The sequence below is a fragment of the Rutilus rutilus genome (genome assembly GCF_951802725.1).
Source record: "Rutilus rutilus genome assembly, chromosome: 9".
Classification (NCBI taxonomy): Eukaryota; Metazoa; Chordata; class Actinopteri; order Cypriniformes; family Leuciscidae; genus Rutilus; species Rutilus rutilus.
The window spans coordinates 31,051,556-31,336,776 of record NC_140223.1 but is presented as its reverse complement, the minus strand read 5'-3'; the positions used below and the strand labels follow the sequence as shown (position 1 = coordinate 31,336,776).

General features: G+C 39.0%; 11 protein-coding genes and 1 long non-coding RNA gene across 12 annotated transcripts in view; 11 read left to right on the top strand and 1 right to left on the bottom strand.

Moving 5' to 3' along the window:
- LOC311296875 (uncharacterized protein) overlaps nucleotides 1-5,134 on the top strand; it is a gene marked incomplete at its 5' end in the record, with an annotated part of 6,340 nt that extends 1,206 nt beyond the window's left edge. Inside the window, 9 exons of the mRNA XM_084418859.1 lie at nucleotides 10-121; nucleotides 251-508; nucleotides 602-844; nucleotides 1,097-1,342; nucleotides 2,082-2,339; nucleotides 3,306-3,611; nucleotides 3,729-3,998; nucleotides 4,088-4,171; nucleotides 4,646-5,134. Coding sequence (XP_084274985.1) covers nucleotides 10-121; nucleotides 251-508; nucleotides 602-844; nucleotides 1,097-1,342; nucleotides 2,082-2,339; nucleotides 3,306-3,611; nucleotides 3,729-3,998; nucleotides 4,088-4,171; nucleotides 4,646-4,712 — 1,844 coding nt within the window. The 3' untranslated portion in view covers nucleotides 4,713-5,134. The remainder of the gene's footprint in view (nucleotides 1-9; nucleotides 122-250; nucleotides 509-601; nucleotides 845-1,096; nucleotides 1,343-2,081; nucleotides 2,340-3,305; nucleotides 3,612-3,728; nucleotides 3,999-4,087; nucleotides 4,172-4,645) is intronic.
- A 17,886-nt stretch (nucleotides 5,135-23,020) lies between these two features.
- On the top strand, nucleotides 23,021-23,481 carry LOC311297671. The gene is made up of 3 exons (XR_014628863.1): nucleotides 23,021-23,089; nucleotides 23,161-23,223; nucleotides 23,321-23,481. It is a non-coding gene; the product is annotated as an uncharacterized lncRNA (long non-coding RNA).
- Nucleotides 23,482-44,677: 21,196 nt separating this feature from the next.
- Nucleotides 44,678-46,406, top strand: LOC311296874 (integrin beta-1-like; the record flags this gene model as incomplete). Its single annotated transcript, XM_084418858.1, has 5 exons — nucleotides 44,678-44,701; nucleotides 45,085-45,240; nucleotides 45,338-45,433; nucleotides 45,556-45,656; nucleotides 46,160-46,406. The coding sequence occupies exons 1-5, from the start codon at nucleotides 44,681-44,683 to the stop codon at nucleotides 46,404-46,406; spliced, it is 621 nt and encodes a 206-aa protein (XP_084274984.1). The 5' UTR covers nucleotides 44,678-44,680.
- Nucleotides 46,407-48,326: 1,920 nt separating this feature from the next.
- Nucleotides 48,327-127,687, top strand: LOC311297099 (uncharacterized protein). Its single transcript, XM_084419212.1, has 33 exons — nucleotides 48,327-48,620; nucleotides 49,244-49,355; nucleotides 50,477-50,593; nucleotides 50,800-50,919; nucleotides 51,097-51,213; nucleotides 73,554-73,664; nucleotides 73,769-73,885; nucleotides 74,456-74,572; nucleotides 74,854-75,283; nucleotides 76,672-76,743; nucleotides 76,883-76,952; nucleotides 77,591-77,683; nucleotides 78,000-80,006; nucleotides 80,115-80,271; nucleotides 90,097-90,507; nucleotides 92,002-92,412; nucleotides 96,048-96,458; nucleotides 99,698-100,108; nucleotides 101,085-101,525; nucleotides 102,969-103,409; nucleotides 111,953-112,366; nucleotides 114,243-114,674; nucleotides 117,934-118,365; nucleotides 120,822-121,280; nucleotides 123,262-123,711; nucleotides 123,879-124,136; nucleotides 124,231-124,473; nucleotides 124,610-124,855; nucleotides 125,369-125,626; nucleotides 125,753-126,058; nucleotides 126,179-126,448; nucleotides 126,538-126,621; nucleotides 126,990-127,687. Exons 2-33 carry the CDS (start codon nucleotides 49,255-49,257, stop codon nucleotides 127,054-127,056), a joined length of 10,074 nt encoding a protein of 3,357 aa, XP_084275338.1. The 5' UTR covers nucleotides 48,327-48,620; nucleotides 49,244-49,254; the 3' UTR covers nucleotides 127,057-127,687.
- Nucleotides 127,688-128,017: 330 nt separating this feature from the next.
- On the bottom strand, nucleotides 128,018-129,421 carry efhd1 (EF-hand domain family, member D1). Its single transcript, XM_084418032.1, has 2 exons — nucleotides 129,067-129,421; nucleotides 128,018-128,306 (listed from the first exon to the last, which is right to left on the bottom strand). Exons 1-2 carry the CDS (start codon nucleotides 129,345-129,347, stop codon nucleotides 128,033-128,035), a joined length of 555 nt encoding a protein of 184 aa, XP_084274158.1. The 5' UTR covers nucleotides 129,348-129,421; the 3' UTR covers nucleotides 128,018-128,032.
- Nucleotides 129,422-130,616: 1,195 nt separating this feature from the next.
- On the top strand, nucleotides 130,617-135,558 carry LOC311296873 (uncharacterized protein; the record flags this gene model as incomplete). Its single annotated transcript, XM_084418857.1, has 5 exons — nucleotides 130,617-131,107; nucleotides 133,073-133,245; nucleotides 133,356-134,526; nucleotides 134,666-134,862; nucleotides 135,137-135,558. The coding sequence occupies 5 exons, from the start codon at nucleotides 130,617-130,619 to the stop codon at nucleotides 135,556-135,558; spliced, it is 2,454 nt and encodes an 817-aa protein (XP_084274983.1).
- On the top strand, nucleotides 135,148-137,784 carry LOC311297527 (uncharacterized protein). Its single transcript, XM_084419861.1, has 3 exons — nucleotides 135,148-136,009; nucleotides 136,099-136,171; nucleotides 136,289-137,784. Exons 2-3 carry the CDS (start codon nucleotides 136,138-136,140, stop codon nucleotides 137,041-137,043), a joined length of 789 nt encoding a protein of 262 aa, XP_084275987.1. The 5' UTR covers nucleotides 135,148-136,009; nucleotides 136,099-136,137; the 3' UTR covers nucleotides 137,044-137,784.
- A 789-nt stretch (nucleotides 137,785-138,573) lies between these two features.
- On the top strand, nucleotides 138,574-168,282 carry LOC311297103 (uncharacterized protein). Its single transcript, XM_084419217.1, has 13 exons — nucleotides 138,574-138,849; nucleotides 139,604-139,713; nucleotides 140,425-140,541; nucleotides 140,753-140,851; nucleotides 141,008-141,124; nucleotides 163,058-163,168; nucleotides 163,305-163,421; nucleotides 163,793-163,909; nucleotides 164,141-164,570; nucleotides 164,893-164,970; nucleotides 165,070-165,133; nucleotides 165,707-165,799; nucleotides 166,029-168,282. Exons 2-13 carry the CDS (start codon nucleotides 139,664-139,666, stop codon nucleotides 166,901-166,903), a joined length of 2,268 nt encoding a protein of 755 aa, XP_084275343.1. The 5' UTR covers nucleotides 138,574-138,849; nucleotides 139,604-139,663; the 3' UTR covers nucleotides 166,904-168,282.
- Nucleotides 168,283-190,657: 22,375 nt separating this feature from the next.
- On the top strand, nucleotides 190,658-194,679 carry LOC311297511 (uncharacterized protein). Its single transcript, XM_084419830.1, has 7 exons — nucleotides 190,658-191,164; nucleotides 191,305-191,550; nucleotides 192,063-192,320; nucleotides 192,443-192,748; nucleotides 192,869-193,138; nucleotides 193,228-193,311; nucleotides 194,351-194,679. The coding sequence occupies exons 1-7, from the start codon at nucleotides 190,887-190,889 to the stop codon at nucleotides 194,415-194,417; spliced, it is 1,509 nt and encodes a 502-aa protein (XP_084275956.1). The 5' UTR covers nucleotides 190,658-190,886; the 3' UTR covers nucleotides 194,418-194,679.
- A 3,316-nt stretch (nucleotides 194,680-197,995) lies between these two features.
- LOC311297101 (uncharacterized protein) lies at nucleotides 197,996-242,054 on the top strand. The gene is made up of 19 exons (XM_084419215.1): nucleotides 197,996-198,068; nucleotides 198,380-198,421; nucleotides 198,871-198,958; nucleotides 203,848-203,967; nucleotides 205,449-205,559; nucleotides 211,826-211,936; nucleotides 213,193-213,312; nucleotides 213,503-213,622; nucleotides 213,817-213,936; nucleotides 232,414-232,491; nucleotides 232,580-233,009; nucleotides 233,243-233,326; nucleotides 233,427-233,490; nucleotides 233,820-233,912; nucleotides 234,178-236,127; nucleotides 236,226-236,382; nucleotides 237,042-237,455; nucleotides 238,114-238,527; nucleotides 240,415-242,054. Exons 3-19 carry the CDS (start codon nucleotides 198,909-198,911, stop codon nucleotides 240,830-240,832), a joined length of 4,854 nt encoding a protein of 1,617 aa, XP_084275341.1. The 5' UTR covers nucleotides 197,996-198,068; nucleotides 198,380-198,421; nucleotides 198,871-198,908; the 3' UTR covers nucleotides 240,833-242,054.
- Nucleotides 242,055-255,725: 13,671 nt separating this feature from the next.
- On the top strand, nucleotides 255,726-262,105 carry LOC311297108 (uncharacterized protein). The gene is made up of 2 exons (XM_084419229.1): nucleotides 255,726-256,199; nucleotides 261,502-262,105. Exons 1-2 carry the CDS (start codon nucleotides 255,967-255,969, stop codon nucleotides 261,911-261,913), a joined length of 645 nt encoding a protein of 214 aa, XP_084275355.1. The 5' UTR covers nucleotides 255,726-255,966; the 3' UTR covers nucleotides 261,914-262,105.
- An 84-nt stretch (nucleotides 262,106-262,189) lies between these two features.
- LOC311296872 (uncharacterized protein) overlaps nucleotides 262,190-285,221 on the top strand; it is a 37,322-nt gene continuing 14,290 nt past the window's right edge. Inside the window, exons 1-5 of the mRNA XM_084418856.1 lie at nucleotides 262,190-262,593; nucleotides 264,795-265,247; nucleotides 271,987-272,436; nucleotides 275,187-275,597; nucleotides 279,760-280,212. Of these exons, the coding sequence (XP_084274982.1) occupies nucleotides 262,247-262,593; nucleotides 264,795-265,247; nucleotides 271,987-272,436; nucleotides 275,187-275,597; nucleotides 279,760-280,212 (2,114 nt within the window). The 5' untranslated portion in view covers nucleotides 262,190-262,246. The remainder of the gene's footprint in view (nucleotides 262,594-264,794; nucleotides 265,248-271,986; nucleotides 272,437-275,186; nucleotides 275,598-279,759; nucleotides 280,213-285,221) is intronic.

Below are 285,221 nucleotides of genomic sequence, written 5' to 3'. Positions count from 1 at the left end.
TCCTCCTAGAAGTGCTGAAACTCCAAACAGAGAAGAAACCAGTAGAGCTGATAGACTGGACAGATGAAGAGAGTGAAGTGAGGGGATTCCTCCAGTGTCTGCCCTACATCTCACAGCTCAGGTCTGTGTTAAATACTTCTGACTAGTAAAAAGTTGAGCTTTCATGTAAGCATGATATTTTCTGCCTGAAAGTATGACAAAGCACTATATGTTTAAATAAATAATTATTCATAATTTCCTCGTCCTGTAGGAATGCTGAGCGGTTCATCCCTTCACTATGTAAAGTGTTTGGGCCGAGAGTGAAGGCAGATCAGGTGACTCCTCTGCTCCAGGCTTTAGACTTCACTGTTACTCTGAGTGGAGAATTACCCAGCAGCTCCTGCAGATCTGTGGCGAGAGTTCTGGGCCGTTCGCCCTCAAAACTAAACCTGACTCTGAAGACGCACGCCATCTCTCTCAGAGGACTCAAACTGCTCTTCAAACACATCACACACCTGCACAAACTGAGGTCTCAGATTCATCATCTGCATTCACACTTTTAAATCATCCTGAAATCCACTGTTTGAATGTTCCTCATGATCTCTGATTTTGTCTTTGACAGTGTGGAAGACAAACTGTTAGTGAAGATGTTCAGAGCGCTGAGATCATTGAATGGTCGTTTTCCACTGATAGAGGAGTTTTCACTGCTCACAAAAGACTCAAAGCGAAATCTCTCTCATATCCTGAGCAGCTTGACGTCTCTCCTGAGACTGGTGTCTGTTCAGTGTTTGGATCTTACTGAGTGTAAATCAGAGGCTCTGTCTCTCACGGCTCTGTTGGGTCTCCAGGAACCTGTGACTATCAGGTCTGTGTTCAGTTCAGTTGGTCCATTTTCTGTGAGTAAATCAACCTGTTTAAAACTGATGAGTCCTGTTCTGTGTGTGTGTGTGTGTGTGTGTGTGTGTGTGTGTGTGTGTGTGTGTGTGTGTGTGTGTGTGTGTGTGTGTGTGTGTGTGTGTGTGTGTGTGTGTGTGTGTGTGTGTGTGTGTGTGTGTGTGTGTGTGTGTGTGTGTGTGTGTGTGTGTGTGTGTGTGTGTGTGTGTGTGTGTGTGTTCAGGTTCTCCAAAGAGACTCTTCAACAGCTGGTTTCTCTGGTGTATGAAGCACAGGATGATGAACTGACTCGCTCTTTCCTGAAGAAAGTGTCGAAGGATCTGATCTCCTGCTCACTGACCTGGGAAGAGATTCATTTCCTGCTGCAACATCAAGATCTACATCTGAAGTTGGACTTTAGAAAGAACAAAATCACTTGTGAAAACATCAGAGAACTTCTGCCCTTGTTAGAGAGAATCAAGTTGAAAAGGTAAAAATAATCCATCAAGAATAGAGCCATTGTTTCCCTCCCTAATTTAATATATATGTATATATATATATATATATATATATATATATATATATATATATATTATTTATTTATTTATTTATTAAAAAGTAATGTTTTTCCACAGACTTTATATTTAACTCATGAATTGAAAACCACTATTCTTAATTCACTTTTCTAAAGACAACTTTTTTGCACTTTGATTAGTATTTGAGGAGTTCTCCACTGAGATAGGTGTGACCAATAAATGGGTGTCTCGTTTTATTAAAAATAAACTAAAATAAAAAAAAGATCCATGAACAGCCATGCAAAAGCAGAGCAAATTGTAACTGTCCTCATAGTTGTCTAAGACAGTTTGATAATTTGTTTGTCAGTTAGCCAATATTTTCATTTAATATCAATATCATTTATAATAAACACTGCGACATGCCATAATAGGAATTGTGAATTCTGATATCATGGGGACTTTAACTATAAGAGACAAACAAACATGTTCTACGATAAAATTGTCCTGTTTTATAAATTCTAAATTCCTATTAGAAAGTTTGCAGGCTGACCCGTGGCACATTAGATTTCTGGGTCTCTTTACATATTCACATCATGGCTAAATAGTTCAATTGCATCCATTGCTTCTCTATTAAAGAACATGTAGTTTACTTCTCTGTGTTCACTGAGTGACTTTGATTCAAGTAGATTTTACTGATGATCTTATTCTCCACAGGTTGAGCCCCAGCTTTACTCTGTCCATCATTATGGAGATTTATGAGACTCGCTCTCCTCAGTATGTGTCCAGTCTGATGAGTTCAGCAGGAAATGACATCAATCTGAGCGGCAGAGTGTTTGACTCTGTTCACTGCGCTGCCCTGCGCTTCACTCTCGAGAACTGCAACACTGTTAAACTCAATCTGCTCTGGACCTCCGTACCAGAGGAGGAGCTGGAGAGCTTTCTGCCTTTGCTCAGCAGAGTCACACAACTCAGGTTAGCAGATTTACAGCACTGATATTATAATGGCTGTTGTTTTGCTCCAGAATCTCTTTGTTAAAGGGATACTCCACTTTTTTTTCGGAAATAATAAAAAATAACTCCCCCAGAGTTAAACAGTTGAGTTTTACCGTTTTAGAATCCATTCAGCCGAACTCCGGGTCTGACGGTACCACTTTTAGCATAGCTTAGCATAGATCATTGATTCTGACGAGTCCAGTAGCATTTCTTTCAAAATGACCAAAGAGTTTCAATATTTTTCCTATTTAAAACTTGACTCTTCTGTAGTTAAACCGTGTACTAAGATCGACGGAAAATGAAAAGTTGCGATTTTCTAAGCCTATATGGCTAGGAACTACTCTCATTCCGGCGTAATAATCAAGGAACTGTGCGGCCGTAACATGGGTGCAGCAGGCGTAATGATATGACGCAGCGCCTGAAAATAGTCCCCAGCTCGGTAACTTCTTCCAACGTGACCGGGACTAAGTTTGTCTAACCTATTAGACCTATTTTCAGGCGCTGCGTCATATCATTACGCCTGCTGCACTCATGGTACGGCCGCACAGTTCCTTGATTATTACGCCGGAATGAGAGTAGTTCCTAGCCATATAGGCTTAGAAAATCGCAACTTTTCATTTTCCGTCGTTCTTAGTACACGGTTTAACTACAGAAGAGTCAAGTTTTAAATAGGAAAAATATTAAAACTCTTTGGTCATTTTGAAAGAAATGCTACTGGACTCGTCAGAATCAATGATCTATGCTAAGCTATGCTAAAAGTGGTACCGTCAGACCCGGAGTTCGGCTGAATGGATTCGAAAACTGTAAAACTCAACTGTTTAACTCTGGGGGAGATGTCAAATGAGCATATTTCCGAAAAAAGTGGAGTATCCCTTTAACTGTGTGTGTGTGTGTGTGTGTATGTGTGTGTGTGTGTGTGTGTGTGTGTGTGTGTGTGTGTGTTAGAGTTGACAGGCTGCTGCTGCTGAAGCTGCTTCATTGCTGCAGTTCCTCTGATCTCCAGCAGGAGACAGCATCTGTTCTGCTCTCTGCTCTTCACAACACACTGGACTTCTCCTGCTGCTCGGCTCTGGATTTAACAGACACACTGGAAAATATACAACATTTGAAACTAACAAATAAAGACTGTAAAATAATCTCATCTGTGCTTCAGAAAAACCAAAGTGTTGTGAAGTTGATTTTACAGGACTGTGAGATCTCTGATACGGCCCTGAAACAACTTTGGCCAATCCTGCCTCGAGTCCAGCTGAGGTGAGAAACCTGACAGATCCCATTACTGATATCACAATAGTCCACTTATTTATCTCCATATAAACTCCCTGTATATTATTCTCATGTTTGTCGTTGTGTTCTCCTGTCTCTCATCAGCTGTGGTAAAGCTTTGCTGCTGCAGTTTCTGGCTTGTATTAAAGCTGGATCTCAGAGAGGCTCTTCGAGGAGGACTGAGGCTCTTTCACAGGCCTTGGGAGGAGAGATGGACCTCAGTCACACTCAGATGGACCCGAGCGCTTGTGAACAGCTGGCGCTGTTTCTGGAATATTCTGAAGGGCTGAAAGAACTGGATCTCAGTCACTGCAAACTCACTGATCACTGCATGAAGCCGCTGATGCCACATCTGCACAAAACTCAGACTCTGGAGTGAGTTACAGAGACACGGCAGCAATAGACAAACACTAAACGTGTTTATTTCTGTTATTTTATTGTTTCTGTCTCATTTCTTCTTATAGTGTGAGTCACAATAATATCACAGATGAATCAGCAGAGAGAATCCACAGCGTCGTCTCCAGTCACAGCAATATCCAGACTGTGCGGTGAGTGTGTGTGATCGGTGTTTAATTATTAACCCTATATGGGCCTACATCATTTATTAATAAATCAGAGAAGTTTTGATGATTTAACTAAACAAAACATAAATCATTAAATTTTTATATTATAAAGTCATATCTGTTTTCTGTAATTTGATTAATTAATTAACTAGTTGTTATATTACAAGAAGTTAAAAAGCGCAAGCAATGCTAGTTTTAGATCCTAATTGTTGAAGGGCCACATAAGCATTTTTTGAAGCATTTAAATATGATTAAGTCTGTATTTTGATATATATAAATGCATAAAAAGTGCACATTTAAAATGACTTGTCATACATAAATGTCAGCGGTTCATTTTAGAATACAAATGTTGCACTTAGACAAATATACTTTAATGATATACTTTTATGATGAATACTTTGACTTGTTGACTGAAGGCTCTGACTTTATATCATATTGTGGTGAATTTTGTGTGTTCAGGCTGTTCGGAAACAAAGTCAGAGACAGAAAGCAGTTCATCGGAGACAAGAGATTTGAAATATGGTGAAGATCCTGGACCGAAACCTGATGATTCATTAAGATGTTCTGTAAATGACTCAATTCATGATAAAACAAACTGACAATCACTTTGCAAAGCATGAAAAATCTGTGTCATAGTTTATTTGTATGATTATTTTTAAATGTCTTTATACCAGAATGATTTATTTGAAATGGTTAAAATATTGCAATGTTGTGGTAATAACGTATATTGCCTTAATATACATAATAGAGCAAGAGTTATTTCTTATGAATGTAGTTGTAGATATTGATCTGTCTTAACTGGCTTCCAGTCGCTGCTCATCAAGCTCAAGAGACTGATGTTGTGTCTCTGCTTGAGCCTGTACTTTATAATTTGTATTCCACATTTATAAGTCACTTTGGATAAAAGACTCTGCTATATGAATAAATGTAAATGTGATGTAAATGATCTCCAATACTCAGTCTGTTTTAATGATGGGTAATTTTATTTAGCTTTTTTCAAAAACTCAAGACACAAAGAAGGCAAAACAAAAACAAAAAGGGAAAAGGGAGGTACAATGTCAAACAGATTTTATAAAATAATTCCCCCCTGCCTCTCATTGAATATGTGATCTTCTCTAAGGGTACACAGCTGCAAATCTCCGACAACCACAATCCAACTGGCACATCAGTGTCTGCCTTCCATTTCAAACAATAAATTTTTCAGCTATTATTAACAACATTTCAGTAAGCTTAAAGCTATAGTAGGTAATCCTGTTCAGAAACACTTTTTTTATACTGGGTGAAATGGTCCTTCCATCCTGAGAGTAGTCAATACATTATGTGTTCAAAAAAAGGAAATGAAAACAATCAGACCTCTGTAGCAGCTGCCGGACAGTAAAAACTCTGACCAATCACTGCCATTCGGTGCGAATGTAAAGAACCAATCAGATGCCTTCAGAGCCAGGAGGAGTGTCTTAGCAGTGTCAATAAAGTTCGCGTACGCGCTGATCGCCCCTCTCTTGCACAGCGCGTACCGTTATTCAAAATCAAGATTGCCGGTGTGCCGAGCAGCTGTGCTAATAGCGGACAAACAACCAAAACTGCCAATTTCTCGAGTGGAACCTGCTCATACAACAAAGACAGGTAAACGGAAAAAGACCGATGACGATAAACAAGCCCGTCGGAGCCCATTGACTCAGTGTTAAAACTCTAGCCGCATAACATACAGATAAAATGTCACGCACTGTGCAAAGCAACAATTGAAACCTGCTAACCTTATATCTAGCGACCTTATCCGTCGTCATCGGTGACCCTGCATGTTTACTAGCCTGCGCGTTCACGGCAGGCTCCGCTGTGGGGGGAGCTTTACATAACAAAATACATGTTTAACAGCTAGTAGGCCTAACGTTATATGTTATGAATCTTACACGAAATTCATCTTCATCACAGTGCAACCATAGACTGTAAAAAAAATATGGACGTAGTGTCCGTGACGTCACCCGTAGGTTTCTGAAGAGCATTTTTGAAGCCTAAAGTGGGCGGAGCCGGCCGTCGCCATCTTGGCCTTGCGTCACTCCCGGATAACAGAAAATAGACAAACAGGCGGGGCGTGAGTGGAGCTGAGGAGCCTGGCCTGGCTATCTGAAATCACCTAGCTCGACGTGATCGAGTTAGCTGATGATGTAAAGCCATTCATTAAACGTTCCTATTTTTGCCCTTCGAAATATTATAATAGTTAAAAGACATGGCTACAAGTGAGACTGTGTATTACTTCGAGAGTGTTTGTGTGTGACAGTGATTTATGTGCATACATGTCCGTCACTCTTTCATGGTCCGTCAGCGCGGCATTGCTCAAGTTCGTAGAGAGCTTATTCAGTCCATTTTAAATTCTGATTTTGGCCGTCTCTCAAATGGGTTAAACCATACATATTGCCTTTGAGTGAAAGTAAATGCGCTAGAAAATCCGCGCTCATTCATGTGCATTTATTGCACGGACGGAGAAAGCGCCGACGCCTGCAGGATTTCATCTGACGGTACATAAGCATATTATAATCCATCTGTTCCGTGAGAGCAGAACGAACGAGTATTTATGGACGTTTTAAATTTGAAAACCCCAAAAAGCAACGAAATTGTCAGACATCCATTAGTGCAGGTTCACGGAGGAAAACAACTGAAATACAGCGCTGGTTGTTCTCTCGAACGATAACAACGGAATCCAAAGACGTGGCTTTGTACCCAAGTATTAAATTGTATGAAATAATCCCGAAAAAAAGCACAAACACTGCAGAGATGGCAAGTTCAGCAGCAACATTTGCTGAGGTGAAGTGACGGCTAGTAACAGCAGACAAACGACTAGCACTGACAGCGGCAATCCATCTGTCACTCAAGTGGCCACTGGCCACACCCTTAAATTTAAATATTAATCAACTAAACGGACGAGTTATAAAATAATTCACCCCCCTCACAGTTGTTATGAAGGGCAAAATTAGCTGTATAGACCAAAGCCACATAGAGATCCAGGCTGTAAACATATTTTTTTCTGCTGTAAAGTTGGTAATTTTAACATGAGGGAGATACAGATTTGACTCACTTCTGCAGCCAGGCCAAGCGGCCAGTCAATGAATTGCAGTTTAACTCACTTCCGTGTTGGTTTCAAGACAGAGACGGGGAGGTTGCCGCTTGAGTGCAACTAATGGAAATGGAAAAACGTGTATCAATGCAACTTGTTTTTAGCTTTGCCTAGCTCGTTAGCGAATAAAAAATATATATATTTTAAACTTTACCAATATCGATATGATAGCTTGATAGTGAGTAGGCTACTAAAATACATCTTATTTGTTTATATTCATAATGATAAAGTTAGAATTTTTTTATTACATGTGATTCTGACATGATGCTACATGCACTGCGCTCCTTCCTCTACTCCGCTCGTCTCAGGTAAATAATGCGTCTTCCAGCTCAGCTGTCGGAGTCGCGCGTTCATGTGTTTTGGGGGCGTGGCTTTGGAAGGAGCCCAGAAGGGAGAGGGTGGACTGAATGGAAATAATGAGCTGTCTTTAAAACAGTCGTTAGAGGTCTACATACACTCGATTTTTTTATACTTTCTTTTTCAGAATACTTACATTTTAATTATGTATTGATATGTACATAAAGTTTAAACAAATTTGAAAAATAAGTTTTTTAGACCATTCTTACCTACCCCAGCTTTAATAGCTTGACTGTTTTGGAGGATAGAGTTGGTAAAATTACCTAATAAACACACCTCTGGATCCATCGGAAAATCAATTCCATGAATCTTGATACCATCACATACATGCTCCCAAAACTCCTTAAAGGGATACTCCACTTTTTTCGGAAATAAGCTCATTTTACAACTCCCCCAGAGTTAAACAGATGAGTTTTACCGTTTTAGAATCCATTCAGCCGATCTCCGGGTCTGACGGTACCACTTTTAGCATAGCTTAGCACAGATCATTGATTCTGATGAGTCCAGTAGCATTTCTTTCAAAATGACCAAAGAGTTTCAATATTTTTCCTATTTAAAACTTGACTCTTCTGTAGTTACATCGTGTACTAAGATCGACGGAAAATGAAAAGTTGCGATTTTCTAAGCCTATATGGCTAGGAACTACTCTCATTTCAGCGTAATAATCAAGGAACTGTGCGGCTGTACCATGAGTGCAGCAGGCGTAATGATATGACGCATCGCCTGAAAATAGTCCCCAGCTCGGTAACTTCTTCCAACGTGACCGGGACTAAGTTTGTCTAACCTATTAGACCTATTTTCAGGCGCTGCGTCATATCATTACGCCTGCTGCACTCATGGTACAGCCACACAGTTCCTTGATTATTACGCCGGAATGAGAGTAGTTCCTAGTCATATAGGCTTAGAAAATTGCAACTTTTCATTTTCCGTCGATCTTAGAACACGGTTTAACTAGAGAAGAGTCAAGTTTTAAATAGGAAAAATATGAAGAGTTCAGATGCAAAAGCCTCTAAGTGCCATCTGAAATTTTCCTCTAGAATGATCATTTTTATCATGCTCATATATGTAAGTTAAGTAATTTCACTTAAATGACAATTAATAGATAATTTGCATTGCCATTTAAGTGAAATTACTGAACTTAAATATATGAGCTTGATAAAAATGATCATTCTAGAAGAAAATTTCAGATGGCACTTAGAGGCTTTTGCATCTGAACTCTTCATATTGAAACTCTTTGGTCATTTTGAAAGAAATGCTACTGGACTCATCAGAATCAATGATCTGTGCTAAGCTATGCTAAAATTGGTACCGTCAGACCCGGAGTTCGGCTGAATGGATTCTAAAACGGTAAAACTCAACTGTTTAACTCTGGGGGAGATGTAAAATGAGCATATTTCCGAAAAAAGTGGAGTATCCCTTTAACTTTAGGACACAACCAGGTGGAATGCAAAAATGTTCCTTCTTCTGTCCCACATTTGAAGCAGAGTGGTGAAATACTGTTGTTAAATTTATGTAAGATGGAGTTTGGTAAAGCTGGTGTAGACAAATTTAACTGAATTAATCTAAACCTAGAATTCAAGGTTGAGGTGACCTCATCTTTACATAACTGACCCCACAGTTCCCCATCTATTCAAACCCCCGAATCCTGCTCCCATCTCCTTCTGGATTTATCTGGGTCATCTAAAGGCTGATTTGAGATCAGAGCTTCATATATTCTAGAGATTGTTTTATATAGTGGTTTATCAGAATAACAGAGTTGCTCTATACATGTCAAATCTGGTATCTTAGGATAAGTTTTTGTTTTGACTCTTAAGCAATCTCGTAATTGCAGATAACTAAAGAATTCTTTATTACTCAAATCATATCTATTTTTAACTGTTCAAACGACATAAACATCATCATCAAAACAATGCTCCAAATGTCTAATTCCCTTATCTGCCCATATCTTAAAATGTTGGTTTTGATGACATATTGGTAGCAATCTGTTCCCTCATAAAGGTGTTTTAAGGGAAAGAAAATGACCCTGTCCCAACAGAGACCGCAGTTTATACCACGTCTGAACTGAATGAATAATGATGGGATTCTTGTTTTGATCAATTTGTCATCTCATGTATATAAGATATTGGCAGGACTATGAAGGTAAAATGATGCCATAAAGTATTGCATGCGCAGGGTAAGATTTGTGAAAGTGTACATAAGATTGCAAGCGTAAATTAAATTTGCATGCGCAAGAGAAGATTTGTAAAGGTGTTAATCGCCTTTCAAGTGTAAGAAAAAAATATTTGCAGCATTTAACTGTTATTCGTAAGTGTAATTCATATATTGTGAAGCTGCAGCTTCATGCTAACGCAAAATAAATAGGATCTGTATTCCTCTGACTTCCATTTTTCCGCGCGAACACTTTTGGCACGGTTTTTGCGCTCAAATACGGCCAAAAGTATTGCAGGCCCGTGAACAGCAATTTGCGACCGAAAACAACAGAGTTAGGAACTGCAAAACAGATTCACTGCATAAAATCAAACTTTGTGTAAAAAATAAACTGTTGCAAATGTCTAAATGTGTGCATAGGGCAACAAAGTTCCCGAAATAACCCGATTTGTACAGTTCCGTCTTTCTTTTACCTGCGCTTCCAGTTTTGGCACGATTCTCTCACTCATTGAGTTTTGCAAGCGCGAAGAGGAGGGCGGGTCCACCTTCTTCATGTAGCCAATCAGATGAGCTTCTCGCTGACTCTAGGTTTACTCTTATCTGATTGGTTCAATAAACACGCCAGTCACCAGAACACATCTTTATCTTCATTTGGCTCAGAAACCTTCTGGTTGCCGAAATGGTACTTTTAATGCACACACATACATGTTAAATAAATAGATAAACAAATAAAGAAACAAATAAGTCATGATTGCTTAATAAGCTGTGCACCATAGGATGACTATATGAGTACATACTGAATTTCGAGCTGGTGTGTTAAAAAAAAATGTATCTGAACTACTGCATGCATAATTTCACCTGTCAAGTTACAATAATATTTTTTCGTGTGTTAAAGAGCATCTCTAAATTATGCACCATTTATCACCTGCAATGCCATCGTGTAACCACTAGATGGCTGTATAGCCCTATATATGAACATATCAAGACGCTGTATATTCCCTGGTTGCTGGGTTTTTATTCAGACATAATTAGTTACTTTTTGTAAAGGTTGAGTTTAAGTTGATTTAGTATCAGTTTTTCATTACAGTCAAATCTGGACAAAAAGAAAGCATTTTGTTATTTATACTAGCTACATATAATAGCTTGATCAGTCACACGAAAGTAATCACTAAATCAGAATTAATATTGGCAGTGCGACCAAGACAATATTTCAAAATATGTAATTGAGTGTTAAATGCCTCGAACAGAGACATGATGTGAAAAACACTGCATCAGAATTGTATTACCTACATAAAGAATGGGTATTAAATGTTTTGATTGTAAAGTTTAACATCTGCTCAGTGGTGTAACAGATAACATATCAAATTTCAATCCAGTAACGTTAACACCAGCTTGAAATTCAGTATGAATGTTAGTCAGCTTTAATCAGCCTAATGGTGCACAGCTTATTAAGCAATCATGACTTATTTGTTTCTTTATTTGTTTATCTATTTATTTAACATGTATGTGTGCATTAAAAGTACCATTTCGGCAACCAGAAGGTTTCTGAGCCAAATGAAGATAAAGATGTGTTCTGGTGACTGGCGTGTTTATTGAACCAATCAGATAAGAGTAAACCTAGAGTCAGCGAGAAGCTCATCTGATTGGCTACATGAAGAAGGTGGACCCGCCCTCCTCTTAGCGCTTGCAAAACTCAATGAGTGAGAGAATCGTGCCAAAACTGGAAGCGCAGGTAAAAGAAAGACGCAACTGTACAAATCGGGTTATTTCGGGAACTTTGTTGCCCTATGCACACATTTAGACATTTGCAACAGTTTATTTTTTACACAAAGTTTGATTTTATGCAGTGAATCTGTTTTGCAGTTCCTAACTCTGTTGTTTTCGGTCGCAAATTGCTGTTCACGGGCCTGCAATACTTTTGGCCGTATTTGAGCGCAAAAACCGTGCCAAAAGTGTTCGCGCGGAAAAATGGAAGTCAGAGGAATACAGATCCTATTTATTTTGCGTTAGCATGAAGCTGCAGCTTCACAATATATGAATTACACTTACGAATAACAGTTAAATGCTGCAAATATTTTTTTCTTACACTTGAAAGGCGATTAACACCTTTACAAATCTTCTCTTGCGCATGCAAATTTAATTTACGCTTGCAATCTTATGTACACTTTCACAAATCTTACCCTGCGCATGCAATACTTTATGGCATCATTTTACCTTCATACAGGACACTCTTCTTTTATCTCAGATTTCTCCATATTCAGCCAAGAGGGAAAACATCAGATGTATTTGCAAACATCTGAGCTAAATACCTGGATTGGGCTGCCCAATAATACATCTTAAAATTGGGAAGTCTCAGTCCAATACAAAGCCAGTTTATCAAGCCTGACCCTATGTGTTTTTTACGATGCCAAATAAATGATGTAATCAACCCATTAAGAGAAGAAAAATCGGAATTAGGGATTAATATTGGATTGAAACGTATAAAAATTTGTGCAAAATATAATGTGAGTGGTAGATCCATCCAATTGGTTAAATTTCTACTTTGTCTAAAAGACTAGCCAAATTAAGTTAATAGAGATTCTTTAAATTACCATCTACCTGTATACCCAAATATTTAATGCCAGCAGGTGAGCACTTAAAGGAAAACCCATCCAGGGGTGCGTTTCCCAAAAGCATCGTTGGCCAACTATGATCACAATTTCCATTGAACTCTATCGGTAACGACAGAACTTGCGACCATAGTTGGCTTTGGGAAACGCACTCCAGTGCAGTATAGCTGAACCCTGATAATGGCAAAATGAAACTTTTGTCAATATTAACTTTGTATCCAGAGAAATATAATTGTTACACATTCTGTATATGAGACATAGCCTGTGGGGTTAGAAATAAATAAAATAATATCATCGGCAAACAATGATATTTTATGCATTTCAGGGCCGAATCCAAAGCCCTTTATATCAGATTTGCATCTAATAGCCTCAGCTAAAGGTTCGATAGCCAAAGCAAAGAGAGCTGGGCTTAGGGGTCATCCTTGTCTACATCCTCTGTATGTAACGGCTCAAATGTGCTTCCACTTTCTCCAATGGCTCAATGAGTGAGTGCTCCATGAATATATTGTATTAATTGTATAACCATTTTGTGGGTTAATACTGGCTTATACTTGTGTTTAGAAGTATGATTTCTGTTCGTGCCACTGTTATATGTATTGTATTGTTGTCAACAGAATAAAAATCCATCATAAAGCGCAAATTGGTGTCTATCGTGAGTTAAACACAACACAACCCAGAGACAACCCTGTTACATGTACAGAGGGAATGTAGCAGAAGTAATTACATCAGTAACAGTTTTTGCTTTAGGGGATTTATAAAAGTGGTTGAATTAGGTCAATATATTGTGTTGTGATCATAAGTGAATTTACTTAAGAACACTGTTCCATCATTAATGAATAACTACACTGGAACAAATGAGTTATGCACTATTAACATTCTTGTAACTATACTAACAAGAAACTCTGATGAACAAATTAGTAAGTAATAGTGCTCAGTTGAATGTAGTAGTTCTCAATTCAATAATCTATTTTTTTTAGTTCTTAGTGGTCCTCTGAGAGAACTATACAGGTTCATAATTAATATGAATAATGCATCATTTATAATTAAATCTAAAGTAAAGATCATTGTAACCCACTAGTAACAAATCAAGTGTTACTGAATCCTTCTGAAGGAATTACTCAATATTTGGATCAGTATTCTAAAGTGAAAAGCATGATAAATCTTTAGTAATGACTGAAATCCTTGTAAGCTTTTGAAGTTTATGTAAGGTTTTGTTTGGTAATGACTCAAGTGTTAGTGCATTCGGCTAAAGCAACTACTAATTATTTGGATCAGTATACTAAAATGAAGATCATGGTGACCCAGAGGCAGTTTTAATATGAAGTGACATGGCATCTGACACAGGGAAGCCAATGGCACATGTTGCTATGCTTGGTGACACATCCGGTGGCACTTCCGGTCTTCATTGGCATGTGCCAGTGGATAGTAGCATGTGTCTCTTAAAACTTGTGACGTGCCGGTGGATAGTGGCATGTGTCGCTGACATTGTCACGAAACACTGACACTGACACACTGAGTCACAGAACATGTCGCCGTATGTTGTGACACCTCCAGCAGTGACGGAGATGAGTTGACCAGCTATACTGACGTAATTGTAACACAAAATCCTAAAAAAATAGCCAAAGTTAGTGATATTTTAAAATAAATATCAATTAAATGCATCAAAGTGGGTAATGTTTTTTCAAACATGTTGTCAGTTTGTGGCACATCTGTATTTGAGAGGCATATGCCACTGAATGTTTTGTAATATCAGTAATACCAGTTTATTACACAAAGTCGTAAACTGCCCATTCTAGACTTTATGTTAACGCATTAACAGTTACATCCTGTAAACCGATTTTTGTATTTTTGCATGATGCTGCACACGCCAGTAAGTGTAAGTATAAGTAGGCCTGCGTGTAACACTGGCCAGCACAATAATATCATCTGTGGCTTTAATATTTCAAAAATAATTTTATGGAATTATATCTCAGCATGCAATCCTTTTTGGATACGTAACAAATTAATTTCAAGAAATTGAGTTATTGCTCTGGACAGTGTTACTCTTACTTATACTGTCACCTACCGGCGTGCTTGCAGCATCATGCAGAAATTGTATTGTAAAGTGTTTTCCAAAAAAGTTTACAGTAACGGATGCGACTGTTATGCCTTATTCAATATAATGTGGGTTACAATGATCTTCACTTTAGAATTAATTATAAATTGTACATTATTCACATTAATAAGGAACCTGTATATAGTAAATCTTAGTAGTCCTCTGGGAGGTAAAAATAGTAGCTATTGATTAGCTACTTGTGAACTACCACATTCAACAAGCACTATTACTTACTAATTTGTTAAACAGAGTTTCTTGTTAGTTAATAGTAACTAGAGTGTTAATATTGCATAACTCATTTGTTCCTGTGTAATTAGTCATTAATAACGGAACAGCATTCTAAAGTGTTACCGTGAATTGTATTGTTGACTAGTATTTTGAAAAGGGATGTTGGTGGTTGTTGGTAACACTGGGGTGTGACCGGTTTGTCCGTGTCGTTCTGCAAATACACATTCGGACCGCTAGATGGCGGTGTCTACTACAGGCCAGGGACCAAAGTTAAAAAAAAAAAAAAATTATTGAATATTATTAAGAACAAAACCCATTGTACATACAAAAGTGCATATAATCATTAAAAAAAAACACATGAGAAAGAAAGAAACAGAAAAAAATGTGTACAGAAAAAAAAAACGTGTACAGCTGTAGAGTTTTCCTTGCTTTTAAGTTTTTACATTTTGATATTGTTTCCAGATATATTTTAACATCAATTTTAAATTGTTCAAAATTTGGAATTTCATTCCATTTGACGAAATGAATATAGTAACGGGCAATTACTAAATCAAATATTACAAATAATGAAATCAAATATACATTTTTTATCACCATCAAATAAAAAAACATTTTAGCATAACATCAACAACCAAAGGTAAGCTGAAGTCCTTTGTTGTTCTTTGCATCAAGAAGCTTTTTCACTGGAGCAAAACATTTAGTGGAATTCTCTTTAAATCTCCGTCACGTTGAGGCAGGAATCACGCATGGGCTGACATTTTTTGCTAGCCTTCGATCCAGCGATATCACGGGGGTTTACCCGTTGTGGAGATATAATGTGCAGTGGCGCAAAAAGTGGGTATGCGCTATATGCGGCGCTTAGGGCCGCAGCCCCATGGTAAACATAAATAAATAAATAAATAAATAAATAAATAAATAACACATTTTTGGGGGGTATTTTCTATATGTAGCTGCTGTTGTCAGTTTCTAAATCATTTCTGCATTTCCTCAATTGTTATATAACATTTTAGAGGACTAATAGGCTAGAGTAGGCGCCCTCAGGGTGTGTGTGTGTGTGTGTGTTCATCTGAGACTCATTGGTCTGTCACTGATCGTCAATGTCAGAATATTTGAGATGACCAATCAAATCAAAGTAGGCGGGCTTTATGTTCGCAGAAGCTGCTGAGCGCGACTTTTAGCAGAGCGACTCGACGCTTCAGTTTATGGTTAAGTGCGAGATAAGATGTAAGTAGCTAAACTAAACATTTCATATTTGACAGTTTTTTAAGGTCATAAATGTGAAGCGAATGACACAAATAATCAGGCAAACTAGTAAACTTTTGTCTAATTTCGCCATTTTGAACTGAAAATAGGCCTATGTAAAGTGACGCATGTAATGTAATGAGTTTAATGTTATCGTGAGGTAATAAGAAAAATGAACAAAGCCGTTTTCATCATGTTAGGCACAAGATTAATAATGAATGAATGTGTACATATTGAGAATTAATATAATACAATTTGTAGCCTTCAGCAAATAAATAAATAAAAAAGCTCAGCTTTAGGAGGGGAAGAGACAGGGCAAGATGAGGAGACTGAGAGAAGTGAGGAGAGAGCAGGTATTGACAAATAATCTACTGCCTGCTAACATGCCCAGTGGGCATTTGATGTCAATTTAACATCAATATGACATCAAACTAAATGTCAAATGATGTCAAAATGACGTCACGAAATAGGTAAAAAATGAAAGTCATATTTTGGTTGAAAATGAAAGTCAGGTTGACGACTAAACCCAACGTTTGTTTGGCGTCAAGCTCCAACGTCAGCCAGATGTTGAATTTTGGTTGGAATAAGCACCGCAAAAAAAAATGTGACATGCATGGCAGCACATTAAATCTGTGAAGATCTCAGCAGAGGAGGATTAAACTTCACAAAAAGCATTACCATCTTCACTTATTACTAATCAGATTTACTTTATTTCATTTCCGGTTTAATGAAATCAATAGATGTATTTTAAAGTCACCATGATGGTGATTAGCGTTTGCTTTAGTTGGACTCTTGACCCTTAACTTTTTAGTATGAAATTTTCTTTGGCTGCTATAATTGTGTGTTTATAAAGCACATTTGTTGTGGTAAAGAAGCTTAGAGAAAATGAGATCAGGGACCTGTTTCAGAAAGGAGGTTAAGTGAAAACTCTGAGTATGTTAACCCTGAAATGAGGAAAACTCTGAGTTTTCTGTTTCAGAATGGGAGGTATGTCAAACCTGAGAAAGCAGAGTAAGTCAAGCCTGTTTCAGAAAGAGAGGTAACTTATACTCAGAGTCAGTTACCATGGTAACTTACTCTGTGAACCTAACCTGGTCGGGAGCAGGTTTTCTTCGGTAAACCCAGAGTTTCTTTCGGTCTCCTCCCCTTTTTTAAAGAGGAAGTGGTGTTTAAACACCTCATTCATTCTTTCAGTACATTTTTATTAATAAAATTAATCTTTTATTAATAAATAAAATATTGCTATTTTTACTGCTGTTTTTATTTTTTTTTATAAGATGAAGTCTATATAACTCACTCCTTAACTGGCAACTGAAAATACAGTAGTAGATTAGAGTTACTTAATGTAGTTGTAAACAAATTCTACAGAATTCAACTGTGGCATTTACTGAGAATCACTGAACTGTGTTGATCTGTGCAGCAGAAGTTGATGGACCGTCCTCCTGCTGTTCTTCCACACTCTGGGGCCGGGGGGAGAGATAAGAATACCCGCTTATACTTAGATTTAAACTTAGATTCTATAGGCTACTCCACATACATATGTGCAAAAATCTGAATGTGTAGATTGTTTGATGTGTAGACACTGTAGGCCTCTCTGTGGCAGCAGAAACTCTTTATCCCCATTGTCCTATGAAGATGAGCATTTGGTTGAGTACACTTTATAACACTATTTGTCATAATGGTGTACTGAGTAGGTTACTTACAACTGCCTGGGGTTCTGTTGGGACAGGAGGCTCCAACAGACAGATATTACCATCAGAATCTGTTGGGACCAACAAAAAACCCAACCCAAAGTAAAATAAATGGAAATATCAAAAATAGCCTATATAAAAAATAACACACCTCTTACATTTTATGAGGCCCTTGGATCTTCGGGAGTGACTGGCTCTGAAGTCCCTCCAGGAATTCCCTCAGCCACAAATGCTGCTGCACTGCTGGACACTGGATGCTATTTAGTTATTTATGTCAAATGTAAAGTCAGGTAGCCTACACCCATGATATGCTCAAGCCTTACTTGATTGAATTATGTTTTCATATTTAATTTTCAGCTGCTGCCATGTTCTTTTAATACCTGCAGGATTGCACCTACATGAAAATTAAAATTTGGTTGAATAACATACTGTTCTTTCACCTCTGATATTATAACAGTTGGGTAAGTTACTTGTATTACTAACTACAAATGACATCTTCAACAGTGTAATTAGATTAATGTCTACTTATTACTAATTACTAAATCCCATATCAACCTCAACCACTTGAACAATACAAAGAGAGACAAGAAACTGCACTTTTAATGCTTTCAAATAAACAATATACAATTGCATGAATTATTCTTGAATTGACCAAAGTGTGTAGAGGGAGAAAGTTACATAAAAAATATACCTTTTAAAAATGTATGTTAAATATACAGAATTGTTCTATAGTCTAATGCAATTACATCAGATTTTACTTTAAATTACAGAAGAATTAAAAGTACTCCCTTTAATTAAATTACAGTATTTAGATTACTTGGTAATTAATTACACCCAACACTGTATAACTAATTAAAATGTAAAGGTGAGAAACATGCAGACCTCTTTTTGTCTGGCGCTGTTGCCATGGTGACTCATAATATCTGCGCTCCATTGATAATGGCTTTTTATAGTTGTGGTGCACGCGCTTAACTCAGAGTAGGTCAACTCAGAGTTGATTGAACTAACTCATTTCAGCTGTTCTGTAACCGAAAACTCAGAGTTTCCCATCTCAGGGTAAGTCAACTCAGAGTTCAAGTTTTAACTCAGAGTTGGTTGAACCTCCTTTCTGAAACAGGCCCCTGGTGACGTTGGCTGTTTATTGATGAATCATCTTGTAATTACCTGAATCCCTGATTTTATTCAGTGTCTAATGTTTTGATTATATAGGACTTTTTTAATGTTGTATTATAATAGAAGTCATTTAATTTTACAGCATGAGAGCAATGCTGTTTATCAATTAATATAAAGGATTTTAAAAACATTTAGTGCAACTTTTTCCTCTACATTATTACTTAGTCATCAAGAATCAGTGTATGACTCTCAACAATGGTGACAATCAATGAAATGCTTCATGCTGCAGTGCATGCTGGGTACCACCAATCAAAACTCACCCATATCTCCCAGCATGCATTACGGCATTAATAAATTATGCAGCTGGATTTTTTGTAGCTTGTTTTATGCTCAGAGTTGATCTGATTATCTGGATATTTTGTTTGATTGTCACCATTGTTGAGATTCATATGCTGTTTCTTAATGTCTGTGTGCGTCTAAGTAATGTAGATGAAAGGATTTTGTGCACTAAATACTTTTTAAAAACCAGTGATAAACAACACTGCTAGATATGCTGTAGAATCAAATGATTTCTATTATGAATAAAACAATATTATAAGTCCTATATAATCAAAGCATTAGACCCTGAATAAGATCAGGGACTCACGCAATTACAAGATGACACCGTCATCATCAATAAACAGCCAACATCACCTGATCTCATTTTCTCATGGCTTTTTTAACTACAACAATTGTTCTTTATAAACAAAATTATAGCAGTCAGAGAAATTTTTATATTAAAGAGTCATGGGTCAACAGCACAACTAAAGCAAACGCTAACCACCATCATGGTGACTTTAAAATACAAAATATGATTTCATTAAAACGGAAATTAAATAAAGTAAATCTGGTTCGTTTTAAGTGAAGCTGGTAATAAGTGTACGGCCATGCATTTCACCTTTTTGTTTGGTTTATTCCAACCAAACTTCAACAACTGCCCAACGTTGGAGCTTGACGTCAAACAAACACTGGATTTAGACGTCAACCCGACTTTCATTTTCAACCAGAATCCAGCGTCTGACCGACGTTGTAGTTTATATCCTGTGCCTGCTGGGCATCTATTTGACGTCAGGATGTCATGATGTTGATGTCATTTTAAGGCTCTTTTGATTTCATTCAATATCAAGCTTCAATATCAGATTAAATTGACCTTTTTATAGTATATGCAATTATAGTGTCTGCTGTCATTTTAAACATGAACTAAATGTAAACATGCTAAGATTTAAATAAATAAAAAAAACACATGCAAAATACATAGACCTAGGCCTACAACTTTCAAGATCATTCAGGCTAGGTCTTTTAGATGTTGAAAATGAGTCGCATTGATTTACAATGAGTAATAAATATACTTTTTCAGACATTTCAGACATTGTTTTGACATAAAATTCACATCAATTTGACATCTTATTTCCTGACATCAAATCAACATCGATTTAATGCCAATGATATTGACCTGAGATGTAGGGACCAGAAAAAAACATGTCAGATTGATACCTTTGTTGGGCCTCTTTACAACCACAAGGAAATAATTACAAAATATAATGTAAATATGCATATTCAAGTCACAAATCTTGACTATTTGTTGATGTCAAATTGACGTCAAGGTGCCCGCTGGGTCGTTTTAAAGCTATTTCTTATACTTTTTTTGGCCTTCAAACATCTTGAAATGCACACATCAGAGAAATAAAAAAAATTGAACTCCCTAACAACCTCAAATTTAGGACCTCTTTGATTTTAAAGCCCTACGGCCCTGAATTAGGCATAAGATCAGTAATGAATGTGTACATATTGTGAATGAATTTAATAAACTTAGTTACCTAGATGTCCTAGTAGCTTTAGGTAAATGAATGCTTATGAGAAATGATTCATAAATCAATATATCAGTTGACCCTATGTTTACTTTCTTCACTGACAGACAGTGAAAAGCCTATATCAGCATATATCAGTCAAAGCTCAGCTTTAGGAGGGGAAGAGACAGAGCAAAAGAAAAACAAAGAGAAAAAGAGTGTGATGCTGATCTGATGAGGAGAGAAAAATAATCAGCTGCCCACTGACATGGTTTTAAAGCTATTGTTATCCAATTTTTTTTGGCTTTCAAAACATCTTAAAATGCACATATGTAGTTCAGAGAAATCAAAATCTTTGTTGCTGCATACCCCTCTGACACTGGGTAGTTAAACCCCTGATAATGTGTTACAAATTATTATGCAAGTGACATTATCAGTAAACAAATTATGATTTGAGTTTTTTTCAATAAAGTGGTTGTTTGTTTCATTTCTAATATCTTTTTAGATAACTGGTCTAAATCTCAGACAGGTTTGTTCAGTAGTTTGTCAGGTCTTCTAGGGTAAATGGAAAACCTACTTAAAGAGGTTGTTCCACATTGTTAAGGACGTCACATTTATCATGCAACATGCATGGAGGAAGAAAGATCTTTCTGAAGATGGAAAGCATGAAACTTGCAAAAGGCATGAAAATTGCTAATATTTAGTGAAAACTGAACAGAGATGATTGACCTGTCAAAAGATTTGTGATTGACTTGGAGCACAGAAGAAAACATTCAGAAATGTCTTAAGGAAAGTTTTTGTCAAACAAATGAATTGCATTAAAAGGGCAGCTTTAAAAAAAAGCCACTGTTTAGTAGCAAACAGGTATTAGAAGCTGCTGGAGTCTCAAGAACCTCTCCATGCAGGCTGGCAGTTGTGTGTAAAGTTGCACTTCTAACCAAAGCTCAAAAAGAGACGTTTACAGTGGCTGTAGAAATACTTTTTCAAACATTTAGTGATAATGTCACTTGCATTGACATTTATATTGCTGTGGTGTTTTTTGTGCGTTATCCTAAATGAAAATCCTTTTATTTCAGAAGGCACTATCCTTCTTTTTATATCATAGCAGTAAACCATATTAAACTTAACACATATCTTACAGAAGTCATTTTGACACCCTCAGAGACCCTAAAAGGGAGCATCCATCTCACTTGCCAATATTCCAGCCCAATTCATCACCCGCTAGCTCCTTGATGACTGTTACGAACTCCTGTGAGGTAACATTGAGGTTGTAATAGGATTTGGTGTGATTAGGATGGCAAGAGACAACACAACAAATTAGTGCAAAAAAAAAAAAAAATTATATAGATGAAATTATTATCCAAACAAATAGTAATAACACTGGTAAATAAAAACAAGAAAAAGAACAAGTAAATTGTTTACTCCTCAAAAAGAAAATATCAAATAAATAACCCAAGAGAGAAAAAAAAGGGACGTAATTAGTGAAGCCAAAGAAAAGAAAAGAACAAAACAAAAACTCAATCTAACTTGTGATTAAACCTCTAACCTAACTAATAAAAGAAAGAAAAGAAAAGACATCAATTCTTCGGCGTCAACGCCCTAACTAAATTACACTGACTAACAAACATAAAACATACAGAGGTTGGCGTTCACTTTCTTACCTGGGGTATATATACATCGAGTTACCCAGGGGGGTATTCCAGAAAGCTTGGTTAACTTACCATTTGGTAAATCATAACCTCTGGGTTGATTTACCCCAAACCCGCATACCATGAGTATGTCGGTTCCAAAACACCTGAGAAGAGTTAGTTTAATCAACCTCCTATTGGTAACCCAGAGTTAATGCGCGCACACGGCGAGTACATAAAGACATTTTCAATGGATCACCGATTTCAGGAGTCACCATGGAAAAAATTTTTTTATTTCTTTTTGACGCAAAAATTCTTTGGGGCATGTAGTAAAAATAGACAAGTATTTACTTGTTGGCCTCCATACATTTCTTAATATTACAGTAGTAATGCACATAATTGGCTAGTATGTTGGCTTGTTTTATCAGGTGTAATCCTTCTGGAGCCAGAAGAAGAGTGAGCTAAGTCAAAATGAAACACAAAAACATTCTCCAGCAATGTAATTTAGTATTTAATGTAGCCTAATTTAGTTTTCTATACATAGCTAGTACTTTTACATTACTAGTACTCTTAGATGTTCCTAATGTCCTTCTTTATTAGTTGTATTTGTTTAAGAATATACATTGAGTATTGAATATGCATGATTATATTATTGGTTTAATTATCTTGCAGTTGCTGATGGCCACATTGTATTATTGGATCCTCCTGCAACACCACACACTGTCACAGTTGTAAGTGATCATTGTCTTTAGGTTTCTGCTTCCTAGACCAAGCATTCCTTATTTTTACTGTAGGCTGACGATGAAGAGACCACTTCTGCTGTGACAGAAACAGAAAATGTGGGGAGGCCCATAGAGGTATGATGCATAGAATGCATTCCCCCTTTTTTGCATAAGAGAATAAATAAATTGTCATTGTCATTTTACAGAATATGGCAGGAGATTTTAATACAGATGAGGGTCCATCTACCTCCACACAGAATCTTAGCAGTGTAAGAAATGTTCTGCAGTTCTCCTTTCTCATTTAAATATTTGGTCTGTGTTTGTATTACAGACTTTCAGTCATGTTTAATTATTCTGTCTTTCTAGTTGCCTGCCAAAGAGCTGTATAAGGTCCACCTTCAAAAGCAAATCAGAAAAAGTGACATGGAGATGGACCTCATACAGCTTCAAATGGAGGAGAAAAGGCTTAACCTAAAAAAGGCCAGACTTGAATTGCTGGAGCACCAGCTTAAGGGGGGAAACAGTATGTGAACATTAATCTGTCATTTGTTGTTGAATGAAATCTAAAGCAATAAATACAAATGTATTTTGTTACAGGAAATAAAGAAACAATGAACAACACTTGACTGTTAACTGGTTTTAATTAAAGTGATTTTGGCAAATCATGTCTCGTACCACCCTGCCATCTCTTTGGTCTACTGGGTTCACTGGGGGTTCCTCTTGGCCATCTTCAAGAGAAGGGGGGGCCCTCTCACCTCTCAGTGTGGCAATGTTGTGAAGAACAACACAAGCAGCTGTGATGTCACATGCCCTTTCTGGGCTGACCCTGAGCCCACGCAGGCACTGAAACCTTGCCTTCAGGATGCCTATGCCACCTTGACCCGTGTTCTGCTGTGGGCCAGGTTGAATTGTGCCTGTGGTCCAGGCTCAGGTTCAGGGTAGGGTGTCATCATATAGGGCAGACAAGGGTACCCTCTGTCCCCCAGCAAGTAACCATTGAAGTGTCATATAAAGGTAGTAAAAGTGTATAATTGCATTAAAAAAAAAAAAAAACATTGTGTAAGGCAAAACATACCCTGTTGAAATTTGTGGCACAATGATGACTCCCTAAACATTCTGGCATCATGTACAGACCCTGGCCATTTGGCTTCAACATTAGGGGTTGCATCACATATTACCTAGTTAGTGGGGACCAGTAATGAGGGTGATTTAATGGTTTAAACACCCAAACATTTAGCACCCAAAAAATCTATTGTCATCTGCACATTGATGCTATGGATTGACTTCCTATTAACATAGTCTCCTTCATTGACTGAAGGAGCTTTAATGGGAATGTGGGTTCCATCAATGCACCTAATCACATTTGGGAACCCTGAAATTGAAAGTTATATAATTAGAAACATTTAAAATGATTGTGACTGTATACAGTATGGATAGATTAAGTAGTGCTATGTAACTAAAATGGTCTTTCATAGAATATCATAGAATGGACAAACCCACCACTCTGTGGAATTCCTCTTTAATGACCCTCAGTGGTTTATGGCCAGGGAACTGCACAAAAGTGTGTAGGAACCGTTTGAGTGCAATGCATACTGTACGAACAACCACAGTTGCCTTTCCCACATGCTCTGCATCGCCTATTGTATACAAAAAACTCCCCGTAGCAAAAAAGTTAAATAAATGGAGTTAAATATTTAACTCCATTATCTTCGTTTAATAAATTAACGATTCTTTTGAAAAACGGTCAATATTCATTTGGATACGAAAACACATCGATACGTGGTTGTATCACCCTCATGGCGGAAAAGATTTCGTATTATCTGTGCTTCCACATCCACTGGATCGTCTTCAAAAGGGCACGCCATGCTCCGTCACCTCTCTGAAACAAACTAACCCTGGAACATAACCTGCTACCGAGCAGGTTATCTTCAGAGAGTAAGTTCCTATGGTTACATACATACCCAGAAAGTTACCTCCGTTTTTGGAACCGAAAGTTGAGGTTATCCACTAACTTACCCTTAAACTTACCCGGGTATGTCACATAACCTGCTTTCTGGAATACCCCCCTGGCTGGGTCCCCGGCCCAAAACACTGAAAACGGACTCAAACAACTTCCTCTGGCCCAGATGTGGCCCACACCCTGTAAAATGACTCTTATTTATTGATATGGCCCAGGTCTGGCCCAGGCACTGTAAGACAGAAATGGCTGAGAGTCGGCTGGGCCCCGGGCCAGATGTGGCCCACACCCTGTAAAATGACACTTATATATTGATATGGCCCAGGTCTGGCCCAGGCACGGTAAGACAGAACTGTTCTCCTCTGGTCAAACAACGAACATGTTGTGTGTTAGGATTCAGGTCGCTTCACAAGTCAGATTGTGGATTGATATCATTCAGAGTATTTTATTCAGCTCCTTTTGCTTGAAGATTGGAAAAGATTACATCAAGGTAAAAGAGTAGCAAAACTCGAGAGCATGTAGATGTGAATTTGAACTTGTACAATAGATATTTGTACTTAAATAAAATTTACACTCACAGCTCCAATGTGAAAACTTCAATTAGGCATTTGTAACTTCTCAAATCTGCCATTGCAATTTTTTTAATTGCCCCGCCTTTCTCTCTCACCGCCACTAAGTTTGCAAGTGCACAAGTCACAAGTCATCTAATATATCGCGAAAATAGTTGCAAAGTCAATGTGTGAAGATTTGAAATAGCAATGGCAGATTTGAGCAATTGCCTAATAGGTTGTACTGTGAATGTGAATGAAAGAATACAGGTTTGTGACTATTGTCTTTGAGTGAAAATCTCAACATTCAACAGGTTTTCAAGTACAAATATTTATTGTACAATTCACAAACTCACATTTACATGCTCTGGAGTGTTGCTACTCTTTTACCTTCATAAGCTCACACCGGCATTTGGTGGGAGGGGAGTTGAAGCTGGCCATTGGGTCTGTGCGGAGGACTGGTCTGGTTCTTTTGGATCTGATCCGATGACTGTGCCGAGGACTGTTGTGTCAAAGACGTCTTCACGGTGTTTGTGTCTAGGTCTCGTCTAGTTGTGATGTTCTCGTCTGGCATTCAGGGCTGTTGTGGTCATCTGAGGGTCCAGGTCCACCATCTGGTCTGGATACGGACTAGATCCGGCTGAATACAGTAACCTTGGGATAAGACTGAGACAGAGAGACTAACATTAGCGTAGATGCCATTCTTCTTACGATGTAACAAGTACATTCAGTGTTATGGGAAGTGTTTCCGGTTCTGGTTGACCGAATTTATGCAGCCTAACAATCCTTTAACAGATGTGAATTTTAGAAATGTGAGAGTGTGTTATGTTTATGCTAGGTTAAGAGGTGTGTGTTTTTAAATAGATTTAAACTTATCTTGTGTCTGCCCCTCGATCTGCTGCCAGTCCATGGTCTCTCCATCTCCATCTCAGCAGCATTAGCTGTGAGGGTTTCTCTGAACTGCATCTTTAAAATAAAGGAATAGATATTGTGAGGTCAATATTAAATCTTAAGCATTAGTTTAAGCACATAGGTTTAACAAATGTTGTTGCCAGAGTTCACACAGCAGTTTAAAATATAGGTAACACTTTACAATAAGGTCTCAATTGTTAAAATTAGGCTAGTTAATGTGTTAACTAACATTACCAATGAACAATACATTTGTTACAGTCTTTGTTAACATTAATTAATAAAAATACAATAAAAAATTATAATAAAAATTTGTTCATAGTGCATTAACTAATGTTAACAAATACAACTTTTGATTTTAATAATGCAAGTAGAGAACTATGGCGCCGAAACGTTAGTCCGACTCCTATGATTCGACTCCTATGAACTAATCACTCGTTGAAAAAGACGAATTGGCTGACTAAATTTGAGCACAGGAATACCGGTAACTCAATATCATTTCATTAGCCAAAATCACAGTGCACTGGATACAGCACAGCAGTCTTTCTAATAAAAAAACCCTCACATTTATTCTAAAAAGAGACCGTAACGTTAGGCCTTCTCATCAACACTCTCTCCGGGACCGAATGGATTCTAACGTTAACGTATTATCATCGTAAACATCTGATCTAACGTTAGATATAAAACAAAACTATATTTATCTTGACAATTAATACATCAAACAGCACTAGAACAATAAATGAATTAAATTACTTACTCGTTTTTTTCAGATGAATGATTCCTCTCGAAAACGTTGGTCTGCGTCTGCAGGATCTTCCTCAGGATTTAAATTAACCGCCAAAACATTTTTTCAAGCGGCTGAGTTCCTTAATTGTAGTAGTGGCCCGCTTGTGACAAACCGAACTCGGGCCGATTGTAAATACACACATACACGCCGCCAGTCAGCCAGCACGAGTACAACTGCTTTCAGCCGAAGCTGGCCCATACAGAAAAAGCCGTCAGTCAGCCATATGTGTTATGCACAGTCGGCACGGATCTGGCCCATTATCTGTTCACCGGTGCCGACAGTGAGCCAACAGTGACGCGTTTCAGCCGGAATCGGCCCGACTGTGCTTGCTATCTGTATACAAATGTTCTAGCTAATGTGAGGATAGGAGATCAAAACGCAGGCAAAGAAGAGCAGAAACAAGCGATATCATATGCGATCACTAGGACTGTGAAGCTTTATGTGTGTAGGGTGTTGATGGACTCCTACTGTGTTTTGATCATTATTAAAGGAGTCATAACCTAGTCTTAATTTGGATACCTACTGCTGTATTATAGTCTTTCATGCCCTTCTAAAAAATAAAAGTGGAAAAAAAAATAAAAACAGAGCTCCTAAAACCTTTATTTCTGAAGGCATTATTGTCTCGCGAGATCTGATGCGATGTTTTGGCTGTCGTGGACAGTCATTTTAATAATGCAAATGAGGGGCGCGTTGATTGGTTGCTGGAAGGAGGGGGGTTGACACCGCAGGTAACTTCAGCATCATTACAAACTGACATCATGGCGCAAGTTGTCAATGAACCCGATCTGGCCGCGACCTACGGAATTCAACCGTATATGTTTGAGCCAGACTCTGAACCTGAGCTGGAAAGGGAAGATGTGGAGTCGATGGAAGGACGTCTACATCAAGATGTCTCTGAATCATTTTGACTAACGAGCTAAAACATTTGTTGCTAATTTCTCCCAAATAGGTTTACCTTTTATGTAATGTAGATTACATTAACGGAGATGTAGTCGAATTTTTTTATCAGCTTACAGTGGTTATTGAGATCAACGTTTGCTATCATGTGGTGTTTTTGCCTTGTTTCACGTTCTGGTTTTTTAGACATTTAATATTTTTCTTCTACAGACATGTAACGTGATGTTTTTCTATAAGTTTCTTATTACTTGACTGTTTGTTTGTTTTATTTATCTATCCTTATCTATTCTATACAAAAATCAATACAATGATATGTTGTCATAGTTATATAATATACAATTCGATGAAAATATAGCTGTATCATTTTCAGTTACAGTTTTAGACACTGAGCATGGACTCCTGTACCGTCACTACTGTAGTGTAAAACAAAGTGGAAAGATATGGCTAGCATTCGTAGAGTCCATTCCCCGTGTTTACCTCGAAGCGAACGTTACATACAATAGCCGCATTAGTAGTTAGCTGCTGTTTGTTACACACAGTAGAGCAATAAAAACAGTCTTACCGTTTCAATTTCAGGCAAGTCCCGGATGGTTGGAATGGCACCTTTTTTCAAACGGAGCTTCGTGGCCAACTTCGCCTGATATTGGGCCAAATTTGTGAATGATTCCAGCGTAAAATGTTTAGCGCAGACACCGAACAATAAGCCAGTTGAAAGTGTTGCTGGGACAGCGTCATTAAAAATGAATTTTATCCACTGGTCCCTGATAGTTTGGTCCGTTTTTGGTATAGAAAACACATTTGCATGTTGTTTCTGGCAGTCAACCACAGAGCAACTCAAGTGTGCACTCGGCTTCTCCATCTTTCGCGACAGAACTGAATATGAGGGGGAGAGGGGAAGGGCGGGCTTCCTGCTGCGGTGTCCATATATGGTATATCCTGCCCCGTCTTGACGTCAAGACGGGGCTGAAATCAAAATCTCGTTTTTTAGTGCGTGTGCACGTGGGCTATTTTACAAACCCTGAGGTAAACAAACGCTTTTAAATATCGGCCTCCCGGCCAGTGTATAATCATTATGCAATCATAACATACATTGATTCTCGTGGAAAAGTGAAATTTGCAGGTTATGACTCCTTTAAATCTGATCTAGATGTAGTCTTTGATAAAAATAAGATTTTCTCAGCTTTTTGCTCATGTTGCTTTTTATGAAACTTGCCAACATTCAAGTGTTGATAAAAAAGACGCACGAAGCTAGAATAAAACTTTGTTTTTTGTTGTTTAAAAGCACAGGGTCTGTTCTTTCTTTTGGTATGTTCAGATATTCATACAACAAAATATTCTGGGGTGCCATGAAATTGTGAAAATTACCAAACACACACACACAAAAAAATTATACTGGAAAGAGTTAAGATAAAAATGTTGGTAATTGGATGATGATTAGAATATGAATATGATTGGAATCATATTTTAAATTTGGCATATTTTTGAACAGGGTCAATTAAACATGAAAAGAAAGGGAGAGATATGCTATAATAGTTCTTTTTAATAAGCACAAACATAGTCCAGTCATTTTATGAAAAAGGTTTTACAAATTGCAACAGAAGCAAACTCAAATAATTGTGTATCCTCAATATGTCCTGAGTAAGGAAAAAAAGTCCAGAAGAATCCCATAGGGGAAAGTTTTGAAAACTGTTTCTGGGCATTCACTTTTTATTTTACCTACCTTTTGTCTTCTGCATTCTCCTTACCATTGTCTCCTGTTCTTCCCTCAGACTCGTCCCCCAAAAACAGTCCTATGGACCCAGCCCCAAACCCCATCTCTGCAATAATAATTAATAAAGGCTGGTTTCTAAAGTACTTCTTCCTGCCTCTATGTATTAATGCTCATGGGTAGCCTAAATGGGTTCCATTCAGACATTAACATCAAGTATTTTACAGTTATATGTCAACAAGATTCAACAAGACATTTTCACCTGGCTTTACCCAATGTTTAGATCTGTTGTGGTATTTATGCAAATTACCACATACATAATTAGATTATGCACCATTTGTCCATGTTAACAAACAATTAAAAAAAAAAACTTGTAATACATTTTTTGTTTGTCTTGATGTAAGTAATCAATTCAGTAATTTTCATGGTGATATCTAAAGGTTACAATTTTTACCCTACTCATGTGAGAGAAAGAATGAATAGGCTATATTTGGGTCTTTTTTGAAACTTTCCCCTAATGGGATTCTTCGGGACTTGTTTTTCCTTACTCAGGACATATTGAGGATACAAAATCAGTTGAGTTTGCTTCTGTTGCAATTTGTTCAAGGTTGACCCCCATTTTGGCTTAAAATGACTGGACTAACAGGCAGATCATGTGCAAACAGACCCCAGCCCTTGCATCACCACTGGCTAGTCAGAGTCAGTGTGGTCAGACTTCAGGACCAGCAACAGCTCAGAGCATCTACCAGACACAGGCAGTCAATCACATACCAAATTCAGGAATTTAAGTTGAGAAGATTTTGCCAGATTAAAAGGATAGTTCACCAAAAAATTAACACAAAAAATGTTTATAAATTAAATAATTATAATTAGAAAGAATAATTATAAATTATTATAATGAAAGAATTATGTTGTATTAAATCTTCCTAGGATAATATTTTATATTGATGGGCAATAAAATTGTTTAAATTTTTCAAGTACATGTCTGCTTGATGCCTGCTATATCTAATTAAAAAAAAATAAATAATAATAATTGTAAATGTGAGGGTTTTTTGTAAATAAATGCAGCAGTTCATAACAGACACATGCTACGGTATCTTATCTCCTTGGTGCTTCAGCTTTGTTTTCTGCAAATATTTTGGATGTTCAACACTTATAGACACAAACAGAGTGACCCAATTCCTTCCATAAGCTTTTCCACTGTGTGTGTGTGTGTACGGTGTACCCCCGCAAGTAGCAGTGGCCACCCCCTGGCCACCCCATGTATAAAACTCTAGTTCCGCCACTGCTCCCCAAGCCAACAGCATACCAGAGGTGGAGCGAACCTAAGAATATCTTAGAGAGAGAGAAAGAGAAAGAAGGCTTGTTCGACTTGAACCGGCGCTGCACAGACCGATCGGTTTATATGACATCAAAGTACCGCGAGAGCAATTCAAAAGCATAAGGAGCCGTCTACTTTCTATTCGCTCTCGCGGTACTTTGATGTCATTCACCGATCGGTCTGTGCAGCGCCGGTTCAAGTCGAACAAGCCTAGAGAGATACAGACACGTACAAGCACAGGGACGTAACAATGACGTTGCAGTCTTGTTGGGATAGGATGGCTACTCACCATCCATCCATCCTGCTAGACCATCCACTGTAGCATGGCATTGGTCAGTAAATGAAACTATTTTCCAATGAGTCTTCATTCATTTTTCAGCCACTTTACATTTTTTTCATTGTGAGATGGTTAGAGGTGGCTGAAATGCAACTTTACTCAAAACTGCCAGTCTGCATGAAGAGGTTATTGAGACTCCAGAGACACAAGCAGCTTTAAATGCCTGTTTGCTGTTTTAATGTATTCATTTGTTTGACAGTAAATCCTTAATTGGCATTTATCTTCTGTGCTCCAAGTCAATCACAAATCTGTTGACTGTTCAATAATCTCTATTCAGTTTTCACAAAGTATTAGTTGTTGTCATGCCTTTTGCAAGACATTGCACTGTTTCATGCTTTTCATCTTCAGAAAGATCTTCCTTCCTCATGTTGCATGAGAACTTTAACTTGCTTAACAATGTGGAACAACCTCTTTAAGTAGGTTTTCTATTTACCTAAGAAGACCTGACAAGCTATTGAACAAACCTGCTAGAGATTAATAGGTTTCTAAAAAGAAATGAGAAATAAAACAATCACTTTGAAAAACTAAAATCTGAATTTTTATTTTTCTGAAATCCTACTGATATGTCACTTGCATAATAATTTGGAACACAGTGTATATAGAGAAGTAATGATACAGATAAAAGATTCAGACACATACACATTTTTTTCATCTTTTTTTAGTTGTTACAAGTCGAAAAGAAAGTAACCAATCAGGTATTATAACAAAATAAATTATTTGCAAAGATCGCAAGCCCAGTTAGAGGTTTTCATGTTGAGGCATTTCACATGAAACCAGCGTTGGCATGCATGACATTCAATCAAAAAAAAAAAAAAAAGTATATTCATATATATATATATATATATATATATATATATATATAAAATTAAGTTGAAAGTACTTACCCAGTTGTTGGACCACCTGCAAGGGGTTGTGTCAAACCGCATAAACCACAACACTGATTCTTTCTGAACACTAAAAAGTGTATAGATATTAAAATAGTAACGGGCTTACAGAAGACACTAACAATTTCAGAATGTCTTTTTGTTCCCATTCATGTCCATCACCTGAGGCTGTCAGGATTTCCTCAGCCATCTCTGACGCAGTTCCACCATGTTGATCACAGAAGAATTGATGTCCAAGTTGGAGGGAACTTCAGGGAAACTACTGACAACCTCCCTTGCCATCTTTGAACAATAGTTGTAAGTGTAAGAATGAATGGTATTTAGTGTCTCAACTATAAGGTTTTACTCACCATTTTAGAAAAAAAAATACCTGCATAACAAACACACCACAGCTGTATGCGTCTCGCTGGATTGTATGCTTAATTGTGGCCCCTCTCCACTCAATCTCCACCCACTCTTTTTTTCCATGCCTCATTTTGAAGTATTGACTTTGATAAATATATGACACAGTTAGGGGTAATACAGTTAAAGTGATTGGAAGTAAATAGAGCTGGGCTTAATGCTTTTATTTAAGCATTGTGTTTTTACCTAAATCTGATTGCAGCATGTTTAGAGTCCTTCTCTTCATCAGTTCCTTGTGGATTAATGAGAAAAATCTGACTGGAAGATGCATGTAGATACTGGAAAAAAGAGAGAAACCCATTTAAAATTTCAGTTCAGCTTTGACCACATAGCCATAAAGAAGGACTTATTGGTATTTTGAAAGCTTTCACCAAAAACTTCCAGTGGTTATCATCCACATTCAGGAAACTGATAACTGCGTGGTACTTTTCAAAGTCCACCTGAAATGTTCGACAATTTCACATTAGTAAATCTTTTTAAAAGTGTTTTCAAATCTTCAATGTATAACAATGCAATGATACCTTCCGCAGACTCTGTCTACATACTGCGTCTCTTTCTTTTGTCATTATCACTTGAGCAGTATAATGGTTGAGGAGGTAAATGCTACTGTCTTTTCCCATTTTGTTGAGTACTGTTTGGAAGTAGCATTCAATTATCTTGATGAAAAGAGCAAATGTATGAAACATGCATATTAGACAAAGATAACTGACAGCTTTTCAGATGTGCACAATATTTATGGTGTACTTTGGTGATTTAAATCATGGCATTTTTAATGAATGTTAAAGTTTTGAACTCTGCGTGATGGACGGTGTACGTGGTATTCTTTTCTGCCGACGACACAACAGCAACCACCACTTCACAGTCTTTTTTTGGACCAAAGGTATTCGATCTTCAAATTAGAATTTTATTGTAAGAAATATGTTAAATTAATTGAAAATATTTTTAAAAATATAATACGAAGTAATACCTCATTAGGTATGTCCTCAGATGTTTTTTCTGGTTTATCAGGCTCAGTATTGTCCTTGTATTTTGGCTCAGGTTTTGCTTTGGTCGACAGGTCCATTGGTGTATCTGTATCGACTTTGGTGTTTTCCATCTGGCTGGTGTTGATGCTGATGTCTTTGTTTTCTGGACTTTGTGATGGCTTTGGCAGTAGGCTTTTTCTAGATGTTTTCTTTGCCCACTCTTCTTTCTGGCAGAAGAAGTTCACGGCAAGGCAGTAACAGATTGTTGTTAATTATGTGTTCTCTGTATCTGCCTTGTAGGGATCCATATATTTTGTGGATAAAGTCAGCAGGACGCAGGAACTTTTTTGTTTGAAGGATGCTCTGTTTGACAATCCAAAACCACTCTTCCACATGTTTCCCTGGTTTTGGATTGTTGGCTGACTGTAGCTGTGCTAATTTCAGAAAACGGGCTAAGATCCCCAAGAAGCACTCCACTCCAGAGGGGGAAAATGCTCATGTTCAGGTGTTCATGAGGATGTCAATAAGCTCTGGACAGAAAAAGGTATTTTTTTTTCCTGTGTTGCTACTGAGGTTTAGGCTCTTGACCTTTTCCAAAATTGCACTAAACACTGTTTTGAACGGTGATCTATCACACACAGAGGTTGCAATCTGTGGTGTTTCTGTGGCTTCTGGCATTGTTTCTGATTCATCCATTTTTATTGTCGTCTTCATTATTTTCAGGTCCAGGGAAGCTTTGGCTGTATTCACCACATCTGTTTCCTCTGATGATGTTAACAGCACACACATATCCTCGAATACAGCCGTTGCCTCCTCTAGATGTGTGCTGTTTAACAACAAGGCGAAGCAGTGAGTGTTTTTCTCTGTTCCCTTTGTTCTTTGATTAACTTTAGCGACAGATATAATTAGTGGCAACTGTGTACTGTCCCTTTAAGACCAGTCGCCGCTGTCAGAGACGCGGATCTCACACGCCTCATTCTCTCACGAGTCACAACTCTTCACATTCATCATAAGACTACTCTTATGTTATGAAGATACTCGACAAAAAAACATTTTGGCATAATTGTGTGTGTTATTGTTCATTCAAGCTCGAAAGAGAACTGTATTCTGGCATGCTGTTTTGTGCGCACGCACGATATTAGCGCGAGTCTTTCTGTGTGTCACAGTCAGGACATTCACAGGCAGCGCGTTCATTTTGGCATACATGTGTGTTGTTCGTTCTACCGCGAAAGAGAACTTGATACTGGCGCCGCGCGCGTCTATCTGGGTCGTGTGTGTGTGTGTGTGTGTGTGTGTGTGTGTGTGTCAAGAGGACATTCACTGACAGCGCGTTCTTTTTTGTCTTATTGCGCATGAATGGTTTAAAAGCATTTGCATGAATAAGAGCGGGATCATAACACTAGCCAAAGGATGCCAAAAATTAACAGATGCTGCGTTAATTGCGTTAACAGCGCTAATTTGTTTATTTAATATAAAATTGCAGCATTTTGCGTCATATAATCGCGTAGGCTTGACATCGCGATTGCGATATGATTAATTGTGCAGCACTAATTGACACTGCTAAGACATTCCTCCTGACCATAGCGGTGTATTTCTGCAAATGGCAATAGGACCACTGGGAGGAGCCAGAGGAGCTTGATTTTTTCACAGATTATCTGTCTTATATTCTACTGTCAGGACATAATGACAGTTTTAACAAATATGTAAAAAAATACATTTTTACAAAAGTTACCTACTGCAGCTTTAAGTAAACATAGTAATAGGATTCTCAGTTTACCTAAAAAGTTTAGCAAATTGTTCATAGCATTCATCATTACGGTGACGCATTGCTGCCACATACATATTATTTTTTCCTCCCAATTATGTCGTAATAACGAGATCTTATGTCGTAATAACGAGATCTTATGTCGTAATAACGAGATCTTATGTCGTTTTAACGAGATATTTTCTCGTAATAACGAGATCTTATGTCGTTTTAACGAGATCTTTTCTCGTAATAACGAGATCTTATGTCGTTAAAACGACATCTTTTTCTCGTAATAACGAGATCTTATGTCGTAATAACGAGATCTTATGTCGTTTTAACGACATCTTTTCTCGTAATAACGAGATCTTATGTCGTTAAAACGACATCTTTTTCTCGTAATAACGAGATCTTATGTCGTTAAAACGACATCTTTTTCTCGTAATAACGAGATGTTATGTCGTTAAAACGACATCTTTTTTTGCCCTTATAAGGACATGTGTAGTCATGTACAAAATATGCCTTTATCCAGACAGCTTATCACACGTTCAAAAAGCTTAAGCAAATATAGCAGCCCCCAATCATGCAAAATTAATCAATGAGGCCCTTTTTGGAAAATATTTTAAATATAAGTTTTTTTTATATATAGCCTATATATAATATATTATATATAAGATTTATTTTTGTTAATAGGCTATATCTTCATTCATTACCTAGAGATATAATTAACCAAAAAGTAGTCAAAACACAAAACAGAAAATTTTACAACATTGTGTTCTTATTTTGTTTAATTAACGAAATGTCGTCTTTATAACAGAAGATACAATACAATAAATACAAAAATCTTCAAGATACAGCCTACAATCTTCACATGTATAACGGATGTCACCTTATAAACAGTCCTTTGTGTGGTGGAATAAGCAATGCTATATAGAAATATATGGTTAGTATCTTAATTAAAATTTTCTTTTATTCTTTTATTAGTTCATTAATTATGCTAGCTCAACTAATTAAATGTGAAGAGCTGGATACTAATTACTAATGAAATAATGTCAAATATTAACTGTAGGCTATTGATTAGAGTTGCCATAGACTAAAGGATTTTTCTAGACTAGTAGTCATTCATTTAAGCAATTAGGACTAATCGCACGTTTATATTCAAAGCTGGGTGCATGTAGGCTAGCCTATATTCCGCGCTCAAGCGCAAGCATTAAACTTGCCGCAAAGCGCCGGCAAAAGTAGGCTAATGATATAATAAATGTATCTGAAAAAAAATAACGAAGCATTTTAATTGTTTATTAATGAACTAGTCTTTTCAGTGTAGGCTGCCTGCACTGTATCTCCATACATCTCCGCTGTAATGTAGCCTAGATGCGCCTTTCATACAGACAGGATTACATTATCAGATGGTACCGTATTTGCTTTCGATTGGATTTGTTTTTCGTTGGTGGACATTTAAAAAAAAAAAAAATTGTCTGTGAGGCTTGTCTATACACTGTTTTTCAGTTCATTTTTGAGGCGCGCTCCAATTCAGAGATCATGAAAGCGCGCCCTGTTTGTTTTATTTTATTTTACAAAAGCACACCGTTTTCTTGTTGTTGTGAGTTTACACAAATAAAAGTAGTTGCGACTGATGTATTATTATTTTCTGTATGACCAGAAATGATGGAGTATTTTAAGTTGTTTCCACTGTTGATAGGAAAATGCGAGTAATGGCACCGGCGCCTCCATCCATGTCATAGTGCGCGCTCCATACTCTGCACAAACACTCGGATATGCGCTTCATAATAGCAAACATTTATCTAGGTTAACGTTAGAGCGAGCGGCCATGACAGACGGATAATCCTCTTCATGTTTAACTAATCAAATTCTGTTGCATTTTATTGCGGCAGTTTGAAAAGGGCGGCTGAAACACTTAGCCTATACAGATAAACGCCCAACGCTGGTGTTTTTCTTTAAACAAATTCGTTTAGGCTTTAAAATAAATATTGTTTATGGGCTAATTAATGCCACAATAATTTGTTTATTTTATTGGCTACTTGTATTTTTCATTTTTGTTTTGCATTGAATACCATTGAATATTTGCATTGAATGCATTGAATATTTGCTGTGCACCGCAATGCCATCCTCCCATAGAAAGACACGTTAAGAGCCACCTATTTTCTTTATAATAAAGGGTTTCTATGGAAGGAAAACGCTTAACGTATAATTAAATGCATTGCGTTCATATTCTTTATCACTGAAGCTTTTTCTTTATTATAAGGGTGTATTATTCCATTAAAAAATGACTGTGACAATCCGTTATCTTGAAGATTTTTGTATTGTATTGTATCTTCTGTTATAAAGACGAAGATTGACATTTCGTTAATTAAACAAAATAAGAACACAATGTTGTAAAAAATAAACAACTTAGGCTATGTTCTGTTAGATGTGTTTTGACTACTTTTTGTTTAATTATATCTCTAGGTAATGAAGATATAGCATATTAACAAAAATAAATCTTATTAGGCCTATATAATATATCATATTAAAAAAAACTTATATATAAAATATAAAACATCCTAGCCTATATAAAATATATTTTCAAAAAAGGGCCTCATTGATTAATTTTGCATGATTGGGGGCTTCTATATTTGCTTAAGCTTTTTGAACGTGTGAAAAAGGCGCAATAGGCTGTCAATTTTATGTGGATAAAGGCATATTTTGTACATGACTACACATGTCCTTATAAGGGCAAAAAAAGATGTTGTTTTAACGACATAACATCTCGTTATTACGAGAAAAAGATGTCGTTTTAACGACATAAGATCTCGTTATTACGAGAAAAAGATGTCGTTTTAACGACATAAGATCTCGTTATTACGACATAAGATCTCGTTAATACGACATAAGATCTCGTTATTACGACATAATTGGGAGGAAAAAATAATATGTATGTGGCAGCAATGCGTCACCGTACATCATAGCATATTTCAACATTGTATATATTTTTTTCAGGAAAGAAAGTAAAACATTTTTATCAAGATTATTCAAGCTCACAGGAGAATTGGCATGTGACTGTGAGCAACATATTTCTTTTTCTCTCTCGTCTTTGTCACTCGACAGATGAACCACAGAAGTTTACTCTCACGTTCAAGAGGGCAGAGGATTATCCCATCGATCTGTACTTCCTGATGGACCTCAGTGACTCTATGCGAACTAATCTTGAGAATGTCAAGAATCTGGGAGCCGACCTTGCCAAGGAGATGCGGTACATCACTAAAGACCTGCGGATCGGTTAGGAGGACACACATGCTCACATTCACACCTTTGCGGTATTAAAACTTTAGGTTACTTACGTAACCCCGGTTCTCTGATAACATGAGTGAGGTATCTCACTATGGGAAACGCCTCTGGGCGTGACAGATCTGGAAGTACCAATTACACCACGTCTGTCAGTTGACAGACCAATCACGACAGTGATGCGGGAGTCCCCCTCCCCACATATATACCACTGCCAGTGGTCCCCACTTCATTCTCTGCATATCTCTTCTCCGTGCATTGCAAGGAGGGACGTGTGGTGAGATACCTCACTCATGTTATCAGAGAACCGGGGTTACGTAAGTAACCTAAAGTTCTCTTTCAAACATTCGCTCGGTATCTCACTATGGGATATAGACAACTCCCGTATTGCAGATATGCTGTCTGAAGCAGGCCTGTCAACCAACTCAGTGATGCATGCAACATAACAATCCCCAAAGAGTTTTTTTTTTTTTTTTTTATACACTTAAGACGGAATGAGCCAGTGATGGCTCAGTGACATCCAGTCTATAAAATCGGACAAATGTGTGAGGCGAAGCCCAACTTGCTGCAGCACATATGTCCTGAACTGAAACGCCCTTAAACAGTGCCCATGAGGTAGCCAGACCTCTGGTAGAATGAGCCCTCAGCCCTTCCGGAGGACAGAGACCACTGCTATTATAACCTAATATAATAGCTTCCACTACCCAGTGGGACAAGCGCTGACGCGAAATAGGTTTCCCCTTATGAGAATCAGCCCATGAAACAAACAACTGATTACTCTTCCTTAGCGCTCTTGTTCTGTCCACATAGTGACGCAACGCACGGACAGGGCATAAGCAATGAAGCCGTGCATCCTCTGACGAGAGAAAAGGCTGCGGATGGAAAGCCAGTAAATCCACCTGTTTACAGGAGAGAGCTGACTCGCTAACTTTAGGGACAAACGCTGGGTTAGTTTTGAGAGTTACTCTCGAGTAGTCCATAGCGAACTGCATACAGGAGTTATGCACCGATAATGCGTGAAGTTCACTCACCCGCTTAGCGGTCGAAAGAGCCAATAATAAAGCAGCCTTTAGCGAAAGGAGCTTTATTTCTACACTCTCTATAGGCTCAAAAGGGGGCTGAGATATGCGTTAAGGACCACCGACAGATCCCACGGCGGAACCAGTGGCTTTGAAACCCTGTTCAAACGTCGTGCACCTCTCATAAACCTGCATACAAGCGGGTGTTGACCTACAGTGTTTCTGTCAACCCCCACATGACACGCAGAAATTGCGGCAAGATAAACCTTAACAGTTGAAAAGGCTCTGCCCTTATCCAAAAGTTCCTGCAGAAAACACAACATATCCGCGACAGAACAGAGAAAAGGAACAATATGTCTGTGTGCGCACCATCGCTCAAACACAGCCCATTTCCGATCATATGCCGAGCGCGTTGAAGCAGCTCGCGCGTTCTGAATTGTTTCAATCACCCTCGGAGGCAAACCTGTCACACTCAAGTTTAACCTCTCACGGGCCAGGCCCAAAGAGCCACTTTGTCTGGGGCTGGGTGAAATATCTCCCCTCGCGCTTGCGAGAGAAGGTCCCTGCGCAACGGGAGGGGCCAGGGCTGTGCGTAAAGGAGCTGAATTATCTCCGTCAACCACAACTTCCCTGGCCAGTTCGGGGCAATCATTATGACCGAGTGACCGTACTCTCTTACCCTTCTTAAGGTTGGAAAGATCAGACTCAGTGGAGGAAACGCGTACAGTAGTACGTTTGGCCACGGGTGCGCCAGAGCATCCACACCCATAGGCGCACCGCTTCTCGCCAGAGAGAAGAACAGAGGACACTGAGTGTTTTCGTGCGAGGCGAAGAGATCTATGGCAGCCCGGCCGAACCTCTCCCACAACTGGCTCACTACCTGAGGGTGGAGAGTCCATTCTCCATACAGAGGATTCCCCCTGGACAAGAGATCCGCCCCCACATTCATTATTCCCGGGACGTGGGTTGCCCGTAGTGAATGAAAATGCTTCACGCCCCACAAGATTATTTTCTGTGCTAGACTGTGAAGCCGATGGGAACGTGTGCCTCCCTGGCGGTTTATGTATGCCACCTTCGTTGTGTTGTCCGACCTGATCAAAATGTGGTGGTTCCTTAGGAACCGCACAAAATGATTCAGAGCCAGAAAAACTGTTAACAGTTCCAGGAAGTTTATGTGTGCGTTTTGTAGCGAGACGGGCCATTTTCCCTTCGCTATCCTGCCCTCGCACACTGCACCCCAACCTGTGAGCGACGCATCCGTCGTAACCACCTTTCTCAGAGAAACTGTTCCCAGCGGAGTCCCTGACTCGAGAAAGGACTGATCTCTCCATTGACGGAGAGCGCGCATGCAGCGTGACGTCACTATCACTTTGCGGTTGAGGTGGCGTTTTGGACACAAGCCCTGCGCCGCCGTCCAGTTCTGAAACTCTCTCATTCGCAACAGTCCCAGGGGAATGACAGAAACTGTCGAGGCCATCAGACCTAGAAGACGTAAACACAGTCTGAATGACACTCTGTTTCCTTTCTGAAAAAGGGATAGACAGCTGCGAATTGACCTGACGCGCTCCTCGGACAGAGAAGCTCGATATAGGTCTGAGTTTAGTCTGAGACCCAGGTAAATTATCTCTTGTGTAGGCACCAAGCAGCTTTTCGTTTCGTTTATCTTGAAACCTAAGCTCTGCAAATGAGACACGAGCATTGTTGTCTCTCTCTCTGCCTGTTGCCATGACGGCGCGCACAGCAGCAGATCGTCCAAATATGCTGACACTCTTAGACCCATTATTCTCAGCGGTGTGAGCGCTGCTTCCACACATTTGCTGAAAACCCTGGGCGCTAACGACAAGCCGAAGGGGACTGTCAAAAACTCGTAGGCTGTGTCTCGATAGGCAAACCTGAGGAATTTTCTGTGTGCTGGGTAGATGCTTATGTGAAAATATGCATCTTTCAGATCGACTGACGTAAGCCAGTCCTTGGGACGAATAGTTTGAGATAACGTCTTTAAGGTCAACATTTTGAACTTGTATTTCCTGAGGTGTTTGTTGAGGTTCCGTAAATCCAGAATAGGACGGAGACCCCCCCATCTCTTGGGAATCACGAAGTACCGGGAGTAAAAACCCTGATGGCTGTCCTCCGGCGGCACAACTCGAATAGCTCTTTTGCTCAATAAAGAGGCTATTTCTTCCTCCACAACCTGAGCTGAGTCCCCCTCTGCTGCTGACATTAACACACTGTTGAAAAGTGGAGGTTTTACAGCAAATTGCAGACGATAACCCCGGCTTATTGTGGATAAAACCCAGGGGTGTACTGCGCATGCGCGCCAGCTCTCCGCCTGAGCAGCGAGCGGACCGCAGCAGCTCTCGTCCACTAGCAGCGCGGCGGCGCCCTCTAGTGGTGGAGCTGGGGACTGCAGCTCTGATTTGGACAATTTTGTTTTTGTGTGTGTTTTTATTTTCAAACATAGCTGTGCCCTCGGCCCACTGCCTGGATGCACAGGGAACGTGTTTATTATTTCCATAGCACACATGTCTTTTGGAAAACAGCCCTCTGCCCTCTGTTGTAACCCCGTGGATGGAGGGAGGGAAACTTTTCTGTGAGGCACTGGGGGAACTGGTGCAAACTTCACATTTGAACTGGTCATTATAGAACTTGTGAACAATTTCCCTGTCCGACGCCTTCTCTTGGCTGGAGGGGGAGAAAATGACCGTTCTCTTTGAGGGAGGATAGAAACAGATACTCCGTGAGTGCTGTTGCTCATCCCTTCGTCCTGAACCTGACGAAATACTAGGTTGCCCGCCGTTTCTTCCCTCCCTGAGGGTTTGCTGGATGGTGTCTGGCTGCAGCCACTGCAAAGGAAGGTTTACCCCTCGGCTGAGCTGGCTTAGACTGTGGCTCAGAACGCTGAGGCTGAGAAGGTCTGGGGCTTCTAAAATCTGACCGACCACCCCCTTGCGGGGCTTCAAACCTGGGCCGCGGTGGTTGAGGAGCCCTAACGGTGGATCTACGAGGGAGGCAAGTCTGGAACGCCTCACCCTCCTGCTTCTTTTGATCGCACCGTTCTCTCATAGCAGTGACCGATGCCCCAAAAAGGGCTTTGGGCTCAACTGGAGCATCCAAGAAGTCTGCTTTCTCTCTGTCTGACAGCCCTGACAGCCCCAGCCAGAGAGCTCGCTCACCGACCACTGCCAAGCCCATGCTGCGGCCGCAGCTCTGGACTGCACCTCTGGAAGTTCTCAGGTTGAGATCTGCAATAACACAAATCTCTTCCCAGAGGGCTGGGTTTGGTGACCCAGCATCCATTTGCCTCCCCATCTCCTCCATAAGCTCTGCCTGATAAGCAGTGAGGAGAGAGGTGGCATTAAGAGCTCTCACTGCCAGTGCAGAAGAGCGATAAATCTTCTGAAACACTGAGGCCGTTAGACGATCAGTGCGTCCTGGCAGTGAAGCTGAAGCAGAGGAAAAAGCTGTCCTGCGGTTAGGGTGGAGATGATGTGCAACTGACAGCTCGACAGGAGGGGAATTTGACATCCCTAACTCCTCCATTTTATCCACATCCAGCCTAGAAAATCCCTTTACGGGAACTCTGTGAGAAAATGGCTTTGTCCCAGAAACGTTTCATCTCCGAAACGCACGCGGGGACCGCTGGAATGAGCTGCTTAGCTGGTGGGGCACGTGACGGCAGTCTCTTGCCATCATAGAGATCTCTCTCTGCCCCCTGGCCCGTCTGCTGTGATGGCCAGTCTATGGAGAGTTTAGCCGCCGCCCTCCGGCACATTTCCAGCAGGTCGAGCTCCGCCTGAGCCGGGGAGGGTGAACCCTCGCTTAACGCGCTGCCTGGCCGGGATGGATTTGGCGGGAGGATCGCATCTTCGTCATCATCCTCACCATCGTCCTCTAACAAACGAGCGATGGCCTCGTCGTCCTCGTCATCCTCCTCTCTCACATCCGTAAGTCCTACGGATCCAAAGAGGGGAGGTAGTTGCGGGGAGAATTCATCCATGTATTCGCCCCAGCTGCAGGACGCCTGAGGCTGTTTAGCCTCCTCCGCGGGTGGCGGAGAAAAGCAGGGATCTCCCTTGTTAGTGGCCGCCACACGCACTCTTCTCTCTAACACCCTCGACGGGAAGAGAGAACAGTGAGGACAGCCCTCGGGGTTAGCGAGGGCTGCTTGTGCGTGTCTCACCCCCAGGCATGCGATGCATAAAGGATGAGGATCCTTGCCCGAAATCATCGAGCCGCACGCACACGGGCGAGACGTTTCTGCTTTCGGTCCGCCGTTTGCAGAACTTGAAGTTGCCATAATAATAGTATCTAAGCTCACCGCAATGTGCGACTCAGAATAAGGGAATATCTAAGAGAATTCGCTGTAACGCGTTAATTCTCTTAAAGTATACCAGAATCAAAATAACACTGTTACAGTGGAAAAAGAAAACCCGCTAACAAAATAGCTGCGTTCAGCGACGTACCTTGACGGCTCGTCTCAGAACCGTTAAACAACTATTTTAAGACAGGTCCTACTGAAGGATAGCTTCCAATTTGATCTTCACGGGGAAGAGATCGAAGAATGAAGTGGGGACCACTGGCAGTGGTATATATGTGGGGAGGGGGACTCCCGCATCACTGTCGTGATTGGTCTGTCAACTGACAGACGTGGTGTAATTGGTACTTCCAGATCTGTCACGCCCAGAGGCGTTTCCCATAGTGAGATACCGAGCGAATGTTTGAAAGAGAACCGTTAAATGATCTGCTAACTCTTGCTTGCAGGTTTTGGTTCTGGAGAAGCTTGTTATGCCTTTCATTCTGATGATGCCAAAGTATATGCGGAACCCATGTTTTCCAAACGACTGCACAGCACCCTTCAGCTACAAAAACGTCCTGAGTTTGACCAACGACAGCACATTGTTCACCCAAGAAGTCAGCATACAGAAAACCTCTGGAAACCTGGACTCTCCGGAGGCAGGATGCAATCATGCAAGCTGCTGTCTGCACGGTGGGTCGAGTTCAACATTCCATAAATGCCACAGACCTACGGGCAAAGTCTCCGGTACATGTTAGCACATGCAGTGTTGTACGCGCCCTGTGAATGGTTGCAGAACAACTACTTTCTTTTTGTTCCAATAAAATAGTAAAAAAAATTCAAATGGTAAATCCTACCAGTTTAGAAATCCTGTAGTTGAATACAAATTTTCAGATTATGTATACACAAAATTGCTTCATCACCATGTAGTCAACATGATTGACACACTCTCATTAATCATTCTTATTGAGTCATAAGAAGCAGCACGCTACTGAACATTAGCTACTGAACATGTTTGGACAAAACCTGACCATTTGAAGCTGAGTTCTGTCTGCTTTGTTTTGATTGTTCCTCAGAAAGATATTGGCTGGAGGAATGTCACTCGTCTCCTCGTGTTTTCCACGGATGCTGGATTCCATTTTGCTGGAGATGGAAAACTGGGTGGCATTGTTCGTCCAAATGATGGGAAATGCCATCTTTCCAATAATATGTACACCATGAGCCACTACTTTGTAAGTGTGAGTTTTACAGATAGATAGACAGATAGACAGGCAGGCAGACAACTGGAAAAATCAGAGTATGTCTTTCATTTGAGTTATTTTTTTTCAGGACTACCCCACCATCTCTCAGCTAGTAGACACACTGAGTGACAACAACATTCAGACCATCTTTGCTGTGACAGAGCAATTCCGGGCTCTTTATGAGGTCTGTGCATGCATGTAATATATCTTCTCCTGATTGCAACATCATCTCATGATTTAAGCATCAATTTTTATCTCAGATTATAGTCTGTGTTGATTCACGTTGTATATGTGTGTGCACAATAGGAGCTCTCTGCTCTAATCCCTAAATCTACAGTGGGGACACTGTCTACCTCCTCTTCCAATGTCATCCAGCTCATCATTGATTCATCATTGATTCCTATAATGTGAGTTCAAGTTATGCATCAGATGTCTTTCAAATGTGAAGTAATGGTTGGCTGTGGTAAGCTCTAGTTCCTCTTACGGTTCAAAAGCTTTAGAAACTAAAACTGCTGGTTTTTTTCACAATTCACTTTACTGCCAGTTCCAATGTTTTAAGGTTGTTCATAATTCATAGTTCTTAAAGTGCGACCCACTGGCTTGGTGCATAAACCACTAAGACTAGTCTTACAAGTTAGACATCAAATGATTTTCTTTAAGACTGTTCATTGCTTTTTTAAATCAGTTACATAAAAACATAGATTCGTCTAATTTGATGCCAAAAAGTAAGACTGACTGCCACTGATTTACTGGGTCATACTAAAACTTAAGGCACTGTCTTAACATAATGGCTATGTTTATGCAACCGGCCCGAGAGAAAAATTGTAAATAGATAAAAAAGTAATAGTTGACCCCAAAAAGAAAGCTTTAAAACAGTGTTTTTTCCTGGGAAAGTCAAAGTGTCTTTCAGGAAAGGACCATCAGGCCATTTACGCCGGGACCCATCAGAAGAGGCAAGAAGAATTAAAGACAACCCTTCACTGCAGGACAGGTCAACACCTCAAAGAGAAGACCTGGTCAAGTCGAATGCCCGTTCTGTTGTGTTAAATAGAGGAGGGGATGTCTCTGACAAGCAAGAAGTGTTGGAGGATGAAGAACTGGAGAGGATGATGCTGAGTCTTTCTCCAACAAAATATCTCACACATCTGAGTAAGTAAATCATGTGTCAGAATCTTTATGACATATAAAATTGCACATACTGGAGAAAAATCATTCAAATTATAATGCTTAATTTTTAGGATCATCTGCAGCCATGGGATCCACAGTATTATCTACAACAGGTTACTTTCCACATCAGTTTTGGAGGTGTATTCCTTTACATACAGACTTATCCTCCATTTCTGATTTGTATTATCTTATTTGTTGTTTTGGCAGTGTTCTTGCCTGTTCTGAAAAACATGTTCTTTTGTTCTAACTACTGTTAAGGTTTGAATATACCAGTGGTGAGGGTGAGTGCACTTCATGAATTGTATGCATGCTATTTAAACTGTTTTTATTTGTTGTGAAAAGTGGACTGTTTGCTTACAGACATTTGAACATTATGTGCATTACTAGAATAAATAAAAGAATAAATAGAATAATATAATAAATAATTATTCTAGTCATTCAATGTAGTCAAGACAATCAAATGCATATCATGTTCATTCAGTGTTTTAATGTTTTTAATTTCCTCCTTGTGCTTTTCCTTGCAGGTCTACCAAAAATATTGTATATTATTATATTGCATTTTATTTTAATTTTTTTTTAAAAGTTTATTTATTGACTTCCATTGTTATTTTATCTTGCTCAGATTTGAAAAAACACTTAATGTTAATTACTGTTACTATTAAACTCTGTACATAATTATTTAATTTAAACTTTAAACTTAACTTTAGATTTTATTATTATTGTTGTTGTTTAATCTATCATTTTAAATTGTTCAATTTATTTCCATTTGTTTTGTCCTTGTTTGCATTGTATTTTAGTATGTTTAATTTTATTGACTTATTGCTCAAATGTGTAAACACTAAATAATAATAACTGTTAATATTGAACTCTGTACATAATTATTTAATTTAAAATATTTCTTGTTTTTTCCTGTGTTCTCCACAATTTTAGATTTTATTATTATTAATGTTGTTGTTGTTTAATCTATAAGTATTTAATACATTACCTTTTTCAGTTTTATATAATAATATGTATATATCTGTGCTATAAATAAAACAAAACTCTCTATTTGGTGTTTATTGGTTATATTTCATATATATTGGATTTCTGTACATAGTTATACAAATATAATGTGAATATCTCAAATAAAGGTCTAAAACATTATCAAAATGTTCTTTTCAATTACTCACATTCAAATGTTTTCTATATTAAAGATAACTATACCTTATTATAATGTAAAGGTTTATTAAGTTAATTGCACATCTTTTACATCCGACACAAGAACAAATATTACAAGTTTTATTTTATTTTTGTGCACAAAGTTCTTTCATTATATGTTAATCGTACTTAAAGTGTATCTAGATGTAAAAATTATTACCAATTCATTTTATGGTATTTGTGGCCGAGACGGGAATCGAACCTCTAATTTGGTGTATTATTTCTGGCCCGCCTCCCTGGAATTTTCTCCGTTCCTATTGGCTAGCAGCGCTCTACACCTACGTGCAGCTGGCCGCCTATAGCCTATCTGTCAAAGGTAACTTGCCACCTGTGGAATTAAAAATGTCTAGTTCACTTTGTAAATTCAAGAAAATGTTGAATAAATTGCTAAAAAAATTTTTGATAAATTATATAAGTATGTGAAATATTTAAACTATTCAATTAATGTCCGAAATATTGTAATATACAATGTAATATTGTATGCCTGTTATCAACCTTCCAGAAAAATCAGTAAAAACTTCAATAAAAAAAAGCCATTATTGTTTTAATAAAATAAATATAATAACACTACTTTCAATAAAATGCGAAAAAAGGGTGTTTTTCTTCATTATTTATTTATTTATTTATTTATGATATAAATTAACTTACATCTTCACTAAGTGAAGTTCACTTACGTTTCTACAAGTCGAAAACCAACATTTCTCCTTTAAGAGAAAACGAAAGTAAAAGTGCCCCAGCACAGACGGCTAACACAGCACTTAGACGTGTTCATTTGACGCACCTTCAAATTTAATATTTATTTTTGTACTCTGTCGAGTATTATTTGTCTGCTCAGGTCCTTTACGCGTCTAATAGTATCAGCTTACCAGGGATTAGTATAGATTTGACTGGTTTTCGATTTAGGCTTTTCAACATTTTTCGCGGCAACAGCTCTGTCGCCAACAACAATGATTTCCATTGCTGAATTACTCACAGAATTCAGAATAGGAGCAAAATAGATTAAGCTGGTAAGTGTGCTTCACTCTGACTTATCTGACTTCACGTGAATTATGCTAGTTATGAGATGAAGTAAAGCGTGATTATGTTATGCCTTCATTTTTCGTCATTAGAAACTTGACATGCTTCGACACTTTCCCCAATCCATTCTTTTCGGTGTTTTCAGAGAGCAATATGTTTTTAGGTAACGACATTTGTGTGGATAAAATTTTATTTGTAATCTTTTCTTTCAATTGTGCCTAGTCAAAATGAAGTAGTTGACAGCCTACAGTAGGCCTAGGCCTACTTCCTTGTTTTCGTGAAGCCATTATTTACAAACGCAGTTAAGTTTTGCATTTGGTTTTCAGTAGGCTGTACTTTGTAGTAACAAACTACTTTTGCACTAGACAACTAAATAAATATAGCCAGGCTATAAGATTTGACAGTTTTACTGTACTGTACAGTTTTGTGTTTACAGTAACGTTACTTTAACTGGATTTGCAGAACCTTTGTGTGTTTATTTTACAAATAGCCACTCTAATTAGTTTCATGTTTGTATCTCATGTAATAAAATAACTGTTTGTTACCATTGTGTGCTGTGTACAACCATCCATTATTACATAAGAATAATCATACTTATTTTTCTGTATCAAAGGGTGAAACCAGATGAAGCCCCTCAGCACTGCAATATCTGTCTCTAACGAGCAATCAGACGATGGATCGATCTATTGTGTTCAAAATGGAACCTCTAGATTTATGGAAGAGAAGTATGACAATTTAGATTGATAAACCAGTTTGAGATCAAATGACACAACAACTCTATTGAACCTTTATACTATGGTCTTGCCTAAGTTGTTATGACAAGTTTTAAAGAGTTTTAAAGCTACACTATGTAAGTTTTGGCCCTCTAGCAGTTTATAATTTTTTTGGTAATAATTATGTGAGTTGGACTTCAGCGCTGCAATTCTATGTGGATGAATCTGAAGGTTTAAGGCGTGCCTGTATGGCCATGGTTACAGGTGATCATCTTATCAGAGTGAATGTTACTAACAACTAGCCTATTACATCCACCCCTCACTCTTCAAAGGAAAATGAAAAGGATGAATATCCTCACACCCTCCACCTACAGTAGCCAGCAACCATTTTTTAATTCACACGTGTCAAAATCTGTGCAATATGTCCCGACACCTCTAATATATAAATCATTATTATAGGCTTACCATAGTGACTCAAGGTAAGGCAAATGATTGGAATTAAGGAGATGTTGTCAATTTCTAACAATACAAAATGTACATGGTGTAGAAATATGAAATATACTAGAATATATACTAGAAATATGCTAGTTTATGAATAGATGTTTTTTTAGTATATGTAGAGGATTTGTATAACCTTCAATTACAATAATATTTATGCTTGCATTTAAAGGTATAGCGGAGGATTTTCCCCAATTTTAGAAAAGAACCGCCCTCTCCACTTTTTGAAAAAATGCACATGCGCAACACTCTACCTGCTCCCGAGAGGGAACGCCTATTAAACGTGTGCACGAGAGAACATGCACGAGCTAATCATAGCTTACATTAACTTTTACTAGCAGTGATTTTAAATGGATTTCTCCAAATAGCATGCCAAACTTTACCTGTCAAGTAGAAACTTCACGACTGAGGCATCAGTGGGAAGCCCAACCTGTGTTTTGAGCGCACGCCATCGTGTGAATCGTGTGCACGAGCACGTACGACGGCCTTACGTAAACATATCACCAGAATGATTGACACTTAGGAGGACCAATAGTTTTGATGATCCACCCGGAAAAAGAAAATCCTCCGCTATACCTTTAATGGACTCAACCATTTCAACGTTTACTAGACACTTTTGTCTCCATGTACCAAAGGGCAAGACCAGATGAAGCACCCTCTCCAGCACTCTCACTCCTGTCAGCAAAGAGTGATCAGTCAATGGATAGACCCATTGCCTTCAACCATGCAGCACAAAGCTACATGGGAGAGAAGTATGAGAACTTACATTGTCAGCTCAGGAGGTTGAAGATATTGTACTTATTGTACAATAAAGAAAACAAACAATTTATTAGCTACAAAACTTCTTGTTTGGCTTTGCATATCTCTTGTCCAATGTTAAACTGGTTTTGTTTCACCTCCTGCTTTCTAGGCTGTTAGAATCTGTAATAATTAATAATAAGCTCTCATTGTTCTCCAGGTACCAAAGGGTGAGACCAGATGAAGCAGCATCTCCAGCACTCTCACACCTTTCTATGAAAAGTGGTCAGTCAATGGATCGGCCAATTGCATTCAGCAACGAAACACCTAGTTACAATGGGTATGAAAATAATGAGAATTTACTTTTAAATAGTGTTCTTGTAGCATGATAAAGGAAATAAAAAAGTTTATTAGACATACAACTATCCTTATCTTAGGATATGTTGCATATTTCTTAGCATATGTTGTATATCTCTTTTACATTGTTAAAGTTTAATTTTCTGTCTCCTCCTGACAGTCTAAGACCAGATGAGGCAGCATCTCCTGTAACTTCATACTTCTCTTTAAAAAGCAACCAATCAATGGATCGACCGATTGCATTCAAAGACAGAACTCAGCCTTACAGTGTTAAACGGTATGAGAATTTGCATTCTTTGATCAGATATGCATGTGATTGTCGTGTGGCTGTAATATAAATATTTAGTAGTCGCTACCTATACCAGTACAATGTCATGATCCTCTATTAATTTTAATAAAATAAAAATAAGTGTAACCAGCTGTAACTCACCTGCCTAGAAGTTTCTATGAATCTTTTAGACCTTGATTAGTGGGATCAGGTGTGTTTAATTAGGGTTGGATCTAAACTCTCCAGGAACTGATGATGCGTCTTTTTGTGAAGAAAAAGTACAAACTTTTGAGTGTGTAGCAAAAGAGTAGGCAAGCTTTGGGACATACTACTTCGTCATCTTTAACGGACAGATCTGTTGCGTGCATCCTGTCACCATAAACTGCCCTGTCAACCATCTCGTCACAGTTAAAATCCTCCATTCAATCTAATTTAATTTCCTACCGTTTCAGAGAGAAATGTAGTTGCATGTTTATCTGCCAGTTGTGGGTCTTTCATGCGGAGACTCTCCTCATGTGTTTGCAATATGAATGTAATGATGCATTTAAAAGTTAATGGCTAAACATATCTTCACTAAAGTTCACAATGCTGCTGCAGATGCAATATAATGTAACCCCTGATGCCTAAGAATAGCTACTCTGACCACATGAAAAACCAGATGCCGAAGATTAATATTATGACCGCATAAGACGCCTTAAACTATAGCTATAGTGACTGCATAAAATGCCTAAGACTATACCTACTCTGACCGTTTCAAACGCTTAAGAATTATAGCTCCCTGAATGCATTGGTAACCCCGGATGCCTAAAATCCTCGCTCTGAGTCAGACGACGCCTCGCCCCCTATGAACACTATCACTTGGGAATAAAGGTCTCTAGTATTCCACTAACCTGCTGCACAGCAGTAACCAGACAGACTCAAGACAATGCCTTTGAATATGCTTTAATCTCTGCCAGGACGATCTTAGACCAATTTCAGAGAGCATCCCCCCAACCAAAAGAGAACAACCATTTAATAAGTGCATGGCAAAGGTGACATAACATTCATTACATTATTTTCTCTAATATGATTGGTTCTTCATATGTGTAAGCAGGGCTCCAGACTAACTTTTTTCACCTCCGTCCTGGAACCGTCCTAAAGTGAATGTCAACCGTCCCAAAATAAACATGTTGTTTCTGTACTTTGTTATTATCATCTATAGTTGTTAGTTGTTAGTCACATAACAAAAACACCATTAAAATGTTTATGATATATAGTATTACATTTATTTAGCTCCATTCAAAGTAATTATCTGTAAACAGGTAAAAAACAGATTTAATAAAAAATAACAGGAGTGTATGCTTTTTTGTATTCATGCAGAATTCTTCTTTTTTTTTTTTTTTTTACATATACGAAAATTAAGATAAAAATACATACAGCTCAAAACGTTTTGGAATTGGTTGGATTAAAAAATAACAAATAAATACTGGTGACAACATATCTCAAAAATATCATCATTCTTTATTCTTTCAAGCAGCAGACATATTTATTTGTATGAATTAAATATAATGAATTATTATTAAAGCTATTAATGAGCAGTGAATGCTTTTCTCTTTTTCTTTTGTTGCTTGATCAATACACAGACCGCATTAGGTTTATTACCCACTGACTACGTTTACAAGCTGTCAATATCCGGGTTATGGTCGGGTTAAGGTCACTATTTGGGTTTCTGAAACATTCGGAATAACCCGTTTACATGCGTGAGCAGAGAGAGTTACTCCTGTATACATGGAATTTGTAATCAGTTGGGAATATCCCGATGTAAACGGTGACGCACGGTTAGCGTCTGGACGTACGGACAACCTTAAGACGCAATATGCGTCATTTCCGATTCTTCTTCCTGTATCCAAAGACAACAACAACAGCAGCAGCACGCGGATAATGAATAGTTCGGGGCAGATAGCGATCGCGTTTGTTTGCGCTTTCCTCCTCGCTCCAAAAGTGTGTTGCTGTGCTGCGTCTCGCCATGTTTACTTCTTGTTTACTTCCGGTATACTGCACGCGGGTTTCTGTATGCGCCGTCTCTACTCAAAAGACCAAGATTCCTTGCGAACCATAACGTTACTGAATACAGCTCTTTTTTTGCGTCGTCACTCTTATTCAGAAATATATGTCTGCTCTACTCATTCTCCCAGGCGTTTACATTTTTTTAACGTTTTATGAGACATGCAGCGCATGTCAACCCGTGTGCCGCTGGGTAGATCAGCACGTTACAGTACAAATGTGCGCATCTACCACAAACGCAGGACATCAGTTCTGACTGGATCGCTTCCCAAATCGTCACTATCTAACATTTTTGTCTAGTTTTTATTCGTTGACGAAAATGTCAATAGATTTTCGTCATGGTTTTTGTCATTCAAAACTAGTTTTTATTTAGTTATCGTCTCGTTTTTGTCTGTGAAAATAAGCCATGTGATAGATGTACCGCGAAACAAGTCTCCGGGTGAGTAGCCGGCCAGTGATATTAACTATAGTAACAGCATGAGAAGACGCGCTCCGTTGTAGTCAGCGCTTGGTCGGTTAATTTTGACATTTTCTAAGTAAGTTACCCTAATAGAGTGCCGAAGTTATGACGTCATTTTGTAGGACAACCCGGAAGTTAGCGGCGCATGGGTTCCCTCGATCAAAAAGCTATGCATTTTCCCCATTGACTTTTGGAAAATCGCAAAAAATAAGATCTGTGTTCAACAAAGAGTTGTGACCCTTACACGTTTTGTCTATCAAGATAATCTTTACAAGTTAATCCAAAATGTATACATTTTGAAGCCTAAATAAAGCCGTCAGATATAAAATGCTAACGGTAGGCTATAAACGGACTACAGCACACCAGCACACCATGGTCACGGATCAACGTCATCATCAAGCTTCCTCAAACTTTATTTAAAAAACACGCTCGCTCATTATGATCTGCGCGGTGTATGAACCGTATGAACCTATTTTTACAGTCTATGGTATGAACACTTATCCACTTTTTCATGAGAAATATTGGCCATTCGTTTTTTCCAAAAATGTTAGAAACTAATTTTGTTTATGCGTGCCTCTCTGAGATTTTTTTTATCCTTTGTTAATGTTTTATTTATTAGTTTATTATTTTGTTAGTTTATATAAACCTTAATATTATTTTCTTTGTGATTAAGATTATTATGCCTGATCATTGTGCCCCAAATAAACTTTAAAGATTATCTTTCACTGTATTATGTTTGATTGTATGTTTGCATACCATTTGCTAATTCGCCAGGAAAAAAACGCGCTTTTACCATCTCAGAAGCACTAACGTTAGCTATGGCCGTATCAATTTCCAATTTTATGTCCTTTTTCTTAGACGATAGAAAAACTATAGATCGAGGAGACACAATAAAATCACACAATAAAATATTTGTATTAAATTAGAATGGAGTTTTTCAGCATTTACATTAATCTTCTTCATTGATCTGTCCACGTTTATATAGCACATTAAATATAGTTAACACTTACTACTAAAATAACAAAGATTAATATCATTGTTACCTAATGCCTTAACTACCGGTAATGCTGTTTACAAATACAATCATATTATTATAAGTGGGTAAAAGCCAAGTTCACAAATATCAGGGTGCAGGACCCATCCTTTCTATAATTATATCCAAACAAGTTACAATAAAAAGTCAATAAACCAGGTATTATTTTGAATATTTTAATTAAACACATTTCTCGACGTAACGTTAGCCTTTAATAAAACTGCAGCGGATCTAATCTATTAAACAGTGGCAAAGTAAACAAGCTTTTAGATATTTTAAGAGAAAGACAAAAGGTATTTTAGCTGTTGATTTGGTTATGAAAAAACGTTTATTCTTGCTACTGCTAGCCTTTTTTACTCCATCTGACCGTCAAAGTAACATTAGCGTGTTAAGCAATATGCACCATTAAAGTTTCGTCGTGGCCACATTAAGGCAGTAAATACGGTGTTCACATGGAAATCATCGTTGTGTGAGCTTACCTTACGGCACGAACCCAGAGTCTCCGCTGGGTAACATCGGACGGAAAACGGTAAAACGAGCATCTTTCATTCGACGACTTGTGGTTGCAACTCGGGACAAAACAAAACACCATTGACATTGTCTCTCCACAGAAATAAAGAACTGGTAATCGGTTACCTTAATATCACAGAATTCTGTGTACAACAATATTTGGAAAAACTACAATTTGAAAAGACTAAGTATATAACGTTATGTATATTAACTGAAAGGTAAACTTCTAAGAACGTGAAGCTGAAACGCGAGCTAGTGAGATATTTCATGTTTGTCATGACGTCTAAAGTCCCCGCCAAAGGATGTAGTCCCTTTTAGCAACTTGTTAGCAACCACCGTTTTTAAGACACAATAAAGTTTTAAAAATCACAAGCAGGTTATAACTGGTGTGTTTTATGTCATAGATCAAAACGTGAAAATATTTAGAGGCTTTGTTAACCACAGACCTTATTTCAGGCGATTTAGCAAAAACCCATTCAAAAAACCCGTAGACTTTAGGGCGAGGGAACCGGAAGTGCTAAAATGCTAACTCACTTCCGTGTTTTGGCCTACAAAGTGACGTCATAACTTCGGCACTCTATAGGCTAGTAATAAATGAACACACATACAAAAATGTATTTCGTCCTGTAGGCGTCCTAGAGAATATTTCTGTTCGTCCTAAACACATTTTCTATCGTCCCCAGGACGATAGGACGCCGTTAGCCTCGAGCCCTGTGTGTAAGTCAGCAAACCCTCCTCTGTTAAGCCTTGTTTATACTTTTGCATGGCAACACACTGCAAACCTCTAAGCTACTAAGAGAAACAATGTGAAGTTGACCGTTAAGTCACTCACTGATTTGATTTACTGGCACATAGACAAAGAACATCTGACTGTACATGAATCATTATCAGAAATCACTGGTCACAGATCAGACATTAGAATTAACACAGTTACTTACATGTTGTCGCATTACTGTCGAGTCCACACTGTAAAATAATGTTAGTTGCTGCAGTCTATTTACAACAACAACAAAAAAAAATGTTTAATTAATTGAATGAATTGTTAATTATTTATTTTTTATCTGTTTGAATACATGATTCAAGGACTCAGTTATAAAGATTTCACTTGTTTCATTACTGGATGAATCAGCATTTTTGAACAAATCTTTTGTATGAATGATTCAATGACAAATACATTTTTTAACAGTCACTTGTCTCCACCTACTGGTGTAACAATGTAATCGATACAATCTTTATTTGAAGTATCAAGTTACTTTCAAAAGGTGATTTACTCTATTTTGTTCACTTCTGTGTGAGATGGGGGAACTGGTTGTCTCCCTCGGTTGCAAGGCTATAGTTTGGGTTTGGACATTGGGGGGTTAAAGTGTGAACCGTTTAACGGGGTACCAGGAAATGCTCCCTCGTGAGGTTTATTTATTATTTATTTATTTAATTCAATTCAATTCAAATTTATTTGTATAGCGCTTTTCACAATACATATTGTTTCAAAGCAGCTTTACAGAAAGTGCATTTCAGAATTGTACATAGAAAAATACAGTTAGTTAATCATGTATTGATTTAGGGCATAAACATATTGCCAGCGTCGAGTCGTCTCTTCACAGGCGTCGAGTCGTCTCTGCACGGGTGTTGGGGCATCTGTAGTTTCCATGAGAGGCTGGATACAATAGACTAGACGGATTTCAGAAAAATGGCCTTCTATGAGAAGTGAGGAGCATTTATGGGTACGAGTTGGGAACCGGCCTACCTTACATATTTCAAGGGTGCTGAGTCCAAAAAAAAATGGTACCCAAGCGAAATTTTGAGGTTTTTACCTTCTAATTTGCATATCAAAATGGCCGCCAAATTGCCTATCTTGCTCAGTCGTTGGACCATTTTCCCCTAGTTTTTTTGTAAGTAGGCAATAAAGATGAGGAAATTAAGTTTCTAAAATGATAGTCAAGGCTCAGAGCAAAGATATAATGGAGGCTCACTGCCTTTTTTATGTATATATATATATATGCAAAATACCAACTTTTAAGGTGAAATTAAGCATTATTTGTGTCATTTTTAAGGCCGACATACATGTTCAATCAATATCACTCTTAAATGTTCCCAGTGTATATATGATATGTGATGTATTCCATATTCCATAATAACTAAGAAAAACACCATTGCAAGTTGTCTGAGATTTTATTTTTTTATGCAAATTAAGCATTTGTTCTCTAAATTCTAATACAGGAAAAACCCAGGTGAATAGGGAAAAAAACACCATGAAACTTCCCTTTAACAGATCTACAGATCACATCTTGTTTCTGTATATTTTTGCTTCCGTGTCTTTGAATGGCGCATATGACGGCCTGTTTCATTTACCACACACACACACCAGGGTTATAATCGTTAACGAAAACTAACAAAAAAAACGGAAACTAGGTGGGAAAAAACATTGTCGTTAACTGAAATAAAAATAAAAACGAGGCATTACAAAAAAACGATAACTAACTAAGTAAGGGATAATGTATAGATAGGTGGTCGTTATAGCGAATAACAAGCCCGACAGGCTGAACGGGACCCCGGCGCGAAGCGGAGGTACATTTGGTCCGTACGCAATGTACGGTCGTACGTAATGTACGACCGCCTATCTATACATTATCCCGCTTATTACATGGCTACAAAATAAATAATTAAATAATTAATTTGACAAATTATTAATTTATAAAGGAGTTTATTGATTTAAAAACGATTGTATTGCTTCCGCCAAAAGAAAATAGTATATAATAGTGGTTGGCAAAACGAACTAAAATAAAATAAAATTATAGAGTAAATGTCCTTAGTTTTCGTCTTTGTCAATGTCTTTAATTTTTTAACGCTATTTAAAACACGCAGCGTATTTGTGAGATGTAAATCTCACGACCAGATTTATGAAATAAATCTCTTTTCCGCGAGATATTGAAGCCAAAAAATGATCCTTAATTTCGTATTAATGTAAAACGCGTTGCAGCAGCATGCAGACATAGGCGAGACGGCTTGCGTGCCTATTGGCTGCTCTGCGGCAACTGCACCAGCCTATCGAGAGAGGGCCTCATGACGTCAGATCCAAAAGCGCCCTCAGCGTCACGTCCCGCCGAAACGGACGTGGCCAGGGCCTATAAATATAGCTCGACGGGCTGGATAATCTGGTTTTTCATCGCCGAAGCGAACCAGAGCTTGTTGCAGGCACGGCAAGATACGCAGTACTCGTTCCCTCTCTAGAGAGAACCGAGGTTACGTTAGTAACCGAGTACGTTCTCTTACGAGAGGTTCTCTCGTACTGCGTAATATCTTACGCTATGGGGAACACAGTGTAAAACGCTGTGCGTGCTGAGATCCAACACCAAAGTCCCAAGGGCAGGTGCCCGGGGCTCATACAGTGCAAAATCATCAAGGACTCGCAGAGAGTCCAGGAAGAGAGGCTACAATAGCATCATTCCTGTAATAAACAGCATCCTATACGGAGCAATTATAATGATAGTGTACCATACAGCCAGGGCGAAAACTCGGCCTAGTCTGATGAATATTGAGGGTCTTACACACTGCCCAAAGGGTTGCATGATCTAACAGCGAGCGTTGCTCAGGCAGTTTCAGTAATCTGGGCCGAAAGCATCGGGGCAGACAATACTGATCTATTAGACCGAAAGCAGCCTGCAAGGCAGGAACCTCTAGGTTATAAAACCTAATAAATGTAGACGGGGAGGCCCAGCCTGCCGCCATACAGATATCTTGCAAGGCAATCCCACTAGACCAAGCCCACGACGAGGCCATGCCTCTCGTGGAGTGCGCTCTAACACCTAACGGGCACTGCAAGCCCTTAGAAGCGTAAGCCAGCGCTATAGCATCGACTATCCATCTGGATAGGCTCTGTTTCGACACGGCTAGTCCCTTAGAACGTCCGTAGAACGAGACAAAGAGCTGCTCTGTCTGTCTGAAGACAGCCGAGCAAGACACATAAGCCCTTGACGCCCTGACCGGGCAAAGGAAGCTTGCGTCCTTCTCCTCATTAGAGACCGGCAGGGCCGACAGGGAAATCACCTGAGCCCTAAACGGTGTGTTGAGGGATTTAGGAACGTACCCGTGTCTTGGCTTGAGTATGACTTTCGAGTCATTTGGCCCGAATTCCATACACGACGCGCTCACTGTCGCTTGCAAGTCCCCTATACGCTTTACTGAAGCGAGAGCCAGAAGAAACACTGTCTTGAGAGACAAATGTTAGATGTCTATAGATTGTATTGGCTCAAATGGGGCACCTTTCATGGCCTCCAGAACCGTAGAAAGGTCCCACATACTGATGGAGGTCTGGGAGAATTTAACCTCTTAGCTCCCTAAGGAGGCGGATGACCAAATCATTCCTTCCAAGTGACTGGCCAAGCGTTGGTTTAGTAAACGCTGCTATGGCTGCCACGTAGACCTTGAGCGTGGATGGGGTTCTGCCCCTATCCAGCAGCTCTTGCAGGAAGGAGAGAACCTTCGCCACCCCACAGTCCGGGGGTGATATGCCACGGGCTGTGCATCAACTAGAGAACACAGACCATTTCGAGGAATAGAGCCGTCTCGTAGAGGGGGCTCTAGCCTGCGTGATTGTGTTTAATACTCCCACCGGGAGGTTAGCAGGTACCTGTTGATGGTCCATGCATGCAGGGACCAGAGCTCCGGGCGAGGATGCCAGATCGAGCCCCTGGCCTGAGAGAGGAGGTCCCTCCTCACTGGTATTGGCCACGGGGCAGTGTCTGCCAACTGCATCAGAACTGGGAACCAGGTCTGGTTTTTCCAGAGTGGAGCCACAAGCAGCACTGAGTATCCGTTTTCCCTGATTCGCTCTAGCACCTGAGGCATGAGCGTGACGGGGGGAAAAGCATAGAGCGGACGGCGGGGCCAAACGTGGGTCAGCGCGTCCCTGCTCTTGGAGAAAAACTCCGGACAGTGAGCGTTTTCTTGAGATGCAAACAGGTCTACCTCCACTCTGCCGAATGTCTTCCACAGCAGCTGGACTGTCTGCGGGTGTAGAGACCATTCTCCTGCTGGAACATTGTTCCTGGACAGTCTGTCTGGTCCTATATTTAGAAGGCCTGGCACGTGCGCCGCTCTCAGCGAGCGCAGGTCGTGCTGAGCCCATACCAGGAGGCGTTCCGTCAGCCTGTAAAGGTTTCGGGACCTGATACCTCCCTGGCGATTTATATAAGCCACCACTGACATGTTGTCTGAACGGACCAAGACGTGGTGTCCTCTTATGTGGGGACCAAAAACGCGTCCAGGCATTTCCAGGCAGTTTACATGCAGAAGCTTCTCCCGTTCTGACCACTGGCCTAAGAACAGTCTGCCCTCGAGCAGCGCTCCCCATCCCGAGGTGGAGGCGTCCGTAGACACCACCTTCACACTCGAGGAAGTCCCCAGGCTTACACCTGACTGGTACCAGTCGGTTGCTTTCCCAGGATTCAGAGCTGAGATGCATTTCTGACCGACCTTGAGACGAAGCAGACCGGAGGTCCGCGCTCGGCCCGGTACTCGCGCTTTCAGCCAGAACTGCAGTGGGCACATGCGAAGCAGACCCAGCTGAAGTACTGACGATGCTGAGGCCATGAGACCCAGCGTTCTCTGAAATTTCCTGAGTGGGACAATAGCGCCACAGCGGAAGGATTCCGTCATGCGCTGAATATTCAGTGCGCGCTGTGGCGATAGCTGCGCTGTTATAGACAGCGAGTCCAGCTCTGTGCCCAGAAAATATATTTTCTGACTGGGAGACCAATTGACTCTCAGACCCAGATTCTCGAGGTGTTCGAGTAAAATGGTCCTGTGCTCTATGAGCTCTGAGTGAGAGTACACTACCAGGCAATGGTTTGGAGAAATGCTCACTATGCCACACCTGAGCTTCCTTCACCCTTGGACATGGGATGGAAACATGGCGGTTCAGGACTACAGCCCATTCTTATGTCACAGAATCCAATACCTGAAAGTTGCCTGGAAATGATCCTGTGTACCTGTAAAAAACAATGCACAACACGCCAGTGCAAATGGCGAAAATCAGGGCTGTTATGCACTGCAATGTGTGCATGTCAGAGTGATGACCAATGTCCTTGTTTAAATGTGGAGTTGTAGTCCTCAAGTATACCAAGGCAAGGGGTAACCAAAGAACTTGGAAAAGGACTGCAGAAAGAAATACTAATCAAAATGAAATTCCAAAGACAAATGGCACACAAGCAAACTAGAAAGGTATAAAAACAATTTACCAAAAACAATTTACAGAGGGAGTGAACTACAGAACTAAAAATCTAACAGAAAAAAGCAAAGCAATTAAGCTACAAACATGAAAGAAAATATACAGAAACAAGATGTGATCTGTAGATCTGTTCAAGGGAAGTTTCATGGTGTTTTTTTCCCTATTCACCTGGGTTTTTCCCATCTTAGAATTTAAAGAACAAATGCTTAATTTGCATAAAAAAATGAAATCTCAGACAACTTGCAATAGTGTTTTTCTTAGTTATTATGTAATATGGAATACATCACATATCATATATACACTGGGAACATTTAAGAGTGATATTGATTGAATATGTATGTCGGCCTTAAAAAATGACACAAATAATGCTTAATTTTACCTTAAAAGTTAGTATTTTGCATATATATATACATAAAAAAGGCAGTGAGCCTCCATTATATCTTTACTCTGACCCTTGACTATCGATCTAGAAACTTAATTTCCTCATCTTGATTGTCTACTTACAAAAAAACTAGGGGAAAATGGTCCAACGACTGAGCAAGATAGGCAATTTGGCGGCCATTTTGATATGCAAATTAGAAGGTCAAAAACTCACAATTTCGCTTGGGTACCAGTTTTTTGGGATTCAGCACCCTTGAAATATGTAAAGTAGGCCGGTTCCCGACTTGTACCCATAAATGCTCCTCACTTTTACTTTTTGGGTACATCCCATCTAGACTACAAACTGGAGCTGACGATCTGTATTTACCTCGGGACTAGCGTCGGGACTAGCGTCCCGAGATAACAACAGAAAAGCAGATGGGAAATAATTAGCGTAGCTGCTGTTCATAATATTAATGCATTCAATCTGATTCAACTGTAGTATAAAAGGTAAGTATTATGTGAATGCTTGGCTAAAGAGATGCGTCTTTAATCTAGTTTTAAACTGGGACAGCGAGTCTGAGACTCGAACAATATAAGGAAGACTATTCCAGAGTTTAGGAGTTAAATGTGAAAACGCCCTCCCTCCTTTAGTGGACTTAGATATCCTAGGAATGACCAGAAGCCTTGAATTTAATGATCTTAAAGAGCGCGATGGATTGTAGGGCGATAGAAGTTCCGTTAAATACAGGGGAGCTAAACCATTTAGGGCTTTATAGGTCAGTAGTAATACTTTGTAATTGATACAGAACTTTATAGGTAACCAGTGTAGAGACGATAGAATCGGTGTTATATGATCATATTTTCTTGATCTAGTAAGAACTCAAGCGGCTGCATTTTGGACTAACTGTAGCTTGTTTATTGAGGATGCAGGACAACCAGCTAATAAGGCATTACAGTAATCTAGTCTCGAGGTCATGAATGCATGAACTAACTTTTCTGCATCAGCATATTACATAGCTTAGCAATGTTTCTAAGGTGGAAAAAGGCTGTTCTTGTAACATATGAAATATGATTTTCAAAAGACAAGTTGCGGTCTAATATAACACCCAGGTCTTTTACTGTAGTGGATAAAGTAACAGGACACCCTTCTAAATTAAAGTTGTATTGTAAGAGGTTTTGTGGGCAGTTTTTTGGACTAATAAGTAATACCTCCGTTTTATCTGAATTTAATAGCAGAAAATTACACGTCATCCAGTATTTTATATCTTTAACACACTCTGTCAATTTAGATATTGAGGCTTTAAAGGCAGGGTAGGTAGGACTATATAAAAATAAAAGATCCAAATTTGTTAAAACTTTCTATATATATCAATACATAATTAAAATGTAAGTACTCTGAAAAAAAGAGTATAAAAATCAAGTGACTCTAGACCGTTTAATCTGTATTAAACACAGCTCATTATTTCGATTCGGGACGAATCAAAGGATTGGCTTAGGCGACTGTCACTCTCTCTCGCAACCATGGCAACCACCCTTTTGCCACGGGATCTGCCCACTTGCGCGCGCACGTTTGATTTGAGGAATTCGAGAGGCACTGAACCTAGGAATAGCAAAACAATGGCAGAGAAAGAGCAATCAAAATTCACATTACCGGCATGCAGTTAGCGAAGGCAAACAAGGCAAAAAAGAAGACAGTACAAGAAAAGGTAAAATGAACAAAAAGTCTTTGGATAAACAAAGAAATAAGACGTGTGTCAATATCATCGTGGCTTTCCAGCGACCACCCTGTCCTCAGCCTCTACTTCCTCGGACCCTAGTTGCACGCCACGGCCTCTTGCACGACCTCCTGCTTCGCCCTAAAATTATTTTTATTTTACAAAAGGACATCTTACAAACCTACGTTTTGCGCATGTGCTCCTGCACGCACTTTTCCAGTCACAACACAGCAATCAGAGGAGGACGCGCTGAAAACTGTAATGCTGTTCTCTTCCTTCATAACTCGTACTGAGAATGTTTGAGTTGCAGAGGAATTTGTGACTGTTTCAGCTGTTCAACCACATCAAAGTTTCGTAATTAGTAAGTCCCTGCTTTTTCTCTTTTTGTTATTATGTGCTGAAGGGCTGCTGTGCCTTGGTGAAACGGTGTTTGTACGTGAAGAGCTCTTTTCCAAAACGCCATAAACCTAAAAAGCTGCCTCAAAGAACCAGCAAAAGTAATGATTATGAATGTGTAAAATATTGCAATAAGACATTTTAATTGTTTATTAATTTCTTTGTCGGCTGCAAAGATGAAGTTGACGATATTTGACTCGCGATCTTCGCAGTAGGCTAGTGAACGCATGCACCGGAGAAATGCACATTTATTAGGCTACACAGTTTTATTTTGTTTTGGATGGTTTTGTTTAGAACCAGATTTCTGTAAATATATTCCACATTTTTTAGGCCTGTGAGGCGAGGCTACGGTTCGGTTCACGATGATATAATCTCCAGTTCAAGCACCTTATGTTGTGATTGATAGCCTATATTTACTTTATGTATTTAATCCAGGAATGAAAATATTAATGAATTAATGGAAAAAAAAATATTAAAATTAAGATACAATTAATACAAAACGAAATTCGTTTTAAAGAAAGGCTTTGTGCTTTCTGTTTTGAGGTCTCTGTTAAAGTTTGAAAGTCTTAGTGCAGCTTTCAGAGCGCTCGCGTCCATAATGGAGAACTGTCAAGTAATATTGTTTTTTCCTCATAAATGCAAACACGAAAAATAAAAGACAAAAACTTTTTTAAAAAGACAAACCATAAATTTAGAGAAAAAAAAAAAAGATGGATTTATAGCGTTTTGGGGGAAAAATGAATGGATTTATACCGTTTTGAAAATGTTTTTTTTTTTTTACTTTGAATTGATCATCAACAATATTGTTGTTTGATTTAATAATCACTGTTGCAAGAAGTGCCTAGTTAAGTTTTTTTTTTTTTTTTTTTTTTTTTGTAAGTGGAAAAAGTAGGGGCTGCCACAGATTATGTTTAGTTAGCTCTTTTATTGTTTTTTTCTATAGCCTAGAATAATATAGGTCAAATGCAGCAAGTCAAAAGACCAACTGGACCTTCTTTGCCAGTTTGCTCACATTTCTTTGAAGGATGGCAAAAATATCGCCTGAATATCGATATCTAGATATTGGAAAAAAATATCGAGATATTCATTTTTGTCAATATCTCCCACCCCTACATGCAGAACACCATATATGTTATGAATCTTACACGAAATTCATCTTCATCACAATATAACTGATGGTAATGTAAAAAAGTGTATCAATGCAACCTGTTTTTAGCTTATATAACTAGCTCGTTAGCGAATCAAAAAATATATATTTTAAATTTACCAATATCAATATGCTAGCTTGATAGTGAGTACTAAAATACATCTTATTTGTTTATATTCATAAGCAATTAGCGTTAGATTTTTTTATTACATGTGATTCTGACATGATGTCACTACATGCACTGTGCTCCTTCCTCTCTGCTTGTCTCAGGTAAATAATGCGTCTTCAGCTCAGCGGTTGGAGTCGCGCGTTCATGTGTTTTGGGGGCGTGGCTTTGGAAGGAGCCCAGAAGGGAGGGGGTGGAGTGAATGGAAATAATGAACTGTCTTTAAAACAGTCGTGAGAGGTCTACAGACACTCGATTTTTATACTTTCTTTTTCAGAGTACTTACATTTTAATTATGTATTGATATGTACATAAAGTTTAAACAAATTTGAAAAAGAAGTTTTTTAGACCATTCCTACCTACCCTGCCTTTAATTTTGCAAAATGGCACACACATGCAAAGTTGTTTGATAACAATCACTTGTTAACAAAGTGCCATGGGAAGTCAAATTATCATTGTTTAATATGTTCTTATACTGAACTTGTTAGTTTCCTGTCATTAATTGGATTATCTTTTATTTTCCAATAGACATATCTGTCATATTAGCAGAACACATTTTACACATGAGGAAAACCATTTGTTTAGTCAATAATTCAAGAAGGTCCATACTTTAAAGCTCTTGATTCTAACTTGTACTTGGCCTTATAAAAAAGTAGATCTTGTAATTGTTTAATATAGCATTTGTTACAATAAGGATATCATTACAGGTAGACCATTGATGGCTCACATTTGAACTTTTTCTTTCTTTTTTAAAAGTCTATTCCCTTAACAGATTATTTATTATAAATTCTACAACAAGTCAATTAAAATGTAGCCTACCACAATAAAAACAATAGAACTTGATAAATTATAGTAAAGGTGGTCATGAGACGTTTAAAAAGCTTGCAGGAGGATGTTTTCCCCTCGTTTCATCAGTCTTTTAATTGTTTTTAGATCATGTTTGACTTTCTCCACAGACTTTTACTACATCCTCAATAGAATTCAAATGGGTTGTACATTTTATGAACGGCTCGTGCAAACTTATCACACTTTTGGAGCGCGCCGGTGAACGTGCCAACTGTGATTCGCACCCCACTCATGCTTATAAAGGCTCCGATTGCGCAATGTATACAATTAATTAAAGCTGCAGTCCGTAACTTTTTTGGGTTAAAAATTTTCCAAAATATATTTTTTAGCAAGTACATAACCAGCCAGTGTTCAAAACTATGACTTACAGTCATACAACCAACTGTAAAGTGTTCATGTAGATGTCATGATACACACTTTTTAGATAGTTGATATTAAAATAAATATGAGCTCATGTGGTGCTGAAAAAAATAGCAATATGTAGGCCTACACATGATTTGACAGTTTATTTTATTAAATATTAAAGATCTAAAAGTGTGCATCATGTCTGGCACCTACATGAACACTTTACAGTTGGTTGTATGACTGTAAGTCATTCTCTTCAAATGCTATTGAAGTTAGAAACGTGTGTACCAATATCGTATGTAACTTTAGAGACGGTCCCTAAATGTGCGAATATCCAGTGTCAGGCGAAATTATGCCAGTATATCACTGGGAAACGCTTAGCGTGAAACTTTGCGCGTTACGTTCATATTCTGGTCCATCTGCTTGCCTGTAGCCTATCAATATAGCCTACATCCCCAATAAGGTGGGAGTTTGGTCTTTTATATCACTGTATTTTGTCCATTGAGTTACTTGGAGTGTCCTGAGACCGCAGGGGAATCCTGGAGAGTGATGTATTGAGGGAATCCCCAGTTCTGCAACACAGCGCCTTAATATAAAGTTAAGAAAACTAAACAACCGAGAGAAATATATGTCTATGCCTCAGATTTAAAGGGATACTTCACCGTTTTTTCATATTAAACTATGTTATTCCCTTAACTAAGACGAGTTGATACATACCTACCTACCCCCCAGTAAAACCAATGTAATATATTTTTGTTCACTAATATATATATATATATATTTTTTTTTATGGTACTTATTAATATTTATGCATTAATTATGGTCAATTTTTGCCATTGAAAATAATACAACAATTATTATTTTTTATTATTTTTTTTCAATTAATGCAGTATTTCAGATTAATATAGAGACTAGGCCTTTTAAATCCAATTTTTGTAGGCAGATAAGCACCATCTGTTGATAGAATATAAAATAAAACATGTCATTTCATGGTGTTACCACTAGATGCCTGTATTGCTCTCTATGGACAGGCTTGTGAACTCTCTAGTAGTATTTGGACAAAATTACTAACTTTTAAGATGTGGATTTGAATGTTTTATTTAATTTTTTTTTATTCTCAAATAATACTTTTTGTCAAGGTTTATATATATATATATTTTCATTTTGATTTGAAGTGTACATGTTTTTGCATTATTAATACGACATTTAAGCATTTTGTTACATGTAACATTAAAATTCAATACAAATATTACAAAAATAAACAGGAATGCTTTATCACAGCTTAATCCATCTGGATCTGATCTCATTTCAACCTCTTATTTCAGTCTTCTGACTAATTTTTGCTGTATGATAATAAATAGCCCTACCAGTTCATTTGTATGTACAATATTGTGTGTGTGTTTGTGTGTGTGTGTGTGTGTGTGTGTGTGTGAGTGGATCTGTTTTGAGTGTAACCCCTTCCTTATGGTGCTTCCTTATGGTAATCTGGTGCCTATTACACGTCAAACTAAGATTGATGTGGGGACAAAAAGTAAGACTGTTAAGTTAGCACTTTTAAACATTTGTTCACTTAAAAATAAATCACTTCTAGTCAACGACTTAATAACCACAAACAACCTGGATTTTATGCTTCTAAATGAAACCTGGCTAGAAGACAGCTGCAGTGCAACAATCCTCAATGAAACAGCCCGTCCTAACTTTACTTTTATGAGTGTCTGCAGAGCTGTTAAGAGAGGTGGGGGTCTAGCTGCTCTTTTTAAAGATATCTATCAATGTAAGCAAATATCATTTGGGAATTACCCGTCTTTCGAATATCTGGGTATTGTGTTAAAAGGTGCTCCACGCATTTTACTTATCATTATTTACAGGCCTCCAAAATACTCTTCAGCCTTCGCTGAGGACTTTACAGAACTGTTATCAACAATTACCTCAGAGTTTGACTGTTTTGCCATTGCTGGAGATTTTAGCATTCACATAGATAATGCAGAAAACAATATGGCAAAATAAATCAAAACTGTTTTAAAAACTTTTGATCTGACTCAGCATGTACATGGACCCACACACAATCGTGGACACACTCTAGATTTACTTATCAGTAAGGGTCTAAACATTTCATCGATTGTTATTAAGGATGTAGCACTGTCTGATCATTTCTGTATTTTCTTTGATATATTGATCTCTCCTGCCACTGAAGCGAGATCTGTGTCTGTCAAGAAGAGATGCTTAAATGAGAACACTAGTGTCCTATTTATGAAGGCTATATCTTTAACACCAAGCATATCTGCAGACTCTGTTGATTTTCTCCTTGATTCTTTTAACTCAAAAGTTAAAGGTGTAATTGATGATATTGCTCCTGTTAAAGTCAGGAAGAAAAAAGGCAGACAAAAAGCACCTTGGAGAAACTCAACAGCAGTGCAAAATATGAAAAGACAATGCAGAAAAGCAGAGCGCATGTGGCGGAAGACAAAACTTGTAGTCCATTATAACATCTACAAAGACAGCCTTCATGCTTTCAATATGGAACTGGGCAAAGCTAGACAGACTTTCTTTTCAAATATTATAAACAGTAATTTAAACAACACACGCACTCCTTTTGCTACTGTAAAGAGACTGACAAACCTGCAAAAGCAATGGACTCTTAGTGTCTGTTAACAAAATAAATGTCTGTTAATAAATAAAATGGATGTAAACAAAATTGCACTTCAAAAAAATATTAAACATTAGGCTTTAGACATTAGGCATAAATAGTGATACATTCCATAACAGGCAAAACTGACAGTTAGGACCTTTGTAAACAAATAAAAAAAAGCCTCAACAAGCCATATCGCACAATTTTGCACTGTTACTCCTGTTACTTTGTCCTTCTGTTACTTTGTCAAGTGATTGTGTACTGTCGGGAAGACGGAGACGCACTTTATTGCGTGTATGCTACGCACTGAAAATACTTGGTTAGGAGTGCGTGCGTATTACACGCCATAAAGAGCGTATCATATGCACGCAAAAACTATTTTTGGCGTATAAATGGCACGATAAATAACATTCGTGATATAGATATGCATTTTCATGAGATCGGGCTCGCTGTCGCAACTCACAACTAGCGTCTTCTCTCTCCCAGCAGTCGCCGCAAACAGTCCCGCCGGCGCTTTCCCATACAAAGACCATGTGACTGACAAGCGCCGCGGCGCCGCCTCCCCACACAAAGACCATGCAACTGACAAGAGGGTTCACTCCTCCTATACGCTAAAGAACCGAGAGTGGTCATCCAGTCTCTTTGGTAGAGAGAGAGAGACGAGGAAAACAAACAAGCATGCAAATGGAATTATCGCGGCCGGAAAAGTTATCAAGCTCATTTTTTTTTATCGTGCGATTAATTGACTTATCGACTATCGCGACAGGCCTACAGACAGATCAAACCACCTGAGAAAGTAGTAACTTTGTCTGATTTCAAAGACATTGATGGCAAAATTTTTGAAGAAACCGTACAGCACCTTAAAACATCAACCTGTGCTCTTGACACACTTCCCACATATTTTTTCAAAAGTGTGTTAAACAGTTTAGAAGCAGATCTTCTAGAAGTGGTAAATGCTTCACTTCTCTCTGGGAGTTTTCCAAACTCCCTGAAAACTGCAGTTGTCAAGCCCCTCCTGAAAAAGAGCAATCTGGATAAGACCATATTAAGCAACTATAGACCGATCTCAAATCTTCCTTTCATAGGCAAGATCATTGAAAAAGTTGTCTTCAATCAGCTGAACAAATTCTTATGCTCAAATGGATACTTTGACAATTTTTAATCTGGTTTCCGACCGCACCACAGCACAGAGACAGCGCTCATAAAGATAATAAACGATATTCGCTTAAATACTGATACAGGCAAATTATCAGTGCTGGTGCTACTCGACCTCAGTGCTGCATTTGACACTGTCGATCACAACATACTTCTGGACAGGCTGGAAAACTGGGTGGGGCTTTCTGGGATAGTCCTAAAATGGTTCAGGTCTTAGATAGGAGAGGTTATTATGTGAGTATAGGAGACCATAAGTCTGAGTGGACATCCATGACATGCGGAGTCCCTCAAGGCTCAATTCTTGCGCCGCTCCTGTTCAACCTGTATATGCTCCCAATGAGCCAAATAATGAGAAAGAACCAAATTGCTTACCACAGCTATGCAGACGACACACAGCTCTACTTAGCCCTATCGCCTAACGATTACAGCCCCATTGACTCCCTGTGCCAATGCATTGATGAAGTCAACAGTTGGATGTGTCTCAACTTTCTTCAGTTAAACAAAGACAAAACTGAAGTCATTGCATTTGGAAACAAAGATGAAGTTCTCAAGGTGAACGCATACCTTCACTCTAGGGGTCAAACAACCAAAAATCAAGTCAGGAATCTTGGTGTGACACTAGAGTCAGACCTTAGTTTCAGTAGTCATGTCAAAGCAATAACTAAATCAGCATACTATCATCTGAAAAATATTGCAAGAATAAGATGCTTTGTTTCCAGACAAGACTTAGAGAAACTTGTTCATGCTTTCATCACCAGCAGGGTGGATTATTGTAATGGACTCCTCACTGGCCTTCCCAAAAAGACCATAAGACAGTTGCAGCTCATACAGAACGCTGCCGCCAGGATTCTGAGCAGAACCAGAAAATATGAACATATCACACCAGTCCTCAGGTCTTTACACTGGCTCCCAGTTAAATTTAGGATTGATTTTAAAGTATTATTACTGGTATATAAATCATTCAATGGCCTAGGACCTCAATATATTGCAGATATGCTCACTGAATATAAACCCAACAGATCACTCAGATAATTAGGATCACATCAGCTAGAAATACCAAGGGTTCACTCTAAGCATGGCGAGTCTGCTTTTAGCTACTATGCCAGCCACAGCTGGAACCAGCTTCCAGAAGAGATCAGATGTGCTCCTACAGTAGTCACATTCAAATCGAGACTCAAAACACATCTGTTTAGCTATGCATTTACTGAATGAGCGCTGTGCCACTGTTCGTCCGACTGTTTGTACTGTATTTTATTTTTCTAAACTGTTTTAATTATTCTTATTTCTTTTTATTATTTTAATTTCTTCTATGTAAAGCACTTTGAATTGCCATTGTGTATGAAATGTGCTATATAAATAAACTTGCCTTGCCTTGCCTTCCTTGCTGTCCACTTTTTACTGCAACCGCTTGTGGATGAATTATTGATTTTATTTTACATATTTGTTCTATTATAGTCACACCAATTCATTGATGTGTGCAGGGATGTAGTGGAGGCTAAACGCACGTAAACGCCGTTTACGCACCTCCCAAAATTTGGAAATAGCGTTTGCCCACCTCCAAAGTGCGTTTATCCACCTCTACATTGCGTTTATCCACCTCTAAATTTCACGTTATTTGAGCGGACTTTGCTTTTCCAGTGCGTGATCGCCGATCGGCACATGATTCGAGCATTTGGGCCGTTAACGACTGAGCAGAACGCGCAGCGCGCAAACACGGAGCAGAGAGCGCAGCGCGCCGACACACACACACACACACACACACACGGAACAAAGAGAACGGCGCACACACGTAGCAGAAAACACTCGCTCGTGAAGTTACTAAACAAGCTGCGCGAGAATGAAACTTGATCGCAGGCGCAGCCGCAACAGGAAATCATTAAAACAATGCAAAAAAAGGTGTTTTTTTTTATTCATTACAGGCAGCTGGTTTAATGTAGGGAGCATGTCAAAACCCAACTGTACAAGAGATATAGAGGGAATCAAGCCTGCACCAGGTTAAAGACTTTTCCCTCTACAGGGAAACACTGATCCACATTTTTCTGATAGAACAAACAACTAATCAATTAATCGAAGAAATATTCAACAGATTAATCAACTATGAAAATAATCCCAAATCCCTAATCATTATGCACAAGTGCACTGCATTGGAAGCCCTGGATATAAGCCTCCCTCTCGATCTCTCTTAAATATTTTTGTTCTCTCTGTTTTGCCATTTAGTAAACTTTATAGATTTCAACCATATTATTCCTTTTTGAGTCTCTTTAACAAGAACTTAGATTAATGCATGAATTGAATAGTGATTGTGTGACCTATGATGAGGGAGCAACCAGTGATACCCTTGGTAGTACCATCAAATGATAGCCTATAGCGATGTCATCAGGATACACATACACCGGTAGGCAGTGGCCCACCTTACCGGGTGACCACGTCGTGGTCCACCAGAATTTATAGTTTACCCACCTCTTTTTTTACCACTACACCTCTGGATGTGTGTGTATATAAGTGTGTGAGTGGATGTGTCTGTTTTGCACTCTTGATGTTTTAGAGTTTCAGCCCTTCATTGCGGAGCACTTTTTTTCTGCATCGTGACTGATTTTTAGATTGTTCAACAAAAATTCTCTAAATTTTAATGTTTTTGTCGATTTCCCATTCATTTCCTATGGTAAAGAGCAAAAGTGTGACTATTTTTTTTACGACCACTTAGCCTGCTCGAATCATGCCCTCAATATTTGTGTGTGTTCACATTACAAATGCCATAAAAGTTACCAAGTTTCGTACCATTCCGATGAAGCTGTGAAAATGTATAAAACAGACCGAAGAGCACAATATGTCAGTGCCATTGTAGATGCACATAAGTAATGTTTTATTACAAGGCACATTTATAAAAGCTACTTAATTGTCCTAAGACCTAATCCTAGCTTAATCTAAACCCCGTCTGTGAAACCAGACAAAGATGTCTTAAATTTGTTAATGTAAAAACTTTCGCATTAAAATGCATGTTTCAAAGGTCTTAAATTGCAAACAAACCGACACCGCAGTCAAAAGTATCTGATTTATTTAGATGGATTATCGAATGCCGAATTCGGAAATCACTTGGATGCCTCGTGCAGGAAATAATGTCAAATTATAATGAATAAGTAAATGATTGAATAAAAGTGAGCAGAGCAGTGGACGAAAACAAGTAGCCAGACCAATCCAGGCCTGAAATATATTTTAGTCATGTTTTCTCTAAAAGATTCTGAGCATTACTGGTAATTTTATGTGTTTTGTATGTCATTGAGATAGTTGTTTATAACCTCATTTATACTCTCACAGTCTGAGACCAGATGAAGCAGCATCTCCAGCACTCTCACACCTTTCTATGAAAAGTGATCAGTCAATGGATCGGCCAATTGCGTTCAGCAACGAAACCCCTAGTTACAATGGGTAATTTACTTTGTTTTAAATGGTGTGCTTGTTGCATGAATTTTTTTTATTAAACATGTCTCTTTTACATTGTTAAAGTTGAATTTTCTGTGTCATCCCGACAGTCTAAGACCAGATGAGGCAGCATCTCCTGTAACTTCATACTTCTCTTTAAAAAGCAACCAATCAATGGATCGACCGATTGCATTCAAAGACAGAACTCAGCCTTACAGTGTTAAACGGTATGAGAATTTGCATTCTTTGATCAGATATGCATGTGATTGTCAATTCAAAGAAGTCTGGCTGCAATATAAAAATTCAGTACTTCGCTACCAATACCACAAAAATGTCATTTTGTCTAACATTTGTCATTTTGAAAAAAAGATTAACACACTGTCTTTAACGATTTAACTGTTTTATTTAACTATTTGAAAATAGAAACTCACAAAATGATTATTTAACAGATTAATATTTAAAATTGTTTGTCACTCCTGAAATTTTGCTGAACACATATCCTCTTAGCAACATGAAAAATATTCAAAATGTGAGTGTAATATAAGCAAAACCGTGAGCAAAGATCATTTCTTTTATAATCACTGAAGCTGTCAATTTAAAGAATTGTATCTGAATCTGTATAATAATTGTAATTGTATGTGTTGAATTGTAATCGGTACTGCAGAAAGACCGCCATCATTACATTTTTTTACATTTTCAGTATCAACATTGTACTGAAGTACTGACAACACTATGAGCTTGTATGTAGATTAGAAGTCCTAATAACAAATCAAACAACTATGCTTTAACTCTCACAGTCTGAGACCAGATGAAGCACCCTCTCCAGCACCCTCACTCCTGTCTGTAAAGAGTGATCAGTCAATGGATAGACCCATCGCCTTCAACAGTGGAGCACAAAGTTACATGGGAGAGAAGTATGAGAACTTACTCTGTCAGGGGATTAAAGTCAGCATTCTTGCTGTACTGTGCTTGTTTTTATAGCATATCTTTTTTTTTCATTTACAATGTTGTTTTAAAAGTGTCTCATTTTGTAATATCAAATTGTAGGCACTATACACTGAAGGTTTAGGCACACCAATATCTTCTTTTTCATCTTTTTCATCGAAGATTATGTTCTATCAATATCTTAAATTTTATATTGTGTTTACAATCTTTGCATTACAGTTGAAAGTAATAACCAAAGATGTTTCCACAGCACACTTTCAGCCACTCTGCTGACAGAGGATCACTACAAGTGCCCAGTGTGCACAGAGGTCTTTAAGGATCCAGTTTCCATCCCCTGTGGACACAGTTACTGCAAACACTGCATTGAGATCTACTGGAGCAAACCAACTCAAGCTGGAGGTTACGCTTGTCCTCAGTGCAGAAAGAGGTTCAGAAGTCGTCCAGTGTTGAGTGTAAATGTTGCTTTGTCTAAACTGATTGAGGAACTCCAGAAGGCAGGATTTAGTCCTGCTCTTCCTGCTCACTGTTACGCTGGACCTGAAGATGTGCCCTGTGATATCTGCACTGAGAAGAAGCTCAAAGCTGTTAAATCCTGTTTGACCTGCACTGTGTCTTACTGTGAGACCCACATCAGACAACACTACACAATACCAGCACTGCAGAGGCACAACCTGGTGGAGGTGATTGTAAAATTACATAGAAATTTATGGCAGAATAAATAGCTACAGGGGCTGCATATTTAAATTAAAAATAATTGTGATTACAGTTACAGGTCCTTGATTAACTAATCGCGAAACATGTGGATTTCTGCATTCTGATTTTGATCTTTTATCTACATAAACGGTTTCTTTTGAAAACATTTTAGATTGTAACCAGTCACAGACGTGGTTATTGAGTGCATGAATGCAAACAATCAGAGCAATATCTAATCCGAGTCCATAAGCCAATCAGTAATGACAAAGCATTCCTAATAATTGAGGTTTAAGCAGCCTGACGGTGGGATGGTGGCACATTAAAACAGATGAAACATCACCTCAGACTCAAAAAGAAGCATCATGATACATGTCCACAGTCTGAGAAATCAAATCACCAGAGTTTTTAATGCAAGCTGAATTACTGTGTTTGTTCATGCAGTGTTCTGCAATCTAAAGCCCTGTTCGGACGGGATTAACTTTACAAGGGTAGATGGAGTAATGTAATTTTACCACAGGACGTCTGTAATATTAATGGCCAATTCGCACGGGATAAGATATCTCAGTAAAACTAGCAGAAGTGGGAGGAGTAACTCAATTTGTGCATCGCCGTCACCCTCCTGTCGTCATGTGCGCATTACGTTGCTTCCTAATATCACGTGTGCAAACACATAACCTATATTTATGCCGTTATGTCCGGTCGAACGATGTATTAATTAACTTCAGATTGGATTGTGTTGGTAACAGGCACTTACCTAACGCTAAAAGATGTTTCGTGCCTCCAACAAGTGCTTTCGAGCTTCTTTCTGATCTGAATGGTATGTGGAAAACACTTGACTTTTTGCCACAGACTTGTCCCAGCGTCTAGAACGCAACTGAATGCTTTTTCAAGCGTCTCCATACTTGAAAAAACTCGGAAAACTACTTTTAAACAGGAAATGACTAAATATTTACGTACATATTTACAGCGGGTCTATTTGCAGAGGATTAGTATTACTTGAGGTCATTTTTCCAGACCTTTTTACTGAAGGTAAAAGTCGCCGTAATCTTTACTGACATTGTCCGTAATGACTACTGAGATGGCACATTCGGACGGGACTAAAATCACTGAGAAGCTCTTATTACTTTACCCCACCTCTCCATGTTAAACTAGTCCCGTCCGATTTCAACATAGCGTAGACACAGTGCGAATAACATATTTATTGTGCAGTGCAGACCACTTCTTCATTGATTAGTGAGAGTGTTTAATTTTTTTGTTTACACAGGTGACCTTGGAGTTGTATTGACTTTTGAATGTGTATTTTATTTTTATTATAACTTGATTTGCTAAGTTTGTTTTGTAAATTAGCTTAAACTACTGATGCTACTTTGTTTAGGCTACTATGTCAATACAAGACAGTAAGGACATCAAGGAGATCAAAGAGCTTCAAGTCAGAGTCATCGAAGAGGTAAATGAAGAAATCAGAGCGTTGAGAACATTTTCTGAATGTGGTGGTTACCTCAGAGATATTTGCAGCACAAACACAAACATATTACTAGTATTTCTGACAATATTCAAATCTCTTTTTTTTTTCTTTTTTTTCTTAGATTTCAAGGGATGAAAAGGCTGAAAATGTTAATCCCACTAAGTGCTTCTACAGTGGATTTTCCTCTAATGGTATGACTGGCACTCCTCTTACAAGCTTATTTACAGAAGTTCTCATAAGTATCACAATTGGATTATTTTAGCAGTAACTTGACTTAGCTACCTTGATATTTGACATCCTTTCAAGTAATAAATAGAAATAGCTTCTATTTGTAAGTAACTTTGGATAAAAGCATCTCCTAATGAGTAAATATAAATAGTATAATTTGAAATGAAATTTGTTATCAGATATCACAATCTTGGCTCGACTTCATGACCTTACCTCAGATTAATTATTTTTTACTGAATATTATGATTTGCTTCTCATGTGGAAATCAGTGAATGGCCGCACAATTTGGCAATTCCAGAAAACATGCTATATTTTAAAAGTTTGTACAGTATCTTTTATTTGTTTTTACATTTGTTTATTGTTATGAGTTTAAGCATATAGTTTGTGAAATATTACTGGGAAAGAGGGTGTAATGTTTACTATGGTGTCTTGTAATCCAGTCAAAGAGATGTGCTGTAATCTTTCTGTATATATCATGGTTCAAAATACAGTATGTTTGCTTATTTAATAATGTTTTTCAAGGGCTTTTCTAAAATAGCTGTCATCTAAATGTATTACTGTGCTCCCCCCCCCCCCCCCCCCCCCCCCAAATTACTCACAGATTTGCCTATGGATGTAACTGAGATTACGGCACTTGGTCGTCCTTTGGATCTTGGAATGTTGTATGACCATCGGAATGATTCATTTATTTCAGGTTGGTCTAGGTCTCATTTACCCTGACTATTAGCTTATTATAATATATAATATTATAATACTATTTTAAAACAGATATAATTTTAAAAGCTCAAATGATGTAAGTACATGTTCATGTTATTTTCCCTTTTCCATCCTACATTTTACAGTGCTACTTGGGTGGAAAAATGCTTATTTTGTACTTTAGTAAAAGATGCAACTAATTAAATTTGCTAAATAAAAGTGCTATGTTCTTTGACTCTATGATTAGATGGACTGAATATTTTTTCAAATAAGTCAAATTTAAGTAGAATGTTGTGTGAATGTGTTGTTTACAGACGGTAATCTTTGGGATAACCATGCTGTAACAAGTAACAGAATATCTTGGCCCCTTCTGAAAACACATCTAAAGGTTTTGGAAGATGACTCCCTTCCGGAGAGATGCAAAGCATTTGAAATGTCACCTATGTTACGAGTAAGTGCTCTGTGTGGACTGATGGAGCTAAATGGGGCTGCAGCCTTTCTGAATCACCCAGTTCAGTCTCAACATCAGGACAGATTTACACTACACTATAAAACCACCTCCAGACTGGACATGATCAGCCAAAGACTGTTACAGGAAGGAGCTCCTACCTCAGTGATTAATGCAACCACAGCAACACATGTGATCATTGCTGTGTTCTATGGAGCCCAAGCTTTCTTTGTTTTTGATAATGAGAGAATCAGCACAGAGAAAAATACAGAAATGGAAAATGTTATCAAGAAGCTCACCACCACCCTCAGTGCAAGAGATGTGTTCTCAAGTCTTAATGAAACTGAAAAGGCAAACAGCATTTTATATGACTGCAGTCTGTACATTGATGTGGGCGATTGGAAGAGTCCAGTGTCTTTTGATAAGGCTGTGGAGATCTACGGTTCTCTCCCGACACTGCTTGGATCTAAAGGTGAGAGAGCAGTTCCTCTGAAGGTCTGGCTGTATCCTCTGAAGAAACTGGATAAGAGCTCAGTGAGTGCTGCTCTGAGTGGAGTCAGTGAAAACTTAATGCACCGAGCTGAGAACATTCTAGAACATCTGAGAAAACAGATCAGGGTGTGTCAGGACATGATAACAGACTATGATAATCTGACTATGATTACTTGGTTTCCTGCTTTGGAAGAAAAATTGCAAAACTTTTCAGAATTTCTACAAGAGTACATGACAGAGTTTCAGAGAAAAGCTGCTGAGATTATTGAATCCATAAATGTCAAGGAAGGTGAAGGGAAGAAGAGTTTTCAAGAACTCATCAGTAACTGTGTTCAGTCTCCATTTAATCCAGAGAACACACATCATTGGCTTGAAAAGAAGAAAACTGAGCTGGCAGTTTTAAATGAGTGCAGAGCTGTGAACATTACTATTGTGAAATCACAGGAGGAGCTTCAGCATGTCATTAATGATCCTTCGATGAGCAGTGTGTTCTGCTTCACTATTTCATCAATGGAGGCTGAAGATTTTCTCACAGCTCTGAAGCAGCACATTCAATTAATGAAAGAGTGCACATTGACCATGCCTGATTGCATAAAGCTAGAAGATTCAGTGCAGTCATTAAAGCATGTTTGTGTAAGTCAGAAAGTACTTTCTGACTTAAAAGTATTCATTGCTGCCAAAAACACAAATGAAGATACAAAGCAAACCAAGTTCATTGCTGCATTTGTACCTGATGATGGTTTTCCAGAATACTGTGTGCAGTTCTACCATGCTGGAACGATTATGAGCCGAAATATGAAACTTCAGACAAAGCCAAATCTTATCCAAATATCTCACATAAAACACTGTAGCATGTCCCTAAAAATGAATAATACACAAAACAGAAGCATTGAGAGGTATTTGGTGGAGTACAGAGCTCTGGGTGATGATGGAATGAACAACAACACTTGGAAACAGATCTTTTTTGATGCCAAATCTGTTGAAGAAACCTTCATTATTTCAGGACTTACATCAGGCAAACGATTTCAGCTGAGGTATTTGGTTATTGAGAAGGGCTGTATGAGTAACTTTAGCAAGATTATGAACTTTCATACAGCTCTTGCAGCAACTCCTGGGAAACCCTTTGTGAATAAACTGAACAGAAACACTCTCAGAGTCACATGGTTGAGGGCTGAAGCTGATGAAGATTGTCCAGTGCTGCGGTATATGGTTGAGTATAAAGAAGCAGGACTGGAGGGCTGGTCATCAGTACTAACACAAGGACCTCAGTGTGAATGTACATTAACTGTTCCTCACAGCACCTGCTATAGAGTCAGAGTCTCTGCTGTCTTTGAGGACGTCACCAGCAAACCTAGTGAGGAAACACCAGTACCGGTTGACGGTGAGACATGAGTGACACTTTTAAATCAACATAGTTATACTTTTTTTTTTTTTTTTTACCATTTCTTGTTGCTGATCTTTCTGCATCTGATTCCATTGTCATCAATAGTCTGGTCTATAAAGCTCTCAGAGAGAAAGAGCTCCATCCTCCTAGAAGTGCTGAAACTCCAAACTGAGAAGAAACCAGTAGAGCTGATAGACTGGACAGATGAAGAGAGTGAAGTGAGGGGATTCCTCCAGTGTCTGCCCTACATCTCACAGCTCAGGTGAGATTCATTTGCGTACATCCTACTTTACAGAAAGTATGTGAGTCGCTACTGTAAGCTGCTGTATAACCAAAACATTTTGAGAAATAAATGTGGTTTTCATTTCCAAAAACAGGGTGAGGCCCGGCGTCACCCCTCCTATGATGATCTGAATGATTATTATTATTATTATTATGCTAATTTTATTATTAAATAGTATTATTAATACTACCTACAATTAATTTTCCCGCGCAATAATTTCATAGCGATGATAATAAAAGGTATTAGATTAGCTTACTCCCCATTTAAAAAAACTACTTTTTTAACACAAAATACTTCTCTTCTCGTTTCTTCACTATACGTATAGGCCACAAGAGAAAAATTAAGTAAAAGGCTCTATAATGTGAATCTCAAAACACAAAATGCTATTACGATTTGTGTATATAATTGCACCGCATGTTATATTTACCGTAATACGTTCAGATTAGACCATTCTCAGACATTGCTTCTCTTCAAAGAAGCAATGTCTGTAACAGATTCATCTTCTTGTACCATTTCTGGCCACAGCATCTTTTGTGGTCTGGGCATGTGCCACACAGGATTCGAAACCCATGACCTGAAAGGTTCGGGGCTTGTGGCTTAACAAATTGTGCCACTCAGTTGACACACATTCCCCAGGCTGTTGAGGAGAGCTTTCAAGGAAAGAATGAGCAGACCAAAGCATTACTTAGCATGCTAACTGTTAACTAGCTTACGGTTAACCTGATAGTTGAAGAGCCACATTGAATGGTTAGAATTATACAGTATGGTTAGCATGTTAAGCTAACTAGCATACACACAGGCACAGTCAAATTTGGAGAGGTATTTCTCAGGAATGGTAGTGAATATCAAAAATATGTTCAGTCATTTATGTGTGCCTCGGTCCAAAGATCATCCAAGCTGATTTTGGACAAAATTGGACAAGATTTGAAGGAGTAGTGAAAATAACTTTTTAATTTACTTCAATATGGCGGAGAAACAAAATGAAATGACATATCGGCATAAACCAAGGAATGTTATGACACTGTTGAAAACCTTTTTCTTCGTCGAAGCAAGAGACCAGGAGACGTTGGGGATCACGTTCAAACAAAGTTATTCTTTATTGAGGACTTTGCGTTGACGCGGCTGCAGTTCTTCCCAAATCAGTCTAACTAAAACATTATACATTGTAGCTATATACATTCCAAGGGGGAGGGATTACATAGAGGTGGAGACCCTGAACAAAGCATGCAAATGAAGTAGGAACACACCCTACTCTGAGTCCAATTGAATCAGCATAACTATTCACATGCTGATACTGGCCAGGAACTCCAATTCCAAAAGCCATCCCAGAGCCATTAAAGAGAAAAGGTGAAAGTCAATCAACCTAACGATTCAACGTCTGGGCTCCGAAAGGTGAGAATCAAGTGATTTGACTTATTTAAAACACAATAGAGAAAACAGGTCTGGCAGGAAAGGAGACTCTTGCTGGAGACTCAATAAATCAGTATATAAACTTTATCAGTTTATATACTATTGCTGTGGAAAAACTAAATTAAACTTTTAATAAAAATGTAATCCAACACTTCCCCCTTTGAGAGTTCTAATAACTCTCACAAAAATACAAATTTATACACTTAAAAGTTAATTCTTGTAACTTGTGTAAGTTACAGGTACGTATAACTTATTCTGTGTTGTGTCCTTGATTTACATGAGTGTCATAGTTCTTCTCAAAACCATAACTGTTGACACCTGCGACGCAGGGTGTAAAATGTCATATAAACTACATGATTACACAGAAAACCATGTAGCATAAGAGTGGAATTCTTGAAAGTCCATGGCGCCTGAATAGCTGTGAAGTCTGTTTCCTGTAACGTCCATTTCCCACGTAGAGTCGCTCTGATGACTCGTCCCTCATGAGGCTTGTTCATGGAAATCTGAGGTGATGCTTTACACCAGGTTTCTGCTTGCGAAGACATCAACACATACGAGTAACACAAGAAAACAAAGAAACAGCAGAACAGCAATATTCATGCATAGACTTCATCCTTCCATAAGTCATTTGATCGTATAGTGGTTTTAAGTCTAACTTTTATCAAAGTACACTTAAAAGTTCATTCTTGTAACTTGAAAAAGTTACAGGCACATATAACTTGCTCTGTGTTGTTCATCTGTAATTGCATGCTGACACAGAAACATAACATGCAACTAGGGTCTGTGAATTTTCTGCGTTGTGTATTTTTCATTTTCTTTGGTGATAGTTCGTTCAGCAGTGGGTCTGGTTGTCTTTTTGAGGTTGTGGCTTCATATGCAGGTGAGGAGGTCTTTGCATATAGATCTCGGGACAGCCATCAAGTTTTATCTGCACACTGTAAGAAAGAAAAACAGAAAAACAGAGAGCAGTATTTCTTCAAACACTACGGTTGTAGCAGTTTAAACACTATGGTTCTATCGTTTTCAGAGTCTACTGTTGTCGTTTCATTCTTTCCCTATTTCTTAATTTATTTGACACCTATGGACCAGTGAGGTAAGGATGGACTAAATCGGGAAAGGCCTATGAGGTAGTGTCTTCACCCTGGGTTCACCCCCGAAGCCTGTTGCGTCAGTTCCTCCCAGGGCACCCCACTTGTCCGTGTCCTTCCTGTCCCTGTGTTGTGTACACACTGTACAGTGTGTGAGAAAATTGGCACATTTCCATTCTCCAGTGAAACATCAGTCTTAATAAACATCATTAACAGAGGATGGTGTCTGATGGTAATGTTCTGCAGTATAACATTTAAGGCTGTGAGTCTTACTTAATGTCCCCCAAACAAAGGCTGTGACAGTCACTAAGTCTTTCATCTTTGTTGTGAGTTACTGGGGAGATTAAGCAATCACAGCCCAAATGGTTAGCACCTCAAAAAGCTTACCCACGAGTCCAATGACGAGGGGAGGGGTTGCTTTAAAGTAGCAAACAAATGTAGTAAGAGCTGCATAACATTGTTAACTTGTCTTAAGTTATTTTTGTTTTTTCTACATTCATTTCCAAAATGTCCGTGCTTACCACAGTAAGAACAACTGGCTTCTCTAGGACTTTTGCGTTTCTTTGGCTTCTCTGAGTTGACCATAACAGAAACTGCTGCAATTCTTACTCTCTCTTTGACATCAGAATCTCTTTCCCAAATAGCTAAACTGTCCAAGTTGTCTTGCAGAGTTCTCGTACACCATGTGATGTTTAAGTAAGGCAACGCCTTTCTGTGTTCTGGCAAAAGACAATGAAACCATGTGCGAACCAAAGGACCATTATGACCTAACACCTTTTCTGGAGTGTCGGCAATTCCGCTGTAAACGGCAGCGATCTGACAGAATCGTTCTGTGTACTCACAAACAGTCTCACCCTTCTTCTGTACACAATTGGTTATTTTTGACCAGTCCACGTTCGGTCCAACAATGTTCTTTAAAATTTTCAGAACTTCCTCTCTCAATTCATCTTTACTGGCTTGTTGCAGTTCAGAATTGTTTACAGCACTTTCAAAATCATTGAATTCTGACTCAGTCAAGATCTGTGATATTAGCTGAGTGACTTCAGCTAGAGTCATATCATAGAGCCGCATCTTTTTGGACAACTCTCTCCTAAACTCAGAAAAATTTCTTTGCACTGATGGCAAACTTTCAGCAATTCTCTCAATATCTTTAGGAACTAAAGATGTGTTGACTGCTTGTGGCTGCAATATGGGGTTTGCAAATGGAACTGTATCAATACCTTTTCCCTGAGGCTTTTGTCTAGCTACGCACACTTCAACTGCATTTACATCTGCATTTACATCTGCATTGACCTTGTCCTCTATACTATCAAAAGACTGTAAATCAGGATAGCTTTCATCTGACTGTTGGTCTTCTAAATCACATTTGGTTGAGGCTTTGTTATGGCCCACGTTTGACTTGAGACAGGACACCTGAGTCTGCAATTGTTTGATCTGATCTTTCAACTTATCAATACAACAAGCTTGTTCTTGTGCAATGGATAAGCTAAATTCTCTGTGACAGAAGATAATGCCTTTGACATTTTTCTTGCGAATACTTTCTCCTAGTACCTTCTTACAATCTTCAACTGACCACACTTTTTCTGGATCAATGCCAAATTTCTTTGTTAAATTCAATCTGACTGGCTCAGTCACGATGGAGTCCATGTGCTCTGATAACAAAGACTTGAATTCACTATCGGTCCAAAAAGGTGTAATCTGTCTAGTACTTTTCCTAAACATTTTGTGAATTTCTGTTACCACAAACAAACACTAAAAAACTTCTCTCTACTGTCTTACAAAACAGAGGGTACAATCTTATTAGCACATGACGCTAACTCTTCTCTAGCTTACAGAGGATAGGTCTTCTCTAGCAAGAGCAAACACACAATATTAACATGTAACTGTTAATCTTCCCTGCCAACAACAGAGGGTAAATTTCATCTCTAAAAGCAAACTTTAGAGGCTTATCTTTAGTTAACCAAACTTCTACAGCTGTTTGTTAACTACTTCTCTGAACGGCGCAGAGGAAAACATTTGTACTGGTCTGCATTGGTTCTTTTAATGGAGTGAAACTCACCGAGTCTTTCATTTGTAGAGAAAGATTCCGTCTGGAAAAATTCAGTCTTTGAGATCTTTTTTTGGAGCTTGAAGTTTTCAATCTGGATTCAGAAGATTCAGTCTGGAACTCAGTCAGCTTTGTTGAGATCTTTGAGCTTGAAGTTTCTTTGAGTTTCCTTCTTCTCCATCCGGGTCGCGGCAGCAAATTGTTGAAAACCTTTTTCTTCGTCGAAGCAAGAGACCAGGAGACGTTGGGGATCACGTTCAAACAAAGTTATTCTTTATTGAGGACTTTGCGTTGACGCGGCTGCAGTTCTTCCCAAATCAGTCTAACTAAAACATTATACATTGTAGCTATATACATTCCAAGGGGGAGGGATTACATAGAGGTGGAGACCCTGAACAAAGCATGCAAATGAAGTAGGAACACACCCTACTCTGAGTCCAATTGAATCAGCATAACTATTCACATGCTGATACTGGCCAGGAACTCCAATTCCAAAAGCCATCCCAGAGCCATTAAAGAGAAAAGGTGAAAGTCAATCAACCTAACGATTCAACGTCTGGGCTCCGAAAGGTGAGAATCAAGTGATTTGACTTATTTAAAACACAATAGAGAAAACAGGTCTGGCAGGAAAGGAGACTCTTGCTGGAGACTCAATAAATCAGTATATAAACTTTATCAGTTTATATACTATTGCTGTGGAAAAACTAAATTAAACTTTTAATAAAAATGTAATCCAACAACACAAAGAAAATATTATTGCAAAAAACGTTATATCTCTGGAACACTAGGTGGCGCTGTGTTCAAACTTCTCAGGTGCCTTCAGGACATGCTGTCAATGAACCCTACCAAATTTTGTGTCAATATGTCAAATCTGTTTTAAGAATTTGGTTTGTCTGATCCTGTCAAAATCAGTGTGACACAAGGAATCCATAGGCACCGGCAGGCCCGGATTAACACCGTGTAGTGCCCCTGGGTGACAACATTTGAAGTGCCCCCCCCCCCCAACTTAACGTCCATAATAATTGGACTTTGGGTTCGATTTTTTTTTTTTTTTTTTTTTTTTACAGTTTTCAGTGGTTATGAGGAGCAATATGAGAGAGAAATTTGGTGATCGTTGTTTAGGTACATTAAGCCACGTAAAGCTTTTTCACGTTAGTATAAACCCCATGAGAACCGTGTGGAGTCAACCCACAGCCCAAACCACAACCCACGCTGCCCTGCTGAAAATGTGAAGCAGAAACGCTTAATGTCAGATAACGTCCTTAACTTTAACCTGGACTTTTGGTTCGATTTTTTTTACCGTTTTCAGTGGTTATGAGGAGCAATATGAGAGAGAAATTTGGTAATCATTGTTAAACCACGTCATGTCATTGTCAGCATGGTACTTATGAAGTAGATTAGTGGGTCAGAGATGTCTAATGCTTTTTGAAAACTTAAGGCTTTCTTATTCATAAAACGAGTTGGACATCATCACATTTTTGTATACATTTTTATTTATTTACATTAGTAAGCTACAGGACATCGTCTTTCAAAACATGACCTGCGCGAAAGAGAAAAAAATAAATAATGCGTCATTATTCCCAGCACTTCTGAAAATGCACTTCCGAATGCGTCTCTGTCCCCAGCACATTTCAAACCAAACTGACGCCCATGAGTGAGGTTGTCGGGGTTGTCTTAATCCATTGTCGGCATCTTTCCGCTTGGATCTTGGGCTTTGGAAAGGCGAAAAAAAACGACCCCTCCCTATAAACTTTTGGGGTACCTGGTGTCAGACTTGCAGGTGCCATAGGCGCATCGTTTCACCATCTTGCTGAAAATCGCAATGTTTGACGGTCACGGGGGTCTTTCTCCTTAGTTACAGTTGCTGAGCTAGGATTGGACGAGGACCGTTCGAGGGCGGGGTTTTGCGAACGGTCAATTCTTTATGGATATAATTAATATTCTCTCTGTATATATTGTATCATTAACTGTTCATTTTGTATCTGCATCTCTTCCAGCAAAATAATATATATACAAAACATGAAAAATATTTTAAAGTCTAGTCATTATCTTAATCACTTGGTGCCCCCCTATTGGCTGGTGCCCCAGGGCACTCGCCCAATCCCGTCTATGGATAATCCGGCCCTGGGCACCGGTATCCTCATTTTCTGACAAACTATTCAAAAGTTATTCGAAAAAATACCCATTTTTCATATCTCATGACCCGTAGATGGCCCAACTTTGGCATGGACCCTCAGATCATGGTGTTGAAGCCTACTGAGTTTCATATTGATTGATCAAAGTTTGGCTGAGATACAGCCTCTGAACAAAATTTGGGTCGACATTAAGTTCACCATACCTTTTGAACAAAGATGAATAAAAAAAAAAAAGGCAGCAGCTATTTGCACTAAGTGCATTAAGTAGTATTAGAAGTAGTAGTGCAAATAGCAATAGATTCTATTTACACTACAGTAAGTAAAATATCAGTATTTTCTTTGCAATAAGTGTAAATAGTAGTTAGATGCTATTTATACTTAAAAAATTAGTGGCATATATACTATTTGCACCTGAGTGTTGTTGTACATTAAACTGTATGCAATAATGCTAAAGAGTCCACCTTATTGGGACAATAAAGCCCTTCATACTGTGCATCTACCCTTAACCCTAACCGATAAACCCACGTTAGACTCTTTATTTCCACTTTTAGAATATTTTCTTCATTTTTATTGAAAATAAATGGCATTTCAGTCTGAAATGCGATGGGAAAAGCGAGTAGAGTGAGTTGAGCAAAAGGCGGATTCGAACATGGGTCGATTTGCGTCAACTTTCTGCCACGCACACCTACACCTACTCTACTGCTACTGTTCGCATTGCAGCATCTTACGTAATTTTGTCTGGCCCAACCATATGTCAGTGGGCGGAGTTAGTGTAAATAGCCTCTGCCAACAAGGTGGGCTATTTGCATTTAGTGTAAATAGACACTCCGTAAAAAAGTTGGTTAGATTACTATTCATTACCAGTGGTGGACGAAGTATACATATCAAGTACTTGAGTAAAAGTACAGATACTCTTATTAAAATATTTATCCAGTAAAATATTAAGCACTCTTTTTCAATTTTACTGGAGTACAATTACAAAAGTACTTAATTTTTTTAAGTACTTGACTTAAGTATTAAAAGTAAAAATGTACTAATTGATGAATGTTTATTTTGTAATTTTATATACTTGTATACTTTATAATTTATATTAAAGGGGTGGTTCAGGATTTTGGACATCGGACCTCATTTCCAAGTTCGCCTGTGTGTTATTTATCAGTGGAGACAGTTTTCAACATTTTTCACCCAGTCCTTCCAGTTGCATAGTTCGCCGGTGCTAGGCTAGCGCGAGTCAACGGTGTCTGTTATCCTGCCATTAAAAACAGTTTTACCCACTCCACAGTACACCAAAAGCAAATAAATTATAATGCCAGACCATCGATGTAAATGTCTGTTGAGAGAATAATGTAGAAATCAAACTACCCTTTCATCGCATTGCAATAGTTATACTTTGTTCCCTGTATTTATTAGCACAGTCTACAACAGCGGCGGAGTGATATTAAGTTACCTAGGCAACCGAGAGAGCCGTTCCACATGACAATCACGCAAGTGTATTTACCTGCCGCTGACACTCATCACTACAGAAGCAGAGTATATTTCACGAAGAAATCAACAAGACATAGGACTATGGCCACGTGTGAAAGCCATGCCAATGTTTCGGACTTTGGAGACGATGAAGACGAGGAATGTGTGTTATTCAACGAACCCTACATGTATGAGCCGGAATACACAGACGAATAACAAATTTAGATGGATGCTAAAAGGGCAGAAAGAGAAAGAATGTCTGTAGAGACAACAGCAGCTGGAGATGCCGTAGAGAACCGGGACATCGGGAGACCGGGAACATCGGGAGACCGGGGGTGCCAGTGCAGAAAATGTATAGCTACATATAGCTAGCTAGACGTGAAATAGCTAGCTAGACGGGGTCCCGACTGTAGTGCGCTTCTGTTCTGTGTTTACTTTTCGGCGCAGTACTACTAACCGGAGCAAAGTAAAAATTCCGCCGCTGCTGAGAAACTAGTACCTGTAAATGTAATGCGATCATTGAGATGCAAGAGTAGTTTGATTTCTACATTATTCTCTCAACAGACATTTACATCGATGGTCTGGCGTTATAATTTATTTGCTTTTGGTGTACTGTGGAGTGGGTAAAACTGTTTTTAATGGCATGCTAACAGATACCGTTGACTCGCGCTAGCCTAGCACTGGCGAACTATGCAACTGGAAGGACTGGGTGAAAAATGTTGAAAACTGTCTCCACTGATAAATAACACCCAGGCTAACTTGGAAATGAAATCCGATGTCCAAAATCCTGAATCACCCCTCCCCGGGGCGGTTCAGCGCAAAGAGGAGGCGTGTTCCGGCGCAAACGTTCCCTCATGCTATTTTACAGGTTTAGAAAACAATTGTGCCACTGACACAAGAGTCATTTATTCCGCCGGGAAAATAGCAACAGTGCCCAAGACCCGCCCACAAAGTTACTTGAGCTTTGCGCTTGACACTTGCGTTTCAGATCGTTAAAATAGGGTCCATAATCTTCCAACATGATCCTAGACATTGTTTAATAATAAACCATCCATTTGTTCCTAATGCTGAAGTCCTTCAGAAGGCTGTGCAGATCTTCCCTAACATCTTAATATTTAACTAGTTTAAAACTTGCAGTGAGCTTCAGGTGCCTGTTAACATGAGTAGCTCTCTGGTCTTGGTTGAGCGGCTCTCTCTTTCTTGTCACTTCATTGTTCTCCACTACTGGAAAGTAGGCGTTGATGTGTTGTTGTGGAGTTGGTCAGATGAAAATATCTTCTAGAGTCTAATGTCACAATGTGGAGGAAGTAGGAAACAAGTCATTTGGCAGCTTGATTTCAACTTATGACAATTTTTGTGGGGTCTGAAAAGTTTTATTATTTTTAGTTTTATCTTATATGTCAAAAGATCAAAGAAAATTTGATTCCGCATTTCATAAATGCTTTATTGGTCAACAAACATAATACTGCCTGATTCACCAGAGAAAAGGGAAAAATGTGGCCCTACTAATATCGACTTTGGTAACTAGGGATGTATGATTTAGACAAGAAGTCTCAGCTAGGCAATACCTCTTCTGAAACGTGTTGGTCTTGTGTTGTGGCGACTAACAACTGGATCTCCTTTGTCATTTCTAACTGAATCTTTTTCATTCTTTCTTTAGATTTGTTGTACCACAGAATAAATCATCTGAATCATGGGAGAAAAGAAAGAGATTCATACTGGATTTGTGTCTGCAAGCTGCTGTTCACCAGAAAGAGACAATAGAAGAAACTGTGAAGAAACTGCTGTCATCTGTGCTTTATGGGATATGTGATCTCCTGCTGGATCTGTATTCACATGTGAAGGACTATGAGACTCAAACAGGCAGGAGTGTCCTTCCAGCATTACAGCCAGTTTATCAGTCAGTGTCTGCAATCTGGATCATAAAGCTCTCAGAGAGAAAGAGCTCCATCCTCCTAGAAGTGCTGAAACTCCAAACAGAGAAGAAACCAGTAAAGCTGATAGACTGGATAGATGAAGAGAGTGAAGTGAGGGGATTCCTCCAGTGTCTGCCCTACATCTCACAGCTCAGGTGAGAGTTTTATTGTTAGAATACACATCTCTGGGTTTGGTTTGCTGCTTCACTGTGGTTATTGTTTCTGCTGTAGAGTGTGATTTGTGTTCACTTGATTCCACCACACAATGATGTTCTGTAACACACATGACACAACAGTACTTGACTTTAATGGAGCTGTAGATTAAGTGTTTAGAGACAGAGTGCAGAAACTGACACAGCTTTATCCTCATATCAACTGAATCTGTAATGATCATATTGATTACAATGGTTAAAAGAAATTAATTAAATGATTAAAACTTTGTTTCAGATTCAATTTAAATCTCAAAAGGTATCGAAAAAAAACATATATATTCAATATTTTTTTAATCCTGTATGGTATGTTTTCTAATGGTGGAATATGATAATATATATGTATAATATATACACTACACTGTACAAAATGGTCAATTTTTTTTTTTTTTTTAGTAAAAAAAACTAAAATTTTAAAAACTTCTTTTTAGTATTGTTCCTAAACTGAACTTTCTCACTGCTGTCATTTGAAACAACTTTCTGTAAAACATTCCTTTGCGCATTTTTGTCTGAAAAGAAGAAATACAAATCGTGAAAATAAAAATGGTAATGGCAGTTATATAGTAAACACTTCCAAATAAATGAATGTAATATATCTGAAAGCACCATCTATAAAAATTCCCAGTGAGAAAATACATCAATGTGGTTCCATTATAGTACAGAGTTCAGTCTTCCTCTGTCCCCTGCCTGTTTGTATCTTTGGTTATTGATTGTGTACTTGATTAATAATCAAGTAACATACTGTAGTCAGATTCTACTGTAGGGAATTGTTGAGAATACAGTAATATTACTGTGAAAACAACATAAATCATTTACAGTGTAGTGTACCCAGTGGAATTTGTGAGTTGTGTTGGACAGTCTGTTTTCAGTACCCTATGAGCTGATGGAGCAAGCAGATGTTAGAAATCTTTCTGTTTAAATGTGAATAAAAGGCTAAATTCAATCTGTTCACATATAAAATGATCAAGTCTCTTCAGAAAATTTGGACTAAACGCTCAATTCATATGGATCACTTTTATGATCTCTTTATGAACTTTTTGATGTATCAAAGTGGTAGTTGTGTAGCTGTCAATGGAGGTACAAAAATCACCAGATTTTATTAAAAATATCTTCATTTGTGTTCAGAAGATAAAACTAAATTCTTACGGGTTTGGAACTACATGTGGGTGAGTAACTGAGTAAATGATTTAACTCCTTGAATAATTTTTGAGAGCCAAGGGGCACCCTGGTGGTTCGGGGGCCCTACGCACCTTGCATATAGAGAGGACCGGCACTGACCACAAAACTACTTGTGCCCACACCATTTCATTGCTATTTTTTCACTGCATGTCTTTAGTAAATCCTGAAAGTAGTTATTTTAATGCCAAAAAAGTGTTTGCACTGTCTCCTTTTTATTCTCCTTTTTTATTGCTAACAAAATCTTGTTCATTCTATCCTTAGATTTGTTGTACCACAGAATGAAACATCATCATGGGAGAAAAGAAAGAGGTTATTTATACTGGATTTGTGTCTGCAAGCTTCTCTCCACCATAAAGAGACAACAGAAGAAACTGTGAAGAAACTGCTGTCATCTGTGTATTATGAGAGATGTGATTTCCTGCTGGATCTGTGGTCACATGTGAAGGACTATGAGACTCAAACAGGCAGGAGTGTCCTTCCAGCATTACAGCCAGTTTATCAGTCAGCTCCTGCAGTCTGGAGAATAAAGCTCTCAGAGAGAAAGAGCTCCATCCTCCTAGAAGTGCTGAAACTCCAAACAGAGAAGAAACCAGTAGAGCTGATAGACTGGACAGATGAAGAGAGTGAAGTGAGGGGATTCCTCCAGTGTCTGCCCTACATCTCACAGCTCAGGTCTAAATTCTTTAAATTTACAATACATTGTTATTTTTAACAAAATCAGTCAATGAAGCCATAATGAGTAATTCTGTCTTTGTAACGATGCAAATACAAGCTCTACAGGCTAAAGAGTTTTACAGATGCAAATTTGTTTAGACTCCAAAATGTTTTTACGGGTTTAATTTTTATCGTTCCCAGTTAAGAGTACAAAGTTTTGTATGTGGCAATTAGTGGCAACAATCAATCACACTTTACATGACAGTTACTAGAAAAAATATTTAATCCACTCTATACTTTGAGTCAATATTCCTCAGAAAAGCTATTCTCTCTTTATTGTACTCTGACTCTGAGATAATCTGCACTATTATTTAGTCTGTCTCTAATATTGCTCAGCCAAAAATTCTCAGAAATAACAACCACTTCATTAATTCCCCAAAACTAATACAGATAATGACACATAATTCTTAAACTGAGTAGAGTAAAAAGCTTTTCTGACACAGTCTGAGGAAGTTTCTGGTAACACTTTACAATACGGGTGCACTAATATACATTAATTCATGCTTAACTAATGCACAGATAATCATGTGTTAATGTATGACTGTGTGTTTGATCTAATTATTACTGCACCAGCATCTAATAAAAAGTCTATATGATTAATAGATTAAGCAATATATTAATTGTTATTAATTAAATGTGCCATAATGTATTAATTCATTAATAACATATTGTATTAAAGGTACAATATGCAAGAATTTTGCATTAAAATATCCCATAATCTCAAGGCCAGTGTTATATATTTTGTTAAGTTGATTACTTACAATATCCCAAATGTTTCCAACTATTTTTAAATCGTGAGAAAATTGTGATTTTAACCAAGGAAACAGGGCGTTAGAGCAGGGGGGAGCTGGGAGTCGCCAGTCAATGGCGTCATATCCGCGTTACCCTCGGTTTCCGCTCGTACTGCGTGGAGTCCTGGACAAATGCGGAAGTTGTAGTTGTAGCGTCTATCAAGCAACAGACGTTAGCTTGTTTCTTGCAGTCGTTATGGAACACAATTATTCTTTACCGATTGCAGCTGGTTCTGTCGACAAAGCATGCTTAAATTTATATTTTCCAAATGTAGCATTCGGTAATAGTTATGTTTATGTAAGGGAAGTATTATTGCTTTAGGTGTTTAGTTTATTGACATTGTTTATCACGTCTGGTGTTTATGGCCATGTAAATAAATATAGCATGTGTTATACATAAAGATTAATCAGTATTTTGGCAAATGATGTGGGTATGTTCGAATGTACTTTTACAACACGTAAAACTGCGCCGCGTTATCACAACAATGAATTCGACATACAGTAACATCTATGATAACCAATATAGTATTAAACCTTACTTTTCTTGCGGTTAATTCATTTTAATGAAATAAAAGTGTGATGAGGTTCAAGAGTCAGGAAGGAAGAAGACAGGGGTCGGCGTGACTGGGACTCGTACTTTATTAAAATAAAGCAAAACAAACAAAAGTCGTGCACAACGCGCATTCACCGTGGCAACCGCGATGGCACAAAACAGTTCAAAAATGAGAGCTCGGATCCACCGGTTTTCTTTCTCTGCGTCCAATTTTCTCTTCAGTCTCTCTCTCGTTCCAGCGCGCGGCTTAAAAGCGGTCTCTCCACGCGGATCACAGCAATAAGACACAGGTGTTCGTCATTTGCACTTGACCTACTTGCTCGTCTCTTCTCTCTCCCATTACAGACCGCGCTGAACCACGCCCCCCTCGCCACAAAAAGCATGTCATTATAAAAAAAGAACTTAACCTCATCCATGAACATGATTTTTCGATTCCCGTCTGACTGATTTACATCCACGGTGGAGTTTAAAACGACAGTTCCCATCATTCCACGCTCCTTCAAATCGTCATCAAGCTACGCCGTTGTTGTTTGGAATGTAGCGCCCTCTAGCGGCCAAAAATTCTTGCATATTGTAGCTTTAACTAATAGTGTAAATGTATCTATACCAGACGAACTGCGTCATCTAGTACCTTGTTGTTCATGGCACAGGAATATGTCAGGTTAAGCTTGAGGTCTAGGATTCAAAGGTGGAACTGAGAAGATGCGGCCGGGCACTGCTATTTCATAACACTGTGTCAAAGACAATATAATGTCCATTATAGTCAGTGATAGTGATGCTATGCTGGATGTGGCACGACGCTACACGACAGCAAAACCCTGACAGTAAACTGATGCCACTTTCTATTTCTGATGTACTCCAAGCTCTTGCACTACTTCTGTTATGAAGGACGAATTAACTTGCAATGGTCTGTCATGTCCAATGTAGACAGCTGTTGCGGTATGACCAATAATGGTCACGTCCAGTTTAAACACAGTGTAACAGCGGTCAGTTGGTCAGATTCTGGTGTGCTGATATTTGTGTGCAGCCCAACTTACCCATCCTTCACACACATTCTCTGACATTACATTCACTGCATGTGCCGCTGTCAAACCCATGAATGACATATCACTTAACAATTAGTTATAGTCATGTGCCCCAACAAGTAAAGACATAACATGATACATTTGCAAATCATTAGTTAATGATTAATTAAAGCAGACAACTGGAAGTTGAAGTACATAGCTTTACGCATTAATTTACACTATTAGTTAATACAATGTGTTATTAAGGAATGAATACATTGACACATTTAATTAATAACTTCATTTATTACTCAATCTATTAATCATACAGTATCTTTATTAGTTGCTGATGCAGTAATAATTAATTAATGCTTTAGTTCTTCATGAGTCATACATTAACACATGATTATCTGTGCATTAGTTAAATATGAATTAATGTATATTAGTGCACCCGTATTGTAAAGTGTTACCGCTTTATTTATTAGCCAATCTGCTATCATCAATAGTTTCAAACGCCTGTACTTTCCCCGGATAGATGGACCTCAGGTGCACACATGCACACTTTTTGGGAACAGTTTATCTTACACATGTTTATTAATGTCTGTGACTGTAGTCAGATTATTTTGACAGTCATTTTGTACTTTAAGGCACTTTTTACTCTTATATAGTGTGTGTGTTTGTAACTGAGCTGCAGTAAAGTCCACATTGTGCCTGTAAACTAAACCAAACATACATTTTGGAGTTATACTCTAACAAAGAAAATGTATATCCGTAAACAATTATGATCATAGATTTAAGAATCACAGTCTTACAAAAAAAAAATAATTACATGTGTGTTGCTGCCAATTTTTAACTTGGGCTTAATTTGTCAAATATACTTTGTAAATATGTCCTTCATATGAACTTGACCTGAACAAATGGCATCAAAGTTTTTGGAGTATTATTACCACAATTGTATATATTTACTGTATTTACTAGTCTTGCATAACTTAAATTGTAAGAGATAATGTACAGTCAGCTGGTCATTATCACAAAATAAACCTGACAGAGTGTTCAGGACTGACATGCTGATTCTCACCTCAAACTTCAGAGGATGAAATACTCTTCTGTCTCCTGCTGATCACATATTGTATCAGATTATATTTGACAAGCTGTTTCAGTAGATCAGTGTCAGTTGATCATTTTCATATTAACACTTCCTTTCCTTTGTCATCTCTAACTAAATCTTGTTCATTCTTTCTTTAGATTTGTTGTACCACAGAATAAATCATCTGAATCATGGGAGAAAAGAAAGAGATTCATACTGGATTTGTGTCTGCAAGCTGCTGTTCACCAGAAAGAGACAATAGAAGAAACTGTGAAGAAACTGCTGTCATCTGTGCTTAATCAGAGATGTGATTTCCTGCTGGATCTGTGTTCACATGTGAAGGACTATGAGACTCAAACAGGCAGGAGTGTCCTTCCAGCATTACAGCCAGTTTATCAGTCAGCTCCTGCAGTCTGGAGAATAAAGCTCTCAGAGAGAAAGAGCTCCATCCTCCTAGAAGTGCTGAAACTCCAAACAGAGAAGAAACCAGTAGAGCTGATAGACTGGACAGATGAAGAGAGTGAAGTGAGGGGATTCCTCCAGTGTCTGCCCTACATCTCTCAGCTCAGGTGAGAGTCTCATGGGGAAAATTACACTCATAGTTTGATTCAGTTTTAATGTTGTCATGTAAATGACAAATAAATAATATTGTTAATTTAGATTAATTTGAAATACATTTATGTCAGATCCATTAGTGATGTAAGCTTAATTTCTATTGTTTTAATGTAGCTGAAGATTTGAGCTATAAGACTGTAAGACAGATCTGTTGATTTGATACTGTCTTGATACTGTTTTGATACTGTCTGAAATTGATATATTTGATATTGTTTTGATAGTGTCTGCCCTACATCTCACAGCTGAGGTCTAGATACTTTATATTTACAATTAATTGTTATATTTGACAAAATCAGTCAATGAAGCCATTATGAGTAATTCTGTCTTTGTAACGATGCAAATACAAGCTCTACAAGTGAAATAGTTTTACAGATGCAAATTTGTTTTGACTGGTTTACATTTTATCGTTCCCAGTTAAGAGTGTGGCAACAATCAATCGTACTAAACTTGACAATGTGATAGAAAAAAAAGTTATCCATTTTTTACTTTGAATCAATATTCCTCAGAACAGCTATTCTCACTTTATCTTACTCTGACTCTGAAAGAATCTGGACTACTATTTAGTCCGTCTCTAATATTGCTCAGATATTGCCTCTAATATTGTCAAAAATAACAACCACTTCTTTAATTCCCCAAAACTAATACAATTAATGACAGATCATTCTAAATAGACTGTGTCAGAAAAGCTTCTTATTCTACTCTGAGGAAGTTTTTGGTCACATTTTACAATACGGGTGCACTAATATGCATTAATTCATGCTTAACTACACAGATAATCATGCGTTAATGTATGACTCATGAAGAACTAAAGCATTAATTAATTATTACTGCATCAGCAACTAATAAAGAGTCTATATGATTAATAGATTAAAGGGGTGGTTGATTATGATTTCACTTTTTTAACTTTAGTAAGTGTGTAATGTTGCTGTTTGAGCATAAACAACATCTGCCAAGACACGATGCTCAAAGTTCAAAGCAAAGGGAGATATTTTATTTAAAAGAAATAGCTTTTTAAGGACTACAACAAATGGCTGGTAGGGACTACACAACATTCCTCCCGGGTTAGTGACATTACTAACCCTAAAATTTACATAAACCCCGCCCCCGGGAACACGATTTATAGATTATCATGACAGAATATGCTAATCAATGATTAGAAGATAGTTAACGCCACATCAGCTACATAAATTTAAACATAAACAAAAAAGATTTAGAAATTTTCAGGACACAAGCTGTTGTAGCTCCGCCCCCATGCTGGGAGCAGCTGCTCATTTGCATTTAAAGGAACAGACACAAAAACGGTGCATTTTTGCTCACCCTTAAAAAGTGACAATTTTAACATGCTATATAAAAATATCTGTGGGATATTTTGAGCTAAAACTTCACATACAGACTCTGGGGACATCAAATACTTATTTTAACTCTTGTGAAAAGAGCATTATACCACCCCTTTAAGTAATAGCCTATATGAATTGTTATTAATTAAATGTGTCATAATGTATTAATTCCTTAATAACATATTGTATTAACTAATAGTGTAAATTAATGTGTTAATTACCACAATTGGTTGAAGCCATGTATTTCAACTTCAAATTTTCTGCTTTAATTAATCATTAGCTAATGATTTGCAAATGTTTTATTATGAATGAATGAGGCATTTATATAGCGCTTTCATATGTACTACTGTACACCCAAAGTGCTTTACAATCATATCAGGGGATCCCATAGTCATTATGTTATGACTTCACTTGTTGAGGCACATGACTATTAACTAATTGTTATGTAATACGTCATTATGGTTTTGACATCCACCCTAAGCCATGGATTTCAATTTCCAGCCGTCTACAACCGGGATTCCACTGTATACCAGATGAACTGCCGCTTCTAGTACCTTGTTGTTCATGGCACAGGAATATGTCAGGTTAAGCTTGAGGTCTAGGATTCAAAGGTGGAACTGAGAAGATGCGGCCGGGCACTGCTATTTCATAACACTGTGTCAAAGACAATATAATGTCCATTATAGTCAGTGATAGTGATGCTACGCTGGATGTGGCACGACGCTACACGACACAGCAAAACCCTGACAGTAAACTGATGCCACTTTCTATTTCTGATGTACTCCAAGCTCTTGCACTACTTCTGTTATGAAGGACAAATGAACTTGCAATGGTCTGTCATGTCCAATGTAGACAGCTGTTGCGGTATGACCAATAATGGTCACGTCCAGTTTAAACACAGTGTAACAGCGGTCAGTTGGTCAGATTCTGGTGAGCTGATATTTGTGTGCAGCCCAACTTACCCATCCTTCACACACATTCTCTGACATTACATTCACTGCATGTGCCGCTGTCAAACCCATGAATGACATATCACTTAACAATTAGTTATAGTCATGTGCCTCAACAAGTGAAGACATAACATAATGATACATTTGCAAATCATTAGTTAATGATTAATTAAAGCAGACAACTGGAAGTTGAAGTACATAGCTTTGACCATTTAACGCATTAATTTCCTTTTAATTGTTATTATTTAATTGAATTAATGCATTATAACACAATTAATTAATAACAATTCACATATTACTCAATCTATTAATCATACAGTATCTTTATTAGTTGCTGATGCAGTAATAATTAATGGTTTAGTTCTTCATGAGTCATACATTAACACATGATTATCTGTGCATTAGTTAAGCATGAATTAATGTATATTAGTGCACCCGTATTGTAAAGTGTTACCGCTTTATTTATCAGCCACTCTGCTATCACCAATAGTTTTAAACGCCTGTACTTTCCCCAGATAGATTTTTGGAAACAATTTATCTTACACATGTTTATTAATGTCTGTGACTGTAGTCAGATTATTTTGACAGTCATTTTGTTCTTTAAGGCACTTTTTACTCTTTTATAGTGTTTGTGTTTGTAACTGAGCTGCAGTAAAAGTCCACATTGTGCCTGTAAACTAAACCAAACATACATTTTGGAGTTATACTCTTACAAAGAAAATGTATATCCGTAAACAATTATGATCATAGATTTAAGAATCACAGTCTTACAAAAAAAAAAAAAAAAATGACACGTGTTGCTGCCCATTTTTAATTTAGGCTTAAATTGTCAAATATACAATATATTCAAAATATATGTAAACATGTACTTCATACAGTGCTAAATCGTGTTCATTCTTTCTTTAGATTTGTTGAACCACAGAATAAATCATCTGAATCATGGGAGAAAAGAAAGAGATTAATACTGGATTTGTGTCTGCAAGCTGCTGTTCACCAGAAAGAGACAATAGAAGAAACTGTGAAGAAACTGCTGTCATCTGTGAATTATGAGAGATGTGATTTCCTGCTGGATCTGTGGTCACATGTGAAGGACTATGAGACTCAAACAGGCAGGAGTGTCCTTCCAGCATTACAGCCAGTTTATCAGTCAGCTCCTGCAGTCTGGAGAATAAAGCTCTCAGAGAGAAAGAGCTCCATCCTCCTAGAAGTGCTGAAACTCCAAACAGAGAAGAAACCAGTAGAGCTGATAGACTGGACAGATGAAGAGAGTGAAGTGAGGGGATTCCTCCAGTGTCTGCCCTACATCTCACAGCTCAGGTGAGAGTCTCATAGGGAACAGACCAACCATGCTTGATTATTGTATTCAGTGCTCACAAAAAATTAATGAAATGAATGTATATGTTGGGTAGACAATATAAATGTGATCATGAACCTGAATTGAAAACACTGAACTGAAGTGTGGTTTTGTCGACACCACAGCGGCCAGATGCATAAACTTCTAATATTCTTACAAGTTAGTCATCTCATATTTTTCTTCTTCAAGACTGATAATAACTGGTTTAAAAGAGTTACATAAAAAGGTAGATTGGTGAAATTTAAATCTGTAAAGAAAAATCTGATTTTCTCTCACTAATAGATAGTTGTTCAGACTCATTCTCATGACACAGTTTTAACTAAGCGTCTCTGTTTCTGCATCTGCCACTGACAGTCGTGTTGTAAGTAAATCTGTTGTTCAAATCCTTCTCTCACTCTTGTTCAGTCAGTCTCTGTAGAGATTGATTTTGTTCATGTATTTCTATTGTATCAGCTTCATGCAGCTCACAGTACGTTTATATATGTGGTTATAATCAGTTGTATTCTGATTAACACACTGGATGAAGTCAAGATACAATCACATTATCTGTTGCCTGTTCATCCGTCTTCAGAAACACCAAACCAGTACAATTTCAACTGGACTAAAAAAACTGTAGACAACACTTTAAGAGACTAATAATGTTTTAGCCAAACTGAAATGAATTCTGTTTAAAAATAAAACCTATAATATTCGACAGACAATTTTTGGTCCATTTTATTTCGCTTTACAAATTCAGTGGTTCAAATTCATCATAACATTTGCTCAAAAGTTGCTTAAACTTTGTTTTTTAAAATTTAGTTTAGATTCCAAAATGTAGAAGCTTTACAGAAATACTTATTTTACTAAATATTCAATTTAGGATTATATCTTCACTTTTATTCAATATTTTATATTCTCCTACACTGGACAATAAAGTGATAATTATGTGTGTCTCCACAGATTTCGTGACATTATCTACAGGAAGAGAGAAGCTGCTGTAAAGTTTCTGCTGAATCTGTTTGTTTCAGCATCAGAGTTTGATGCAAATACAGAAGAAAATTACACTGAACTATTAACATCTGTGTGCAGCTACACATCTTTCCCCTGTCGTGAGAATTATTATGATACTGAGTATCAGTGTGATCTCCTGCTGGATCTGTACTCACATGTGAAGGACTATGAGACTCAAACAGGCAGGAGTGTCCTTCCAGCATTACAGCCAGTTTATCAGTCAGCTCCTGCAGTCTGGAGAATAAAGCTCTCAGAGAGAAAGAGCTCCATCCTCCTAGAAGTGCTGAAACTCCAAACAGAGAAGAAACCAGTAGAGCTGAGAGACTGTACAGATGAAGAGAGTGAAGTGAGGGGATTCCTCCAGTGTCTGCCCTACATCTCACAGCTCAGGTGAGAGTCTCATGAGGAACAGACCAACCATACTTGATTATTGTATTCAGTGCTCACAATAAAATTAATGAAATGAATGTATATGTTGGGTAGACAATATAAATGTGATCGTGAACCAGAATTGAAAACACTGAACTGAAGTGTGGTTTTGTCGACACCACAGCGGCCAGATGCTTAAACTTCTAATATTCTTACAAGTTAGTCATCTCATATTTTTCTTCTTCAAGACTGATAATAACTGTTTTAAACCAGTTACATAAAAAGGTAGATTGGTGTAATTTAAATCTGTAAAGAAAGTATGATTTGCTCTAACTAACTGCTAGTTGTTCAGACTCATTCTCATGACACAGTTTTAACTAAGCGTCTCTGTTTCTGCATCTGCCGCTGACAGTCGTGTTGTAAGTAAATCTGTTGTTCAAATCCTTCTCTCACTCTTGTTCAGTCAGTCTCTGTAGAGATTGATTTTGTTCATGTATTTCTATTGTATCAGCTTCATGCAGCTCACAGTACGTTTATATATGTGGTTATAATCGAGTTACAGTGGGTTTCTGCATAGTAAATATACATCACACAATACTTTATCAAATATTTGCAAGATTTAAAAACATCACACATTACTCTTGACTTTCACAGTTAGTGCTCAACGATGAGGCCAATTGTATTCTGATTGACATACTGGATGAAGTCAAGATACAATCACATTATCTATTGTCTGTTCATCCGTCTTCAGAAACACCAAACCAGTTCAATTTCAACTGGACTAAAAAAAAACATTAGATAACACTTTAAGAGACCAATAACGTTTTAGCCAAAATGAAATGTAATGTTTAAAGTGCATATAAACGTGATTACTGATGTGACGTAATACAGGACAAAACAGCACTTGACTTTAATGTATATTATGGAAGTAAAATAATGACTAATGTTTTTGAAACAAAAAAGCTTATTGAATTGCACTACTTGAAAAATTTGCATTTCTTTAACCCTGCTTGCATTTTAATGCTTTGTATTTTTAGGGCTTGCATTTTTATGGGCTGAAATTCAACATGGTTGTATATTCAAGCTGTGAATATTTCAATTTAAAACATTTCACACACATTTTCATTATTAAAAATTCAATAATCCATATTCACCCTTTCAGATTTCACTTCCAAAATATTAATTCTGTTTAAAAATACAACCTATAATATTTGACAGTCAATTTTCGGTCCATTTTATTTCACTTTATAAATTCGCTTCCACAAATTCAGTGTTTCAAATTCATCAAAAAAGTTGCTCAAACTTTGTTTTTAAAATTGTGTTTAGATTCCAACATGTAGAAGCTTTACAGAAATACTTATTTTACAAAATATTCAATTTAGGATTATATTTTCACTTTTATTCAATATTTTATATTCTCCTACACTGGACAATAAAGTGATAATTATGTGTGTGTCTCCACAGATTTCATGACATTATCTACATGAAGAGAGAAGCTGCTGTAAAGTTTCTGCTGAATCTGTTTGTTTCAGCATCAGAGTTTGATGCAAATACAGAAAAAAATTACACTGAACTATTAACATCTGTGTGCAGCTACACATCTTTCCCCTGTGGTGAGAATTATTGTCATACCTGGAATCAGTGTGATTTCCTGCTGGATCTGTACTCACATGTGAAGGACTATGAGACTCAAACAGGCAGGAGTGTCCTTCCAGCATTACAGCCAGTTTATCAGTCAGTGTCTGCAGTCTGGAGAATAAAGCTCTCAGAGAGAAAGAGCTCCATCCTCCTAGAAGTGCTGAAACTCCAAACAGAGAAGAAACCAGTAGAGCTGAGAGACTGGACAGATGAAGAGAGTGAAGTGAGGGGATTCTTCCCGTGTTTGCCCTACATCTCACAGCTCAGGTCTAAATACTTTATATTTACTTTATAATAAATTTTTATATTTGACAAAATCAGTCAATGAAGCCATCATGAGTAATTCTGTCTTTGTAACGATGCAAATACAAGCTCTACAGGCTAAATAGTTTTACAGATGCAAATTTGTTTTGACTCCAAAATGTTGGGTTTAATTTTTATCGTTCCCAGTTATGAGTTCAAAGTTTTGTACGTGGCAACAATCAATCACACTTTATTTGACAATTACTAGAAAACATATTTAATCCACTTTTTACTTTGAATCAATATTCCTCAGAACAGCTATTCTCACTTTATCGTACTCTGACTCTGAGATAATCTGCACTATTATTTAGTCTGTCTCTAATATTGCTCAGCCAAAAATTCACTTCAATACAACCACTTCATTAATTCCCCAAAACTAATACAATTAATGACAGATCATTCTTAAACAAGGTAGAATAAAAAGCTTTTCTGACACAGTCTGAGGAAGTTTTTGGTAACACTTTACAATACGGGTGCACTAATATGCATTAATTCATTCTTAACTAATGCACAGATAATTATGTGTTAATGTATGACTGTGTGTTTGATCTATTCTAAACAATTAATTATTACTGCATCAGCAACTAATAAAAAGTCTATATGATTAATAGATTAAGTAATATATGAATTGTTATTAATTAAATCTGTCATAATGTATTAATTCCTTAATAACATATTGTATTAACTAATAGTGTAAATGTATCTATACCAGATGAACTGCCGCTTCTAGTACCTTGTTGTTCATGGCACAGGAATCTGTCAGGTTAAGCTTGAGGTCTAGGATTCAAAGGTGGAACTGAGAAGATGCGGCTGGGCACTGCTATTTCATAACACTGTGTCAAAGACAATATAATGTCCATTATAGTCAGTGATAGTGATGCTACGCTGGATGTGGCACGACGCTACACGACACAGCAAAACCCCGACAGTAAACTGATGCCACTTTCTATTTCTGATGTACTCCAAGCTCTTGCACTACTTCTGTTATGAAGGACAACTGAACTTGCAATGGTCTGTCATGTCCAATGTAGACAGCTGCTGCTGTATGACCAATAATGGTCACGTCCAGTTTAAACACAGTGTAACAGCGGTCAGTTGGTCAGATTCTGGTGTGCTGATATTTGTGTGCAGCCCAACTTACCCTTCCTTCACACACATTCTCTGACATTACATTCACTGCATGTGCCACTGTCAAACCCATGAATGACATATCACTTAACAATTAGTTATAGTCATGTGCTCAACAAGTGAAGACATAACATGATACATTTGCAAATCATTAGCTAATGATTAATTAAAGCAGACTGGAAGTTGAAGTACATAGCTTTGACCAATTGTGGTCATTAACGCATTAATTTTATTAGTTAATACAATATGTTATTAAATAATTAATACATTGACACATTTAATTAATAACTTCATATATTACTTAATCTATTTATCATATAGACTCTTTATTAGTTGCTGATGCAGTAATAATTAATGGTTTAGTTCTTCATGAGTCATACATTAACACATGATTATCTGTGCAATAGTTAAGCATGAATTAATGTATATTAGTGCACCCGTATTGTAAAGTGTTACCGCTTTATTTATCAGCCACTCTGCTCTCACCAATAGTTTCAAACGCCTGTACTTTCCCCAGATAGATGGACCTCAGGTGCACACATGCACACTTTTTGGGAACAGTTTATCTTACACATTTATTAATGTCTGTGACTGTAGTCAGATTATTTTGACAGTCATTTTGTTCTTTAAGGCACTTTTTACTCTTTTATATAGTCTTTGTGTTTGTAACTGAGCTGCAGTAAACGTCCAGGTAACACTTTATAATAACTGCACGCTATTAATCATTAGTTAAGCATTAGTAAACAGTTAATTCATCATTTATAAAGCATTAATAGACATTAATAAGCAGTTTATAAATACAGCTATAAATGCTTTAATCTTAATTTATAAGCATATCTATAATGTGTTTAATTATTGTATTTTCATACTTTATTAATGATCAATTTATCATTTCTAAATGAAGTATTGCATTATTTACAAACCAGTTACATTATTTACCATTATTTACACACTAGGTGTTGTCATTGATTAAAAAGATCACTTAGAAAGTGTAAAGTAAATGTAGTAGATTGAGGAGTTATAAAGCATTTAGTAGTGGTCAGTTAACTATTTTTGTGAGCTCATCTAAAGTGAGGATAGTTATGCCTTGTAAAGCATTTATAAAGGAGATTTAAAGACTCATTTATCTTCTAAACAGAAAAAGGAAACAAACACACACAGTGATACAGAACATAAAAATATTTAACAGCCTTTAAATCTCCTTTATAAATGCTTTACAAGGCATAACTAGTCCTCACTTTAGATGAGCTCACAAAAATAGTTAACTGACCACTACTAAATGCTTAACTACCTGAATTAAACATGAATTACAGTAGAAATCAAGTTAATAAAGCATTTATTAACACACTAAGTAACTATTACTATATGTCTGAATAATAATATGTATTTAAACAGTTTATTAATCATTTACTTACACTTTCTAAGTGATCTTATGAACCACTGACAACTCCTAAATAACCAGTTTGTAAATAATGCAATACTTCATTTAGAAATGATAAATTGTTCATTAATAAAGTATGAAAATACAATTATTAAACACATTATAAATATGCTTATAAATCAAGAACAAAGCTTTTATAACTGTATTTATAAACTGCTTATTAATGTCTAATGTAGTAGACATGAAAGAGGTAATGTTTTTGATTGTCACGTGATCATGGTGGGGGGTCACGGGATTTTGTAGGAATGTGAATATTAGTCACCTGTTCACTGATTGAGATAGGAGGAGGGGGTGAGCAGGGACGATGTATTCTTTGTTGACCACTAAACTCTGTAACATCAAGAGACATCGTCTGTGCAATAAAAAAAAGTTTATTCTTCAACGATGTTTTATTTTATGCGTCACAAGTGCATAAAGTCCCTGTCTTAGAGTGTATTCACACCAGGAAAGTCCGATAGTTCACTTGCTTTGGTCCGGACCAAATACAATGTTGATTTTATTTGTTTGGTATGGTTCGCTTTCACACTGCTCTTTTTGCAAGAGAACCAAAATGTGTAAACAAAACCACACGTGTGCTAAGGTCGTCCATTCATTGGACAGGAATTCTCAAGCAGGGAAAAGCAGGAAGTGCACAAACAGGCTCAGCATGGAGATATTTCGTTATGTAATATTTGTTATTTTACTGATTTGGTGTTATTCTCTACAAACGCAATATGAAGAAACTAATGAGCATCATATGATACAATGTCATCTCGATGTTGTAATTAGGATTTAGAGAAGACGACGATGTGCAGCAAGACGGTTCCGGCGGAGAGAACATGCTTTTAAACCATTTAAGTGTGATAAGACAAAAGAGAACGCTCTGTCTGTGAACGTCCTGATGCACACACGACGCGCAGAAAGACGCGCAACAGTATCGCGTGCACAGACAGCGCGCCGGAATTCTCTTTCTCTTTCACGCTTGAACGAACAATAAGACACACCATTATGCCAAAATGTCCGTTTTGTTAAGTATCCTCATAAGAGCAGTCAAATAAAAAGGCGCAGTTTTCTGCAATTGGGTCGGTTTATGTTCACACCGTAAACGAACCGTACCAGAGGTCGTTTGGAACCGTACCGAGACCACCTCTTCAGCTGGGTCTCGGTTCGATTGTTTGGTCCGCACCCGAGTTCGATTGCTGTATTCACACCTGCCCAAAAGGTCCGCACCAAGGGGGGAAACGAACTAGAGTTCAATCGAACCAAACAAGGCAGGTGTGAATACACCCTTAGTCTCTCAGCGGTTGGATCATTGGATTGTGTGGCCGCTATATCTATTAATGCTTTATAAATGATTAATTAACTGTTTACTAATGCTTAACTAATGATTAATAGCGTGCAGTTTTTACGGCCTTTAAATCTCCTTTATAAATGCTTTACAAAGCATAACTAGTCCTCACTTTAGATGAGCTCACAAACATAGTTAACTGACCACTACTAAATGCTTTATAACTACCTGAATTAAACATGAATTACAGTAGAAATATATGCAATATATTTTTACGAAATATATTGCAAAATATATGAAATAAAGCATTTATTAACACACTAAGTAACTGTCTGAATAATAAGATTTATGAATGTACATTGACATAGTTTATTAATCATTTACTCACACTTTCTAAGTGATCTTATGAATCAATGACAACTCCTAAATAACTGGTTTGTAAATAATGCTATACTTCATTTAGAAATGATGAATTGATCATTAATAAAGTATGAAAATACAATTATTAAACATTATAGATATGCTTATAAATCAAGAATACAGCATTTATAACTGTATTTATAAACTGCTTATTAATGTCTATTAATGCTTTATAAATTATGAATTAACTGTTTACTAATGCTTAACTAATGATTAATAGCGTGCAATTATTATAAAGTGTTACCAAAGTCCACATTGTGCCTGTAAACTAAACCAAACGTACATTTTGGAGTTATTGAAATACTTTTTGAAGAATTTGAAGAAAATGTTTATTAAACAATTATGATCATAGATTTAAGAATCACAGTCTTACAAAAAAAAAATAATAATAATAATAATAATAATAATACATGTGTGTTGCTGCCAATTTTTAACTTGGGCTTAATTTGTCAAATATACTTTGAAAAATATGTACTTCATATGAACTTTGACCTGAACAAATGGCATCAAAGTTTTGGAGTATTATTACCACAATTGTATATATTTACTATTTACTAGTCTTGCATAACTTAAATTGTAAGAGATAATGTACAGTCAGCTGGTCATTATCACAAAATAAACCTGACAGAGTGTTCAGGACTGACATGCTGATTCTCACCACTAACTTCAGAGGATGAAATACTCTTCTGTCTCCTGCTGATCACATATTGTACCAGATTATATTTGACAAGCTGTTTCAGTAGATCAGTGTCAGTTGATCATTTTCATATTAACACTTCCTTTCCTTTGTCATCTCTAACTAAATCTTGTTCTTTCTTTCTGATTTTGGAAGAAACCGTACAGCACCTTAAAACATCAACCTGCGCTCTTGACGCACTTCCCAGATCTTTTTTCAAAAGTGTGTTAAACAGTTTAGAAGCAGATCTTCTAGTAGTGGTAAATGCCTCACTTCTCTCTGGGAGTTTTCCAAACTCCCTGAAAACTGCAGTTGTCAAGCCCCTCCTGAAAAAGAGCAATCTGGATAAGACCATATTAAGCAACTATAGGCCGATCTCAAATCTTCCTTTCATAGGCAAGATCATTGAAAAGGTTGTCTTCAATCAGCTGAACAAATTCTTATGCTCAAATGGATACTTTGACAATTTTCAATCTGGTTTCCGACCGCACCACAGCACAGAGACAGCGCTCATAAAGATAATAAACGATATTCGCTTAAATACTGATTCAGGCAAATTATCAGTGCTGGTGCTACTCGACCTCAGTGCTGCATTTGACACTGTCGATCACAACATACTTCTTGGCAGGCTGAAAACCGTGCCAAAACTTTCTTCAGTTAAACAAAGACAAAACTGAAGTCATTGCGTTTGGAAACAAAGATGAAGTTCTTAAAGGTGCATTGCGCAACATTTCATGTTAAAAATACCCGTTTTTCTAACCCATACATGCTTAAACAATTGCCTGATGGGCTGAATGAGCCCTTCTATGATCACTGCGATTGCCTCTATAATCCTGTACAGTAAAATAAATAAGAGGGATTCGGGTCGGAATCGACTGGGCGTGACGTCATGCGCGTTCACGCTCACCTGGCTATGTCTGGCAGGTTTGTGTATTCGCCGCCATTATCCGCATCAGCGAAGACAACTCAAGCGACTTTTGCAAAAGTAGAAGATGGATTCAAAGAGACCGGCTTCTAGTTCATCCCAAACCCCAACGCAAACTCCACGTAACCGCATGCACAACTCTGGTTGCAGTTTCGTGTGTCGCCAGAAGGGGGCATAGTTCTGCAAAAACTCAGAGACTTGCGCAATGCACCTTTAAGGTGAACGCATACCTTCACACTAGAGGTCAAACAACCAAAAATCAAGTCAGGAATCTTGGTGTGACACTAGAGTCAGACACTAGTTTCAGTAGTCATGTCAAAGCAATAACTAAATCAGCATACTATCATCTGAAAAATATTGCAAGAATTAGATGCTTTGTTTCCAGACAAGACTTAGAGAAACTTGTTCATGCTTTCATCACCAGCAGGGTGGATTATTGTAATGGACTCCTCACTGGCCTTCCCAAAAAGACCATAAGACAGTTGCAGCCATAGGCGTAATTTGCGGGTGGGACAGGTGGGACATGTCCCCACCACTTTTTGCTAAGGTCGATATTGTCCCCACCACTTTTGAAACATCTCGCGGCACGAATGTACCAATACAAATAAATAAAACATCTCCAGTTAACTAGCAGAGCATTCATTTAGTTCGTTTGTAAGAGGCGATCTACCGCTGAAATGTGTTGTTTTTGAAATCAAGTGATCAAAGTGCTCGTTGCCGCTGCGATCAGATACAGACACAGGCGCGGATACTGTGTTCTCTTGTGGCTCGCGCACAGTCTTCACTCGGACGCGCGCTTCAATCCGTTGTGGAGACTCTCTATTCGTTCCGGTGACATTACAAAACAAAATGCATACAAACGTATGCTTGCCTGATATACAACCACTGATAAACATAATCGGTTTTAATGAGAAAAAAAAAAAAAAAACTACGAGTCTACGATATAAAAATATAGCCTACGAGTGCGGATTAGAACCCACAACCTCTGACACGCTTGGCAAAAGTTCTACCACTGGACCATTTCAATATACACATTATATCAAACCTCATTAAACGACAAATTAAACCCATGCACTATTTCAATCGATCGCTGGACATCGTAATGTTATTGTACATACATCGATTTATGATTTAGCATTCATAACCCCCCCCCCCCCCCGTTTTTTTTTTTTAAAACCCGTCCTACCCACTTTTTAAAACAAAGTTACGCCACTGGTTGCAGCTCATACAGAATGCTGCCGCCAGGATTCTGAGCAGAACCAGAAAATATGAACATATCACACCAGTCCTCAGGTCTTTACACTGGCTCCCAGTTAAATTTAGGATTGATTTTAAAGTATTATTACTGGTATATAAATCATTCAATGGCCTAGGACCTCAATATATTGCAGATATGCTCACTGAATATAAACCCAACAGATCACTCAGATCACTAGGTTCACATCAGCTAGAAATACCAAGGGTTCACTCTAAGCATGGCGAATCTGCTTTTAGCTACTATGCCAGCCACAGCTGGAACCAGCTTCCTGAAGAGATCAGATGTGCTCCTACAGTAGTCACATTCAAATCCAGACTCAAAACACTTCTGTTTAGCCATACATTTACTGAATGAGCACTGTGCCACTGTGCGTCCGAATGATTACACTGTATTTTATATACAGATTTTATAGACTGATTACACTGCCAGAAAAGTCACCAAGTTTCATACTATTCCGATAAAGCTGTGATTTTTAGAAATTCAAAACAGAAAATTTTCTGGTCAGAAATTACCAAAGAGCACCCTAAATGAAAACGAAAAGAGGCAGAGTGGTGTTTTATAACATAGTTTGTTTTATTGTTGCCTAAAATTTACATACAGAGATAACCAGAGTAGCAGAGTGAGCTGAGTGACGCGCGCTGTTCCATTTGCAAAATTACCGGACTCGTACCGTACCATACCGTACCGCTCAGTGGAAACGAGCCATAGCAACAAAGAGGCACAGTTACAATCGTGTTTTATCCTTTCCTGACCATGTGACTAAAACTCAAATGTGAGACATTCAAACTGACCAATCAGATAATTACACTTCCCCCATTGTTCTAAAGGTGTGACAATTCATAGACCCCCAAAGTACACACATCTTGGCCTACAGGCCTTGATCACCATCTGTGCCTTTAGGAACTCAAATGGTCCTTGTGGTAGAAAAAGGGGGTGGAATTAAAACAGTAAAGCAAATGTCTTGGTTCATTTCAAATATCTTGGATTATTTTCAATTCTACAATTTACATTAACATCAACTGAATCTGTTAATTAAAATAATGATTTAGAACTTGTGGTTTCAGGAAATTATTTAAATTACTGTTTTTGTTTCATTATGTTTCAAAGTTTATTTGCAGTTATGCACTCTTTTTTTGTTTGAAAAATGTAATTGATTTCAACTAGTGTGGTTCAGTTTGCCAATAATCATTTGATATTTTGCTACAAAAAATACAATTCCACCTCAAAACAAAATTGAAAACTAAAGATAATTATTAAAACATCTGTTCATCACTTTTCTCTGTTCAATTACACTGACCTTAGGTATTATCTGACAAACTGTTTGATTAATTTCAAGAATCTTTATTTGTCTCTTTGTCATCTCTAACTGAATCTTGTTCATTCTTTCTTTAGATTTGTTGAACCACAGAATAAATCATCTGAATCATGGGAGAAAAGAAAGAGATTAATACTGGATTTGTGTCTGCAAGCTGCTGTTCACCAGAAAGAGACAATAGAAGAAACTGTGAAGAAACTGCTGTCATCTGTGAAATATGAGAGATGTGATTTCCTGCTGGATCTGTGTTCACATGTGAAGGACTATGAGACTCAAACAGGCAGGAGTGTCCTTCCAGCATTACAGCCAGTTTATCAGTCAGTGTCTCCTGCAGTCTGGAGAATAAAGCTCTCAGAGAGAAAGAGCTCCATCCTCCTAGAAGTGCTGAAACTCCAAACAGAGAAGAAACCAGTAGAGCTGAGAGACTGGACAGATGAAGAGAGTGAAGTGAGGGGATTCCTCCAGTGTCTGCCCTACATCTCACAGCTCAGGTGAGAGTCTCATGAGGAACAAACCAACCATACTTGATTATTGTATTCAGTGCTCACAATAAAATTAATGAAATGAATGTATATGTTGGGTAGACAATATAAATGTGATCATGAACCTGAATTGAAAACACTGAACTGAAGTGTGGTTTTGTCGACACCACAGCGGCCGGATGCATAAACTTCTAATATTCTTACAAGTTAGTCATCTCATATTTTTCTTCTTCAAGACTGATAATAACTGGTTTAAAAGAGTTACATAAAAAGGTAGATTGGTGAAATTTAAATCTGTAAAGAAAAATCTGATTTTCTCTCACTAATAGATAGTTGTTCAGACTCATTCTCATGACACAGTTTTAACTAAGCGTCTCTGTTTCTGCATCTGGCCGCTGACAGTCGTGTTGTAAGTAAATCTGTTGTTCAAATCCTTCTCTCACTCTTGTTCAGTCAGTCTCTGTAGAGATTGATTTTGTTCATGTATTTCTATTGTATCAGCTTCATGCAGCTCACAGTACGTTTATATATGTGGTTATAATCGAGTTACAGTGGGTCTCTGCATAGTAAATATACATCACACAATACTTTATCAAATATTTGCAAGATTTAAAAACACCACACATTACTCTTGACTTTCACAGTTAGTGCTCAACGATGAGGCCAGTTGTATTCTGATTAACATACTGGATGAAGTCAAGATACAATCACATCATCTGTTGCCTGTTCATCCGTCTTCAGAAACACCAAACCAGTTCAATTTCAACTGGACTAAAAAATGTAGATAACACTTTAAGAGACTAATAATGTTTTAGCCAAACTGAAATTGTCACAAAGAGAGTCGTAGATCCAAATGCAGCAAGCAGTTTATTGTAGACAAGCCGAGACCGGTTTCACAGATGAAAATACTCAAAACACCACGTATACCAGGCAGGCAACCAGGATACACATTCACATGAGAGGATGATACCGTCTCAGGCCTAACACTGGAACTGGATAAAGAGAACTCCACACGATCTCCAGAAGTCTGGAAACACAGACGAGATCAATCCTATTCCATGCCAACTAGAACTGGATGAAGCGAGCACAAACAAGAGTGACAAATGTATATAAGAGTAACAAGTGTATATAACAAACCGACACCAGGCAATGATTAATTCCGCTAGATATAGGCAGCTCACAAGAGAATAAACTAGCTGCAGCTGCGGGCTGATTAAGTGATCAGCTGGTTACTAAGCAACAAACAAGGACACACACTAGAATGCCACACCCACAACATAACAACAGAAACACAAAACCAGACACTGTGACATTAATGTAATGTTTAAAGTGCATATACACGTGATTACTGATGTGACGTAATACAGGACAAAACAGCACTTGACTTTAATGGATATTATGGAAGTAAAATAATGACAAATGTTTTTGAAACAAAAAAGCTTATTGAATTGCACTACTTGAAAATTGCATTTTTATGGGCTGAAATTCAACATGGTTGTATATTCAAGCTGTGAATATTTCAATTCAAAACATTTCACACACATTTTCATTATTAAAAATTCAATAATCCATATTCACCTTTCAAATTTCACTTCCAAAATATTAATTCTGTTTAAAAATACAACCTATAATATTCAACAGACAATTTTCAGTCCATTTTATTTCGCTTCACAAATTCAGTGGTTCAAATTCATCATAAAATCTGCTCAAAAGTTTCTTAAACTTTGTTTTTTAAAATTTTGTTTAGATTCCAACATGTAGAAGCTTTACAGTAATACTTATTTTACTAAATATTAAATTTAGGATTATATCTTCACTTTTATTCAATATTTTATATTCTCCTACACTGGACAATAAAGTGATAATTATGTGTGTGTCTCCACAGATTTTGTGACGGGAAGAGAGAAGCTGCTGTAAAGTTTCTGCTGAATCTGTTTGTTTCAGCATCAGAGTTTGATGCAAATACAGAAGAAAATTACACTGAACTATTAACATCTGTGTGCAGCTACACATCTTTCCCCTGTCGTGAGAATTATTATGATACTGAGTATCAGTGTGATCTCCTGCTGGATCTGTACTCACATTTGAAGGACTATGAGACTCAAACAGGCAGGAGTGTCCTTCCAGCATTACAGCCAGTTTATCAGTCAGCTCCTGCAGTCTGGAGAATAAAGCTCTCAGAGAGAAAGAGCTCCATCCTCCTAGAAGTGCTGAAACTCCAAACAGAGAAGAAACCAGTAGAGCTGATAGACTGTACAGATGAAGAGAGTGAAGTGAGGGGATTCCTCCAGTGTCTGCCCTACATCTCACAGCTCAGGTGAGAGTCTCATGGGGAACAGACCAACCATGCTTGATTATTGTATTCAGTGCTCACAATAAATTAATGAAATGAATGTACAGAGTGTGTTAGGAATACAATATATATGTGAACCGGAATTGAAAACACTAAGTTGCATGAACTTCTTAGACTAGTCTTACAAGTTAGTCATCTAATTATTTTATCCAAGACTGATCATAACTGTTTTAAAAGAGTTACATAAAGAGATATATTGGTGTAATTTGAGTCTGAAAAGTAAGTCTGATTAGCCCTAACTAACTGCTAGTTGTTCAGACTAGTTCTTGTGCAGTGTTGGGCAGTAACTAGTTACTAGTAATGTGTTACAGTAATATTACTTTCTCTGGTAACTAGTAGTTTTACGATTTCCTGATTGGTCTAGGGGAGGTAAGCAACAGCAAACATGGATGATGGTGAAATTTTTATTTACAAATCAAGCAAACGAGGGGTATCAGATTCAGACGGGGGTATTGCCAAAACAACAAACATAATCAGTCTAACTCCTCATTAACCAAACTACTTAAACTAAAAGAAAAGAAAACAAGAGTACAGCAAAATAAGCTAACTCCCTTGCTAACATAAACAGGAGAAAGTCAAGTTCAAAATAAACGGCACCCACCGCCCTACTAACCCCACAAATAAAGAAATAAATGATTAACTAGCAAACTTCAAGTAAACCAAGAGAAAAACAGATGAATTAAACCATACAATGAATAATCATTGAAGTTAACACTCACTTCTGCCTTTTAAGTTTCAATCATAGAGTGTGATCAAAAGAGACTAAAGAGAAAACTCTACTTCAATCAGTAGAACACAAATGAAGTAAAGATACACAACAACACCATCAACTACTTGCTTCAACACAACATCAAGTCTGGGGTTGACCATGAGTCCTCAAAGCTGTTGCACACAGTCAAGCCTCCACCAACACAGCTCTGATGATGCTGTCAGTTTAAACACTCTCCTTCCTCTCCCAGCATCCAACTGATCCTCCATCTCTGCTGTCCACATCAATTTCACTTTGTGCTGCGCCATGACTGCGTTTGTTATGCTTTCATCTTCCATCATCTCGCTTTCTGATTGGATATTGTTTCGTTTCACGTTATAATCTCCAGAGCGTGCGCGCGTTTGTCCTCTGAGTTCCCCCCACACATCAGGATTTCTGATCGTAAATATTCAACATGTTGAATGTTTACGATTCGCGATCGGGGCGGCTCCGACGTTCTTCCGATCAGGTTCGGACACTCTTAACACACCTCACACCAAGAGAAAATCTGATAAGATCATCTGTAGAACCATCAAGATAATCGGGACATAGCTAGGATTGTCGGAAGGGGGAAATCGGCCCAAAATCAGCCCGATTATCTTCTGGTGTGTACCCAGCATTACGGCTCTGGACGTAACAGTAGTGTAACTAATAACATTTATTTTTTTGTCACAATTGCTAATGATCTGAAATTCAAAAATCCAATCAATCCTATCAATTTTCATAATCGTTGTTGTGTGTGTGCGCTCATGACTTCACCAATGCAGCAACCTGGCTTTGCCTGAAGATGGAGAAGCTCAGATCATATAGCGGCTGAAAATACAACCTTTATTTTAATTTATTTTGCTGCTTTATTTAATAACAGAAGTTATTTAATAAAATTGTGGCTTATCATCAGTTTGAGACAGTTGTACTTAACTAAGCGTCTCTGTTTCTGCATCTGGCCGCTGACAGTCGTGTTGTAAGTAAATCTGATGTTCAAATCCTTCTCTCACTCTTGTTCAGTCAGTCTCTGTAGAGATTGATTTTGTTCATGTATTTCTATTGTATCAGCTTCATGCAGCTCACAGTACGTTTATATATGGTTATAATCGAGTTACAGTGGGTTTCTGCATAGTAAATATACATCACACAATACTTTATCAAATATTTGCAAGATTAAAAAACATCACACATTACTCTTGACTTTCACAGTTAGTGCTCAACGATGAGGCCAGTTGTATTCTGATTGACATACTGGATGAAGTCAAGATACAATCACATCATCTGTTGCCTGTTCATCCGTCTTCAGAAACACCAAACCAGTTCAATTTCAACTGGACTAAAAAATGTAGATAACACTTTAAGAGACTAATAATGTTTTAGCCAAACTGAAATTGTCACAAAGAGAGTCGTAGATCCAAATGCAGCAAGCAGTTTATTGTAGACAAGCCGAGACCGGTTTCACAGATGAAAATACTCAAAACACCACGTATACCAGGCAGGCAACCAGGATACACATTCACATGAGAGGATGATACCGTCTCAGGCCTAACACTGGAACTGGATAAAGAGAACTCCACACGATCTCCAGAAGTCTGGAAACACAGACGAGATCGATCCTATTCCATGCCAACTAGAACTGGATGAAGCGAGCACAAACAAGAGTGACAAATGTATAACGAACCGACACCAGGCAATGATTAATTCCGCTAGATATAGGCAGCTCACAAGAGAATAAACTAGTTGCAGCTGCGGGCTGATTAAGTGATCAGCTGGTTACTAAGCAACAAACAAGGACACACACTAGAATGCCACACCCACAACATAACAACAGAAACACAAAACCAGACACTGTGACATTAATGTAATGTTTAAAGTGCATATATACGTGATTACTGATGAGGCGTAATACAGGACAAAACAGCACTTGACTTTAATGGATATTATGGAAGTAAAATAATGACAAATGTTTTTGAAACAAAAAAGCTTGAATTGAATTGAATTGCACTACTTGAAAAATGTGCATTTCTTTAACCCTGCTTGCATTTTAATGCTTTGTATTTTCAGGGCTTGCATTTTTATGGGCTGAAATTCAACATGGTTGTATATTCAAGCTGTGAATAAATTTCAATTCAAAACATTTCATACACATTTTCATTATTAAAAATTCAATAATCCATATTCACCTTTCAAATTTCACTTCCAAAATATTAATTCTGTTTAAAAATACAACCTATAATATTCAACAGACAATTTTCAGTCCATTTTATTTCGCTTCACAAATTCAGTGGTTCAAATTCATCATGAAATCTGCTCAAAAGTTTCTTAAACTTTGTTTTTTAAAATTTTGTTTAGATTCCAACATGTAGAAGCTTTACAGTAATACTTATTTTACTAAATATTAAATTTAGGATTATATCTTCACTTTTATTCAATGTTTTATATTCTCCTACACTGGACAATAAAGTGATAATTATGTGTGTGTCTCCACAGATTTTGGGACGGGAAGAGAGAAGCTGCTGTAAAGTTTCTGCTGAATCTGTTTGTTTCAGCATCAGAGTTTGATGCAAATACAGAAGAAAATTACACTGAACTATTAACATCTGTGTGCAGCTACACATCGTTCCCCTGTCGTGAGAATTATTATGATACTGAGTATCAGTGTGATCTCCTGCTGGATCTGTACTCACATTTGAAGGACTATGAGACTCAAACAGGCAGGAGTGTCCTTCCAGCATTACAGCCAGTTTATCAGTCAGCTCCTGCAGTCTGGAGAATAAAGCTCTCAGAGAGAAAGAGCTCCATCCTCCTAGAAGTGCTGAAACTCCAAACAGAGAAGAAACCAGTAGAGCTGATAGACTGGACAGATGAAGAGAGTGAAGTGAGGGGATTCCTCCAGTGTCTGCCCTACATCTCACAGCTCAGGTGAGAGTCTGGTGGGAAAAAGACCACCATGCTTGTTTTATTGTACTCAGTGCTCACAATAGAATTAATGTACTGTAATTAACTTACATATTTATTAAACAACATGAATGTGAACGTGAACCAGAATTGAATTGCATGTCATCACACAAAAAAAGAAAACACTACATTGACGTGTGGTTTTGTCAGTAGCATTAGAGTTGTATTTGTAAGTAGATCTGTTGTTGAAATCCTGCTCTCACACTCATTCATTCAGTTTGTTTCTGCTGTGTAGAGAGAGATTGTGTTCATATTTCTATTGTATCAGCTTCATGCAGCTCACAGTATGTTTACATGTGCAGTTATAATTGATCAACAGAGGGTTTTTGCTTAGTCGAGCTGCAATCTTCATCTCTCTGTCCAAATAAACCTGACGCAATACATAATCATATATTTACAGAATTAAATACACATTATCTCTGTCTTTCAGAGAATGTGTACAATGATGAAGCCAATTGTAGTGTGATTACTGTAACGTGAAGAAAAACTACAATCACATGATCTAGGTTTGTTAGTTTGTCTTTAGAAAAACCGAACTGGTGCAATTTTATTCAGACTAAGACATTTACATGACATTAGAAGATGAATAATAGTTTTAGAAGATGAATAATAGTTTTAGTCCGCCTGAAATCAAACATGTAAAGTACATGTGAACGTGATTACTGATGTGATCATACACAGGACAAACTGCACTTGACTTTAATGAAGCTCCCCATACACAAAAGAAATATATTTGAAATATATTTTTGGATTATATGCAAATATTCGAAATTGGCCCAATAAATATATTTTATTATATTAAATATATTTTAGTTAAATATGTGAATATATTTATATGTAAATATATTTACTAACAACATATATGTTCATATATGTTTTAACTTTTGCAAATTGTTTCATGTGACATATATTTTGACATTTACAAAGTTAACATTTTCACAAACAAACAACACATTTTCAATTTATTTCTTACATTTTTATTTATTTCATTTTAAATCTGAGTTCAGCTATTTTTGAGTTGACAGCTGTCCCCAGTTGTCCCTTGGTGGCCTGTGGAAATGTCTTCAACACTGCGTCTGGGGGTAGAAGGATAGACACTGTGTTTAGGTTTAGCTATTAGATGTGATCAGTGTTTCAGCATAGTTAGCAACTGCATTTGTTTCCTAGATACAGTATATCTAATAAACTGGCAACTGAGTGTGTAACTGTGTTAACATCACATTTCACATTGTAACAATATCACCACCTGACTGAATGTTAAGTAAATCAATTGCCATCTCACCAAAAATAACACTGATGGTGTTGGAGTCCAGTGCTTCCCGCTGCAGATCAGTCTCATCCCTTCTGGATTTCTGGAAGACAAAGTATTAACAGTACAGAATATTTCTGGGATTTAATTATTTTTACAGAATTGAATACAGTTATTTAATAGTGTGTGTATGCAGTGTTAGACACTGAGTTCTATCTATTGTTTAAGTGTACTTCACTGTTGGAGTGTCACTGCTATACTTGCATCATAAATATTGTGCATATTTTCAATATTTAAATGACTTCAGGAAAAATGTCAATAAAACACAACAATAAATCTAATAATTGCACTTAGTGTTAGGTACGTGCCACCTAATATGGCCTAACAGTCCTAGGAAAGCAACTATCTGTCATTTTACATTGCAGTCATTTAATTGTAAGTACAGTATTTATTATAGCTGTGTGTCATAATACAGTAGTGAAATATGGTAGCCTACTGTTGTGTATAGGGGAAAAGGTAGAGGAATTACTATGATCAAAATACATTTTCGACCCTTCTTTAGCAAGCTAAACATTTTATGACCATATATTTTGTCATATATTTTACATTACATGTTATAAATGTAAATATATTTCACACTTAACATCATATATTTTTGTTATATTTCAGAATATATTTCATATCAACAATGCAAATATATTTCAATGTATTTGGAATATATGCCACATATATTTTTGACGCTTTTAAAATATATTTCAATATATTTTTTCCTGTATGGGTCTAGATAAAGCATTTACTGTCATGATAGTCAGCGGACAAACACAGTGTAGAAACTGTCTGTCTGGCACAGTTTTACCTTCACAATAACTGATTCAGGGCTTAAATCATTTTGAAAGTATGTCTAAAAGAAATAAGGTGATTTCATTATTTGATTATTTTCCCCCATTATTATTATCTACTTTTTAGAAACCTGAGACACAAAAAACCCCAGAAAAGTCTAAGTTGAAATGCTTCATTTATAATTGTATTTAAAAGACAGATAAACACTCTTGATTCAGCTATAACAAACATTAGATGAAAAAACTCTGCTCATTTATATTGTGGATCACATACAGGATTTTATTTTATCCAGCTCTGGACATTAACATTCTCAGTTTGTCTCTGTCCACAGAATTCATGAAAATGCTTCTGAGGAAAAAGAATCTGCTGCCCAGTTTCTGCTGGATCTGACTGTTGCAGCTTCAAAGTGTGTTACAACTACAGGAGAGAATTTCATTGAGCATTTAACATCTGTGTGCAGCTACAAATCATTTCTCTGTTATGATGATGATGAGCTTTATGATGAGTACTATCAGGATGAACACTGTGATTTCCTGCTGGATCTGTGTTCACATGTGAAGGACTATGAGACTCAAACAGGCAGGAGTGTCCTTCCAGCATTACAGCCAGTTTATCAGTCAGTGTCTCCTGCAGTCTGGAGAATAAAGCTCTCAGAGAGAAAGAGCTCCATCCTCCTAGAAGTGCTGAAACTCCAAACAGAGAAGAAACCAGTAGAGCTGATAGACTGGACAGATGAAGAGAGTGAAGTGAGGGGATTCCTCCAGTGTCTGCCCTACATCTCACAGCTCAGGTGAGAGTCTCATGGGGAACAGACCAACCATGTTTGATTATTGTATTCAGTGCTCATGAATTTAATGTACAGTGTGTGTTAGGAAGACAATATATATGTGAACCAGAATTGAAAACACTAAGTTGCATAAACGTCTTAGACTAGTTTTACAAGTTAGTCATCTATTATTTTATACAAGACTGATCATAACTATTTTAAACCAGTTACATAGAGAGGTATATTGGTGTAATTTGAATTTGAAAGGTAAGTCTGATTAGTCCTAACTAACTGCTAGTTGTTCAGACTAGTTCTTGTGCAGTGTTGGGCAGTAACTAGTTACTAGTGATGCGTTACAGCAATATTACTTTCTCTGGTAACTAGTGTAACTAATAACATTTATTTATTTTTTGTCACAATTGCTAATGATTTGAAATTCAAAAATCCAATCATCCCTATCAATTTTCATAATCGTTGTTGTGTGTGTGCGCTCATGACTTCACCAACACAGCAAGCTGGCTTTGCCTGAAGATGGAGAAGCCCAGATCATATAGCGGCTGAAAATACAGCCTTTGTTTTCATTTTTCTGTGTTGCTGCTTTAATAAATAACAGAAGTTATTTCATAAAATCATGGCTTGTCATCAGTTTGAGACAGTTGTACTCTTCGTTTATTTGTAACTTTCATGGATTCACAAGCTGCAAAAATGATGAAATTACCAATTTTATGGAGGTGTAATGGCAAAGTGTTGTAACTAGTGTAATTAATTACTGTTGGCCGGGAGTAATAAGTAAAGTAATAATAATATTTTTGAAAGGAGTAACTAGTAATGAGTAAATTATACATTGTTTGAGTAACGAGCCCAACACTGTTCTCATGACACAGTTTTAACTAAGCGTCTCTGTTTCTGCATCTGCCGCTGACAGTCGTGTTGTAAGTAAATCTGTTGTTCAAATCCTTCTCTCACTCTTGTTCAGTCAGTCTCTGTAGAGATTGATTTTGTTCATGTATTTCTATTATATCAGCTTCATGCAGCTCACAGTACGTTTATATATGTGGTTATAATCGAGTTACAGTGGGTTTCTGCATAGTCGAGCTTCAATCTTAATCTCTCTGTCCAAATATACATCACACAATACATTATCAAATATTCACAGGATCTGAGCCTCTTCATTTTGGGGTCACACTGTCCCCTTCATGGTCAAAAGTGACTAAAGCCTTAAGATGTAACTTTTTTTTTTTCTTTTTTTTTTTAAGGAAATCAATGTAATGTTTTTTTGTTCAATAATATTTTTTGATTATTATTTAGAATTTTGATGGGATTTTATGATATAATGCAATTTTTAAACAATTTTATGATCTATTTTTTCCATTAAAATGAATATATTTTTAATTATTTTTCAATAAATGCAATATTAGGAAAGCCTTTAAAATATATTTTTTAAAGTGAGAATAGTGTCACCTGGAGGCGTTAAACAAAAATGTGTGATGTCATGGTGTAACCAGCTATAGCTCCCTATAGAAATATATAGAGAGGCTTTTGGATTCTCTACAATTTATGTTTTATAAACAAATACTGTGATGGGCCTGGTTTGTGTGTGTGTGTGTGTGTGTGTGTGTGTGTGTGTGTGTGTGTGTGTGTGTGTGTGTGTGTGTGTGTGTGTGTGTGTGTGTGTGTGTGTGTGTGTCTGTGTGTGTGTGTGTGTGTGTGTGTGTGAGATTACTGTTGTGATGTAAAACAGCGCTTGACTTTAATAGATTGAGTGTTTACTGTCAAATCAAAAAACAAACAGTGTAGAAACTTTCAATTACATGTACTTGAAATGAAAGGTTTAAGGAAAGTAAGTTACTCAAAACTTTTATTGTATTTATTTTCCAAAAGATAGAAGCTATAAAAAAATACTTATTTTGCTAAATTCAATTTAGGATTATATTTTCACTTTTAATTAATATTTTATATTCTCCTACACTGGACAATAAAGTGATAATTATGTGTGTCTCCACAGATTTTGGGACATTATCTACAGGAAGAGAGAAGCTGCTGTAAAGTTTCTGCTGAATCTGTTTGTTTCAGCATCAGAGTTTGATGCAAATACAGAAGAAAATTACACTGAACTATTAACATCTGTGTGCAGCTACACATCTTTCCCCTTTGATGAGAATTATAATAATAATTATATTCAGAAGCACCAATGTGATCTCCTGCTGGATCTGTGGTCACATGTGAAGGACTATGAGACTCAAACAGGCAGGAGTGTCCTTCCAGCATTACAGCCAGTTTATCAGTCAGCTCCTGCAGTCTGGATCATAAAGCTCTCAGAGAGAAAGAGCTCCATCCTCCTAGAAGTGCTGAAACTCCAAACAGAGAAGAAACCAGTAGAGCTGATAGACTGGACAGATGAAGAGAGTGAAGTGAGGGGATTCCTCCAGTGTCTGCCCTACATCTCACAGCTCAGGTCTGTATTGAATACTTTTAAAATACCATTTTAAATGCCTTTATATTTCATTAAAGATGTATGCTTTTTCAACCACAGATTGTAAACAGAAGTCAGTATGCTTGAACATACCATGACTTTTATATCTATATTTAATCATTTTGATTCATAATGTCCTCGTCCTGTAGGAATGCTGAGCGGTTCATCCCTTCACTATGTAAAGTGTTTGGGCCGAGAGTGAAGGCAGATCAGGTGACTCCTCTGCTCCAGGCTTTAGACTTCACTGTTACTCTGAGTGGAGAATTACCCAGCAGCTCCTGCAGATCTGTGGCGAGAGTTCTGGGCCGTTCGCCCTCAAAACTAAACCTGACTCTGAAGACACACGCCATCTCTCTCAGAGGACTCAAACTGCTCTTCAAACACATCACACACCTGCACAAACTGAGGTCTCAGATTCATCATCTGCATTCACACTTTTAAATCATCCCTGAAATCCACTGTTTGAATGTTCCTCATGATCTCTGATTTTGTCTTTGACAGTGTGGAAGACGAACTGTTAGTGAAGATGTTCAGAGCGCTGAGATCATTGAATGGTCGTTTTCCACTGATAGAGGAGTTTTCACTGCTCACAAAAGACTCAAAGCGAAATCTCTCTCATATCCTGAGCAGCTTGACGTCTCTCCTGAGACTGGTGTCTGTTCAGTGTTTGGATCTTACTGAGTGTAAATCAGAGGCTCTGTCTCTCACGGCTCTGTTCGGTCTCCAGGAACCCCGGACTATCAGGTCTGTGTTCAGTTCAGTTGGTCCATTTTCTGTGAGTAAATCAACCTGTTTAAAACTGATGAGTCCTGTTCTGTATGTGTGTGTGTGTGTGTGTGTGTGTGTGTGTGTGTGTGTGTGTGTGTGTGTGTGTGTTCAGGTTCTCTAAAGAGACTCTTCAACAGCTGGCTTCTCTGGTGTATGAAGCACAGGATGATGAACTGACACGCTCTTTCCTGAAGAAAGTGTCGAAGGATTTGACTTCCTGCTCACTGACCTGGGAAGAGATTAATTTCCTGCTGCAACATCAAGATCTACATCTGAAGTTGGACTTTAGAAAGAACAAAATCTCTTGTGAAAACATCAGAGAACTTTTGCCCTTGTTAGAGAGAATCAAGTTGAAAAGGTAAAAATAATCCATCAAGAATAGAGCCACGGTTTCCCTCCCTAATTTAATTTATATATATTTATAATAATATATGATTTTTTTTTTTTTGTTAGATTTTTACATGCCTCAAATGTGAGTTTTGAAATCATTGTGTGCTTTAAAAACATTGCTAACAAGTTGCCTCTGGTTTTTCAGGGCTCCTGGCTTATTTCTCAATCATTGAAGAAACTCTCGTTTGAGAAAAGACTGTGTAATTTTTTGGCGTAGAACAAAATCTTTTAAAGTAATGTTTTTCCACAGACTTTATATTTACTCATGATTTGAAAACCATTATTCTAAATTCCTATTAGAAAGTTTGCAGGCTGACCCGTGGCAAATTAGATTTCTGGGTCACTTTACATATTCACATCATGGCTAAACAGTTCAATTGCATCCATTGCTTCTCTATTAAAGAACATGTAGTTTACTTCTCTGTGTTCACTGAGTGACTTTGATTCAAGTAGATTTTACTGATGATCTTATTCTCCACAGGTTGAGCCCCAGCTTTACTCTGTCCATCATTATGGAGATTTATGAGTCTCGCTCTCCTCAGTATGTGTCCAGTCTGATGAGTTCAGCAGGAAATGACATCAATCTGAGCGGCAGAGTGTTGGACTCTGTTCACTGCGCTGCCCTGCGCTTCACTCTCGAGAACTGCAACACTGTTAAACTCAATCTGCTCTGGACCTCCGTACCAGAGGAGGAGCTGGAGAGCTTTCTGCCTTTGCTCAGCAGAGTCACACAACTCAGGTTAGCTGATTTACAGCACTGATATTATAATGGCTGTTGTTTTGCTCAAGAATCTCTTTGTTAACAGTGTGTGTGTGTGTGTGTGTGTGTGTGTGTGTGTGTGTGTGTGTGTGTGTGTGTGTCTAGTGTTGACAGGCTGCTGCTGCTGAAGCTGCTTCATTGCTGCAGTTCCTCTGATCTCCAGCAGGAGACAGCATCTGTTCTGCTCTCTGCTCTTCACAACACACTGGACTTCTCCTGCTGCTCGGCTCTGGATTTAACACACACACTGGAAAATCAACAACATTTGAAACTCACCGTTAAAGACTGTAAAATAATCTCATCTGTGCTTCAGAAAACCCAAAGTGTTGTGAAGTTGATTTTACAGGACTGTGAGATCTCTGATACGGCCCTGAAACAACTTTGGCCAATCCTGCCTCGAGTCCAGCTGAGGTGAGAAACCTGACAGATCTCTTTCATTACTGATATTACAAAGTCCAATTATTTATCTCCATATAAACTCCCTGTATATTATTCTCATGTTTGTCGTTGTGTTCTCCTGTCTCTCATCAGCTGTAGTAAAGCTTTGCTGCTGCAGTTTCTGGCTTGTATTAAAGCTGGATCTCAGAGAGACTCTTCGAGGAGGACTGAGGCTCTTTCACAGGCCTTGGGAGGAGAGATGGACCTCAGTCACACTCAGATGGACCCGAGCGCTTGTGAACAGCTGGCGCTGTTTCTGGAATATTCTGAAGGGCTGAAAGAACTGGATCTCAGTCACTGCAAACTCACTGATCACTGCATGAAGCCGCTGATGCCACATCTGCACAAAACTCAGACTCTGGAGTGAGTTACAGAGACACGGCAGCAATAGACAAACACTAAACGTGTTTATTTCTGTTATTTTATTGTTTCTGTCTCATTTCTTCTTATAGTGTGAGTCACAATAATATCACAGATGAATCAGCAGAGAGAATCCACAGCGTCGTCTCCAGTCACAGCAATATCCAGACTGTGCGGTAAGTGTGTGTGTGATCTGTGTTTTATTTCTGTATGTTTATTAACCCTCTAACCCACATCATTTATTAATAAAACAGAGAAGTTTTAGTGATTTAACTAAACAAAACATAAATCATTCGATTTTTACGTTATAAGTCATATCTGTTTTCTGTAATCTGATTAAATTAATTGTTTAATTTTAGTTTTAGACCCACATTGTTGAAGGGCCACATAAGCATTTTTTTAAGCATTTAAATATGATTAAGTAAGTCTGTAGTTTTGATATGTAAAAATGCGTATTTAAAATTAAATTTACGTTTTGACTGAAGGTCCTGACTTTTTTTTAATTTTTTTTTATATCATATTGTGGTGAATTTGGTGTGTTCAGGCTGTTCGGAAACAAAGTCAGAGACAGAAAGCAGTTCATCGGAGACAAGAGATTTGAAATATGGTGAAGATCCTGGATCGTAACCGGATGATTCATTAAGATGTTTTGTAAATGACTCAATTCATGATAAAACAAAGTGACAATCACTTTGCAAAGCATGAAAAATCTGTGTCATAGTTTATTTTTATGATAATTTTAAAAGGAATTTATTCATATCTTTAATGTAGTCTGATTCATTTAAACCAGAATTATTCAATTGAAATTTTTTTATATATTGCAATGTTGTGGTAATAACGTTTATATTGCCTTAATATACATATTAGAGCAAGAGTTATTTCTTATGAATGTAGTTCTATGTATTGATCTGTCTTAACTGGCTTCCAGTCGCTGCTCATCAAGTTCAAGAGACTGACATTGTGTCTCTGTGTTCGAGCCTGTACTTTATAATTTGTATTCCACATGTATAAGTTACTTCGTATAAAAGACTCTGCTATATAAATAAATGTAAATGTGATGTAAATTAACTCTTATTTGAGCAAAAGTGTGTAGGCCCTTAGAATGGCCCTAACTAAGGTTAATTAAAGGGTTAGTTCACCAAAAAAGATAATTCTGTCAGTAATTACTCACCCTCATGATGTTCCAACCCTGTAAGACTTTCGTTCATCTTCAGAACACAAATAAAGATATTTATGATGAAATCTGAGAGCTGTCTCACTCCTTCATAGGCTTAGGTAATCAATATCTGCCATCCCAGAAAAGTTAGTAAAGACATCGTTAAAATAGTCCAAGTGACTACAAAGAAGATGTGCATTCATTGACGTCTTTTCTTTAAAAATTTGGATATTGAGACTTTATTTTCACGGTTTTCAAGCATTTCACAACCCACACACAAACAACTACAAATGAACAGGCCTGGTGCTAATTATTAATGTGTGCACAACTACCCATCTATCTGACAAATTCACAAATGTGCGTCACTACATTTAAACTAATACAATACAACTTATGTGTGCAAAATACAGAATAAAATGAATGTGCAGCATTTAGTACAAATAGAGACAGTTGTTAATACAAAACCTTGATTTTGTATTAATATAGGTCATATAATGTAGGGACGATGATAGACTAAACAAAGCTGTAACTATAGCATGAAAAAGACACATGCACACCTCTCTGTAGCTGAGTTTGCCATCATAATCTTCATCCACCTCCTTGATCATGTTCTTCAACCCCAGATGAGTCTGTGGAGCTCCAAGTTTCTCCATCATCAGCTTCAGCTCCATCAGATCAATGAAGCCGTCTTTACCCGAGTCAAATCTACACACAGATACATATACAAACAGCTTTGAAGGAGTAGTTCACCTGAAATTAAAGTTCTGTTATAAATGACACATCTAGTACTGTTTTTCCATAATTTAAACCTGCTATATGGCTTCATAAGACCTGTAATATCAGGCAAAAGTCTTATGGACTGTTTTAATGGTTCTTTGTTGTTGGAAAGTTTTGGAGAAAAGTTCTGGATTACAAATTTAGAACAACTTTACCGGTAAAATTATTTATGTGACTGTTCAAAGGTTTGGGATCAGAAACCTTTTTTAAGAATGAATCATTTTAATAAGCAAGGATGCAAATTGATTAAAAATAACAGTTAAGATATTTATAATGTTACAAAAGATTTATATTTCAGATAAATAATATTATTTTCTATTCAACAAAGAATCCTAAAAAAACAACAACACACATTTGTCACAGTTTCCACACAAATATAAAGCAGCACAACTGTTTTCAACACTGATAATAATTAGAAATGTTTCTTGAGCATCAAATCATCATATTAGAATGATTTCTGAAGGATCATGTGACACTGAAGACTGGAGTAATGATGCTGAAAATTCAGCTTTGATCACAGGAATAGATTACATTTAAAAAAAATATACTCAAATATAAACCAGTTCTTTTAAATCATATTAATGTAGCACAATATTACTATTTTTTCTGTATTTTGATCAAATAAATGCCACCTTGTTGAGCAGAGGAGACTTCTTTCAAAAACCTGAAAAAATCTTATCAACCTCATCTTTTGAACATTTTCTCCATGTCTTTGATCTGTTTGCGGGAGAACTCTTTAAACTCGGTGTAGGGGTTGAAGACCTTCATCTGCTTGGGTTTCGTCGTGCCGTCATGGATGTCCAGCCTGCGGTTGAGTTTCTCCGTCAGTTCAGAGGTGGCGTCGCCGTTCACGGCAGCGAGAGCGGGAGCGGGTCTCTCCTTCTCCTCGTCCGCTCCTGTGTGCACCGGTGACTCGGGTTTGGTGTCCAGACTGCGCTGCAGCTTCAGTGCGAGCTCCTCGGATGACATTGCGGACTGTGAATGTGATGCTCTGCCTCGCACGATCAGCTGTTTCTGAACACTAGTCTCGAGGTGGGAGAGAGGCGGGGCTGCGGAGAGTCTCTTTAAACGTGATCTTTCAAGTCCAATGGGAATAGTGTAAAAAGTGACGCTATAAGCGTCTGATAATAGAGCTCTGATGGCATTATGTTGCATTTTTACATAATGGATTTGTGTAGATTAAATGAAAATGAAAATTCTGTCATCATATATACTCACCCTCATGTTGTTTCAAACCTGTATGAATTTCTTTCTTTTGCTGAACACAAATGAAGATATTTAGAAGAATGTCAGTAACCAGGCTAAGTTTCTGGGTCCCATTGACTTCCATAGTAGGAAAAAAAATATACTATGGAAGTCAATGGGACCCAGAAACTGCCTGGTTACTGACATTCTTCTAAATATATTCCTTTGTGTTCAGCAGAAGAAAGAAATTCACACAGGTTTGAAACAACATGAGGGTGAGTATATATGATGACAGAATTTTCATTTTAAAGTGAACTATTTCTTTAACTTTTCCCATTCATTCTCGATGGTAGTGCTTAACACTACGGATGCAATATACTTTTGGCCACACGTAGACTTCCTGGCGCTGTTTCGCTTTATCCGAGGCGGGGAATTTAAAGAAGCGTAGAGTCATCTGTCAATCATTCGCAGTGGAGGAGGGGAGATCCGTTTTACGATCGGAGAGATATTTGTTTACCGAATTGTCAGCAAATTGTTTTTTTTTTTTTACAACAAATATTTACAGTCTAAACTACCTTCAGACAGATTTGACCTCAGGTGACCGCATATACATTATTATTAATATATTTTATAATTTAAATTGCATGTAGCCTATATTATCATGTAATCGTATTGTTTATTGAGTTGAATGGTTTGTGACCATAGACTGCAAAAAAATAGTTTGTGACGTTAAGAAACCCAGTAAACCAAACTCCTCGTTGTAAATACAGCTGTATTTTATAATAGCCTATCTTTGTTTGTAAAGGTGAATGTTTCATCATTGATTTCTTACTATGCACTCAAATAAAATGTTTGTGCAATTTAATGGTATAGTATATGAATAACATTTTATTATGAAAAAAAAAGTTAATTAAACTCAATAATAGTCTGTGAAAGAGGATATTGGGAATTTATATTTATTTCATAATAAAATGGTTCATTTAATTGTTGTTTTATTTATTAAGAAATAAAATAGTTTAAATCAGAATAGAAGTGTGTTAATTAATTGTGTTAATGCAACAGGCCATAAACACTAATCAGCTCTTTGTGAATGTATACGTGCAGCACAGCAGGATGAAGGTGAAAGTGATCTTCCCAGGCAAGATCAAAGTGTGCTTCAGGAAAGGACCAACCGGATATCTGAGACAAGATCCCTCAGATGAAGCCACGAGGATTAAAGACAACCCCAATCTCCAGGACAAATCAGCCCCTCAAAGGGAAGACAAGGTCAAGGAGAATGCCCGCTCTGTTGTCTTCATGAGAGGAGGAGATGTGTCAGACAGACAGGAGGTGCTGGGAGAGTATGTGCTTCAGTTTGGAAAGTACAAAGGCAAGTCATTCCGGTGGCTGCTAGAGAATGATGTAGGCTGTACCATATTCTTGACTAAGAAGGTTGAGGAGGAAGAGAGAGCCGGACAGTTTAAACCAGAGGGTCCCAAGAAGGACAGCCTACTTTCATTTCTTGAGTACAGTAGAAGCTTCCAGGAAATCGAGGATCTCCTAAAGTATTTAACTGGAAGATCAGTGGCACCACCTGTGAGGAATGAAGATGACAACTTGGTTGGCTTTGGGATTAATGCAGAAAAGACTTGGAGGGATGTTTGGGAGAGAAGACTCCAGCATCATTACTCCAGTCTTCAGTGTCACATGATCCTTCAGAAATCATTCTAATATGATAATCTGATGCTCAAGAAACATTTCTCACTATTATCAATGTTCAAAATACATTATAATAAAAAACATTATAATACATTATAGAAAATACATTTTTAATTACATTTTTATTTCAGGATTTTTTGATGAATAGAAAGTTCAAAAGAGCAGCATTTATCTGAAATAGAAAGCTTTTGTAACATTAAACACTACCGTTCACAAGTTTGGGGGCAGTAAGATAAATCAATACTTCTATTCATCAAGGATGAATTAAATTGACCAAAAGTTACAGTAAAGACATTTATAGTGTTACAAAAGATTCTATTTAAGATAAATGCTGTTCTTTTGAACTGTCTATTCATTAAAGAATCCTGAAAAAAAATTTACACAACTGTTTTCAACATTGATAATAATAATAAATGTTTTTTGAGCATAAAATCATCATTCTGAAGGATCATGTGAGACTGAAGACTGGAGTAATGATTCTGAAAATTCAGCTTTGATCACAGGAATACATTTATTCTTTTAAAAACATAAAAAATCGTACCGATCCAAAACTTTTGACCGGTAGTGTAGGTGCATGTGTGCTCACACACACACATTTTATATACTTTATTTGGTTTCACATTACAAGTCAAATTTCATTAGGAATCAATTTTTTTAAATAATCCAACAGATTAAAACAAATCAGCACATTGTTATGGATTAAACCGTTTACTAAACGCTTTAGAAATAAAGTTGACTTTCTGACTTGGCTTGTATCAAAGAGTATGCATATTCAGTGTGTGTGTTGTGTATACTGTACTGTACATATATACTGACAAGTTACAATATAGATTTTCACAGCAGCTTCACAGTAGTAACAAATTCAAAACAAATTCTGCTGTAAAGCAGCTCTAAGAAGCCAATTTATTCAGCTCAAGTCACTTCTGTGTTGATTCAGTTTTAACTCAATTCAAGATTAAAATCAACTGTGCATACATACTGTATACAGTGTATTTGTGCACATACATGTACGTGTGACTTCTGTACACACCACTGTACAAGCAAAAGACACGTAGCAGTGTTTTACATTTGTGTGTAGTTTGGTGTGTACTGTACTTTAACAGTAAAGGGTTTTATATGTCATTGTGTCTGTTTATGTTATAAATGCTTGAAAGTTAAATTATCTTCACTATGCTTTCAGGTTCAGAAGTTGTTGGAGTCCCGGTGGTCAAAGGTCTTATTCCTAGTGCATACTATAGGGATAATTCTGACATGAAACAGGATGATCTGTTCTACATTGATTTGTAGCTGTTAGGCCGTGTTCAGGCCCTGTTCTAATTATTGTGTTCAATACTAAAATTTATATCTCATCATTGAAGGTAAGTACAGAGTTCTTGGTTTGCATGTTTTTTTGCATGCTATACTTTAAACATTTGGTATGTACATCATCTACAGTGTAAAATAAGTACATCTCCAAAATGCAGAAGTACAGAAAAAGTACAAATATGTATTAATTTGGACTACAATGGACTACATCTGTTTTGATACATGAAGCCGTAGATTACTCATGTAATGTAGACCCATTAACATAGCACACCGCTAATATTATAAAGAGTCTTGACATGTGTTCGTATGGGTTTGTATGCATTTGCATTACAACCTAATAACACATTTACTAAGGGACAGTAGTAGAGGGTATTAGAATGACATTACATTTTTCTGTGTTAGCGAAGTGTAAACCACCAGCAACACTCTTAAAACCAGACCGGCCTGATGAATATAGTAGTACTACATCTCCACTGTTAGTAGTATATGGATGTGTACACATGCAGACTCTACTGTAAGGATATGCCTGTTTCTGATCAGTGTTATTGTTTTTCACCAATTCCCTTCACTCCAGTGAGGGTTCCTTTGCCAGTACCTCCAGAGTTGCTTGAATTGGGGTTATCGACAAGCAAGACCACATCGCCTTTGAGACCAGTGCAGGAAACCATGCTCTGTCAATGTAAGGACTTACTGTAACATAATTTTACTTAATAAAATTTAAAACAGATTTACCATATTTAACAAATGTAAAGCTCATCTATGACTAATGTCACCCATGTCATCCTGCAGCCCTCCTCCCAGTGACCTCTGCACAGTCTATAGCCTCTACTCCTCCGTCAGGCCCCCCTGCAGCCTCTGCTGGGTACCCCTCAACTCAGTTGGAGGAGAAGCATGCTGTTCCACCTCTGCCAAGCTATGAGCAGGATGTAAGCCAATGGCACTGCTCTCACCAGCAGAGAATCTGGATGAAAACAGAAATGGAAGCCTTGGGACTGTGGCCAGGCTCTAGACTGGTGAGACATCCAATGAACATGATCTCCTTGTGGCGTTACCCACCTCAGCCTGAGCTTATTGATTCTGTCTATAAGCTGCCATCACCTAAATACTTTCAACTTCATCCATTCTTCATTTGGAAACCAGAGCACACCATTATGGAAAGAGTCCGCAACAACTACACTCTGCCATGTCTGAACGGCTGTCCGAATCCTCATGTTGTCTCATCAGGAGTTGGACGACCCTGTGTCATTATTGGTACAAGCAGCCAGTACTACATACTGGCCTCTCGGCTCAGCAAAGTCTGTAAAAAGTACTGGTTTGCAGACAAACCCCAATGGATGGACAGGCTGCCAAGTCGGTTCTGCAACATTTTTCCAGCTTTTCTGACGCACAAAAAGGCCATATGTAAGACTGTGATGGATGAGTTGCGGCGCACAGCAAAGTCTCCCAATGAAATGGCCAATCAGTTGAATGAAGCTCTCCACCTCAGGTATGAGCGTGCACACCTGGCTTACCTGTCCACTGTTAAGAATGTGCTGGATGGAGACAGTGGACTTTATGGTCAGCAGACCATCACAGGGACACTAAGAGCAACAAATACTCCTGCTCCATTTGGTGGGTATGGTGATGTGGTCGGTGGGTATGGAGTAACAGTCTCACCCCACTACTTGGTTGACTGCCTCATTCAGGGGCACCATAGGCAGGAGAGCACACTCAATCTGCTTCTTCAAGGCACGTTTGGACAAGTATTAAGGGTTGAACATACCCGCAAGGTGGCCCGGAAGGTTGTGCTTTCATCAGGTACTATGTCGTCATACGCTGTGATGAATGAAAACTGGATGATCTTGTCCTGGGTGATGCTGCAGTCTGAAAGTGATAAATCCCTGCAGCCAATGTATGAGGGGCTGTCCCGTCATTACATTTTTGCAGGACTTCCAAAAGCCAACTACCAGTGGGTTGACAGGTAAGAACCACCCATCACATTTTCCTTCCCACCTATATTATATTTGTAAAGTAAACTAAATATAGTATAGCAAATACATGTATCCTACTTATTTGAATGTTTAATATTTTAAATATACTTCTCTTTGTGTGTGGAACAGAGACTGCTGTGCTGCCTTCAGGATCCCAAACCCTGATCCCCAGGAGCACCTCCTCTGGGATTCTTGGAAGACCACTGAGGCTATAGTGACTGCGGCAACCTCTGGGCATCTCATCAACACCTGTGCCTCCCACAAAGAATATAATAGTGACATCAACATCAAGCTGGACTTGACAAAGGGGAACTGGAGAGCTGCTGGTATCCCTTGTATCCTCTGGTGCTCTTGGAAGGGTTAAATGTACAAAAAAATTGGAAAGAATCCAAGTCAAGGCACTCAGTAGGTTACAAAAAAAGTAAAAAGCCTTTGATAGTTAGTAGAGGGCTAAAACATTGAAGATAAAAACATCAACGCGTATCGGCCCACTGGCCTTCATCAGGGTGTTGGTAACAAACAGACAAACACAAGCAGTACTTATAATTGGATTGGTTTCAGGTGTGCCACTCTGTTCCACTGCATGTGGCGGTTCTCCAGAGAGTGTACTTCAGAGCACCATCATCTGCATAGTGCTTTTCTGCAAGTTTCTGTCAGCAGCTTTTAGTGTTGTGGACCAGACGGACCTACAGAGACTGAAGCAGGCTTATGTCTTCTGTGGGATAGTGCCTGCAAATCCAACAAAGAAGCACATCAGGGAGCACTGCCGCACTAGGGTCCCACACCCCAAAGAGCTGCTGGAGAGATTGGAGAGCGTTCTCCAAAGATTATTTTTAGAATGTGATCCTGATGGTGGGCCACTGTTCAAACCAACAATGTTGAAAATGTGGAGGATCCATAGAGTCCACATCCTCAGAGGCTGCCTGAGTGACCCAGAGATTGAAGAGGGGATCCTCTACAGGCATGGTGGAACGGTCCAGCTGAACAATGTGAAGGGGGAGGCGGCAGCTGTACCCGTGTGAATCCCTGTGAAAAACAGGAGGGGTTCCATTTCCATCAGGCGAGATGGGTCACAGGCACTCAGGTATCCACAGAACTTTTCCAGGTACAGGGCATGATTGGAGTGGCTCACTGGAATTTCCAGCACCTTGTGGACCTGAAGCAGCCTGGAGTGAAGCTGCCAGCAGTTTTTGATCCTGTGCTGACCATGGAACTGAACAAGCTCTCAGACGTGGTGACAGGCCATTCCAAGTACCCTGCCTTGTCTCACAGACAGACACCAGAGAAAGGTTTGGACTGCAGAATGTGGAGCCTGGTTGTCGTCCTGTCCCCCTGGACTGGGACAAGCACAAGTCCCAGAAGTTACCTGTTGCAGGGGAGGGAGAGCATCAGTCCTCACAGCCGTCTGCTCTCAGTGAGATATTCCCACCTAATGACACACCTGAGGAGGTGAGGGAGGAACACTTTGCTCAGGTAAACTTACAAATATTCCACTCACTAAAATACAAAATCTAACTATGTAATTACTGATTGTAACCCAAATTAATTACCCTATGGTCCAGGATGACATCTTTGGTGTGGCTTCTCCTGGCTCACAAACAATGATCCAGCCTGCACAGCACACCAATGTAAAAGGTGATTCAGCTCACATCTTCATCCCTTAATTATTCCTTATTTATATGAAAACTACAGATATTTCAGAGATAAAAGTGAAACTGATTTATTTTTTCTGTGTCTTTTCCTCTCTTTTAGATGAGATGACACCACCACTGCCCTTTGCTCCCTCTCCACGAGCTGCTCGCACAGGTTCCATCAAGGCAGGGGGTCTACTTTTTGTCCTGGACCATTTTCGGTGGACACAGCCCATGAGGGATTCCATTGATGGCCTTCTGGCAAAGTACCATGGGCAGAAAGACCTTCTTACCCAGGTGGATGCAGAGTATGCTGCCCTTGTGCAGGCTGCCTCCAGGGATACCAATATCCTCTTACACCCCACAACGAAACTGCATATCTCACGTTATGTGAAACACCTGGCCAAGATGACGAACACAAGTTCATCCCTGAACACCAGTCCAGAGAAACTCCTGGAGACCCAGCAGCTGTGGCATCACCTCACAAAAGGTAGTGAAACTGTAAGTGTTCCAGTGGTAACCCTCCCACCTGCCCCAGTGAACCCACCCAGAAATAAGCCCCAGGAGTCCCCGCTAACTAAAGGTGAGATTGAACAGATGGTGAAAGAGATTGTGGCGAAGCAGCAGCAGCAGCAACAGCAGCCGGTTACAAAGAGGACACGGAACTGTCTTGCTTGTGGCCAGCCAAAGTCACGTTACCTTGGAGATGGCTCGTCCATTCATTTCTTTTATCAGTCTGAGAGTGTGAAGTACTTTTACTGCTCTACAAAGGTATACCAGATGTATGCAGCGGAAGGCCTCACCAATCCTCGAATGCCGTTTGCTGACTTTGCTGAAACACCCTTTTTTAATCGAGAGCTACAGGCCGCAAAGTAGCGCTCTGCAGAGGCAAGACAGGTATTGGAGGAGCGGAAAAAGAGAAAAGCCATGGAGCAGCATCCCACTGGTCACCTCTGTAGACCCAGAGAGTCCACACACACATACTGGGTTCCCTGGTGTGGCAGGGAAATATGTATATTGTCCTGCCAAAGTGTTTTCCCTATATCGGACAGAGGGGATGACTCACGAGATGACTTGGGCAGAGTTCTGTCAGTCTTCCTTTTATGAGACAGAAAGGAAGAGATGGGTAGCAGAAAAGGGAAAGTGACTGCCCTCACGTTTCCTGGTTTTTAATGTATATATTGTAAGTATTGTATCATAAAAAATAATAACTCTGTATCTTATTTGTTATGGATATCTGTTACATGCTGAAACCACTGTGGTTTGTTCTTGCCTTACTTGTCTTTATTTGTTTTTTTTTGTTTTTTTTTTTACTTTAGAATGCCATGTTGGTCCATGCATGACTGTCAAATTTTAAAAAAAGTCTGTTATATAATATAACTTTTACTGTTATATTATGGATAATTTATCAGTTAAAATGTTTTTACATTTTCAAAACTATGATTATTTAGATGATGGAAAGCACTGCTTTTAATCTTTTGCAATTGCAAATACTTTGCATCTCACCTGTAAGAATTGTTTTGCATATAATATTTCTTAAGCATGTTGTTATATTGTTCTTACTTTTTATTAGTTTGTTACATTTGGCACAATCATATTTATACTGTATACATGCACATGGGCAGTAGGATAATCTTTGTACTTTGTTTAACTGAAAAAGTACTGTATAGCCTGTTTCAGCCTGTTTCTTTTTTGATTCTTCCATAGACCTTTGTTCAGTAAGTGTTTTTAAACTGTCACTTGATTTCGTAGATTGATTATTTCTTTTGGTCATGTTGAGATATTCCCATTTTTTTAACATTTGTTCATTCAGTTGCCTTGGTTCACATTTTTGTGTACTGTTACTGTACATAGTGTTTTGGTAGAATGAGTCTTTTAAAATTAAAAAGGTATTATTTTATAATTGTATATTTTATAAAGATATATTTATAAAAATGCTTGAATGTTTGAATGTTTATATTTTATTAAAACATAATTTAACTGAAAATATCCCGAAAATCATTGACTGTTATTTTGGACAAGCACAATAAGTTACAGTATATATCATTTTGCACCAATTAATTTAACAGTAAAATAAGGACTGTTATTTTGGACAAGCACAATAGGTTATATATCACATTGCACCAATTACTTTTTTGGTAAAATAAGTATCCTTCAGAAACAAGTTTCATATTAGAAAACAAAAGTAAAGTGATTACTGATTCATAATCCATTAAAAATATTAATTAGTGAATGTGTCAAAATGTATAAATAACATCATTTTCATCTCAGCTGGGATTCGCACCGAAGTTTCGGTGGGGAATAATATTGATAAAACCTGTGACACACCCTCAATTTTTTTCTCACTTCTGATTGGCTAGTCACCAATCTACAGGTATACACATGCCTGGCCAAAGTGAAAGTGCCACAGCACAGACGGCTTAGGTGTGTTCATTTGACGCACCTTCAAATGTAACATTTATTTTTGTACTCTGTCGAGTATTATTTGTCTGATCAGGTCCTTTACGCGTCTAATAGTATCAGCTTAACGTTACCAAGGATTGGTTTGGATTTGATTGGTTTTCGATTTAGGCTTTTCAACATTTTTCGCGTCAACAGCTCTATATTAAGTCGCCAACAACAATGATTTCCATTGCTGAATTACTCACATAATTCAGAATAGGAGCAAAATAGATTAAGCTGGTAAGTGTGCTTCACTCTGACTTTTTTCTTTTTTTTTTACCTGAGGCAAGTGAATTATGCTAGTTATGATGAGATGAAGTAAAGAGTGATTATTGTTAGGCCTTTGTTTTTCGTTATTAGAAACTTGACATGCTTCGACACTTTCCCCAATCCATTTTTTTGGGTGGTTTCAGAGAGCAATATGTTTTTAACAATATTTGTGTGGATACAATTTTATTTGTAATCTTTTCTTTCAATTGTGCCTAGTCAAAAATGAAGTAGGCCTAGTTGACAGTCTACAGATAGGCCTAGGCCTACTTACTTGTTTTCGTGAAGCCATTAAATACAAAGTAGTTAAGTTTTGCATTTGGCTTTCAGTAGGCTGTACTTTGTAGTAACAAACTACTTTTGCACTTGATAACTAAATAAATATAGGCTATAAGATTTGACAGTTTAAAAAATGTATTATTTTTCTCTTAAATGTAATAGTCCAGATAGCCTAGTTGTCTGGTAAACTATAAACTACCTTTTTTTTGTTCAGGTCATGATGTATTGCAATTCACTTTGAGTTTACGTGTCTACATGTATAACAGATGTGTTTACAGTACTTTAACTGGATTTGCAGAACCTTTGGGTGTTTATTTTACAAATATCCACTCTAATTAGTTTCATGTTTGTATCTCATGTAATAAAATAACTGTTTGTTACCATTGTGTGCTGTGTACAAACATCCATTATTACATAAGAATAATCTCACTTTTTTTCTGTATCAAAGGGTGAAACCAGATGAAGACCCTCAGCACTGCAATATCTGTCTCTAACGAGCAATCAGACGATGGATCGCTCGATTGTGTTCAAAATGGAACCTCTAGATATGGAAGAGAAGTATGACAATTTAGATTGATAAACCAGTTTTCTCTCAAGTTTGAGATCAAATGACACAACAACTATATAGAACCTTTATACTATGGCCTTGCCTAAGTTGTTATGACAAGTTTTAAAAAAGAGTTTTAAAGCTACACTATGTAAGTTTTGGCCCTCTAGCAGTTTATAATTTTTTTGGTAATAATTATTTGAGTTGGACTTCAGCGCTGCAATTCTATGTGAATGAATCTGAAGGTTTAAGGCGTGCCTGTATGGCCATGGTTACAGGTGATCATCTTATCAGAGTGAATGTTATTAACAACTAGCCTATTACATCCACCCCTCACTCTCCAAAGGAAAATGAAAAGGATGAATATCCTCACACCCTCCACCTACAGTAGCCAGTAACCATTTTTTAATTAACACGTTGCAAAATCTGTGCAATATGTCCCGACATCTCTAATATATAAATCATTATTATAGGCTTACCATAGTGACTCAAGGTAAGGCAAAAACACAGTTTGGAATTAAGGAGATGTTGTCAATTTCTAACAATACAAAATGGACATGGTGTAGCTTTAAATACTAGAAATATGCTAGTTTATGAATAGATGTTTTTTAGTATATGTAGAGGATTTGTAGAACCTTCAATTACAATAATATTTATGTTTGCATTTAATGGACTCAACCATTTCAACGTTTACTAGACACTTTTGTCTCCATGTACCAAAGGGGAAGACCAGATGAAGCAGCATCTCCAGCACTCTCACTCCTGTCTGCAAAGAGTGATCATTCAATGGATAGACCCATTGCCTTCAACCATGCAGCACAAAGCTACATGGGAGAGAAGTATGAGAATTTACATTGTCTGCTCAGGAGGTTGAAGATATTGTACTTATTGTACAATAAAGAAAACAATTTATTAGCTACAAAACTTCTTGTTTGGCTCTGCATATCTCTTGTCCAATGTTAAACTGGTTTTGTTTCTCCTTCTGCTTTCTAGGCTGTTAGAATCTGTAATAATTAACAATAATCTCTCATTATTCTCCATGTACCAAAGGGCGAGACCAGATGAAGCAGCATCTCCAGCACTCTCACACCTTTCTATGAAAAGTGATCAGTCAATTGCGTTCAGCAATGAAACACCTAGTTACAATGGGTATGAAAAGTATGAGAATTGACTTTTAAATAGTGTTCTTGTAGCATGATAAAAGAAATCATTTTTTTTTATTAGACATACAACTATCCTTTTCTTGCATATGTTGTATGACTCTTTTACATTGTTAAAGTTGAATTTTATGTCTCCTCCTGACAGTCTAAGACCAGATGAGGCAGCATCTCCTGTAACTTCATACTTCTCTTTAAAAAGCAACCAATCAATGGATCGACCGATTGCATTCAAAGACAGAAATCACCCTTACAGTGTTAAACGGTATGAGAATTTGCATTCTTTGATCAGGTATGCATGAAATTGTAGTGTGGCTGTAATATAAAAAATTAGTAGTCACTACCTATACCAGTACAATTTCATGATCCTCTATTAATTTGAATAAAAATAAATAAATAAGTGTAACCAGCTCTAACTCACCTGCCTAGAAGTTTCTATGAATCTTTTAGACCTTGATTAGTGGGATCAGGTGTGTTTAATTAGGGTTGGAGCTGAACTCTCCAGGAATTGATGATGCGTCCCAATTCGCCTACTTCTACTACGCCCTAAAAGTATGTACTCTTTTTGTGAAGAAAAAGTACATACTTTTGAGTGTGTAGCAAATAAGTAGGCAAGCTTTGGGACATACTACTTCGTCATCTTTAACGGACAGATCTGTTGCGTGCATCCTGTCACCATAAACTGCCCTGTCAATCATCTTGTCACAGTTAAAATCCTCCATTCAATCTAATTTAATTTCCTACCGTTTCAGAGAGAAATGTAGTTGCACGTTCATCTGCCAGTTGTGGGTCTTTCATGTGGAGACTCTCCTCATGTGTTTGCAATATGAATGTAATGATGCATTTAAAAGTTGATGGCTAAACATATCTTCACTAAAGTTCACAATGCTGCTGCAGATGCAATATAATGTAACCCCTGATGCCAAAGAATAGCTACTCTGACCACATGAAAAACCAGATGATGAAGATTAATATTATGACCGCATAAGACGCCTTAAACTATAGCTATAGTGACTGCATAAAATGCCTAAGACTATACCTACTCTGACCATTTCAAACCCTTAAGAATTATAGCTACCTGAACGCATTGGTAACCCCGGATGCCTAAAATCCTCGCTCTGAGTCAGACGACGCCTCGCCCCCTATGAACACTATCACTTGGGAATAAAGGTCTCTAGTATTCCACTAACCTGCTGCACAGCAGTAACCAAATAGACTCAAGACAATGCCTTTGAATATGCTTTAATCTCTGCCAGGACGATCTTAGACCAGTTTCAGAGAGAATACAAAATGCAAATGCAAATACAAAATGAGAATTATTACATATTTTCGGTCCGTTTTAATACATACACTTCCATGCACTTGGGAAAAAAAGCTAGTAATAGATTAATATCAATGAATACACAAAAAAATAGTATAATACATAAGCAATATGAATAATCAACCATGTATATACAATAGGTTACACAATAAAAGACATCTCAACAAAATGCATGGAAACACATATGTCCCATGTAATAAATCAATGTAATTTTTTTTTTAATTTTGGCTAATTAAAGACGTCCATCTTCAGTTAACTTTAAAACATTTGTGTTTCAGTCTGCTTGTTAAGTCTGACGTCCCTGTTTCCAAGTCCAAAAGCTTTATCAGATGCCAAAAAACAAAATAACAAACAGTGCTAATATACACTCATTGTGCTGTAATATTCCTGAAAATTATGTTCCTAACCTTTATCTCTATACCAAAATCTCTGATGGTTAGTTATTCAGCTATTTTGAATCATAAAATGTTGAAGTCTGGGATGTCGTGAGACTGGAGACTGTAATGTACACTATGGCTTTTGAAAAGCTTAAATGTGTGACTTGAATCAACAGTGCTCATTAATGGTTGTTAAGTATTCTCACTAGAAACAAGATAGAGGAAGTAGAGGTAGAGGCTTATAGATAAGGTGCAGTAAAATGATCTGTTGTTCTGTGAATTTTCACTGGTGAATTCCTTTCATTAAGAATCCACACGATCAGCAATTTCGTGTGTGGTCGAAAATTTCAATTTTGAATTGAATGACTAAAACAATTTAGGACAATAAGCCAATGATTTCCATTTGTTCATTAGATTAGTTAGCATCGTGGCTAAAACCTTCATTCCACATAGGCCTACTGTGCGATAAACGAGTGGTAAACACTGTAAAAACATAGTGTAATTTAGTTTATACATTATATGTATGTGTTTGAATATATAGTGAGTAGACTCTATTTATATTTCTTTGGCGAGTTTACAAACCTTGTAACGGAGAGCTGAACAAACGGCGGAAGCTTTGATGAGAGGAGCCGTTACTTTCAAATCCGATGACGATCAGCTGAGGTTTGTTGTGCGCGAGGATCACTGAAGCGATGACAGCAGAGGAACAGCAGCAGTTTCGTGACAAAAAAACTTTTCTCCTCCTGCTGCTTCTTCTTCTTATTTATTGATGTTGTTTAAGGTTTAAATTAATCAATAAAATAGGCTAAATAAATGTAAACATGTATACTGAATCAAACTTAAGTATAATAATAATAGGATAATAATAATCTTATTCTGGCCTCACAGAATCATTGGGTTCCTCCAGATGCTGGCTTTAACATAAGAGATCTTCCAGGAACCACTTAAATGTTAAAAGATCTTACAAAAACCCTTTTAAAACATTCAAGTTACTCTAATTTCCCCCAAAGCACTTCGAGGTCTCATGGTAATGAAAAGGTGACTCCAGAACCTCTGAACTGAATACAAAGTGCTTAAAGGATCCCATAAGTTCCAGCAAGGACCGCAAATATTGTCAATGCTCCACCAGTAACCCTACTGTCAGGGCTGGAAATGGCTAAGATTCACTGGGGGACTCTGTTTTTTTTTTTTACTTTTAATTACTTTTCAGATGTAATCAATCAATCAATCAAATTTTATTTGTAGAGCGCCTTAAAACAGTCAGAAGGTGCACAAGGCGCTTTCCAGTAAAACATCACTAGACAACAATATATAAAAAAATAAATGCACATAAAAATAGCAGTCGAATCGGAAGCTACGTGTTAAAAGCTTGTCTGAATAGATGTGTTTTCAACTGTGATTTGAAAACACTCAACGCGGTGATGCTTCGTAGGTGTGCTGGAAGTGAGTTCCACAGCTTTGGGCCCTGGACGGCAAATGACCGGCCTCCAAACTTTTTATATTTGAACTTGGGAATGACCAGAGAGGTGTGTTCAGAGGAGCGCAGAGTTCTGGCTGGTTGATAGACCGTTACTAATTTGGCGAGGTAGGCCGGGGCCAGACCATTGATGGCCTTAAACACAAACAGCAGGATCTTATACTCCACCCTAAACCGCACCGGGAGCCAGTGGAGCGAGCGGAGGACTGGGGTGATGTGTGAGTGTTTGGAGGTGTTGCAGAGAAGATGTGCAGCCGCGTTTTGTACCAGTTGAAGCCGATTGAGGAGTGATTGAGGAGTGATTGTCATTAGGAGACAGTTTCCAGAGGAAGAGGGACTTTATAAAGGCTTTGAATTGACCCATTTGGTGACGATGAATAAAAAGAATGATCACAATCACAACTGTCTTACTGTATAAAAACGTTATATGTAGAAACAGCCAACACAAACATTAAAGTCGGTTTGTACAGATTGAAAATGAATTATAGAACATAATATATTACATTTATAATAATAATAATAATAAGTGTCGGCTGCAGACTAATAACAAACACATAAATGCATTACATTACAAGTTTATGTAGGATATGTTAATGAATTAAATTAAGACAAGGCACATTTTGTAAAACAGATGTTCAATAAGTGATCTCTGACGGATCTATGAGTGTCATGTTTCCCGCCGGCGGCCGAACCGCATGCTGACGGCGGACCGTCATCGGGCGACCCGATGAAGGAGCCGGGACAGTGTGCACATATCGCCGGGATTATAATCATCCGGTCTAACGTTATAGTGAATGCTACACACTACCGCCTTATTCAAAGCAGAAGTGAAGTCCCGTCTCTTACCCGGCACAAAACGCAGTTCATTACAGGCACGGAAGATCGCGCCGTCCTTTTTCTTATTCGGAAACCTGTGGACTCGGTGTCCTGACAGGCCATAATTCACAATCATTTACCACGACGATGATTAATTGAAATACAATAAGCACCAAAAACACACTGAATCATGATCGCTCCAACTGAATACCAGCGGGTATTACCCTGAATACCAGGGTCCAGCGCAGAGCGATTACTCAGAATCACAAGAAGGTAGATCTGGAGGTTGTCTGCATAGAAATGAAATTGAACGTTGTGATTGGAGATGAGTTGACCAAGTGGCAGCATATAAAGTGAAAACAGAACAGGACAGAGAATGGATGTACTCAAAAATTAAATGTTATATAATCTATAATAGCATTAAACTGTCCAATTTAATGTTTCCTCCAAACAATATTTTCTTAATAATCAAGACAGACACGTGAAAGGTCAGTGAACAACATTTATTAATTGTGTGTGGCACAAACATGTTTATTCAACAGAATTTCTGCTTGGAGAAAATTACCTGGGCTGCGTTTCCCAAAAGCATCGTAAGCCTAAGAAGTTCGTAAAAACGATCGTACGACTGATCTTAATTTTACAGTCTGTTTCCCAAAAGCATCGTAACTTAAGTAGCACTTGAAAATCTTCGTAGAACTACGAGTGCTCTGGAGTAATCGTAAATCCCCAAGTGCATCGTAAGAAGACAGGGCCCGGTTCCCCGATAACGCTCACTCTTAGCGCGCTAAGAACACTCGAAAGATATATCTTACCAAAGTTGTTTATGTTCCTAAGTGTGTTCCCCGAACCATATCTTAGGAAGCTGCTTAAGATATACCTATACGTGCGACGTTACCGGGTGCTGTCCGTGGCGATGGTGCTGAATTGGTTGATATCGATGGCTCGAGAATCAATTATTCTCTCGTGCAGGGGCTGGTTATGTGAGAAAGCGGTGTTCTTTATAAAAGAAGCACTTCAGAAATAGTTGAAACTGCATTTATTAGGACTCATGGGATATTATAAAAAATAATAGCCTATAATAGCCTAGCCTACATATTTTTAAATTGTATCATATATTGCTGCCATAATAACCATTTCAAATTTGTACGTGCTTTCTTCTCTTTCCCAGTTTTGTTCGCTGAGGTGGAGCTGCGATGAAATATTGTTCTTGGAAATACTTTCCAGCATTTCAGTAATAAAAGTGTAGGCCTATATCTCGGTGCTCGGCAGTGATCAAAAAGGGTTTAAACAGTGGATTTTGAATCTCTTCTTCCAAACTCAGAGATGTGGATTCAGACGGCAATTAAATTACCACGCGACCTGTTTGTCAAAAAACAATAGGTACTAATTTGGCCAGGGATTTTTACGCGGGTTGGGTGAGAAAAAACACTGATATTATGGATTCGGACGGCACTAAAATCACCGACTTACCCCTATAAATGTTTAAAATACCATACAAGCCCATGAGAAACAATATTAGCGTCTGAATAGGACTTCTGACAGTAGCCTATGCTTTCACTGGCCTTTAAAAGTGCTTTTTAATTAAATTAATAATATTGTATAATGATATAATTAAAAATCTAACAACAATCAGTGTAATGACAATTTTATTCTTTGCATGAAAACACTTGAATTGAACACTGTCTGGGTGTATTAAAACTTCAGAATTATATTCGTAGACCTGCAACAGTGATAAGGTAAAGCTAAGAGTGGTCCAGACCAACCTTACGAAAGTGTGACTTACAGAAGATATACTTAGCGTACGAACGTGTCGGGAATCGTGCCATAACGTTAAGAGAGAGGTTAAGGAATAGGTTAAGAACTACTTAGCGATAAGAACATTTTGGGGAACCAGGCCCAGATTTATGAGGTCACCTGCAGGACAACCGGCAGATTACACTTTTATCTAGATTTAACAGATTACACTGCAAAGTGAGTACAAATATAAGGTTTTGATTGTACACTTTATTGTACTTGTTTTTTGTTTAAATGAATGTATAAATTAAATAATAAAAAAGGGAAGAAAAAATACACATCTAAATTAAATGAATAATAAAAAAAAAAAAAACATTAAAAGAACGAAGTAATGTGGGAAATATGCTTCAAAGACTGGGTAAAATATGGATGAATAAAAAAAAAAATCTGTCAATGACTTGCTGACGTGCACGAAACCCAGCCATGTATTGGGCATTTCTTGCAGACCACCTTCCCTGATCTTTGAACACACCGGGTGGCAGTTAGTTTGCAATGTCCATGCAATTGAGATGGGGGAACTGGTTGTCTCCCTCGGTTGCAAGCCTATAGTTTGGGTTTGAACATTGGGGGGTTAAAGTGTGAACCGTTTAACGGGGGACCAGGAAATGCTCCCTCGTGAGGTTTATTTATTATTTATTTATTTATTTATTGAGGCTTTAATTTTGCTAAATGGCCCACACATGCAAAGTTGTTTGATAACAATCACTTGTTAACAAAGTGCCATGGGAAGTCAAATTATCATTGCTTAAAATGTTCTTATACTGAACTTGTTAGTTTCCTGTCATTAATTGGATTATCTTTTATTTTCCAATAGACATATCTGTCATATTAGCAGAACACATTTTACACATGAGGAAAACCATTTGTTTAGTCAATAATTCAAGAAGGTCCATACTTTAAAGCTCTTGATTCTAACTTGTACTTGGTCTTATAAAAAAGTAGTTCTTGTAAGTGTTTAATATAGCATTTATTACAATAAGGATATCATTACAGTTAGACCATTGATGGCTCACATTTGAACTTTTTCTTTCTTTTTTAAAAAGTCTATTCCCTTAAAGGTAGGGTAGGTAATCATTTTTCTAAAAAAAAACATTCCAAATTTGTTTAAACTGTCTTTATATACCAATACATAATTAAAATGTAAGTACTCTGAAAAAGAAAATATAAAAATCGAGTGACTGTAGACCTTTTAATCTGCAATAAACACAGCTCATTATTTCCATTCACTCCCGCCCCCTCCCTTCTGAGCTCCTTCCAAAGCCACGCCCCCAAAACACATGAACGCGCGACGCCAAACGCTCAGGCTGGAACAAGACGCATTTATTACCTGAGACGAGTGGAGAGGAAGGAGCGCAGTACATACAGTGACATCATGTCAGAATCACATGTAATAAAATACCTAACTTTATCACTATGAATATAAACAAATAAGATTTCTTTTAGTACTCACTATCAAGCTAGCATATTGATAATGGTAAAGGTTCATTCGGTAACGAGCTATATTTATAAGGCAAAACTAAAAACAGGTTGCATTGATACACGTTTTTCCATTACCATCAGTTACACTGTGATGAAGGTGAATTTCGTGTAAGATTCATAACATATACGGTGTTTTGCATGTAAGAGTTTCCATGATGAAAACATTGTTGACTCTAATGAAGACTAACGTACACTCCGAGTCCGGAGACAAGTACCGCATCGTCGGTTCGAGGACAGGTCCGGGGTTGAGGGCGAAGCAGAGGAGGTCGTTCAAGAGTGCGGGCAGGGTCCGAGGAAGTAGTTTTTGCCTTGTTTGCCTTCACTGACTGCATGCAGGTGCTTTGAGCTGAATATTTCCGGGAACGGTGACATGTGATGAGTGCACGCAGGGCAGCGCGCGCAGTGGGGCTCGGGGCGGGCACGAGACATGAAGGCATCTGATTGGTTCTTTACATTCGCACCGAATGGCAGTGATTGGTCAGAGTTTTTACTGTCCTGCAGCTGCTACAGAGGTCTGATTTTTTTCATTCCTTTTTCTAAACACATAATGTATTGACTACTATCAGGATGGAAGGACCATTTCACCCAGTATAAAAAAAAGTGTTTCTGAACAGGATTACCTACCCTACCTTTAACAGATTATTTATTATAATCTCCAGATCATTGGAGCAGTGTGAAGTTCCCTGCTGCTTCAAACGCTCCACTATCATTCCGGTTCCCAAAAAAACTAAAATCACTGGACTTAATGACTACAGACCTGTCGCTCTCACGTCTGTGGTCATGAAGTCGTTTGAAAGACTGGTGTTGGCCTATCTGAAGGACATCACCGGACCCCTGATGGATCCCCTTCAGTTTGCTTACAGAGCAAACAGGTCTGTGGATGATGCAGTCAACATGGGACTGCACTATATCCTGCAACATCTTGACAGACCTGGGACTTATGCACGGATCCTATTTGTGGACTTCAGTTCGGCCTTCAATACCATCATCCCCGATCTTCTCACAGCCAAACTGACTCAGCTCTCCATGCCATCCACAATCTGTCAGTGGATCTCCAGCTTCCTGACGGACCGGCAGCAGCTAGTGAGACTGGGGAAACTCACATCCAGGACCCTCACCATCAGCACTGGCGCCCCCCAAGGGTGCGTTCTCTCCCCACTGCTCTTCTCCCTGTACACTAATGACTGCACTTCTAAAGACCCCTCTGTCAAGCTCCTGAAATTTGCAGACGACACCACTGTCATCGGTCTCATCCAAAATGGTGACGAGTCTGCTTACAGACTGGGGGTTGAACAGCTGGCTGTCTGGTGCAGTTATAACAACCTTGAGCTGAACACGCTCAAAACAGTGGAGATGATCGTGGACTTCAGGAGAAACACCCCAGCACTCCCCCCTCTCACCATCATGAACAGCACTGTGGAAGCAGTGGAGTCATTCAGGTTCCTGGGCTCTACCATCTCCCAGGACCTGAAGTGGGCAAATCACATTGACTCCATTGTGAAAAAGGCCCAGCAGAGACTGTACTTCCTTCGCCAGCTGAAGAAGTTCAATCTGCCACAGGAGCTGCTGATCCAGTTCTACTCAGCCGTCATTGAGTCTGTCTTAAGCACTTCCATCACTGTCTGGTTTGGTTCAGCTACCAAATCGGACATCAGGAGACTACAACGGACAGTCCGGACTGCAGAGAGGATTATTGGTGCCCCCCTGCCAACCCTCCAGGACCTGTACTCTTCCAGAGTGAGGAAGAGAGCAGGTAAAATCATCACAGACTCCACTCACCCTGGACACCCCCTGTTTGAACTGTTACCGTCAGGACGGCGACACAGATCACTGGCCACAAGAACTTCCAGGCACAGGAACAGTTTCTTTCCACAGGCCATTTCCCTTCTGAACACTTAACATGCCCCCCAAAGCATATGCCTGTAAGTGCAATACTCCCACTGTCTAGTGCAATAAACTCAGGTGATATTTTTATCTATATTATTCTACTACTCAAAATACTGTAAATATGTTTATAATCTGTAACATGCGCTAGACTCACTGTCTAGTGTAATATTCTCCAATTCAGGTGATATTTATATTATTCATACTACTCAAAATACTGTAAATATGTTCATAATCTGTAAATGTTTATTCAGACTAAACCCAACTGTGACCCTACTTTTTTACTTTTATACTATTTTTATTTATTTTTTATATATTTTCATTCTTAGAATTTGTATCACTATGTTCTTGTTGTATTTGTATTTGTATATGTGCACTGGAAGCTTCAGTACCAAGAAAAATTCCTTGTGGGTGCAAACACACTTGGCAATAAAGCTCTTTCTGATTCTGATTCTGATTCTGATTATAAATTCTACAACAAGTTAGTTAAAATGTAGCCTACCACAATAAAAACAATAGAACTTGATAAATTATAGTAAAGGTGGTCATGAGACGTTTAAAAAGCTTGCAGGAGGATGTTTTCCCCTCGTTTCATCAGTCTTTTAGTGGCTGTTTTTAGATCATGTTTGACTTTCTCCACAGACTTTTACTACATCCTCAATAGAATTCAAATGGGTTGTACATTTTATCAACGGCTCGCGCAAACTTATCACACTTTTGGAGCACGCCGGTGAACGTGCCAAATGTGATTCGCGCCCCACTCATGCTTATAAAGGCTCCGATTGCGCAATGTATACAATTAATTAAAGCTGCAGTCCATAACTTTTTTGGGTTAAAAATTTTCCAAAATATTTTTTTTAGCAAGTACATAACCAGCCAGTGTTCAAAACTATGACTTACAGTCATACAACCAACTGTAAAGTGTTCATGTAGGTGTCATGACACACACTTTTTAGATAGTTGATATTAAAATAAATATGAGCTCATGTGGTGCTGAAAAAATAGCAATATGTAGGCCTACACATGATTTGACCGTTTATTTTATTAAATATAAAAAATCTAAAAGTGTGCATCATGTCTGGCACCTACATGAACACTTTACAGTTGGTTGTATGACTGTAAGTCATTCTCTTCAAATGCTATTGAAGTTAGAAACGTGTGTACCAATGTCTTATGTAACTTTAGAGACGGTCCCTAAATGTGCGAATATCCAGTGTCAGGCGAACTTATGCCAGTATATCACTGGGAAATGCTTAGCGTGAAACTTTGCGCGTTATGTTCATATTCTGGTCCATCTGCTTGCCTGTAGCCTATTAATATAGCCTACATCCCCAAAAAGGTGGGAGTTTGGTCTTTTACAGTGGGTACGGAAAGTATTCAGACACCCTTAAATTTTTCACTCTTTGTTATATTGCAGCCATTTGCTAAAATCATTTAAGTTCTTTTTTTTCCTCATTATTGTACACACAGCACCCCATATTGACAGAAAAACACAGAATTGTTGACATTTTTGCACATTTATTAAAAAAGAAAAACTGAAATATCACATGGTCCTAAGTATTCAGACCCTTTGCTGTGACACTCATATATTTAACTCAGGTGCTGTCCATTTCTTCTGATCATCCTTGAGATGGTTCTACACCTTCATTTGAGTCCAGCTGTGTTTGATTATACTGATTGGACTTGATTAGGAAAGCCACACACCTGTCTATATAAGACCTTACAGTTCACAGTGCATGTCAGAGCAAATGAGAATCATGAGGTCAAAGGAACTGCCTGAAGAGCTCAGAGACAGAATTGTGGCAATGCACAGATCTGGCCAAGGTTACAAAAAAAATTCTGCTGCACTTAAGGTTCCTAAGAGCACAGTGGCCTCCATAATCCTTAAATGGAAGACGTTTGGGACGACCAGAACCCTTCCTAGAGCTGGCCGTCCGGCCAAACTGAGCTATCAGGGGAGAAGAGCCTTGGTGAGAGAGGTAAAGAAGAACCTAAAGATCACTGTGGCTGAGCTCCAGAGATGCAGTCGGGAGATGGGAGAAAGTTGTAGTAAGTCAACCATCACTGCAGCCATCCACCAGTCGGGGCTTTATGGCAGAGTGGCCCGACGGAAGCCTCTCCTCAGTGAGCACATGAAAGCACACCTGAAGGACTCCAAGATGGTGATAAATAAGATTCTCTGGTCTGATGAGACCAAGATAGAACTTTTTGGCCTTAATTCTAAGCGGTATGTGTGGAGAAAACCAGGCACTGCTCATCACCTGTCCAATACAGTCTCAACAGTGAAGCATGGTGGTGGCAGCATCATGCTGTGGGGGTGTTTTTCAGCTGCAGGGACAGGACGACTGGTTGCAATCGAGAGAAAGATGAATGCGGCCAAGTACAGGGATATCCTGGACGAAAACCTTCTCAAGAGTGCTCTGGACCTCAGACTGGGCTGAAGGTTCACCATCCAACAAGACAATGACCCTAAGCACACAGCTAAAATAACGAAGGAATGGCTTCACAACAACTCCGTGACTGTTCTTGAATGGCCCAGCCAGAGCCCTGACTTAAACCCAATTGAGCATCTCTGGAGAGACCTGAAAATGGCTGTCCACCAACGTTTACCATCCAACCTGACAGAACTGGAGAGGATCTGCAAGGAGGAATGGCAGAGGATACCCAAATCCATGTGTGAAAAACTTGTTGCATCTTTTTCAATATGACTCATGGCTGTATTAGATCAAAAGGGTGCTTCTACTAAATACTGAGCAAAGGGTTTGAATACTTAGGACCATGTGATATTTCAGTTTTTCTCTTTTAATAAATGTGCAAAAATGTCAACAATTCTGTGTTTTTCTGTCAATATGGGGTGCTGTGTGTACAATAATGAGGAAAAAAAATGAACTTAAATGATTTTAGCAAATGGCTGCAACATAACAAAGAGTGAAAAATTTAAGGGGGTCTGAATACTTTCCGTACCCACTGTATATCACTGTATTTTGTCCATTGAGTTACTTGGAGTGTCCTGAGACCGCAGGGGAATCCTGGAGAGTGATGTATTGAGGGAATCCCCAGTTCTGCAGCACAGCGGCAATATAAAGTTAAGAAAACTAAACAACCGAGAGAATTATATGTCTACTACCTCAGATTTAAAGGGATACTTCACCGTTTTTCATATTAAACTATGTTATTCCCTTAATTAAGACGAGTTGATACATACCTCTCTCGTCTCAGTGCGTGCACTCAATCGCTCTGGTGCGTGGCGACACTTTGATAGCACTTAGCTTAGCCCAGTTCATTCATTAGGGACCAAACAGAGATGGAGTTAGAAGTGATCAAACACCTCCACGTTCTCCCTATTTAAATACAGTTACACGAGTAGTTACACGACCAAGTATGGTGACACTAAATAAAACGTGGCGCTTTTCTAAGCGGGTAAAAAGGATAACTATAATGTATGGTGGAATAGCACTTGGGAGCACTTCGACTCGGCGCAGTAATATCATCACTCCTGAAAAATCCTCTCTCTCACTTCTGTCATTAGAACCAACATGACTTTTTACTGCGCCGAGTCGAAGTGCTCCCAGTCCCAAGTGCTATTCCAGTGTTTTAGAAAATCAATAAGGTATTACCAAACATAATATCGCAATATTTACGTGTATCAACATTTTCTTACAAACTTATAAATTATATATAACCGAAATGATTTACTTTTATAGGCTGTCTGTGGATTCTTAAGTCTTAAACTCCAGGTTTCACAGACAGGGCTTAAGCCTAGTCCCAGACTAAAATGCATGTTTGAGCTGTTTTAGTTGAAAGCAAATTGCACTGACATATTTAAGATATATTAGCTCTGGTGCTCCTCATTTAGGAGTCACACTTGCTATCTTCTTTTTTTGGGGCATTTTTGAATAAATCCGATTTTCCCTTTGTGAAAATCTTTTTCCGTGGTGGTCGCACTGCGCGCTGTGAGTGCGCATTGGTTTGTTGTGATCGCCCTTTGCTCTTTTTGTGCCGTTGTGTTTTTTTTTGTGTGTATTTTCTTGATTTTTCGCTCGTTTAGGGAATTTTGTGTCACTCGCAATGTTTGATTTAGACGCGTTCATTTTTGCTCCTTCAGAGGATATTTTATTAACTGTAACACGTGATGACCTTGTTAGAATCGCTGGCCACTATAAACTTGAGGTGAGTGGTAGCCCTTCCAAGGCTGAGCTTCAGGATAAGCTTATTGAAGATTTGCGAGAACTTGGAGTGTTTTGGAAAGTGTCTCCTGATGTATCTACGTCGCCTGATCAGGGTAAACGTCTATCTATTGACTCTTCACCTTCACCTAGTAAAGCAGCACTAGAATTGAAACGTTTACAGTTAAAAGAAAAGGAAATTGAATGGGAACGCGAAAAAGTTAGATTTGAGGCTGATAGACAGACAACACGAGAACGAGAAAAAAGAGAACACGAATTGAGATTGAAAGATCTTGAATTTGTGCAGGCATTACGAATTAAAGAACTTGAGCTGAAGGCTCGTGAGGCTGGTGTTTCGTTCAAGCCAGATCAATTTGACATAACTCGTAACATTCGTCTCGTTCCACCTTTTAATGAGAGCGAAGTTGATAAGTTTTTTGCACATTTCGAGCGCGTAGCGTTGACTTTTAAATGGCCCAAAGAAATTTGGACCATGACGTTGCAATGTGTTTTCACTGGAAAAGCACAGGAAGCTTATTCCTCATTAACTCTCGAAGACGCAGCAGATTACGAAAAAGTCAAACATGCTGTTTTACGCATTTATGCTCTTGTGCCAGAGGCTTATCGACAAAAGTTTCGTAGTTATCATAAACCTGAAGCTCTCACATATGTCGAGTATGTTAGAGAAAAAGAAATGCTATTTGATCGATGGCTTAGTTCTCAAGAAGTAACAACTTTCCAATGTCTTCGTGATTTGATGATTCTTGAAGATTTTAAAAACGGTCTTCCTCAAACAGTCGCTACTCATGTTAGTGAGCATCAGAATCTGACGCCAGCTCGTGCAGCCGTGCTTGCTGACAAGTATGTACTCACACATAAGCGTGTTCCTTCTAATTCTAAATTTTCACAAAACGTTTCTAGTCATTCAAATGTCTCTAAGGTGTTTAGAGAAACCGTGCCTGTTTCTGCCCGCTCTCCAGACCGCCGTCTGTCGGGGTCTAACGCTACAGTTCCGATCTGCGCTTATTGTAAGAAACGTGGTCATGTTCTGGCCGACTGTTATTCTCTAAAGTGTAAAAATAAGGTAGCGAGTCAACCGGCTTATAGATCAGAAGTGGGTTTGTGTGTTTCAAACATGCCTGTGAGTAGGGACGACACCCGTACTGACAATCACAGTTTTGCACCTTTCATAATGGATGGTTTTGTCTCTTTGCCCGGTGAGTCTAGTGAGCACTTAAAAATTCCGGTAAAAATTCTGCGTGATACTGGCGCCTCACAGAGCTTTATTTTACAAGATGTGTTGCCTTTCAGTGATAAGACTTTTACTGGTGATAGTATTCTTGTACGTGGATTTGAAATGGGTTACGTTAACGTCCCTTTGCATGAGATTTCTCTTAGCTCTGACTTAGTTACTGGCAAGGTTATTGTGGGCGTACGCCCCTCCTTGCCTATTGAAAATGTAGCGGTGCTACTTGGTAATGATTTGTGTGGTGGAAAGGTTTTGCCTTGCCCCATAGTGTCTCATGCATCTCCAAAAATATGTACTGATGACCTGTCAATTAACTTCCCTGAAGTTTTTTCTTCTAGCGTCGTTACTCGTGCTATGGCGAGAAACGAAAAAGAGAATGAAATTGAGGATCAACTTGATCTTAGTGATACTTTTATTGCTCGACCTTCACTCTCAAGCGATAGTGACTTATCTGGGAATTCTGTTTCACTGTCGTTTTCTTCCGATGTTCCTAATTTTTCTATGAGTCGAGAGCAGCTTATTAAGGAACAGAAAATTGACCCGTCTCTGTCTTCTCTCTTTTCGGAAGCTATGTCTGAGGAAGACATTGAGCATTCGCCGCATGGCTATTTTTTACGAGATGGTGTCTTAATGCGTAAGTGGAGACCTCTTATGGCCTCAGCGCAAGATGAGTGGAGAGTTCTTTTTCAAATCGTTGTCCCAGTTTCGTTTCGTGATGAAGTTTTGAGTTTAGCTCATGACCATCACTTTGCGGGTCATCTCGGTGTAAATAAGACTGCTGACAGAATTTTACGCCATTTTTGTTGGCCAGGTATTAAGAAAGATATTGTGAGATATTGTCGAACGTGTCACTTGTGTCAGATCACTGGTAAACCTAACCAGGTGATTCCGCCTGCGCCTTTACAGCCGATTCCGGTTACGTCTGAGCCTTTTGAAAACGTTATATTGGACTGTGTTGGCCCATTGCCTCGAACAAAGACTGGGAATCAATGGTTACTCACCATAATGTGTAGCTTGACTCGTTTTCCAGAAGCTATTCCGCTCCGTAAGATCACAGCTCCTGTCATCATTAAAGCCCTGATGGGTTTCTTCTCTCTTTTTGGCCTACCAAAAACTATTCAGACTGACCGCGGTACTAATTTTATGTCCCGTGGTTTTGCACAAGCTATGCGCCAGCTCGCGGTCCACCATGTTACATCCAGCCCGTATCGTCCACAGACTCAAGGCGCACTTGAGAGGTTCCATCAAACTTTGAAAAGTATGCTCAAGTGTTTCTGCCTCGAGTTCCAGCGTGATTAGGATGAAGGTGTTCCGTTTGCTCTTTTTGCTGTTCGTGAGGTAGTACAAGAGAGTTTGGGTTTTAGCCCGTCGGAGCTGGTTTTCGGGCACACGGTTCGTGGACCTTTAAAGCTGTTGAAAGAGTCGTGGCTTGCTGAGCCTAAAGGGTGTCCCAGTTTGTCGGATTATGTGTCCAATATGCGTAGTCGGCTCAGTCGTGCATGTCAGTTGGCTAGAGATAACTTGGGTCTCTGTCAGAAGAGAATGAAGCAGAGGTTTGATCAGAGGGCTGTTTCCCGAAAAGTTTCAGTCCTGGTGATAAAGTTCTTGTGTTGATTCCTGGGATGGGCTCTGCTTTGCAGGCTCGTTACAGTGGTCCTTATCGTATCGAACGACGAGTGAGTGATTTAAACTATGTCATCTCCACTCCAGATCGAAGGAGAAAGACCACGCTATGTCACATTAATCGTTTGAAGTTGTTTTGTGATCGTGGAGAAGGTTCGATTTCGGAACTCAAGTCGCCTTGCACTTCCATTGTCAGAAATAATGTTCGCGCAACAGAAGTGGCGCTGTGGTGCTGAAGTTGTTTCTTCACTGGCGGTTGCGGCACAAGTTGAAAACGCGTCTCCGTCAGTACAACAGGGTGCTGTGACTAGTCCTTTACTTGAAGATGAGGGTCGTATTCCCTCGAGGGAGGTTATTGAAGGGAGAATGAAGAATTCTGAGGTTCTTAATGATCTGGATCTATTTTTGTCTAGTTTATCCACCTTAGAACGAAATGATTTAATCTCTCTGATTAAGCAATATGAGAATTTGTTTCCTGATGTGCCTCATCGGACAACGGCAATTGAACATGACATTGATGTGGGCGCTACATCATGCCCAATTAAACAACGTCCTTACCGTGTAAATCCACATAAAAGGTTGTTGTTTCAAAATGAGGTGAAGTTTATGTTGGAAAATGGCATTGCAGAGTCTAGTAATAGCCCGTGGAGTTCGCCCTGTTTACTGGTTCCAAAGAGTGATGGTTCCATGCGTTTTTGCACGGATTTCAGGAGGGTGAACGCCGTTACAAAACCTGACAGCTACCCATTACCGCGTGTTGACGATTGTGTTGATCGTTTGGGTTCAGCTGTATTTGTCAGTAAAATTGACCTATTGAAGGGTTACTGGCAAGTTCCGCTGACCCTCCGTGCCAAAGAGATCGCAGCCTTTGTGACACCCGATCACTTCCTACAGTATACCGCCATGGCCTTCGGCCTTCGCAACGCTCCCGCCACTTTTCAAAGGCTTATCAACGGCGTTCTTGAAGATGTGCCTAACTCCGAGGCCTATTTAGATGATTTGGTCATCTATAGTGACACCTGGTCTTCACATGTGGCCCATCTTTCTACTGTGTTTCGCAGACTATCAGAAGCTAACTTAACCATCAATTTAGCCAAGTGTGAGTTTGGCCAGGGCACTGTGGTCTATTTGGGTAAAGTGGTTGGCCGTGGGCAGGTACGTCCTGTCCAGTCTAAAGTTGAGGCGATTGTGAATTATCCTCCTCCAACCACTCGTCGCGAACTCCGCCGCTTTCTTGGCATGGTAGGTTACTACCGGTCATTCTGTAAAAATTTCTCTGTTTTTGCCTCGCCTCTCACCGATTTGCTTAGTTCGAAGGCAGGCACGGATTAACGCACGGGCCTACTGGGCACTTGCCCAGGGCACTGGGCCAGCAGGGGGCCCTGTCAAATTTACTGTGTCTATTCTTTTCAAATAATTATTTTAATTGTAATTTTATTTTCAGTAAAATTGTGTTAAATATTGAGGAATAATGTGATTATTTTTTTGCAGTTGCAAAGTATTAACTAGTAAATAAATCAAATAAATAATTTTACTGTATTGCTGCGCTGTTGAGAGGGACATCTAGAGGCGAGTGAAAAGCATTGCGTAATATAAAAGTCACGCGTATAGAAGACGGTTACTCCAAAACAAAAACAAAACAAAAACTGAGTTTAAAACCACAACCAAGTTTCAAGACTAGAATTTTTCTAGTCGACTAGTAGTCATTTATTTAAGCAATTAGTCGACTAATCTCACGTTAATATTAATTTCTGCTTAAATACTGAGTGCAATGTGCATGGAGGCATATAGCCTATTCCGCGCTCAAGCGCATGCATAAATCTTGCCGCAAAGCACCGGCAAAAGCAGGCTAGTGATAATATGTCTGAGAAAAAAAAAAAACCTAGGCATTTTTATTGTTTAATAATAAAAATATATATATTTCTAAATCAGTGTCGGCTGCAAACATATATATATATCTTCGCTGTTAAGTGGATGCGCCTTTAGAGAGAAATGCACCTTTCATATATCATATCAGCCTTATCAGCCGGTATTTGCTTTCGATTCGAATTTTTTCGTTTAAAAGTGGACATTTCAAGCTTTATATAGAAATATTCATCATGTCTGTGAGGCTATACACTATGTTTCAGTTCATTTTTTGAAACGCGCTCCAGTTCACGCCACGGAGACCATGAGAGCACGCCCTGTTTGTTTTATTTTATTTTACAAAAACACAACGTTTTCTTGTTATTGTGAGTTTACAAAAAATAAAAGTAGCTACTTGCGACTGATGCATTATTCTTTTCTGTATAAGACCAGAAAAGATTGAGTATTTCAAGTTGTTTCCACTGATGATAGGAAAATGCAAGTGTTCGCGCCGACGCCTGCCATGCGGTGCGCGCTGCACACTCCGCTCAAACACTTTGAATATGCATTTATCTAGGCTAAAGTTAGAGCGAGCTGCCATGCCAGACGGATAAGTCCTTTTTATGTTTAACAAATCAAATCATGCATTTTCTACCTACCGCGAGTAAGCGCTGCACCAGTTTGAAAAAGGTAAAAGCATAACGAGCGTAACGAAAGAGGGGCCCCACTAAGGGGGATGCAGAGATCGTGAGCTTAGAATTATAAGGTTTTATCTCCGTTTAGGGTAGTTCCCGAGATATTGAGCATCAAAGTTTTTACATCCCAGCTGGCAATGGAGAGATGGAACCTTTTTATATTATTAAGAACTACTAACAGAATATTTTTTTTTCAAAAATAAAACCACACAGGCATTAATAAACACCTAATGGATCAGATTATGTCAAAAACTCAATTTTGACCAAAAGTGGAGATATAACCTTATAATTCTAAGCTCACGAGATGTTGCTGCGTCTTTATATTAACATTTCTGATTGTTTAAATGATCAGCCCTCGGGGGCCCCCTTAAAATGCCTGGCTTGCTGTGCATACAGGTGCAACACTGTTGTCCAAAAAATTGGTGAAGGGGGCCTTTGAGACATCCGTGCCCAGGGCACATCATCGCCATAATCCGTCCCTGTTCGAAGGTGACCTTCAACTGGACTCCACGGAGTCAAGCTGCTTTCGAGTCTGTTAAAGCACTGCTGACTACTGCGCCTGTGCTAGCCGCTCCTGATTTTTCTCGGCCTTTTTCCATCGCTGTTGACGCGAGTGATCTGGGAGCAGGAGCTGTTCTTCTGCAACATGACGGGGATGGTCTTGAACACCCTGTCTGTTTTTTTTTCGCGCAAGTTTAACTGTTGTCAGCGTGCTTATTCGACCATAGAAAAGGAAGCTCTTGCTCTTGTGCTCGCCTTTCAGCACTTTGAGGTCTATGTGGGAGGTGCTGCATGTCCGGTTGTGGTCTACACAGACCACAACCCTTTGGTTTTTCTTGATCGCATGCGCAATTCTAACCAGCGCTTAATGCGGTGGAGCTTGATTCTACAAGGCTGTAACATGGAGATTAGGCACATCCGAGGACGTGACAATGTAGTTGCCGATGCATTGTCTCGTGCTTGATATAGAAAGTATGGTAAATAAATTGTGGTAATAAAAAACGTACTTGTTGCACTTTCATTTTTATTTTTTTCCCTTTGTTCAGTTTAGCAGGTTCCTGGAGCCATTGCTGAATGTGGGTTTGTAAGTGTTTATTTGTAAATATTTATTAAGTTGTTGAGGTAAACCCCAATTTATTTTCTTTAAGGGTGGGGGTGTTACGCTGTCAAGCAAAATGGGAACAGTGTTTGTGCTGTTTTGTGCGTTGTGTTTCTGTTTCCTCTATAGGTCACGTGACGTCTCGCCGATTGCTGATTGTGGGCGGCGCAACTGCTTTAAAAATGCCTTTGTTGACATCCGCTCTCTCTCTCTGACTCTCACTTCCGATCCGCTTCAGGTGGCAGACGGAGCGTAGCTCCGAGGTGTCCCGTGTGTTTGGCTTGTTATGCCTCGTTATGCCTCTTCATGGAGTTTCCCCGTGTTGACTTGATGATCGTGTTTTTCTATAAGCACGTTCCTGGCGTGGAACTCATGTTTGTTAGATTTAGTTTATAACATTATTTTAAAGCTGGTGGTAATTGGTGTTGGGTTTTCACGTTATTTAGTTTAGGTTTAGTTAGGGCAGCAGTCAGAGAACCCGGAAGACTCACGGAGAACATTGTCTTTGATTTTCGAACGGGAGGTAGGCAAGTGATATTTCTCCGGTAGACATATGTGTGCGCAGGGTTTTCTTTCTGTTTGTTTTTGTTGTTTTCTTTTACCACCATGCTTTGTTTATGACAAATTATCTATCATTTAAATCATTTATAAATAAATAATTTATGCACCGTCACTGAATTTCTGTGGTCTTTATATGTTATGATGTTCCATTTTAATTAATTTAATGGGCTCGTAACAGCTGTCAAAAGTGACCGGACACCTGAAAATGAAACTTCCTACCCCCCAGTAAAACCAATGTAATATATTTTTGTTCACTAATATATATATTAGTTTATACAATTTTTGCCATTGAAAATAATACAATTTTTTTTTTTTTTTTATGCAGTATTTCAGATTAATATAGAGACTAGGCCTTTTAAATCCAATTTTTGTAGGCAGATAAGCACCATCTGTTGATAGAATATAAAATAAAACATGTCATTTCATGGTGTTACCACTAGATGCCTGTATAGCTCTCTATGGAGAGGCTTGTGAATTCTCTAGTAGTATTTGGACAAAATTACTAACTTTTAAGATGTGGATTTGAATGTTTTTTTATTTTATTTTTTATTCTCAAATACTTTTTGTCAAGGTTTATAATTTTTTACTTTATTCATTTTGATTTGAAGTGTACATGGTTTTGCATTATTAATACGACATTTAAGCATTTTGTTACACGTAACATTAAAATTCAATAAAAATGTTACCAAAAAAAAAAACAGGAATGCTTTATCACAGCTTAATCCATCTGGATCTGATCTCATTTCAACCTCTTATTTCAGTCTTCTGACTAATTTTTGCTGTATGGTAATAAATAGCCCTACCAGTTCATTTGTATGTACAATATTGTGTGTGTGTGTGTGTGTGTGTGTGTGTGTGTGAGTGGATCTGTTTTGAGTGTAACCCCTTCCTTGCTGTCCACTTTTTACTGCAACCGCTTGTGGATGAATTATTGATTTTATTTTACGTATTTGTTCTATTATAGTCACACCAATTCATTGATGTGTGTGTATATAAGTGTGTGAGTGGATGTGTCTGTTTTGCACTCTTGATGTTTTAGAGTTTCAGCCCTTCATTGCTGAGCACTTTTTGTCTGCATCGTGGCTGATTTTTAGATTGTTCAACAAAAATTCTCTAAATTTTAATGTTTTTGTCGACCCATTCATTTCTTATGGCAAAGAGCAAAAGTGTGACTATTTTTTTTTACGACCACTTAGCCTGCTCGAATCATGCCCTCAATATTTGTGTGTGTTCACATTACAAATGCCATAAAAGTTACCAAGTTTTGTACCATTCCGATGAAGCTGTGAAAATTTCTAAAACAGACTGAAGAGCACAATATGTCAGTGCCATTGTAGATGCACATAAGTAATGTTTTATTACAAGGCACATTTATAAAAGCTACTTAATTGTCCTAATTAAACTAAGACCTAATCCTACCTTAATCTAAACCCCGTCTGTGAAACCAGACCAAAATGTCTTAAATTTGTTCATGTAAAAACTTTCGCATTAAAATGCATGTTTCAAAGGTCTAAAATTGCAAACAAACCGACACCGCAGTCAAAAGTATCTGATTTATTTAGATGGATTATCGAATGCCGAATTCGGAAATCACTTGGGTGCCTTGTGCAGGAAATAATGTCAAATTATAATAAGTAAATGAATGAATAAAAGTGAGCAGAGCAGTGGACGAAAACATGTAGCCAGACCAATCCAGGCCTGAAATATATTTTAGTCATGTATTCTCTAAAAGATTCTGAGCATTACTGGTAATTTTATGTGTTTTGTATGTCATTGAGATAGTTGTTTATAACCTCATTTATATTCTCACAGTCTGAGACCAGATGAAGCAGCATCTCCAGCACTCTCACACCTTTCTATGAAAAGTGATCATTCAATGGATCGGCCAATTGCGTTCAGCAACGAAACCCTTAGTTACAATGGGTAATTGACTTTGTTTTAAATGGTGTGCTTGTTGCATGAAAAAAAATTGTATTAAACATACAACTATCCTTTTCTTGCATATGTTGTATGTCTCTTTTACATTGTTAAAGTTGAATTTTCTGTCTCCTCCTGACAGTCTAAGACCAGATGAGGCAGCATCTCCTGTAACTTCATACTTCTCTTTAAAAAGCAACCAATCAATGGATCGACCGATTGCATTCAAAGACAGAACTCAGCCTTACAGTGTTAAACGGTATGAGAATTTGCATTCTTTGATCAGATATGCATGTGATTGTCAATTCAAAGTAGTGTGGCTGCAATATAAAAATTCAGTACTTTTTTTTTTTAATTCAAAATGTGAGTGTGATATAAGCAAAACCGTGAGCAAAGATCATTCCTTTTTTAATCACTGAAGCTGTCAATTTAAATAATTGTATCTGAATCTGTATAAGAATTGTAATTGTATGTGTTGAATCGGTACTGAAGAAAGACCGCCATCGTTACATTTTTTACATTTTCAGTATCAACTTTGTACTGAAGTACTGTACTTATGACAACACTGAGCTTGTGTGTACATTAGAGGTCCTATTAACAAATCAAACAACTATGCTTTAACTCTCACAGTCTGAGACCAGATGAAGCACCCTCTCCAGCACCCTCACTCCTGTCTGTAAAGAGTGAACAGTCAATGGATAGACCCATTGTGTTCAACAGTGGAGCGCAAAGTTACATGGGAGAGAAGTATGAGAACTTACTCTGTCAGGCATTCTTGCTGTACTGTGCTTGTTTTTATAGCATATATCTTGTGCATTTCTAATGTTGTTTTAAAAGCGTCCCATTTTGTGATATAACATTTTAGGCACTATACACTCTAAAGGTTTAGGCACACCAATCTCTTCTGGGTTTTAATTTATATACTGTGTCTACAATCATTGCATTAGTTGAATGTCATAACTAAAGATGTTCCCACAGCACACTTTCAGCCACTCTGCTGACAGAGGATCACTACAAGTGCCCAGTGTGCACAGAGGTCTTTAAGGATCCAGTTTCCATGCCCTGTGGACACAGTTACTGCAAACACTGCATTGAGATCTACTGGAGCAAACCAACTCAAGCTGGAGGTTACGCTTGTCCTCAGTGCAGAAAGAGGTTCAGAGATCGCCCAGTGTTGAGTGTAAATGTTGCTTTGTCTAAACTGATTGAGGAACTCCAGAAGGCAGGATTTAGTCCTGCTCTTCCTGCTCACTGTTACGCTGGACCTGAAGATGTGCCCTGTGATATCTGCACTGAGATGAAGCTCAAAGCTGTTAAATCTTGTTTGACCTGCTCTGTGTCTTACTGTGAGACCCACATCAGACAACACTACACAATACCAGCACTGCAGAGGCACAGCCTGGTGGAGGTGATTGAACTCCTGTCTGTCTGTTACAAGTATATACAACCATTTGAAGGTCATTGATGACACATTAAATGAACATGTTGCATCTAATGCACATGCTGCTGAATTGGCATTAGAACTGTTTTTTTTTTTTTTTTTTTTTTTTTTTCTTATTACACACAAAGGAAATATGTGGGCAGAGACCCCACCAATAATATAGTTCTGAATGAATGAATCTGATTAGCTAAAATTTGATTGATTCCACACCCTGTTTGTCTGTCTGCCTTCAAACACACGCTTTAAGTTTAATAAACAATGCATATAACGTATCTGGCTTGTTTTTTAGGCTTTTAATTTATCACATAAAGAAGAGAGGGAATCACAAGATGAGAAATTAACTGCAAGAGTGACCAAACTGGAAGCGGTAACAGATGCTTATTACACAATCCACTTGGTGGGAAAAAATACTGTCATATTCTTTTAAGTGCTATTCAAGAGATTTTGATGAGATTTTTTTTTTCAGACCTTGAAAGAAAGAGATGCACAGACAAAACGTTTGTGTAGAAGATTTGAAGTTCACTGCAGTGGTGAGTTACAGAATCGCCTGTTTTCCAGTTATTTATTAATTACAGATCAGTATATCATGTAATCAATTTAATTAAAAAATATCAATTGACAGCCCTACCTTTTGGTCATAATGTTTTAATACATTAATTCGTGACTGGATTCAAATAAATAAAAAATTAAGCAAACTTAAAACTTTCCAGTTTTATAATTTGAACACAAAAAGAAATTGCTTTGCTCAACTGGTCACATTAATAGACTTTTAAAAATGTTTATTTAATAAATGTTTTAAAATGTGTGTTTTCAATGATTTATTAATTTACTGTTTTATTTAACTACATTTTAAATTTCTATTTTTGTTTAAAATTATAAGTTGTTTTGTTATTTTATTAAACTACATTTCAATACATTAAGTAATGGTTAAATGTATCTTTTAAATTGTCCTTTTTATTTATATATTTTTTTCCATTTTTATGTTTGAATTATTTTCAATATAATATTTTCAATTGTAACTCCTATTCCTCCATAACCTAAGACCATATAAAAGTATTTCTGCATCAACTGTTTAAATGTTTTTCTGTTTGTATGATTTTCAGATTTTCCCTCAGATGTGATTGAGATGGCTGCTTTAGGTCGTCCTTTACGTCTTGGAATGTTGTACGACAGTCACAGCAATTCTTTCTGCCAAGGTGAGGTTTTTGTAGAGGCAATATTATATTATTATAACAAACAGTAGAAACTGTCAAGAAACAAATTGCTATGATTACATAGTCTTTTCCAACTGTCATTTAAATCGAGCTTGAAGACATGTTTTAAATAGGGCTGTCAATTTAACATGCTAAATTAATGACCTGTAAATAAATTCTGTAAAAGTTACAGTACTTGTACAAATAAATCATATGTAGTATGTGTTTCCAGATATCTTTATGTGGGATGAAGATACGTTAGGCCGTATGAAAGTATCTTTGCCTCGACCACATACATATGTGAAGGTGTTGGAAAATGACTCCCTTCAGGAAAGATTCAGAGCCCTTGAAATGTCCCCAATGTTACAAGTTGGCACCCAGACTGGACAAATGAAAATGAATGGGGCTGCTGCATTTCTAAACCACCCAGAACAATCTCATTATCAGGAAAGAGTGACACTACACTACAGAACCACCACCAGACTGGACATGATCAGCCAAAGACTGTTACAGGAAGCAGCGCCCTCTGCATTGGTTGGTCAAACCACAGCAACACACGTGGTCACTGCTGTGTACTTTGGAGGTCAAGCTTTTTTTGTTTTTGATAGTGACAGCTCAAACCATGAGAAAAATGCAGAAATTGTTGATGTTTTAAAAAAGATGACCTCTACCTTTTGTTCAAACCATATTATTTCAAACTTGAGTACCAGTGAAACAACTAAAAGCTCAATACTTGCTTGTAGTCTTTACATTGATGTGGGTGATTGGAAGAGTCCAGTGTCTCTTGATAAGGCTGTGGAGATCTACGGTTCTCTGCCGACACTGCTTGGATCTAAAGGTGAGAGAGCAGTTCCTCTGAAGGTCTTGCTGTATCCTCTGAAGAAACTGGACAAGAGCTCAGTGTGTGCTGCTCTGAGTGGAGTCAGTGAAAACTTGATGCAACAAGCTGAGAATATTCTGGAACATCTGAGAAAAAAAATCAGGATCTGTCAGGACATGATAACAGATTACAACAATGTAAATATGATAATGGAGCTTCTGCAGGAATACCAGACCACAGTCCTCCACGGGTTCAGTCCCCGCGCCAACTTATGGAAAGGAATATAAGGGACAATCGTGGTTCTTTAAAGGAAAATAAGGGACAGAATAAGGGACACCCAAAATATTTGTACTGTACCACACAGTGCATATCATTTCAGCATCTGCAGTTAAATATGTGTACAAAAGGTTCTCAGACAAACACATTTGGGTCATTTCAGAAAAATCAACCAAATTTCAGAAACTTTCCCAGCACAAATTTTTGATTTTGTTAAAAGAAAATATTCTGAAGAAAGACAAAAGTAAATGAAGAAGAAAGCCAAAATATTAGGCTACATGTGATGGATGTCTATTGTAACATCTGGACCAATCAGACACAAATTATTCATTTATTTAATGAATAATCCAGCAAACTCACTCTCCCAACAAAGGCATGTGAAACTTCCCCTCAAAAACTAACATCCCAAATGAAGCTAACACACTGGCAGAACCCGGTGTCTTGTTACAGGACACATTGAGACTGAGAGATAAGACTTTACGAAGCAAAGGAATCTTTACTCTCACTCTCACTTAATTCTTGCTGAGGATTTTAAACAAACCATGTTAATCCTGTATATTCTATATGTAACCACTTGAGAAATATATATAAACATGTATCTAATTTTCAAAAAAAATTTTAAAAAATGTGGTTTGGCCTTTGTATTCTTGTAAACTGTTGGGATTAATGTTTCAGACTTTGTTGCATACTATGGTTTACCAAAATCATATGTGTGGCACGTTTAGTCTCTATAAACTCCAATCTTCGTCCCCCATTTGTTAATTTACATTACATCTGGCTAACTTTGTGACACATTAGTATTATAAGCATCTTAAAGATTCTTGTGTTTAAGCATCCAATCAAATTACATGTTCAAAGGCCTGCTTGAACAAAAGGTTGTAAAAAAGACATTTTTCCCTCCAAAGTCACAGATCACAAGATCAGCTCTCTCTTACTCTTTTCTGAAATGCTGATGTGAAGATTATGCTGAATTAGAAGTTTCTAAGGACCCTCCAAGTTTGTGCCAGGCTGTGGCCTTGTCTTTCCATTCACCAAAGATACTCTGAAAACCACTGGTTCTCTCTCATCAAAACCACATCAGCAAAGATCAACTGGAGCCTCAACAAATTGCATCAGGACAGTTTAATTCAAATGGGCGAGACATGCAAGTATCAAACTTAGTCTCATTATTTGATACATTAAGTATCCTTACCCCTTTAAGGAAGGGCATGTTAGAACTAAACTGATGGTTTGGTCAAGGCTGTTGATCTGCTGAATTTCAAACAATGCTATAACTTCTTGCTTTCCTGTATTCTGCTTCAGCTCTCTTTCCCTTGGTAAACTGTAAGTGTGTGTATGTTAGAGTAGTTTAAGTGTTTAGACTAGTTAATAAAATCTTGTTCATGTCACACGTAAAGTTGTCCATGTCTCAAGCTCATAACTGGAGTCACTAATCATTTAGATTTTTGCTACTGCTCTTAGTAGTACTGTAAATTAAGAAAGACATTTCCCATGCCCATGGAAATGTACATTTCTTAGAGTTAATAAACAATTAATCCTGAGTGTTCACGGGACAAACAGGTTAATTGATTGTAATATTAATTTACGACATTAAGTTAATTATATTAACTGATCCAAATATTCATAATCAATTATAACCAGTTATTATTGATTATTAATATTTCATACAGCTAATTTGCTACATGTATAAATTAAAAATAAGCAGATTAAACAGAGATGTTTGAGGGCAAGACATGAAAACGATTAAATATATAGTATTACCAAAAGAGGGCAGTATAGGGTTATTTTTAAACAGGGTTGGATGAATCAGATAAAGAAATATATTTTGTTACAAGGACGTTTGGTTAAAAAAATCAAGTCATACATAGGGCTATACTGCCCTCTTGTGTTCAAAATATCAAAATAGTACATACAACTTTTTATCAGGTAGGTCTATTGTATTTATATATAAATATATCAGGTATGTGACTGTAAGGACATTTTCACTCCAGTTAATCGATGTGTGACCCCGGCGAGCAATACTTTTTTTCCCAGGATGGTAGGGGAAGGTACCGCCTTTTTCGCCTCTGATTGGCTAGAAGGGCTCTCCTTCGATTGGTTATTTGATTTGGCCATGAAAGTCATCTCACTTTCATTGCAACAGAAGTGAATTATAACTCTGTCCCACACTCCGGAGCAGAAGGTGGCGGTAATGCACCTATTTAAGTTAGTTGCCAGCCGCCGTTAAAAATCAAAAAGAAGAAGAAGTGAATTATGTAAGTTTTACAAATGAGTTGTTACGAATCTTGTGAAACGGCGCAAACTGTATGCAGATGAACGGTATAAGCCTCAAATACTCACAGCATGCAGAGATGGAGTTTGAGAAACCTGAGATGCTGACACGCATATAAATGATGACAGTTCTATGAAACACGTGTGTTTATATATATATATATATATATACACACACACGCGCGTGTGTGTATATGATATGGTTCTTTTACATTTACGGGGTTTAACTTCATATTGCCTGTCATGCACAGTTACCATAATTACCGGGGTGGCGGTACCACCGGCTTGGGCCCGTCATCGCTGCTCTCAGCTATATTTCTGGTTGAAATTGACATTTCAGTGTTAAAAGTGTGTTGGATCAGCATTGAAATTTTGATGAAAGACATTTTGACAATTGACTTTTTTTTTCTGATTTGCTCTAATACACTGGGGCTTGGTGTAGTGGTGTTGATTTAAGCAAGTCTGTTGAAAAACATCCATTGTAGTTTGAAAATAGCCACTGATTGGTAGACGCCCATTTTGGTTTTGCATGTGCACTTCTCAGTAGTCCAATGCGGTCTTCGAAATCACCCCCTATACCCCCATATTCACTATTCCCGACATTCCTCCACTAATATAGTCCACTTGAAGGAGTGAATGACAACAAGTGAGTGAATTCGGACAGAGTGCCCCGGAAGGGCTGCTGCTTTTACATAGTTTGTGCTAGAGATAAATCCCATCACATAGAGCCTCTTTCACCTAGATATCATCATATAGAGACTGTGTCTGTTCCCCAAATTAGGACATACAAAAAACTTCCAAACCCATCCAAGGGTAAAAATTTCATTGATGTTCAACAAATAAAAAAACAGATATAATACAGATGAGCAAATGATAAAGCTTGGGTTGCTGAATATTAGATCCCTTACTTCAAAAGCACTTATTGTTAATGATATGATTACAGACTATAATCTAGATGTGCTGTGTTTGACAGAAACCTGGCTCAAACCAAACGATTACATTACTTTAAATGAGACCACCCCGCAAGATTACTGTTACAAACATGAACCTCGTCTGAAAGGCAAAGGGGGAGGTGTTGCTGTAATTTATAGTAATATTTTTAGAATTACTAAGAAGTCTAGTTTCAAATATAATTATTTTGAAGTGTTGGTGCTTAATATAGCAATATATAGTGTAAATGATAAATCACGTTTGAGATTTGTGCTGGCTACTGTATACAGGCCACCAGGGCGCCATACAGACTTTATCAAAGAATTTGCTGACTTTCTATCAGAGTTAGTACTGGCTGCAGATAAAGTCATAATTGTTGGTGATTTTAATATACATGTACTGTATATAACAAAAAAGATGCATTGGGATTGGCATTTAAAGACATTCTTTACAAAGACAACTCTATTGGAGTTAGACAACATGTGTCAGGACCTACTCCTTGTCGTAATCATACTCTAGATCTAATATTATCACACGGAATCAATGTTGATGCCGTTGAAATTCTGCAGCAGAGCGATGACATCTCAGATCATTATCTAGTCTCATGTAAACTTCATTTAGCCAAGGCTGCAAAGCTGACTCCGTGTTACAAATATGTTAGACCTATCACTTCTGCCACTAAAGATTGCTTTATCAATAATCTTCCTGATCAGTTTCATCATCTCAGTGTCCCAGATAGCTTAGAAGAACTCGATATTGCGACAGAAACTTTTAACTCTCTCTTTTCCAGCATTTTAGACACAGTTGCTCTGTTGCACTTAAAGAAGATTAAAGAAAATAGTCCAACGCCGTGGTACAGCGAGCACACTCGGGCCCTTAAGAGAGCAGCCAGAAAAATGGAGCGCAACTGGAAGAAAACAAAACTAGAGGTATTTTGCATTTCATGGAAAGAGAGCTCGATTGCATACAGAGAGGCCTTAAAAGCTGCTAGATCTGCTTATTTTTCAACCCTATTAGAAGAAAATAAACAAAACCCTAGATATTTATTTGAAACAGTGGCTAAACCAGTGGTTCTCAATTCCAGTCCTCGTGACCCACTGCTCTGCACATTTTGTATGTCTCCCTTATTTAACACACCTGAACCAGATCATCAGCTCATTAGGGGAGACTCCATGAACTGAACTGAGTGTGTCAGATAAGAGAGACATACAAAATGTGCAGAGCAGTGGGTCACAAGGACTGGAATTGAGAACCACTGGGCTAAACTAACGAAAAATAAAGCTTCAAGCCCAGAAGTTTCCAAGCAGCACAGCAGTAATGACTATATGAACTTCTTCACTTATAAGATTGATAATATCAGGGAGAAAATTATAACTATGGAACCATCTACTACAGTATCGCAAAAGGCAGTGTATTGTAGTCTCCCTGAGGAAAAATTTGATTCATTCATTGCTATAGAAGAGGAATAATTCGTTAAACTCATTTCTAAATCGTCTAAATCGACAACATGTATGTTAGACCCTATACCGACTAAGCTCCTGAAAGAGATGCTTCCAGAGGTCATAGATCCTCTTCTAAATATCATTAATTCATCTTTGTCATTAGGATACGTACCAAAAACTTTTAAGCTGGCTATGATTAAACCGCTTGTTAAAAAAATGCAACTTGATCGTACAGAATTAGTCAATTACTGGCCGATCTCGAATCTACCTTTTCTGTCAAAGATACTAGAAAAGGCGATATCCTCACAACTATGTTCCTTTTTAGAAAGAAATGATATCTGTGAGGATTTTCAGTCAGGATTTAGACCATACCATAATACTGAGACTGCTCTCATTAGAGTTACAAATGATTTGCTCTTATCATCCGATCGTGGTTGTATCTCTCTATTAGTGTTACGCGATCTTAGTGCTGCATTTGATACTATTGACCACAACATTCTTTTAAATAGACTCGAAAATTATGTTGGCATTAGTGGAATTGCATTAGCATGGTTTAAATCATACTTATCTGACCGTTATCAGTTTGTAGCAGTAAATGAAGAGATGTCTCATCAATCACAAGTTCAGTATGGCGTACCACAAGGCTCAGTACTAGGACCTGTTCACTCTGTACATGCTACCCTTGGGAGATATCATTAGGAAGCATGGAATTAGTTTTCACTGTTATGCTGATGATACTCAGCTCTATATTTCTTCACGCCTTGACGAAACTTACCAATTCACAAAATTAACGGAATGCATAGGCAGGGCCGGATCTAGACATTTGGAGGCCCTAGGCAAAATTCATGTTGGAGGCCCCCCCACCCCCAATAAAACACACTTGAAACAAATATGATTCCTAACCTTTTTATTTATACAACATTTAATTTTAAATTTAGTATATTTTTACTTACACAGTACATAAGTTTGGACAAATTACTATTTGTAATGTTTTTGAAAGAAGTCTATAAATCCTCATCAAGCCTGGATTTATTTGATCAAAAATACAGAAAAATAATATAGTGAAATATTATTACAATTTAAAATAATGGTTTTCTATTTTACTAGGCTATACTTTAAAATATATTTATGTGATGCAAAGCTGAATTTAGTGTCACGTGATCCTTCAGAAAACTGATTTATTATCAAATGTTAGAAATGGTGCTTAATATTTATTTTATAACATGTGATACTTTTTTTCATGATTCTTTGATTATTAAAAAGTTGTTTTAAAAAAGTCTTCAATATCACTTTTATAAATTTAACACATCCTTGCTGAATATTCCTGTTTTTTTCTGTATTTTTGATCAAATAAATGCAGGCTTGTAGCATAATAATAAACTTCTTTCAAAAACATTAAAAATAGTAATGGGTCCAGACTTGTTACTGGTAGCCTATCAAACTTTATCTAAGCTAATCTCTTTTTTGTTTAATGAAGATGTTATTGTTCTTGTTGTTATTTTGCTGTTTTATTCAGTTTATTCACAGTTCCAGAATACCACTTCAGTAGATGAACATGAACGTGCTTTTATAATTTTTCTGCGTTATGGGCAGGATTTTTCCCTCCCATTTAATCAATAATGACTGCAGATATTGTCATATTATTAATATCAGTAATATGTTATTATGTATTGCATTGCTACCTTAAATATGCTATACACAAATCAAGTGGAAGAGAAAGACACGATCGCTACTGAGCAGGAAAAAAAAATCTAAACTAATATTCGTATAGGCTATGATGTCAGGGTATTATCTAATCATCAGCATCAGAATATAGAAGATAGACCCATATGAGATCCTTTATTTGAAACATTTAAAAATGTTGCAGTGTGTTGGTTTTTTAACTTTGAATACAAACGTCTTGTCTTTTACTTTTGTAGCTTTTTTACTAGTCAGCTCTGGACGCGATGTTATTCATTGATTGTACGCGCAAATTCAAAGCGTCGCGTCTGGGCACGTTAATGACGCTCGCGCTCTTTTAAACTCACAAAGCGGTGAATGATTTTTCCAGAAATGACGCTGATCTACAGTAGCCCACAAGTTTATATTTAAAATACATTGCAATCACACCAAAATCGATGACCTGCATTACGAGCTGTGCTTCTTTGCGTGCCTATTTCTGCTTTTGCTTCGCACTCGCAGCACCTGATGGATGCGTTCGTTGACCGCCTCTGATCGCCTCTGACGTCCCCTCGGACTAAACTGGCTGGCGCCTCTATACAGTCATGGGCTGGCGTTAATGTGACGTAATGTAACAGTCTATGGTTAAGATAAACATCGTTACTATTTTTAGTTGATTAATAGGCTACATTTTGAAATAAATTGTAGATAGGACATTTAGGCTAAATTCTTTTTTTTTTTTTGTCCCTCTGTCTGGGCCCCATCCCGCCAATCGGGCCCTAGGCACGTGCCTAGTTTGCCTTTGCGTTAATCCGGCTCTGTGCATATGTGATATAAAAAACTGGATGACTAGTAATTTCCTATAACTTAATTCTGAAAAAACTGAGAATCTAATTATTGGACAAAAAACTTACAAACGTAATAATCTAGAATACTGTCTAACACTTGATGGCTGCTCTGTCAAGTCTTCGTCGTCAGTTAGGAACCTGGGTGTGATCTTTGATACCAATCTTTCATTTGAAAGTCATGTGTCTAGTATCTGTAAAACCGCATTTTTCCATTTAAAAAATATATCTAAATTACATCATATGCTCTCATTTACAAATGCGTAACAATTAGTCCATGCGTTCATGACATCCAGACTAGATTATTGTAATGCTAGTATGGGTGGGTGGATGCACGCTTAATAAACAAATTACAGCTGGTCCAAAACGCAGCAGCTCGAGTTCTTACCAGAACCAGGAAGTATGACCATATTAGCCCAGTTCTGTCAACACTGCACTGGCTGCCTATTAAACATTGTATACATTTTTAAATATTGCTGATTACTTACAAAGCACTAAATGGTTTAGCTCCACAGTACTTGAGTGAGCTCTTAACGCATTATAGTCCTTCATGTCTATTGCGATCTCAAAATTCCGGCCAGTTGATAATACCTAGAATATCAAAATCGACTGCTGGCGGTAGATCCTTTTCCTATTTAGCACCAAAACTTTGGAACAGTCTTCCTAATATTGTCCGGGAAGCAGACACACTCTGTCAGTTAAAAGCTAGACTAAAAACACATTTCTTTGACCTAGCATACACATAACACATTATAGACTTTTATAATTCAATGTTAGGCTGCATAGATTAGCCGGAACCGGGAACACCGGGAACAGATCAGCCGGAACCGGGAAAACTTCCCATAAATCCTGATGTACTCGCTACATCATAAGAAGAATGGCGTCTACGCTAATATTAGTCTCTCTGTTTATCCCGAGGTTTACTGCAGTCTGCCGGATCCAGGCCATATCCAGATCTAATGAAGGACCTGCGCCTGGATGCGACGACAGCGCAGTCCTGAAATGTCAACTAGTATCTCCCCTATTAAGGCCTCCCTTTACCTCTCTACAGATAAAGCGTTGTCGGGATAATTCCGGTTCGCATGGCTACACGGAAGCGATAAAAATTCTGTATTATAAATTTTAAGGCTAGACAAGTAGTATGTTGAGGGTTGATTTGTAGGGAAGGACTATACATATTTTGACTATAAGACAAAACTTGTAGTCCATTATAACATCTACAAAGACAGCCTTCATGCTTTCAATATGGAACAAGGCAAAGCTAGACGGACTTTCTTCTCAAATATTATAAACAGCAATTTAAACAACACACGCACTCTTTTTGCTACTGTAGAGAGACTGACAACCCCCCCAAGCCAGATTCCCAGAGAAATGCTCTCAGACAGCAAGTGCAGTGAGTTTGCTTCTTTCTTCTCTGAGAAAATCAATAATATCAGAAAGGTGATCAGCACATCCTTGAGTTGCACTGGGGTCAGACAGATCAGACCAACCGAGAAAGTAGTTACTATGTCTGATTTCAAAGAAATTGATGGCAAAATTTTGGAAGAAACCATACAGCACCTTAAAACATCAACCTGCGCTCTTGACATACTTCCCACATCTTTTTTCAAAAGTGTGTTAAACAGTTTAGAAGCAGATCTTCTAGAAGTGGTAAATGCCTCACTTCTCTCTGGGAGTTTTCCAAACTCCCTGAAAGCTGCAGTTGTCAAGCCCCTCCTGAAAAAGAGCAATCTGGATAAGACCATATTAAGCAACTATAGCCAGATTTCAAATCTTCCTTTCATAGGCAAGATCATTGAAAAAGTTGTCTTCAATCAGCTGAACAAATTCTTAAAGGGATACTCCACTTTTTTCGGAAATATGCTAATTTTACATCTCCCCCAGAGTTAAACAGATGAGTTTTACCGTTTTAGAATCCATTCAGCCGAACTCCGGGTCTGACGGTACCACTTTTAGCATAGCTTAGCACAGATCATTGATTCTGATGAGTTCAGTAGCATTTCTTTCAAAATGACCAAAGAGTTTCAATATTTTTCCTATTTAAAACTTGACTCTTCTGTAGTTAAACCGTGTACTAAGATCGACGGAAAATGAAAAGTTGCGATTTTCTAAGCCTATATGGCTAGGAACTACTCTCATTCCGGCGTAATAATCAAGGAACTGTGCGGCTGTACCATGAGTGCAGCAGGCGTAATGATATGACGCAGCGCCTGAAAATAGGTCTAATAGGTTAGACAAACTTAGTCCCGGTCACGTTGGAAGAAGTTACCGAGCTGGGGACTATTTTCAGGCGCTGCGTCATATCATTACGCCTGCTGCACCCATGGTACAGCCGCACAGTTCCTTGATTATTACGCTGGAATGAGAGTAGTTCCTAGCCATATAGGCTTAGAAAATCGCAACTTTTCATTTTCCGTCGATCTTAGTACACGGTTTAACTACAGAAGAGTCAAGTTTTAAATAGGAAAAATATTGAAACTCTTTGGTCATTTTGAAAGAAATGCTACTGGACTCATCAGAATCAATGATCTATGCTAAGCTATGCTAAAAGTGGTCCCGTCAGACCCGGAGTTCGGCTGAATGGATTCTAAAACGGTAAAACTCATCTGTTTAACTCTGGGGGAGATGTAAAATGAGCATATTTCCGAAAAAAGTGGAGTATCCCTTTAAGCTCGAATGGATACTTTGACAATTTTCAATCTGGTTTCCGACCGCACCACAGCACAGAGACAGCGCTCATAAAGATAATAAACGATATTCGCTTAAATACTGATACAGGCAAATTATCAGTGCTGGTACTACTCGACCTCAGTGCTGCATTTGACACTGTCGATCACAACATACTTCTTGACAGGCTGGAAAACTGGGTGGGGCTTTCTGGGAAAGTCCTAAAATGGTAACCGTTCAGGCCATACTTAGATGGGAGAGGTTATTATGTGAGTATAGGAGACCATAAGTCGGAGTGGACATCCATGACATGCAGAGTCCCTCAAGGCCCTTGCGCCACTCCTGTTCAACCTGTATATGCTCCCAATTAGCAAAATAATGAGAAAGAACCAAATTGCTTACCACAGCTATGCAGACGACACACAGATCTACTTAGCCCTATCGCCTAACGATTACAGCCTCATTGACTCCCTGTGCCATTTGTCACGACCGGCTCGAAGCCGTGGCAAATTAAATGGAGGACATAGTGATTGGTTTGCAGAAATAAAGATTTATTAACATAAATAGGAAAATATAAGCAAGAAAACATGGTCATCTGTAATGTCTGTTAGGTGCATGAATGTAAGGGTATCAATCACAGAAAACAAAATACTAAACCAAATAACAAAAGCAAGTTTAACCCTAAAACAAACCCGAGCCAACTCAAAGTAACGCGGAGAAAGACCTCTCCCTCAACACTAGCCAGCCTAAACTTTTATAGAGGGATGAACAGGTGGACATCGTTCCCTTGATGAGTCTCCTAGCCACACCCAGCAACCGGCCGTAGCGGGGAAGAGTAGAGACTCGTCACACACTCCCCCTAAAAAGAAGAGCAGAGAGTTTTAGAACACTTCCAAAACCCCACCACTGCTAAATTCAAACAGTCCAAGTAAGCGAACTTGGTCCAACTCCAAATCTTGTTATATCTCCAAGTCCTTTCAGCAACCACGGCGCCTAGGAAGCAAATCAAGAAAAGAACAGAGACAGGAAAATAGAAGAAATCCCATAACACTAGACGATATAAATACGAGATAAGGCATCAGCAGTTGTATTCTCTGAGCCTTTAATATGGCGGATATCTAACAGGTATCCCTGTAAAAATAAGCACCACCTCATTAACCTCTGGTTTGGGTTCTGCAACGAATGAAGAAAAACTAAAGGGTTGTGATCAGTAAAAACCACCAGGGGTCCCTCAGACGAACCCACATACACGTCAAAATGTTGCAAAGCCCAGATCAGAGCAAGCGCCTCCTTTTCTATCACAGAGTAATTAAGTTGATAAGGATTGAACTTTTTAGAAAAGAATCCAACTGGATGATCAATTCCATCCTCATAAGTCTGTAACAGAACGGCACCAGCACCCACATTGCTGGCATCCACTTGCAACCGAAATGCTTGGTCAAACTTTGGCGCTTTCAAAACAGGATCCTCTGTAAGAAGCAATTTTACCTTTTCAAAGGCTTGCTGACAACCAGACGTCCAACAAAAGTCTACTCCTCCCCGCAGTAAATTTGTCAGGGGAGCCACCACTGTAGAAAAATTCCTGCAAAAACAACGATAAAACCCTACCATTCCAAGAAATCGCATAAGTTCTTTCTTGGTGGCAGGTGTTGGGTAGTTATCAATCGTTTCTACTTTCGCACGGACAGGGCGCACTTGGCCTTGCCCCACCACTTTCCCCAAGTAGACTACTGTGGCCTTGGCGAACTCACATTTTATCAAATTAACGGTCAAATTCGCCTCCACAAATCGATCAAATAGTGCTCTAATTTGAACAATATGTTCTTCCCAAGTTCGACTATACACAACAACGTCATCTAAGTTCACAGCGCAACCCTTTAAACCACAAATAACTCGATTCATTAAACGCTGGAAAGTTGCGGGAGCATTACGCAACCCGAAACTCATAACGTTGTACGAGAATAATCCAGACGGTATAATAAATGCAGAAATTTCTTGAGCTCTTTCAGTTAAAGGCACTTACCAGTAACCTTTTAGTAAATCAAACTTACTAACAAATTTAGAGTTTCCCACTTGATCAATGCAGTCCTCAATTCGAGGCAATGGAAATGAATCGGGTTTTGTTACAGCATTTACCTTTCGGTAATCAGTACAAAATCTGAACGATCCATCAGATTTACTCACTAGCAATGATGGAGAAGCCCAGCTAGAAAAAGAGGGTTTAGCGATATCATTTTCCAACATATAATCAACTTCATTTTCTAATTGTTGTTTTTTATTCGCAGACACTCGATAATAGCGTTGATGAATTGGAGCCGAATCTCCCACATCAATATCGTGTTCAATAAGACTTGTATGAGATGGAGTATCGGGAAACAGTGTAATATATTCAAAAATCAAATTAATCAAATCAGTACGCTGCACCTCCGTTAAATGACTAAATCGATTGTGCAAAGAGCTTAACACTTCTGAATTATGTAAACGACCCTGAAGAACAGAATCTCCAGGATCAATCTCATCCTGATCCCCGCCTAACAGAATTGAAGTGGTTGACAATTCAGCATCACCACAAGCAAAAGAACCTGTAACCAGAACAGGTTTAATGCCAGAATTAGGTATAACAACGTTGTCTTGATTTACTTTAGCGTCAACAAAATCTTCAGAACCATAGAAAGGCTTTAGCAAATTTACATGACACAACCTCGTCTTCTTTTTTCGATCTGGCGTATTAATCAAATAGTTAAGATCAGAAATTTGACGAGCCACAGTATATGGACCTACAAACTTGGCCTGAAATGGTGATCCCACAATAGGCAACAGAGCAAGAACTTGATCACCCAATTGAAAGGAATGCAATTCTGTACGACGATCAAAAAGTCGTTTCATCCGATCTTGTGCTCTGCTCAAAGATCCCTTTACCAGTTGGCACGCTTCAAAAATTCGTCTGCGAAAATCACTCACATATGATAGAACATTTTTTGGTGGATCAAATTTTCCAATCTGCAGACAAAACAGATAATGGACCACGCACCTCATGACCAAAAACGAGGTCATTCGGACTAAATCCAGTACTCTCCTGAGCAGCTTCTCGAGCAGACATCATTAACCAGGGTAACCCAGCTTCCCAATCTTTATTCATCTGAACACAGTAAGATCTCAATAAAGTTTGGTGAAATCTTTCCAGTGCTCCCTGACTTTGGGCGTGATAAGCACTGGAAAGATTATGTTGAATATGAAGCTGTTTCAAAACTTGACCAAACAAATTTGAAGTAAAATTACTCCCCTGGTCAGACTGAATAATTCGTGGTATTCCGAAGACTGATATAAACTGAGTCAGTGCTTTTAAAACTAACTTTGCGGTTAGAGAACGTAACGGGTACACAGCTGGATATCTAGTCACTTGGCACATAACAGTAAGCAAATATTCATTCCCCGCCTTTGACCGAGGTAATGGCCCCACACAGTCCACAATAAGATGTTCAAAGGGTTAACTAACAGCAGGAATTGGATACAGAGGGGCAGGTTTCATAGACTGGTTTGGCTTTCCAGTGAGTTGACATGTTTGACAAGATTTAATATACTTCGATATATCACGCTTCAATTTTGGCCAAAAGAAATGTTTCAAAAGCAACCTGTACGTCTTTTTCACCCCCAGATGTCCAGATGTGTCATGTGCCGTTTTTAAAACAAGTTGACGGAGAGACTGAGGTACTACAATTTGGAAAACAGGATCACCAATTACAAATTCTCCATGCGGCACCCACTTTCGGACTAACACGTCTCCCTCTAGATAATATCCAGAAGGAAGATTTACGATTGTATCATGAGAGACAACTCGATCAAACAATTCAACAAGTGTAACGTCAGCCTTTTGTTCCTTAATCAAGTCATCACGTGACACAGACAAGACGGAAGGAATTTCTAGAGGTGCACTCAAAATCTCTCTAGTTTCAGATTTATCAACAGCTGGTATTTTACTCATAGACCTTGTTATCACGCATGACGGAAACCCATTCAAAGAACAGGAAAAATTCTCATCACTTGCGTCAAAAGTCGACACAGATGGTGTGACCACCAAATTCGGTGAAACATTCCGCCAAACTCGTTCACCAGCCAAATCATTTCCCAGGATTACCTGTACTCCGTCCACAGGCAAGCAGGAACGCACAGCAACTTCCACTTCTCCCTGGATCAAATCAGAATGCAAAATGATTTTATGTAAGGGAACAGATATCACATTCAAACCAATACCCCTAATCAACACATTGTTCCCAGTATACGAATCATTTGAAAAAGATAGAATAGACTCTAGGACAAATGTTTCTGATGATCCAGTATCACAAAGAATTTTGACCGGCACATCTTCTGTAGAATTTACCAATCTAACAGAACCATCTGTAACAAATGGAGAAAATGTTGAAACACGTGACGAGGAACTCCCCAGTACATTTACTTCCGAGGCAGTCACTGCCAGAATAACAGCCTTCACCGAAGACGATTTAGATTTCAACAAAGGACACTCATTCTTCCAGTGACCAAACTCATGACAATAATTACAGATGTTTTCTCTGTCTTTTCCTCCAACAAATGCAAGACGCTGTTTGTCAGGTATATCACCCAAAGTTCTCGGAGATCTACTAAAATCATGCCACAACTCTCTCTTAACATTTTCTCCAGCATTTTTGTAGCCGGAAGAGATTTTATGAATCAGAGAAAATTCATCAGCCATAACAGCCCCCTCATATGCGGTGTCTGGTTTACGCTCACTAATATAAGTTACTACACGTTGCGACACAGAGTTTTTAAACTGTTCAAGCAAGATCAACTCCCTCAAATCGTCTAACGTTTTAACGTCAGAAGCTGCACACCAACGATTGAAGTGAACTGAAATATCATGTACAAACTCAACATGCGTTTGACTATCAGTTTTCTTCCAGGACCTAAATTTTTGTCTATAGGCCTCTGGGACCAACTCGTATGCCCTTAATACTGCATTCTTAACAGTCAAATACTCCTTAGCATCTGCTACACTAAGAGACAAATATGCTTCTTGAGCTTTTCCTGTAAAAACAGACAGTAACATAAGCTTACGTTCATCATCTGGCCAATTCCGCGTTTCTGCCACGCGTTCAAACAACAAAAAGAAGCGTTCAACATCTTTCTCGTCAAATCTAGGGATCAATCTCATATTAGCCACTACATCAAATTTACACGAAGCCAAATCGCGTTCTACACCTCCCGTTAAATTAAGTTTACCTTCTTTTATCAGATCCAAACGGTAACGTTAAAGATCAAGCTGTTGTTGTTGTAACTGTAGTTTAGACATCTCAACACGATTTTGTGCTTCTACCATTTCTCTTTTTATTTCCGTTTGAATTAACAACAATTGTTTTTGTTCTTCAAATGTTAGATGAGACATTGATGCTGCACTAACAAAAGCTGAAACATCTTCCAAAGATTGAGACTCCAAAACTCCGCGTTCAGATAACTCAGTCTTAATCATAGTTTTAATACTATCTTTTAAACGTTTATCTTGACTTGACAAACTAATTTTGTAATGCGTTGCAAGTTCTACTAGTTGATCTTTAGAAAAATCATCCAACAGATCTTCAGACGGAGCACTAATAAAATCCCCAATCTTTGAATCCATGGTGAACAACAAGAGTAAGCTACGACTACTTAATTTCCAAAATATATATCTGAGGGGTCGCAATTGGATAAACAATTCCCTCTAACTAAATTCCCAAACTATCTAAACTTATCCCTAATCTTCGTACAGTTACTTGCAGCGGGTTTTTATACACTGCAAACCAGTGTTTGAAATGGCGACCGATTAACAAGTCACCGTTACAAAACACGGACGTGTTCCCGAGACAACTGCTCTAGCTGCTTTCACCATACAAACATAACAAACTAAAATAAAAAAAATTCGGAGCATCCCGTTAAGGATACCCCGCTAAACCTAAACAGGGAAAAGCATATCCAACAAGAAACCTCCCCTCAAACATACAAACAGTAGTCAATACTTACCGATGCCAATCTCCCGTGAAATAGACCAACACAATCACTATAATCCTCCACGAAACTTCAAAACTCAGTATTCAACGAACATTACTAAGAAAAAATACATATTTAACGAATCAATTATCAGATTAACGAAATCAACTCTTTAACCAAACAAATTTAACAAAACTTATGGACGAGCCCCCACATTTGTCACGACCGGCTCGAAGCCGTGGCAAATGAAATGGAGGACATAGTGATTGGTTTGCAGAAATAAAGATTTATTAACATAAATAGGAAAATATAAGCAAGAAAACATGGTCATCTGTAATGTCTGTTAGGTGCATGAATGTAAGGGTAGGCTATCAATCACAGAAAACAACCCTTACGAAAAAGAAGTTTATTCAAGTGTTCTATTAGTATACTTCTTTTAAACTAATATACTTTCAGTCTACTTTTTATATACTTCTCCGAAATATATTTTACGTACTTCTCAGAAGTATACTTCAAATTGCACTTAAGTATACTTGACTTATACTGACAGAAACGTCTAAGTATACTTGTACTCAATCTTTTGATCGAGATATACTTAAAATTTTAATTATTCAAAGTATACTTGGCTTGTAGTTGTGTTAACTCTTTTGATCGAGTAGCCTATTAAATATACTTTTTTTACATTGTTTTTCATATACAGTCTTATGAAACTTTGTTTGAAAATATTGATTAAAATATATTTTTAAATATATTTTTTTTATTTTTAAAATATATATTTTATAACATATAAAACAGATATGTTTCTAATTCTGCGTATCTGAATTTTTGTGTAGGCTAGTTCACTGGTAGTGTACATATTTGCTTTAAAAAAAAAAATTCCCACCATTGACTGAATTTTCCAGCTATCCATGTTTTCACTGGTATACGGTAGGGGGCGCTATGACGGCAGTTCTAGTACAGAATCTCTGGATCAAAACACAGGAGAAGAAGAAGCTGAACCATGTGATAGAAGATTGCTCACTCAAATGTAAAATAATGTGATCATCAAACATTAAACAGCTTGTAAATCAAAACTGCTTAATGTTTCCAGATGAAATTAAGCGGAGGCCTAACCCATGAAGAGAAAACGACTGTGAAGCTTTGGGGGTGTTTGACTCGATCTACTCCACCTGTGTTTTGATCATCGTTCTGGATCTGATCAAGGCGTAGTCTTTGACAAAAATGTGATTTTCTCAACATTTTAACAAAATGTTGCCTTTCTTTATGAAACTTACTGACATTCGAGTGTTGATAAAAAAGGATGCATGAAGCTAATAAAATGTTTTTAAAATTAAAGTAGAGTTAAAGGTATTTTTCAAGTATAAAAAATAACATTTGAACATAGTATTATACTGTAGGCCTACTGCAACTGCAAAAATTGTATAAAAATAGTAAACTATAAGTATAATGTTAAGTTCACTTAAAGAAAACTTGTAGAATAAAACTACTAAACTAGGAGTTTAGAGTACACAAAAAGAGTAACAAATAATATATAAATGGTAAACTATAAGTATGATGTTAAGTTCACTTAAAGAAAACTACTAGTTTAGTAGTTTTATACTACAAGTTTTCTTTTAATGTACTCTCAGTAAACTTGTAGTATAAAACTACTAAACTGGTAGTTTACTGAGAGTACACTAAAAGAGTAAAAATAATATATAAATGGTAAACTATAAGCATGATGTTAAGTTCACTTAAAGAAAACTTGTAGTATAAAACTACTAAACTAGTAGTTTACTGAGAGTACATTAAAAGAAAACTTGTAGTATAAAACCACTAAACTAGTAGTTTACTGAGAGTATACTTCAAAGTTGCTACAAGTATTAAAATAGTAAACTACTAGTATACTCATAAGTTCACTTGCAGTACAAATGAGAAACATAATTATGAACTAGTTGTGCACTTAAAGTTTACTACTGTTACACTTATAGTACACTTAAACAAATACTTTTATATACTTCAAGTGGGCCAATTTAGTCCCAAGCGGTATTAAAATAGTACACTTACAAGTTTACTACTAGTACATATTGACATTAGTATACTTACTACATAAGTATACTTAAAAATATACTTGAACATTACTCAAGTATACTTCATAAAATGAACTTGAAGTATACTTTTTTTTCGTAAGGGAAAATACTAAACCAAATAACAAAAGCAAGTTTAACCCTAAAACAAACCCGAGCCAACTCAAAGTAACGCGGAGAAAGACCTCTCCCTCAACACTAGCCAGCCTAAACTTTTATAGAGGGATGAACAGGTGGACATCGTTCCCTTGATGAGTCTCCTAGCCACACCCACCAACCGGCCGTAGCGGGGAAGAGTAGAGACTCGTCACACAATGCATTGATGAAGTCAACAGTTGGATGTTGTTGTGTTCTTCTGTGCATACTGGCCAGTAGGTGGCGGTAGAGGTTTGTAATATGGGATATTGAGAACAGAAGAATAAGAGAGTCTGAGTGTTGCATCAGCTGCTATCTATGCTGTTCTATTTTGCTACTTCTATTGTTATTAAAGATTCCTTATTTGAGAAAGCCTTTCATTCCTTCTTACTAAGGATATAATAAATTGGCGATGAGGTACTTTTCTTTTTGGAGATGGCAGCTGTTTCTACTTTTTCCACGCCATTTTTGCCATGTCCTGGTGAACCAACTATTCCTTTCGACACGTGGCTACGGATGTTCCAGAATTATTTGCTTGTTGTTGGTGCTTCTGGAGATGCATGGCCAGTTGAGCGCAAACGAGCACTACTGCTACATTGTCTGGGCACTGAAGGACAAAGATTGTTCTATTCCTTGCCGAATCAAGGTGATACGATGGAAGATGCGATTGCGGCCTTGAAAGCGCATTTTACCCCTCGACGGAACATAGTAGCTGAGCGCCATGCTTTCAGGAAACGTGTTCAGGCACCAGGAGAAACTATAATTCAGTACGTAGCTGCTCTACGGGATTTAGCAGTTTCTTGTGACTTTGCAGCTACTTTGGATGACATGTTGCGTGATCAGCTTGTGGAGAATGTGTCCAGTCATCGGATTCGTGAGAGACTGCTTTTGGAATCTGAATTGACTCTAGAAAAAGCCATTACTATAGCCACCCAAACAGAAGCTGCTGGTGAACAAGCCAAATTATTATCGAATACTCGTTCAGTTCCTGTTCAAGTGATACATGGAAAGCCTCCACCTGCAGCTGGACGTTTCCGTCGTAGACCACCTTTAAAGCCACCGTCTGCAATGCACTCTTCAAAGCCTTCGTCAACTACTGCACCTGGTTCATCTTCCCGTGAATGCTATCGTTGTGGATCTAAGAAACACCTCGCGAATGATCGTAGTTGTCCTGCTGCATCGGCACAGTGCAATAACTGTCAAAAGATGGGACATTATTCGTGGGTGTGTCGTTCAGGACAAGCTTGCTCAGTGCGTGAAATTGACTTGCCTGAAGTTCAGATCCTTTATATGCATGACTCACTAATTGATAAAATTCGGTGCACTGCTCTCATTGCGACCGCAACTACGTCTGTGCCTATCGAGCTTACCGTGGATTCTGGGTCATCTGTTTCTATATTGCCTAAAATTGTGTATGATACACACTTCCAGAGAGATGCTCTGCTGCCTCCTTCATTGAAACTGGGACGTATTCTCGTGCTCCGATTCCTGTGCTTGGCTGCTTACCTGCCACTGTCTCTATGGATGACATCACCTGCTCCACGTCATTCTTTGTGGTGGAATCTGGCACAGCTCTGCTTGGGATGGATCTTATTAATGGCTTACATCTTCGTTTTGAAGGCAATTCAATTTTGCCCGCACTGTCATCAACGCCTGTGCTGCGATTGTCTGCGTTGACGCCTTCAGCTGCTTTGGGATGTGCAAAAGGCTTTGTGCACAGAGTAAAGACTTCTCCAGCTGTTGCTCCTGTGCGCCAGAAACTCCGCCGCTTACCGTTGTCTGTTAAAGCCGCAGTCAGTGAGGAAATTCATCGCCTTCTCGAGTCTGACATTATAGAGAGAGTAGACGCTTCGCCGTGGGCCTCCCCGATAGTAGTAGTACAGAAAAAGTCGGGTGCCATTCGAATGTGCGTGGATCTGAGAGAACCCAACAAGGCTGTAATTACAGATAGCTACCCACTACCACACATTGAGGAACTGTTGTCTTTGTTAAGGGGAGCAACTGTATTTTCTACTATCGATTTGGAGAGTGCTTATTTTCAGTTGCCCTTACATGAGGAGAGCCGCGATCTGACTGCCTTCATTACTCACGAAGGACTTTTCAGATTTTGCCGCGTACCGTACGGACTTGCACCTTCTGCTTTTCAGAGAATGTTGGTAACAGTTTTGCAGGGACTTCCGAATGTTGCCAATTACCTTGATGATATCATTCTCTGGGGACGTACGCAAACTGAACATGATCACACGCTCAAAGCCGTTGTTCAGCGCTTACAGGATGCTGGACTGAAGCTGAATCAATCGAAATGTCAGTTCAACAAAACCAGTCTGCGTTTCCTGGACCATCTGGTGAATGCGCAAGGAATTCAACCTGATTAGGATCACCTTTCTGCCATTCTTCATGCACCCGCTCCAAAAGATGCACCTCAACTCCGCTCTTTCATCGGTCTACTATCGTGGTACAATAAGTTTATTCCTAACTTTGCCACGGTAGTTGAACCTCTGCGTGCGTGCATCAGGCAGGGCTCAGATTTCGTCTGGTCGGAGGAAGCTCAGCAATGCTTTGATGCTGTAAAAAAGTTGCTCATTGACAGTCCTGCACTTTCATTGTTTGACCCCGATTTGCCTACGGTGGTATCTACAGATGCCTCTGATTATGGCCTGGGCGCTGTTCTTGCTCAAGTTCATGAGAATAAGACTGAGCGCGTCATCGCTTTTGCATCCCGGACATTGTCGCCTGCTGAACGCAAGTACTCGACCATTGAAAAGGAAGCACTTGCGTGTGTCTGGGCAGTTGAAAAGTGGCGAACCTACTTGTGGGGTCGTAAATTCCTCCTGCGGACGGACCACCAGGCATTAACTGTGCTCCTCTCATCCAAAGGTACTGATCTCGCCGGAATGCGCATTGCGCGCTGGGCAGCATGGTTACTGTGCTTTAACTATGATGTGATTTACCGGCCTGGGGCTCAAAATTGCACTGCCGACTGTCTTTCTCGTCTGCCTTTGCCTGCTTCGGATGAAGACTGCATGGACGCTGAACCTGAGTTTGTGGCGTTTATGTCTCCTGCAATGTCAGCTCTGTCACCTGCTGAGTTTGCTTCTGCCTCCGCGACGTGCTCTGAACTGAGTGCATTACGCACACAAATAGCTCGCGGTTGGCCTTCCTCTTCAACTTCTGTGGATAATATTCTACGTCCATACTTCAAACTACGTGACGAATTGAGTGTGCAGCACGATTATGTGTTCAGAGGATCACGTCTGGTTGTGCCTGTTGCGCTAAGGCACACAATGGTGAAGTTAGCTCATGAAGGCCACCAGGGAATTGTGCGCACAAAACAACGCCTTCGTGAACTGCACTGGTGGCCAGGCATAGATTGTCTGGTTAAAGAGCACATACAGACCTGTCAAATGTGTCTGTCCTCTGACAAAACTGCCAACACCTCTGTTGCGCCGCTGCAGCCAGTGCCTTTTCCGTCTGTACCGTGGGACAAGGTAGCTGTAGATGTGGTGGGTCCATTTGAAACCGCTGTGTGGGACTGTCGTTATGCGCTGACATTAGTTGATTATCACAGTAAGTGGCCTGAAGTCGCTTTCACCGCTTCCATCACTACTCAAAATGTTATCGCCTTCTTGTCATCTGTGTTTAGTAGATACGGCAATCCATGTTCTATCGTGTCTGATAATGGAACCCAATTCACGTCAGCGGAATTTGCTACATTCCTAAAAGAGAGAAACATTCAACACATACGTACTTCTGTCTACCATCCAGCCGCGAATGGAGCTGTGGAACGTTTTCATCGCGTGCTGAAAGGCTGCATTCAGTCTGCTGTTCTGGGAACGAAGCCGTGGAAATCAACAGTCATGGAATTTCTCCAAGTGTATCGTGCTACACCGCATTCTGCCACAGGACTATCCCCGTTTGAGTTGCTTCATGGCAGAAGGATGCGAACACGTCTTAATGTTCTTCCTCTTCTCACCACACGTCAGGATGCTCCTGCGCTTCTTCAGCGAGTTTCTTTGAAACAACAGAAAATGAAAGCATACACTGACTCCAGACGTGTGGCTCGCACTCCTGATTTCAAAGTGGGAGATTGGGTGCGTGTGCGCATTCCAACTCACGTTCCGAAAGCGCATCCAAGATTTACCAACCCACGTCAAATTGTGCGTAAACTGGGTGTGTGTACTTACCTGTTATCAGACGGGAAGAACTGGCATGCTTCTCACCTGGCTCGTTCTGTTGCACCTGTTTCGGAGACTACTGATATGGATGCTGTGGACTTGTCATTTCAGTTTCGTCCTCCTCCTCCTCCGGCGCCTCAAGCTCCTCAAGCTCCTGAAGCTCTTCAAAGGGGTTCTACCCGTGTGAGACGACCTCCTCGTTGGCTGGAAGACTGTGTTACTTAGTCACTTGCATTGCAAGAATATAAAGGATGAGTAATTCATTAAGTCACCTTGTTGTTTATTTTAATATGAATACTACATTCTTGTGATTATCGTGAACTTATTTTGTTCTTTAGTTTGATTGATTTAAGTAGTTATGTTACATAACCAAGTGAATGCCTTGGTAATTTTGTATCTTTGTTATTGTGTTTCTTTTGTTCTTACAAATCTGGGTAGACAGTTTGCTTTAAGTGATGGGGGAATATGTTGTGTTCTTCTGTGCATATTGGCCAGTAGGTGGCGGTAGAGGTTTGTAATATGGGATATTGAGAACAGAAGAATAAGAGAGTCTGAGTGTTGCATCAGCTGCTATCTATGCTGTTCTATTTTGCTACTTCTATTGTTATTAAAGAATTCCTTATTTGAGAAAGCCTTTCATTCCTTCTTACTAAGGATATAATAGATGTGCCAAAAGTTTCTTCAGTAAAACAAAGACAAAACTGAAGTCATTGCGTTTGGAAACAAAGATGAAGTTCTCAAGGTGAACGCATACCTTCACTCTAGGGCAGTGGTTCCCAAACCTGTCCTGGAGGACCACCAACACTGCACGTTTTCTTTTTCTCCCTAGTCAAACACACCTGATTCAACTCATCAGCTCATTAACCCATGTGATAATGAGCTGATGAGTTGAATCAGGTGTGTTTGACTAGGGAGAAAAAGAAAACATGCAGTGTTGGTGGTCCTCCAGGACAGGTTTGGGAACCACTGTTCTAGGGGTCAAACAACCAAAAATCAAGTCAGGAATCTTGGTGTGACACTAGAGTCAGACCTTAGTTTCAGTAGTCATGTCAAAGCAATAACTAAATCAGCATACTATCATCTGAAAAATATTGCAAGAATTAGAGGCTTTGTTTCCAGACAAGACCTAGAGAAACTTGTGCATGCTTTCATCACCAGCAGGGTGGATTATTGTAATGGACTCCTCACTGGCCTTCCCAAAAAGACCATAAGACAGTTGCAGCTCATACAGAACGCTGCCGCCAGGATTCTGAGCAGAACCAGAAAATATGAACATATCACACCAGTCCTCAGGTCTTTACACTGGCTCCCAGTTAAATTTGGGATTGATTTTAAAGTATTATTACTGGTATATAAATCATTCAATGGCCTAGGACCTCAATATATTGCAGATATGCTCACTGAATATAAACCCAACAGATCACTCAGATCATTAAGATCATATCAGCTAGAAATACCAAGGGTTCACTCAAAGCATGGCGAGTCCGCTTTTAGCTATTATGCCAGCCGCAGCTGGAACCAGCTTCCAGAGGAGATTAGATGTGCTCCTACAGTAGTCACATTCAAATCCAGACTCAAAACACATCTGTTTAGCTATGCATTTAATGAATGAGCACTGTGCCGCTGTTCGTCTGACTGTTTGTACTGTACTGTATTTTATTTTTTATTTTTATAAACTGTTTTAATTATTCTTATTTCTTTTTATTATTTTAATTTCTTCTATGTAAAGCACTTTGAATTGCCATTGTGTATGAAATGTGCTATATAAATAAACTTGCCTTGCCTTGCCTTGAAATCCACTGTTTGAATGTTCCTCATGATCTCTGATTTTGTCTTTGACAGTGTGGAAGACAAACTGTTAATGAAGATGTTCAGAGCGCTGAGATCATTGAATGGTCGTTTTCCACTGATAGAGGAGTTTTCACTGCTCACAAAAGACTCAAAGCGAAATCTCTCTCATATCCTGAGCAGCTTGACGTCTCTCCTGAGACTGGTGTCTGTTCAGTGTTTGGATCTTACTGAGTGTAAATCAGAGGCTCTGTCTCTCACGGCTCTGTTGGGTCTCCAGGAACCCCGGACTATCAGGTCTGTGTTCAGCAAAGTTGGTCCATTTTCTGTGAGTAAATCAACCTGTTTAAAACTGATAAGTCCTGTTCTGTGTGTGTGTGTGTGTGTGTGTGTGTGTGTGTGTGTGTGTGTGTGTGTGTGTGTGTGTGTGTGTTCAGGTTCTCCAAAGAGACTCTTCAACAGCTGGTTTCTCTGGTGTATGAAGCACAGGATGATGAACTGACTCGCTCTTTCCTGAAGAAGGTGTCGAAGGATCTGACTTCCTGCTCACTGACCTGGGAAGTGATTCATTTCCTGCTGCAACATCGAGATCTACATCTGAAGTTGGACTTTAGAAAGAACAAAATCTCTTGTGAAAACATCAGAGAACTTCTGCCCTTGTTAGAGAGAATCAAGTTTAAAAGGTAAAAATAATCCATCAAGAATAGAGCCATTGTTTCCCTCCCTAATTTAATTTATATATATTTATAATAATATATGATTTTTTGTGCGTTTTTTTTACATACCTCAAATGTGAGTTTTGAAACCATTGTGTGCTTTAAAAACATAAGTTGCTAACAAGTTGCCTCTGGTTTTTCAGGGCTCCTGGCTTATTTCTCAATCATTGAAGAAACTCTCGTTTGAGAAAAGACTGTGTAATTTTTTGGCGTAGAACAAAATCTTTTAAAGTAATGTTTTTCCACAGACTTTATATTTACTCATGAATTGATAACCACTATTCTAAATTCCTATTAGAAAGTTTGCAGGCTGACCCGTGGCAAATTAGATTTCTGGGTCACTTTACATATTCACATCATGGCTAAACAGATCAATTGCATCCATTGCTTCTCTATTAAAGAACATGTAGTTTACTTCTCTGTGTTCACTGAGTGACTTTGATTCAAGTAGATTTTACTGATGATCTTATTCTCCACAGGTTGAGCCCCAGCTTTACTCTGTCCATCATTATGGAGATTTATGAGTCTCGCTCTCCTCAGTATGTGTCCAGTCTGATGAGTTCAGCAGGAAATGACATCAATCTGAGCGGCCGAGTGTTGGACTCTGTTCACTGCGCTGCCCTGCGCTTCACTCTCGAGAACTGCAACACTGTTAAACTCAATCTGCTCTGGACCTCCGTACCAGAGGAGGAGCTGGAGAGCTTTCTGCCTTTGCTCAGCAGAGTCACACAACTCAGGTTAGAAGATTTACAGCACTGATATTATAATGGCTGTTGTTTTGCTCAAGAATCTCTTTAAGTGTGTGTGTGTGTGTGTGTGTGTGTGCGTGCGTGCGTGCGTGTGTGTGTGTGTGTGTTAGTGTTGACAGGCTGCTGCTGCTGAAGCTGCTTCATTGCTGCAGTTCCTCTGATCTCCAGCAGGAGACAGCATCTGTTCTGCTCTCTGCTCTTCACAACACACTGGACTTCTCCTGCTGCTCGGCTCTGGATTTAACAGACACACTGGAAAATCAACAACATTTGAAACTCACCGTTAAAGACTGTAAAATAATCTCATCTGTGCTTCAGAAAACCCAAAGTGTTGTGAAGTTGATTTTACAGGACTGTGAGATCTCTGATACGGCCCTGAAACAACTTTGGCCAATCCTGCCTCGAGTCCAGCTGAGGTGAGAAACCTGACAGATCCCTTTCATTACTGATATTACACAGTCCACTTATTTATCTCCATATAAACTCCCTGTATATTATTCTCATGTTTGTCGTTGTGTTCTCCTGTCTCTCATCAGCTGTAGTAAAGCTTTGCTGCTGCAGTTTCTGGCTTGTATTAAAGCTGGATCTCAGAGAGGCTCTTCGAGGAGGACTGAGGCTCTTTCACAGGCCTTGGGAGGAGAGATGGACCTCAGTCACACTCAGATGGACCCGAGCGCTTGTGAACAGCTGGCGCTGTTTCTGGAATATTCTGAAGGACTGAAAGAACTGGATCTCAGTCACTGCAAACTCACTGATCACTGCATGAAGCCGCTGATGCCACATCTGCACAAAACTCAGACTCTGGAGTGAGTTACAGAGACACGGCAGCAATAGACAAACACTAAACGTGTTTATTTCTGTTATTTTATTGTTTCTGTCTCATTTCTTCTTATAGTGTGAGTGACAATAATATCACAGATGAATCAGCAGAGAGAATCCACAGCGTCGTCTCCAGTCACAGCAATATCCAGACTGTGCGGTAAGTGTGTGTAATCTGTGTTTTTTATTTCTGTATGTTTATTAACTCTTTATGAGCCCAAATTATTTGTAGATACAAACAGAGTAAAAGCAGGCAGTTTTAGTGATTTAACCAATTGATTTTCACTTATATAATGTTATATGGGCTTATTTTATCCAATGCAAGTATTTTTTCTGAAATCTGATAAATTGTTTGGTTACCAAGAAAAAAATAGCTAGAAATGCTAGCTTTAGATCCGCATTGTTGAAGCTATACATGTATATGGTAAGCATATTTTGAAATATGTGAAGCAGTCATGAAATGTAAAATCAAGATGTCATTGATATTTACGCATATAAAATGTTGCAAAAACAAACATACTGCAAGTTTCATACCTCAAAGCCAATTCCCCAGTATAAAATGAGTTGTTGTTTTCCACCCTTCTGAAACGCTTGGATTTTAAGCTGCCCCATTCATGATTCAGTCACGATTTTCATCTTAATGCCCATTAAAAGGAGGTTGTTCTTAACAACTCATGTCTATCTATCAATCACAAGAGTGAAACTGCTGTCGAGTAAGACTGTCTGATGTTGTTCTGTCTGTGATTTAGACAAACTACCTTCAAAAACTATCCATATTATTCTAAAAACTATTGGAAAATCCAGAAACATAATATAAAGATCTGAAAATGCATTTATTGACCCTTTAAATACCACAAAGTCAGTATTTTTGATAAATAATGCAGTAAAAGCACATTTTATGTTATAATTCAAATGTTTTAATTTAAATTGATAAATCATGTATAAATGACAATAGTCTATCATAGAATGCATATTTGATTAAGTATTGAAAATTTTTGTTCTCATCCCAGAGGAAAATACAGTAAAGGAGACGTATAAAACTACTTTGGTGTTTTTCTCAAGGGTTGAGATTCATGAGATTGGAGCAAAAGTCTTTATTTACTCTCCTTTCAACATCATTGCTGTCAGTCTTCCCCCTAATATTTCTTTCTTAATGTGATCCATAGAAGTTTGATAACTCCTTTACGTTGTCTTTCCAGACTCGTTGGAAACAAAATCAATGATAGAGAGCCGTTCATCGGAGACAAGCGGTTTGAAATATGGTGAAGATCCTGCTTGATTTGTCAAAGATGTTTTGTAAAGAGAATGAAACATAAAACAAATTCTCACAATCACTTACAGTAAGACTTTAAGACATTGCTATTTTGTTATTAATTTATTTGCTATTAATAGTAGTTTTTTATTTTTTTTTATTCTATTTTATCAGGCAGCATCAATGTTCATATTACAGAGCTCTAATATCAATGTATATATGTGAAGAAACACTGTCTGTATGATATAAAATAAAGTTATGATGTGCTGGACTGGTTCTTTGTAGTGGATGTGGATTGTCTTGCAGGATACATACAGTATAAGTATAAGCAGAGCCAGAACTTGGAGTGTAACATGGAATTCAAGAAGGGCAGACGTGAACAAATGTACATGAACCTGTATTCATTACAAATGGATGTAATTGAATAATTAGTAATTAATACAGAAGGCTGAGTTCATCCCTCATTGCATGATATGCCTTTTTACCATTATCTTAATTCAGTTGATGTTACATTTCATTAAAAATATGTAATTTGCACATTATAGCACATATATTGATTCATACATGAATTCTTGTTTTTATTTTACGTGGCACCCATGACTGCTTGCAAATTTATTAAATAATTTCTTTATAAGGCACATATTTAACATAACTATTTGTTAAGGGTCTGAACCCCATGGCATACATCATTTAATTAAAGTTTTTTTTTTTTTTTTTTTAAGTTTACACTCTTTAAATGATCATTGAATGTGTTTTAGGAATTGTTTATTTCATATCATCCGTTCACCTCGGACAAAATACTGGACATAAAGACTGCGAGCTAAAAAATTACATGAATGTACAGTGATTTTAATCCTATGGTACGCAATATGAGATCAATGAGGAAAAAAATATTTGTGGTGTATTTTCCTGCTTCAAATTGGACACTATAACAATATCAATAAACATTTTCATTAATTTTTTTTTTTTTTTTTTTAAGTTTGTTGCCTCGAGGAAACATTGTACCAAAACGGACAAATTTAAACATCTTTAACATTTTCGTAGAAAAAAAGAAATATTATTGTCGAAAACATCAATATCTTTAACCAGACACTTGAACAAACACATTTATCCAGTTTTTATTGTATTACAAATTTCATATTTAATAAAAAGTAACATTTCATATCCAGCTGTTGCTATCAGGCAACATTGTGCCATCATGGAACACAAGTATTACCAAACCATATCATCAAGTTATCATATCCATCTTCATCTTCACTCTCACACTCATCAAGCGGCAGTTGTGTTGTATACCTGTTTAAGTGCTATAGAAATCATAGATGTGCTATTAGAGATCATAATATGTGCAGATGTGAAGTATTATTATTATAAGTGCATCTCAAAATAATGCAAAAATGCAAATGTATTTAGATAATTCTAACTCTTTTCCTTACAAATATTTATATTTATATATTCATATTTATATTATGCCTGGTATGGCATTATGCGATTCGGATACAATGTTGCCATGAGGCAACACAGTTTTTTGTTATGTCCTCTAAAACATTTGTTGATGTACAATGTGAAGTTCTTGAAAATACTTCTTTACTCACCAGTGAAGGTGACTCATATTTTTGTGGGTGATTAACTGGATGCAAATTAGTGAAAAATGCACTGGGGAAAATATGGAGCCATGTGACCTATACACATGTGCTGAAACAGGACACAAAATGGACCCCTGTGGGTCATGTGACAACTTTTTTGCACTTTATTTGATTAGTATTTGAGGAGTTCTCCACTGAGATAGGTGTGACCCATAAATGGGTGTCTCGTTTTATTAAAAATAAAATAAAATAAAATAAAAAGATCCATGAAGAGCCATGCAAAAGCAGAGCAAATTATTCGATTGTCAGTTAATATCAATATAATTTATAATAAACACTGTGACATGCCATAATAGGAATTGTGAATTCTGATATCATGGGGACTTTAACTATAAGAGACAAACAAACATGTTCTACGATAAAATGTTCCTGATTTATGAAATATTTAACATCAGTACAGTGACTAAAATATCTAAGTTAAACTAATTAAACTATGTGCTGAAAAAAAATATTTTTAATTATACACCACTATAATAGATGAATGTGGCTTAAGTAAAAAAAAAAAAAAAAAAAAAAACAACAACAAGCAGTCACTCAGTGACTTGTCATGACATGCAATAAATATAATGACACTGAGCAGATATAGGCTACATCAGAGCGTCATTGATTCAGATAGATAAACACATGTAGTTGAAAAGATAGTTGAGTACCAGCTGTTTAGCCTATGTGTTAAAGATCTGGTCTAGTAGTGCATAGGTAATGAGAACATTTCCATCAATTTCAGAGTGTCGGATTCTTTTTTTATGAAGTTTAAGGTCAACCTTGCAAGCCAAAGCATTTGTGATAAGTCTTTTGGGAAAAAGTATTACGTTTGGCCCGGGATCAACTGCTTGGAAGGCAAGTATCCGCAGATAGGGAGACAAATCAAAAACACTCTAGTAAACGGCGCACACACTGAGGAGGAAAAGGGAAGCAAGGATCACACAGGTCAGAGATAGGTAAATAATGTTCTGCATGAACACACACGTTCACTCCTTTCATATGGCAGGGTATGGCAGCTTTTTAGGGGATAATTCCTTTATTTTTGAAACCAACTGTTCAGAGTAATTTTTTGAGTTTTAAATTATTGTGTAACATGGACTTCACCAAAACTCACCATTTCACCTTAATACACTTCCTGCTGTTTTTTTAAGGCATCATAAATAGTTGACTTATTATTATTTTTTATTCCTTTATATCCGCAGCTGTCTATCTCCCAGGTTATGCCAGAAGCCATATAAGATTTTTGTCCAAATATTTAACATGTTGTTATGTGTATGATGCTGGTTTTAATATAGTGAGAGATAGGATATAAGCCTTCATAAACTATCGCACGCGCAACTGTGTTTGACAGGCACTTTTTGCTTCGTCTGACGGGAGATTTCACTGAGCGGTTATTATTATTATTTCTCTTTTTTATATTTTTGTATTTATATTATCTAGTATCCATTTTGTCTAGATTATTCAGTCTTTGATTACCCTGACCAGCCATGAAACACTCCAGCATTTTTCCAGCAGGCTGCAATAATTAATAATACTAATAGCCATAGGCTAATTATAATTATAATGATGATGATGATGATGATGAAAGAAGATGCGCTAAACAATTCAATTCAGTGAACTTTGTTTTTATAATAAATTATGACTATTTTAGCCCCTAGAAAACCAAAACTTTTTAAAATAAAAAAATATATATATTTTCAGGTCAACTAAAGCATTTTTAAATTTGCCATATGCCATTAGTGATTAAATTACAGAAGGCCTAAATATAAATGACATTGTAAAAAAAGGAATCAGTGAAAGAAAGAAAAGTCTTCTATAAACACATAGATAGCATTTTTTTTTTAAAACAGTTTAAATGCATTTTAATATCAAAACATTTGATTTTAATGTAAAAGTAACATACACAGGCGGCAGGCCTATGTGTTTTATGAGAAGTAGCCTATATGCTTTACATTTCCGTGTCATGTGACGTCAGACGCAGGACGCACGGGTGAAACTTTGAGTTTAAAGCTAACTTTTCGGGAAGAGGTACAAGATAAGGTAAAAGATAGAAGATGGATCATACTATCGGGACTTACTGTAATATCAGACTTTATTAACGGAAGATAAATCACCAGACTACAGAAAAGAAAGAGAACTGTGATAGAGAAATAGATTGTATTTCTCAACAAAAGGAAAACGAAAGTAATACAAAAGTACAGCTAATGTGGACTAAAGGCTCGTGACGATATTTCAAAGTCAAACGTATTCAAATGTTGTCGTATTAGTATTTTGTCAGTTGGAATACGATTTTGGCAGTTTATTGACAGTTTATTTTTACATTTAAAAACATTTGTTTTTTAACATTACAGTCCAACGGGTGTACCGGCGCCAAGGCCATGGACCGTTATCAGGTAACGTTAACGTTAATTAAACAGGAAGTGTGAAGTTTATGCTTATTAAAGAATATGCTGGGATTTAATGTCCCTGATTGGAAAAAGTATGGTAAGATTAGACAAGGCTAGGCCTAGCCTACTTTGTCCTCAAGGTGAGGAAACCTGTAGTCGAATATTTTGATAGCAAAATTCCCTCTTCAAAGAAATGTAGTCCCAAATGCCCAGTTTAATGCGCTTTTTAAAATTATAGCTTCTATACAATGTGCTTTTGTACAAAAACATTTTATATATACTTTTCCCCATATGTTCTGAGAAGATTCACAGACAGATATGATATTTTTTTAATTTGTTGTCGTATAACAAAAATTGTAACTCCTAACCACTTAATCATCTTACTCCATTCTCCCTATTTGAATGTTTTTATAATATGACTTTATAATATACTATTATGTGTTTTACCTCAAAAGAGTACAGGCTACGATTGAGATAACTGCTAAATGAGGCTATGGACACACAGGATTCAGAAGAAGATGTGGGGATGATGGAGTGTGGACGGTAATATTGCTTCAATCAATGATTGTTTCAAATGTATTCGTTTCTTTATCTATCTGTCTCAGTCAGTGTGAATTGGTTACAAAAACTGATAAACAAATACTTGTTTCTGGGCCATCACAGTGCATGTTTTTATTTAATTTTTTATTCATTTGTCATTTAACATTTTCTGCTTCATTTAAAGATTAAAACCAGATAAAACAACATCGCCATCGCCTTTAATCACATCTCTAGAAAGTGACCAGTCACTGGATCGACCAATTCTGTTCAAAGATGGATCTCAGGCCCCGTCCACACTACTGCGTTTTCGTTTAGAAACGGAGAATTAAAATGAATACGATCTCTGTCCACACCAGCGTTTTAGCTGCGTATTAGAATTGATCTCCGTCCACATTAAAACGACTGAAAACGCGATCACGTGACCATTCACCAACACTGGGCATGCGCGAGCCGGTGTAAACACAACTTCATTGATAAAATTATCCCACCATGCGCTGGTTCTTCCCGGGTTAACCCACATGGAAATAAACTATATAAACATATATGTTTTAATATAGGTTTTGAATATATGTGACATATATAAAATTGGCCGTTTTCCTATATTATATGTACATATATGCACATATATGTACATATATGTTCACATATATATGTACCTATATATGTGTGCATATATGCACCTATATGTTCACCTATATGTGTGCATATATGCACCTATATGTGTGCATGTACCTATATGTGCACCTATATGTTCACCTATATATGCACCTATATATGCGTGCATATATGCACCTATATGTTCACCTACTATGAAGTTATGTATAAAAATGCATTAAGTACATAAATTCAAATACAAAGTTTGTATATTTACAGTTTTAATTTTTGCATTTCAAATTTCACAACTTTAACCAATCTCTAATTAAGTACTTAATAATAGCAAATGTACAGTCAATTTCTGTTAAATTAACTAAACATACCTGAATACCTGCACATTTACAGTATTACTCATTAAACATAAACACTGCACATCAAGATACGTGAATGATAGGAAATACAATCTTAGTATATAATTTAGAACATGTAAAAATATCCACATTAAAAGGCAATTGCTGTATGCCTTTATACTCTAATATAACTTATTTTTACACATTTACAATTACATTTTATCTAAAGTGACTTAAAAATTAAGAGAACAATAGAAGCAACAAGTCCAGTGACAAGTCCCAGTTAGTGTAGCACAGTACACAAAGCATTTTTTTTTTTTTTTTTTTTTTAACAAAGATTTACTATTATTGGGTCAAGTGTTTATGAAAAGATGGATCTTTAGAGGTTTCTTGAAAATGTGTTGAGTTGGGCAGGTCATCCCACCAGCAGGGAACAGTCCAGGGAAAGGTCAGTGAAAATGATTTTGTGTCTCTTTGGGATGATGGCACCACAAGGCGCCATTCACTTGCAGAACACAAGCTTCTGGAGGACACATAGATCTGAAGCAGTGAGTTTAGGTCTTGCTGCAGCATCTGGATCAGTTGTAGAGGTTTGACTGATGCTGGAAGACCAGCCAAGAGAGCATTACAATAGTCCAGTCTGGATAGAACAAGAGCTTAGACAAGGAGTTGTGTGGCTCCGATTGGGAAGGGCCGGATCTTTCTGGCGTTGTATAAGGAAAATCAGCAGGATCGCATGGTTTGGCTGAAACCATAAGCAGTTCTGTCTTGGCAAGGTTGAGTTGAAGATGAAGGTCATTCATCCCGCAAGAATTGTCCATCAGGTAGGCTGAGATGCGAGCAGCAACCGTCAGATCCTCTGGCTGGAATGAAAAGTAGAGCTATATGTCATTAAGTGATAGGAAAACCCATGTTTCTAAATGACAGAAGAACCTAGTTACAATACAAAAAAGAAAAAAAGAGATGGGTGAAATCTAACACAATCGTGGTCTTACTGTAGCAAAACCAAACCTTGTGCAGCTCCAGTGGCCTCACAAGGATCAAATGAATATTCATATTGGAAAATATAAAATAAAACAAATTAACGTTACATTTTCTGCCACTTTTAATGGAATCATATGGAATCAGAAGACTCGGCCATTACAATATTTAAAATTACTTCTTCCCATACCTTGTTTGCCATGATCATTCTGCTTTCCACTTGACCTGAAATCACAAAAAAAAAAAAAAAAAAAATTACAACTCAGTATTACATTTACACGTCAGAATATGTTTCAAAATGTCCCGATTGATTTACTGACAGATACTATCGCGTATTAACAAAGATTTTATATACAATTAAACGGACTTTGATATGTATAACATGTCTACGAAAGCTTGTTTTAGGTCTTTTGAGGTGTGGGATATCTTTCTTAAAACAGATGGAAAATGTAAAGATGCATGCTACATTTTCAGTGTTTTGCCTCCAACTCTCGCCAGTTAACTGAATCATTTAGCTAACATGCTAACGTTAGCTTGAAAACTGTAACGTAAACTTAACACAAATGTAATCTAAAATCTCGTTCACATGTAGACTCTTACCTGCAGCCGGTGATCGGTTGGCATGATGTCCGCTGTGACGAACCAGGCTCACTGAAAAGGGCGTTATTCCCGAAGAATCCAAACCACTGATCTATATAGAATGACATTATATAGATCAGTGATCCAAACGGACTGACTGACAACAGGGCTCCTGCTCACGGCTGCTCTCAACGAATACGGTTGCTTTGAACCACTGTTAATCTCACAATCCACTTCACGAGAGTAAACTGAATTCAAATCTCCCGCTTGCCCTTGATACAGATCCAAACAAAGTCGACTGGTCAACAACTAACCGTTGTGGGCGGGACTAAACAGCGTAAACATAATGGTGGCGAATTTGAATCTGCGTCATTGCGTGCGCGCACGCGCACGCGCACACACACACACACACACACACACACACACACACACACACACAAAGCCCTGAATGTGCAGCAATGGAGATTTGGAAAATATTAATAAAATATACATGAAATTATGGGAGAATAAGATAATGAAATAATGATCAAAAAGAGCATCTATTTGCAAGACAAGATTAAAAGACTATAGCCTATGCAATAAAAAAAGAATTCAATACAGGCCTACTGTAGCCTATGTGTAACTCACTTTAACCCACACATGCTTAATTTTTTTTTTTTTTTTTTTTTTTTTTTTTTTATTAAACAATGTCATGTACAAACAACATGGCAAAAAATATATATACAATTACATAATGACAGTAGAATCAGGTGCAAAATTGTATTACCAAAAATTAAAATAAAAATAATAATAAAAGTAAAAAAAAAAAAAAAAAAAAAAAAAAAACCCCACACATGCTTAATAATCTGTAAGGACAAGACAACATATTGAATAGATGCAGATTTCTGCAGTTACACACCTTTTCTTTGTTTTCTAATTTCACATAAAAGAATCTGTAAAATATTACTTTGTAAAAATACAGACAAGTTCCTTTTAAAAAAATGTAAAATTGATGTAAAACCAAAATACAAGCAATTACCTGTAAATTTAATAGTGGACCTTAAATTACAGCAAATATCTGTAAAATAACAGGCATTCACTGTATAATGACAAAATAATAAAATCCTGTAAAAAAGAAAAAAATACAGACCATTACCTGTAAAATTACACTTGTTTTACAGTGTAGGCAACATAAATAAAAGCCCAAAATGTAGAAATGTACATTATTTATTTACTTAACAACAATCAAATAGTACAAGAACAAAAATAAGACAAAAAAAATGAACAGAAAAAAATGTATCTTTTTGATCTTCTCGAATTGATAGTGCAGAATCAGAGCTAGGCATCATGTATGGCAGTTGCCAAAGTGAGATATGAGCTACAAAATGACCATCCTGCCATAAGCTATATAGGAGGCATATCTTGTATGTACATATAGGGCTTATATGTGGATATAAAGAAGCAATACAGGAGACCTATATGGCCTGTATATGCACATATATGCACCTCAGTTTTGCCTATATGTGGCATATATATGCATATATGCAGCATATATATTATCATATATATGCATATATGCACCTCAGTTTTGCCTATATGTGGCATATATACGCATATATGCAGCATATATATTATCATATATGTGCATATATGCTGTATATAGGTTTCATGTATGTGCATATATCCACATATAGGTTCTTTCCATGTGGGAACCCAAAACCGATGCTCCATGTACACGGTCGATACCGGGAATTGTCAAACGTAAACTATTTTATCGGGAATTGTCAGTTTCACACGGGAATTGTCACATTGTCACTATTTTACCGGGAATTGTCACAGATCGCTCGAATAATAGCTTGCCTCCGGCGCATGTAGGCAGTTAGCATTGTAAAATGCAGAATTTACTTGCACAACAGCTGCTAGAAAAGATATAGCCTATGCCATGACTGATGACACCCAATCATAGATCCGAGCGTGAGCCTCTACTACGTCATAGTTTCTAAAGTCCTCCGTTTTGACCCGTCCACACTAAAACGCCCTCCGGAGATTCAAAACGAAAAACGGGTCGGCAGCGTTTCTAAACTTCTCCGGTTTGGGTCTCCGTTTTTGCCGTTTTAGTGTGGACGGGAGGTGCAAACGTAGCAAAAGGTCTCCGGTTTTAAACGAAAACGCAGTAGTGTGGACGGGGCCTCAGAGTTGGGGAATGAAAGGTATACTAATTTAGAAACAGAGTTCCAAAGTCCTGTCAATCTGTTGAGGACCAAAATGGAAAACAAACAAAAACGTCATATCCTCGCAAATAAGGGAAAGATGAATTGCTCTCTCTTTATACCTTTGGAAAATAGGTGTAAATGCACGTAAGTAAGTATTAGTATTAAAATAATTTATAAAGCCTTCCCCCCACCAAAGGTCGAGACAAGGTCAGTTAGCATCTCCAGCACCTTCATGTACATCTCTACAAAGTGAGCAGTCAATGGATCGACCGATAATGTTCAGAGATGGAGTAGAGAGTAAAAGGAGAAATAAAAGGTGTAGTATTTGCAAACATTTTCCCAGTATAATTCCTTGTCTTGGTTTTGTAATTGATAGTTTTTCAGTTAATTGTTATTTATATAATTTATTATAATTATGCAATATCACACTTGCCTTTGTGCTGTTTGTACTAAATAAACTTTAAAAACCCACTTGGCTTCCACTCTGCAACACTCACATACTTTGATCTGGAACCCTGAACACACAGAAAAGCTGTGAAAACAGTCAAGTGTCTGATTGCTGTTACTCTATATTAAATGTTACTCTATGAATGGTGCTTTAATGTTCGGAAGCAAACGTTATTAAACGGTTAGTTCACCCTAAAATGAAAATTAAGTAATCATTTACTCACGCTGGTTTTGTTTCTATTGCAGTATGCCCTTTTTTCTTTTTTGAACCACAGAAGGAGGTTTTTTTTTTTAATGTCCCGCTCATGCCCGTCCATACAATGGCTGTGAATAGCAACCAGCATCACACTTAAAAAAAAAAGATGCAAAACTATCACATAATGGTCCCATGCAACACTAGTCATATATTCCAAATGTTCTGGGGGTATACGATAGGGTTTACTGAAAAACAAATAGAATATTAATAAATTATATAGTAAAATCCTGACCTTGGCCATTGGTCTTCTGTGCATGACTACATGTTTGTGAGACTCTATTAGCGCTGGAGTTCACCCCGACTCGCTCAGAGAAAGCACATATGTTGTGAGAAATCAAGAAAAATAAAAATGTGACATGAAATACAATCTGTGAATTTTTCTCCGAGGGGAATATAGGCTGATATAGTGAATATATATCTGTTGCGTTCGTTGCAACAAAAAGTTTTCATGTTCACATCTGTCAACTGCAATTCTGACTGTTCTGGTTTGGAGATATTCAGCTTGGTGAAGAAAGTACACAGATACTTTTTGGGGGATTTCTAGGAGTTGTATTTCATGTTGCGTTTTTATTCATTCATTTGTGTTGTTTTTTGGGGGGTGAGTCGGAGTGATATGTGGCACTAATAGAGTTTAATGAACACATAGTCGTGCACAGAGGAACAATGGCCAAGGTCAGGATTTTCATTAAATTATACATTACATTTCAGTTAGTTTTTTACTAAACCCTATCGTATACCCTCAGCACTTAGAATATATGACACATGTTGCATGGGACCGGTCTGTGATTCTTTTGCGTCTTTTAAAAAGCTTAAAACTGGTCGCTATTCACTGCCATTATTTGGACGAGCATGAGTGGGACTTTTTAAATATTTTTTTATTTATCCTTTTGTGGTCTGAAAAAGAAAGAAGGGCATTAGACAAACACCAAGGTGAGGAAATGATTACTTAAATTGAATTGTGGGTGAACTATCCCTTTAAAGCTAGCAATACAAATTTCATTTTCATGTTGCAAATTGTTGTTTTTCTGGGTAGTTTGTAGGTTAATTGTTTTGGAATGTAAAAACATACTCACTTTTTCCTCCTTGTGCCCAAGTTTGAGACCAGATAAAGGAACGTCTCCAGCACCCTCCTGCACATCTCTACAAAGTGACCAGTCACTGGATCGACCAATAATGTTCAAAGATGGATCTCAAAGCAATGAAAGGTATGAGGAATAAGAGTTTCGGGTACCTATTATACATATATACTGTTTTACTCAACAGATTGTCCTGGTGCGCTAATTTGCTGGACAAACGTTTCAAAAGTGCTCGTATTTCATGTCATGTGTAGAAAATTGCTTGTCTTTCTTTTTCTGACCATAAAAGGAGAAATAAAAAAAAAAAGTCCTGCTCACCATGTTCCATATAATTTCAGTTAAAAGTGACCACATTCAGGCTTTAAAAAGGATGCAAAAGTATCACAGAATGATCCCATACAATTAAAATCAAAATTAATATTATTTTAGAATATCTTGACCTTAGAAGTTGGTCTGCTGTGCACAACTGTGCTTTCATGACACTGCGTAAATGCAGCGGTTCACTCTTGATGTGCCCAGGAAACAAGTGTGCACCATTTTAAGAAATCAAGACGACATCATCTTTTGTTCTCACTGAATTTCAGTATTTTAAGAATAGAGAGGACAACAAAAAGATCCTCTGTGCTTGATTTTTTTCGCTATGGATTAATTAATACGCATCAGACTCAGTGTGCAAGGTTTCTGTGCGTGACAAATTTTTAGGATGACGAATATGAAAAGTGCATACGAAAATTTCGGACTGTGTGCAAGGACCTGAACAGTAGCTCCTACAGTACTGTAACAGGAATAACCTGTAGGAAAAAGAAGTTAATTCAAGTGTTCTATTAACTTTTTTTAAACTAAAAATAAGAAAGTATACTTTCAGTCTACTTTGTATTTACTTCTCAGAAATATACTTTGTGTACTTCGCCGAAATGTACTTAAAATTACACTTAAGTATACTTGACTTAGACTGACAGAAAGTTCTAAGTATATTTAACCTATACTTGTATTCAATCTTTTGATCGAAATTTTATTTAGTATTCTAAGTGTACTTTGCTTGTAGTTGTGTTTAATGTTTTGATTGAGTAGCCTAATAAATACTTTTTTCACATAGGCCTAGTTTTACATACTGTCTTATAAACTTACATTGTTTGAAAATATTGATTTATAAAGAAAACAGATAAGTTCTGAAAATCTGAATTATTGTGTAGACTAGTCCACTGGTAGTGTACATAGGAATTTACTTCAAATCTACTTTACTCTCTCTGCCATTGAATTTTTCTGGCTATCCATGTTATATGTTTATACAGTTATACGTTAGGGGAAGCTATATCACATCTTCTGAAAAAGCACAGAATCTCTTGATCAAAACACAGGAGAAGAAGAAGCAGAAACGAGTGATTGAAGATTGTTTACGCAAATGTAAAACAATGCAATCATCAAACATTAAACAGCATATATAAGTTCAAAACTGCCTAATGTTACCGAATGAAATGTCGACCCAGGAAGGGTTACTGACTGTGAAGGTTTGATGGACTTGATCTACTCCATCTATGTTTTGATCATCGGTTTGAATCCGATCCAGATGTAGTCTTTGACAAAAATGTTTAAATATTGTTTTTTTAATGAAACTTACCCAGATTCAAGTGTTGCTAAAAAGGATGCATGAAGCTAGAATGAAATGTTTTTAAAATGGAAAGAGTTTACCCTTTAAAACCGGATGTGTCGTCGACGACACAGCCAACCAAGCTGTATTCATGTCACTGTAACTCTTCAACCGTTTGCACTATCAAAATAATTCAATAGTTCCTGAAAGTAGACATCATGCGCTTTTCGCCAATATACAGCTTATTACGGTAATGCTTTCCATCTGCAAATGACAGCAGCGCGGGATGGAAGGATTTGAACAGAGAGATACGACGCGCGGCAGGTTAGAGTGTTTTGGATTGCATAAATTAATAAAAGAAACAAACAAATACATGGTGAAAGAAGTGTTAGACAGCAGAAGAGGGGATTGGGATGATTTTTAATGAAATTTGGGAGGCGGATGGCCGTTACTCTTTCACGTATCTAAGCATGTAGTGCGTGCATGTGTATGTGTGCAGTACAGTTATATTTCAAGTATAAAAAAACAAATACCTAAATAGGAACATAGAGAAAAGAGATCCTCTGCAAGGGGGCGAGTTTACTCTTCTCCCAGTTGATCTGAAGCCCTAAGTGGCTGAGGTGACTAAGCACCATGTCCCTGTGTTCGCACAACTGCTCTCTCGACTGGGCCAAGATGAGGCAGTCGTCGAGGTAGTTGAGGATGTGAACAGCACGCTCTCTCATGTGACCTTCGTGAAGACACAGGGCGACAGGGCCAGCCCGAAGGGCTGTACCTTGTACTGATATTCCTGTCCCTCGAACGCAAAGCGTAGGAACGGTCTGTGTTGAGGGAGAATCGAGACATGAAAGTACGTGTCCTTCAGGTCGATCGCTGCAAACAAATCTTGGGGACGGATGCACCTGAAGATGTGTTTCTGCGTTAGCATCTTGAACGGCAGCCTGAGAAGGGACCGATCAAGATTCGCAGGTCCAAGATTGGCCGTAACCCACCGCCTTTCTTGGGTACAATGAAGTACGGGCTCTAGAAGCCGGTCTTCATGTCTGCTGGAGGGACCGGCTCTATCGTGTGACGTGTCCTTCACCAGTAGGACTGCGATTTCCGCCCGAAGCACAGGAGCACTGTCCGCCAGTACATGAGGTGAACTGGATGGCCCTGAAGGCCGGGGGACACCGGGTGAACTGAATCGCACAGCCAAGTCTGATGGTACGGATAAGCCAGCTGGACAGGCTGGGAAGCGCTAGCCAGGCTCCCATGCATCGAGCCAGGGGGACCAACGGGACCACAGAGGGTACCTGCAGTGGTGCAGCGATGGTGGAGGGCAGGGACCCGACTCGGACGGCAAGCGGCCCGAAGTGGGGTCTGAGTGTGAAGTGCAACACTTACCTGACTCCACCTATCGGCAGGAGATGCGTGAGACGGAATTCTCACGGCCCCGATCCACATCAGGCTGGCGATACAAGAGGGGGCTGAGGGTGGCAAGGCATTGCGTCACGCACCGCCAACCTCGCTCTCTTGAGACCCAGAGATAGAGAAGCTGCTCTTACTGAGAATTTGGGTACTGCTGTCTCGCCAGTGGCGGAACAGAAATTATTCAACAAAAGATTCTCCACCCGGCCCTCCTCCGGGGAAGAGCAGCTGTGTCCAACTCTGTGGCGCCGTCTTCCTGCGAAGGCTCAACGTCACAGTAGAGCTGGCTGTGGCAGAGTTTTTTTCGCAGGGTACTGACACCCTTGGCGACAAACAGACTGCCCGTAGGCAGCCCACGAGTGACTCAGGGAGCACATTAGGGCAAGCTTTTGGTTACCTCAGCCTGTTTCTGAACTGAGCACAGCTGGGCACAGTCTCCAACAGTGTCGCCGAAAAGGCCACCTCGTGAGACGTGAGCATCGAGAAAGCGAACTTTGGCGATGTCTCGCACCTCGGCAAGGTTTAGCCAAGGGGCGCTTTTGGACCACCAGGGTGGACATCGTCTGGCCTAGGGCTAGCGCTGTGACTATAAACACGGTCTGTCACCTTGCGCAGCTCAACCCCGACTCAAAACTACTCTTGTACATTATGAGTGTTTTGGCCTTCCACTTTTTTTTCTTTTTCTTTTTTTTTTTCAGGGTGGCCATCACATGCAGGGAAGAGGCGGTCTGCAGTAGCACTTCCGCCCCACCATTAACGGTAGTGAGAGAGGAAAAACTTTACCTGCAGATTTGGCATTTTTTGGCTCTCTCTCTCCGATGCAGCGATTGACATCTAATCCTCCCCTGGAGCCCCGAATGAAATGCTAGGTACGTCATGAGAAAGACCAGCAATCCCATCTGGAAGCTGCCAGGCATGCGAGACAGTGAGACAGTAAACGTGAACGTCTTTTGCATGACGTGGTGTTCTAAAAATGCGGCGCTCAAGTTAAAATAAGTTACTCTGCTTTTCCCCTACACACTGAATCCCGTGAATGTATGATGTGCCTCGCTGTTACTTTCAGCTAAGAAAAGAAAAATAGGCCTATACATCCATCCATCCATCTTCTTCCGCTTATCCGGGGCTGGGTTGCGGTGGAGAGTCGAAGTAGAGACGCCCAGACTTCCCTCTGGCGTTCCCAGGCCAACCAGGAGACATAATCCCTTCAGCGTGATCTAGGTTTTCCTCAGGGTCTCCTCCCAATGGGACGCGCCCGGAACACCTCCCCGGGAAGGCGTCCAGGAGGCATCCGGAACAGATGCCCAAGCCACCTCAGCTGGCCCCTCTCGATGTGGAGGAGCAGCGGCTCTACTCTGAGCTCCTCCCGAGTGACCGAGCTCCTCACCCTATCTCTGAGGGAGCACCCAGCCACCCTGTGGAGAAAGCTCCTTTCGGCCACCTGTATCCGGGATCTTGTCCTTTCGGTCATGACCCACAGCTCATGACCAAAGGTGAGAATAGGAACTGCAGAAGCTGCACCGATCCTTCTGTCAATCTCCCGTTCCATCCTTCCCTCACTCGTGAACAAGACCTAAACTCCTCAACTTGAGGCAGGAACTCTCCACCAACCTGAAGCGGACAAGCCACCCTTTTCCGACTGAAAAATAGGCCTAGCCTATTGTAATTTTCTGCTGTTATTTTTTTATTATCATTTTTGATTGGCTGGGTATTCTATAGCCCTTCATCAAACTTCTCAACACACAACCCACATTTTTTTAATCAATGCACAAATGATAGAAAACAGATTAACGCTATCTGTACCTAAATTCTATATGGGTGGGCAAGGCAGACGTTTGGGTTGGCTCAGCCTACCCCTGCCCATGCCTAGATCCCGCTTACAAGTTTACTTCAAATACATTGATATTAATATACTTAAAGTATATTTAATAAAATTTACTTAAAGTATACTTATTTTTCAAAAGGGAAGGCATGAAAATAACTGAAGGAAATGTCTATTTGCTAATATTTAGTTTGACTCATATTCTTTTGGTCTCTCTGCCCAATATTTTTAAAAGTTAAAAATGCAATGAAAATACAGGTATCGGTACTCAGTATCGGCAAGTACTAAAAATAAAAGTTCAGTATCGGACTCGTTATGGAAAAAGTGGGATCGGTGCATCCCTAAATAATACTTTACATTTCAGTTTGTTTTTCACTAAACCCTATCGTACACCCTCATTACTTAGAATATATGACACATGTTGCATGGGACCATTCTGTGATACTTTTGGATTTTTTAAAAAAAACCTTGATACTGGTTGCTGTGCATATGGACATTTTTTTACGTTTCCCATTTTGTGGTCTGAAAAAAAAAAGGGCACAATACATTAGACCAACACCAGGGTGAGTAAATAATGACTTAAATTTCATTGTGGGTGAATTATCCCTTTAAAGGTGCTGTATGTAACTTTTCTACTAAAATGAATCCTTTTTTTATTGCCTGTGTGTGAAGGGGTTGTAATCTCACATTAAAATGATCCACTTTGCGGGTTTTGCTATTACCTCGGAAAGCAAGTATTCTTATTTTTATGTGAAGGTGCCGGGTCGGATTTACTGCGAAATCCAGTGATGTGACCTGCACGCGCGCTCCCGAGCCTCTGACTTTGCACTCAACAGTGACGACACTGCAACTTATGACATGGACTTATGACTTATGCAACTTATGACATGTCTGATAACACTAAGAAACGACCTGCTCCCAGCACAACACAGACTCCAACACAAACTCCACATATTGATAAAAAAACAAAAAAAAAGTTTTTTCTGCTGAAGCTCGTAAGGCCAGACGTGAATCGGATGAACTTCGGGTGAAAAAAACACGGCTCAACATCGGCAGGGCGTTTGAATCATGGAGAAACCTTATCTACAAACCTAGAATGTACATTTCCTGAAGAAAATGTGAAATGGTGCTTGCAGTGGCAAAATTCGGCACGGTTGATAGGGTTCCATACTTATCATGGTACGAGCATGGAGCATTAGTTCAACGTCAAGCTGATAAAAGTAGCCTCTTATTGTAACGTTGCAGTGGGAGTTTACCTTATTTTCCACCATGTTGTGTGATGCTTTCTCCGGTGTGTTGCGTCTCAGTCTGAAGGTACCCACACAGTGCTCGCTCATAAATTCGAGCATGCGCAAGAGCACGCGCTTGTAAAATTATTGGTTGCAATCTGAAACATCACCGCTAGAGGCCGCTGAAAACTACATACAGCACCTTTAAAGTTAGCAATACAAATTTCATTTTATGTTGCAAATTGTGGGTTATTTGTTTTTCAGGGTAGTTCGTAGGTTAATTGTTTTGGAATGTCAGTTTTTGTTTCAGTAAGAATGTAAGAAAATGTTTTTACTCCTTGTGCACAAGGTTGAGACCAGATAAAGGAACGTCTCCAGCACCCTCCTGCACATCTCTACAAAGTGACCAGTCATTGGATCGACCAATAATGTTCAAAGATGGATCTCAAAGCAATGAAAGGTATGAGGAATAAGAGTTTCGGGTCTGAATTATACATATACAAAGTTCTGGCATGAAACTCTAGATGGTGCAGCCTAATAGGTCTTTTTACTCACCTGTTCATAATCACATCGTTATCTTTAGGGCACTGCTGATTGGTTCATGCCGTATCAGTAGCCACTGAGCTCGCTGCTCAACCTTCAAATACTTGGGTAGCATTTGCCTTAGCAGTGCAGCACGCTCAGAAACCCTCCATCTTCCCCAGCTCCACCTGTATAGATCTGCTACGGGCAATTCATGTACACTATATTGTACAGCAGCATCATGTCTTACTTGCTCACAGCAGCGTGTCGTGTATGTATTGAAGTCCCATACTTTCTCTGCAGCAGCAGCAGCGTAACAGATCTATTCCACCAAGACCAAACATACAACATTGTCATAACCATTACCATGCCAGTCACTCCGAGAGTTGTCATGACAGAAATTTACTCAACAGATTGTCCTGGTGCGCTAATTTGATGGCCAAACGTTTCAAAAGTGCTTGTATTTCATATAACAGTCACGTGTAAAAAAATTGCTTGTATTAGAGATAAAAATCTTCAGAAACAATTTTTTTGTGTGTAAATATAATTTATTCAGAAGCAATATTCTCACCAGTGTTATGACAGCTTGGTACACCTTACTTAAAGGTATAGTTCACCCAAAAATGATTGTGGAATTTACGTAATTTACATAAAAAATGAGTCGTAATTTACTCACCTTGGTGTTGTTCTAATGCCATATTCTGACTTTCTTTCTTTTTCTGACCACAAAAGTAGAAACTTAAAAATGACTCACGATTTTCCATATAATTTCAGTTAAAATTGACCACATTCAGGGTTTAAAAAGGGTGTAAAAGTATCACAGAATGATCCCATACAATTAAAATCAAAATGAATTGTAACTTATATTTTAGTGAAATATTTTAGTTTGCTTTCATGACCACGCATAAATGCAGCAGTTCACTCTGATGTGCCCAGGAAAACAAGTGCACCATTTTAAGAAATCAAGATTAAACAAAACTCTACATAAAACTCAAGACAACATCATCTTTGTTCTCACTGAATTTCAGTATTTTAAAATACATTGTTTTGGCCATTGGCCACTCGGCTGTCTAGGTATCATACTCGTATTGAAACTCATATTGATCTAAAATAAGAGTACCATAAATAAATTAAATGAAGAAAATTTCAGTCAGGAGTAGGTTGTGGTTCTCATGTCTTTTTCCCCCTACAAAGGTTGAGACAGAGTCCAGCAGCATCTCCAGAACCTTCATGCTCATCTCTACAAAGTGAGCAGTCACTGGATCGACCGATAATGTTCAAAGATGGAGTGGAGAGTTTGCTTAGGAGTAAAAGGTTTGAGCATTTAAAATTTCTGGTGGGTTGCACAAGTTACATGTGTAGTTATAAATGTACTCATAGAAAGAAAATCAATTATAAAAACATGGAACACATTATTGGAATTAGGGGAAGGTTGTGATTGTTATATGCAGTTTGCATGCCTCTTGTACAGTATTTTAACATCACTTCATTCTTTCTCCCCAAGAATGAGACTAGATAAAACAACATCTCCAGCCCCTTCATGTACATCACTACAAAGTAATCAGTCACTGGATCGACCAATACTGTTCAAAGATGGAGCAGAGAGTTTGCTTAGGAATGAAAGGTGTGAGCATTTCAAATTTGGTTGTAAAAATTCTGGGGGATACACAATTTACACATTTTGGTATAAATGTACTCAAAAAAATAAAACATAGAACACATTACTTATAGAACAAAGAAATGTCATCATTATATGCTGTTTGCATGTCCCTTATCTTGTACAATATTTAAGCATCAGTTCTTTATTTCCCCCCAAAGGCTAAGGCCAGAAGAAGCAACATCTCCAGCACCTTCTTCTATATCTCTGAAAAGTGAGCAGTCACTGGATCGACCGATAATGTTTAAAGATGGAACACCAAGCTTCCGGAGTGAAGAAAGGTATTTCGGTTTAGACAGTAACAAACCAAACATTATTTGTAGAGCACCTCCCATCCAATAATCTCAAAGAGCTTTGTGCTTTGTTACTTGGCATAAGAAACAAAATATCTGCTTTCAAAGCAAAAATTCAAACTTTAAATGACGTTTTGAATATGGATGCACCGATACCACTTTTTCCAGAACGAGTCTGATACCGATACTTTCATTTTTGTACCAATACCTGTATTTTCACTGCATTTGTCATTTTTAAATGTATTGGTAAAGAAACCAAAAGAATATCAATCATATTAGTTGGCTTAATTTGTTCATCAAATATATATATTTCCTTCAGTTATTTTCATGCTTAATTAAGCCTGCTAAAATGCATTGTATGAGCTTCTGTTACTTTCACTGTTAATTCTATTGCTCTATCATATCATATTTTATCTTTCATTTAATAGCACAGCACATATTTAGAGCAGCTCCAGTAGGGCTCAGTGCTAAAGATTGGGTCAGTGGTTCAAATGTTTAGACACCAGTGAAATATCAATTCTTTATTCCAATTTTGATACAACAAAAACATCCAGCCTAATTAATGTGAATTCAAAACAAAGTAAGCAGTCAGTAATAAAATAAGAGCAAATAATCAAATTACAAATAGCACAAATAAATACAATAGAACAAAGGAAGACTACAAATGAAATAAACAGTGTTTTTAGAGTTTTTCAGGTAGATCTAACAGTAGTGTTCAGGTACAGAAATTTGAATAAAGTAATCAAATGTGAAATAACACTGCATATTCATTACTGTATAAATTAAATATAGATGGATATGTTTGTAAAGTTACAAAAGGTAGCCTATTTAGTTAGGAGCAGTGAATAATTTATTTGTCCTTTGTTTGATTAACACTAAACCAGCAGCAGGTTTAATAGACTGCTGCCCCTTTAAAGGCAGGATAGGCAGGATTTTTCTAAAAAACTTTTTCCCAAATTTGTTTAAACTGTCTTTATATACCAATACATAATTAAAATGTAAGTACTCTGAAAAGGAGAGTATAAAAATCGAGTGTCTCAAGTCCTCTCAGGACTGCAATAAACACAGCTACTTATTCCATTCACTCCCACCAGCGCCGAGCGGAGAGGAGCGCAGTGCATGTAGTGACATCATGTCAGAATCACATGTAATAAAATACCTAACTTTATCATTATGAATATGAACAACTAACATGGCTGTTAGTACTCACTATCAAGCTAGCATATCGATACTGGTAAAGTTTAAAATATATTGAGTTTGATTTGGTAACATAAGGCAAAGCTAAAAACAGGTTGCATTGATACACGTTTTCCCATTACCATCAGTTACACTGTGATGAAGGTGAATTTCGTGTAAGATTCACAACATATACAGTGTTTTGCATGTAAGAGCTTCCACAATGAAAGCACTGTTGGCTCTGATGAGGACTAACGTTACACTCCGGTGACAAGTAGCCTACCTTTCTACCTTACTAGTTCCTTGTTTTGCCTTGTTTGCCTTCGCTGACTGTATATGCAGGTACTGGGAATTTTGACTGCTCTTTCTCTGCCATTATTGTGATTCTTCCTAGCTTCCGTGCCTCTCTCCGTGCCTCTTCCTCTCCTCGGCAAAAAACGGGTGCGCGCATGTGGGCAGCTCCTGTAGCCGCGGGGGTGGTAGCCATGGTTGCGAGGGAGAGTGACAGTCGCCCAGCCAATCATTTCATTCGTTCCGAATGGAAATAAGTAGCTGTGTTTATTGCGCGCTGAGAGGACTACAGACACTCGATTTTTATACTCTCTTTTTCAGAGTACTTACATTTTAATTATGTATTGGTATATAAAGAAAGTTTAAACAAATGTGGAATTTTTTTGTTGTTGAAAAAACCTGCCGACCCTGCCTTTAAGACCGAACGCATGGATGCCATTTGAATATACTGTCTACGTTCACTTGAGATATAACCGACTTTGTTTACTAGGATACTCGCCAAGATGGACGTTTTTACATAATTTTGTGTGAATTAGTCCATACAAGCGCAAGATAATGAAAGAGAATTCAAGTAGGGACGAGGGAGCCTAGAGAAGCTGTATGGCCGATGGTTTCATGTGGAGCCGAGGGAGGGAGGAGCCAGGGTAGAGCCGATGTGTTGACAGGCCGAGGTGGAGCAATGGACACAGAGGCTGGAGGCGAAGACGGGATCCTCTGTGCTGGATGGAGCTGGTGGCCTGAAGACATGTGGCAGAGCTTTACAGCAGATGGGAGCTGGCGAGGGACTGAAGAACATCAGCGGAGGCGGGGCTGAGGAACTGGCTGATTGAGGAGGTGGGAGAGGGAGGCTGGGCGGGAATTCTGGAGACACAGGGGGTGCTGGAGAAACAGGAAACACTGGAGCAACAGGGGGCGCTGGAGATTCAGGGGTACTAGGTATAACCTCCCCACAAAAGTCAATAAGATCTACCTAAAAAAAAAAAGCCCTAAGTTCCTCAAAATATATGCTAGAGTTCAACATGCACACTTCCACAGTGGTAGGGTTGTGGGTAGGGCTATCCTTCCAGCCCTCAAGCTCCACAGTCACTCCCTCAACGCACGGTGTTGCCGGCTCACGCACCTTGTCAGACTCTGTCGGTGGTCCGAGATACGTGGTGATGACGCTCTCCGTCATTATCCTTGGTACGGTCCTGTCACTCACGGGAAGTCGGTCTCAATTGTCTGCGGTGGGCTCAAGCAACATCTCTGTCACGTCGTTCGCTGGTGGTGGTTGTCTGGTCTCTGGCGGCGGTGGTGGAGTGGGACTAATGCTGTCATCCTCAGCAGGGTGAGTTGTTATTTACCAGTACCCACTCCACGAAAGCGGCGAAATCCTTCTTTGGACCGCCGGCTGGGGCTCGCTCAGGCTGGCATGGTAAAATGCACAGAGCGAGCGGTCTGGGTAGTGCGTTCCACAGTCATTATAGGTCCGTTCTTCTGTTACGTAACGTGGTAGTGGAAATAGCACGGAGACGAAGAAGGATGATTATAATGGTCTTTAATGACAAAACTCAGGAACTAGGAGAAAACCATACTTAACATTAACGAAAACGGATGAAGACTGAGGGAGAACGCTGGTTACTGGTATAACCTTGGTTCTATGAATAGTGGAAGACCGCCAGAGACGGTCGAACATAGTGGAAGGAGTCGCGTCTCGCGAGCCATATCGAGAATCTCGCATTGATTTGTCACCTGTGACCCTGACCGATGACGTGTTGGAAGCTATATCCGCTCCGTTCATGTCACGGTCATTCTCTGCAGTAATTCTCTCAATCCGAGTGACCAGAGACTCTGGCGGTCTTTCACTATTCATAGAACCAAGGTTACACCAGTAACCAGTGTTCTATTTCACTGTTACAGACCGCCAGAGATGGTCGAACATAGTGGAAGACGAATACAACCAAGTCACGAGGGCCACTCACCTAGATACTGTCCGCTAACACAGCAGAACTGACCAAAGGAATAGGGGCCACATTGATCCTGTAGAATCTTGTGAACATGCAAGGGGACTTCCATGTAGCCACTGCACATATTTCAGAAAGGGGCACCCCACGTAGTGCTGCCCAAGAAGTAGCCACTGACCGGGTTGAATGGCATTTAATAGATGCTGGAACTGTCTGACCAGCCGAATCATATGCCTGTACAATGGTATCCACCACCCAATGAGACAACCTTTGACAAGGGTGAGCCTCTTTGACAGGCATCAAAACGGACAAACAGCTGATCAGTGGTACGCCATGAAGCAGTCTTCAACACATACTGTTGCAGTGCTCTCACTGGACACACAGCTGTCTGGGCTGGGAAGCCTCTTGATTAAACGCCGCAAGCTGAATGGGTTGGTTCACAAAGCGATCAGACAAAACTTTAGGTTGGAAAGCTGGATTCGGCCAGAGAGTAACCTGATTATACTCAGGCCCCCATCTGAGACACTGTGGACTCACCGAGAGGGCATGAAGCTCACCTACTCTTCTGGTTGATGTTATAGCCAAGAGAAAAGCAGTCTTCATCGAAAGACTCCTAATATCAGCTTGTTCAGGTGGTTCATAAGGCGGTAAACGCAGGCTGTTAAGCACCACCTGAAGATCCCACTGGGTATGCATTATCCGTGCCGGTGGATTAAGACGTACTGCTCCCTTAAGGAAAGCCACCACCAATTTTTCCGCACCAATCGATTACCCCCCCCCCCCCCCCCAAGGGGTTCCGATGTGCTGACAAGGCCGCCACGAATACCCTTAGAGTTGCTGGGGAGCACCCAGTGTCCAATAAATGTTGTAAGAATTCCAACACTGAACTGATGGAACAAGTGACTGGGTTAACAGACCGATCTGTACATCATGAAACAAAGATCTTCCATTTACTGGCATAAGTGCGACGTGTTGATGGGGCTCTTGCATTCATGACAGTGTTCCTCACATCTGCGGAACACTGTGAGAGCTCCTGCTCAACCCCAGGGGCCATACACATAGACTCAATTTGCCCGGTGAGGGGTGCCAAAGTTCCCCGTTCATTTGTGACAGTAGATCCTTCCGAACTGGCAAAGGTTGCGGTGGGCCGGTCGTAAGGGCCAACAGCAGACTGAACCATGGTCTTGCTGGCCAGCAGGGTGCCACTAGAATAAGCCTGTGTCATCTCACCTGCACACGCCTCAGCACAGGCCAGAGAAGTGTAATTGGAGGGAAAGCATAGAGGAGGAGGTCTGGCCAGTCGTGGGCCAGGGCATCCTGGCCTAGTGATCCCTGCTCCTCCTGCTCCGCGAACCACAGCGGACAATGTGTTGTCTTTCTGCTGGCAAAGAGGTCGACTGCTGCAGTCCCATAAAGTCCCCAAACTGACTGAACTACCGCCTTGTGCAGACACCAGTCCCCTGGCTTCGGACCCGATCGAGAAAGTGAGTCTGCCACACTGTTGTAGTGACCGGGAATGTGTGCCGCTCTGATCGACAGGAAGTGCTGGTTTGCCCACAACAGCAGCACTCGTGAAAGTCGAAGGCAAGGTTGAGACCTCGTGCCCCCTTGGTGATTGATTAAAAACACCACTGTGGTGTTGTCGGTGCGGACCAGGATGTGCTTCCCCGATAACTCCTGTCTGAAGTGTCTTAGGGTGAAAAGCACTGCCCACAGCTCTAGGATGTTGATGTGAGATGTCGTCTGCTGCAAGGTCCAATTCCCCTGCACGCCCTGGTGTTGCCACAGCCCTCCCCATCCGGAGAGAGAGGCATCTGTTGTCACCACTTCCCTGCGTGATGGGGGTGGTCCCATTGGTACACCCCCTTGTAGAAATTGTTCCCGTCTCCAAAGCCTCAGGGAGACAGAGCAACTGGTTGTCACCAAAACAAGGGTATGTCGGTTGTGAACTGCTGACAATCGTCTGGCTATCAACCAACGCTGAAAAGGACGAAGGTGTAAAAGCCCTAAGTGAATGGCCGATGAGGCTGCGGTGAGAAGGCCCGCTAGCCGTAAGAAGTGGAGATAAGGTAGCTTGCGCCGAACCTGGAACCTCGCTATGGCTCCTCGTATAGCCTGCCTCCTGCATGCTGTGAGGGTAGCCCCCATTATTCTGGAGTCCAGATTTAATCCCAGAAAGCATATTGACTGGCATGGAGTAAGGCAGCTTTTCTCTAGGTTTACCCTCAGTCCTAAAGCAGTAACATGCTCCAGTAGGCGCTGTGTGTTGTTGGCTACTTGCTGAGGTGATCTGGCACGAAGCAGCCAATCGTCCAGGTAAGGAAGAACCAACATGCCCTCCCGTTGTAGAGGTTCTAGTGCCACTTGCATACACCGTGTGAATACACGGGGAGAGAGGGAGAGGCCAAATGGTAGGACTCGATATTGGTATGTCCTGCCCTGGAATGTGAACCAAAGAAACCTTCTGTGATGAGGTGCAATGGGGATGTGGAAATATGCATCCTTCAGATCCACAGAGGTAAACCACATGCCGGGTTCGACTGCTTGGAGGACATCCCTGACACGCAGCATGCGGAAAGGAAGGTGTTTGAGACTCCTATTCAATTGTCTGAGGTCCAAGATTGGCCTGAAACTTCCATCCTTCTTGCGAACTAGGAAGTACTTTGAATGAAATCCCTCCGGATGGACTCGTGGGTTTACTAGCTCTACCACACCCTTTTCCAGTAGCTTCCGGACCTCGAGAGATAGAGCAAGCGCTTGACAAGGGTCCCGAACCACTGTGGGCCGAGTGTGTGTGCATAATTGGGGTCTGTGACGGAACTGAAGACAGTAGCCCGTGTCGAGTGTGTCGAGGAGCCACTTGTTGTTTGTAATCCCTCTCCAAAGTTGTAGTTGAGAGGTTGAAAAGTGTCCCATCACAGACCCTGGACCATCACCGGCGATGGGGAGCGGTTTCCTTATCCCTGGGGGGGCGACGATAAGTCGCCACAGGGCGAGCAGGCGGTCGACGAGCACGGGATGCTTCCCTTCTCGAGTCATACCCAGGTCGAGTAGCCTGCTGTACAAGCCTGTAAGACTGTCCCTGCCTGTGTTGGAGTGGATTTGCATGACGAACAGGCATTCGATGTGAGGATGGTCCATAATTCACACTGCGCTCAAAGTGCTGGGACCGAGACTAGATGCCGAGAGATACTAGATACTGAGCGGCTGGACCAAAAATCTGCCCAGGCACCAGTGGTAGGTGACGAAGATTGCTACAGCAAGCCTCTGGAAGTTTAGACTGTGCTAGCCAAACCTGCCGCCTAGCCTGTGTAGTAAGCCCAAGAGCCTTTCCGCTAGAGAAAGCAATTGAACCCAAGGCCTGTAAAGAAGCCTCAAGTAACTCTGATGCGGTATTATCTGGTGGGTCAGTACTCAAAGCAGAATGAAGTGCTAACAGAAGATGAGCCATGGAATTTCCCACACGACTCAAACCTGAGACAGTATTATAGATCTTAACCAACGATCATCTGTGCGTCTACACTCTGGGTTAGGACAGCGAAGATTGTGTCGGAGAGCCTCATCTGGTGACACTATCAGTGAAGAAACACATGGCTCAACTGGAGGCATGTTACCAAGGCCCTTTTCATCGGCTTCAGCCATTGCCGCAAGTGTACGAGCCACGCGATCAGGTCTGGATAAAGGAGCTGATCGAAACGCAGCAGAAACAACATCTGTGAAGTCAGGACAATTTGGCATTAGGAAACCCTCTTGCTGGGAAACTGAGCGACGCAAGAGGTTTGACTGGCCTGGTAGGGGAGGAGGTGGATCCAAATTCCGCTTAGCGAGCGCCATCTTGAGTGTGTCCTGCAGAGAAAAAACCACTGAAGAAGGCGCATCCTGAAGGCCAGAACCGTCGTCGCTATGGGAACGTTGGAACTCGGAATGTGAGGGTATTGTCTCCTCCATGGGCGTATAATAATCCTGTTCAGTGTCAGAGGCCGCAATAGATAAAGTGTCTGGTTCTCCCCTGGAAAACCTGGATGCCAGCTCACTCCTGGGCAAGGGAGGAGCTAAAACACCCACCCTTGTCCCCTCACTCACATTCTAACGAGTAGGGGGTACAGATAATAAGGCTTTAATACCCTGAACTGCGTTCGCAAGCTCAGCTACTTGCTGGGTCAACGTACTTGACTCCGAGGAGGTTCGCATCTTCTTTGAAGTCCTTCCAGTCCCACTGGCCACACGCTTGCTACCCACATGTGACGCTGATGGAGCAGAAATCTTAAACTCAGGATCTATTTCAGCCAGTCGATGTTGTCTCATCTCCAAAGACATCAAACCACATTCAGGACATGGGTCTACTAAAGCCTCTCGGAGGTGATCAATGCCTAGGCAAGTAGGACATTGAATATGAGCATCCATAAGATCCATTGGACCTGAGCAGAGGGAGCACGAAGCTGCCATAACTTCCAGACCAGTAGTTGAAAAAACCCTGGTCAACCATTGGGGTTATAATAAAAGGCGTTACAGTTGCCACGATAAGCCTTGTCAATGTATCACTCTGGTTAACCAATGAGCATACACATAAAGTAGTTGTTTCAGACAATAAACAATACAACACGCAGTCTGACAGAACCCTGGTTAACCACTGAGTTCACGTGAGTACTCACCTCAACACTGCTAGTAGTGATCGGTTCCAAACAAACCCTGGACAACCAGTGGGTATATGGTCCGATGCACATCGATAATCCAGTATTTCTCCCGAGACACAGCTGTAGCGGGGAGCAGTTGCTCATCAAAAGCGCTGTGCACGCTCGAGCGAGATCTCTTCGCGAGAATGACAAAAAGAACGACCTTGACATGAACGGAGCGGATATAGCTTCCGACACGTCATCGGTCAGAGTCACAGGTGACAAATCAATGCGAGATTCTTGATATGGCTCGCGAGACGCGACTCCTTCCTGTAACGAATGTGCAAGAATCATGATTCTGTTCTCCCTGCACACAAAACTCCCGAAGCCTAGTCATTTTAAATTTTGGGAGAACTTTTAACGTTTAACCTGTAAATATAACTCATAGCCATGGCGACGCCAGGTCTGCGCCTGTGGCAACTTTTACGACACTAATTGCATCTCAGAAACATTCCAGAACCTGAAACCAACATTCTTCTTCCCCTGTGGGGAGCTTCAAAGAGACCCACAGAGAGAAAACGAAACTTTCTGTTAACACATACACACACAAACGTCCTTTGTATGTAACTCAGACTTGTATCTGACCTTCCTGTATGCATGCATGATTGGTTAGTTTTGTTTTTGATCATATAGTTATGATCTTCTAGTGTTTGGCTCTGAAATGTATTTTTGAAGAATGTTTCTCCCAGTGGAATCGCATCCCGTAACCCGATCTCACGGCAGGTCATAAAGTTTGACCACCAAGCTTTAGCAGCTTATCCAGTTCCTCTTCAAGAGACATTCCGACACACACATTAACGCACACACATACACGAACTTTGAATATTAAACTTAGAATATAAGCATGTCGTATGTCTCTCAAATACTCCTGTGTGTCTCACAGTTTATATTCACTTCATTTATGACGTTTATTTGAAGGAACGAACTTCTAAATACTTCTATTCGTGCATTTGAGTGTAACGTTGTATCCTTAACTGTTTATATTTCATTCTTGGTATGTTTAACTGTCTCGCTTTGACGGAACCACTCATACATAGGAAATTACAGTAAAGTGTATTATTCTGTAATTACCGCGCTCCAAAAAATCGATATGATACATTCAAACGCGATCGCGCTCCAAATATGATACATTCAAACGCGATCGCGCTCCAAATATGATACATTCAAAACCAGAGCTCGCTCCAAAATATGAAATATTATGGTTACCATATTATACATATCTACGTTTGAGCAGATATCCACAAACACAGTAACAGTAAACACGGGTCTAAATATTATAATATTCCCCATATATCTAGCAACAGTTCAACTGCAATGTGAAATTTATGCAACAATAACAAACTAATATTTAAGAATTTCTTACCTAACATCTTTCTTGTCTTCAAATCGCGTTCTTCTTCTTCTGAGGTAAAGCCAATGTAAGCTCAAGGCGCGTCTTTCCAACTCGACGAAAAGCAGAGACTTGTGAAGTTTGTTGGTGCTTTGTTTTTGAGGTAATGAGCGCGTTCGCGTTCCATGTGGAGATTTGCATGTGAATGTCTTTTGCGCTCGTAGGCGTGGTCAAATTAAAAAATAATTAGGAAGCGTTTGAGAAGCTGGACATCTTGTTGGTTTTATACAAATTACTTAAACATAGAATATTTGTTTTCAGTTTGAATCCGATCATTTAAAAGTACACACTTAAATGTTTATAAAGGTATATGGCTCATAAATGTGTGACAAGTATTCGCTGAGTTTGGTTTCAGTTTATAGACGTGCTCAAGAAAAAAAAGTTCACCGCGACGGGGAGGCAGAACGCACACCCTGTTTATTTTCTTTATTTTACAAAAGCACAATGTTTTGATTTGATTGTAAGTGGACACATACAAAAGTAGAAATATCACAGATTATTTTTTTATATTTCTTTTTTCTGTATGACCATAAATGACGGAGTAATTTAAGTTTATAGTGCTACAATGTGAAGAAAATCCAGCAAAACGCGCGTTTGTCGACCTCAGAGGGTTAAAGAAAGCGATCCGCGAGCGCAGCGAGGCGAGACTCATGCTCTAGCAGTGAGAGCAGCTCGTCTCAGTGTGCATGGCCTCGGCATACGTAGGGTCCAGACAGGCGACACACTCATCCGAAGCGTGTAGGGGTGCCTGTAACCAAAATTACATTTTGCAACAAACAGCACTGGAAATATGCTATTTTGGAGAGAAATTTGCTCAAATAGTCTCGCCGGATAGCCGCAGGAGAGAAGCGGCGTCTCAATCTGTAATTACTCAGTCTGTGTTTCAACCACGGAAAAACATCAATAAAACAGCTTCTGACGTTGCATTTTCCTGAGGAAAGTTATCCAATGTTCAGAGTTCATTCGTTAGCTATAAAAAACACTAGAGAGGAGATTATTTAAATTGGTATTATATATGTTTGAGTAAATTTGCTATGAAGACAAGGGCTTATGAAAACTACCTTACAAACATCTATCTATCTATCTATCTATCTATCTATCTATCTATCTATCTATCTATCTATCTATCTATCTATCTATCTATCTATCTATCTATCTATCTATCTATCTATCTATCTATCCATCTATCTATATACTGTATCTATACTCTTGAAACTCATTTGCAAAATCACTATTGCTCAGTAAGGCTGGAATTGTGACATTTTCATTTGTCAATGAAGGTATAATGATGAAATAAAATATTGGTAATAATAATAGCCTACTAATATCACATTATAACATTTCATCTTGGCTAATTATCATATAAATGCTTCACTGCTTCAGAGTCCAGCTAACTACTAATATTACAGTGAAATATTACATTGACGGCAGTGCTTGAAGTATGCTTACTTTTTACTGTACAGTACTTGCCAATACTTCAGATTATTAAAGAGGTGTGCATTATGTTCTGAAATAGAAAATGTGGATTACTCTGAATGGAGTGACATAGCTTAGTTTTCTAATGGATTTATTTACTTTGCCAAAATTACCAAATTATTTAATGTCACAAATAAAACGTTAATAAACTTACATCAATAATTTGCTGATGCATTTCAACAGATCACACACTTACTTTGTTTTTCCTTTTCTGTCCTTTTTTGACAAATATATTCACTGTGTAATTTGATGTAAAATAGGCTAAATATTTTTATATTTGGTAATTAAGTTCCATGATTATTGTAGATACGAAGTGATATGTTTTCCAAAGTCATCGCCTATTGCCATTTTGAAGCCAAAATGTTATTTTTGCAGAATGAGATTTGGCATGGGTGGCTGGGGGAATCCTTCCAAAAATGTAAAAACATTAATTTGTTAACACAACATGAGTTTTAGCATTTTATTAGATGTGTATTGTATATACATTTACATGTCAGCCTTTTTTAAATTACTTTTGCGGATCCTTAATTTGTGTCACAGATGTGGCACATTTCTCTAAATGACCACAAAGAACATCCAACGGTTCACAGAATTTACTTCTAAAGGCCCTCTCCAAAAAATGTTATTATTATTATTGCTAAGTGAGACGAATAAAGTGTTTCTCTCTCACTGACATGCCGAGTAGACCTACTTCTGGCCCAGTTTCTCTTTCTTTCTCATGAAGTTTAAAATGAATAGTTGAATCGTTGGCCTTTTCCTAGTTTTGCAGAAAGTGAATTTATAATCGAGTGGTAGAACGTTTTTCAACAATGTCAATGACACAGGTTTAAATCTTGTACAAACCTACTTGGTCTTTTGTAAAGCAGAGCTTTTTGTGTGTACTCTGCAGTTCTAAAATGCATTGATTTAGGACAATAATTATTTTGCTTGCTTTTAGATAGAATTACCTTGCATGTTCATATTAAATTAAGCAACAAATATTATCCAACAGTGTAAGTGAATTTGTATTTGTATTCCAATCAAAACAAACTGCAGTTCTGGAATAAAACTTTTTGAGGTTCATTATCCAGAGAGTAAAAAAAAAAACAACAAAAAAAAAACTGTTGCCTTCTAAAACAAAGCAAATCATCGGACAAACCGTCTATTTGAACCGTCTCAGTCATTGAAATGATGGAACATTTAATTATTATTATAATACAAGTGTGGCATTTGAAGGACATTAATGCTTTATTTATTTTCTAATAATATTAATGAGTAGTATAAAGATTTAGTCTGAATTGTTCATATGCAAATTCTCTTTGTTTTTAGTACTTAACCACAGACGCTCGCCTCCTAACAGATATGGAGGGTTGGGACAGTTCAATAAGCTTCATGCTTGGAGGGGACAATACAAAGATGTAAATCTCTGCTCTTCCACACAGAGAGTTTCTATGGAATGCCAAAGCTGCCGAAATAATAAATAAATAAATACATAAATAAATATACAAAGAAATGTATTAGAAAAATACATACATACACATAAATAAAATAAATAAATATACACAAATGTAAAAACAAACAAAAAAAACACCAAAAATAAATGTGTATTGTGTATGTGTATTTTATTTTTTTATTTTTTTTACATTTCTTTGTCTATGGTAATGAGGGGGCATTTAAGCAAAGCTTTTAGGCCATAGTGACACCTTGTGGTGTGACCAAACAAAATGCAAGATGTGTGCAGACATGCCTTTGCAAGTCACTCAAGGAATGAATGACTTGAAGATGGGCAATATGGCCAAATTCCTGTATCACAGTTTAAGTCATAGGTAAGACTTTATAAGTATACAGTAATAAAGTACTTACAAATAATTAAAGGGGATGTCTAATGCTTTTTACGGAAGTCGTCAGCAGCACTGCACAGTAGCATCCAGGAGCTCGACTGTTACCGAAAGAAGCGGTACATCTGTTTCTGTCTTTTATTAATCTGATGAAACTAAAGACTCTTTGGAAGACTCTATGAAGGATGCAATATACTCTATAGGTACTCATGATTAACATGAGATTGGCAGAAACCAGAGACCGCCATCCGTGACTAAAAATAACTATTGTTCTTAAATGTTTAACCCCCTAAACCCGAATTGTACCACCGGTGGTACACCCACCCAAAAATGCATTGATCATGAGATATTCCTCACGGAGTTAACCCTCTGGGGACCAAGGTGTTTTTGGGGCCCTTGAGATGTTCTGACATGCCTTGACATTTGTGCTTTTTTCAGTTATTTATAAACATGTTAATGGCAAAGGTTTAAATTCACTCTATATAACACAAACAGGCCTACCATAATATGCGAGCAACATGTATGTAGATGTTTGTATTTTTAAGAGAATAATGTTTATGCGTGGTTATTTAAAAAAATAAAAATGAAAGTTGCTGAAATAAGACCACAAAACTCATACAAAATATGTGCCCACAAGACTTTTGACTAATGGATGTTGTCTCTTCGAGTTCTGGCTTCAAAATTATGTGAAAATAGTCTTGCTTTATCGTTCACAAAAAAAAAAAAAAAACATTGATTTAAATAGTGTAAAACAGGTTTTGCTTGGAAAGCCAATATGCGAGGGGGCATGAAGGAGGAGTAGTTTACACCTGAGATTACAATGTCCCACCCACTCTGCATAATGACTCTGCATAATGACTCTGCCTAATGAGCCATTCTTTCAGGTGTGACACTGACTGAGCCACAATGCAAGGACAAAAGATATATTTTGAAGAAGACTTATATTGACCATTTAAGATTTTGCTTACATCTATCTTGTAAATATGTTTTGCTATTTTATTAAAAAGGTTACAATTAGGGATGTCCCGATCCGATCCACGGCATCGGTATCGTGCCGATACTGGCCCAAAATGCTAGATCGGATATCGGAGGGGAGAAAAAAAATTATCCGATACCTATGATCCGATACCCATTAGGGGTGGAACGGTACGTATTCGTACTGAACGTACGTTCGGTGCATGGATTTTAAAATAGATAAATCTCGCGTGCACATTAATTAATGTAATACGGAACTAACGTTACTGTTAGATACCCGCATATGCGGGTTCTTTAGGGACACCTAATCTGTAGCCCGCCTTAGCTCTGAACGCGCGTCTATATCGCTTCAAACTCTCACTTTATCATTATACGCGCGCGGCGCGTCCTATTCGCTTTGGACGCGCGAATGGATTCAAACTGTTCAAGCATCGAACTAGACGCGATAGACGCAAATTTGACGCTCTATTCGCGTTTGGTGTGAATGCAACAAAATGAACAGGCTGCGATGTCAAGATTGCAATGCTGGAGTGTGTGTGTTTGTGTGTGTGTGTGTGTGTGTGTCAGAGAGAGAGAGGCACGGGCGCGATCGAACAGTGGAAACGAAACATAAAAACATACTCCGTCATTTTCATACAGGACATCATTAAAACTGCAAAAAGTGTTTAGCCTACTTATATTTGTGTAAAACACAACATTGTGCTTTTGTCAAACTGTAAACTCTTGCCAAACTGTAACTGTCACCCAACCAAAATCACACACACACACACACACACACACACACACACACACACACACACACACACGCTGTTTAAAAGCAAAAATGATCTCATCTTTTGGACATTCATCATTGCATTGGTTTTCATTTCTTGTCCTAAAACACAGCACTAATCTGTTTATTTTTAAGTTACACATTCTACATTGAATAAAAAAGAAAATCAAATGTGTTTTTTAAAAAGTAGTATTATTTTATACAGAAATAAATTATTTATAATTCAGATGAGAATAAAGTTAAAGTTATTTAAAATTTTAAGGAAACAAATATATTGATCTGAAATATAGCAAATTAATTTTAAATTCATTCAGGTTACCAAACATATCTCAAGGTCTTGAATAAAGGCTGGCAGTCTTTCATTATCAACTGTTGTTGTGGACTATATACTGGAGAAGTATTTGTTCTCCATTTGAGTGAGATGTTTTTATGTGGCTAATTGAGCAAAGTGCTTCCATTATATTTTATTATTATTAGTATTAGTTCAAGAATAAAATAAAAATATCGGATTGATATCGGTATCGGCAAATAGCCAAAGCTGCGGCATCGGTATCGGTATCGGAAGTGAAAAAGTGGTATCGGGACATCCCTAGTTACAATTACAACAATAATTACAATTTCAACAATATTTCAAGTGTACTCTTTCTTTGTAAAAAAAGAGAAAGATTATAGGCCTACATTTTATCATATGTATTCATTAGTTTGAATATAGCCAACATTGGAACATCTAACATCTTAGTCTATGACTTTATTTTTGACAAAAATAGTATTTTATATATATATATATATATGAGCAGAAATTGCTAAACAAAAGCTTATTTGATGTGACAGTATATTCTACAGTAAAAACTGTACCCAAATCTAGTCAACAAAATGTTGTCTTTCATACTTCGCCTGACTGTAACGTTGTTTTTATGAAATATTAGGGCATAGCCTATAAATTTTAATTTGCAGTTTAATACGTTGCTTATACAAATACATTTTATTTCAACATATTTCAGTCGATTTTTACTCATCTCAGTAGGCTATAGCAAAGCAGTTTATTCTTTCACACACAGACGCGCGATTCATATTTAGGCTAAACAGTCTTTACAAATATGTACCCTTCATTCATCTCACAGAAACGCGATTCATATTATAGAAACGCGATTCATCTTTTTGTTTACATAGGCCTACACTAACGTTATTCCATAACGTTATTCCACATTAACACTTGAGAAAAGATAACAGCCTACCTCACTCCGCAGCGGGATCTGCTCCTCATATCAGGAGATATTGCTCCTCATATCAGCACTGTTCTGAGGAAACTTTTCTCCATAAGGTAGGCTATATTATGCCTCACTCGCGGCGCTTTGTTTACAGCTGATGTGGGCGTTCTCAGAATTTGCATTTGAATAGCACGCGCTCTCCGGGGAGTGGTCACATTACTTTTGAATGAGCTCGTAATGAGCTCGACTGGAATCGCTCTCTTTTTATACAGATTACAGAAGCTGATAATATTTGTTTTTTATATAAATTACTTCATTTAAAAGATGCGATCTCAAGCTTTATGCCCGTGGGTCTGTTTGACTGAATTTTCGCGGAGTTATAGAACATTTTCGAACGCGTTTCAAATGGGAGTTTACTGACAGAGAGAAGGCAGAAATCGCATCATGTTAATTTTTCTTTATTTGTCAAAAAGCAAAACACTTTATTTTTATTGTGAGTATACAGAAAAAAAATAGAAACTGAACAGGATCGATTGATGTATTACACGAAAATGAAAGATCAAAATTAACAGAGCATTTTGTGTTTATTTTTCATTGCTAAAAAAAAAAAACGAGCAAAACGCGCGGGCGCGTTTTTGGTCCCCAGAGGGTTAAGACACATAAAACTCCATAGGCGGACATGCAGCTAAGTAAAATAAAATGTAGCTTTCACGTGGTGTTTTAACTTGTAGCTTCATGAAACATGCACAGATCGTAGGAAATGGCACATCATTACTTACAGTAGATGCAACCGATTGAAATTAGTTCAAAATCATCATAATCAATTACGTCGATCATGAGATATTCCTCATGGAGGAACCATTTAAAAATGCCTTTCGGATGTCAAGGGCTAAACAAAAATTCTACCTTGGTTCCAAATCCTGTAACTTTAGATTTCTTTATGCTATCACCACAAATGCAATGCAGCTCACATGTAGGGGAACTTCACTAGATTAACTATGTCACAGCTTATACACTGTGTGTGTATATATATATATATATATATGTATATATATGTATATATATATATATATATATATATACACTCACCTAAAGGATTATTAGGAACACCATACTAATACTGTGTTTGACCCCCTTTCGCCTTCAGAACTGCCTTAATTCTACATGGCATTGATTCAACAAGGTGCTGAAAGCATTCTTTAGAAATGTTGGCCCATATTGATAGGATAGCATCAGAGGATGGGTACATGGTGGTCATAAAGGGATGGACATGGTCAGAAACAATGCTCAGGTAGGCCGTGGCATTTAAACGATGCCCAATTGGCACTAAGGGGCCTAAAGTGTGCAAAGAAAACATCCCCCACACCATTACACCACCACCACCAGCCTGCACAGTGGTAACAAGGCATGATGGATCCATGTTCTCATTCTGTTTACGCCAAATTCTGACTCTACCATCTGAATGTCTCAAAAGAAATCGAGACTCATCAGACCAGGCAACATTTTTCCAGTCTTCAACTGTCCAATTTTGGTGAGCTCGTGCAAATTGTAGCCTCTTTTTCCTATTTGTAGTGGAGATGAGTGGTACCCGGTGGGGTCTTCTGCTGTTGTAGCCCATCCGCCTCAAGGTTATGCGTGTTGTGGCTTCACAAATGCTTTGCTGCATACCTCGGTTGTAACGAGTGGTTATTTCAGTCAAAGTTGCTCTTCTATCAGCTTGAATCAGTCGGCCCATTCTCCTCTGACCTCTAGCATCAACAAGGCATTTTCGCCCACAGGACTGCCGCATACTGGATGTTTTTCCCTTTTCACACCATTCTTTGTAAACCCTAGAAATGGTTGTGCGTGAAAATCCCAGTAACTGAGCAGATTGTGAAATACTCAGACTGGCCCGTCTGGCACCAACAACCATGCCACGCTCAAAATTGCTTAAATCACCTTTCTTTCCCATTCTGACATTCAGTTTGGAGTTCAGGAGATTGTCTTGACCAGGACCACACCCCTAAATGCATTGAAGCAACTGCCATGTGATTGGTTGATTAGATAATTGCATTAATGAGAAATTGAACAGGTGTTCCTAATAATCCTTTAGGTGAGTGTGTGTATATATATATATATATATAAAATTTGGATTTCATATATTAATTTCTTATTCAAACAAAATCCTGTCATCCAGCCATCTCCTCTCTTCCTCTTTCATCCTCATCCTTTTCACCAAAAATGTATTTTAGGTGGACAGATCAATACAATGGTTTGACAGCATTACCTGCCACAGTTGATTTTTAAGCGCATTTGGCGGGTGTTAATTTCAAACCCTGGTTAGCTATATTACCACTATTTATTTTAAATCTGATAGTGATATAAGCATAAAATCATGAAGCATAATAACGAAGCGTAACATCCCGTTGATCATCTTGCTAAAGGACATTTCACTGTGTGTCACAAGTAAAATGGAGGAAGCAGCATGAAAAATCGACCTGCTCCAGAAAAACTGCTTTTGAAATAGTTGTGTTGTTCATTATTATTAACATGACAGTAATTGGAGTGTCAGTAGATTGTCTAAAAATATAAAACAAAACGTGTAAAAAAATAAATAAATATGGCAGGTTTGTTAATCCGTTCATCAGTTAACCATCTATGTCCCTCGTATATTGTGTACAATGAAATACAGTACTCAATCTACAATATAAAACAGTACTAATTTAAAATGTCATTTTTATGTTCTTTTCATACATGTATCACAGTATTATTAAGAAGAATGTTGAGGAACCATTTGATAGACTCAGTTCATTCCGAAACAAGGTGTTATCTCCAGATATCAGGTACTCCATATGTGGTGCATCTATTTTTTTCTACTTTACATTTTACATGATTGCTGTTAATTAAATAATTTTCACATCAATTTCACAGCACACTTTCAGCCACTCTGCTGACAGAGGATCACTACAAGTGCCCAGTGTGCACAGAGGTCTTTAAGGATCCAGTTTCCATCCCCTGTGGACACAGTTACTGCAAACACTGCATTGAGATCTACTGGAGCAAACCAACTCAAGCTGGAGGTTACGCTTGTCCTCAGTGCAGAAAGAGGTTCAGAAGTCGTCCTGTGTTGAGTGTAAATGTTGCTTTGTCTAAACTGATTGAGGAACTCCAGAAGGCAGGATTTAGTCCTGCTCTTCCTGCTCACTGCTACGCTGGACCTGAAGATGTGCCCTGTGATATCTGCACTGAGAAGAAGCTCAAAGCTGCTAAATCCTGTTTGACCTGCTCTGTGTCTTACTGTGAGACCCACATCAGACAACACTACACAGTACCAGCACTGCAGAGGCACAACCTGGTGGAGGTGATTGGATATTTGTCGGTCTATTTGTCTATCTTTCGGTCCATCTGTCACTAGAAAATGCAGCAATGTTAATAGTTTACTCTTAATCACTCATTTAATGAAATTGTTCCATCTACTGCACCGGCCCCTGAACTGGCATTTATAAATCTGTTTTTTCCTCATCTAAAACTTAAGATCATTTAACAATTAATATAATGTCCTTGGCTTAGACTACTAATGTTTCTTTTGCTTAGGCTATTCATTTACCACACAAAGAAGAGAGAAAATCCCAAAATGAAATCAGAGAACTGACTGCAAAAGTGACTGAACTGAAAGCGGTAACATCGGATGCTTTTTAACCAACTCACCTGTTGGAGCAAATATTTTAATGTTCTTTTAAATTTTCAAAAGATTTTAATTTGATGTTTGTTTTCTCAGACCTTGAAAGACAGAGATGCGAAGACAAAACGTTTGTGTAAAAGATTTGCAGTGCACTGTAACGGTGGGTAAATACAGTGTCTGTATTGATTTTAATGCACTATTTCTGTCACAGAATCACTTTGTTAATTACTGATCAGAATATCATGTTATTAATCTATTTTATCAGTAATGCCCCAATACATTTATTTGTGACAGGAGCAAAATAAATAGCCTTGCAAAAATAAGCAGATATTTGTTAAATAAAATCATACGTAGCACATCAATGTGTTTGCAGATATTTTTCTGTGGGACGAAGTTACATTACAGTATACATCAAGTTTGCGTCAAGTATATCTGTCTCAGCTGTTTAAACGTGTTTATTACATGTTTTTCTGTTTGTATGATTTTCAGATTTTCCCTCAGATGTGATTGAGATGGCTGCTCTAGGTCGTCCTTTACGTCTTGGAATGTTGTATGACAGTCGCAGCAATTCTTTCTGCCAAGGTAAGGTTTTTGTTGAAGCAATATTATAAATAAACAAACAAACGGGCAGAAAACAAAATGTAATGATTACAGTTTTTCCAACTCTCATGTCATTTAAATTGAGGCATTTTAAGAGCTTACAGAAATATTTTTAAACAAGGCTGTCAATTTCACAATTAGTGCAATTAGTGACCTGTAAATAAATTCTATAAATATTTCAGAAAAGGCAAGAAAACACTTGTACAAAGAAATCATGTGCACAATTTGCATTATGATCTGTTTGCAGGTACCTTTATGTGGGATGAAGATACGTTAGCCCGTATGAAAGTATCTTTGCCTCGGCCACAAACATATGTTAAGGTGTTGGAAAATGACTCCCTTCAGGAAAGATTCAGAGTCCTCGAAATGTCCCCAGTGTTACAAGTTGGCACCCAGACTGGACAAATGAATGGGGCTGCTGCGTTTCTAAACCACCCAGAACAATCTCATTATCAGGAAAGAGCGACACTACACTACAGAACCACCACCAGACTGGACATGATCAGCCAAAGACTGTTACAGGAAGCAGCGCCCTCTGCATTGGTTGGTCAAACCACAGCAACACACGTGGTCACCGCTGTGTACTTTGGAGGTCAAGCTTTTTTGGTTTTTGATAGTGACAGCTCAAACCATGAGAAAAATGCAAAAAATGTTGATGTTTTAAAAAAGATGACATCAACATTTTGTTCAAACCATATTATTTCAAACTTGAGTACCAGTGAAAAAGCTAAAAGCTCATTACTTGCTTGTAGTCTCTACATTGATGTGGGTGATTGGAAGAGTCCAGTGTCTTTTGATAAGGCTGTGGAGATCTACGGTTCTCTGCCGATACTGCTTGGATCTAAAGGTGAGAGAGCAGTTCCTCTGAAGGTCTGGCTGTATCCTCTGAAGAAACTGGACAAGAGCTCAGTGTGTGCTGCTCTGAGTGGAGTCAGAGAAAACTTGAGGCAACAAGCTGAGAATATTCTGGAACATCTGAGAAAACAGATCAGGATCTGTCAGGACATGATAACAGACTACATCAATGTAAAGGTGATTATGTGGTTTCCGACTCTGGAAGATAATCTAATAGAGTTTTCAGAGCTTCTGCAGGAATACCAGACAACATTTCAGAAAGGAATCACAGACATTGTTCACATTAAAGAAGGGAAAAGAGAAAGGAGTTTACAGGATCTCCTAGAAAGGCACAGTCAATCACCATTCAGTGCAGAGAACACAAACCAGTGGCTGGAGAATAAAGAAACTGAGCTGAAGATTCTGAGTGACTGCAGAGCTGCAGACATCACTGTTGTGAAATCACAGGCAGAGTTACAGAAGGTCATCAGTCACTCTCAGATAACCAGAGTGATGTGTCTCACGCTTTTCTCACCAGATGTTGAAGATTCATTCCTCACTGCTCTGAGGCAGCACATTGAATCTGATCACATTATACAAAATGATTCACTCCTGTTTAGACCTGTTAGAATCAATGATAAAGTGCTTATTAAAGTACAACTGTTTATTGCTGCAAATGAAGATGCAGATCAAACCAAGTTCATTGCTGCATTGATACCTGGTGATGGGTTTCCAGAATGTGCTGTGCGGTTTTATCGTGATGCAAGGATTGTGAGCAGAAATGTGAAGCTTGGAGTAAAACCAGATCTCACCCAAATAGCTCACATAAAACACACCAGTGTGTCCCTGAAACTGAATCAACCGCAAACCAAAAACATTGAGAGATATATAGTGGAGTACAGGGCTTTGGGTCATGATGGAAGCAACAACAACACTTGGAAACAGATGGTTTTTGATTCCACAATTACCAGAGAACCCTGTATGATATCAGATCTAAAGTCTGGCCATCAATATCAGCTGAGGTGTATGTTTATTGAGCAGGACTCTATGAACTTTAGTAAAATTATGAACTTTCAGACAGTGTTTCCAGCAACACCTGGGCAACCCTTAGTGAATAAGCTGGACAGAGACACTCTCAGAGTCACCTGGCTGAGGGCTGAAGCTGATGAATATTGTCCAGTGCTGCGGTATATGGTTGAGTATAAAGAAGCAGGACTGGAGGGCTGGTCATCAGTACTAACACAAGGACCTCAGTGTGAATGTACATTAACTGTTCCTCACAGCACCTGCTATAGAGTCAGAGTCTCTGCTGTCTATGAGGACGTCACCAGCAAACCTAGTGAAAAAACAGTACCAGTAGATGGTGAGATACATGTGAAACATTTTAAACAGATACTTTTCATATAACCTTTTCTTCTATGTTTTCTTAACTTACAAATTATTTCACAATATTCTCTATAGTCTGGAGATTAAAGCTCTCAGAGAGAAAGAGCTCCATCCTCCTAGAAGTGCTGAAACTCCAAACAGAGAAGAAACCAGTAGAGCTGAGAGACTGGACAGATGAAGAGAGTGAAGTGAGGGGATTCCTCCAGTGTCTGCCCTACATCTCACAGCTCAGGTGAGAGTCTCATGGGGAAAATTACACTCATAGTTTGATTCAGTTTATTTTAATGTTGTCATTTAAATGCATTAATAAATAATATTGTTAATTTAATTAATTAGAAATACATTTGTCAGATCCATTAGTGATGTAAGCTTAATTTCTATTGTTTTAATGTAGCTGAAGATTTTAGCTGTAATACATATCTGTTGTTTTGATACCTATTCTTTTTTTTTTTTAGTTCCTACTGTTTACATGCACTTGAGATGGAACTGACTGCATTTACATTAATATTGAGCCAAAACACACTGAGAGCAGAAAAGAAATGAAATCAACCAATTTTTTTTAACATAAAAAAAGATAGATTTAAGGGGTCTTGACATGTTTGTAATTATTTTAATATTTCCACTCTATTTTAAATACAGTCATATATTCAAAAAGATTATTTTCAACCCTCATTTTGACCTTTTGTCACAAACACTTGGTTTAAGTGCTACATCTACTTTAAGGCTTGACAGTAAATGGCCACTGTTATGATTGGCTAAGGTCATTTCATAGGAAAAAGTATCAGTGCCTCCAATATTGCACCTAAGTGTTTTGAAAACATTATCCATAAATATACAAATTTGAAATACAAAAACTGAATCTTGTTCATTTAGATTTCATTGTTTCTTTAGATTTGTTGAACCACAGAATAAAACATCTGAATCATGGGAGAAAAGAAAGAGATCATTCATACTGGATTTGTGTCTGCAAGCTGCTGTTCACCAGAAAGAGACAACAGAAGAAACTGTGAAGAAACTGCTGTCATCTGTGAATGATGGGATATGTGATTTCCTGCTGGATCTGTGTTCACATGTGAAGGACTATGAGACTCAAACAGGCAGGAGTGTCCTTCCAGCATTACAGCCAGTTTATCAGTCAGCTCCTGCAGTCTGGAGAATAAAGCTCTCAGAGAGAAAGAGCTCCATCCTCCTAGAAGTGCTGAAACTCCAAACAGAGAAGAAACCAGTAGAGCTGATAGACTGGACAGATGAAGAGAGTGAAGTGAGGGGATTCCTCCAGTGTCTGCCCTACATCTCACAGCTCAGGTGAGAGTCTCATGGGGAAAATTACACTCATAGTTTGATTCAGTTTATTTTAATGTTGTCATTTAAATGCATTAATAAATAATATTGTTAATTTAATTAATTAGAAATACATTTGTCAGATCCATTAGTGATGTAAGCTTAATTTCTATTGTTTTAATGTAGCTGAAGATTTTAGCTGTAATACAGATCTGTTGTTTTGATACCTATTCTTTTTTTTTCTAGTTCCTACTGTTTACATGCACTTGAGATGGAACTGACTGCATTTACATTAATATTGAGCCAAAACACACTGAGAGCAGAAAAGAAATGAAATCAACCCATTTTTTTTAACATAAAAAAAGATAGATTTAAGGGGTCTTGACATGTTTGTAATTATTTTAATATTTCCACTCTATTTTAAATACAGTCATATATTCAAAAAGATTATTTTCAACCCTCATTTTGACCTTTTGTCACAAACACTTGGTTTAAGTGCTACATCTACTTTAAGGCTTGACAGTAAATGGCCACTGTTATGATTGGCTAAGGTCATTTCATAGGAAAAAGTATCAGTGCCTCCAATATTGCACCTAAGTGTTTTGAAAACATTATCCATAAATATACAAATTTGAAATACAAAAACTGAATCTTCTTCATTTAGATTTCATTGTTTCTTTAGATTTGTTGAACCACAGAATAAAACATCTGAATCATGGGAGAAAAGAAAGAGATCATTCATACTGGATTTGTGTCTGCAAGCTGCTGTTCACCAGAAAGAGACAATAGAAGAAACTGTGAAGAAACTGCTGTCATCTGTGAATGATGGGATATGTGATTTCCTGCTGGATCTGTGTTCACATGTGAAGGACTATGAGACTCAAACAGGCAGGAGTGTCCTTCCAGCATTACAGCCAGTTTATCAGTCAGCTCCTGCAGTCTGGAGAATAAAGCTCTCAGAGAGAAAGAGCTCCATCCTCCTAGAAGTGCTGAAACTCCAAACAGAGAAGAAACCAGTAGAGCTGATAGACTGGACAGATGAAGAGAGTGAAGTGAGGAGATTCCTCCAGTGTCTGCCCTACATCTCACAGCTCAGGTGAGAATGCAGTTTTTCACTGTAAATGTTCATTTGTTTTTTTCAGTGAACATCAGATATTATAGATAGTTTGCCGTATTCATGCAGGTGCTAATTGTAATATATTTACAATACATTTACCTAATATCTGTAAATATGGTGAGGGTGGCTTAAGCCTTGGAAAGAGAAAATTAATGGACCAAAAACTAATGAAAGAAATATTTTTATTGTATGGCTTCAAAAAGTGCAATTATAATTAATATTATACATTTTGTCCAATAAAAATGCATGTTTGAGACTAAAACAGTAGTAATTACTGATATTAACAGTTATAACAACTGGAAAAGGTTTATTAATATCTAATTTATATAGGGCTTTAACATGGAAATGTTCTAGTTAACATTCTGATGATGGGAACAAATTGGAACTCCTTGACAGACATTGTTTTTAGTCATGTGTTGGAATATCTGAAAGGGTTAGTTCATCCAAAATTCTGTCATTAATTGCTCACCCTAATGTCATTCCAAACCCGTTTGAATTTTGTTCATCTTTGGAACACAAATGAAGATATCTTTAATGAAATCTGAGAGCTTTCTGTCCCTCTAATTGACAGCTATGCTACTACCACTTTCAAGGCCAGAATGGAAGTAAAGGTATCATAAATCCATGTGACTCCAGTGATTTAACCTCAGTTTTATGTAGCGACACAAGTGCTTTGTTTGTGCAATAAACATTATTTACCACTTTATTTACAATATATTTAAAGCACCATGACTAGGGTGACCAGACGTCCCTTTTTTCCTGGGACAGTCACGCATTTCAGCTCTATTTTTAGTGTTCCAAAAAATCAGGTTTTGTCCACTATTTCTTCTTTCCTAAATTGTCTTTGCTAGTCATCAAATAAAAGTGGGTAGCAGTCTTCTGTCACTCAATAATAGCTTAATCTAAGGTAGCCAATCTCATAATAGTATATTTTGGAGAGCAAAATTACTGTCTAATCACAATTCCATATAGATTAACTTGCAGTTTGTGAAGGCAGGATATTAGAGCGCGGAGGGATCAGAGTCAGAAGCGAAGATATCAAAGAATCATGTGTGTACATCTAACAAGGATCTTCAAAAAGAGTTTATCAAGGTATTTCGCACAGTAAATTGTAAAAAAAAGAAATCAATGTAGTATTGCGCTGAATGACACACACCAGAAGCGCTCTCAGACAGCGCGTGATCCCAAATTCAGTTCTCTTTGCGCCTGAATGGTCAAATACAGACACAGTTGTCAAAATAGCCAACATGTGGAGTATCTCATGTAAATACAGTCGGTTATATGGCTTAAGTGAATGTAAACAGCTTGGTGAAAACTGAATATGTGTCAGTATGGGAGATCCAAGCATGCAGTCTTAAAGTGACAGTAGCCTAAAATACCTGTCTGTGTCATTAATGTTAATCAAACAACGGAAGATGTTAAATAAATGTATACATGGCAACAAAACTTACTGTACCTAAAAAAATTTATTTATTTAATTTGTATCTATCATATTTGTCCTATTGTTTGTAATTGGCTTAGTTTTTAAAATAAATACCTATATGATATCGTTATTATGAAATATGTTTTTGGTCATATTACCCACCCCTAATGGATGAAGCTACAGTGTGCTACACAATGTTTCAGTGCAGTTGTGATAGATACTTTTATGTCTGCGTGGGAGGGGGGTGCGCCTGTCCATTTCGTCCCGTTATCCACCACGAGAAATCTGGTCACCCTAACCACCCTAACGTCTTGTTGACGCGAGAGCAGACATTGTTGTGTGAATTTTGAACTCCTATATATGACTGCTAAAAAATAGCCTCACCTGCAGGAAAAATGGTCATAAGTGACAGTGTGTAATTACAGTATTTACTTTTTCTACAGATTTTCTCCTCAACAGAAGGGGTCTTCCAATGAGACAGAAATGAAAAAAAGGTTACTGGCATTGAATCAGTCTTTTCAAGGTCCTAGTTTACCAAAGGAAATTATAGAACTATCTATGGAGACATTATTCTCATACATGTACTATGGGAATTGGGATTTTCTGCTGGATCTTTACTCACATGTGAAGGACTATGAGTTTCAAACAGGCAGGAGTGTCCTTCCAGTGTTTCATCCAATTTATCAGTCAGCTCCTGCAGTCTGGAGAATAAAGCTCTCAGAGAGAAAGAGCTCCATCCTCCTAGAAGTGCTGAAACTCCAAACAGAGAAGAAACCAGTAGAGCTGATAGACTGGACAGATGAAGAGAGTGAAGTGAGGGGATTCCTCCAGTGTCTGCCCTACATCTCACAGCTCAGGTAAGAGTGCAGTTACTGTCATCGTTACTGTCTTTACAGTGTGTACAATCGCTGAGCTTTAGGAAGCCTCCAGACTGAGCTGACATTCAGTTATGGTCATGGGCGTGTAGCTTCCGACAGGCGCAGATGGGCCATCTGGCCAATCAGAGCAGAGCAGGCTCTCGGAAAGAAGTGATTCATTTAGAGAGACTGATTCATCTGACGAGTTAATATATATTTTGATTAATGTAAACCTGTTGTAGGAGACCTCCAAAACAAAATTTGGAACCTTTAAAATAGCATAATGACTTCTTTAAATCCACCATTTTTGGAAGTGAATGACTTTTGAAATCTTTCATTTGAAAGTCACGTGTCTAGTATCTGTAAAACCACATTCTTCCATCTTAAAAATATATCTAAATTACGTCATATGCTCTTTACCCTCTGGGGTCTGAGGTGTTTTCTAGGCCCTGGAGGTGTTCTGACATGCTCTGACATTTGTGCTTATTTCTGTTACTTGTGACATTTTCATGGCTAAAGTCTGATTACACTGTATTCAGCACAAAGTCTGCTACAAGAATATGTCAGCAGGATGTATGTAAAAGTTTGTAGTTTTGAGATAATGATGTTTATTCGTGGTTAAAAAAATAAAATAAAAATAAATTGTCACTGAAATAAGGTCATGAAACCCATACTGATTATTTCTTCACAAGACTTTTGAAAATTGTATCACGTAGCCTAGAATATTTGCTTAAAAACTATGTGAAAATTATCCTGCGTACTCATTCAGATAAAACAATATATTGATTTAAAATTTGTAAGACGTGTTTTGTGTAAGAAAGCTTTATGTGAGGAGGTGTGAATCATTTATGAATATTGATGTGTTTCACACCTGAGAAAGGCAAAGACCTTCCCATAATGGCCCAATCAGGTGCTATCAGGCCCGATCATTATGAGGAACCTTGCACAAAGAATGAGGAGATTTAAAAAAGAATGGCTTTTTGATTGTTTGGATTTATTTACAACACAACATAATCCAAAGATACACAACAAAGGACAAAAATAGCACATTATTGAACACACTGATCTAAAGACAGAGACTTGAACAGTCACATAACTTTGTGCCATTCCTGAAACATAGTAAATATCTGTCAGTTCCATGTTGTTTGATTTTTCATTTTACCATGTTCATGTACAGAGACTTATGTGAATGTTGAAGTCAGCAGGATTCATCAGTGGCATCTGGTCCCTGTAAAAAAAAACAAAAAAACAACAACACATAAACAAGGTGAACAAAGTGACGTTATGAAATTATATTGGAGTAAAAACATTAAGCCTAATGTTTGGCGCGTTTTGCTTTTCAAACTCACAGCGCGTGCAGAGAGAACATTTACTAAAGCGATCGAGCCGCTCCAAACTATGAAACATTATTGTTACCACATTATACCTACGTTTCAACAGATATCCACAAACACAGTATTTAACAGTAAACACGGGTCTAAACATTATAATATTCACCATATTAGAGTAAACACTCATACTAGCCTAATTTTATTTCATGCTGTGTTTTATTATCGAACATAAAAACATCCTCATGGTGTACATGTATATAAATTTAGCATTGAAAGGTTGCCTACTTATCTATAGTTTATATTTCAACATGTTTCTGTCTATATAGCCTATATTAAATATACATACATTTTAGTCTGGCACCAGTTTAATTAGTAGCTACAATGTAAAGTTTATGCAACAATAGCATGCTTACTATTATGATTGGAAATTTCTTACCTTCTTAAAAATCTTTCTCATCTTCAAATCGCATTCTTCTAATTCTTCTGAGGTAAATCCAAGGTAAACAGCACAGCACAAACACAACGTGTCTTCCAAACTCGATGAAAATCAGAAGACTGATTAAGTCTAATGTTTTGTTTTGAGGTGATGGGGCGTTAACATGTCTGCGTTCTTTCACTTGGACTATTTGCATGTAAACAGCTCTTGTGTGCATGGGTGTGGTCACATTAGAGGTAATGAGCACGGGCTGGAGAAACTGTACATGTCGTTGCTTTCATTCGGATTCCCTAAACAGAGAATATTTGTTTTTGATATAATTTACATAATTTAAAAATAGAGACTTCAAGCTTTGTAAAGACATATGTCTCAAGTCTGTGACACAGACTTGTCACACCTGTGAGCTGGATGGATTATCTCGGCAAAGGAGAAATGCTCACTAACGTGGATTTAGACAGATTTGTGAACAATATTTGAGAGAAATAGGCCTTTTGTGTACATAGAAAAAGTCTTAGATCTTTGAGTTCAGCTCATGAAAAATGGGGGCAAAAACAAAAGTGTTGCGTTTATAATTTTGTTTAGTGTAGTTCTGGTTCACATGGCTACCCGGAAGTGATAAATTATTCTGTTTTATAAAAAAAATTTAAGGCCAGACAAGTAATTTGTTGAGGTCAATTTGTAAAGAAAGACTACACGCCTGTGCACATATATATTCAAACGTGCATACCTATAGACTAAACACGTAATACGCATGTACACGCCGTCATGGTTTTCACATGTTTGCGTTCTTAAAGCTTGCGCAAATTAATTCTTTTTTTTTTTTTTTTTAAGGCTTGCACCTTGGAACCTTGGTTTGCATACTCGAGCCACCAGGTGTCAGAACGGTTAATAACTTATGATCTTTGCAATGGAAGTGAATCAATCAAAACTAAATTTAGCTGGACAATGACTTAATTCTAGAGCTGTTGTAAAGCCAAAACAATCTCTTTTACTTTAATTTCCTATTATCACTGTAAAGCTGCTTTGAAACAATCTGTATTGTTAAAAGCGCTATATAAATGAAGGCGACTTGACTTGACTTTTAATTTGAATAATACATAATTTATCATTTATTGATTGATTTGTAATCTGTGATCAATTTACATACAATCTTGTGGAATGTAAATATCAAATTGTTGCTAGTGAAGACTTTGAAATCTAGTTGATATTTCATATTTTAGCACAATAACCCTAAGCAAATAAAACAAAATGACTTGTAAAGAGATTGATCATAAATTTACATAATTTATCTATTTTAATTAATTTTAACATATTATGAACATAAAACAATACATAGTTTTGCTTTTTTGTTTAGAATTGATAAAAGGTTAAAGGGTTAGTTCACCCAAAAATTACTCACCCTCATGTCACTCCAAACCCAAAAGACTTACATTTAATTTAATTTAATTTAATTTAATTTAATTTAATTTAATTTAATTTAAATTTTTTAATAAACATTTCTTTAGCCTCATTAGTTCTTGCGGAAGCTCAAACGTGCTGCCTAACATGAGAATGAAGCTCATTGGTTCTTGTGGAAGCTCAAAAGTGCTGTGTAACATGAGAATGAACCTCATTGGGGTCCAACTTTATATTAGGTGGCTTTAAGTACTATGTACTTATCTTACACGGTAGACCCTTCCCATACACCTTAACCCACCCTTAAACCTACCCATACCACCACACCTGTCCCTAAACTTACCTGTATCACAACTCAATAGCTGCAAAATTGTTTTACAACACAACATGAACACAATACATTGTACTTATTTTTCGATGTAAGTACATATTGCTTAAAGCCACTTAATATAAAGTGGGACATTGGTTCTTGCGGAAGCTCAAACGTGCTGCATAACACGAGAATGAACCTCATTGGTTCTTGCGGAATGAACCTCATTGGTTGCTGAAGCTCAAACGTGCTGCGTAACATGAGAATGAACCTCATTGGTTCTTGCAGAAGCTCAAACGTACTGCGTAACACATGAGGTTGAACCTCATTGGTTCTCTCGCGTCAAGCGAACATGCTTAAGCTTCCGTTTACCATAACTGATGTGTGAGTTGATGAATGTTTATATATGTGAATAAAAGCCTTAATTCAGTCTGTTCATCATATAAAGCGATCATGTCTCTTTAGGAAATTTGGACTGAACTGCTCAATTCATATGGGTTAGTTTTACAATCTCTTTATGAACTTTTATGAACCAAAGTGGAAGTTGCATAGCTGTTAACGGAGGGACAGAAATCGCTCAGATTTAATCAAAAAGATCTTCATTTGTTTTCTGAAGATGAAAGTCTTATGATTTGGAACAGCATGATGGAGAGTCATTTCTGGGTTAACTATCCCTTTAAACGAATAGTTCACCTAAAAATGAAACTCATATCATCAACTTTTCATCTACATTTAGATTGGAACACAAAAGAAAACATACCAAACGTACTCGGTTACTAACGTAACCTCGGTTCTCTCTAGTAGAGGGAACGAGTACTGCGTCTTAGCTAAGACGCTGCGGGAAAAGTCTCTTTTCACGAATATTGAAGCAAAAAATTATCCTTAATTTTAATATTTGTAAAACGCATTTGCCACAGTATGCAGCCATAGGCAAGACGGCTCGTTTGCTCATTGGCTGTTCTACTAGCAAATGCATAAGCCTATCGAGCGCAGGCTGATGCAACATCAGACCAATGAGGCCACTTCCCGCCGACGCGGGCGTGGCCTCGCCCTATAAAGGTAGCTCGAAAAGGCTGACTCACTTGATTTATTTCAACGAAGAAGCGAACCAAAGTGAATCGTACGCACGGCAAGGAACGCAGTACTCGTTCCCTCTACTAGAGAGAACCGAGGTTACGTTAGTAACCGAGTACGTTCTCTTACGAGAGTTCTCTCGTACTGCGTCTTAGCTAAGACGCTGCGGGAACCCAATGTAAGACGCCGTGCGTGCAGGGATTAACAACCATAAACCTGGAGGGTGACCCAGGATTTACAGTGCACAATCACCAGAGGGACTGACATAGAGTCCTAGAACAAGAGGAGGAACTCTCCGTTCTGATATGTGGCTGCGTCCGCAGACGCAATATAAGACATCACTTAGACAAGACACCCTTGACTAAAGTGGGAATATGGGTCTTACGTAAAACTGCCCGTAAGATAGTAGTAACGCACTGTGCTTGCATTCTCAGTGTTCAATTACACCGATAACAGCTTAGCCTGCAAAGCGGGAACCTCTAGGTTATAAAACCTGATAAATGTAGACGGCGAGGCCCAGCCCGCCGCCATACAAATATCCTGTAGAGATATCCCACTAGACCAGGCCCACGAAGAGGCAACGCCTCTCGTGGAGTGCGCTCTGACACCCAGCGGGCACTGAAGACCTCTGGAGGTGTATGCTAACGCTATGGCGTCAACTATCCATCTGGATAGGCTTTGTTTCGAAACAGCCATTCCCTTGGAACGTCCACTGAACGAGACAAATAGTTGCTCAGTCTGTCTAAAGGCAGCAGAGCGAGACACATAGGCTCTTAAAACCCTGACAGGGCAAAGAGAGCCCAAGTCTCCTTCCTCTTCTAACACCGGCAGGGCGGACAGGGATATAACCTGAGCCCGAAACGGCGTGTTGAGGGATTTCGGCACATAGCCGTGCCTAGGTTTGAGTATGACTCTCGAGTCACTAGGCCCAAACTCCAGACACGACGGGCTCACCGAGAGCGCGTGCAGGTCCCCTATGCGCTTCACTGAAGCAAGGGCCAGCAAAAACACTGTCTTAAATGACAGATGTTTGAGACTAATCGTCTGGATGGGCTCGAAAGGGGAACCTTTCATGGCCTCCAGGACCGTAGAGAGGTCCCAAACAGGGACCGACGGGGTTCTGGGAGGGTTCAGTCTCCTAGCTCCCCTGAGGAAGCGGATGACCAAATCGTTCCTTCCTATCGACTGACCGAGCGTTGTCTCAGCGAACGCTGCGATAGCCGCCACATATACTTTGAGCGTGGATGGGGCTCTGCCCTTATCCAACAGCTCTTGAAGGAAGGAGAGAACCTCCGTTACCTCACAGTCGAGGGGTGAGCATCCCCGAGCCACACACCAACTGGAGAATACCGACCACTTTGAGGCATAGAGCCGTCGAGTCGACGGTGCTCTAGCCTGAGTGATAGTATTTAGCACTCCTACTGAGAAATCAGCGGGTAACCGTTGAGAGCCCACACGTGTAGGGCCCACAACTTCGATTGAGGGTGCCAAATCGAGCCCCTGGCCTGCGAGAGAAGGTCCCTTCTCAATGGCACCGGCCATGGGGCAGTGTCTGCCAACTGCATCAGCTCTGGAAACCAAGGTTGGTTCCTCCAGAGTGGTGCTACAAGCAGCACTGAGCATTTCGTTTCCCTCACTCGTTCTATCACCTCTGGAAGGAGGGAGACGGGGGGAAAAGCATAGAGCGGGCGGCGCGGCCACCTCTGGGACAGCGCGCTTTCGCTCTTGGAAAAGAACGCGGGGCAGTGAGCGTTTTCGCTGGACGCGAAGAGGTCCACTTCCGCTCTGCCAAACCTCTCCCACAGCAGCTGGACTGTTTGTGGGTGTAGAGACCATTCGCCCGCGGGAATGTTGTTCCTGGACAGCCTGTCCGGACCCACATTCTGTATCCCAGGCACATGAGCCGCTTTCAGCGAGCGCAAGTTGTGCTGAGCCCATACCAGGAGGCGTTCCGCCAACCTGTACAGATCTCGGGATCTGAGACCGCCCTGGCGATTTATGTAGGACACCACAGACATGTTGTCCGAACGGACTAAGACGTGATGGCCCTTGATATGGGGACGAAAACGTGTCAGCGCGTTTTCTACTGCCAGCATTTCCAGACAGTTGATGTGTCGGAGCTTTTCCCGTTCTGACCACAGGCCATATAACGGTCTGCCCTCGAGCAGCGCTCCCCATCCCGAGGTGGAGGCGTCCGTGGACACCACTCTCACTCTCGAGGAAGTCCCCAGGCTTGCACCTGTTTGGTACCAGTCGTTCACCGTCCAAGGTTCTAGAGCTGTAACGCAGCTCTGGTTGACCTTGAGGCGCAATCGACCAGAAGTCCACGCTCTGCGTGGTACCCGCGCTTTCAGCCAGAACTGTAGGGGGCGCATGCGGAGCAGGCCCAGCTGAAGAACTGGCGATGCTGAGGCCATGAGACCTAGCATCTTCTGAAACGTTTTGAGCGGGAAGGACGCGTCGCAGCGGAGAGATCTCGCTGCGCGCTGAATGCCGAGCGTGCGCTGTGGCGACAGCCGCGCCGTCATAGACTGTGAGTCCAGAACTATGCCCAAAAACGAAATCGTTTGACTGGGGTTCAGTGAACTCTTCGTCCAATTGACTCTGAGACCGAGTTTCTCGAGGTGATCGAGTAACATGGTCCTGTGCTCCACGAGCTCTGATCGTGAATGAGCCAGAATCAGCCAGTCGTCCAAATAGTTCAGCACTCGCATGCCTCTGAGTCTGAGAGGGGCGAGCGCTGCGTCCATGCACTTCGTAAATGTGCGAGGTGCTAGGGACAGACCGAATGGCAGGACTGTATACTGGTATGTCTGACCGTCGAAGGCGAATCTCAAGTATTGCCTGTGACGTGACGCTATCTGTATTTGAAAATACGCGTCCTTCAGATCTATTGACATGAACCAGTCTCCTTCGCGAATATGCGCGAGGATTTTCCTGGTCGTAAGCATTCTGAAACTGCGTTTCACTAATGCTTTGTTCAGCTGTCTCAGATCCAGTATGGGTCTGCAGCCCCCGTCTTTTTTGGGAACCAGAAAGTATCTGCTGTACAGCCCCCGTTCGCTTTGAGCATGAGATACAGGCTCTATAGCCCCTTTGCTCATCAGTTTTGAAATTTCGGCTCGGAGTAGGTGTGCTACTTCCGAATTCACCGTAGTTTCGACACGCGCCGTAAAGCGGGGAGGGCGTCGATAAAACTGTAGCGAGTAGCCTCTCTTTATAATGCTTAGCACCCATTCCGAAACCCCTGGAAGCGCTGCCCATGCATCTGCATGGATGGCTAAGGGTTGGATGCGAAGCGCACTCTGTTGGCTGAGCAACGGAAGCGCTTCGGTGTGCTGTAACACAGGCGTTATGTCTGTGGCATTCGAGGCGTGGGCACCTTTACTACTTTTGGCGCGTTGTCTGTCTGAGCAGAGCGAACGTGCACAGGTTTCGTTTTTACAGAAACCGTCAGACGTGCGTGACATAGTGTTCGTGTGCACTGAGGAGTGGGCACGTCTACTATGCAGTGCGCGCGATCGACTTGAGTCGATTTTATGGGCGCGAGCCCTGTGTGAAGGGCTGTGCTTGTGTGTACGGATGGGCACTGAATAGTGGGCATCAGCGTTACATTTATAGCACCATCGGCCGTGGCCGGGACACCAGAAAATACACTCTTTATGGGATATATCTGGGTAGCCGTGAAAACGGCTTTTGTGTGCAGGCAAGCGGGCAACTGTACGGGCTTGCGCGTTGCATAAGACGCTGAGACAGTCGCAATACTTGGAACTGAAACAGCGGCGCGCTTGGGTGTGAGTCCGGCCGCAGCGGGACTCGTACACCGGCGCTTTCCTAGGCGTGCTAGGATGTGTTCGGGGCTTCCGGTTTCACCACAATCCTCTGCCGTGGACCACGCGGCGCGGGGCGACGGCTGGTAGAGCGAGAGCGAGGTCTCGCGCTGCGTTGCTGTCGTGATGACGCAGCAGGAGGAGGGGGCTGTGGCTGAGAGCTCCGCTGGGTCGGCTTAGCACGACTCGCTGCAGAACTGGAGCGCTTCGGCAGGAAGTGCTTAAAGGCTTGCGACGCTTTCTGGTCCTCTGCGAATCTCTCTATGAACTCATTGACAGAGGATCCGAAGAGGCCAGTGGGATTCAGCGGGGCGTCGAGGAACGCGGTGCGCTCAGACTCGGCCATGTCTGAAAACGTCAACCACAGATGTCTTTCAGCCACAGTGGCGGAAGCCATAACTCGTCCCATAGCTTGAGCGGCAGACTTAGTAGCGCGAAGGGTGAGATCCGAAGCGCTTCTCAAATCCGCGAGGCAGATTGCATCAGGTCCCATCTCGTCCAACTTACGGAGGAGATCTCCCTGGAAAATCTGCAGCGTGGCCATGGTGTGTAGTGCAGACGCAGCCTGCCCAGCAGCGGAAAAGATTCGCGCGAGCAGCGATGACGTCGTGCGGCAGGCTTTGGATGGCAACACTGGTTTCGTCCGCCGTCCAGCAGAGGGCGGGCAAAGGTGCGTCGCTATCGCCTGTTCCACCGGCGGAAGTGACTGGTAGCCTGTTTTTAGCATCGTCCAGGGCGGAGAATGCTGGAGAAACAGACGAACGAGTTCGTGCTGAGAAGGGAGCGTTCCAGGCCTTTGCCACTTCTTCATGAAGCTCAGGAAGAAAGGGGGCGGGCTTAGACTCAGGAGAAGCATGCTCACCGGGAAGGAAGCTACCATCCAGCCGGGTACGAGAGGGAGGTGCTGGTGCAGACCACTCGAGGCCGAGACTCGTCGCGGCCAGCGAGAGCACTCGCATCAACTCCTTCTCGATGTTAGCTCGTCTGCTAGGCTTACGAGCAGCGAGCGCGAGATCCTCAGAGCTCGACCAATCGCCGCTGCCCGAAGCTAACAGAGAGCACGTGTCCTCATCCCCCGACGCGGCTTTGAAATCGACTTCCTCTGATGAAGCGGCGGCAGACTGCGGGCGCTGAGCATCAGGAAGTGATACAGGCGAGGCCGGCGAAGCGAGCGGGCGCTCCGGCGAGCTCGGTCGGGCTGTAGAGGGCTCCGGAATCCGCTGGGAGCGGCGCTTTTTACGGCGCGGCAACGCGGCGGGGAGTGCAGGCTCGGAGAAAACTGCCAGGCGAGTCCGCAGAGTCACCATAGGCATAAGCTCGCAGTGAGGGCAGCCGCCGTCAGCGAGCGCGAGCGCTGCATGATCTTCACCCAGGCAGGAGACACAGATGACATGACGGTCTCCCTCGCTGAGTGGGGCTCGGCACGAGCCGCAGGAAGGCATCTTTAAAAAGACGCGAGCTCTTTTACGAGTGTGTGTCGCAGGGCGAACACACACACACACAGAGGAACAGAAAAAGGATATGAGCGCCGGAAAGCGCAGCAGGTACGGCAGTGGAAGGCGGCGAAGGCCAGCGACTTCAGATGGCTCGTCCCGCTGATGTGCTTGCACTCAGACGACGCTTGCTTCTTATCCGAGATCCAGCGATGTGAGAGGTTCGCTGAAGAGGTGAAAAATCAAGTGAGTCAGCCTTTTCGAGCTACCTTTATAGGGCGAGGCCACGCCCGCGTCGGCGGGAAGTGGCCTCATTGGTCTGATGTTGCATCAGCCTGCGCTCGATAGGCTTATGCATTTGCTAGTAGAACAGCCAATGAGCAAACGAGCCGTCTTGCCTATGGCTGCATACTGTGGCAAATGCGTTTTACAAATATTAAAATTAAGGATAATTTTTTGCTTCAATATTCGTGAAAAGAGACTTTTCCCGCAGCGTCTTAGCTAAGACGCCGTACGAGAGAACTCTCGTAAGAGAACTGTTAGTGACTAACAGAGTGAGTTGTATTTTTATTGTTTTAAGAAGAACAAAGCCAAAATTATTAAAAAAATAAGTAAAATATTCCTCTAAGTTTTGTTATAACAAATATAATCTACAATTGACAAAGGAACATGCATGCATGAGAAAATAAAGCACGGGACGTGTTCACGCTGCCGGGCTCAGACCTGAAGCACGCTCACACGCCTTTCACACAGCAAGCGATCGCGACTTCAGTTTTCTTTCGCAGATTATTAGGTTTGAATAGTGAAAATTCGATGTAAAAATGCATGTCCTGGCGAGTATGCATGTAAACACAGTCGGTATGTTTTTAGTGAACGTAAACCGTCTGTAAAAAGAAATCGTATGTGTTCCAATGTATTGGGTACGTGCAGGTCTTAAAGGGCCGGACCAGCAGCCTAATATTCTGTGTGATTAATGTTAATCAAACAACAAAAGAAAATAGACAAACACCCAATGCTTGACTGAATAAATGTAATCTATTTATTAAGAATCAGTCTATAGTTAATTTATAGAGTGAAGACTTTATTTTTTTCGGCTACACTAGCTCTATTTAACAGTAGCATTAAAAATAATAATAATTAAGCACTGTTTATTTTATTTGTCTCTTATAGTATTTGACATATTGTTTGTAATTTTCTTTTTTGCTTATTTTTAATAACAAAGATAAAATAAAATATCTATATTGTAATTATAAAATCACATTAAAAAAAATATTAAATGACTCATATCTTGAAATAAGATTTTGGTCATCCCAACCTGTTCAGAATTGTAAAAGGTTAGCGAATGTTAACATGATTGATAATAATGGGATTGTTGCAAACATCTCTGTAAGGATGTACACACTGGCATATAATTATTTTTATTTTATTTAATAAAGGGGAGGGAATTATCAAAAAGTAGTACAGGGACATGCTGGTCAATTGAGTTTTAAGTTTTTTAAAATTAATTTAAACAATGAATTGTAAGTTCTGTAATATTTTTCAATTACTATTACTGTTTTAGTTTTTTCCCATGGTATCGATTCAGTATCGGTATTGAGGTATTTTTGTCTGGTATTGTATCGAAGTCATAATTTTGGTATTGTGACAACACTAATACCAATTAAATCTGGCTCAAAATATTCCAATCAGTTATAGAACCAATTGCATTATATGGCAGTGAAGTGTGGTGTCCTCTCCTGAACCAGGAGTTTGAGAAATGGGACCAAAATCCCAACAGAAGCTATGCATGCCAAGTTCTATAAGAGTATCCTGAGAGTACAGAAGAACACACCGAACAACAACGCAGGGCAGAATTAGGCCTGTACCCTCTATTAATCCACATTGAGAAACAAGCCATAAAATTTTGGAAACATCTAGAAATAAGTGACCCCAACTCTTATCATTTTAAGCCCTCAAAAAAACAAAACCTGAAATGAACATTGAAAAAAGTCCCCTGATTTAGATAGTCCTGAAGCTGCAAAAACAAACTAACATGAATAACAACAGCCAGCATCTGAGTACAGTGAAAGACTGTAAATTAAGAAGAATGATGAGGTACAGACTGCGCAATCACACTCTGACTATCCACCTTATTTTTCACGCATTTTTTAAATATAATACGTTAGATTTCCGGTAAGCCAATCCGGTAAGCCAACTAATCGTGTAGTTGTATTGTGAACCCGTAGTTTTGCATCGACTGTGTAGATTTGACTGGCTAGCTAACTTTTAATATGGACTACAGACCGACTGGCGCCTTTTGTGCAGTTAGAGTGTGCCATAACAGCTGGTTCAAACATGCAAGATATTTGTTTTGACCATAATCCACGCACCAGAGCTGAATGTGGACGTGGGGCACCCTATGATCTGCATGCTGCAAGAAGCTCGTCGACTTTGGTTATTGTAATGTATGAACGCGTTGGCAATGAGAGTTTTTTAAAAAAAAGTTTATGTTTTAGTCAAATAGTTAACAGTGTATCTGTTGCATTAACTGTTCAGTCGCCATTTTGAGTTATTTGCACGGACAAGGTTAATGTGTGACACGATGCAGTACATGTGAAATGGTGTATTTTAAATTACGTTATTAAGGTTCTAAACGCAGCAGTAGTTTATGTATTTCTCTTGTGTGTATTTGAGCGACACATTTGTGAGAAACCGGCAACATTTTCGTACGTTTGCTCTTTCCACTTTATTAATGGCAGACCCACGGAAGATCATCACTTTAATATTTGTCCACTTCTTTACGATAGAAATGTTACAGCCACTAATTTCTTGAACAATGTGGACATCACATCAAAAATCATGAGAGTTTAAACTTTTATTTTGAAGTCACGATGAATGAACAGTTTGCATATTTAGAAACATTGATTTATTCTCCTGTGTTGGCGTAGGTTTATAGATGTTTTGCGTTACAAATCTGGTGAAATGGCGTGCATTGTGCTCCCATATGAACGTCATAAGCAACCCAAACTCACAGCATAGCAGAGATGGCATTTGTTAAACTAACTGCTGAGAAGACTATTTAACTGCATCAAAGAACCGTCTACTCAGAGAACATTTTCAATTATTTTGTGTTGTGACTCGGTCAGGTCACTTCTTCATTTCATCTCTCCACTGCGTTATACTGTACATCGCAGGTGTGATAAATATTAACCATCATGGTTTTTGATAGTGTTTTGTGCGTGCTCCCACAACATGGCTTCTTACCCACCGGCTAGCAAAACGGAAGTCTAACACATTAGAAGGAAGCATGCCATCGTATTTACTTCCGCGTTGCACAATAATGTGGATAGAGACAGGTAGATACAGACAGAACTGGCTGCCCAGAGAGAGACAAGATCTGCCCATACTGTAACCAGGGAGAAGTGGAGGCAGAGCAACACTTCCTCACCAGCTGTCCCAACTATGAGGACATTAGAAAGACATTTTATACAAAATTTTAAATACTTTGCCCTAACTTCATATAATAAATCAATAAAACACAACTTCAACATTTATTATGTGAAAAAAGAGATTGTATCCTACTAGCAGCAAGATACATTAATGCCTGTCACAAAAAGAGGGAGGAGTCGACTAATCAGTGATGCGCTCACACACACACACACACACACACACACACACACACACACACTCACAAACACTCACACACACATGTGCAGACTCACATGCAGACACTCACACAAACACACACACACACACTCACACACACATGTGCAGACTCACATGCAGACACACACACACACACACACACACACACTCACAAACACTCACACACACATGTGCAGACTCACATGCAGACACTCACACACACACACACACACACACACCCTCACAAACACTCACACACACATGTGCAGACTCACATGCAGACACACACACACACTCTCACACACACACACACACACACACACACACACACTCACAAACACTCACACACACATGTGCAGACTCACATGCAGACACTCACACACACACACACACACACACACACACACTCACAAACACTCACACACACACATGTGCACGCAGACACACACACACACACTGAATTCTAAATTGTTCATAGAATTCCGAAATATTGATGAATTTTTCTACTTACATGTATGATGATTCACTGTAAAAAAAAAAAAAAAATAGAAATGCTTTGGCAATACATTGAAACAATTGTCATTTAAGCACATTTTGCATTGAATTGTATAAGTCACAGCGGGACAAAATTGCATTGTTGAGAAAAAAATAGCTACGTCGCATCAGTGTGTAAGTCACATGGTACATGTTGTTATTACATTAAGAAATAATGTAAAATATTGGTAAAAGAAATGTTTACAAACATTACGAACACTATAAACATTGTAGTGGCATTCATTATAAACTAGATTTATGATATTAATAAAGGCCAAACCTATAAACAAAGTGTAACAGAAACTACGTAACACCCGGCTTTGGGCTCACGAACCTCATTCGGCACAAATCCAAATATTTGCATATTCGAGATGTAGCCTAACATTTTGTTGTTAAACTATTTATATTATGTAAACAAGGTTTTGTACTTCTCTCGTGTCCCACTATCCATGTAAAACAGCATCCTTCACATGCGCACGTTTAGGATAATATCATGACGGTACAGTGATTACAACTGCCATATAGCAGACTGACTGCCATATAGCAGACTGACTGCCATATAACAGACTGACTGCCATATAACGAACTGCCATATAATCGAGTTGTGTAACTTTTTCCTGTTTAGTTGACTGCATTTTAGTTTTCTGTTTAGTTGACTGCATTTTAGTTTTCTGTTTGGTTGACTGCATTTTAGTTTTCTGTTTGGGTGACAGCATTTAAGCAGTGCTAAAACTGATATGTGTATGTGCATATTTGTGTGTGCTTTGCCCATGTTTTGCATGCTTGACATTAAATACAGATTATAAATTGCTTTAGAATATAAATTGCATGCTACAGATGATAACAAAACGCAATTTATATTCCAGAAAAAAAAAACGTATCCTGCATTGAACAATAAGGTAAAGTAATATTTCTTTGTTTCCACAGATTTAACGTGTGTTTGTTTGATGATGAGAAACAAAAGACTGCTGTTCAGTTTCTGTTGAATCTGAGTGTTGCGGCATCCGAGCATGATGAAGCTACAGGAGAGAGTTTCACTGTGCTGTTAATATCTGTGTGCAGCTACACATCTTTCCCCTGTGACATTAATGATTGTAATAACTGTGGCCATAGTTGTTATTTGGAGTGTCAGACTAAACGCTCTGATTTTCTGCTGGATCTATACTCACACATGAAGAACTATAAAATTCAATCAGGCCGGCGTGTCCTTCCAGCATTACAGTCAGTTTATCAGTCAGCTCCTGCAGTCTGGATCATAGATCTCTCAGAGAGAAAGAGCTCCATCCTCCTAGAAGTGCTGAAACTCCAAACAGAGAAGAAACCAGTAGAGCTGAGAGACTGGACAGATGAAGAGAGTGAAGTGAGGGGATTCCTCCAGTGTCTGCCCTACATCTCACAGCTCAGGTGAGAGTTTCATGGGGAAAATACACTCATAGTTAGATTCAGTTTATTTTTATTATCATCCAGCATGTCATTATTGATTCAGTTTATTATTATTAATTTTGTCATTTATGTGCATTAATAAATACTGTTGTCAATGTCAGATGCATTATTGATGTAAGCTTAAATTGTTCCTACTGTTTACATTCACTTGAGATGGAACTGACTGCATTACACTAATATTGAGCCAAAACACATTATTAAACACAAAACACAAACATATTAGTAATTAAACCAACCAAGTTTACATTTCATGTCCATGCACTTGAACATACTGTATGGGTCCCATAGTGGGTCCTAAATTGGGACCATATTCGAAGTGAACCACTCACAATAAGATTATTTGTGAGGCGCTGCTTACTGAGTGGCAATGGCGCACATTAGAGATGCGCGGATGGGCTATTATTTAATCCGCAACCGCATCACAAAACTCATCATCCGTCCGCCATCCATCCGCACCAACGTTTTTGACCAATTTTCAAAACCGCACCCGCCCGCCATCCGCTGATTTCTGTATACATATATTTTTCATTTGATTGGTTCAACCGCCACCCGTCCGAATTTAATTAAAATATAATTTTTCGTCACGTCATCCGCCCGATCCGCGGAGTCCGCGGCTGTAACCGCCAACCGCGCATCTCTAGCGCACATACTAAAGAAGGTAGGGACACCGGATGAGCGGAATGTTTTTCCATTTCAACCCATACAGGTCCACCCCCCTCGTAAGACGCAGAGACCCAGTATATTAGTTTATAAATATAAGTATTTTGTATTTACAAATATAAAAATTTGGTAGTGCTAAGCCTCCCGCCTCTTTCTGTTTCTCAAGATGTGCCCTCCTTTTTCGTGGGATGGTTTTATTCCAGATAAAGGTAGATATAGATTTATCTAGCTCTCTGAAAAAAGACTTTGGGATAAAAACAGGTATTGTATGAAACAAGAATAAGAACCTGGGCATAATTGTAACGACTGAGACAAATCAGACACAATTATTTGGTATATGTACCAAAAAATCTTTAAACTTCACTCTGGGATCTGTGGTCCCATCCCCCAGTGAGGGCAAGAAGGTCTTAGTTACCATGACCACGATCAGATAAGTTGGTTTTGTGGCTGTTAAAAAATGTGGTCACGTGCTCAAGACAGAGACAATGAGGGAGACAGAAACCATCTCTAATACAGACTTTGCTGCATTAATCATAGATGAACTCATCTATAAATGAACATGCATCCCAGAAACTGTGTGAATGATTTACTGTCTTGTGCACTATTATGTATATACTACGGTATGTATTTTATTATACAATCAGCGGTCAATGTAACCCCACCTGTATCATGCCTCCTATCTAATTAATCCTCATTTAATGATTTAGACTTTAATGCATGTCACCTTCTCTTAGAATGCAGTATGTGTTTATTATATCTATCTGAGCATTAATGAACACAAAATGGAAGGCAGATGTCTAACCACACCTGAGATAGTGTCATAAGTCCTAGCAACTCCCTCGCCCTCCACTTGGAAATTCCCCCTTTCTTATTGGTTGAGCCAACCCCGAAAGGTGTGACCTTTGCCCAGCAATAAATAGCTTCTCCATTAGCCCTTCTCTCTCTTCTCTTCGGACCTGCTGCTTCTTCAAGTTGATACTGTGGGATATCAAGATATGCTTTTCTTAGAATAAATGAATAATCAAAAGAGTTTGTTGGAACTGATTAATTGATTGTAATATTAATTTAGCTACCTCAAGTTAATCCAATTAACTGACCCAAATATTAATAATTAATCATAACTGATAATTATGAGTTATTATTAATATTTCCCCTTTGAGCTAACTTGTTACATAATTATCATGTTGACAGAATTAACCCTGCCAGCAAGCGATAGAGGCAGCGCTGACCAACGGGTAAGGTCCTGTTTGGCCCTTTCCAGGGCTGGTTTAAAGTTATGCTAGAATAAATCACTGTATTTGCTGGTTACTGAAACGCCAAGATAGGTAAAAGTGTCACAAGTTTCTTTTAGTTGATATGCCTCAAAAGACATCTGTCGAGCCTGGTCGTTAATAGGGAAGAGCAAACTCTTAGTAAGGTTGATTCTGTAGCCTGAAATCTCTCCAAAGCTAGAGATCATTTCTAATGCCTTAGGAATAGAGGTGCAAGGATCAGACAGGTACAGTACCAGGTCGTCCGCATATAGAGACAGTTTGTGAGTTTGACCCCCCCTGACAACACCCATGAGCTCCTCAGGCACTCCTAAGTGCAACCGCTAGTGGTTCAATGTAGGGCTGCACGATTAATCGCAATTTACATGTAATCGCACTTAAATCGATTTGAAATCGCAAAGGCTGCGATTATTTGTTATTTGCAGCTCTGTAAACGCTGCTCCATCTGAAAGCACTGTGAGTTTGAGTCACTTATAACGTGCATTTGAAAAAACAACACGCGTCAAACATCTTTCCAAACACGAGAATCATTTATGAACCTCTTGCCCAACAAAAGACAACATTTAATAACATGCATTTACTCCAAACTCACTTCATAACGACAGTTGAGCATCCTTCTGTGAGATGATGTGACTTCTTACACAGAAGGCAGTCATGTATTTATAAGTCATGTTTAATCACAGCGTTTCAATCCTCTGTTTATTCAGCTACAGCGATAGGGATTTCCTGGAATGATGCACCTTTATTGTACTTCTGCGGCGGGGCATATTTATCGTGTTTGCATGAGAGCGCCCTCTGGCGTTCAAATGGGGCAGTATTTACTACCCATCAGCCTCACTCCACTGACAAGCTGCGCATAAAATAATCGCAGCCTTTGACAAATCGCGTGTGGTTTTATTGCGATTAATCATGCAGCCCTAGTTCAATGGCGAGATCAAACAGAAGTGGGCTCAATGGACAGCCCTGTCTAGTCCCCCTACTTATTGGAAAATAGTTGGAGATTATTTTATTAGTACGGACGGAGGCCTGCGGTGTAGCATACAGGATCCTTATCCACGAACAAAAAGCCGGTCCAAAACCGAACCTCCCCAGAGTTGCAAAAAGATACTCATACTCAATCCGGTCAAATTCTTTGTGAGCATCGAGGGAGAGCAAAACCTCTGCTGTAGGTGGAGTTTCCGGGGAATAAAGAATATTAAAAAGCCTTCGTATGTTGCCAAAAAGCTTCCGCCCAGTAATAAAACCAGTCTGATCTGGATTTATCACTGTATGCATAACAGACTCCAATCTACTAGCTAGCACCATTGTTACTGGGCTATGGTCAGAGATAACGATACTATCATATTCACTAGACCTCAGCAGGGGGAGGAGTTTCATTTCATTTCAGTGAGCTTCAGGTGCCTGTTAACATGAGCACCTCTATAGTCTTGGGTGACCAGCTCTCTCTTTCTTGTCATGTCATTGTTCTCCACTGCTGGACAGTTTATCAAAATTAAATAGTAAAGTAGGCGTTGATGTGTTATTGTGGAGTTGGTCAGATGAAAATATATACCAAAGTCTAATGTCACAATGTGGAGGAAGTTCAAAACAAGTCATTTAGCAGCTTGATTTCAACTTATGCCAATTTTTGGGAGGTCTGAAAAGTTTTTTTCATTGTACAATGACATCTTTCTTGCACCCAGCGCAATTGACTTTGTACACCGACGCATATACCGGTATCATTCCTATTTTGCACCCGCGCACAGCGGACCTTTCCCTCCACAGACGCACATCGGTAAACTAGGAAATACATTTGCGCTTCCCGGGGCGGTTCAGCGCAAAGAGGCGGCGTGTTCCGGCACAAACGTCCCTGATGCTGTTTTGCAGGTTTAGAAAACAATTCCGCCACTGACCAGGAAAAACATAGTCTAAAGTCAGTGGCGCGTTGCACATGTTATTCAAATGCTATTTTAAGGGCGCATGCTTGGCCATAATCAATGTAGCGTGTGCACAACGCTCATGCAATTTGATTCTCTCATCTACACAGAAGCAGCAGTTTTCATTTTTGCAAATCATACATTATTACAATAGATAGATAGATAGATCGTTTATTATAAAAGCATAAATCTAGCTTACACATTTACCCAAATTATCATACGCCTGTTTAACCGAAGTTAATTTGGGTGGGTTTCTCCCATCCCCATACAATGTCACTTCTCTGTGTTTTACGGCCCTGATGGGAACGTCTGTCTCCTCGGCTGTGAACCGTGCCTGGCAAATCCGCCGTTATAATAGCAATCTGCCATGGAACAAGTGCGCCTGCTCTTAAAGGGAATGTGAGATGATGCTCTGATTGGTTTATTTCATGTTACGCCCAAACCACACCTATGAATAATGAAGCTACTTCAGACAAACCCATTTTAGATTTGCGTCGGGCGCAAGAGTCATTTATCCCGCCGGTATAATAGCAACAGCGCCCAAGACCCGCCCACAAAGTTACTTGCGTTTCAGATCGTTAAAATAGGGCCCTATATGTCATAAGATCAAAGAAAATGTGATTCCTCATTCCATAAATGCTTTATTGGTCAACAAACATAATACTGTGGCTTATTCACCAGAGAAAAGGGAAAAATGTGGCCCTACTAATATCAACTTTGGTAACTAGGGATGTATGATTTAGACAAGAAGTCTCAGCTAGGCAATACCTCTTCTGAAACGTGTTGGTCTTGTGTTGTGGCGACTAACAACTGGATCTGGCAACACATCTGTTTGTGATCAGCGGTTCTGTGTTCCTGAGTTTATAATGTTTTCTTCCACACAGCGAGACTCACAGCTGATACGTGAATATATTTCTGTTTCTAGATATCTGGGGAATAAATGGAATTGGTTGACAGTGTAAATGCAGCGAAAGTGTTTACTAATGCATCAGTAATGGTGGAGCAACCATCTGTCTGACAGAGATTTACAGTAACAGCAACTGAATCTGTTAATTAAATTAATAATGTAGAACTTGTGGTTTCGGGAAATTATTTAAATTACTGTATTTGTTTCATTATGTTTCACAGTATATTTGCAGTTATGCAATATTTTTTTGTTTGAACAAATGTTATTGATTTCAACTAGTGTGGCTCCATTTGCCAATAATCATTTGATATTTTGCTACAAAAAAATGCAATTCCAACTCAGAGCAAAACTGAAACCTAAAGATAATTATTAAAACATCTGTTCATCACTTTTCACTGTTCAGTTACACTGACCTTAGGTATTATCTGACAAACTGTTTTATTAATTTCAAGAATCTTTATTTGTCTCCTTTGTCATCTCTAACTGAATCTTGTTCATTCTTTCTTTAGATTTGTTGGACAGAATAAATCATCTGAATCATGGGAGAAAAGAAAGAGATTAATACTGGATTTGTGTCTGCAAGCTGCTGTTCACCAGAAAGAGACAACAGAAGAAACTGTGAAGAAACTGCTGTCATCTGTGAAATATGAGAGATGTGATTTCCTGCTGGATCTGTGGTCACATGTGAAGGACTATGAGACTCAAACAGGCAGGAGTGTCCTTCCAGCATTACAGCCAGTTTATCAGTCAGCTCCTGCAGTCTGGATAATAAAGCTCTCAGAGAGAAAGAGCTCCATCCTCCTAGAAGTGCTGAAACTCCAAACAGAGAAGAAACCAGTAGAGCTGATAGACTGGACAGATGAAGAGAGTGAAGTGAGGGGATTCCTCCAGTGTCTGCCCTACATCTCACAGCTCAGGTGAGAGTCTCATGGGAAAAATTACACTCATAGTTTGATTCAGTTTATTTTAATGTTGTAATTTGTATGCATTAATAAATAATGTTAATTTAGATTAATATATTTTAATACATTTATGTTGTTTTTAATCAGTCCAGCACATTTCAATTTTCAAGTTCAATTGTCATTCTGTATAAGCACAGAATCCCCATTTTCATGCTGGTGTTGCTGGTCTTTTTTTAAACATGTATTCATTCTAGCTCTCACATGTAACACAAACTTTCACTGTTTTTGTAGGTTACCTCAGAATGAATACTTGAAAGTAACTGACTGGAGATTGAAATTAACGGTACTTGATATGTGTCTGCAAGTGCCTGTTTTAAAGAATGAAATCACAAAGACATCTATGGATACATTATACTCTTACATATCCTATGGAAATTGTGATTTCCTGTTGGATCTTTATTTGCATATGAAAGTCTATGAGAGTCAAACAGGCAGGAGTGTCCTTCCAACATTACAGGTAATTTTTCAGTCAGCTCCTGCAGTCTGGAGAATAAAGCTCTCAGAGAGAAAGAGCTCCATCCTCCTAGAAGTGCTGAAACTCCAAACAGAGAAGAAACCAGTAGAGCTGATAGACTGGACAGATGAAGAGAGTGAAGTGAGGGGATTCCTCCAGTGTCTGCCCTACATCTCACAGCTCAGGTGAGACTCTCATGGGGAACAGACCAACCATGCTTGATTATTGTATTCAGTGCTCATGAATTTAATGTACAGTGTATGTTAGGAAGACAATATATATGTGAACCAGAATTGAAAACACTAAGTTGCATAAAGTTAAACGTCTTAGACTAGTCTTACAAGTTAGTCATCTAATTATTTTATTCAAGACTGATCATAAAGAGGTATATTGGTGTAATTTGAGTCTGAAAAGTAAGTCTGATTAGCCCTAACTAACTGCTAGTTGTTCAGACTAGTTCTTGTGCAGTGTTGGGCAGTAACTAGTTACTAGTGATGCATTACAGCAGGGGTGGGGAACGTTGGTCCAGGAGGGCCATTGTCCTGCAGAGTTTAGCTCCAACCCTGAAAAAAACTCACCTGATTGTAGCCTTTAGTGATCCTGAAGACATTGATTAGCTTGTTCAGGTGTGTTTGATTAGGGTTGGAACTAAACTCTGCAGGAGAGTGGCCCTCCAGGACCAACGTTCCCCACCCCTGCGTTACAGCAATATTACTTTCTCTGGTAACTAGTGTAACTAATAACATTTATTTTTTTGTCACAATTGGTAATGATTTGAAATTCAAAAATCCAATCATCCCTATCAATTTTCATAATCGTTGTTGTGTGTGTGCGCTCATGACTTCACCAACACAGCAAGCTGGCTTTGTCTGAAGATGGAGAAGCTCAGATCATATAGCGGCTGGAAATACAGCCTTTGTGTTCATTTTTCTATGTTGCTGCTTTATTAAATAACAGAAGTTATTTAATAAAATCATGGCTTGTCATCAGTTTGAGACAGTTGTACTCTTCGTTTATTTGAAACTTTCATGGATTCACAAGCTGCAAAAATTATGCAATTACCAATTTTTTGGAGGTGTAATGGAAAAGTGTTGTAACTAGTGTAATTAATTACTGTTGGCCGAGAGTAATAAGTAAAGTAATAATAATATTTTTGAAAGGAGTAACTAGTAATGAGTAAATTATAAATGTTTTGAGTAACGAGCCCAACACTGTTCTCATGACACAGTTTTAACTAAGCGTCTCTGTTTCTGCATCTGCCGCTGGCAGTCGTGTTGTAAGTAAATCTGTTGTTCAAATCCTTCTCTCACTCTTGTTCAGTCAGTCTCTGTAGAGATTGATTTTGTTCATGTATTTCTATTGTATCAGCTTCATGCAGCTCACAGTATGTTTATATATGTGGTTATAATCGAGTTACAGTGGGTTTCTGCATAGTAAATATACATCACACAATACATTATCAAATATTCACAGGATCTGAGCCTCTTCATTTTGGGGTCACACTGTCCCCTTCATGGTCAAAAGTGACCAAAGCTTTAAAATGTAAAAAAAAATTTTTTTAAATCAGTGTAATATTTTTTGTTCAGTAATAATTTTTGATTATTATTTAGAATTTTGAGAGGATTTTATGATACAATGCAATTTTTATAAAATTTTATGAGCTATTTTTTCCATTAAAATGAATATAATAATTTTTATTTTATTTTTTTTAATAAATGCAATATTATGAAAGCCTTTAAAATACACTTTTAAAGTGAGAATACGTAGTGTCACCTGGACGCGTTAAAAAACAAAAACATGTGATGTCATGGTGTTACCACCTATAGCTCCCTATATAAATATAAACAAACACTTTGATTGGCTTTGATTGTGTGTGTGTGTGTGCGTGTGTGTGTATGTGTAAGAGAGAGAATGGGAGTCTTTTGGGTTTTTTTGGTTTATGATTTATTGATTTTATTTCACAATTCGCATATTCTTAAAATCTGCTCTGATGCAGTCTTACCAGTTCATTTGTGTGTGTGTGTGTGTGTGTGTGTGTAAGATTACTGATGTGATGTAATACAGGACAAAACAGCACTTGACTTTAATGGAGCTCTAGATTAAGTGTTTACTGTCAAATCAGAAAACAAACTGTGTAGAAACTGTCTGATGCAGGTTTATCTTCATATCAACTCAATATGTGCCAATTACATGTACTTGAAATGAAAGGTTTGATGAAATTAAATTACTCAAAATTTTAATAGGATTTAGATTCCAAAAGATAGAAGCTATACAGAAATACTTATTTTACTAAATTCAATTTAGGATTATATTTTCACTTTTATTCAATATTTTATATTCTCCTACACTGGACAATAAAGTGATAATTATGTGTGTGTCTCCACAGATTTTGTGACATTATACACATGGATATCAAAGCTGCTGTAAAGTTTCTGCTGAATCTGTTTGTTTCAGCATCAGAGTTTGATGCAAATACAGAAGAAAATTACACTGAACTATTAACATCTGTGTGCAGCTACACATCTTTCCCCTGTGATGAGAATTATTATGAAGATACTGAGTATGAGATTCATCAGTGTGATTTCCTGCTGGATCTGTGTTCACATGTGAAGGACTATGAGACTCAAACAGGCAGGAATGTCCTTCCAGCATTACAGCCAGTTTATCAGTCAGCTCCTGCAGTCTGGATAATAAAGCTCTCAGAGAGAAAGAGCTCCATCCTCCTAGAAGTGCTGAAACTCCAAACAGAGAAGAAACCAGTAGAGCTGAGAGACTGTACAGATGAAGAGAGTGAAGTGAGGGGATTCCTCCAGTGTCTGCCCTACATCTCACAGCTCAGGTGAGAGTCATGGGGAACAGACCAACCATGCTTGATAATTGTATTCAGTGCTCACAATAAAATTAATGAATGTAATGTATATGTTGGGTAGACGATATACAGTGCTGCATGAATGTTTTGTGAACCCCTTTCAGAATCTGCGAAAATGTGAATAATTTTACCAAAATAAGAGGGATTATACAAAAAGCATGTAATTTATTTAGTGTTGTCCTGAATAAGATATTTTACGTAAAGATGTTTACATATAGTCCACAAGCCAGCATCTTTTGCATATTTGAACCCTTTCCAGCAGTGACTGTATGACTTTGAGATCCATCTTTTCACACTGAGGACAATTGAGGAACTCAAACACTACTATTAAAAAAGGTTTAAACATTCACTGATGCTTCAGATGGAAACATGATGCATTTAGAGCCAGGGGTGAACACTTTTGAACAGGATGAAGATGTCCAAATTTTTCTTATTTTGTTTAAATATATATTTGTTTTAGTTGTGTTTGAGTCCCTCAATTGTCCTCAGTGTGAAAAGATGGATATCAAAATCATACAGTCACTGCTGGAAAGGGTTCAAATATGCAAAAGATGCGGGAAAACTGAAGAATTTGCGGGACCTGTAGGATTTTTCGGAAGAGCATTGTGCAGTTTAACTGCTCAGGACAAACAAGGGACTCAACAACAACCATCACAAAACAAAAAAACAGTCGTGGACCATCCAGGTAACAACACACAGTATTAAGAATTAAGGGTACATAAACTTTTGAACAGGGTCATTTTTATAAATTCAGCAATTTTTGAATCTTGTGGACTGTCATGATATATTGAGCGGACAATGTGGTGAATTGACAGTCTCTTAGTTTTATTCAACATACGCAGCAGCAGAACAAACTCACTGTCGTCTCTGTGACTCTTTAGCTCCGCCCCTGTTGCCCAGCAACCCTGGAGCAAACAGTCAATCACAATCTTCTGTGTACACATATCACCACATGGACTATATGTAAACATCTTTAATGTAAAATATCTTATTCAGGACAGCACTAAATAAAAATAGCATTCATTTTGTATGATCCCTCTTAGGCTGCGTTTTCACTTGGACATGCGACCTGTATCCGGATGTTGTCCACATACACATTGAAAAGACAAGTGTAAACGCGCTTCTGAAAGGAATGTTTTCCGATCAGCGTGTCCAGGTTCGGAGGTAGTCGAGGACGCATTGTGATCGGATCTCAGTGTAATGTAAACGCAATCCAGCCATCGTGTCTGCATTCAGTCGAGTGCGAAGTACATCGCAAATATACTGAAATGTTTGCCTTCGCACCCGAAAGTTGCAGAACCATTCATTTTCTGTAAAGAACGCGCATTTTTCCCACCACAGCTGGCAACATTCTCGGACCCATACGTTTCTCTGTACCGTTTCCATTACGGCATCTATCCACATTAATAGTACTTGCAGCCTCTTCATCCTCCACATTCTCCTCATTTTGCGAGATTTGTAAAATGTCCCCCGACTGAAAACTGTTTTTAAAAGAAAACGTACTCGGTTACTGCAGCAGCCTATCGAGCGAGGCCTAGCGTGACGTCAGACCCAATGAGGGTGCTTTGCGCCCACTGCGTCACGTCCCGCCGAAACGGGCGTGGCTTAGGCCTATAAATCCGCTCGCGGGCAGCTGATATCTGGTTTTTCATCGCCGAAGCTAACCAGAGCGTGTGCATGCACGGCAAGATACGCAGTACTCGTTCCCTCTTCTAGAGAGAACCGAGGTTACGTTAGTAACCGAGTACGTTCTCTTACGAGAGGTCTCTCGTACTGCGGAAGTATCTTACGCTAGGGGACCCAATGTAAAACGCCGTGCGTGCTGGGATCTGACACCAAAGACCCAAGGGCGAAAGCCCGGGTTCATATAGTGCATAATCACCAGGGGAACTCACAGGGAGTCCGGGAAGAGGGAGGGGCAGAGCCGCGCTCTTCCACATATAGCAGCGTCCCTCAGACGCAAATTACATCATACAGACAGGGCGGAGCACGGCCTGAACTGATGGAAAAATTGTGGGTCTTATTCATTGCCCATAGCATTTCGTGGTCGATCAGTGAGCAGTGCTCAGCAGACACAGTATTCTGAACCGATAGCATCAGAACAGACAGTACTGGTATATTCAGACCGACAACAGCCTGGCCTGTAAGGCGGGAACCTCTAGGTTATAAAACCTTATAAATGTAGACGGGGAGGCCCAGCCTGCCGCCATACATATATCTTGCAAGGCAATCCCACTTGACCAGGCCCACGATGAAGCCATGCTTCTCGTGGAGTGCGCTCTGACGCCCAACGGGCACTGCATACCCTTGGAAGTGTACGCCAGCGCAATGGCGTCAACTATCCATCTGGATAGGCTCTGTTTCGACGCGGCTAGTCCCTTGGAACGTCCGCTGAACGAAACAAAGAGCTGCTCCGTCTGCCTGAAGACAGATGAGCGAGACCCATAAGCTCTTAATGCCCTGACTGGGCAAAGGAAGCTCGCGTCTCCTTCCTCGTCAGAGACCGGTAGGGTTGACAGGGAAATGACCTGCGCCCTAAACGGTGTGTTGAGGGATTTTGGAACATAACCTTGCTTAGGTTTGAGTATAACTCTTGAGTCATTAGGCCAAAGCTCCATGCACGTCGCGCTTACTGAGAGTCCCCTATGCGCTTCACTGAAGCGAGAGCCAGAAGAAACACTGTCTTGAAAGACAGGTGTTTAAGATCAATCGTCTGTAAAGGCTAGAATGGGTCACCTTTCACGGCTTCCAGCACCGTAGAAAGGTCCCATACAGGGACTGAGGGAGGTCTGGGAGGATTCAGTCTCTTAGCTCCTCTAAGGAAGCGGATGACTAAATCGTTCCTTCCTATTGACTGACCAAGCGTTGTTCCCGAGAACGCTGCTATGGCCGCCACATACACTTTGAGCGTGGAAGGGGTCCTGCCCTTATCCAGCAGCTCTTGTAGGAAGGAGAGAACCTCCATCACCCCACAGTCTGGGGGCGACACGCCACGAGCTGTACACCAGCTGGAGAACACTGACCAGAGGTCAGCGGGTACCCGTTGATGGCCCAAACATGAAGGGACCACAGCTCTGGGCGCGGATGCCAAATCGAGCCCTTGGCCTGAGAGAGGAGGTCCCTCCTCACTGGCACTGGCCATGGGGCAGTGCTCGCTAGCTGTATCAGAACTGGGAACCAGGGTTGGTTTTTCCAGAACGGCGCTACGAGTAGCACTGAGCATCCTTCTTCCCTGATCCGTTCTATCACCTGAGGCAGGAGAGAGACGGGAGGAAAGGCATAGAGCGGGTGGCGGGGCCATACATGAGCCAGCGCGTCCCTGCTCTTGGAGAAAAATTCCAGACAATGAGCGTTTTCTTGAGACGCGAACAGGTCTACTTCCGCTCTGCCGAATTTCTTCCACAGCAGCTGGACTGTCTGTGGGTGTAGAGACCACTCGCCTGTTGGAACATTGTTCCTGGACAATCTGTCCGGTCCTACGTTTAGGAGCCCTGGCACATGCGCTGCTCTCAGCGAGAGCAGGTTGCGCTGAGCCCACACCAGGAGGTGTTCTGTCAGCCTGTGCAGGTTTCGGGACCTGAGGCCGCCCTGGCGATTTATGTAGGACACCACAGACATGTTGTCCGAGCGGACCAAGACGTGGTGTCCTAGTATTTGGGGACAAAAACGCGTCAGCGCGTTCTCCACTGCCAACATTTCGAGGCAGTTTATACGTAGAAGCTTCTCCCGTTCTGACCATTGGCCGAAGAACGGTCTGCCCTCGAGCAGCGCTCCCCATCCCGAGGTGGATGCGTCCGTAGACACTACCTTCACACTCGAGGAAGTCCCCAGGCTTACACCTGATTGGTACCAATCGTTTGCTTTCCAAGGTTTCAGAGCTGCGATGCATTTCTGATTGACCTTGAGACGAAGCAGACCGGAAGCCCACGCTTGGCGCGGTACTCACGCTTTCAGCCAGAACTGTAGCAGGCGCATGCGAAGCAAGCCCAGCTGAAGTACTGATGATGCTGAGGCCATGAGACGATCCTCTGAAATTTCCTGAGCGGGACAGATGCGCCGCAGCGGAAAGAGCTCGCTGCGCGCTGAATGTCTAGTACGCGCTGTGGTGACAGTCGCGCTATCATAGACAGCGAGTCCAGTTCTGTGCCCAGAAAAGATATTATCTGTCTGGGGGACAGGGAACTCTTCGCCCAATTGACTCTGAGACCTAGATTCTCGAGGTGATCGAGCAAAATGGTCCTGTGCTCTATGAGCACCGAGTGAGATTGAGCTAGAATCAGCCAATTGTCCAAGTAGTTCAATACTCGCATGCCCTGTAGTCTGAGGGGTGCGAGCGCTGCGTCCATGCACATCGTAAATGTACGGGGTGCTAGGGACAAGCCGAACGGTAGGACTGAGCACTGATATGCCTGGCCCTCGAAGGCGAATCTCAAATATCGCCTGTGACGTGACGCTATCTGTATTTGAAAATCCGCGTCTTTCAGATCTATTGACACAAACCAATCTCCTCGGCGAATCTGCGGGAGGATTTTTCTGGTCGTGAGCATTCTGAACTGTCGCTTTGCAAGCACTCTGTTTAGTTGCCTTAGATCTAGTATGGGTCTGAGACCCCCGTCTTTTTTCGGTACCAGGAAGTATCTGCTGTATAGCCCCCCTTCGCTCTGAGCTTGAGATAATGGCTCTATGGCCCCTTTGCTCAATAGTTTCAAAATTTCGGCTCGAAGTAGGTGTACTACTTCTGTTTTTACCGTGGTCTCGACACGCGTCGCATAACGGCGCGGGCCCGGGCGTCGGCGAAACTGTAGCGAATAGCCTCTTTCTATAATGTCTAGCACCCACTTCGAAACCCCGGGTAGCCTTGCCCATGCATCTGCACGAATGGCTAGGGGTTGAATGCGAAGCGTGCTCTGGTCGCTCAGCGACAGAGGGGCTTCGGTGTGCTGCAACATAAGCGTCGCGCTTATGACATTTGAGGCAGAGGGCGCGCTGAGCACTGCGCTTTTTACGGCACGGCACCACAGCGGGCGGAGGTGCAGTCTCAGCGAAATATGCCAGGCGAGGCCTCAGAGTCGCTATAGGCAGTAGCTCGCAATGAGGGCAGTCGCCGTCAGCGAGCGCGAGAGCTGCATGATCCTCACCCAGGCAGGAAACGCAGATCACATGGCGGTCCCCGTCGCTGAGTGTGGCTCTGCACGAGCCGCAGGAAGGCATCTTTAAAAAGACGCAAGCTCTTTTAGACAGTGTGTGTCGCGGCGGTGAACACACACACAGCAGAGAGTGTAAAGGATATAGGCGCCGGATAGCGCAGCAGGAAGGCGATTGAAGGCGGCGCGGCCAGCGACTTCAGTGACCACTCGTCCCGCTGCAAAGGCTTCCTCAGACGGCACGGCTTCTCTCCGGATCCAGCGATGCGTGTGCTTCGCTGAAGAGATGAAAAATCAGATATCAGCTGCCCGCGAGCGGATTTATAGGCCTAAGCCAGACCCGATCTGTTATCCAGATACTGAAGCCACTTGATGTGGACATGTGTAAACGCACCCTGTCCTTATTGGCTTATGATCCAATCTGCTTGATCGGATCACAGTGATTGCATGTTAATGCCAAGTGTAAACGCAGCCTTATTTTGTTAACATTATTCACATTTTCACAGATTCTGCAAGGGGTTCACAAACCTTCAAGAAGCTGTGAGCGTGAACCAGATTTGAAAACACTAAATTGAAGTGTGGTCATATTTTTATTCAATACTGATCATAACTATTTAAACCAATTACATAAAAAGGTAGATTGGTGTAATTTAAATCTGTAAAGAAAGTCAGATTAGCCCTAACTAACTGCTAGTTGTTCAGACTAGTTCTCATGACACATTTTTAACTAAGCGTCTCTGTTTCTGCATCTGCCGCTTGTTGTAAGTAAATCTGTTCAAATCCTTCTCTCACTCTTGTTCAGTCAGTCTCTGTAGAGATTGATTTTGTTCATGTATTTCTATTGTATCAGCTTCATGCAGCTCACAGTACGTATATAGATGCGGTTATAATCGAGCTACAGTGGGTTTCTGCATAGTAAATATACATCACACAATACTTTATCAAATATTTGCAAGAATAAAAAACATCACACATTACTCTTGACTTTCACAATTAGTGCTCAACGATGAGGCCAGTTGTATTCTGATTAACATACTGGATGAAGTCAAGATACAATCACATTATCTGTTGCCTGTTCATCCGTCTTCAGAAACACCAAACCAGTACAATTTCAACTGGACTAAAAAATGTAGATAACACTTTAAGAGACTAATAATAATAAAACTAATAATATTTTAGCCCAACTGAAATGTAATGTTTAAAGTGCATGTAAACGTGATTACTGATGTGACGTAATACAGGACAAAACAGCACTTGACTTTAATGGAGCTCTAGATTAAGTGTTTACTGTCAAACCAGAAAACAAACTGTGTAGAAACTGTCTGATGCAGGTTTATCTTCATATCAACTCAATATGTGCCAATTACATGTACTTGAAATGAAAGTTTTAAGCAAATTAAGTAAGTTACTCTAAATTGTAATTGTATTTAGATTCCAAAACATAGAAGCTATACAGAAATACTTATTTTACTAAATTCAATTTAGGATTATATTTTCACTTGTATTCAGTATTTTGTATTCTCCTACACTGGACAATAAAGTGATAATTATGTGTGTCTCCACAGATTTTGGGACATTATCTACATGGAGAGCGAAGCTGCTGTAAAGTTTCTGCTGAATCTGTTTGTTTCAGCATCAGAGTTTGATGCAAATACAGAAGAAAAATACACTGGACTATTAACATCTGTGTGCAGCTACACATCTTTCCCCTATGATGAGAATTATTATGATACTGAGTATGAGATTGATCAGTGTGATTTCCTGCTGGATCTGTGTTCACATGTGAAGGACTATGAGACTCAAACAGGCAGGAGTGTCCTTCCAGCATTACAGCCAGTTTATCAGTCAGCTCCTGCAGTCTGGAGAATAAAGCTCTCAGAGAGAAAGAGCTCCATCCTCCTAGAAGTGCTGAAACTCCAAACAGAGAAGAAACCAGTAGAGCTGATAGACTGGACAGATGAAGAGAGTGAAGTGAGGGGATTCCTCCAGTGTCTGCCCTACATCTCACAGCTCAGGTGAGAGTCTCATGGGGAAAATTACACTCATAGCTTGATTCAGTTTATTTTAATGTTGTCATTTAAATGCATGTCAGATCCATTAGTGATGTAAGCTTAATTTCTATTGTTTTAATGTACCGGTAGCTGAAGATTTTAGCTGTAAGACTGTAAGACACACCTGTTGTTTTGATACCTATTAAAGGGATACTCCACTTTTTTCAGAAATATGCTCATTTTACAACTCCCCCAGAGTTAAACAGTTGAGTTTTACCGTTTTAGAATCCATTCAGCCGAACTCCGGGTCTGACGGTACCACTTTTAGCATAGCTTAGCATAGATCATTGATTCAGACGAGTCCAGTAGCATTTCTTTCAAAATGACCAAAGAGTTTCAATATTTTTCCTATTTAAAACTTGACTCTTCTGTAGTTAAACCGTGTACTAAGATCGACGGAAAATGAAAAGTTGCGATTTTCTAAGCCTATATGGCTAGGAACTACTCTCATTCCGGCGTAATAATCAAGGAACTATGTGGCTGTACCATGAGTGCAGCAGGCGTAGTGATATGACGCAGCGCCTAAAAATAGTCCCCAGCTCGGTAACTTCTTCCAACGTGACCGGGACTAAGTTTGTCTAACCTATTAGACCTATTTTCAGGCGCTGCGTCATATCACTATGCCTGCTGCACTCATGGTACGGCCGCACAGTTCCTTGATTATTACGCCGGAATGAGAGTAGTTCCTAGCCATATAGGCTTAGAAAATCGCAACTTTTCATTTTCCGTCGATCTTAGTACACGGTTTAACTACAGAAGAGTCAAGTTTTAAATAGGAAAAATATTGAAACTCTTTGGTCATTTTGAAAGAAATGCTACTGGACTCGTCTGAATCAATGATCTATGCTAAGCTATGCTAAAAGTGGTACCGTCAGACCCGGAGTTCGGCTGAATGGATTCTAAAACGGTAAAACTCATCTGTTTAACTCTGGGGGAGTTGTAAAATGAGCATATTTCCGAAAAAAGTGGAGTATCCCTTTAATTTTTTTAGTTCCTACTGTTTACATTCACTTGAGATGAAACTGACTGCATTACATTAATATTGAGCCATGAAACACACTAAGAGCAGAAAAGTAATGAAATCAACCATTCAACTTTGATATGATGTTTGTAATTATTTAAATATTTTCACTCTATTTTAAATACAGTCATATATTCAAAAATAATATTTTCAACCCTCATTTTGACCTTTTGTCACAAACACTCGGTTTAAGTGCTACATCTCCTTTAAGACTTGTCAGTAAACGGCCACTGTTATGATTGGCTAAGGTCATTTCATAGGAAAAAGTATCAGAGCCTCGAATATTGCATGCACGTGAGTGTTTTGAAACCATTATACATAAATATAAATCCTGCTAATACATTATCCTGCTGTCAGATCCAATAGAGTTGCCATTGCTCTATCTTTCAATAAACGTTTCTTTCCAAACTCTGCATTAAATTGTGCCTGATTACAAAACCAAGTCTGTAGTGAAATGGTCAGAACAAACATAATCTTCCAACATGATCCTAGACATTGTTTAATAATAAACCATCCATTTGTTCCTAATGCTGGAGTCATTCAGAAGGCTGTGCAGATCTTCCCTAACATCTTAATCTTTAACTAGTTTAAAACTTGCAGTGAGCTTCAGGTGCCTGTTAACATGAGCACCTCTATAGTCTTGGTTGAGTTGCTCTCTCTTTCTTGTCACTTCATTGTTCTCCACTACTGGACAGGTTACCAAAATGAAATGTTAAAGTAGGTGTTGATGTGTTGTTGTGGAGTTGGTCAGATGAAAATATCTATCACAGTCTAATGTCACAATGTGGAGGAAGTAGAAAAGTCATTTAGCAGCTTGATATCAACTTATGACAATTTTTGGGGGGTCTGAAAAGTTGTTTTCGCTGTAGAATGACATCTTATATGTCAAAAGATCAAAGAAAATGTGATTCCTCATTCCATAAATGCTTTATTGGTCAAACATAATACTGTGGCTTATTCACCAGAGAAAAGGGGAAAATGTGGCCCTACTAATATCAACTTTGGTAACTAGGGATGTATGATTTAGACAAGAAGTCTCAGCTAGACAATACCTCTTCTGAAACGTGTTGGTCTTGTGTTGTGGCGACTAACAACTGGATCTGGCAACACATCTGTTTGTGATCAGCGGTTCTGTGTTTCCTGAGTTTATAATGTTTTCTTCCACACAGCGAGACTCACAGCTGATTATATTTCGGTCTCTAGATATCTGGGGAATAAATGGAATTGGTTGACAGTGTAAATGCAGCCAAAGTCTTTACTAATGCATCAGTAATGGTGGAGCAACCATCTGTCTGACAGAGATTTACAGTAACAGCAACTGAATCTGTTAATTAAATTAATAATGTAGAACTTGTGGTTTCAGGAAATTATTTAAATTACTGTATTTGTTTCATTATGTTTCACAGTTTATTTGCAGTTATGCACTATTTTTTTGTTTGAAGAATGTGATTGATTTCAACTAGTGTGGCTCCATTTGCCAATAATCATTTGATATTTTGCTACAAAAAAATGCAAGTCCACCTCAGAGCAAAACTGAAAACTAAAGATAATTATTAAAACGTCTGTTCATCACTTTTCACTGTTCAATTACACTGACCTTAGGTATTATCTGACAAACTGCTTGATTAATTTCAAGAATCTTTATTTGTCTCCTTTGTCATCTCTTACTGAATCTTGTTAATTTTTTCTTTAGATTTGTTGAACCACAGAATAAATCATCTGAATCATGGGAGAAAAGAAAGAGATTAATACTGGATTTGTGTCTGCAAGCTGCTGTTCACCAGAAAGAGACAACAGAAGAAACTGTGAAGAAACTGCTGTCATCAGTGAATTATGTGAAATGTGATTTCCTGCTGGATCTGTGTTCACATGTGAAGGACTATGAGACTCAAACAGGCAGGAGTGTCCTTCCAGCATTACAGCCAGTTTATCAGTCAGCTCCTGCAGTCTGGAGAATAAAGCTCTCAGAGAGAAAGAGCTCCATCCTCCTAGAAGTGCTGAAACTCCAAACAGAGAAGAAACCAGTAGAGCTGATAGACTGGACAGATGAAGAGAGTGAAGTGAGGGGATTTCTCCAGTGTCTGCCCTACATCTCACAGCTCAGGTGAGAGTCTCATGGGGAACAGACCAATAAATCTAATTTTAATTTAATTTAATTTAGCTGGTAGACATTTCATTCAATAGTATTTTTTCCATGAGTAAAAGATGACAAATTTGTCATTTTTGGGTGAACTATCCCTTTAATGTGGTAAGAGAGTTAAATGACAACATTAACAGGTCATGTCTCTGTTTCCATAGATTTTGTAAAGACACTTTGGATGAAGAAGTCAAGAAAGAATTAGCATTCAAGTTTCTGGTGAATCTGAGTGTTGCAGCGACAGAGGAGAACAACACTGAACTACTGACATCTGTGATCAGCTGCACATCTTTCTATTATTCTGATGATAATAGTAATGATGATGATGATGAATTACATAAAGAGCATCTGACTGAAAAATCACATCTCCTGCTGGATCTGTGTTCACACGTGAAGGACTATGAGACTCAAACAGGCAGGAGTGTCCTTCCAGCATTACAGCCAGTTTATCAGTCAGCTCCTGCAGTCTGGAGAATAAAGCTCTCAGAGAGAAAGAGCTCCATCCTCCTAGAAGTGCTGAAACTCCAAACAGAGAAGAAACCAGTAGAGCTGATAGACTGGACAGATGAAGAGAGTGAAGTGAGGGGATTCCTCCAGTGTCTGCCCTACATCTCACAGCTCAGGTGAGAGTCTCATAGGGAACAGACTAACCATACTTGATTATTGTATTCAGTGCTCACAACAAATTAATGAAATCAATATATATGTTGGGTAGAAAGTATATGTGTGAATGTGAACCAGAATTGAAAACACTGAACTGAAGTGTGGTTTTGTCGACACCACAGCGGCCGGATGCATAAACTTCTTATATTCTTACAAGTTAGTCATCTCATATTTTTTTCTTCAAGACTGATCATAACTGTTTTAGCCAGTTACATAAAAAGGTATATGTCATTTTATCTGAAAAAAGTAAGACTGATTTTCCCTAAATAACTGCTAGTTGTTCAGACTAGTTCTCATGACACAGTTTTAACTAAGCGTCTCTGTTTCTGCATCTGCCGCTTGTTGTAAGTAAATCTGTTCAAATCCTTCTCTCACTCTTGTTCAGTCAGTCTCTGTAGAGATTGATTTTGTTCATGTATTTCTATTGTATCAGCTTCATGCAGCTCACAGTATGTTTATATATGCGGTTATAATCGAGTTACAGTGGGTTTCTGCATAGTAAATATACATCACACAATACTTTATCAAATATTCACAGGATCTGAGCCTCTTCATTTTGGGGTCACACTGGCCCCTTCATGGTCAGAAGTGATCAAAGCCTTAAAATGTAAAAAAAAAAAAAATTCAGGATAATCAATGTAATATATTTTTGTTCAATAATATTTTTTGATTATTATTTAGAATTTTGAGGGGATTTTATGATACTATGCAATATTTATACAATTTCATGAGCTTTTTTTACATTAAAATTAATATATATATATTATTTTTTATTTTTTATTTTTTTTATGCAATATAATGAAAGCCTTTAAAATCCAATTTTTAAAGTGAGAATAGTGTCACCTGGAGGCGTTAAAAAGTAAAGACGTGTGATGTCATGGTGTGACCACTTATAGATCCCTATAGAAATCTATAGAGAGGCTTTTGGATTCTCTACAATTTATGTTTTATAAACAAATACTGTGAGTGGGTGTGTGTATGTGTGTGTGTGTGTGTGGGTGTGTACTTGGATGTCTATTTTGCACTCTAAAATGGTTTGGAGATTAACCTCTTCATTGCTGTTTTTTTTTCTTTGCATCATGGCTGATTTGTAGTTTGTACCACCAAAAGATTCTCTGAGTTTTCTTATTTCCCATTCATTTCCAATGTCTGTCATTTTTGACTGTGAAGGAGCCAAGTCTGACTTTTTTCCCCACAAACCTTCAACATATCCATATCATGTTAATGATATTTTTGTGTGTTCACATAGCTAATGCGACAAAAGTCACCAAGTGTCATCCCATTCCGATGAAGCAAAAAAAAAAAATACATTTCAAAACGTAACATTTTTCAGTCAGGTCCGACCAAAGAGGCTCAGAGTGTTAAAAAACATCACACATTACTCTTGACTTTCACAGTTAGTGGACAACGACAGGGCCAAATGTAGATTAACATGTTGGATGAAGTCAAGATACAATCACATTATCTATTGCCTGTTCATCCGTCTTCAGAAACTACAAACCAGTACAATTTCAACTGGACTAAAACATTTTTACAACATCTTAAGAGACTAATAATGATTTAGCCAAACTGAAATGTAATGTTTAAAGTGCGTGTAAACGTGATTACTGATGTGACGTAATACAGGACAAAACAGTGCTTGACTTTAATAAAGCTCTAGACTGAGAGTTCACTGTCAAATCAGAAATCAAACCGTGTAGAAACTGTCTGTCTGACGCAGGTTTATCTTCATATCAACTCAATATGTGCCAATTACATGAAATGAATGGTTTAAGGAAATTAAATTACTCAAATTCAGTTTTTTTTATTCCAAAAGATAGAATCTATAAAAAAAAAAAAGCTTTATTTACTAAATAATTAATTTAGTATTATATTTATAACACACCACTCTATACACAACCAGCCACTACAGTCCAGTTTATGTTCATATACGTTTTTATATTATTTATTTTAATTCAATCAGTCACTTTTTTCCAATATTTCATATTCTCCTACACTGGACAATAAAGTGATAATTATTTGTGTCTCCACAGATTTCGTAACATTATCGACAGGAAGAGAAAAGCTGTTGTAAAGTTTCTGCTGAATCTGTTTGTTTCAGCATCAGAGTTTGATGCAAATACAGAAGAAAATTACACTGAACTATTAACATCTGTGTGCAGCTACACATATTTCCCCTGTCATGAGGATTATTATTATACTGACTATCAGCAGTGTGATTTCCTGCTGGATCTGTACTCACATGTGAAGGACTATGAGACTCAAACAGGCAGGAGTGTCCTTCCAGCATTACAGCCAGTTTATCAGTCAGCTCCTGCAGTCTGGATAGATCTCTCAGTAAGAAAGAGCTCCATCCTCCTAGAAGTGCTGAAACTCCAAACAGAGAAGAAACCAGTAGAGCTGATAGACTGGACAGATGAAGAGAGTGAAGTGAGGGGATTCCTCCAGTGTCTGCCCTACATCTCACAGCTCAGGTGAGACTCTCATGGGGAACAGACCAACCATACTTGTTTTATTGTACTCAGTGCTCACAATATAATTAATGTAATGTAATTAACTTACATATTTATTAAACAACATGAATGTGAACGTGAACCAGAATTGAATTGTATGTCATCACACTAAAAAAGAAAACACTACATTGACGTGTGGTTTTCCATAGTCGAACTACAATCTTCATCTCTCTGTCCAAATAAACCTGACGCAATACATAATCATATATTTACAGAATTAAATACACATCTACATTACCTCTGTCTTTCAGAGAATGTGTACAATGATGAAGCCAATTGTAGTGTGATTACTGTAACATGAAGAAAAACTACAATCACATGATCTAGGTTTGTTAGTTTGTCTTTAGAAAAACCGAACTGGTGCAATTTTATTCAGACTAAGACATTTACATGACATTAGAAGATGAATAATAGTTTTAGAAGATGAATAATAGTTTTAGTCCGCCTGAAATCAAACATGTAAAGTACATGTGAATGTGATTACTGATGTGATCATACACAGGACACAACTACACTTGACTTTAACAAAGCTCTAGATAAAGCATTTACTGTCATGATAGTCAGCGGACAAACACAGTGTAAAAACTCAATGGCTTAAATCATTTTGAAAGTATGTCTAAAAGAAATAAGGTGATTTCATTGTTTGATTATTTTTCCCTCATTTTTTAATTGTCAGTTTACTTTTTAGAAACCTGAGACAACACACACACACACACACACACACACACACACACACACACACACACACACACACACACACAAAAATCCCTGAAAAGTCTCATTTTTGAAATGCTTCATTTATAATTGTATTTGAAAGACAGATAAACACTCTTGATTCAGCTATAACAAACATTAGATGAAAATACTCTGCTCATTTATATTGTGGATCACATACAGGATTTTATTTTATCCAGCTCTGGACATTAACATTCTCAGTTTGTCTCTGTCCACAGAATTCATGAAAATGCTTCTAAGGATAAAGAATCTGCTGCCCAGTTTCTGCTGAATCTGACTGTTGCAGCTTCAAAGTGTGTTACAACTACAGGAGAGAATTTCATTGAGCTTTTAACATCTGTGTGCAGCTACAAATCATTTATCTGTTATGATGATGATGATGATGATGATGAGTATCAGGATGAACACTGTGATTTCCTGCTGGATCTGTACTCACATGTGAAGGACTATGAGACTCAAACAGGCAGGAGTGTCCTTCCAGCATTACAGCCAGTTTATCAGTCAGCTCCTGCAGTCTGGAGAATAAAGCTCTCAGAGGGAAAGAGCTCCATCCTCCTAGAAGTGCTGAAACTCCAAACAGAGAAGAAACCAGTAGAGCTGAGAGACTGGACAGATGAAGAGAGTGAAGTGAGGGGATTCCTCCAGTGTCTGCCCTACATCTCACAGCTCAGGTGAGAGTCTCATGGGGAACAGACCAACATTGCTTGTTTTATTGTACTCAGTGCTCACAATATAATTAATGTAATTAACTTACATATTTATTAAACAACATGAATGTGAACGTGAACCAGAATTTAATTGCATGTCATCACACAAAAAAAGAAAACACTACATTGACGTGTGGTTTTGTCAGTAGCATTAGAGTTGTATTTGTAAGTAGATCTCTTGTTGAAATCCTGCTCTCACACTCATTCATTCAATTTGTTTCTGCTGTGTAGAGAGAGATTGTGTTCATATTTCTATTATAGCAGCTTCATGCATCTCACAGTATGTTTACATGTGCAGTTATTATTTATCAACAGAGGGTTTTTGCATATTCAAGCTACAATCTTCATCTCTCTGTCCAAATAAACCTGACGCAATACATAATCATATATTTACAGAAATAAATACACATAGTACATTACCTCTGTCTTTCAGAGAACGTGTACAATGATGAAGACAATTGTAGTGTGATTACTGTAACATGAAGAAAAACGTCTCGGGTTATGACTATAACCCTTGTTCCCTGAGAAGGGAACGAGACACTGCGTCGTTGAAAACGACTCTTTGGGGACGCTCCCTTAGCGTGCGCCTCTGAAGTATGAATGAAACTATTCCAATCCTGATTGGTGTTGCGTCATGACGTAACATGTGACGGCATAACCGGATGCATAAAAGTGACGCTGGCACAAACACACATTAGCCTAGCGATGAAGCAAGCCGCTCTCAGGCATTGAGGGGCGTGGCAGGACGACGCAGTGTCTCGTTCCCTTCTCAGGGAACAAGGGTTATAGTCATAACCCGAGACGTTCCCTTTCGAGGGAACTCGCACTGCGTCGTTAAAAACGACTCTTTGGGGAACGAATGCCCACTAGGCCACGCACCGAGAAAAGGCCTGCCCTAGAGTGAAACTGATCTCAGGCACCCAGCTAGGACGAGAGCACATGTGCGCCAGGCGTACTAGGAAGGTGCAGACTAAAAAACCTGATAAAAGTGTGTGGGGTAGCCCAACCGGCTGCCTCACAGATCTCCTGGAGGGGCACTCCCGAGAGGAGGGCTCTAGAGGACACCATGCCTCTAGTAGAATGAGCCCTTACGGCCAAAGGTGAAGGCAAATTGCGCACCTTGTAGGCATACTTATGGTTTGTTTAGCCGGGAGCTCCTCATTAGGTGACCCGAAACACACTACAGTAAGTCCGACCTCCTCCAAGAAGAGGACCTCTCAAGGTAATACTCGGAACTCTGATTGGCAGAGCAAGGAACCTCTTCTCTTCTGCCGACACATGTGGTGGAGGATGAAATGCTTGCAGGACCATGGACCTAGCCATGTTAAATTGCACTTAAGGCACATAGCTGGGTCTCGGATGCAGGATGGCCTTAACTCCGCCTGGGCAAACCCCAAGCAAGCTGGCGTTAATGCCAGGGCTTGGAGGTCTCCCAGTCTCTTTATAAGAAGTAGCTAAGAGAAAGGCTATCTAGAACGTGAGGTCCTAGGCAAAGCCGACTGAAGGGATTCGAAGGGAGCCAGGGATAGCCTTTCGAGAACCACCGCCAGGTACCAGGAAGGAACCCTGGACCTGACTGTCAGTCTCATCCTCTATGTACCATGGAGAAATAGTATGACCAGTTGGTGCCTCCCCAAAGGCCCAACACTCAGTGGTGCATGGAACACCGCAATGGCAGCCACGTACACCTTACGTGTGGACGGGGAGAAATTCGTAGAGAAACGATCTTGAAGAAACTCCAGAACTGAAGCCACTGGGCAGTTAGCTGGACCTAACTCATGTTCTCTACACCAAGTGGAAAAAACATTCCACTTGAGGCCATATAATCTCCTAGTAGACAGAGCCCTAGAGATAAGTATGGTTTCGACCACCCCAGATGATGGACAGCATCTAGGTACTGAGCCCCCTCAAAGGCCAGACCCACAATTTCCACAGCTCTGGGCGAGGATGGAATATAGTGCCCTCCGCCTGAGACAACAGATCCCTCCTCTGCCCTGGCGGAGCTATCAGGAGTGAAATTAAGTCCGAAAACCATACTCGGGCCGGCCAAAACAGGGCTACCAGAAGAAGACTGATGCCCTTCTGACGGACCCTCTCCAGGACTCCCGGGAGCAGAGCTATCGGGGGAAAAGCGTACAGGCGAAGCCTCTGCCAGGCCTGTACCATGGCATCCAACCCCAGCGAGGCTGGATGAGTGAGGGAGAACCAAAGTGGACAGTGGGACGTCCCTCGAGACGCAAAAGATCCACTTCCATTGGTCCAAACCTCTGCCAAATCAGCTCCACCACCTCTGGATGGAGTCTCCATTCCCCGGGCCTCAGCCCCTGCCTCGACAGGATGTCTGCTCCCTGATTCTGAACCCCCGGGACATATATTGCTCTTATAGATAATATTTTCCCTTGGGACCCTAAAATAATCTGATGCGCCAATCTGGATAGAGGGCGCGATCTGAGTCCCCCTTGTCGGTTCAGATACGCTACCACTGATGTATTGTCCGAACGTATCAAGACGTGGTAACCTTTGATGTCTGGGAGGAAACTCCTCAGAGCCCTGAACACAGCCAACATTTCTAGGCAATTTATATGCCAAGAATGATGATGGTCCTACCACAGACCCTGGCAAAGCGGCCGATAACTGCACCCCAGCCAGTGAGGGAAGCGTCTGTTGAAATGGTTTTCCGGCGACATGACGCCCCTAATACTGGCCCTTGGGACAAGAACCAAGATTTCTTCCATATTAATAAGGAACGAAGGCATCTGCGCGTAACCTTTATTATACGGAACGGATTCCCCTTGGGGGAAAAACCCCTTGGCTTTGAGCCACCACTGAAGGGGCCTCATGTGAAGAAGGCCCAAAGGAATTATGTTGGATGCCGCTGCCATGAGGCCCAGCAGTCTTTGAAATTGCTTTACAGTGATGGCCTGGCCTAGCTTTATCCCTGACACCATGGTCAGGATGGATTTCGACACGTGCGGGAGACATACGTGCCTGCATCGTAACCGAATTCCATACTATGCCCAGAAAAGTAGTTTTCTGAGCTGGTTTTAACACACTTTTCCTAGTGTTGAGTCTCAACCCCAATTTCTGAATGTGGCCAAGAACGACATCTCGATGCCGAATTGCCATATCTCGAGACTGGGCCAATATGAGTCAGTCATCGATATAATTCAGAATACGGATGCCCTGAAGCCTCAGTGGAGCCAGAGCTGCATCCATACACTTAGTGAACGTGCGGGGAGAGAGTGCTAGGCCTAAAGGAAGAACCCGATATTGGTACGCTTCGCCTCCGAAAGCGAACCTCATGAACCTCCTATGACATGGAAGGATGGAGACATGAAAATAGGCGTTTTTTAGATCTATCGTGACAAACCAATCCTCGGATCTGATTTGATTCACGATGATGGGAATAGTGAGCATCTTGAACCTGAATCTCCTCAGAGAACGATTCAACTGCCTCAAATCTAAAATCGGCCTCAGCTCGCCATCCTCCTTTGGAACTATAAAGTACTGGCTGTAAAACCCGGACTCTTTCTCTGGTAGGGGAACAATTTATATGGCCCCTTTGACCAGTAGAGTTCTGTACCTCTTGTTCCATAACCCGAGCCTGTTCTGGAACCACTGCAGTCGGTACCACCCCAGCAAACTTGGGAGGTCGGTGACCGAACTGCCGTCTTTACCCATATTTTATAATATTCAGGACCCATATAGATATATTCGGAAGGCGTTGCCATTCTTCTACAAAATCTACTAAGGGAACCAGCCCCTCGAGACTGACCTCGGGTGTTTTTCGAGCACTATTCTCGACCTCCTGAAGCGGAGGACCGGCAGGAAAAAGTTGAGAAAGATTTTGTGACCATAGACGTTCCCTATTGCTAGCGTTTGGGGTGAACGCCACGGTGTGCGTTCGCTGGAAATCATTGTGGCCCGAAGCGCACTTTACGGCGAGATACAGATATCGATTTCCTGAGGGCTCCCCCAGAGGGGAGACTCTTTGGGTTTCGTTCTCGACACCCTGAAGCGGAAACAGTTCCGATGGGCGACCGCGAACACTGCCTGGCCGCAAGCCTTTTGGGCGCCTTTTACAGCGTGCATTCGGTGAAAACCGATGTGTCCCGAAGCACACTTGAAGGTGCACAAACATCGATTTCCTGAGGGCTCCGCGGAGGAGCGATTCTCGCTCATCCCTCCACTGGGGGGACAGCCATCTTCGTCTCGTTTTCGATACCCTGAAGCGGAGGACCAGCAGGGAAAAATCTTAAACGATTTTCGACGTTCGCTGCTCATCATTTTAATTCTTCATAATTAAATGCAGCCAAAAACACTCGATAAGTGAAACACGGTCTGGATGGTTGGTTGAATTAAAATATCTAACTTCTTAAAGTCAGATAATATATTCCATCATTTCAATTCCATCATTTTAATTCATAGAATTGAATGCAGCCATAATCACCAGACAATACTGTTTTAATATTTATTTATAGGGTCTCGTAATCTACACGCTGCCTCGGCAAATGCGAGATTCGAGCCGTTACTATATATTTGGCTTTCATCCCTCGAGAAGAAAGTCATCAGGTGCGAGGTTGAAACATTCGACAGCGCACGGATTGCACGCGCGCCGATATATTTCTCAGTGAACACTGCCAGCACCCTCAGGAGCTGATTGTGAATGCCTCGCACCCAAACAGTATTATTTCACAGATCGCGTGTGTCCCTTTTTTTGCAGACTCGTAATCTAAGCGCTGCCTCGACAAACGCGAGATTCGAGTCGTTCACAATATATTTGGCTTTCATATCTTCGAAAAGAAAGTCAACGGGCACGAGGCTTAAACACCCGAAACGCACGGCTGTGTGCGTCGAGAGATTTCTTAAAAACCACAGCCAGCACCCTCAGGAGCTGACAGTGCATGCCTCGCACCCACACAGAATCTTTATTGCAGAGTAGCCGTCATCTACGCGCTGCCTCGACTAACGCG

What these genes read in the sequence shown, in the direction of transcription:
- LOC311297101 (XM_084419215.1), top strand. Translation starts at nt 198,909, where the DNA reads ATGGACACACAGGATTCAGAAGAAGATGTGGGGATGATGGAGTGTGGA. An exon ending in AAGTGACTGAACTGAAAGCG is followed by an intron (nt 233,327 to 233,426) that starts GTAACATCGGAT and finishes TTGTTTTCTCAG; the next exon opens with ACCTTGAAAGACAGAGATGC. An exon ending in CAGCAATTCTTTCTGCCAAG is followed by an intron (nt 233,913 to 234,177) that starts GTAAGGTTTTTG and finishes ATCTGTTTGCAG; the next exon opens with GTACCTTTATGTGGGATGAA.
- LOC311297108 (XM_084419229.1), top strand. Translation starts at nt 255,967, where the DNA reads ATGAAGAACTATAAAATTCAATCAGGCCGGCGTGTCCTTCCAGCATTA. An exon ending in CCCTACATCTCACAGCTCAG is followed by an intron (nt 256,200 to 261,501) that starts GTGAGAGTTTCA and finishes TTCTTTCTTTAG; the next exon opens with ATTTGTTGGACAGAATAAAT.
- LOC311297527 (XM_084419861.1), top strand. Translation starts at nt 136,138, where the DNA reads ATGATCCAGCCTGCACAGCACACCAATGTAAAAG. An exon ending in ACAGCACACCAATGTAAAAG is followed by an intron (nt 136,172 to 136,288) that starts GTGATTCAGCTC and finishes CCTCTCTTTTAG; the next exon opens with ATGAGATGACACCACCACTG.
- LOC311297103 (XM_084419217.1), top strand. Translation starts at nt 139,664, where the DNA reads ATGGATCGCTCGATTGTGTTCAAAATGGAACCTCTAGATATGGAAGAG. An exon ending in GAAACACCTAGTTACAATGG is followed by an intron (nt 140,852 to 141,007) that starts GTATGAAAAGTA and finishes TCCTCCTGACAG; the next exon opens with TCTAAGACCAGATGAGGCAG. An exon ending in CAGCCTTACAGTGTTAAACG is followed by an intron (nt 163,422 to 163,792) that starts GTATGAGAATTT and finishes TAACTCTCACAG; the next exon opens with TCTGAGACCAGATGAAGCAC.
- efhd1 (XM_084418032.1), bottom strand. Translation starts at nt 129,347, where the DNA reads ATGTCATCCGAGGAGCTCGCACTGAAGCTGCAGCGCAGTCTGGACACC. An exon ending in ATGGAGAAAATGTTCAAAAG is followed by an intron (nt 128,307 to 129,066) that starts ATGAGGTTGATA and finishes ATCTGTGTGTAG; the next exon opens with ATTTGACTCGGGTAAAGACG.
- LOC311297511 (XM_084419830.1), top strand. Translation starts at nt 190,887, where the DNA reads ATGTTCCTCATGATCTCTGATTTTGTCTTTGACAGTGTGGAAGACAAA. An exon ending in CAGGAACCCCGGACTATCAG is followed by an intron (nt 191,165 to 191,304) that starts GTCTGTGTTCAG and finishes GTGTGTGTTCAG; the next exon opens with GTTCTCCAAAGAGACTCTTC. An exon ending in AGCAGAGTCACACAACTCAG is followed by an intron (nt 192,321 to 192,442) that starts GTTAGAAGATTT and finishes TGTGTGTGTTAG; the next exon opens with TGTTGACAGGCTGCTGCTGC.
- LOC311297099 (XM_084419212.1), top strand. Translation starts at nt 49,255, where the DNA reads ATGAAGCCCCTCAGCACTGCAATATCTGTCTCTAACGAGCAATCAGAC. An exon ending in AGAGGCACAACCTGGTGGAG is followed by an intron (nt 75,284 to 76,671) that starts GTGATTGTAAAA and finishes TACTTTGTTTAG; the next exon opens with GCTACTATGTCAATACAAGA. An exon ending in CCCTACATCTCACAGCTCAG is followed by an intron (nt 90,508 to 92,001) that starts GTGAGAGTTTTA and finishes TTCTATCCTTAG; the next exon opens with ATTTGTTGTACCACAGAATG.